The 288,358-nt window shown below is 45.0% G+C and overlaps 2 protein-coding genes across 2 annotated transcripts; both read left to right on the top strand.

The window, feature by feature from the left end:
- The first annotated feature begins 30,968 nt into the window (after positions 1–30,968).
- Positions 30,969–35,286, top strand: LOC120977735 (cytochrome c oxidase subunit 7B, mitochondrial). The gene is made up of 3 exons (XM_040405812.1): positions 30,969–31,090; positions 32,562–32,686; positions 35,073–35,286. The coding sequence occupies exons 1-3, from the start codon at positions 31,054–31,056 to the stop codon at positions 35,148–35,150; spliced, it is 240 nt and encodes a 79-aa protein (XP_040261746.1). The 5' UTR covers positions 30,969–31,053; the 3' UTR covers positions 35,151–35,286.
- Positions 35,287–153,963: 118,677 nt separating this feature from the next.
- Positions 153,964–279,289, top strand: ATP7A (ATPase copper transporting alpha). Its single transcript, XM_040406495.1, has 23 exons — positions 153,964–154,075; positions 177,334–177,466; positions 204,328–204,799; positions 207,973–208,704; positions 217,166–217,366; positions 225,120–225,283; positions 227,108–227,269; positions 229,470–229,546; positions 241,451–241,673; positions 242,585–242,818; positions 244,285–244,376; positions 246,610–246,737; positions 247,529–247,683; positions 248,889–249,023; positions 261,557–261,751; positions 263,404–263,580; positions 265,233–265,443; positions 266,638–266,787; positions 266,875–267,017; positions 274,424–274,627; positions 275,359–275,476; positions 276,358–276,460; positions 277,348–279,289. Exons 2-23 carry the CDS (start codon positions 177,353–177,355, stop codon positions 277,628–277,630), a joined length of 4,473 nt encoding a protein of 1,490 aa, XP_040262429.1. The 5' UTR covers positions 153,964–154,075; positions 177,334–177,352; the 3' UTR covers positions 277,631–279,289.
- The last annotated feature ends 9,069 nt before the right edge of the window (positions 279,290–288,358 follow it).

The following is a 288,358-nucleotide window of genomic DNA, read 5'->3' as shown; positions in this document are numbered from 1 at the left end:
TATCACAACCTTTCATTGTGGAAGTGGACACGTCAGAGGTGGGGGTAGGAGCAATTTTGTTGCAAGGTCCGTCACCTGGTAAATGACAACTATGTGCATTTTTATCTAAAAAACTCTCCCGCTGAGAGAAATTATGATGTGGGTAACAGAGAATTCCTATCAATTAAATTGGCTTTTGAGGAGTAGCGTCATTGGTTGGAAGGGGCGATTCATCCGATCACGGTGTTCACTGATCACAAAAATCTGGCTTACCTGGAGTCGGCCAAGCGACTGAACCCGAGACAAGCCAGATGCTCATTGTTTTTCACCAGATTCAATTTCGCTGTCACCTATCGTCCTGGGATTAAGAACGTCAATGCAGAAGCCTTGTCACATAGTTTTACTGGAGGTGGTGATTTTGAAAATCCGAGTCCCATACTGTCTAAAGGGGTGGTGATATCTGCTCTTTACCCTGACCTTAAGGTGAAGGTGTTAGAGGCTCAGGGAGACGCACTGGATTCGTGTCCCTCTGGGAAACTATTTGTGCCACCAGAATTGCTTCACAAGGTGTTTGAGGAACATCATTATATGGTTCTTACGGGACACCCTGGAAGCAGATACACTGCCGACCTCATATCTCGTAGATTCTGGTGGCTGGGGTGGCGTAAGTGTATTAAAGGGGTTCTGCACTTTGTTTAAACTGATGATCTATCCTCTGGATAGATCATCAGCATCTGATTGGCGTGGGTCCGACACCCGGGACCCCGCCGATCAGCTGTTTGAGAAGGCAGCGGCGCTCCAGCAGCACCGCGGCCTTCTCACTGTTTACCGCTGGCCGAGTGACGTCACAACTTGTATCAACTGGCCTGGGCGGGGCTAAGCTCCATTCAAGTGAACGGAGCTTAGCCGCGCCCAGGCGCATGATATAGTCGTGACGTCACTGGGCCTGCGGTAAACAGTAAGAAGGCCGCGGCGCTCCTGGAGCGCTGCTGCCTTCTCAAACAGCTGATCGGCGGGGGTCCCGGGTGTCAGACCGCCGCTGATCAGATGCTGTCGATCTATCCAGAGGATAGATCATCAGTTAAAACAAACTGCAGAACCCATTTAAGGACTATGTGTCAGCCTGTACCACCTTCTGCACATGATGTGACACATACTCGGCCTTCCGGATCTTTACTTCCGTTACCTATCCCATCCAGACCATGGACTCATGTATCCATGGATTTTATCACTGATCTACCTAACTCTTCAGGAAAGACAGATATTCTGGTGGTAGTTGATCACTTTAGTAAAATGTTGCTCTTTATTGCTTTACCGAGCCTACCTAATGCTAAAACACTTGCACAAGTATTTGTTGACAATATTGTGAAACTCCATGGCATTCCCTCTGACGTGGTCTCAGATCGTGGGACTCAGTTTGTTTCCAGATTCTGGAAAGCATTCTGTACTTGACTGGGTATACAACTATCCTTTTCTTCGGCTTTTCATCCTCAGTCGAACGGACAGAAAGAGCGCACTAATCAAAGTCTGGAGATTTACTTGAGATGTTTTGTATCTGAGAACCAGGAGGAGTGGTCTTCCTTTTTGTCTTTGGCTGTCACAATGTAGGGGGAGGGGATGATACCAGAATAACCACAGAAAGAAAATTACCCAAAACTAGGCCACACGGCTAGGGAAAGGAAAAAGGTCACCACCTAGGAAACCCTGAAACTAGCCCTGACTCCTGTCAGTATGAATAGACCCTGAAGATGGGAATATTCATACACCATAAACCTAGGTCCTAGAAACCCTGAAAAGCCCTAGGTGTAGTGACAGGGTCTGAGACCACTGGTTCCTTCCCAGATGAACGAACCAGAGGCCTAGGAAACAATGAGCAAAGGGGACAATAGAAAATGGATGAGCAGAAACTCAAAAGAGGACAACACACCAGCATTTCCAACTCCAGGCAGATAATATCAACCGCATGGTAAGAAGTGTGAGTTTAGACTAAATAGAGGAGCAGTAATGACCACGAGCTACAACTGAAACAAGATGTGTGGTCATACCAACAAAAACACTGCAAAGTGAAAACAGAAAGACTGTCAGATAACCTCATGATGCAAGTCTCTCAGATCTTCTAACCTCTGTCACGGGAGGGATCGTGACAGTACCCCCCCCCCCCCCCCCCTTCTACTGGTGACCTCCTGACACCCAGGACCAACCTTATCCGGGTGAAACTTGTGAAAAGCTTTCACCAAGCGACTGGCATTCACGTCGGATGCTGGTACCCACATCCTCTCTTTTGGTCCATATGTGTGGAACACATTATGAATTTTCAGGGCCTGAGGAAGTTCAAGATGAAAAGCTACAGGATTAAAGGGAATCTGTCACCTGGTTTGACCATATTAAGCTCTCACCATTGCCATGTGTAATAAATTACCTTCTCTCCTGCAGTGGTTTTCTTTCTTATTTTCATGCTTTCATTTTGTAAAAAAAGCGATCTTTGTGTTATGCAAATGAACCCTGAAGGTGCCCAGAGGGGCGTTATTCTTCACCCGCTGAGCCCAGTAATGCCCCCCTGCAGTGCCTAGCCCGCCTTAATTTATAGCCCAAGCAAGCCTCCTCGATATGTAGTAACGTCCCACAGTCTAGTTTAACGGCGCCACCCCCTCTGCTACGTCAGTTAATTCATTCAAACCAGGCACCTTGAAACTTCAGTTAGTCTGGCTGAAATTTCGCACAGGCGCAGTACCGCCTACTGCCTGCGCCTGTGCGATCCGACCGCTCCTGAGGGCAACAGCGATGAGAAGACATCACTGGGCTCTGCGCATGCCCTCAGGAGCGGTCGGATCGCACAGGCGCAGGCAGTAGGTTTCAGCCGGACTAACTGAAGATTCAAGGTGCCTGGTTTGAATGAATTAACTGACGTAGCAGAGGGGGCGGCGCCGTTAAACTAGACTGTGGGACGTTACTACATAACGAGGAGGCGTTCTTGGGCTATAAACTAAGGCGGGCTAGGCACTGCAGGGGGGCATTACTAGGCTCAGAGGGTGAAGAATAACGCCCCTCTGGGCACCTTCAGTGTTCATTTGCATAACACAAAGATCGCTTTTTTAGCAAAATTAAAGCATGAAAATAAGAAAGAAAACCACTGCAGGAGATAAGGTAGATAAGGTAATTTATTACACATGGCAATGGTGAGAGCTTAATATGGTCAAGCCAGGTGACAGATTCCCTTTAATGATGGCAGTGATCTTAGATGCAACAATAAATCTTGGACCCAACTTCCAAGAAAGTACCTTGAACTTAATGTTTCTTGTGGACAGCCACACAGAATCACCCACTCTCAGGTCCGGACCACTCATACGATTCTTGTCAGCGACCCGTTTATACTTGTTGCCCATTTTTTTCAAATTATTTTGAATTTTCCGCCAAATTGATGGCAAAGAAGAGAAAAATCTTTCCTCTTCAGGTATACCAGAAGTCTCAGCACCAGAAAACGTTTTTTTATGTCAAAAATGAAAACCACTCCTCCTGATTCTCCGAGACAAAGCATCTCAAATAAGTTTCCAGATTCTGGTTAGTGCGTTCAGTCTGTCCGTTCGACTGAAGATGAAAGGCCGAAGAGAAGGACAATTTTTTCTGAGGAATTCGGCAAATCTGTGATAAAGTCCATGGACAAATGAGTCCAAGGTTGGGACAGGATGGACAACGGAAGTAGAGATCCTGAAGGCCGAGTATCAATAGAAAACAGATCCGTCTCCCATTGACTTTTAATGGAGTTCATGACGGATCCGTCTTGGCTATGTTACAGATAATACAAACTGATCCGTTTGGCTCAGTTTCGTCAAGCGGACAGCAAAACGCTGCAAGCAGCGTTTTGTTGTCCGCCTCCAGAGCGGAATGGAGACTGATCGGAGGCAAACTGATGCATTCTGAGCCGATCCTTTTCCATTCAGAATGCATTAGGGCAAAACTGATCCGTTTTGGACCACTTGTGAGAGCCCATGACGAATCTCACAAACGGAGAGCCAAAACGCGAGTGTGAAAGTAGCCTAAGGCCCCTTTCACACAGGCGAGATTTCCGCACGGGTGCAATGCGTGAGGTAAACCTGCACCTGCACATTCATTTCTTTGGGGCTGTGCACATGAGTGGTGATTTTCACGCACCACTTGTGCGTTGCGTAAAAATCGCAGCATGTTCTATTTTGTGCGTTTTTCACACGACGAAGGCCCCATAGAAGTGAATGGGGCTGCGTGAAAATCGCAAGCATCCGCAAGCAAGATCATTATTATTTTCCCTTATAACATGGTTATAAGGGAAAATAATCGTTAATTTCTAACGATAATTTGTTTTCCCTTAGTCCTAACAGCAGCACAGATGGGGTTAACTGCCCCCCGTGGACTGGTAGGACCGGCAGAATTTTTATTGAGCCCAAAGAATAACCAATGAACAAACTCCAGCTCCCCTAAAGGGAGGGGTTCGCCCCCCAGCCCACCGTGTCTCTAACAAGAAAAATACTTAGGGTGGGAAAATTTGTGTGCTGCTGTTAGGACTAAGGGAAAACAAATTATCGTTAGAAATTAACGATTCCCTTACGTCCTACCAGCAGCACAGATGGGGAGATAGCAAGAACAATCCCCTAGGGAGGGTCCTCATGCCTGGCAGAAGTAAGAACTGTCTGCCCAAAGGCCGAAAACTCTGCCACCTTAGCATCTATTCTATAATGAGAGATGAAGGTTGATTCAGAGCTCCAGGAAGCCGCCTTACACATCAACTCTAAGGGGAGAAGGCTTCTCTCCGCAACAGATGTAGCTACGGCCCTAGTAGAATGGGTCCTAACAAACTCCGGAGGATCTAAGGATTGGGAGGTGAAAGCTTCCCTAATGGCTTCCTTGACCCAGCGACTAATAGTAGTTTTAGACGCTTTACGGCCTTTAGACTTACCGGCAAACAGGATGAAGAGGTTCTCATCTATCCTGAATTCTCTGGATCTATCCACATAGATCTGGAGGCATCTCGAGATGTCCAGTAGATGTCTAACTGGAACATCAGAGGAGGAGGTGGAGAATAATACAGGTAGAGAAATTACCTGGTTAATATTTTGAAAAGTTGGAACCTTAGGTCTAAAATAAGGTAGAAATTTCAGAAGGACTCTGTCCTGTAAAAAAATGATGTATGGATGTAAAGCGGAGAAAGCTTGCAGCTCAGAAATTCTTTTGGCTGAGGTTATAGCCAGAAGAAAAAACACTTTAAGAGTTAAAAACTTAAAGCTTGCCTCCTCCAAGGGGTCAAAGGGGGGAGATGCTAACCCCCTTAAGAACTACTGACAAGTCCCATTGGGGAACGGGTTTCAGTATTGTAGGCTTCAATCTTTCTGCTCCCTTAAGGAAGCGTTTGATGAGCGGGTCCAGAGAATATGGTCTGTTGAGACAGGCCGAGATGGCAAAAACTTGAACCTTCAGGGTAGATGGGGAGAGACCTCTGTCTAACCCATCCTGGAGGAACTGTAAGATCGCAGAGAGGGGCAGATCTGCAGACGCCACCTGGTTGGAACTACACCATGATGTGAAGATCCTCATGATCCGGGAGTAGGCCTTCTTGGTAGACTCTGCTCTGGAATGCGACAGGGTTCTCAGGACCGACTCAGAGAGCCCATCCACTCTGGGAAGGGACTGATCAAACTCCAGGCTGTCAGGTTGAATCTGTGCAGATCTGGGCAGAGATGAGTGTCCCACGACACCAGGGTCTGCTCTGGGGGGAGTCTCCAATATTGTCCCCGACTCATCTGAATGAGCTGGGTAAACCAGGATCTCCTGGGCCAAAATGGTATGATGGCTATTACCGAGGCCTGATCCTGACGGATTTTCATCAATACCCTAATCATGGAAAAGGGAGGGAAGATGTAAGCCAGCCTGAACCTCCACGGTATCGTCAGAGCGTCTATCGCCAGGGGGTTGTCCTCCCTGTATAGGGAACAGAACCTCTGCACCTTGGCGTTGAACCTGGTTGCCATGAGATCCACCTCTGGCATACCCCATCTGAGGACTAGCTGCCTGAAGATCTCTGGATGCAGTGACCACTCCATGGTCGGTAAGCCGCGACTTAGGCGATCCGCAATGATGTTGAGGGAGCCTCGGATGTGAGTGGCAGATAGATGGGATAGGTTCAGCTCTGCCCACCGCAGAATTACCCCAATCTCTGAAAAAAGGGGTAAGGATCTTGTGCCTCCCTGCTTGTTTATGTAAAGCACGGCAGTCATGTTGTCTGACTGGACTTTCACTGCTTTGCCCCGAATCTGAGGGGCGAAGTGAAGGAGGGCTAGCCGGATAGCACGCATCTCGCGGAGATTCGAAGAAAGATGCCGCTCCTGAGGAGACCAAGATCCCCGGACTGGGGATCCGTCTAAATGGGCGCCCCAGCCTACAAGAGACGCGTCTGTTTTCAAACTGGTTGGATCAGAGACTTCCCTGCTGGTAGATGGAACCACCATCTGAGGGAATTCTGGGTTTGGTTGGACAGGGAGCACAGGGAATCTAGCCCCACAGGGCTGCCATTCCATTTGTCTAAGACCTCCGATTGAAGAGGCCGGAGGTGCCATAAAGCCCAAGGGACTGCATCCGCAACCGCTGACATGAGCCCCAACATCTTCATGAGAGTCCGGATGGAGACTCGTCGTGGGACGGAAAGGGACCTTGCCAGGTCCTGAATCCGCGCTCCTCTTTCTGGCGTCAACTGGAGGGACATCTACAGAGAGTCGACTATGAATCCTAAATAATGGATAGAAGTCGAAGGGCTCACATTCGACTTCTGCCAGTTGATGATCCAGCCTAGGCGGAGCAGAAAGGAAATTGTGACATGAAGAAGATGAGTAAGTAATGGGACCGAAGAGGCTAGAAGAAGCCAATCGTCCAGGTAAGGAACAATGGTCAGTCCCTGGAGTCTCAGAGCTGCCACCACCGATACTACCACCTTGGTGAAGATAAGGGGGGCAGATGAGATTCCAAAGGGGAGGGCGGCAAATTGAAAATGCCTGCGCACTCCTGAAATTTGGACCGCGATCCTGAGAAATTTCCGAGAGGAGGGGTGGATCGGGATGTGGAGGTAAGCGTCTTTGAGGTCCAGAGTAGCCATAACGTCCCCAGGGCTGAGGAGGTGGCTGACTGACTTTATGGTTTCCATCCGGAACCTGGTTCTCCTTACGAATCGATTGAGGAATCTCAAATCTATGATCATCCGGAGATCTCCTGAATTCTTGGAATACTGGAGAATAAACCCATAGACCCCTCTCCCCTGCCGGTACCTCCTCTAGGGCTCCCTTGGAAATGTAGTCCTGAATATAGGACTCTAGGATCTTCTGTCTGGCCGGCAGAAAACTTCGAGTGGCGACAAATCTTTCTGGGGGGAGAGAAACGAGATCTATTAGATAGCCAGTAGCTACTATGCTTTGGACCCAGGGATCTGAGATTTCCTGGGCCCATACGTGCTTGAAAAGAGAAAGACGACCCCCTACAGGGAGCTGAGGGAGGGGTACGGGAAAATCCAGAGGCGTAACGACAGGGGTAGCAGGGTTTAACCAAGAGCCTCTGAGAGGCCCATAGTCAGGAGGGTTTTGCCTCCTTGGTGGGTTTACGGGAGCGTCTCGAAAATCTTCTAGACTGCCCCCCCCCCCCCCCCAATCTCTACGTCTAGCCTGCTGTCCGGATCTGCCTTCGCGATCTTGTCTGCCCCGGGCCCGAAAGGGCTGTTGGGGGAGACTCTTCCCTTTTTTGTCGGAGAGACCTTCCATGATGGTGTCTAGTTCCGAACCGAATAAGCGGTCCGGTTCGAAGGGGAGCCCACAGAGATTATTTTTTGAGGCGTTTTCCACATTCCAGGGCTTTAGCCATAGAGGTCTCCTGGCAGCTGATACCAGAGCCATTGTCTTGGCTGCCAACTTCAGCTGTAACTGGGACGTATCACATATGAAATCCATGGCCAGATTGACGGATTTAAACGCGGCCAGGATGTCATCCCGGGAGACACTCTGGTCGACATCGGTCTGTATCTGGTTCAGCCTAGAACGTAGGAAGGAAGTGACCTCCGTGGCTGCGATAGAAGTTGAGGCCGAGGCTGCGGCCGCCGAGTAGCTCCTTTTCAGAGTGCACTCTGCCCTAATATCTAGAGGATCCTGCAGACTAGACCCGTCGTCCGCAGGAACCAGAGTGCGCCTGGACAATTTGGCTATAGCCATGTCCACCTTAGGAATGGAACCCCATGATTCCACTAAGGGTTTAGCCATCGGAAACATCAGTTTAAACCTTCGGGTGAGGACTGGACCTTTCTCCGTTTTTTTCCATTCTGTGCGCATCACAGAAAGAAGGGTCTCATCCGCCTTAAAGACCCGCTGAGTCCGACAGATGGGATCAGAAGACTCCCCTATGTCAACATCATGGTCCCCCGACCTGATGGACTTCAATAACTTCTGTGTTTTTTCGGGTGGGAAAAAACACGAAGTTGATTCTTCCTCATCCGAGGAAGATGACCCCACAGAGAGGGGCATGGGTCTGTCCGTAGGGGCGGCAACTTCCATCGGAGTCTGGGAGGGGCCTGGTAGCCTCTCATTCAGTAGCCGTACGACCCCTTTGATGGAGTCATCCACGTACGTCTTTGCCCACTGGTACATGACCTGCATCGTAGGTTCCGTAGCGGTGCCGGAACGGCAACTGTCGCACCTGGAATAGGGGCAACTATCGTCTAAAGGCGTGTTGCAGTCATAACAGGCCAGGTGTTTCCTCTTGGCCGCAGACTTCCACTGCTAGTCTGACTCTCTAGGAGAAGCCATAGGTGAAACGAAAGAAAAGATTAAAACATCCCTAAAGTCCAAAGGGATTTTCACACACTAATTAAAGGCACGAACCAGAGGAGTAAAGACAGGCACTTGAAAAATATTAGAAGCTGAAGAAATTCAGAAAATAGCAGAAACTCTCAGCCGAGCACAAGGAGACTCTGGAGCTAGCTTGTTAAAGCAGTGCAACCAGAGACAGACTGAAGAGATTAGGGAGCTTAAATAGGGGAAGCTCCCCCCAGGAGAGGGATTTCCTGTAGCAACCCTCCCCCAGAAACTTCACTGCACCGATATCTGTTTTAGAACTATATACAGTGGTAAGAAGAGAAAAAACACACCCCTCCTCCAGCTGTGCTGGAAGAAAACCGGCCGGCGGCTTCCAGTTTGTTTACAGAAGACGCCGTCGGCCAGGAGCAAGAGACGGGAAGTGACGCCGCAGCCGGTCATGGCGGCACCCATGCCACGCCGGCAACGGAGCGCCGCAGACTCGCATCACAGGAGGGGAGCGTAGCATCGTTGAGGCAAAGCATACCCCCAGGTATCGCTAGCACAAGCAAGTTCACTGAGGGGAAAAATAAAATAAAGCGCATCATATAAGCGCCCAGCAATGCCTTTGCTAAAAAGAGGAGACAAAAAAATGAACTCAAATAGAGTAAAAAGAGTCTCCAATTTCCCAGAGAGGGAGAGGAACTCGCCAGTCCACCTGTCCAAAGGACAGAAAAAAACACGGTGGGCTGGGGGGCGAACCCCTCCCTTTAGGGGAGCTGGAGTTTGTTCATTGGTTATTCTTTGGGCTCATAAAAAATTCTGCCGGTCCTACCAGTCCACAGGGGGCAGTTAACCCCATCTGTGCTGCTGGTAGGACGTAAGGGAATAGCATTTTTAATACAGAATGAATAGTACAATAGGGCTGGAGGGGTCAAAAAAATATATATAATTTAACTCACCTTAACCCCTTAAGGACTCAGCCCTATTTCACCTTAAGGACTTGGCCATTTTTTGCAAATCTGACCAGTGTCACTTTAAGTGCTGATAACTTTAAAAGCTTTGACTTATCCAGGCCATTCTGAGACAGTTTTTTCATCACATATTGTACTTCATGACACTGGTAAAATGAAGTAAAAAAAAATAATTTTTATTTATAAAAAAATACCAAATTTACCAAAAATTTGTAAAAAATTGCAAATTTCCAAGTTTCAATTTCTCTGCTTCTATAATACATAGTAATACCTCCAAAAATAGTTATTACTTTACATTTCCCATATGTCTACTTCATGTTTGGATCATTTTGGGAATATTTTATTTTTTGGGGATGTAACAAGGCTTAGAAGTTTAGAAGCAAATCTTGAAATCTTTCAGAAATTTTCAAAAACCCAATTTTTAGGGACCAGTTCAGGTCTGAAGTCACTTTGCGAGGCTTACATAATAGAAACCACCCAAAAAAAACACCCCATTCTATAAACTACACCCCTCAAGGTATTCAAAACTGATTTTAGAAACTTTGTTAACCCAAGAATTAATGGAAAATAGAGATACAATTTCAAAATTTCACTTTTTTGGCTAATTAGCCATTTTAAGAATTTTTTTCCAGTTACAAAGCAAGGGTTAACAGCCAAACCAAACACAATATTTATGGCCCTGATTCTGTAGTTTACAGAAACACCCCATTTGTGGTCGTAAACCGCTGTACGGGCACACGGCAGGGTGCAGAAGGAAAGGAATGCCATATGGTTTTTGGAAGGCAGGTTTTGCTGGACTGTTTTTTTTTACACCATGTCCCATTTGAAGCCCCCCTGATGCACCCCTAGAGTAGGAACTCCATAAAAGTGAGCCCATCTAAGAAACTACACCCCTCAAGGTATTCAAAACAAATTTTACAAACGTTGTTAACCCTTTAGGTGTTCCACAAGATTTCATGGAAAATAGAGATACAATTTCAAAATTTCACTTTTTTGGCAGATTTTCCATTTTAATATTTTCTTTTACTTTTACAAAGCAAGGGTTAACAGCCAAACCAAACTCAATGTAGAAACTCCAAAAAAGTGGACCCATTTTAGAAACTACGGGATAGGGTAGCAGTATTGTTGGTACTAGTTTAGGGTACATATGATTTTTGGTTGCTCTATATTACACTTTTTGTGAGGCAAGATAACAAGAAATAGCTGTTTTGGCACCGTTTTTATTTTTTGTTATTTACAACATTCATCTGACAGGTTAGATCATGTGATATTTTTATAGACCAGGTTGTCACGGATGCGGCTATACCTAATATGTATACTTTTTTTTTATTTATGTAAGTTTTACATAAGTTTTGAAGCAAAAAAAATCATGTTTTAGTGTTTCCATAGTCTGAGAGCCATAATTTTTTCAGTTTTTGGACGATTACCTTGGGTAGGGTATGATTTTTGCAGGATGAGATGACGGTTTTATTGGCACTATTTTGGGGTGCGTGTGATATTTTGATCGCTTGCTATTACACTTTTTGTGATGTAAGGTGACAAAAAATTGTTTATTTAGCACAGTTTTTATTTTAAATTTTTTACGGCGTTCATCTGAGGGGTTAGGTCATGTGATATTTTTATAGAGCCGGTCGATACGGACGCGGCGATACCTAATATGTATACATTTTTTTTATTTATGTAAGTTTTACACAATAATATCATTTTTTAAACAAAAAAAAAATCATGTTTTAGTGTCTCCATAATCTGAGAGCCATAGTTTTTTCAGTTTTTGGGCGATTATCTTTGGTAGGGTCTCAATTTTTGCGGGATGAGATGATGGTTTGATTGGCACTATTTTGGGGTGCATATAACTTTTTGATCGCTTGCTATTACACTTTTTGTGATGTAAGGTGACAAAAAAACTGTTTATTTAGCACAGTTTTTTTTTACGGTGTTCATCTGAAGTGTTAGGTCATGTGATATTTTTATAGAGCCGGTCGATACGAACGCGGCGATACCAAATATGTATACTTTTTTTTTATTTATGTAAGTTTTACACAATAACAGCTTTTTTTTGGGGCGATTGTCTCAGGTAGGGGCTAATTTTTTGCGGGATGAGGTGACGGTTAGATTGGTACTATTTTGGTGGGCAAACACCTTTTGGATCGCTTGCTGTTGTACTTTTTGTGATGTAAGGTGACAAAAAAATTGTTTATTTAGCACGGTTTTTATTTTTTACGGTGTTCATCTGAGGGGTTAGGTCATGTGATATGTTTATAGAGCCGGTCGATACGGACGCGGTGATACCTAATATGTATACTTTTTTTCCCCCCTATTCTTTACCAATTTTTTTTTTACTTTATTTGGGGAAAATTACATTTTTGTTTATTTTTACTTGAAACTTTTAATTTTTTTGGGGGGAAAACTTTATTTTTCAACTTTTTTTTCACTTTATTTTTTGTCCCACTTTGGGACTTGAACTTTTGGGGGTCTAATCCTTTACAATGCATTCCAATACTTCTGTATTGGAATGCATTGGCTGTACAGGGAGTGCAGAATTATTAGGCAAGTTGTATTTTTGAGGATTAATTTTATTATTGAACAACAACCATGTTCTCAATGAACCCAAAAAACTCATTAATATCAAAGCTGAACATTTTTGGAAGTAGTTTTTAGTTTGTTTTTAGTTTTAGCTATTTTAGGGGGATATCTGTGTGTGCAGGTGACTATTACTGTGCATAATAATTAGGCAACTTAACAAAAAACTAATATATACCCATTTCAATTATTTATTTTTACCAGTGAAACCAATATAACATCTCAACATTCACAAATATACATTTCTGATATTCAAAAACAAAGCAAAAACAAATCAGTGACCAATATAGCCACCTTTCTTTGCAAGGACACTCAAAAGCCTGCAATCCATGGATTCTGTCAGTGTTTTGATCTGTTCACCATCAACATTGCGTGCAGCAGCAACCACAGCCTCCCAGACACTGTTCAGAGAGGTGTACTGTTTTCCCTCCTTGTAAATCTCACATTTGATGATGGACCACAGGTTCTCAATGGGGTTCAGATCAGGTGAACAAGGAGGCCATGTCATTAGATTTTCTTCTTTTATACCCTTTCTTGCCAGCCACGCTGTGGAGTACTTGGACGCGTGTGATGGAGCATTGTCCTGCATGAAAATCATGTTTTTCTTGAAGGATGCAGACTTCTTCCTGTACCACTGCTTGAAGAAGGTGTCTTCCAGAAACTGGCAGTAGGACTGGGAGTTGAGCTTGACTCCATCCTCAACCCGAAAAGGCCCCACAAGCTCATCTTTGATGATACCAGCCCAAACCAGTACTCCACCTCCACCTTGCTGGCGTCTGAGTCGGACTGGAGCTCTCTGCCCTTTACCAATCCAGCCACGGGCCCATCCATCTGGCCCATCAAGACTCACTCTCATTTCATCAGTCCATAAAACCTTAGAAAAATCAGTCTTGAGATATTTCTTGGCCCAGTCTTGACGTTTCAGCTTGTGTGTCTTGTTCAGTGGTGGTCGTCTTTCAGCCTTTCTTACCTTGGCCATGTCTCTGAGTATTGCACACCTTGTGCTTTTGGTCACTCCAGTGATGTTGCAGCTCTGAAATATGGCCAAACTGGTGGCAAGTGGCATCTTGGCAGCTGCACGCTTGACTTTTCTCAGTTCATGGGCAGTTATTTTGCGCCTTGGTTTTTCCACACGCTTCTTGCGACCCTGTTGACTATTTTGAATGAAACGCTTGATTGTTCGATGATCACGCTTCAGAAGCTTTGCAATTTTAAGAGTGCTGCATCCCTCTGCAAGATATCTCACTATTTTTGACTTTTCTGAGCCTGTCAAGTCCTTCTTTTGACCCATTTTGCCAAAGGAAAGGAAGTTGCCTAATAATTATGCACACCTAATATAGGGTGTTGATGTCATTAGACCACACCCCTTCTCATAACAGAGATGCACATCACCTAATATGCTTAATTGGTAGTAGGCTTTCGAGCCTATACAGCTTGGAGTAAGACAACATGCATAAAGAGGATGATGTGGTCAAAATACTCATTTGCCTAATAATTCTGCACGCAGTGTATGAGTAATACTGTGTGTATTACTCATACAGCTTCCGGCCTGTGAGATCCAGGGGGCTGGATCTCACAGGCTCTTCACCGGAAGGCAGCGCGATGCCTTCATTAGGCATCGCACTGCCTTCCATGCCATCGGGTCTCCCCTACAGCCGCATGGGGACGCGATGGCACCGCCGCCGCAACCGCAGGTAAAAGCCGCAAACCCCCGCCGCGCCGCAATGTCTGTTTAAAGTTAGGACGTACCGGTACGCCCTGAGTCCTTATGGACTCGGGAAACAGGGCGTACCGATACGCCCTAAGTCCCTAAGTGGTTAATCCACTTGTTCGCGCAGCCCGGCTTCTCTTCTGTCTTCATCTTTGCTGTGCACAGGAAAGGGACCTCTGGTGACATCACTGCGCTCATCACATGGTCTATCACACGATCCATTACCATGGTGATGGATCATGTGATGGACCATGTGATGAGTGCAGTGACGTCATCAAAGGTCCTTTACCTGTGCACAGCAAAGATGAAGACAGAAGAGAAGCCGGGCTGTTCGAACAAGTGGATTAAGGTGAGTTAAATTTTTTATTTTATTTTTTTAACCCCTCCAGCCCTATTGTACTATGCATTCTGTATTAAGAATGCTATTATTTTCCCTTATAACCATGTTATACGGGAAAATAATACAATCTACACAACACCTAACCCAAACCCGAACTTCTGTGAAGAAGTTCAGGTTTGGGTACCAAACATGCCGATTTTTCTCACGCGCGTGCAAATTGCATTAAAATGTTTTGCACTCGCGCGGAAAAATCTCACATTTTCCCACGACGCACCCGCATCTTATCCGGGCCAAAAACATGACGCCCGTGTGAAAGAGGCCTAACAGTGCTTCCTTCCTGCCCCCTGTGAGGTTTAGTGGCACGAGGGGGTAGGAGTGTTGCTGTTCATATAACAGTGGTTCCTTCTTGCTCCCCTGTAAGGTTCAGTGGTATAGGAAGAAAAAAAAAGGGAAAAAAAGGAAGTTAATTCAACCACTCAAGGATCTGGAAAAATCCCCAGAGTGTGTGAAAGTTGGCGCCGACAGTGGTGCTACAGAGTGGTACAGTAGGTCCGAGTAGCGCAAGGAAGGCAGCTAAAGAAGTGTCCAATGAAGGCACTCTATGCAAAAATGAGATACACAAGGGAGAAGGTGAGTTGAAAGGGGTTCAACTGACCAAGGGAAATGGAGAAACGTACGAAAGCGCCAATCCCAGCTGAGAGTAGGTGGAGAATGTACTGTCCCGGTGGTACAGTAGTACAAAATAAAGGGAAGATTAGAACAGACAGACAATGGTCACTTCCAGCAACAACAGCAGCAGGAGATTAAAAACACGAGCTTAAAAACAAGAGATAAAAGCATGGGATAAAATGGATGGGAAACATCCAGTGAGGCACTTACTTCACTGGGGGTCGTCAGCAGGATAAGCACATGACACCTGTGACGGATCCCCCCTGGCCAGGATCGTGTGTAGAATCACAGTGAATGATGGCAGCGAGGCACAGCGCTTCTGATCAAATCACCTTTAATGTACAATATATGGCTCAACGCGTTTCGGGGATCAAGGTTTCCCCTTCATCAGGAGCAAGTAAAATACAGTGGTACTGTTGGCATGTCAGGCCTATAAATACACAGATCAATTACCTGGTAATTTACAAATTTGGCGCGATGATGTCCGAAACCGGAAGTGGTGGAGTGTCATTTCCGGACGGTGGAACGCAAACTGGAGTGACCATACGAGGATGGTAATAGTAAAGTGAGGTATAATCAAGTTAGGGTATAGTCTGATGGCATGTGAATTTCCCTAGTGGAGCGCTTGTGGTGGAATGCGCGGGATATGGGGACGTGACAGAGGACAAATTCTGTAGCGGAGGGATGGAGCGATCCGATGTACTTCCTCCCCGTGGAACGCTTGGTGGAACGCAGGTTGGGTGGGCAGGGCTTACTGACGACTCCGTACGCGTGTCTCTAGCCGGCAACACGGAGAGGACGGTGGGTGTGTGAGGCATTGCCTGTGTGGTCATGTGATATTGGTCACATGACCGGGGTCATGCTTTTGGCTAGGAAGTGGTGCCGAGTAAACTTACTGGAAGCTGATAGGTGAATCATTGTGCATGCTGTTGATAGCAACAGGTAATTGGTATACATCAAAATGATAGGTATATAGATACATAAGGTCAAGTATACACATAGGGAGGGATAAACTACCTGATATGAAAACCTGATATACAAATAGAATGAACAATAGAATAGCCAAGAATAGAAAAATAAAAAAATATATAATATATACATATAAAAAAAAATATATATATATATATAAAACAATAAAGAATGATGAATAAAAAAATAATAGAAAAAAAATATATATATATAGAAAAAATACACATATGATAAATAAAAAATATATATATTAAAATATATATAAATATATATATATTAAAAGATAGTACTCTCAATAGATTATAATAAATAAATAGATGAATCAGTGGTAATATAACCATAAGTGAAAAACACTAGCAATGATGTGAATCACTTAATAATGAATAATTGATCATCAATTGTCAATTAAACATCAATTGTCAATTAAACATCAATTGTCAATTAAACATCTATTGACCATCAATCAGTTGACTACATCAAAAACTTGATGGGAAGGCATAATTGGTAAAGAATAAGGATGAAGTAAAAAAAAAAAGAATGTAAATATATTCATACTAGATAGATTATAATATAGATCAATACGTATACGGTACATATAAACGATACTAGCAATGAATTGGATTACTTCCTAGGTCAATTAAATGAGTTAATCAGATAGATTCCTCAGTTTCGTACATCAAAATGTAGAGTATTTGTATTAGAATAATTAGATATACATCTGACTGTATGGAGTATATATGGAGTATATATGGAATAATTGTGGAATAATTAGATGTACATCTAACTCTATCCGTGTTTGACAAACAACATATTTCACACTCCATATTCTAGATCTACAGTGTAAAAAAAAATATATATATACTGTATATATACACTGTTGGGGGGAGGAGAGAGGCTAATAGGGGTGAATGTCTTAAAAAGAGTGTAAATTAGAATGGTCGTGGGCCAAGGGGGTTCAATCTCGTGTCCCATAAAGGGACGGTAATTCTATTTATATAATTGCTGCTGGTCAAACTGGGAATGGAATACTGCCTGGTTTGTTATCCGTTTCTTTATTGTTTTATATATATATATATATATATATATATATATATATATATATTTATTTATTTATTTTTTCTATATATTATATATTTATTTATTTTTTATTTTTCTATTCTAGTCTATTCTATTGTTCATTCTATTTGTATATCAGGTTTTCATATCAGGTAGTTTATCCCTCGCTATGTGTATACTTGAACTTATGTATCTATATACCTATCATTTTGATCTATACCAATTACCTGATTCACCTATCAGCTTCCAGTAAGTTTACTCGGCACCACTTCCTAGCCAAAAGCATGACCCCGGTCATGTGACCAATATCACATGACCACACAGGCAATGTGTCACTACCAGAGTTTTGAGACGTTCTCACAGCTCTGTTTCTCCACCCCTGTGATGATGTCACTACTAGAGCTTGGAGGAGCCCTCCCAGCTGTTCCTCCTGCGTTTGATTTCCCTGCCTTTAAATCACCCCTCCTCCTTTCTAGGCTGTGGATTATAGTTCACATTTGAGTTGTAGCTCTTGCTTGAGTATCTTCACTTGTTAGCTTTCATTTCATTGGACCTGTGTTCTGCTGCAGCAAGCACTCCGGATATTGCCAGCTGTCTTTGGATCCGTCTTCTCTGCGGCTGCAGCCCCTTCAGCTAAGTGTGCAGACATTGTTGTGAACCTGTTTATTTTCTGACTGGATCTGAGGCGACCACGGTTCCCTCCATATACTGAGCAGGGCACCGGTGGCCGTGCCCCTTCCACTATTGTAGGGGTTACAGTGGTCATCAGTCTTAGGTACGTGGGAATGCCCCGTTCCACCATTTGGATCCGGGCATGTGCTTTAGCAGCATAGGGAGAGCTTTGAGGGTCTGACAGGGGTCACCCTTTATCCTCCCTAGTTTGGGTCCGGTCAGTAGCTCTATTAACTGTGTATGCTCTTGTTGCTCACATACAGCCGTGACATTATAATCCACCAAAACCGTCCTTTTTGACATGGATCCGCTTTCTGGCCTGGTTGACCGCATGCAGGGTCTTTCTTTGGAAGTAGCGGATCTCCGTCAATCTATGTCTCAGCTTCAAGCATTGGGCTCTGCTCCGGCTCATGGAGTCTGTTGCGAGCCAAAGGTCTCACTTCCGGAAACGTTCTCCGGGGGCAGTGAGAATTTTGTTCGCTTCAGAGAGGCATGCAAACTCCATTTTTGCTTGTGTCCCCACTCCTCTGGTAAGGAGGAGCAGAGGGTGAGGATTGTCATCTCCCTGCTCAGGGGTAATGCTCAGACTTGGGCTTTTTCGCTGCCATCAGGGGATCCCTCCCTTTGATCCGTGGAAAGATTTTTTGTGGCCCTGGGGCAGATATATGATGACCCGGATCGTGTTGCTCTGGCCGAATCTAACTTACGTGTTTTATGCCAGAACAAACTGTCTGCGGAGCTTTATTGTTCTGAATTTCGGAGATGGACAGCTGATTCAGGTTGGAATGATGCTGCACTCCGGAGTCAGTTCTGTCATGGTCTCTCAGAGAGATTGAAAGATGCGTTTGCTTTCCATGAGAGACCAACGTCCTTAGAGTCTGCCATGTCATTGGCAGTACGCCTTGACAGGCGTCTAAGAGAAAGAAACGAGACCTCTCTGTCCAGCCATTGTCAGTCTAGGGGCAGTGGTGCGGACTCATTCAGTGTGCAGGGGCCTCATCCTGTCTCGCTCCCCTCTGAGGAGGAGCCCATGCAGCTAGGTCGACTTGCCCCTGATAAAAGAGGATTTAGTCCTCAGAGTATGGTGTGTTTTTGTTGTGGGGGCATAGCTCATTTGGCAAATGTTTGTCCGTCTAGGAGATTCTTGAACTGTACTAAGAGCTATAATAAGAGAAAAACCTCAAAAGGTAAATCATCAAATTCTGCTTCATCTGCTACTTTGGGCAAAGTTGATGTAGGAATTGATGCTTTTCCTCTGACCTGCAGTTCCCGTTTTCTCCTGTCTGCCAGGGTGGCGCTAGAGAGCAAAGTCATTTCTTGTGAGATTTTTGTCGATAGTGGAGCGCCCGTCAATCTTATTAACACTCAATTTGTAGCCATGCATGGTTTTCAGGTTTGCACATTAGAAAAGGATATACCTGTTTTTGCTATTGACTCTGCTCCACTCTCACAGAGATCCCTGAAGGGCATTGTTCACAATATCCGGCTAGCTGTAGGTGACACTCATGTGGAGGATATATCTTGTTTTGTCCTTAACGGATTGCCTTCTCCTCTAGTTTTAGGGTTACCCTGGCTCACTAGACATAACCCCACTATTGATTGGCAAGGAAGGCAAATAAATGAGTGGAGTGACTTTTGTAGAGAAAATTGTCTCACAGCGACTTTTGCAGAGGTGTCTACTAAAACTGTGCCATCATTTCTCTCTGATTTCTCGGACGTGTTTTTCGAGAGCGGTGTTCAGGAGCTACCTCCTCACCGGGAGTTTGACTGTCCCATTAACCTCATTCCCGGCGCCAAGCTGCCAAAACCACGCCTCTACAATCTCTCACAACCGGAAAGAATCGCAATGCGAACCTATATCTCCGAGAGTCTCGATAAGGGGCATATTCGTCCCTCAAAATCACCTGTTGCCGCGAGTTTTTTTTTTGTTACAAAAAAAAGATGGCTCTCTGAGACCTTGCCTAGATTTTAGGGAGCTGAACCGTATCACGATTCGCGATCCCTATCCCCTTCCTCTGATCCCGGACCTCTTCAACCAAATTGTTGGGGCCAAGGTTTTTTCCAAATTGGATTTGAGAGGCGCGTACAACCTGGTCAGGGTCAGAGAGGGGGATGAATGGAAAACGGCCTTTAATACTCCTAACGGGCATTTCGAGAATCTCGTTATGCCTTTCGGCCTGATGAATGCTCCGGCCGTCTTTCAGCATTTTGTTAATAGTATTTTCTACCATTTAATGGGGAAATTTGTATTGGTGTATCTTGATGATATTTTGATTTTTTCCCCTGATGTTCAGACCCATCAGGTTCATCTTTTTCAGGTTCTGCAGATTCTGCGGGAAAATAAATTGTACGCCAAGCTGGAGAAATGTCTTTTTATGGTATCGGAGATTCAATTTCTGGGTTTTCTCCTCTCTGCTTCTGGTTTTCGCATGGATCCGGAGAAGGTCCGTGCTGTACTTGAGTGGGAGCTTCCTGAGAATCAGAAGGCATTGATGCGCTTTCTGGGTTTTGCGAACTATTACAGAAAGTTCATTTTGAATTATTCCTCTGTTGTCAAACCTCTTACTGACATGACAAAAAAGGGGGCGGATTTTTCCTCTTGGTCGGAGGAGGCGCTTGCAGCTTTTTCTAAGATTAAAGAGAGTTTTGCGTCTGCTCCCGTCTTGGTGCATCCCGATGTTTCCTTACCTTTTATTGTTGAGGTGGATGCTTCCGAGGTGGGTGTGGGTGCGGTTTTGTCCCAGGGCCCTTCTCCTGCCAAATGGCGACCCTGTGCCTTTTTCTCTAAAAAACTCTCCCCGGCAGAGAGAAACTATGATGTGGGAGATAGGGAGTTGTTGGCCATCAAGTTGGCTTTCGAGGAATGGCGCCATTGGTTGGAGGGGGCCAGGCACCCTATCACCGTTTTTACCGACCATAAGAATCTGGCATACTTGGAGTCGGCCAGGCGTATGAATCCGAGACAGGCCAGATGGTCTCTGTTCTTCTCCAGATTCAATTTTGTCGTTACATTCCGCCCTGGGATCAAAAATGTGAAGGCTGATGCTCTCTCTCGCTGTTTTCCGGGAGGAGGAAACTCCGAGGACCCGGGTCCCATTTTGGTGGAGGGGGTAGTTGTTTCTGCTCTATATTCCGATTTGGAGGCCGAGGTCCAGGCTGCCCAGACTGAGGCACCTGCCCGTTGTCCTTCTGGGAAGTTGTTTGTGCCTCCTGAGCTACGTCACAAACTCTTCAAGGAGCATCATGATACTGTTCTTGCTGGTCACCCCGGGAGTAGAGCCACGGTAGATCTCATTGCTCGGAGATTTTGGTGGCCGGCTCTTCGTAAGTCGGTGGAGGGTTTTGTGGCTGCTTGTGAGACGTGCGCTCGCGCTAAGGTCCCTCGTTCACGGCCTTCAGGTTCCCTTCTCCCGTTACCCATACCTTCCCGTCCTTGGACACACCTGTCCATGGACTTTATCACGGATCTTCCTCGTTCCTCAGGGAAGTCGGTGATCCTGGTGGTGGTGGACCGTTTTAGCAAGATGGCTCATTTCGTACCTTTCCCTGGTTTACCCAATGCTAAAACGTTGGCGCAAGCTTTTGTCGACCATATTGTTAAATTGCACGGCATTCCCTCTGATATTGTTTCCGATAGAGGCACGCAGTTTGTGTCCAGGTTCTGGAAGGCTTTCTGTTCTCGCCTGGGGGTTCGGCTGTCCTTCTCTTCTGCTTTTCACCCGCAGTCGAATGGTCAGACTGAGCGCCTCAATCAGAATCTGGAGACATATTTGCGCTGTTTTGTGGCAGAGAACCAGGAGGATTGGTGTTCATTTCTCCCTCTTGCTGAGTTTGCTCTGAACAACCGTTGTCAGGAATCTTCTGATAAGTCACCATTCTTTGGTGCATATGGGTTCCATCCGCAGTTTGGGACATTCTCGGGAGTGGCTCTTTCTGGTTTACCTGAGGAGGAGAGATTTTCCTCGTCTTTGTCTACCATTTGGCAAAAGATTCAGAGTAATCTTAGAAAGATGAGTGAGAAGTATAAGCGTGTGGCTGATAAGAGACGTGTGCCTGGTCCGGACCTGAATGTGGGTGATCTGGTGTGGTTGTCTACAAGAAATATTAAACTGAAGGTTCCCTCCTGGAAATTTGGTCCCAAGTTTATTGGGCCTTATAAAATCTTGTCAGTCATCAATCCTGTTGCCTTCCGTCTTGATCTTCCACGGGTTTAGAAGATACATAATGTATTTCACAGATCTCTCTTAAAACCATATGTCCAGCCCACGGTACCCTCCTCTTTGCCTCCTCCTCCGATTTTGGTTGATGGCAATCTGGAGTTTGAGGTTTCCAGAATTGTGGACTCTCGCATTGTCCGCGGTTCTCTTCAGTACCTCGTTCATTGGAAGGGTTATGGTCCTGAGGAGAGGATGTGGGTTCCGGTGTCGGACATTAAAGCCACTCGCCTCATCAGGGCATTTCATAGGGCTCATCCTGAGAAGGTGGGTCCTGGGTGTCCGGAGTCCACCCGTAGATGGGGGGGTACTGTCACTACCAGAGTTTTGAGACGTTCTCACAGCTCTGTTTCTCCACCCCTGTGATGATGTCACTACTAGAGCTTGGAGGAGCCCTCCCAGCTGTTCCTCCTGCGTTTGATTTCCCTGCCTTTAAATCACCCCTCCTCCTTTCTAGGCTGTGGATTATAGTTCTCATTTGAGTTGTAGCTCTTGCTTGAGTATCTTCACTTGTTAGCTTTCATTTCACTGGACCTGTGTTCTGCTGCAGCAAGCACTCCGGATATTGCCAGCTGTCTTTGGATCCGTCTTCTCTGCGGCTGCAGCCCCTTCAGCTAAGTGTGCAGACATTGTTGTGAACCTGTTTATTTTCTGACTGGATCTGAGGCGGCCACGGTTCCCTCCATATACTGAGCAGGGCACCGGTGGCCGTGCCCCTTCCACTATTGTAGGGGTTACAGTGGTCATCAGTCTTAGGTACGTGGGCATGCCCCGTTCCACCATTTGGATCCGGGCATGTGCTTTAGCAGCATAGGGAGAGCTCTTAGGGTCTGACAGGGGTCACCCTTTATCCTCCCTAGTTTGGGTCCGGTCAGTAGCTCTATTAACTGTGTATGCTCTTGTTGCTCACATACAGCCGTGACACAATGCCTCACACACCCACCGTCCTCTCCATGTTGCCGGCTAGAGACATGCGTACAGAGTCGTCAGTAAGCCCTGCCCACCCAACCTGCGTTCCACCAAGCGTTCCATGGGGAGGAAGTACAAACCGGATTCCAAAAAAGTTGGGACACTATACAAATCGTGAATAAAAACTGAATGTAATGATGTAGAGGTGCCAACTTCTAATATTTTATTCAGAATAGAACATAAATCACGGAACAAAAGTTTAAACTGAGAAAATGTACCATTTTAAGGGAAAAATATGTTGAATCAGAATTTCATGGTGTCAACAAATCCCAAAAAAGTTGGGACAAGGCCATTTTCACCACTGTGTGGCATCTCCCCTTCTTCTTACAACACTCAACAGACGTCTGGGGACCGAGGAGACCAGTTTCTCAAGTTTAGAAATAGGAATGCTCTCCCATTCTTGTCTAATACAGGCCTCTAACTGTTCAATCGTCTTGGGCCTTCTTTGTTGCACCTTCCTCTTTATGATGCGCTAAATGTTCTCTATAGGTGAAAGATCTGGACTGCAGACTGGCCATTTCAGTACCCGGATCCTTCTCCTACGCAGCCATGATGTTGTGATTGATGCAGAATGTGGTCTGGCATTATCTTGTTGAAAAATGCAGGGTCTTCCCTGAAAGAGATGACGTCTGGATGGGAGCATATGTTGTTCTAGAACCTGAATATATTTTTCTGCATTGATGGTGCCTTTCCAGACATGCAAGCTGCCCATGCCACACGCACTCATGCAACCCCATACTATCAGAGATGCAGGCTTCTGAACTGAGCGCTGATAACAACTTGGGTTGTCCTTGTCCTCTTTGGTCCGGATGACATGGCGTCCCAGATTTCCAAAAAGAACTTTGAATCGTGACTCGTCTGACCACAGAACAGTCTTCCATTTTGCCACACTCCATTTTAAATGATCCCTGGCCCAGTGAAAACGCCTGAGCTTGTGGATCTTGCTTAGAAATGGCTTCTTCTTTGCACTGTAGAGTTTCAGCTGGCAACGGCGGATGGCACGGTGGATTGTGTTCACTGACAATGGTTTCTGGAAGTATTCCTGAGCCCATTCTGTGATTTCCTTTACAGTAGCATTCCTGTTTGTGGTGCAGTGTCGTTTAAGGGCCCGGAGATCACGGGCATCCAGTATGGTTTTACGGCCTTGACCCTTACGCACAGAGATTGTTCCAGATTCTCTGAATCTTCGGATGATGTTATGCACAGTTGATTATGATAGATGCAAAGTCTTTGCAATTTTTCGCTGGGTAACACCTTTCTGATATTGCTCCACTATCTTTCTGCGCAACATTGTGGGAATTGGTGATCCTCTACCCATCTTGGCTTCTGAGAGACACTGCCACTCTGAGAAGCTCTTTTTATACCCAATCATGTTGCCAATTGACCTAATTAGTGTTAATTGGTCTTCCAGCTCTTCGTTATGCTCAAATTTACTTTTTCCAGCCTCTTATTGCTACTTGTCCCAACTTTTTGGGGATTTGTTGACACCGTGAAAATTGGAATCAACGTATTTTTCCTTTAAAATGATACATTTACTCGGATTAAACGTTTGATCTGTCATCTACGTTCTATTACAAATAAAATATTGACATTTGCCATCTCCACATCATTGCATTCAGTTTTTATTCACAATTTGTTTAGTGCCCCAACTTTTTTGGAATCGGGTTTGTACATCGGATCGCTCCATCCCTCCGCTACAGAATTTGTCCTCTGTCACGTCCCCATATCCCGCGCATTCCACCACAAGCGCTCCACTAGGGAAATTCACATGCCATCAGACTATACCCTAACTTGATTATACCTCACTTTACCATTACCATCCTCGTATGGTCACTCCAGTTTGCGTTCCACCGTCCGGAAATGACACTCCACCACTTCCGGTTTCGGACATCATCGCGCCAAATTTGTAAATTACCAGGTAATTGATCTGTGTATTTATAGGCCTGACATGCCAACAGTACCACTGTATTTTACTTTCTCCTGATGAAGGGGAAACCTTGATCCCCGAAACGCGTTGAGCCATATATTGTACATTAAAGGTGATTTGATCAGAAGCGCTGTGCCTCGCTGCCATCATTCACTGTGATTCTTCACACGATCCTGGCCAGGGGGGATCCGTCACAGGTGTCATGTGCTTATCCTGCTGACGACCCCCCAGTGAAGTAAGTGCCTCACTGGATGTTTCCCATCCATTTTATCTCATGCTTTTATCTCTTGTTTTTAAGCTCGTGTTTTTAATCTCCTGCTGCTGTTGTTGCTGGAAGTGACCATTGTCTGTCTGTTCTAATCTTCCCTTTATTTTGTACTACTGTACCACCTACTCTCAGCTGGGATTGGCGCTTTCGTACGTTTCTCCATTTCCCTTGGTCAGTTGAACCCCTTTCAACTCACCATCTCCCTTGTGTATCTCAAGGTTCAGTGCTACAAGGGAGTGGTGCTGTTAATATGATGGTGCTCCTTCCCACTCTCTATAGAGTTTGGCACAATCGGGGTGGGGGTGGGTCTGTTCATATAACAGTGCTTCCTTCCTGCCCCTGTAAAGTTTAGTGACACGAGGGGGTAGGAGTAGTGCTGTTAATATAACAGTGCTCCTTCCCACTCTCTGTAGGGTTTGGCACACCCGGGGGTGGTACTGTTCATATAACGGTGCTTCCTTCCTGCCCCCTGTAAGGTTTAGTGCCACGAGGGAGTAGGAGTGGTGCTATTCATATAACAATGCTTTCTTTCTGCCCCCTGTAAGGTTTAGTGCCACGAGAGGGCGGGCGTGATGCTGTTGATATAATGGTGCTCCTTCCCACTCTCTGTAGGGTTTGGCACAATTGTGGGTGGGGGTGGTGCTGTTCATATAACGGTGCTACCTTCCTGCCACCTGTAAGGTTCAGTGCCACGAGGGAGTGGTGCTGTTCATATAATGGTGCTCCTTCCCACTCTCTATAGGGTTGGGCACAACCAGGGGTGGGGGCGGTGCTGTTCATATAACGGTGCTACTTCCCATTCTCTGTAGGGTTTAGCACAATTTGGGGTGGGGGTGGTGCTAAAAATGAAGAACATTTTTAATAAATAAAAATCTGAAAAGTGTGGTGTGCATTTGTATTCAGCCCCCTGTACTTTGATTCCCATAAATAAAGTCCAGTGTGACCAATTGCCTTCAGAAGTCACCTAATTAGTAAATAGCCACCTTTGTGTAATTTATCTGTGAAGGTCTCAGAGGTTTTTAGTCAACATTAGTGGTCAAACAGCATCATGAAAACCAAGGAACACACTGTACAGGTCAAGGATAAAGTTGTAGAGAAGTGTAAAGCAAGGTTACGTTATAAAAAATATCCGAAACTCTGAACATCTCACAGAGCACTGTTCAATCCAACATCTGAAAATGAAAGAAGTATGCTGTTCACAGACGCTCTCCATCCAATCTGACTGAGCTTGAGTTATTTTGCAAAGAGGAATGGGCACAAATGTCCGCCCCTAGATGTGCAAAGCTGGTAGAGACATACCCCAAAAGGCTTGTAGGTGTAATTGCAACTAAAGATGATCCTACAAAGTATTGACTCAGGGGAGATGAATACAAATGCACGGCACACTTTTCAGATTTTATAAAAAAGTTTGAAATCCACGTATCATTTTCTTTTCACTTCATACATACTTGCAACTTTGTGTTGATCTATCACTTAAAAACCCAATAAAATACATTTAAGTTCAAGGAGTATGAACACTTTTTCAAGGCACTGTATATAATGCCCCACGTAGAGCCAGTATATTCTTCTCTATGCCCCCTGTATTGCCAGTATATATATGATGCCCCCCGTTGTGCTAGTATATAATGCTCCTCTATACCCCCTGTAGTGTCAATATATATATATAATATACATACTGTATATATATATATATATATATATATATATACACTCACCTAAAGAATTATTAGGAACATCTGTTCTATTTCTCATTAATGCAATTATCTAGTCAACCAATCACATGGCAGTTGCTTCAATGCATTTAGGGGGGTGGTCCTGGTCAAGACAATCTCCTGAACTCCAAACTGAATGTAAGAATGGGAAAGAAAGGTGATCTAAGCAATTTTGAGCGTGGCATGGTTGTTGGTGCCAGACAGGCCGGTCTGAGTATTTCACAATCTTATTTACAAAGAATGGTGTGAAAAGGGAAAAACATCCAGTATGCGGCAGTCCTGTGGGCAAAAATGCCTTGTGGATGCTAGAGTTCAGAGGAGAATGGGCCGACTGATTCAAGCTGACAGAAGAGCAACGTTGACTGAAATAACCACTCGTTACAACCGAGGTATGCAGCAAAGCATTTGTGAAGCCACAACACGCACAACCTTGAGGCGGATGGGCTACAACAGCAGAAGACCCCACCGGGTACCACTCATCTCCACTACAAATAGGAAAAAGAGGCTACAATTTGCACGAGCTCACCAAAATTGGACTGTTGAAGACTGGAAAAATGTTGCCTGGTCTGATGAGTCTCGATTTCTGTTGAGACATTCAAATGGTAGAGTCCGAATTTGGCGTAAACAGAATGAGAACATGTATCCATCCTCTGATGGCTACTTCCAGCAGGATAATGCACCATGTCACAAAGCTCGAATAATTTCAAATTGGTTTCTTGAACATGACAATGAGTTCACTGTACTAAAATGGCCCCCACAGTCACCAGATCTCAACCCAATAGAGCATCTTTGGGATGTGGTGGAACGGGAGCTTTGTGCCCTGGATGTGCATCCCTCAAATCTCCATCCACGGCAAGATGCTATCCTATCAATATGGGCCAACATTTCTAAAGAATGCTATCAGCACATTGTTGAATCAATGCCACGTAGAATTAAGGCAGTTCTGAAGGCAAAAGGGGGTCCAACACTGTATTAGTATGGTGTTCCTAATAATTCTTTAGGTGAGTGTATATACATATATATATATATATATATATATAATGCCTCCCCCCATAGTACCCGAATATATGCATATATATATATAAAATATCCCCCCTGTAGTGCCAGGTATATATAATTCCCCACCCTTCCTTGGTGTCCCCAGTAGTGCTTACATTTACTGTTAAAATGAAAAAAAAATATATATATTTATAATTCAATTCCGTTCTCCGCTGCCTTTTATGATGCAGGCCACAGTATAATCAGTGGCCTGTGTTGCCACATCCCGGTGCAGATGGTCCCTATGACATCAACCCTCCTGTGCCGTGTCTCTTGTGATAACGTGAATAGGAAAGACCCGGCACAGGAGGCTGCGGTGCTGTAATTGCAACCTTTTGTGCTGTTCTATGCCACATGGGCTTCAGGCCTAGCGTCCTGAGGCCTATGAGGTTGAGAGACCTCAAATGTGGCCATGATTACGCCTCCCTTATGGGTAGCAAGGTGGCGCCCTAGGTAGGCGCCTAGCCGTCATCCCAGCCCTGGGCTCCCAGTGGTAACCAAGAGGCCTTACACCTCATACAGAAGAAGAGGAGGAGATTGTTGCATACTGTCTTTGGAACAGGCAGAGTTGTGTGCAGAGGTTGTAAGTAGTGACCATCTGTAGGCCATACATAGCTCTGGATATACAGGGAGTGCAGAATTATTAGGCAAGTTGTATTTTTGAGGATTAATTTTATTATTGAACAACAACCATGTTCTCAATGAACCCAAAAAACTCATTAATATCAAAGCTGAATATTTTTGGAAGTAGTTTTTAGTTTGTTTTTAGTTTTAGCTATTTTAGGGGGATATCTGTGTGTGCAGGTGACTATTACTGTGCATAATTATTAGGCAACTTAACAAAAAACAAATATATACCCATTTCAATTATTTATTTTTACCAGTGAAACCAATATAACATCTCAACATTCACAAATATACATTTCTGACATTCAAAAACAAAACAAAAACTAATCAGTGACCAATATAGCCACCTTTCTTTGCAAGGACACTCAAAAGCCTGCCACCCATGAATTCTGTCAGTGTTTTGATCTGTTCACCATCAACATTGCGTGCAGCAGCAACCACAGCCTCCCAGACACTGTTCAGAGAGGTGTACTGTTTTCCCTCCTTGTAAATCTCACATTTGATGATGGACCACAGGTTCTCAATGGGGTTCAGATCAGGTGAACAAGGAGGCCATGTCATTAGATTTTCTTCTTTTATACCCTTTCTTGCCAGCCACGCTGTGGAGTACTTGGACGCGTGTGATGGAGCATTGTCCTGCATGAAAATCATGTTTTTCTTGAAGGATGCAGACTTCTTCCTGTACCACTGCTTGAAGAAGGTGTCTTCCAGAAACTGGCAGTAGGACTGGGAGTTGAGCTTGACTCCATCCTCAACCCGAAAAGGCCCCACAAGCTCATCTTTGATGATACCAGCCCAAACCAGTACTCCACCTCCACCTTGCTGGCGTCTGAGTCGGACTGGAGCTCTCTGCCCTTTACCAATCCAGCCACGGGCCCATCCATCTGGCCCATCAAGACTCACTCTCCTTTCATCAGTCCATAAAACCTTAGAAAAATCAGTCTTGAGATACTTCTTGGCCCAGTCTTGACGTTTCAGCTTGTGTGTCTTGTTCAGTGGTGGTCGTCTTTCAGCCTTTCTTACCTTGGCTATGTCTCTGAGTATTGCACACCTTGTGCTTTTGGGCACTCCAGTGATGTTGCAGCTCTGAAATATGGCCAAACTGGTGGCAAGTGGCATCTTGGCAGCTGCACGCTTGACTTTTCTCAGTTCATGGGCAGTTATTTTGCGCCTTGGTTTTTCCACACGCTTCTTGCGACCCTGTTGACTATTTTGAATGAAACGCTTGATTGTTCGATGATCACGCTTCAGAAGCTTTGCAATTTTAAGAGTGCTGCATCCCTCTGCAAGATATCTCACTATTTTTGACTTTTCTGAGCCTGTCAAGTCCTTCTTTTGACCCATTTTGCCAAAGGAAAGGAAGTTGCCTAATAATTATGCACACCTGATATAGGGTGTTGATGTCATTAGACCACACCCCTTCTCATTACAGAGATGCACATCACCTAATATGCTTAATTGGTAGTAGGCTTTCGAGCCTATAAAGCTTGGAGTAAGACAACATGCATAAAGAGGATGATGTGGTCAAAATACTCATTTGCCTAATAATTCTGCACGCAGTGTACACTGCTATATAGTAACATTATGTGCCCCAACTACACAGACTAACCCTTAAAGGGAACCTGTCACCAAAAAATCGCCTATTAAGCTGTTCAGAGTACCTTATAGTGCTACATAGTTGTGTCCTATTGCACTTTTTTGTCCTTTTCCTGCATGTATCGTCACTGAGAAATCGATGTTTTAATCAGCCGCTGCCCCGTGTTTCAAGTCAGGCTTGAAGTCAAGGGGGCAGCGACCTAGGCGTCTCCAATCCTGCTCTCCCCGCCTCCCGCCGCCTTGATTGACACGCCGCATCTCAGTGCCGGGACCGCGCTCTCAGCCCGCATGCGCAGTAAAGGGCTGCTGTAGCGCGATCCCGGCTCCGGCTCGTACACTCAGCCGGCTTCAGTCTCACTACTGCGCATGCGCCCGCCAGCCTTACATACTCGCGCAGGAAGAGAAGATGCCGGGCGCGAGTATGTAAGGCTGGCGGGCGCATGCGCAGTAGTGAGACTGAAGCCGGCTGAGTGTACGAGCCGGAGCTGGAATCGCGCTACAGCAGCCCTTTACTGCGCATGCGGGCTGAGAGCGCGGTCCCGGCACTGAGATGCGGTGTGTCAATCAAGGCGGCGCGAGGCGGGGAGAGCAGGATTGGAGACGCCTAGGCCGCTGCCCCCTTGACTTCAAGCCTCACTTGAAACACGGGGCAGCGGCTGATTAAAACATTGATTTCTCAGTGACGATAAATGCAGGAAAAGGACGAAAAAGTGCTATAGGACACAACTATGTAGCACTATAAGGTACTCTGAACAGCTTAATAGGCGATTTTTTGGTAACAGGTTCCCTTTAAACATCAGAAAGTGACAGAGGACTACAAGTACCGGCATGCATTGCGCTCAGGCGGCACGCGCTACTGAGCGGTGACGTCAGGAGGGGGGCGTGTTCACGCCAGGATATCCTGATCGGACATTTTGTTTTCCTTCATTAGCTTCAAGGGTACAGCAGAGAGGTAGAGGCATGTTTCCTTTGGCGAGGTCCGCCCTGTCTCTGGCCGGTAAGTTGCCGTCGGTGGCTCCTAGGCTCACGCTGAGGGCGGCGCTGTCTGCAGTGCAGTCCTGGCTCCCTCATGTATATGGTCACGGTGTTGTCTCCGTGATACGGGTCTGACGTGCCGGGTTAGTTCCGTGTCATGTCTGCAGCAGTCTGTACGTTAATGTATAGGTTATGTTTATACTGTGTGTTCAGCTTCCTGACCCCCCCCCGGTTATATCCTGTCTCCTACTCATCTAGCGGTAGGTGGCTGTGACCTGTGTCAGCCCGGGTCACCTTGGTGCCCCATACGCCCTTCCATTACCGTTGTGGCCACGGTGCCGAGGAGAATTAGAGGTGTTGTCCATGGCAACCAATCTGAATGCTGCTTTCATTTTTTGATTTGCTTTAATAAAATAAAAGCTGAAATCTGATTGGTAGCTGTGGACAGCACCTCCTTCTCTTGTGTGCAGGGTGGTCATACTTGACGTGTGTTACTGACCTGTAGGTAATGTGGCCCCCGGTGGTATCTTTGTGGCCCCTGGCTTACTGGTGACATTGAATTGTCATCAGCTGCAGACTCTGGGTTGTCACAGGGGATGTGTGCTCTGCTTCTCTCCTGCCTCATCTACCCCTCCTCAAAGCTAGGTTGGTAGAAAGCTCATCTTGAACCCTTGGGTTACGTTCATACAGCATTATTTTTATATGGATTTTGAAGCATTTTCTGCACAGAATTCCACTTGAAGGGAGTCTGTCGGCTACTTTGAACGTTTTGCACCGATCATATCACGATTTAGCACAGTTGCTGAACTAGGGTTTTCTATACCAAAATTTTTATTCGGTTTCAATACCATTAAAAAGTCTTCCTCGTTTTCTGGAATGTCCGGCCCATAATAGAACAGTCCGATCCTATTTTTTGAGGGATCAAGGTGACTAAAAACAAAAGGTGAATTGTGCAGTTTTTCTTTTACGGCGTTCACTGCATAGGACATAAAAAAAAAAAAAATTAATATATATATATATATATATATATATATATATATATATTTTTTAGGAGACGACACTTTAAAAGGATTTGGCACTTTAAAACAGGGTGGCAACCCCCCCCCCCCCTCCCCTCATGTGTAGACATTACCCATGGGTACACCACCTCTTTAAATTGGAAAAAGACCCTTGTTGAATTTTTATTTTCATTTGCTAAATTGAGTTGTGTGACATGAAAAAAACCACATGGATTAGCTCATTCAACCAGCATAAACTACGGCAGTGGAAACGGCAAACCACGGCAGAACCACGCCCATAAAATCCGCTAACCGAGCATGTTCACCCATGCAGATGCCACACAGAAAAGCCACACATCATCTCCTCACCCGTATTCTGAGTAGAGCTTTCCTATGATGTACATGTGCCTGTATATATCTGGACCACGCATGCTCTGGGGGATAGATGAATGGGTTGGGGTGCGGTACTGATGACAGGTTCACTTTGTCTTATAGCCCGCGGCGTGCAGAGGTCCATCTCCAGGCAGACGCATCACAAAGCTGTTCCTAACTTTCATGACAAGTATGGAAACCTCATCCTGGCATCTGGAGCCCTGTTCTGCGTCTCTATCTGGGGATATGTAAGTATTAGGAGATGTGGGTGGTTGCCCAGGAATGAAACCCCCCTGCACCACATTCACATGTCATTGTACTGGCGGGGATGACCAATGCCATCCAGTTCACAGTGACAGGCTTGTGTACGATGGAGAATGTCCCCTCGGAAATGACCAGGTTCATCTACTTTTTCCTATCAGCCTTTTTCATAGCTCTCTGTATTCAAGGTTGATGTGAAATACACAACTTAGTCTACTTTCACACTGCCGTTTCTGGGTCCGCCTGTGAGATCCGTTACAAGGCTCTCACAAGTGGCCCCAAACTGATCAGTTCAGCCCCAATGCATTCTGAATAGATAAGGATCCGTTCACAATGCATCAGTTTGGTCTCCGTTGCATTTTTTTTACTGTTACTAAAATGCAGCATGCAGCGTTTTGGTGACCGTCTGACGATGCAGAGCCAAACGGATCCGTCCTGACTTACAATGTGAGTCAATGGGGACGGATCCGTTTACATTGACAAATATGGTGCAATTGTAAACTGATCCATCCCCCATTGACTTTCAATGTAAGTCAGGACGGATCCGTTTGACTAACACGTAGACTTAGACTTTTTTTTTTGACTGAGTTATGCAGACGGATCCGTACTGAACGGATACAAGCGTTTGCATTATAGGTGCGGATCCGTCTGTGCAGATACAAGACGGATACGCACTGAACGCAGGTGTGAAAGTAGCCTTAGGCGATGGACCCTGAGAAGCAAGCACATGCTTATTAAAAAAAAACAAAAAAACACTCCATTGTGACAACTGGCCGCAGTAAAAAATAGCGGCACGCGTGACCTTGTCCTTATGTAGCTTCCTGTAGGTTCCACCTTGAAGCCTTTTCGCACTGTATAGCAGGAGTGGAGATCTCCTTTCCATCCCTGGTCATCTATGTGGCTCCAATGTAAGCCTTCACTTCAATTGCTCAGACCAACTGCAGACATAATTGACATACTGTGGGTTTGGAAATCCGCACAGCAGGTCCGTTTCTATTCAGAACAAATCCTTAGTGTCCATGAGAATTGTCTATTCCCATACACTTTGCTGGTACTGTACCACACTGCCGTTCTTCTGCACGGAGCCAGTCTTCAGGATCAGAGCTAAAGCTGCTGAATGACATTACATCCCATAGCATTAGCATCCTAAATACAGGAGCCCAAACGGCTGAGCAGGGAGCTCGGTGTTCAGCTGGTATGAGCAGCAGGCACCATGCCCAATATTCTCTAATCCAGGAGACCCACTCCCATCTTAAAAACGGAAACCCCAGCAGGTGCCACCAGGAATGGAGGGGTAGCCGCGCATGGACGACTCTATTTCAATAGGACATGCGAAAATAGCCCTTTGCGCTTACCATGTTTTCACATGTCCTATTAAAGTGAATAAAGAGATACATATCCTGTGGATATGCCATAAGTTGTCCAGATGGGCAACCCATTTAATTTCACCTCTTTACTGCCAAGAACGTACATTATCCATTGTAATGGACATTTCTTAATACCGGCGTCTTATACTCTGGCTTGCTGGCATTAGACACCACAATTGTTGAGACCTGTGTGCCAGAACTGAAATGCACACCGGCTAGGAGCTGGCGTAGGTTTCAGGTATGATTAATGCCTGTGTTTTAGCGTAAATACTAATGTGCTGGCTAGGCCTGGCCTTGCACCATCCAGTGCTGCCTAGTTTTTGAAAAGTGGCGGGTAGGCTGCAAGTCAACCAAAAAATGGCAGTTTGCGCAAGTAGGGGCTTGCACAGAAATGTTCAACTCTTCATGCCAGAATATTGGCAGAGGACTAATAAATGTGACCTTCGAGTGCTTGCTTTGTGTCGATAGAAGATGAGCTCTATGTGCTGCCAGACAGCACCACTGCAACCATAGATTAGTGCAGAGATCAGCAACCTCCGGCACTCCAGCTGTGGTGAAACTACAACTCCCAGCATGCTCCATTGACTTCTATGGGAGTTCCAAGAGCAGCCAAGCAAGTTTGCATGCTGGGAGTTGTAGTTTCACCACAGCTGCATTGCCGAAGGTTGCTGATCCCTGGATTAGTATCTCTGAAATATAACCATTTAAGGGTCACAAGTTTAGATAGTTTTTCCTGTATGAATGTGATAAGCTGCATGAAGCATATGTCATCTCTTGGGATCACTTGGAAACCTGTAATCTGGGAATCCCTGCCTTTCATTGAATTCTGCCTCACCAGCGATCATAATGTTGTGCTGTACTTTGTACCTTCTGTCTGCCTATTATTCTGAGTATGTAGTAACCCGTTATATCCGAAGACATCATTACATGATGATCCTAGCGTTTGATCCTGCAGAGGAAGAGGTGCTATGTGTACTTGATGACTTTATGTATGTTCCTATTTTAGGTGATAACACAGACTGGAATTTGCTGGAACCTGTCTCCAGTCGGTAAAGTTACTCCAAAGGAATGGAAGGACCAATAAGACAGACACGGCTGTTTTACACTTACCTCCAGTACTTTTAACAAGCTTATGCTTTGTACATACCTTATCTGTAACCTCATTGTCCCGTCGTATGGTGATGAGGTTCCTGTTGTAATAAACATGGAACTAAATGGAAGTGTTTTTTGTTCTTAGTCTTTATTTCCATGTCAGGTTGTCACAGAAAATCATGACATGAGCACAAGAGGTGCACAAATAGGTTAACAGCACTCATGCTGGGGTTAGAGTGCCCCTCATCTGTACTCATGCTTATCTAACAGAATGTTTGTAGTTCTATGTTGATGGGAGACCCTTCTGAGCCTTTATTTCCTGGAGATTATAGCCTATTTCAGTGTGCTGTAGTCTCTCAGCTGGAAGAAGAAAGAAAAAGGGGATAAAGACTGGGCACAGATGCATCATTGTGGAGAAAGTCTACTCAAAGGTCCCAGTGGATGAAACCCTAAAACCCCTAGACCAGGCATGCTCAACCTGCGGCCCTCCAGTTGTTGTAAAACTACAAATCCCACAATGCCCTGCTGTAGACTGATAGCTGTAGGCTGTTTGGGCATGCTGGGAGTTGTAGTTTTGCAACAGCTGGAGGGCCGCAGGTTGAGCATGACTGCCCTAGACCATAGTCTGACTACATGTATCCATGAGCACTAAACTCCCAAATAAAGCATAACATCCTAGGCCAATTGAAGAGAAACATGGGCTGAACACCTTGAGATTGCCAACTATTGGAGCCCTTTCCCAGGCACAAATATTTGTTGTGAGTGTGTGATTAACATCTGTTAAAAAGTAACGGCTCCTTTTCTTTCCCCATACATGTAACATAGTATATAAGGCCGAAAAAAGACATTTGTCCATCCAGTTCGGCCTGTTATCCTGCAATTTGATCCAGAGGAAGGCAAAAAAAAAATGATCTAGAAGCCAATTTTCCCCACTTAAGGAGAGAAAAATTCCTTCCTGACTCCAATCAGGCAATCAGGACAACTCCCTGGATCAACGACCCCTCTCTAGTAGCTATAGCTTGTAATATTATTACACGCCAGAAATACACCCAGGTCCCTCTTGAACTCTTTTAGTGAACTCACCATCACCACCTCCTCAGGCAGAGAGATCCATAGTCTCACTGCTCTTACCGTCAAGAATCCTCTTCTATGTTTGTGTACAAACCTTCTTTCCTCCAGACGCAGAGGATGTCCCCTCGTCACAGTCCTGGGGATAAATAGATGATGGGATAGATCTCTGTACTAACCCCTGATATATTTATACATAGTAATTAGATCTCCCCAGAGTTCTTTTTTTCTAAAGTGAAAACCCAAATGTTGATGATCTTTCAGGGTACTGTAGTTGCCCCATTCCAGTTATTACTTTAGTTGCCCTCCTCTGGACCCTCTCCAGCTCTGCTATGTCTGCCTTGTTCACAGGAGCCCAGAACTGTACACAGTACTCCATGTGTGGTCTGACTAGTGATTTGTAAAGTGGTAGAACTATGTTCTCATCATGGGCATCTATGCCCCGTTTAATGCAAACCATTATCTTATTGGCCTTGGCAGCAGCTGCCTGACACTGGTTTTTGCAGCTTAGTTTGCTGTTTATTAAAATTCCTAGGTCCTTTTCCATGTCAGTGTTACCGAGTGTTTTACCATTTGGTATGTACGGGTGACTTGCATTATTCCTTCCCATGTGCATAACTTTACATTTGTCAGTGTTAAACCTCAACTGCCACTTCTCTGCCCAAGCCTCCAATCTATCCAGATCCCTCTGTAGTAGTATACTGTCCTCTTCAGTGTTAATTACTTTACACAGTTTAGTGTCATCTGCAAAAATGGATATTTTACTGTGCAAGCCTTCTACAAGATCATTAATAAATATATTGAAGAGAATAGAAGAAATATTTTTATAAAATACCTTCACAATCTACTGCCCAGAAACAATGGCTTAATGCACTGCATGAAAGATAATTTCACCCAATGAAAGATAATTTTCACGTTCATTGGGTGATTGCCAGCACGTTACCCGGGCCGATTATCGGAAAAGAGCACTTGTAATGTTCATTCCTGATAGTTGAGCAGTGTAAACCTGCCATAAAGGTATGTAAGGCTACTTTCACACTGGCGTTTGGTGTGGATCAGTCATGGATCTGTTCAGATAATACAACCGTCTACATCCGTTCAGAACGGATCCGTTTGTATTGTCTTTAACATGGCCAGGACTGATCCGTCTTGAACACCACTGAAAGTCAATGGAGGATGGATCTGTTTTCTATTGTGCCAGATTGTGTCATAGAAAACGGATCCGTCACCATTTACTTAAATTGTGTCAGAATGGATTCGTTTGGCTCAGTTCTGCCAGACGGACACCAAAACGCTACAAGCAGCGTTTTGGTGTCCGCCTCCAAAGCAGAACGGAGACAACTAATGCATTCTGAGCTGATCCTTTTCCCTTCAGAATGCATTAGGGCAAAACTGATCTGTTTTTAACCGTTTGTAAGAGCCCTGAACGGATCTCGCAAACGGAAAAGCCAAAACGGCAGTGTGAAAATAGCCTTAGGAGTTGTTTGTGTGCTGGAAAAAAGCTAATGCAGAATCTACTTCAGGTTTCCTTGTTTTTTGGATGCGATTTTTATACATATGTGCTTTTTGATGCTGTCCATTTCAGTGGGAAGTTTGGATGTGGAATCTGCACCAAAATCCATGACAAAAAAAATATCAACATACCCTGAGAGACTGCTGCTGGTTTATAAGTGATGTACTGTCTAACCTCACTGCCGGATTTACTTCTCACCTGCTTAGTTCTGCAGTATAATGTTCTCTATTACTGCTGCTTCTGCGGTTGTGCTACAGAGGGTATGAAGAAGAGTCCCCAATTCAATTTTTATTTTTTTCAATAGATTTGAAAAAAACTAAAAAAATTTAAATCTTCCTTTTTGGGGGGCATTCTAGGAAGCTTGCAAAGCAGACGATCAAACAATTAAAGGGTATGCATTGTCAGAAAAATGACTCTTCCTTAAAGGGACTGTAGGGCATAGATCAGATCCTTCGGCACTCCAGCATGCTCCATTCAATTATGTGGAAGTTGAGAAAAGCTTAGCAAGAATGCTGGGAGTTGTAGTTTCACAACAGCTGGAGTACTGGAGGTTGCTGACCCCCTTATCTAGGGCAATGGTTATACCAGTTGCCTCCAACTCAAAAACATCTCCCGCATCCGCTCTTTCCTTAACTTTGAATCAGCGAAAATGCTTGTACATGCCCTCATCTCCTCCTGCCTAGACTACTGCAACATTCTCCTCTGTGGCCATCCATCTAGCACTTTTGCACCCCTCCAATCTATCCTCAACTCTGCTGCCCGACTAATCCACCTCCCACCCTGTTACTCCTCTGCCAATCCCTTCACTGGTTCCCCATTGCCCAGCGAATTCAGTTCAAAATACATACAATGCCGTCCACAACCCGTTCCCTCTCTACATCTCAGAGCTACTTTCCCGATACATCCCCACACGCAATCTCCGATCCTCACAAGACCTCCTCTTATCACCTCTTCCCAAAATTGCCTAGATTTTTCCCGTACATCGCCCACACTCTGGAACTTGCTACCCCAACATATCAGACTCGCCTACAGTGGTATCCTTCAAAAGAAACTTGAAAACCCACCTCTTCAGACAAGCCTACAACCAGTGACCCTGCTGTCTCTATACCGCCATGACCAACTTCACCCGCACCTACTGTATCCTCCCATACCATGTAGATTGTAAGCCCTCTCTCCTTCTGTACCAGTTTGTAACTCGTCTTGTTTATGATTAATGCAATTGTCTGTATTATGTATGTATACCCCTTTTTATATGTATGGCACTTTAATAATAATAATAACTGAAGAATAGATATTTCAGTCCTCACTGTGCAGTTGCCCTGGATGGTCACTTTATGTGCAGTCCTCCAGCCTCTACCATCTATCCATCCAGGAAAGCACTAGAGCAGGAATGTCAAACTTGTGGCCCTCCAGCTGTTGTAAAACTGTAACCTCTATCAAGCCCAGACACCCTATAGCAGGGATGCCCACCCTCCGGCCCTTGAGCTGTTGCAAAACTACACCACCCAGCATGCTGGGATGGCCTACAGATATTGGGGCATGTTGGGAGTTGTAGTTTTACAACAGCTGGAGGGCCGCAAGTTTGACTACCCTGCACTAGAGCCATTGTTCAAGAGGGGAGAGGTTTGGACCCTTCACAGTGAGGGAAGGCCCAGAGGACCCTTTGGATTGAGGCGTGAGGCATATTTAAAATAAGATTTTTTTTTTTTGTGCGTACCTGTAAAATCCTTTTCTCGCTGAGTTCATTAGGGGACACAGAAGACCATGGGTATAGCTGCTGCCACTAGGAGGTGACACTAAGATGAAAAGTGTTAGCTCCTCCTCTTACCTATAACCCTCCTGCAGACACTGAGCTAATCAGTTTGTATGAAAGCAGTAGGAGAAGCCAACAGAAAAACAATATGAAGAAAGAGAGATGGGTCAGAACCAAGAACAGGTGGGACCCATCAGGAAGATCCAGCAATTTACTTACTGGGTGGGAGCTGTGTCCCCCAATGAACTCAGCGAGAAAAAGATTTTACAGGAAAGCACAAAATACTATTTTCTCGCTCGTATCCCTGGGGGACAGAGAAAACCATGGACCTTGGGGAGGGAACAAAGACCAGAATAAATCTAAGGCTGGCCAGAAATGCGGGGGGAATGATACCCAGGAAAACCTGAATAGGACAGGAAGAATGTGTAACCAACCAGAGAGAGTGTTGCATACACAGAGTTTCAGGCTGAGCAGAAGAAAGGATAGCCCAGGGAAGCCAGGGCTTGGGAAACCTCAGAAGTGGATAGCAGCACAGAATATCCACAAGACGGACAAGCAAGAAGACAAGCCAGTCACCATAACAAACAGCGATTGTCAGAGAGGACATATTGCCTTGGGCCAGGATACTCAGAAGGAAAGTCAAACCAGAGGAGCAGGGTCACAGGAAAAAACTCCCTGGAGTCATCAACAGTGACAACATGTGATGAGAAGGAAAAAAGAAGTCTGAGAATGCCAGCAATAGGCAGAGTGTGTCACAGCTCCCATCCAGTAAGTACATTGCTGGATCTTCCTGATGGGTCCCACCTATTCTTGGTCCTGACCTATCTCCAGCTCTCTTTCTTGGCTGCTCCTACTGCTTTCATACAAACTGATTAGCTCAGTTTCTGCAGGAGGGTTATAGCTAAGAGGAGGAGCAAAAACCTTTCAGCTTAGAGTCGCCTCCTAGTGGCAGCAGCTATACCCATGGTCTTCTGTGTCCCCCAATGAACTAAGCTAGAAAGGGATTTTACAGGTAAACACAAACCATGACAGCACCACAGAGAGGGGATCCGCCCCCCGGGAAAGGAAACCTGCAGAATAAAAAGGTGGAGCCTCTCTCCCACCTCAGTGGTTTCCTGTCCCTGGAGTGGGAGACCTGCAGTTTTATTTTCAGGTCAGTACAGGTAGTCTGGAAGTCCCAGATATGTTCTGGAGGACTAGGTGGTAGTATACCTGCTGGGTTCTATCGCCCAGAGGATGGGCTGGCAGGACCCTAGGAGCCGGTGGTTGTCCGGGGCTTCCACTTGGTTCTTGTGGCAGGTGTGTGTGTGCACCTCCAGGGGAGTAAGGCCACGTGATGTCCGGAGTTTTGAAGGATCAAAGGAAGTAGCCCCAGGAGGGGGTGTTGCGTTCCACCGCATGCGGCCCGGATCCATGGGGTCCAAACAGGGAGAAAGCGCGAGTGTACGGCACTTCCGACAGAGCGTGTGTTCCACATGACGCACTTTCAGTTTGAACATGTGGCCAGATATGCGTTTCAGATGCGCTGGCCTTCCGGGGGGAGGGGGCAGGAGCAGGTTAAAAGGCGCAGGATGGCCGGTGCTGTGCCGGTGTCTTTTCTCTGACTGCTCTCACCTAGATTCCGATTCTACTGGTACTCCTGCTTCCCTATATTACTATATATATATTTATATATATATATATATATATATATATAAATATATATACACACTCACCTAAAGAATTATTAGGAACACCATACTAATACGGTGTTGGACCCCCTTTTGCCTTCAGAACTGCCCTAATTCTATGTGGCATTGATTCAACAAGGTGCTGATATCATTCTTTAGAAATGTTGGCCCATATTGATAGGATAGCATCTTGCAGTTGATGGAGATTTGAGGGATGCACATCCAGGGCACGAAGCTCCCGTTCCACCACATCCCATAGATGCTCTATTGGGTTGAGATCTGGTGACTGTGGGGGCCATTTTAGTACAGTGAACTCATTGTCATGTTCAAGAAACCAATTTGAAATGATTGGAGCTTTGTCACATGGTGCATTATCCTGCTGGAAGTAGCCATCAGAGGATGGATACATGTTCTCATTCTGTTTACGCCAAATTCGGACTCTACCATTTGAATGTCTCAACAGAAATCGAGACTCATCAGACCAGGCAACATTTTTCCAGTCTTCAACAGTCCAATTTTGGTGAGCTCGTGCAAATTGTAGCCTCTTTTTCCTGTGTGTAGTGGAGATGAGTGGTACCCGGTGGGGTCTTCTGCTGTTGTAGCCCATCCGCCTCAAGGTTGTGCGTGTTGTGGCTTCACAAATGCTTTGCTGCATACATCGGTTGTAACGAGGGGTTATTTCAGTCAACGTTGCTCTTCTATCAGCTTGAATCAGTCGGCCCATTCTACTCTGACCTCTAGCATCCACAAGGCATTTTTGCCCACAGGACGGCCGCATACTGGATGTTTTTCCCTTTTCACACCATTCTTTGTAAACCCTAGAAATGGTTGTGCGTGAAAATCCCAGTAACTGAGCAGATTGTGAAATACTCAGACCGGCCCGTCTGGCACCAACAACCATGCCACGCTCAAAATTGCTTAAATCACCTTTCTTTCCCATTCTGACATTCAGTTTGGAGTTCAGGAGATTGTCTTGACCAGGAGAACCCCCCTAAATGCATTGAAGCAACTGCCATGTGATTGGTTGACTAGATAATTGCATTAATGAGAAATAGAACAGGTGTTCCTAATAATTCTTTAGGTGAGTGTATATATATTACACTCACCAGTAATCCGGTTTCCTGGAAGTCTCCATGACAGCACAACCTGAGATTGCCTTCCTCTGATAGGACAAGAAAAAACACACAGAGAGGTTAAAAACCCCACCCCCTCCCCTCATCACCAGTGTATTATACCAGGACAAGGGGTAAAACATAACTAGTCAATTTAATCTATTGACAAAAACAAGGGTGGGAAATATGTGTGCTGTCATGGAGACTTCCAGGAAACTGGATTACCGGTGAGTGTAATACTCATTTCCCGTCTCTTTGTCGTCTCCATGACAGCACAACCTGAGAACTATCAAAGTAACTTAGAGGGGGACTACAGCACCTAGGACCTTGCGTCCAAAGGCCAAGTCCTCATTGGCAAATACGTCAACCCTATAATGTTTGGTGAAGGTGTGAGCCCTCTTCCAAGTGGCTGCTCTGCAAATTTGTTCTAACGATGCAGAGGCCCTCTCAGCCCAGGAAGTAGAGACCGATCTAACTGAATGGGCTCTGAGGGACGGAGGAGCCTCCTTACCAGAGGCTTTATAGGCCTCGGAGATGGCACACCTAATCCAGCGGGATATAGAGCTTTTTGCTGCTTTTTTACCTTTATTTGGGCCTGCAAACTGGACAAATAAATTTTTCTCAATACGCCATTCTTCTGTGGCGTGTAAATAATGAAGCATAGTACGCCTAACATCTAAATTATGGAATCTAGATTCCTGCTTGTCTTTAGGGTTAGGAAAAAAAGATGGGATGACTATATCTTGTGACCTATGAAAGGAAGAGACCACCTTGGGAAGAAAACAAGGGTCTAACTTAAAAATGAGCTTATCTTCCAGTACTTTGAGGAAGGGCAACTGTATGGACAGAGCCTGGAGCTCACAGACCCTCTTTCGCAGAGGATATGGCAACTAAGAAAATAGTTTTCAACGTGAGCCATTTAATGAATAATGAGTGAAGGGGCTCAAATGGTGCAGCCGACAGACCCGTTCAGGTTCCAGGGTGCAACTATATTCCTGATACAGGGATTTAGTCGATCTGCTGCCTTCAGAAATCTCGCCACCCAGGGGACCTCGTAAAGGCTGGTATTGTATAGGGCTCCCAAGGCTGACACTTGGACTCTCAGTGTGTTAGAAGCGAGGCCCAAATCCAACCCATCCTGGAGGAATTCCAGGATAAAAGGAATATCAGGGGAAACTGATTAAACCTAACCCCGCCCCAGGAGGCGAACTTCCTCCAGACTTTGAGGTATGCTTTAGAGGTGTTGGATTTTCTGCTAAGTAAGAGAGTACCGACCACCCTTTCAGACAGACCTAATCCTAACAGGAGGGATTGCTCAGAATCCAGGCGGCCAGTTTGAAAAGGTTGGAATTGGGGTGAGAGATGGAACCCTGTGCCAGAAGGCTCTCCTCCGGGAGGAACCGGATAGGATCGTCCAGGCTGAGGGACCTCAGGAGCCCGAACCAGCCCCTTCTGGGCTAGAATGGGGCCACCAGGATTAGCTTGCACCTTTCGGATTGGAGCTTTTGGAGCACCCTTGGAATCATTGGTATCGGGGGGAAGGCGTAGACCAGACCCGACGTCCAATCCTGAGTGAAAGCGTCTATTGCCACACATGGATCTCTTGGAATGAGAGAAAAGTAATTCTGAACCTTGTGATTCTTCCCTGAGGCGAACAGGTCTAGGACGGGATGCCCCCACCGATCCCGGATTCTTTGGAAAGCTGACTGGAACAAGGACCATTCGCGTGGATCCAGACTTCGCCGACTGAGGTAATCCGCCTGGAGATTTAGGTAACCCTTCAGATGTACTGCCACCAGGGATTTTGGATTCCTTTCTGCCCAAAGGAAGATCTTGTTTGAGAGCTTCTGGAGATGACCGTGTCTTGTTCCTCCCTGATGTTGGATAAATGCCACTGCTGTGGAGTTGTCTGAATGGACCAGGACGTGGCGATTCCTGACTTGGACCTGGATTGACTTGAGGCCCTCACATATTGCCCGAAGCTCCTTGTAGTTGGAAGAAAAGCTTCTGAAGCCGTAAGAGCTCCCCAGCCTTGGTAACTGGCGTCTGTTGTGAGAGAAACCACCTTCTCCTGCCTCCAAGGAACTCCCGTTTCCAGGTTCTTGGTCTTGAGCCACCAACCAAGTGAAGTTTTAACCTCCTGGGACATTGACATCCTTTGGTCCAGGGTTAGTTGAGACCTGTTCCACTGTTTAAGGGGGTCTCATATGGAATTGAGCCTAGGCTACCGCGGGGATGCAGGAGGTGAGGTGACCCATCATCTCCATGGCCTGTCTTATTGAGCAACAGGGTTGCTTTGTGAAGTGAAGGATTCTTAGTTTCAAATTCCGGACCTTTAGAGGGGGGAGAAAATAATTTCTGGAGAGTAGAATCTAGGAGGATACCTAGGTATACTTTCCGATGGTTTGGAAGCAGATCGGACTTCTCCCGGTTGAATAGCCAGCCTAAGTCCTGGAGGCGCGAGAGAACCATCTGAATGTGCCTGTGAAGGAGATCCGAGGTCTCCGCTATTATTAGCAGGTCATCCAGGTAAGGGACAATTATTATCCCGTCCTTGCTCAGGGAGGCCACGACCTCCGCCATAACTTTGGTAAAGATGCGGGGCGCAGATGATATGCCGAATGGGAGGCACTTAAACTGAAAGTAATGAACTATCCCCCCTTGCTCCACCGCAAACCTCAGGAATCTTCTGGAAAGAACCTGTATCGGGATATGAAAATATGCGTCCCTGAGGTCTATTGTAGCCATCATAGCACCTCTTTTGATGAGTTTTACCGCCGACTTGACAGTCTCCACCCTGAAATTGTGGTAAGTTATATGTTAGTTAAGGGGTTTTAAATTTATAATGGTCCGAAAATTGCCGTTCGCTTTCCGGACCAGAAATAAATGGGGGTGTAGTGGCCCCTCCCTAATTCCCTGTTGGGGACATTCTCTATCGCCCCTAGGCGTAATAGGTTTCTTACGCCCTCGGACAAGGGACATTTGAGGGCCATGGGAAGCCTGATCAGAACAAACCTCTGTGGAGGAAGGGAATCCAATTCTATAGTGTAGCCATTTCTTACGATGCTTATTATATATGGATCTTTGATGATCTGCTCCCAAGAACTTAGAAAGGAGCTGAGCCTTCCTCCAACCGGGATGACGGAAGGAGAGGGATCTCCCCTGTTGGGATTGAGGGAAAAAAAAATTCCCCTCCCGCCTCTCGTAAAGCCCCGCCCCTCGTGGCCCCTCCTATCGGCCCTGGGATCTTGCTGGGGCCTCCGAAAAAACTGTCTCCTAGTTTTAAATTTGTCCTCTGGAAACCCCCTCTTACGGTCTGTAGCATTCTCGAGGATCTTATCCAGATCGGACCCGAACACATATTGACCGTGAAAGGGTAAGGATATTAGCCTGTTTTTTTAGATGGTATCACCGGACCAGGCTTTTGGCCACAGAACCCTTGTGATAGTGTTTGAGAGGACCGCGGTGCGGGCAGATAGCCTGGCAGACTCCGCAGCGGCATCAGCAAGAAAGTAGTTGGCCTTCCTGAGAAAGGGAAGACTATCCAGGATCTCTTCCCGAGGAGCCTTATTAACGAAATGGTGCTCCAATTGTTCTAGCCATACGACGAGTATACGAGCAACACACGTCGCCACTACACCAGGCTTTAAGAGGGCAGCCGTGGCCTCCCATGTTTTTTTAAAGGGCTTCTGTCACCCCACTAAACTTTTTTTTTTTTCTTGTGTACTTCTAATCCCTATCCTGCCATATTGCCATACATTATGTTATTAATAATTTTCGTTCAGTAGATTTAGCAAAAAACTTACTTTTATGATATGCTAATTACCTTTCTACCAGCAAGTAGGGCGTCTAATTGCTGGTAGCAGCCGCAGAAAACCGCCCCCTCCTTCTGTTGATTGACAGGGCCAGCCGCGATCTCCTCCTCCGGCCAGCCCTGTCGGCATTTCAAAAATCGCGCGCCTGTGTTGATTCGGCGCAGGGCGCTCTGAGATAAGGAGGCTCGCCTCCTCAGCACTCCCTCAGTGCGCCTGCGCCGATGACGTCTTCTCTTTCAGGGACCTACATATTTGATATTATTTTTTACGAGACACGTTCCATCTTTCTTTTGTGCCTTTAGATGATAGATATAATATTTAAAAAAATATTTAAGACAAAACTGCAAATTATGAAAAAACTTATATTTTTTCTTTCTTTTAATATATTTTCTAACTGTTGCAAAATATTTAAAGACAAAACATTTCTAAAACCACAACCGTGAAAATGAGTGCATTTTGGCAGCCTATTTTTCTATTGCTAGTTCTATGTCACCGTGCTTCCATTACAGATGTTGTACAGCGGCAAAATGTTCAAAGCTCCTTCAGTGTGACTTTTTTTATGTAGACCTCCCCTATATCATTATGTATTTCTTCTTCTACATTTTAATACAATTATTACATGTTTTGCCCTACAAAACTAGAATATAAATCCTCTATACATGATTAAAAAGATGTCCAGTAAAACATATAATTTGTTCAGAAATCTGCTTGTGATAAGTAGTCCAGCCACTAGATGTCAGTATAGTACACAAATGTACTGTATTTTGGTTGTCACTCATTAAGGGTTTTTCTCACCAAGGTATAGTTATACAGACCTCTGGGGCTTCACAAACATTAGAAGTGAAGGGCAGCAGCTCTAGTTAAAGGTACCCATACAAACTAAAAAAGTAAAATTTAGCTTTTATTTAAAGGGGTTATCCCATCATAATGATCACTGTTAAATCAGTTAATGATTTGACAGTGATCATTTTTGTAAATATACTTGATTAACAAATTCCCACCGTTTAGGATAAAATTCATCCCCACTTACCTTTTTGTTGTGACTTTGTCTCCCCTGGTTACGGCCACCGCTCTTCTCCAGAATCCCGATTGTCGCGCTTGCTCAGAAGACTCCTTCTTTTCTCTCGGCCGGGCCGCTCGCTGTCCTGAACGCGCACGCTGCCGCGCATGCGCGACGGTGACTTCTTCCCGGCCAGAATAGTACAGAGCTGCGAACGCGCACGCCGGCTCTGTACTATACTGGCCAGAAATAAGTCACATGGCGCATGCGCGGCAGCGTGCGCGTTCAGTCCAGCGCGCGGCCTGGCTGGGAGAAGACTTCAATCAAGATGAAGCCCGCCCCCAGCCAGAATCCAGGAAGTGAACGGCGCGGTGGCAGCAGGTATGTATAAAAAGGCGAAGTGGGATAACCCCTTTAAACATGGTTAAAAAATTGTTACATTGTGTCCATGTCCAGGAAAATAGCACCAATCAGATTGGTGCTAGTTTCCTGTACATAGACACAGTGTAACTATTTTTTAACCATGTACGAATAAAAGCTGTATTGGAGGCCTTAAGAAAGCGTCGGAGGACGCAAAATGGTCCTTCGGACAGTCTGACATCCGCTGTGCCCCCCAAGCATCATGCACTTTGTGATTTTTAATTAAGGAATGGACTAAAAAGCATTGGTGTGTGACGTGGGTACATTCCTTTTGTTTTGGTATTTTTACACTAAGGCAAGATTACGGTCCCAACCAATGCCTGTCTTTATACACTGTAAGAAGGTACCTGGAATCATCGTGGATGGAAGGTATATGTCACAGAGGTTCCTGGCCTCTGTGAAGTAAGAGCCGGTATTTTATGTGTCAGCAGCAGCTATTGCTAATGGACACCGTGAGATTTAGCATGGCTGTCATAGCTGATCCAGGATGGCTCTAACTGGGAGTAGTCAAAGTGCTGGGTGGGTGACTACTCCCCATGTTCCAGGCCGGGTTTTGCCAGGCATAAAAACCAGCCAGCACTGCCATGTGTGGTGGATTTACCTCCCTCTGACAGTGGAGCTCAGGAGTCTGTGTGCTGTGAACTGAGGGCTGTGCTGGGATTTGAGGTTGGAGTCGGGCTGGAGGACTCAGGCCCATCTAAAGGCAAACAGGCCGCCAATGGACTTGATGAGGCTGAACTGCTAACAGGATGTGAATTAACAGCCAGGAGAAAAGGTGACTTTTATTGTTTATGGACTTTCCTTGTAAGTGAACAAATACCAAGCCACCTGCATTTTGTTATACACCAATGTGTGAATAAACATACTGCATCCGCTAGTCCTAATTACCAGAGCGAATCCCTACAATTGGTGGAGGATGCGGGCAAACGCAGTGAGGCTGGCGTGAACGCCGATATATTTTTGGGTTTGCATTTTTGGGCACAGTTGTATGTCGTACATCAAACCAGCTGTATTTAAACCTGTGCCCCACGACAAAATAGAGGCTGTTGTAAAGGTCCTCATGGAGACTAATTTGCAGCAGCTGGAGACCAACCTGCACCAACGGGAGGCTAATAAGCAGCAGCAAAAGATCAGCCAGTTGCTGCTACAACACGTGATGGCTTTGCAGACAGCATGAGCAACCCCAAGAGTCCACAATGCCCGGAAAGCAGTCCGTGCAGCGATCCCTAAGATGACACCCGCAGACGACATCAAAACCTACCTGGTGATGTAAGAGAAAGTGGCCACCAGGGAAAAGCTGCCCCGAGACTAGTGGGCCGAGGTCATCGCTCCTTTCCTGGCATCAGAGTCCCAGATTTTGGCAAGACTGGGGGTGAATGTGTTGGTCCGGGCCCAGCGGGTACATCAGTGGGGGTTTAAGCCGGCTGAGCCCGCGAGACCCCAGTATTCTGACTTACTCAACCTTTTGCAAAAGTGGCTACAGCCTGATGTGCTGAGTCCCCCGGCTATGCTGGATAGACTATTAGCCGATATGTTCTGGAGGGCTTTGCCATACCCTCTCCAGCACTGGATTGGCCAGGTATCTCCTGGAAATGCCCTGGAAATGGTGGACATGGTGGAACACTATGAAGCCACCAAGAATCTCAAGGGGGGTTCTTTTGGGAGGAGGGCAGGCAAACTCCAGAACTCCCCACCACAGGCCCACTGGTATGAGCCAAAGAATCCCCCCAGGAGGTTCCCCCTATGGGCCGGACCCATTTAATCTGCTGGCGGTGTCAGGAACCTGGCCACACCAGTGCTGAGTGTACTCATTGGGTTGAGCCCATGGACACTAATTATGGTTACCGAAAATTCGCTATATGCTAGGAAACTGTGTGCCACAGGTACCCCGGAGACTCTAGACCACTTGTGCCAGGTGGAAGTGGGAGACACTCAGGCGGAGGTGCTACTGGACTGGTAAGGGCTACCCTGGTGCGGTCCGCTGAGTATACTGGCCAGAAAGTTGGGGTGATGTGCATTCATGGAGACTTAAAAATCTCTAACCACGGTGGCCAGCAGGTGGACCCACGAAGTGGCAGTCGCCACAAATCTCCACTATGAACTCATAATAGGGAGAGACTTTCCAGGTTTCCTTGCCCTATGGCTGGTTGTGAGAGTTAAGGATACCCCTGAGACAGGAATAAGTCCAGGAGATTGGCCTTGTTCAGGGGGATGGCCAGAACCCTGGGAACATGAATGGCCAGCAGTAGGGGTGACTTTGGTGGAAGAGGGGGAGACAACCCGCGTAGGGTAATGGTGGGAGACGTGGAGTAGTTGCCACCGGGTCCTGGGTTGGCAGACCTCAACGTCTCCGGGGAGAATTTCGATACAACCCGCGGCCGAGTTTTCTAGGGGGAGAGGTTCCGGCCCCTAAGTCTGATCTAATTCGCAAGCTCACCCCAGCCAAAACCAGGTATAGTATGGTGGAGAGAGAGTGCCTGGCTACCAAGTGGGCACTCTCTCCGATACTATTTTTTGGGGAGAAAGTTCCGCCTGGTGACTGACCACTCCCCTCTCAAGTGGATGAGCTAGGCCAAAGACAGAAATGCCTGAGTCACCAGGTGGTTCCTGTCCTTACATGGAACACAAGGCAGGCCGGTTGCAGGGAAAAGCAGATGCCCTGTCTCGGGTATACTGTATGGCAGGTGTTCACCCTCTCAGGGTTGAACAAAGGAGGGGGGGTATGTAAGAAGGTACCTGGAATCATCGTGGATGGAAGGTATGTGTCACCGAGGTTCCTGGCCTCGGTGAAGTAAGAGCTGGTATTTTATGTGTCAGCAGCAGCTATTGCTAATTGACAACGTGAGATTTAGCATGGCTGTCATACCTGATCCGGGATGGCTCTTACTGGGAGTAGTCAAAGTGCTGGGTGGGCGACTACTCCCCATGTTCCAGGCCGGGTTTTGTCAGGCATAAAAACCAGCCAGCAAAGCCAGGTGTGGTGGATTTACCTCCCTCTGACAGTGGAGCTCAGGAGTCTGTGTACTGTGAACTGAGGGCTGTGCTGGTATTTGAGGTTTGAGCCGGGCTGGAGGACTCAGGCCCCTCTAAAAGCGAATAGGGCGCCTATGGACTTGATGAGGCTGAATTTAGCACCTAGGAGAAAAGGTGACTTTTATTGCTTATGAACTATCCTTGTGTGTGAACAAACACCAAGCCACCTGCGTTTTGTGATATACCTTATCTGCATTTTGTTATACACCAATGTGTGAATAAACACCGCTGTTTGATTCAAGAACTGTGTACTTTGCCTCTATACTGCATCCGCTAGTCCTAATTACCAGAGCGAATCCCCACAACACCCATCCCGCCCAGTCCCCTTAGTGCCCCACACAGTAATTTTCCCCCTTAGTTCCCCCTTATAGTAGTCATGACTCGTAACTGCCCCCACATAGTATTTATGCCCCATTACTGCCCCCACACAGTAGAATGCCCACTTTATGCCCCCCCCCCCTCAGAGTTAGAATGCCCTGTTAGTTCCCCCACACAGTAGAATGCTCCTTTTTTTTATGGTAAATCTGTGGTAAACAATGATTAGTACAATGTATGTTTTAGAACGCTCTTTGTAAATAATTGTCATCCTCATTCTGCCCATCTTAGAGCCCCAAACAAAGCAAAAACACTGTCCTGATGATGGCCCTGAAAATGGTGACAAGAAGGGGCCATGCTTGTCCAGTATATTGAAGCACAGGCAGAACATCTTTATGCAGGATGAGTTCTTTGAACTCAATGGTGAGTTCTCTGAGGTGTCATAGTCCAATCTTTTAGTTCACATTGGTCTTGCATCTTCCCAAGACTTGAGGGCCAAACCTTCCATTCCAAACCAGAATCCCAGAAGTTTGATGAAGACCAGTTCATGGTAAATGGGAAGGGGGCAGAGGAAGACAGGTGCCAGTTGCTAAAGATCATAGCTTCTGATTTCCTTCAGGTGACCCTTGCTCCTGCAGCTTGTCTGAACTCACCGAACGCTGCTCACTACAGAAGATGGTCACATTGTCCATGTAGAGCGAGTACTTGACCTTGTCCTAGTCTTGGTGTGATGATTGTAATCTATCCATTCTGCCAGACAAACTCAGCGAAGAGCTCTATAATACAAACAAAAAGGAGCGGTGAAAGAGGGCAGCCTTATCTGAACCCAGAGAGGAGTGGAAAGAGGAAAGTCGTCTAGCTGTTCACTAAGGTTTTTCCATGCCTTCTATAGTGATCACCTATCCTCCGGCTAGGTCATTAATTTGTGATTTGTGTTGGTACGACTTCCACACCCTGTCAATCAGCTGTTTGAAGAGGCCAGCGAATGCTGCGGCCTCCTTGCAGCATACCAAGCATAGCGTCATGCATTAAATAGTGGCAGTGATTGGCATTGAGGCTCAGGCATATTCGCTTGAATGAGACTGAGCTGAAAGTTGCCCATGTGACCACTGAACGTGATGTCATGGGCCTAGGAAGAAACCGCAGTGCTCAATGGAGTGTCGCGGCCTCTTCAAACAGCTGGTCGGCGGGGTGACGGGAGTTGGACCCCCACCGACTCCTGAGGACAGGCTATGAATATAGAAGACCCAGAAAACCCCTTTAATAGGGCATAGGGGCACTATGCATATCCAGCAGGGAATATTTATCAGAAATCACTAGGCCTAATAATACATCTAGTGAGACTATAGTTTGTTATAAAAATTTGGTTCCTGTGCTTAATAATAAAATGTCCACTTTTACAATACATGGTAGCTTGTCCAAAGTGCAACCTCTGCACATACAGGAGTTCTTTTCAGGGACAGTTTTCCCAGTAATATATATAGTTGTACTTTAAACCCAATAATACAAGTGAATAGTCTAAATCTTTACGGTATAAATGTCACAATACAAAGACAAAGTCTCTGATATTAAAAACATCAGTTTGTAGAATGGCTCTGTAAGATAGCAGATGAATATAAAAATGAAATCCTTATTGGAGAAAAAGAAGAACATTAAAAAACTGCAATCAGAATAAATTCCTGGATCAACAACCTTTGTACAGTAATCTAGTAATCATTTCTTGCGAAATGATTACTTTCAAGAAGGGCATCCTAGCCCTTCTTGAACTTTTACAATAAATCAGACATCACAACATTGTGCAGCAGAAAGTTCCATAATCTCACTGCTCTTACAGTAAAGAAGCCCGGTCTTCTTTCCTCTATAGACGTACAGAATGTTCTAGTTATGGTTACAGGCCTAGGTATAAAAAATATTAGAAAGATCACCTCACTGTCCATTCATATATTTGTACATTGTAATAAGATCTCCTAAACTGTCTTTTTTTCTAAACTGAATAAAACAAGTTTGCTAACTTGTATTGGTACTGCAATCCATCCACTCCCTTCATTACTTTGGCCGCCTTCCTCTACACACACACACACGCACACTAGTTATCACGTCTGATATGGCAGGTAACAGACGTACGGCGCAGAGGGGTGGGAAGGAGAGTACCCTTTCACTAGGGAGAGGGAGGAGTGGTGACCCTTAACTCACCTAGCACTAACACCTGGCAACTTTAGGTTCCAGATTGACCTGGTTACCCATAGCAACCACTGAGCTCGAGGTCTGCTGCTGCTGAAGGACCGACGCCCTCAATTCTGTCACTTCAAGAGACAGACCTTGCAACTGCTTTGCCAAAGCAGCAATAGGATCCATAGCGGATCTTAAAAAAAAAAAAAAGAAACATTTTTTTTAAAATAAGGGACAGATATAATATCACGTCTGATATGGCAGGCAACAGACATGTGGCGCAGAGGGGAGGGAAAAAGAGTACCCTTTCACTAGGGAGAGGGAGGAGTGGTGACCCCTAACTCACCTAGCACTGGCACCTGGCTGCCCTGATGTCCCTAGACGAGCTGCTAACCCGTACGCCGATCACATGCCTGGTCCCTGGCTTACCCTGAAATAAGCCCTAGGTAGTGACACCTAGGGTAACAACAGGGAAAGGAGAAACAACACAAACAATCCCCAAAGGGAGACAAAAAACAGGAGACACAACCGGAGTGAACCGGAGATCCAACAGCTCCACAGCAACTCCAACGCCATCAGAGGCCAGAATAGAAGATCTGGAAAGAAGGGAAGCAGAAAAGGAGAATATATAGTAGCTGGGAGTGGCTGTCAGAGAACAGCTGAAAGGAAAAGCTACAGGTTCCTACCTGAGACAAAACGGATCTCAAACCTAAGCAGAAAAACCTGGACCAGAATCCATTCCCACCACTGGATCATGGAGCGATTTCTTGAAACCGAGTGAGTAGCCACCCGCTGCGACCTTCTGACCCCAAGCACAACAGGGTCAGTGATAGGTCGTGACACCCTCGTGACAGTACCCCCCTTTCTACGAGGGGCCACCGGACACTCAGGACCAGGTTTTTCCAGATGAGAAATGTGGAAAGACCAAATTAATCTGCTGGCGTTTCCTTCCGACGCTGGCGCCCACATTCTTTCTTCCGGACCGTAACCCCTCCAATGCACCAGATATTGAAGGGAGCGACGGACAAAACGAGAAATCAACAATTTTTGCCACCTCAAACTCCAAATTGCCATCGACAATTTGAAGGGGAGGGGGGGTAACGGTGATGGTTCCGGAGGTGCAACATACTTTTTGAGCAACAATTTATGAAATACATAATGAATTTTCAATGTTTGAGGTGGCTCCAGGCGAAATGCCAGGGGGTTAATGACGGCGACTATTTTATAAGGACCGATAAACCTAAGATCCAATTTCCAACCTTTATCTTAATATTTCTAGTCGACAACCATACAGTCTTTCACCCCTAGGTCTGGACCTGGCAAACCTTTTTTTTATCAGCCATACATTTATATCTGTCTTCAATATTTTTTAAATTGCTTTGAACCTTTCCCCATACAGAAGAGAGTGATGACGTAAACCGTTCTTCCTCAGGGATCCCAGAAGGTTCCCCCTCACTGAAAGTGCAAAATTGAGGATATGCACCGAAAAATGGTGACTTACCAGTTGACTCTTGACGGCGAATGTTTATAGCAATCTACCCAAGAAAGACTTTTATGAAATTTAATCCTCTACTTGACTGTTTCTCATTTCCCCTTTTTGGCTAGCCAAACGAATACTCTACTTGGAAGGATCCAATTTGTGACTTATTTGGAAGGATCCGCCCTCAAGCTCACGCCACATGACACAGCATGTGATATACCACAGGTCCTACGATTGTTGAGGACACAAACACATTTTCTTACCTGCTCCGCTTGTTGGGAAAGGAAAGGAATCCAAAAATCGTCTGGAGAGGTAATCGTGGCATCGGCAGTCCAGGCCTAGTGGGACGCCACAGAGAGCCAGACTCTATGCCGTACCACGTTGTGTTGTACATGCTGTGCCATAGATTTAACAAGCTGGGCAAATCATATCTCTTGTCTTCTGAAGAAATGTATCACTCTGCCTTTAAAGGGGATATATCCTTGAAAGGGGGCCATATGTGTCCTTTCTGAGGACTATATTTATGACATTGTTAAGTATACACAATATAATTCTACCTTAAACAAGACATTATACCTGCCATCCAATATATACCTGAATGTGCCTGCAGTAACATAATTTCCATTTCAAGTGTTTTGAACTTGCAGAGATTACCTCTGGTTTCTTGTTTGAATGACCGTTCTCTAGTCTTAAATCGTGTTTTAGAATTTTTTAAATAAATTTATACTTTACTGTAACCTGACATCTGGATGTGAGTGCTCGGTCCATATTATTAGCTGTTTTGATTGTTTATAGCAAACTCTGCTAAAGGTAAGGCCTCATGCACACGCCCGGTTTTTTTTGCGGTCCGCAAAACGGATTTCCGTTGTTCCGTGATCTGTGACCGTTTTTTCTTACGTGGGTCTTCCTTGTTTTTGGAGGATCCACGGACATAAAAAGTGAAAAAAAAAACTAAGTCAAATTTGCATTGAAAATGATAGGAAAAACGGACATGGATCACGGACACGGATCACGGACGCGGATGACTATCTTGTGTGTATCCGTGATTTTTCACGGACCCATTGACTTGAATGGGTCCGTGAACCGTTGTCCGTGAAAAAAATAGGACAGGTCCTATTTTTTTCACGGACTTGAAAAACGGATCACGGACGCGGAAGCCAAACGGTGCACTTTCCGGTGCAGCTTTGGACTTTTCTTGTTTGCTTAAGGCAAGTCTCTAGGTTTTGGTGCGCTTGGTCTGGCTGTTCGACTGTGGATGGAAGGCTGAGAAAAAGGACAAATGTACCCCAAAATGCAGATCCGCAAAACACGAACAGTGGCAATGTGCTTTCCACATTTTTCGGACCGCACATCGCCGGCACTCTCATAGAAAATGCTTTTTCTTGTCCGCAATTGCGGACAAGAATAGGACATGTTCTATTTTTTTGCGGAACGGAAGTGCGGATCCACAAATGCGGATGCAGACAGCACATTCCAGCCCCATTGAAAATGAATGGGTCCGCACCTGTTCCGCAAAATTGCGGAACGGATGCAGACCCATTTTGCGGACGTGTGAATGGAACCTTACTGAAACTGTCTACTACTACCAGGATAACAGCTTTAGCCCTCATGCACATGGCCGTTGGGCGGCCGTGGCCATATTGCGGCCCGCAAATGGCGGGTCGGCAATCCACGGCCACCGGCCGTGTGCACCACGCATCACGGATGCGGACCCATTCACTTGAATGGGTCCGCAATTCCGGAGATGCAGAATGGAGTCACGGAACGGAACACCGGAAGCACTACGGAGTGCTTCCGTGGTGTTTCTTTCCGTTGTTCTGCACCGCAAATAAATATTAAATGTCATATTTTTTTGCGGTGCGGACAGACCACGGACCCATTCAAGTTGAATGGGTCCGGCCCACTGCACGGATGTTACCTGTGTTTTGGGGACCGCAATTGCAGTCCCCAATGCACGGAACTGCCGCACAACGGCCGTGTGCATGAGGCCTTAACCGCAGATACAGGTAGGTCAGTCAGAAAATCCATCAACAGGTGTGTCCACGGCCTGTTGGGAACAGGGACCAGTGGCAACAGGGACCCCGCCGGACGAGTATGAGTGACTTTAGCACATGCACAGGTTGTACGGGTAAACACAAAATCAACTACATCCTGGAGCAACCTCGGCCACCAAAAACGACGAGACAATAGCTCCGAGGTTGCCCTACTACCTGGGTGCCCAGCGAGTGCAGAATTATGATATTCTTTTAATATTTCAAGGCACAAATTCAAGGGCACAAACAACCTTCCTGGGGGACAGGAGAATCGGGCGTCCCCCTGAGCCTCCAACACCATCCCCTCCAGGTCTGAGTGTAACGCAGAAACAACCACCCCCTTTTGTAAAATCGGCACTGGATCTTCCAAATCACCTTCTCCAGGAAAACTTCGGGATAACGAATCAGCTTTGTATTTTTTGCCACCGGACGATAGGTGATAAAATGAAACCTGGTAAAAAAAAATTAAAAAAGACCACCTAGCTTAACGTTTAGCAGATTCAAAGTATAAAAGGTTTTTGTGATCCGTAATCACCGTGACCGGATGAGATGCCCCCTCCAAAAATTGACGCCACTCCTCAAATGCTAATTTAACCACCTCAGCCCACAGTGCTTAAACACCCTGAAAGACCAGGCCACTTTTTACACTTCTGACCTACACTACTTTCACGGTTTATTGCTCGGTCATGCAACTTACCACCCAAATGAATTTTACCTCCTTTTCTTCTCACTAATAGAGCTTTCATTTGGTGGTATTTCATTGCTGCTGACATTTTTACTTTTTTTGTTATTAATCGAAATTTTAAGATTTTTTTGCAAAAAAATGACATTTTTCACTTTCAGTTGTAAAATTTTGCAGAAAAAACGAGATCCATATATAAATTTTGCTCTAAATTTATTGTTCTACATGTCTTTGATAAAAAAAAATGTTTGGGTAAAAAAAAAATGGTTTGGGTAAAAGTTATAGCGTTTACAAACTATGGTACAAAAATGTGAATTTCCGCTTTTTGAAGCAGCTCTGACTTTCTGAGCACCTGTCATGTTTCCTGAGGTTCTACAATGCCCAGACAGTACAAACACCCCACAAATGACCCCATTTCGGAAAGTAGACACCCTAAGGTATTCGCTGATGGGCATAGTGAGTTCATAGAACTTTTTATTTTTTGTCACAAGTTAGCGGAAAATGATGATTTTTTATTTTTTTTTCCTTACAAAGTCTCATATTCCACTAACTTGTGACAAAAAATAAAAAGTTCTATGAACTCACTATGCCTATCACGAAATACCTTGGGGTCTCTTCTTTCCAAAATGGGGTCACTTGTGGGGTAGTTATACTGCTCTGGCATTCTAGGGGCCCATAGGAAAAAATGCGTATAGCAGCACAACGAAAAATTAAAGTCTTATCTTGTGGTGGTGCCAGCCGTGTTGGGAGCCAGTCAGAAGTTCCCCCTTGGATGCGTCATATAGAAGAAACCGCAGCACTCTCCTGTCTTCAATTCAGTGGAATTTATTTCACCAGCAAAAAAATGCGACGTTTCGACCGTAAAGGTCTTTCTCAAGCCTTGAGGCTTGAGAAAGACCTTTACGGTCGAAACGTCGCATTTTTTTGCTGGTGAAATAAATTCCACTGAATTGAAGACAGGAGAGTGCTGCGGTTTCTTCTATATGACGCATTCTAGGGGCCCAAATGTGTGGTAAGGAGTTTGAAATCAAATTCTGTAAAAAATGACCAGTGTAATCCGAAAGGTGCTCTTTGGAATATGGGCCCCTTTGCCCACCTAGACTGCAAAAAAGTGTCACACATGTGGTATCTCTGTATTCAGGAGAAGTTGAGGAATGTGTTTTGGGGTGTCTTTTTACATATACCCATGCTGGGTGAGATAAATATCTTGGTCAAATGCCAACTTTGTATAAAAAAAATGGGAAAAGTTGTCTTTTGCCAAGATATTTCTCTCACCCAGCATGGGTATATGTAAAATGACACCCCAAAACACATTCCCCAACTTCTCCTGAGTACGGAGATACCAGATGTGTGACACTTTTTTGCAGCCTAGGTGGGCAAAGGGGCCCATATTCCAAAGAGCACCTTTCGGATTTCACTGGTCATTTTTTTCAGAATTTGATTTCAAACTCCTTACCACACATTTGGGCCCCTAGAATGCCAGGGCAGTATAACTACCCCACATGTGACCCCATTTTGAAAAGAAGACACCCCAAGGTATTCAATGAGGGGCATGGCGAGTTCACAGAAATTTTTTTTTTTTTTGCCACAAGTTAGCGGAAATTGATTTTATTTATTTTTTTCTCACAAAGTCTCCCTTTCCGCTAACTTGGGACAAAAATTTCAATCTTTCATGGACTCAATATGCCCCTCACGGAATACCTGGGGGTGTCTTCTTTCCGAAATGGGGTCACATGTGGGTATTTATACTGCCCTGGCATTCTAGGGGCCCTAAAGCGTGAGAAGAAGTCTGGAATATAAATGTCTAAAAATTTTTACGCATTTGGATTCCGTGAGGGGTATGGTGAGTTCATGTGAGATTTAATTTTTTTGACACAAGTTAGTGGAATATGAGACTTTGTAAGAAAAAAAAAATAATTTCCGCTAACTTGGGCCAAAAAAATGTCTGAATGGAGCCTTACAGAGGGGTGATCAATGACAGGGGGGTGATCAATGACAGGGGGGTGATCAGGGAGTCTATATGGGGTGATCACCACAGTCATTGATCACGCCCCTGTAAGGCTCCATTCAGACGTCCGTGTGCGTTTTGCGGATCCGATCCATCTATCAGTGGATCCGTAAAAATCATGCGGACGTCTGAATGGAGCTTTACAGGGGTGTGATCAATGACAGGGGGGTAATCAATGACAGGGGGGTGATCAGGGAGTCTATATGGGGTGATCACCACAGTCATTGATCACGCCCCTGTAAGGCTCCATTCAGACGTCCGTATGCGTTTTGCGGATCCGATCCATCTATCAGTGGATCCGTAAAAATCATGCGGACGTCTGAATGGAGCTTTACAGGGGTGTGATCAATGACAGGGGGGTGATCAGGGAGTCTATATGGGGTGATCACCACAGTCATTGATCATGCCCCTGTAAGGCTCCATTCAGACGTCCGTGTGCGTTTTGCGGATCCGATCCATCTATCTATCAGTGGATCCGTAAAAATCATGCGGACGTCTAAATGGAGCTTTACAGGGGTGTGATCAATGACAGGGAGGTAATCAATGACAGGGGGGTGATCAGGGAGTCTATATGGGGTGATCACCACAGTCATTGATCATGCCCCTGTAAGGCTCCATTCAGACGTCCGTGTGCGTTTTGCGGATCCGATCCATCTATCTATCAGTAGATCCGTAAAAATCATGCGGACGTCTAAATGGAGCTTTACAGGGGTGTGATCAATGACAGGGGGGTAATCAATGACAGGGGGGTAATCAATGACAGGGGGGTGATCAGGGAGTCTATATGGGGTGATCACCACAGTCATTGATCATGCCCCTGTAAGGCTCCATTCAGACGTCCGTGTGCGTTTTGCGGATCCGATCCATCTATCTATCAGTAGATCCGTAAAAATCATGCGGACGTCTAAATGGAGCTTTACAGGGGTGTGATCAATGACAGGGGGGTAATCAATGACAGGGGGGTGATCAGGGAGTCTATATGGGGTGATCACCACAGTCATTGATCATGCCCCTGTAAGGCTCCATTCAGACGTCCGTGTGCGTTTTGCGGATCCGATCTATCTATCAGTGGATCCGTAAAAATCATGCGGACGTCTGAATGGAGCTTTACAGGGGTGTGATCAATGACAGGGGGGTAATCAATGACAGGGGGGTGATCAGGGAGTCTATATGGGGTGATCACCATAGTCATTGATCATGCCCCTGTAAGGCTCCATTCAGACGTCCGTGTGCGTTTTGCGGATCCGATCCATCTATCAGTGGATCCGTAAAAATCATGCGGACGTCTGAATGGAGCTTTACAGGGGGTTGATCAATGACAGGGGGGTAATCAATGACAGGGGGGTAATCAGGGAGTCTATATGGGGTGATCAGGGGTGATCAAGGGTGAATAAGGGGTTAATAAGTGACGGGGGGGGGTGTAGTGTAGTGTGGTGCTTGGTGCAACATATTACTGAGCTACCTGTGTCCTCTGGTGGTCGATCCAAACAAAGGGGACCACCAGAGGACCAGGTAGCAGGTATATTAGACGCTGTTATCAAAACAGCGTCTAATATACCTGTTAGGGGTTAAAAAAATCACATCTCCAGCCTGCCAGCGAACGATCGCCGCTGGCAGGCTGGAGATCCACTCTCTTACCTTCCGTTCCTGTGAGCGCGTGCGCCTGTGTGCGCGCGTTCACAGGAAATCTCGCGTCTCGCGAGAGGACGCGCCGGCGCGTCCACTCGGAATCAATCAACCACCTCCAGGACGCGTCTGTGCGTACAGCGGTCCGGAGGTGGTTAATAGCTAAAAGTTTCCTGTTGCCTATATCATAGTTCTTCTCGGCTGCTGACAATTTCTTAGAAAAGAAAGCACAAGGATGCCATTTACTTGGAGACGGACCCTGGGACAGTACAGCCCCCACCCCCACCTCCGATGCATCAACCTCCACAATAAAAGGTTGAGAAACATCAGGCTGGACCAGTATGGGTGCCGTGGTGAACCTCTCTTTCAGAGAGGAAAAAGCCAGTTTAGCAGCGTCAGACCATTTAGAAAAATCAGTCCCCTTCTTTGTCATGTCCATAAGGGGTTTGACAATCGCAGAATCGTTCTGAATGAATTTTTTATAGAAATTGCCAAAACCCAAAAAACGCTGCAGAGCTTTTAGGTTCTCAGGAAGATCCCATTCTAGGATCGCGCGGACCTTCTCTGGATCCATACGGAACCCCAAAGCTGATAGCAGATACCCCAGGAATTGTACCTCCTGTACGGCGAATACACATTTCTCCAATTTAGCATATAACTTATTCGTCCGTAAAATCTGCAACACCTGCCTGACATGTACCTTGTGTGTCTCCAGATCGGGTGAATAGATCAAAATATCGTCAAGATATATCACAACAAATCTGCCGATAAGATGATAAATGATACAGTTGACAAAGTGTTGAAAGACAGCAGGAGCATTAGTCAGGCCAAATGGCATGACCAGGTTTTCATAATGCCCCCCAGGAGAGTTAAACACTGTCTTCCACTCATCCCCCTCTTTGATGCGAAACAGATTGTAGGCTCCCCTTAAATCCATTTCGGAAAACCATTTTGCACTCGCAATCTGATTAAAGAGGTTGGGAATGAGAGGAAGAGGATAAGGGTCTCGGATAGTTATCCGATTTAGTTCACGAAAATCTAGGTAAGGACGCATGCCCCCATCTTTCTTCTTCACAAAGAAGAAGCCTGCAGCCACGGGTGAAGAAGATGGTCTGATATCTCCTTTAGCCAGACTCTCGGAAAAATAGTCCTTCATGGCTTGTCTTTCGGGGCCAGAAAGATTATATAACTTAGTTTTAGGTAACTTTGCTCCAGGGAACAGGTTAAAGGGGTTCTTTGGGAATAAAAAAAATGAAAATACATAAATATTACTTTATTCTAAATATATTCCCAAATACCTTTCATTAGTTATAATGGCTCATTTTGTCTAGGGAGCAATGATTAGGAGAAACAAAATGGCCGCCGTCCTGTTAGTATACACAAAACCTGTCCTATTCACTCAGCAGGACAAGTTACTTCACAACACTAAGCTAAAGAGCTGCCTCATCTTCTTCTCTACATGTCAGGGATTATGATCCCGAATACAGATGATACAAACCGGATTCCAAAAAAGTTGGGACACTAAACAAATTGTGAATAAAAACTGAATGCAATGATGTGGAGATGGCAAATGTCAATATTTTATTTGTAATAGAACGTAGATGACAGATCAAACGTTTAATCCGAGTAAATGTATCATTTTAAAGGAAAAATACGTTGATTCCAATTTTCAAGGTGTCAACAAATCCCCAAAAAGTTGGGACAAGTAGCAATAAGAGGCTGGAAAAAGTAAATTTGAGCATAACGAAGAGCTGGAAGACCAATTAACACTAATTAGGTCAATTGGCAACATGATTGGGTATAAAAAGAGCTTCTCAGAGTGGCAGTGTCTCTCAGAAGCCAAGATGGGTAGAGGATCACCAATTCCCACAATGTTGCGCAGAAAGATAGTGGAGCAATATCAGAAAGGTGTTACCCAGCGAAAAATTGCAAAGACTTTGCATCTATCATCATCAACTGTGCGAAGTGATGAATCTTCGGATCATCATCCGAAGATTCAGAGAATCTGGAACAATCTCGCGTAAGGGTCAAGGCCGTAAAACCATACTGGATGCCCGTGATCTCCGGGCCCTTCAGGCTGGGTTCATACTTGAGCGAATTTGATATGCGCGTTTAACTCGCGTTTTTGCCGCACGTTTTTGTGCGCGTTTTTGTCCATGGTGAACGCGCATATTACGCGCGTTTGTGTGATTGACAGCAGTGTCCTATGGCTGCAAACGCACGACAAAACGCCCCAAAGAAGCTCAAGAACTTGTTTGAGCGTAGGGCGTTTTTCAGCGCGTTAAAACGCGCTGTAAAACGCTCAAGTGAGAACCAGGGCCATAGGGAAGCATTGGTTTTCATGTGTTGAGCGTTTTATAGCGCGTTTGAACGCGCTGTAAAACGCTCAAGTGTGAACCCAGCCTAAACGACAATGCACCACAAACAGGAATGCTACTGTAAAGGAAATCACAGAATGGGCTCAGGAATACTTCCAGAAACCATTGTCAGTGAACACAATCCACCGTGCCATCCGCCGTTGCCAGCTGAAACTCTACAGTGCATAGAAGAAGCCATTTCTAAGCAAGATCCACAAGCTCAGGCGTTTTCACTCGGCCAGGGATCATTTAAAATGGAGTGTGGCAAAATGGAAGACTGTTCTGTGGTCAGACGAGTCACGATTCTAAGTTCTTTTTGGAAATCTGGGACGCCATGTCATCCGGACCAAAGAGGACAAGGACAACCCAAGTTGTTATCAACGCTCAGTTCAGAAGCCTGCATCTCTGATGGTATGGGGTTGCATGAGTGCGTGTGGCATGGGCAGCTTGCATGTCTGGAAAGGCACCATCAATGCAGAAAAATATATTCAGGTTCTAGAACAACATATGCTCCCATCCAGACGTCATCTCTTTCAGGGAAGACCCTGCATTTTTCAACAAGATAATGCCAGACCACATTCTGCATCAATCACAACATCATGGCTGTGTAGGAGAAGGATCCGGGTACTGAAATGGCCAGTCTGCAGTCCAGATCTTTCACCTATAGAGAACATTTGGTGCATCATAAAGAGGAAGGTGCAACAAAGAAGGCCCAAGACGATTGAACAGTTAGAGGCCTGTATTAGACAAGAATGGGAGAGCATTCCTATTTCTAAACTTGAGAAACTGGTCTCCTCGGTCCCCAGACGTCTGTTGAGTGTTGTAAGAAGAAGGGGAGATGCCACACAGTGGTGAAAATGGCCTTGTCCCAACTTTTTGGGGATTTGATGACACCAATAAATTCTGATTCAACATATTTTTCCCTTAAAATGGTACATTTTCTCAGTTTAAACTTTTGTTCCGTGATTTATTTTCTATTCTGAATAAAATATTAGAAGTTGGCACCTCCACATCATTGCATTCAGTTTTTATTCACGATTTGTATAGTGTCCCAACTTTTTTGGAATCCGGTTTGTAAAATCTTCAGCTGAATCTCTGTAGGAAGGGAGTTCATGAGTAGGGATGAGCGGACCCGAACCCGAACATTTTCGTAAAAGTCCGGGTTCGGTGTTTGGCGCTTTTTGAAAGGCTGCAAAGCAGCCAATCAACAAGCGTCATACTACTTGCCCCAAGAGGCCATCACAGCCTTGCCTACTATTGGCATGGCTGTGATTGGCCAGTGCAGCATGTGACCCAGCCTCTATATAAGCTTGGGTCACGTAGCGCTGCACGTCACTCTGCTGATTCAAGCATAGGGAGAGGTTGCAGCTGCGACGTTAGGGCGAGATTAGGCAGATTAACTCCTCCAAAAGACTTCATTCTGTGATCGAGCTGTGGATCATTGAAGTGCTAATATCGACTTGCTCACTTTTTTTAGGCTGCCCAGAGCGTTTTTATATCACTTTTTTCTGGTGTGATCGGCGGCCATTTTGTGGCTTGTGGTGCGCCAGCACAAGCTATCACCAAGTGTATTTAACCATCAATAGTGTGGTTATTTTGTGCTATATCCTACATCAGCTGCAGGCTGAGCCTGTGTCACCGAAGTGCATTTAACCATCAACAGTCTGGTTATTTTTTGGCCATATACTACATCAGCTGCAGGCTGAGCCTGTGTCACCCAAGTGCATTTAACCATCAACAGTCTGGTTATTTTTTGGCCATATACTACATCTGGTGCAGGCTGAGCCTGTGTCACCCAAGTGCATTTAACCATCAATAGTGTGGTTATTTTTTGGCCATATACTACATCAGGGGCAAGTTGAGCCTGTCACCCAGTGCCTAAAAAATAGACCTGACATTTCTATTCAACCAAATCTGTACTGTTTTAGCTGGTCAAGTTATTTGTAGTGACCGTAAAAGCACAGTTTTTGTTCTGGGTTCAAAAACTATTCCCAAATTTGCCATTCTCAAAATAACTAGTTTCTGGTATATGAGGCCTACTTGAAATCTATCCCAAAAAGGATATCTTAGATTCAAGGTGCTGATAGTGTCATTCAGAAAAACTTAACACACATGCTACCGTGCAGATACAAGTCTAATTCTGTGATTAAACGTATACCTGTCACACAGCGCAAAAATAATAGGCCTCACATTTCTATTCAACCAAATCTGTACTGTTTTAGCTGGTCAAATTATTTGTAGTGACCGTAAAAGCACAGTTTTTGTCCTGGGATGAAAAACTATTCCAAAATTTGCAATTCTCAAAATAAGTAGTTTATGCTATATATATCAGGCCTACTTGAAATCTATCCCAAAAAGGATATCTCAGATTCAAGGTGCTGATAGTGTCATTCAGAAAAACTTAACACACACGCTACCGTGCAGATACAAGTCTAATTCTGTGATTAAACATATACCTGTCACACAGCGCAAAAATAATAGGCCTCACATTTCTATTCAACCAAATCTGTACTGTTTTAGCTGGTCAAGTTATTTGTAGTGACCGTAAAAGCACAGTTTTTGTTCTGGGTTGAAAAACTATTCCCAAATTTGCCATTCTCAAAATTGTGGTGAACGGGAACAATGAGGAAAACATCTAATAAGGGACGCGGACGCGGACGTGGACATGGTCGTGGTGGTGTTAGTGGACCCTCTGGTGCTGGGAGAGGACGTGGCCGTTCTGCCACAGCCACACGTCCTAGTGAACCAACTACCTCAGGTCCCAGTAGCCAGCAGAATTTACAGCGAAATTTGGTGGGGCCCAATGCCGTTCTAAGGATGGTAAGGCCTGAGCAGGTACAGGCATTAGTCAATTGGGTGGCCGACAGTGGATCCAGCACGTTCACATTATCTCCCACCCAGTCTTCTGCAGAAAGCGCACAGATGGCGCATGAAAACCAAGCCCATCGGTCTGTCACATCACCCCCATGCATATCAGGGAAACTGTCTGAGCCTCAAGTTATGCAGAAGTCTCTTATGCTGTTTGAAGACTCTGCTGCCAGGGTTTCCCAAGGGCATCCACCTAGCCCTTCCCCAGGGGTGGAAGAGATAGAATGCACTAACGCACAACCACTTATGTTTCCTGATGTTGAGGACATGGGAATACCACCTCAGCACGTCTCTGATGATGACGAAACACAGGTGCCAACTGCTGCGTCTTTCTGCAGTGTGCAGACTGAACAGGAGGTCAGGGATCAAGACTGGGTGGAAGACGATGCAGGGGACGATGAGGTCCTAGACCCCACATGGAATGAAGGTCGTGCCACTGACTTTCACAGTTCGGAGGAAGAGGCAGTGGTGAGACCGAGCCAACAGCGTAGCAAAAGAGGGAGCAGTGGGCAAAATCAGAACACCCGCCGCCAAGAGACTCCGCCTGCTACTGACCGCCGCCATCTGGGACCGAGCACCCCAAAGGCAGCTTCAAGGAGTTCCCTGGCATGGCACTTCTTCAAACAATGTGCTGACGACAAGACCCGAGTGGTTTGCACGCTGTGCCATCAGAGCCTGAAGCGAGGCATTAACGTTCTGAACCTTAGCACAACCTGCATGACCAGGCACCTGCATGCAAAGCATGAACTGCAGTGGAGTAAACACCTCAAAAACAAGGAAGTCACTCAGGCTCCCCCTGCTACCTCTTCTGCTGCCGCCGCCTCGGCCTCTTCTGCTGCTGCCGCCGCCTCGGCCTCTTCTGCTGCTGCTGCCGCCGCCTCGGCCGCTTCCTCCGCCTCTGGAGGAATGTTGGCACCTGCAGCCCAGCAAACATGGGATGTACCACCAACACCACCACCTGCGTCACCAAGCATCTCAACTATGTCACACGGCAGCGTTCAGCTCTCCATCTCACAAACATTTGAGAGAAAGCGTAAATTCCCACCTAGCCACCCTCGATCCCTGGCCCTGAATGCCAGCATTTCTAAACTACTGGCCTATGAAATGCTGTCATTTAGGCTGGTGGACACACACAGCTTCAAACAGCTCATGTCGCTTGCTGTCCCACAGTATGTTGTTCCCAGCCGCCACTACTTCTCCAAGAGAGCCGTGCCTTCCCTGCACAAACAAGTGTCCGATAAAATCAAGTGTGCACTGCGCAACGCCATCTGTGGCAAGGTCCACCTAACCACAGATACGTGGACCAGTAAGCACGGCCAGGGACGCTATATCTCCCTAACTGCACACTGTGTAAATTTAGTGGCGGCTGGGCCCCAGGCGGAGAGCTGTTTGGCGCACGTCCTTCCGCCGCCAAGGATCGCAGGGCAACATTCTTTGCCTCCTGTCTCCTCCTCCTCCTACTCAGCTTCCTCCTCCTCTTCTTCCACCTGCTCATCCAGTCAGCCACACACCTTCACCACCAACTTCAGCACAGCCCGGGGTAAACGTCAGCAGGCCGTTCTGAAACTCATATGTTTGGGGGACAGGCCCCACACCGCACAGGAGTTGTGGGGGGGTATAGAACAACAGACCGACGAGTGGTTGCTGCCGGTGAGCCTCAAGCCCGGCCTGGTGGTGTGCGATAATGGGCGAAATCTCGTTGCAGCTCTGGGACTAGCCGGTTTGACGCACATTCCTTGCCTGGCGCATGTGCTGAATTTGGTGGTGCAGAAGTTCATTCGCAACTACCCCGACATGTCAGAGCTGCTGCATAAAGTGCGGGCCGTCTGTTCGCACTTCCGGCGTTCACACCCTGCCGCTGCTCGCCTGTCTGCGCTACAGCGTAACTTCGGCCTTCCCGCTCACCGCCTCATATGCGACGTGCCCACCAGGTGGAACTCCACCTTGCATATGCTGGACAGACTGTGCGAGCAGCAGCAGGCCATAGTGGAGTTTCAGCTGCAGCACGCACGGGTCAGTCGCACTGCGGATCAGACCCACTTCACCACCAATGACTGGGCCTCCATGCGAGACCTGTGTGCCCTGTTGCGCTGTTTCGAGTACTCCACCAACATGGCCAGTGGCGATGACGCCATTATCAGCGTTACAATACCACTTCTATGTCTCCTTGAGAGAACACTTAGGGCGATGATGGAAGAGGAGGTGGCCCAGGAGGAAGAGGAGGAAGAGGGCTCATTTTTAGCACTTTCAGGCCAGTCTCTTCGAAGTGACTCAGAGGGAGGTTTTTTGCAACAGCAGAGGCCAGGTACAAATGTGGCCAGACAGGGCCCACTACTGGAGGACAAGGAGGACGAGGAGGAGGTGGAGGAGGATGGCACCCAAAGCAGCTCGGGCCCATCACTGGTGCGTGGCTGGGGGGAAACACAGGACGATGACGATACGCCTCCCACAGAGGACAGCTTGTCCTTACCTCTGGGCAGCCTGGCACACATGAGCGACTACATGCTGCAGTGCCTGCGCAACGACAGCAGAGTTGCCCACATTTTAACGTGTGCGGACTACTGGGTTGCCACCCTGCTGGATCCCCGGTACAAAGACAATGTGCCCACCTTACTTCCTACACTGGAGCGTGATAGGAAGATGCGCGAGTACAAGCGCACGTTGGTAGACGCGCTACTGAGAGCATTCCCAAATGTCACAGGGGAACCAGTGGAAGCCCAAGGCGAAGGCAGAGGAGGAGCAAGAGGTCGCCAACGCAGCTGTGTCACAGCCAGCTCCTCTGAGGGCAGGGTTAGCATGGCAGAGATGTGGAAAAGTTTTGTCACCACGCCACAGCTAACTGCACCACCACCTGATACGGAACGTGTTAGCAGGAGGCAACATTTCACTAACATGGTGGAACAGTACCTGTGTACACCCCTCCACGTACTGACTGATGGTACGGCCCCATTCAACTTCTGGGTCTCCAAATTGTCCACGTGGCCAGAGCTAGCCTTTTATGCCTTGGAGGTGCTGGCCTGCCCGGCGGCCAGCGTTTTGTCTGAACGTGTATTCAGCACGGCAGGGGGCGTCATTACAGACAAACGCAGCCGCCTGTCTACAGCCAATGTGGACAAGCTGACGTTTATAAAAATGAACCAGGCATGGATCCCACAGGACCTGTCCATCCCTTGTGCAGATTAGATATTAACTACCTCCCCTTAACAATATATTATTCTACTCCAGGGCACTTCCTCATTCAATACTATTTTTAATTTCATTTTACCATTATATTGCGGGGCAACCCAAAGTTGAATGAACCTCTCCTCTGCCTGGGTGCCGGGGCCTAAATGTGTGACAGTGGTGGGTGACGTGAAGCCTGATTCTCTGCTATGACATGAAGACAGATTCTGTGCTGACATAAGGCCAGATTCTCTGTTACGGGACCTCTCTCCTCTGCTTGGGTGCCTGGGCCTAAATGTGCGACAGTGGCCTGTTCCAGTGGTGGGTGACGTGATGCCTGATTCTCTGCTATGACATGAAGACTGATTCTGCGCTGACATAAGGCCAGATTCTCTGTTACGGGACCTCTCTCCTCTGCCTGGGTGCCTGGGCCTAAATGTGTGACAGTGGCCTGTTCCAGTGGTGGGTGACGTGATGCCTGATTCTCTGCTATGACATGAAGACTGATTCTGCGCTGACATAAGGCCAGATTCTCTGTTACGGGACCTCTCTCCTCTGCCTGGGTGCCGGGGCCTAAATGTGTGACAGTGGCCTGTTCCAGTGGTGGGTGACGTGACGCCTGAATCTCTGCTATGACATGAAGACAGATTCTGCGCTGACATAATGCCAGATTCTCTGTTACGGGACCTCTCTCCTCTGTCTGGGTGCCGGGGCCTAAATATGTGACAGTGGCCTGTTCCAGTGGTGGGTGACGTGAAGCCTGATTCTCTGCTATGACATGAAGACAGATTCTGTGCTGACATAAGGCCAGATTCTCTGTTACGGGACCTCTCTCCTCTGCCTGGGTGCCTGGGCCTAAATGTGTGACAGTGGCCTGTTCCAGTGGTGGGTGACGTGATGCCTGATTCTCTGCCATGACATGAAGACTGATTCTGTGCAGACATAAGGCCAGATTCTCTGTTACGGGACCTCTCTCCTCTGTCTCGGTGCCGGGGCCTAAATATGTGACAGTGGCCTGTTCCAGTGGTGGGTGACGTGAAGCCAGATTCTCTGCTATGACATAAAGACTGATTCTGTGCTGACATAAGGCCAGATTCTCTGTTACGGGACCTCTCTCCTCTGCCTGGGTGCCTGGGCCTAAATGTGTGACAGTGGCCTGTTCCAGTGGTGGGTGACGTGATGCCTAATTCTCTGCTATGACATGAAGACTGATTCTGTGCTGACATAAGGCCAGATTCTCTGTTACGGGACCTCTCTCCTCTGCCTGGGTGCCTGGGCGCCTGGGCCTAAATGTGTGACAGTGGCCTGTTCCAGTGGTGAGTGACGTGATGCCTGATTCTCTGCTATGACATGAAGACTGATTCTGTGCTGACATAAGGCCAGATTCTCTGTTACGGGACCTCTCTCCTCTGTCTCGGTGCCGGGGCCTAAATATGTGACAGTGGCCTGTTCCAGTGGTGGGTGACGTGAAGCCTGATTCTCTGCTATGACATGAAGACTGATTCTCTGCTATGGCATGAAGAGACTGATTCTGTGCTGACATGAAGCCAGATTCTTTGCTATGGCATGAAGAGACTGATTCTCTGCTGACGTGATGCCAGATTCTCTGCTATGGGACCTCTGTCCAATTGATATTGGTTAATTTTTATTTTTTTAATTTTTATTTTAATTCATTTCCCTATCCACATTTGTTTGCAGGGGATTTACCTACATGTTGCTGCCTTTTGCAGCCCTCTAGCTCTTTCCTGGGCTGTTTTACAGCCTTTTTACTGCCGAAAAGTTCGGGTCCCCATTGACTTCAATGGGGTTCGGGACGAAGTTCGGGTCGGGTTCGGATCCCGAACCCGAACATTTCCGGGAAGTTCGGCCGAACTTCTCGAACCCGAACATCCAGGTGTTCGCTCAACTCTATTCATGAGCAGATGTGGCTAATGAGCAGCAGCACTTGTGCGCAGTCTCCATTACCACAGTCTGTCCTCTCTGTACTTCATGTCTCCTGATGAACTCCATTCCCACAAAGATTCATCTTAATTTCTTATTAAACTGTAGTCAGGATCATAATCCCTGACAGTCAGAGCACAGAGGAGGATGAGGCAGCTCTTTCTCTCAGTGTTGTGAAGTAACTTGTCCTGTTGTGTGATTAGGACCGGTTTTGTGTACAGTCGTGGCCAAAAGTTTTGAGAATTACACAAATATTAGTTTTCACAAAGTTTGCTGCTAAACTGCTTTTAAATCTTTGTTTCAATTGTTTCTGTGATGTAGTAAAATATAATTACAAGCACTTCATACGTTTCAAAGGCTTTTATCGACAATTACATGACATTTATGCAAAGAGTTACTATTTGCAGTGTTGGCCCTTCTTTTTCAGGACCTCTGCAATTCGACTGGGCATGCTCTCAATCAACTTCTGGGCCAATTCCTGACTGATAGCAACCCATTCTTTCATAATCACTTCTTGAAGTTTGTCAGAATTAGTGGGTTTTTGTTTGTCCACCCGCCTCTTGAGGATTGACCACAAGTTCTCAATGGGATTAAGATCTGGGGAGTTTCCAGGCCATGGTCCCAAAACGTCAACGTTTTGGTCCCCGAGCCACTTAGTTATCACTTTTGCCTTATGGCACGTGCTGGAAAATGCATTGATCTTCACCAAACTGTTGTTGGATTGTTGGAAGAAGTTGCTGTTGGAGGGTGTTTTGGTACCATTCTTTATTCATGGCTGTGTTTTTGGGCAAAATTGTGAGTGAGCCCACTCCCTTGGATGAGAAGCAACCCCACACATGAATGGTCTCAGGATGCTTTACTGTTGGCATGACACAAGACTGATGGTAGCGCTCACCTTTTCTTCTCCGGACAAGCCTTTTTCCAGATGCCCCAAACAATCGTAAAGAGGCTTCATCGGAGAATATGACTTTGCCCCAGTCCTCAGCAGTCCATTCACCATACTTTCTGCAGAAGATCAATCTGTCCCTGATGTTTTTTTTGGAGAGAAGTGGCTTCTTTGCTGCCCTTCTTGACACCAGGCCATCTTCCAAAAGTCTTCGCCTCACTGTGCGTGCAGATGCGCTCACACCTGCCTGCTGCCATTCCTGAGCAAGCTCTGCACTGGTGGCACTCCGATCCCGCAGCTGAATCCTCTTTAGGAGACGATCCTGGCGCTTGCTGGACTTTCTTGGACGCCCTGAAGCCTTCTTAACAAGAATTGAACCTCTTTCCTTGAAGTTCTTGATGATCCTATAAATTGTTGATTGAGGTGCAATCTTAGTAGCCACAATATCCTTGCCTGTGAAGCCATTTTTATGCAACGCAATGATGGCTGCACGCGTTTCTTTGCACGTCACCATGGTTAACAATGGAAGAACAATGATTTCAAGCATCACCCTCCTTTTAACATGTCAAGTCTGCCATTTTAACCCAATCAGCCTGACATAATGATCTCCAGCCTTGTGCTCGTCAACATTCTCACCTGAGTTAACAAGACGATTACTGAAATGATCTCAGCAGGTCCTTTAATGACAGCAATGAAATGCAGTGGAAAGTTTTTTGGGGGATTAAGTTAATTTTCATGGCAAAGAAGGACTATGCAATTCATCTGATCACTCTTCATAACATTCTGGAGTATATGCAAATTGCTATTATAAAAACTTAAGCAGCAACTTTTCCAATTTCCAATATTTATGTAATTCTCAAAACTTTTGGCCACGTCTGTATACTAACAGGACGGCGGCCATTTTGTTTCTCCTAATAATTACTCCCTAGACAAAACGAACTATTATAACTAATGAAAGGTATTTGGGAATATATTTATAACAAAGTAATATTTACTTATTTTCATTTTTTTTTATTCTGGAGAACCCCTTTAACCGGCAAATCATATGGACGATGGGGTGGTAACTCTTGACACCCTTTCTCAGAGAAAGCATCTTCAAAATCGGACACATGCTGGTAAGGTTCTAATGGAGATGGCTGAGCAACTGTTACTTAAGCAATTGTCCCTACAATGCTCACTCCACTGCAATATCTCCCTGACCTGCCAATCAACAACACGATTGCACGCTACCCAACCAGGGAACACCCAATATAATAGGAGTAGGAAGACCTTCAAGGACATAGCAAGAAATAAACTTATTATGAAGGGGCCCCACCCGAAGATGTATGTTATGTACAATGTAAAAAAATAAGGGGTTGGGTCAGCACAACCTGCTGCAGGTGCAGATCACTATGGCGAAATACATATACAAACGGAAAATGCAAATGTGATCGCACACTACATCCAGCACTCTGCCCTCCATGCTGGATGAGACATTGGTTTATATTTTGGCCAAAGCATAGTAAGCCACTCACCGCGTCAAGGCTGTCTCATGAGTGGTCCCTACGGGTTACAAGCAAAGTGTACTTGGCTTGCATGCTGACCTGCATTCCCTGGATTTTATGTGGCTGTCATGGCCCATGAACAGGTAGGAACAAGAGTTAGGGACCACTCATGAGACAGCCTTGACGCGGTGAGTGGCTTACTATGCTTTGGCCAAAATATAAACCAATGTCTCATCCAGCATGGAGGGCAGAGTGCTGGATGTAGTGTGCGATCACATTTGCATTTTGCATTTTCCGTTTGTATATGTACAATGTGTGTCAGGTTCCCCTGAGTAAGAGGAGCAGAGTCGATAGCGAATATGGGGATAGATCTCGGTAAAGGACTAAAAGAAAAACCCAGAGTCTGAGCAAATCGGCCATCCACCAAATTGACCCACTGTCTAAGAAAAGAGAAATCGTCTCAGTTTTATTACCCGATACTACCATAGCTGGAAAAACAAACTGAGATGTTCGTATGGAGGAGATGTATACACCCAAGTTGTTATCCTCCGCACAACTGGGTTCAGTAGTTCCGGCAGTTTCTTTTTGGGTACGGATGGACAAGCTCCAATGAAATGACCCCTCCGACCACAGAAAAAAAACAAACCCTTGTCTTATGGCGAGCCCCAGGAGGACCAACCTGCCGAGTGTCTCCCCCTAGTTGATAAGGTTCGTCTGAGTCAGAACAAACAGACTCCTGCCTGAGAAAAGTCTCTAGAGGACAAGAACTCCTCAGCCTATCCCTAAGGCGTCTATCAATTCTTATAGATAGCGACCTCAAGGGATATAGGAGTCTCATACAGCGCAAACGCGTCTTTTACTATCTCTGACAACCCCTGGTAAAACTGGCTCCTGAGAGCCGGGTCATTCCATTGAGTATCTATGGCACAACTTCGAAACTCGGAACAATAAACCTCCGCTGACCGATCTCCCTGCTGAAGCCGCCTCAGATTGGCGTGGGTCTGATGCCAGGCACTGCAGCCAATCACCTGTTTTCACTAGCTGGAACCAGGAATCAGGCACTGGAACTACACAGCTCTGCTCCTGCCCCTGTTCTAGACTGCTAAGACTAACAGAGGAAGCGGTCTTCTTCCTCCCCCCTGTGCTCGTGCAGTGCTGTCCTCCTGCCAGCACAGGAGAAGACAGAAGCGGTAATAAACCGCCCCTGTCTTCTCTTCAGGGTCCCTGCTACATCTGTCAGCCGGGACCCGACCTGCTCCTGCTAGATTGCAGGAGCAAGAGCTTTAATCCCAGCACTGGGATTAAAGCGCTGCCAGCACTTGTATATACGTGCTAGCTGCACGGGGCATGTGCAAATAGCACATATATAGCCGTATGGCATTCGGGAAGGGGTTAAAGTATATATGAAAAAGAAGAGGACTCTATATTGACCCCTGTGGTTCCCCACTGGTGACTGTGATCCAACCTGAGGCTGTACCATTATTAAGTTCTCTCTGTTTCCTATCACTGAGCTAGTTGGTAATCCACATTCAAGTTTTCCCCTAGTCCTGGCATTCTCAGTTTATGTACAGCCTCCTATGTGGTACGCTCTCAGACGTCTTTGATACTTCACACAGGAGAAGTGAAAGGTAAAAAGTAACAAGGTCATTAGTATCTTGTTTGTTCTAAGGTGTGACTAATATCTTTCAAGGCTACTTTCACACTGGTGTTTTGGCTTTCCATTTGTGAGATCCGTTCAGGGCTCTCACAAGCGGTCCAAAACTGATCAGTTTTGCCCTAATGCATTCTGAATGCATCAGTTCAGTCTCCGTTCCGTCACCATTCCGCTCTGGAGGCAGATACCAAAACGCTGCCTGCTGCGTTTTGCTGTCCTCCTGACAATGCGGAGCCAAACGGATCACAATGAAAGTCAATGGGGACAGATCAGTTTTCTCTGACACAATAGAAAACATCCGCCCCCATTGACTTTCAATTGAGTTCATGACGGATCCGTCTTGGCTATATAAGACATAATACAACCAGATCCGCTCATGATGGATGCATGTGGTTATATTATTACAACGGAAGCGTTTTTGCAGATCCATAATGGATCCATAAAAACCGCTAGTGTGAAAGTAGCCTTAGGCAAACTGTTAAGGGCTGACTGATTTGGGCACGTCATATCAGCACTATGTAGATAGGACTGACATTGAACAAGCAAACATTGTAATCTGCTTTATACCTTGTAGGGGAAGTAAAAGCTGTGCATGGTGATAGTGAGCAGAGCATGACTAAGGCCTGTTTCACACTTGCGTTGTGGCATTCCGGTTTTGAGATCCGGCAGAGGATCTCAAAACTGGGCCAAAATGGATCTGTTTTGTCCCTATTCATTGTCAATGGGGAGACAAAACTGATCAGGATGCTGCAGGATGCATTCCATTCCATTTTGTTGTGTTTTTTGACGACACAAAACCTCTGCAAAACTGAACTAATTCGGTATGAAAAATCACTCAAAACTGAACAACCCGGATCTGGGATAAAAATCATTGTAAGTCAATGGGTGCCAGATCTGTCTTTTTGCTCATATGGATTTTCATGCCGGATCTGTTTTTTATTTGTTAGGGAAAAAAAACGGATCCGGCCCCCATTGACTTACAATGATTTGGGTTGTTCAGTTTTGATTTACTACAGCTGGATCTGGCCGAAAACGGATGCATCCGGATGTATTAAATGGCACGGATCCGTTTACGGCTACATTCACACGAACGTATGAATGAGTTAGCATCCTTTCCGCAATTTTGCGGAACGGGTGTGGACCCATTTATTTCTATGGGGCCGCAAAAGATGCGGACAGCACACCGTGTGCTGTCTGCATCCTTTGCTCTGTGCCACAACCCCACAAAAAATAAAATAAAATAGAAAATGTCCTATTCTTGTCTGCAATTGCGTACAGGAATAGGCATTTTCTATGATAGCCGCGGCATGTGCGGTCCGCAAATTGTGGTACGCACATGGGCCAATATCCATGTTCGTGTGAATGTAGCCTAATTCCGGTTTTGAGATCCTCTGCCGGATCTCAAAACCTGGAATGCCACAATGCAAGTGTGAAACAGGAATAATGGCAATATCTGGTATACAAGTTTATTATATCCTATACTAGTTTTGGTTCCGATGGCCTCTTTTCACATTATGAGTCAATGTGTCAGAAGCTGATTGAAATAGGTCTTGTTACCAAGAGCTTCCACCATCAGTCATTCATCACTAGCTTAGGCCTCGTTCACATTTCTGTGTCAGTGTCACGTCTGTGAAAAAAGCGTACGTGTTTAATCCGTGAAAGGGATTCTATCATCAGGATTTTAGCAACAGAGCTTTTCACATTAACACATCAGTCTCCTCAATTTAGTTTAAAATATACTAGTCTTACTGCCATATGTCCTGTCATTTCTGTAAAAAAAAATATATATGCAAATTGCCTCTCTAATGAGCCCAAGGGGCTGTCCCTCTGGCTATTGGAGCCCAGCCGCGCCCATTCTCTTGGAGCCCAGCACCGCCCCACTGCAAATTAATCACTCCCTTCATTACTGACCTCATTGTTCTTGTGCACCGCGTAATCTTGTGCATGCGCCCTGGATCCACTCGTCAGTGCCCGTGCGGTGTCCTGGCAGCAGCCTCAGCGAACGAAGCGCGCATGCGCCAGCTGTCTGCGCACTTTGCTTGACCCGGAAAGGAAGAGCGGATGGCATGAGATCCCTGACAGGCGGAGGTGCAGGAGAGGAGGCACGCTGGCAGCTGGCAGCTGGCGCATGCATGCTTCATTCGCTGAGGGTGCTGCCAGGACACCGCATGGACGCTGACGAGTGAATCCAGGGCGCATAAGCGAGATTATGGCGCACCAGAACACTGATGTCAACAATGAAAGGAGTGAATAATTTGCAGTGGGGCGGTGCTGGGCTCCAAGAGAATGGGCACGACTGGGCTCCAATAGCCAGAGGGACAGCCCCTTGGGCTCATTAGAGAGGTAATTTGCATATAAATAAAAGCCATATGGCAGTAAGACTAGTATATTTTAAACTAAATCGAGGAGACTGATGTGTTAATGTGATAAGCTCTGTTGCTAAAATCCTGATGACAGAATCCCTTGAAGCTGTCCGTGAAGGATCCGTGGCTGGTTTGTGTGTCCGTTTTTACCATCCGTGTGTCATCCGTAATTCACTGACGTTGCTAAAATCCTAATGACAGAATCCCTTGAAGCTGTCCGTGAAGGATCCGTGGCTGGTTTGTGTGTCCGTTTTTACCATCCGTGTGTCATCCGTAATTCACTGATGTTGCTAAAATCCTAATGACAGAATCCCTTGAAGCTGTTCGTGAAGGATCCGTGGCTGGTTTGTGTGTCCGTTTTTACCATCCGTGTGTCATCCGTAATTCACTGACGTTGCTAAAATCCTAATGACAGAATCCCTTGAAGCTGTCCATGAAGGATCCGTGGCTGGTTTGTGTGTCCGTTTTTACCATCCGTGTGTCATCTGTAATTCACAGACGTTGCTCAGCTAAAAATTTATTTACAAAGAATCTTCTATTAGTCTTCAGTGAAAAACGGACACAACATGGATGTGTGTCAGTGATTTTCGCTGACGCATAGACTTCAATGGGCGTGCTTGGTCCGCATCACGGATCAAAGTAGTGCATGTCCCCGTGACATATGGTCAGTAAAAAAATACTGACATGTGAACAGACACATTTAAATCAATAGGTACGTGTGCTGTCCACAGAAAATGCGGACAGCACACGTCAGTGAAAAACGGAAATGTGAACGAGGCCTTACTAAATTTTTTCTTGAATCTGTAATTTGCCATGACGTGGATCTGCAGAGGATCAGCCCCATTCAGTGGGCCAATTGGCATATGGACACCCTCTGTGGTACTGCACTAAGACATTTTTCTTTTCTTTTTTTACCTGTGACATCATGAATTTATAAACCACACACAGAAAAATCTGCTTGGATGGATTTCCCACGGAAAATAATGGGGGGTATATTGCAAGAGGATTCCACACAGATATTGGCGTGTAATATGTGTTGAAATCAGTGACAAAAAATGCCATGTGCGCATACCCTTATACATTAACCCCTTCATGCTCAGTGACATACTATTACATCACAGACAGATTTGCCATTTTTAGTCACCTTTTCCCCCAAAAAATAGGATAGAACTGTTCTATAATATCGAAATCGATAGGACTTTGGATTTGAAATTGAATCAAAATTTTGGTATCGTGACAACCCTAGTCTCAAGGCCTATTTAAATGGTCGAACATTAACTTATAGGATAGCTGTCTTACATCTGGTGGCATTAGAGGCAGAACTTGTTAAGAGCTCATTTGCATCCCTTTCTTCCCAGAATTACAGAAGAGCATGTATGGCCTAGAAGTCTCCTCACACCGATGAAGGAACTCTCTCTCCAACAAGGATAGATAGTAGCCCCCAAACCCTTGACAGTGGGAATATGGGGGCCCATAGCAACCAATCAGCATCCGCCTTTCATTTTTCACAGTTCATTTGGAAAAATAAAAGGAGGAATCTGATTGGTTGCTATGGGCAACTAAGCCAGTTCTACGTTACACTAGTTTGACAAATGACCCCCATAGTTTTGTATTTTTGACTATAAACACCTGTCAGCAGGATCACCCGGCGAACCAACATTTTCCATCAGAACAGCCATTAGGGAGGGAGACTGCCTGCACATTGGATTAAAACCCCTTCCTCCAATACAGGCCCAATGAGGCCCACACCCTTGACTCGTAAAAGGATCTTTGCAACAAAATAAAACATAGCAAGAAATATTGGGGTGACAGCTTTTATTAAGTAAATCTATGTAAAACATTTCTTTAACTTTGTTTTAATAAAGTATAATCAAACTTCCAACTCTCTATGGCCCTTTAAGGGCTACCAACCTGCCACAAGAAGCATGCATACACCTGCAAGAACAATGCCCTCTCAATACCATCCTGTAGCCCGGACAGAAAAATATTCATACCAATATCAGTTAAGTGCACTAGCAACATCAGGTTCTGATTATTTCCCTCCAACTGTCTGTGCCAAATCACTACAACACCCCTACATCTAACAAAATGGGAAACGTGTATTCAAAAGACAACTGGACCTCTCCACTTCCGCTCCTTCTTTGCACCCTGCCACCCCACCTGATGCAATGTTTGATTTGAGCAACAGCATTAAATGTATGTGACAAAGATCATTGCCGTTAGCATGAATCATTAAAACCGTAGGAGTTTGGGACACATGACTGATTTTCACCATGGGCAAAAACTGTAACCAACGCAGGCTTCGGATACCTCTCTAGAAAAAGTCTGCCTCTGAGAGTCCCAGATTAGTTCCACAAGGGTGCACAAACAACCGTCTCTCCACCCAGAGAACATAAAAATGTCAATGATTCAAATCAAAAACCTAGTAAAGTAACAACTGTTAATTCAACAATAAATCAGGGAGTATACAGAGCATAAAGCACTAATAATGTCACTTGCTCAACCACTTCCCCTGCTTACCTGAACAACCAAGCTTACTCGCCACCCCAATATGGAAGGAATGAGACCCAGAACTCCTCCGTTTTTTCTCATTGTCCGTGATCCGTGATTCCAGTCCGTCAAAAAAATATAACCTGTCCTATTCTTGTCAGTGGAAAACGGAGGACGGATCCATTCAAGTCAATGGGTCCGTAAAAAAAAACGGATGCACAACTGGTATGTCATCCGTGTCCGCGTCCGTTTTTTTTCTACAAGACCTTGGTGCAATAAAATTACACTTTTCATTACCTTCCTTTTTTTCCCCGTCAGACAAAAAAAAAGGAAGACACAAGGAAACACAACTGAAGCAAAATCGGACACGGACCACTGAAGCCAAATCACTGTGTGCATGAGGCCTTATGCGGATGTCGCACACAATTGTCACAAATGTCTAGAAAAAGTGCAGATGTATATCTCCAAACATATACACATATATATACGCATATAGGACAAGACCTGTCTTGTATGTTAGAGCTGTCACAAGTGTCCACAATTGTGCTGGTATACACATATATCTCCACATAAGAGGCTGCCAGTGCACCAAAAGACAAAAATCCCAGCTCTAGACATACACGTGTATAGCAACTGGTCACTCAAATGGTCCCATCCAATTGTGATAAAGACTAATGTCTAAATCTCAGCAAAAAAGTGCATATGTGCATAGTATCATCTATCATAGAAATAGAGAACCAAGTCCTATAGACATGCGTGAACATATATGTATATATCACCTTGAAGGCAAATAAGGTTACTGCCAGTGCCCTAAAAAGGAGCCATGTATAGAGGCATATACATCAACAAGAATATATACACAGGAATCGATAACCTAAATGACTGTGTCTACCAAGTGAAGTCAAAGATCGCAGAGATCGACCCCTGCAGCAAACACAAAAGTAACTAAATTGTATCACAAAGACATTGGTCTACAAAGCAAAGGGTAGCCACACGCTATGAAATTACATACCCATAAAAAATTAAAGACTGTCCAACTCAGGAGAGCCACGTACCCCGATGGAAGGCTGGAATGCCTTCTTCTTCCCCTAATTATTATTAATATAGTTATGTAACTACAAACCGGATTCCAAAAAAGTTGGGACACTATACAAATCGTGAATAAAAACTGTATGCAATGATGTGGAGGTGCCAACTTCTAATATTTTATTCAGAATAGAACATAAATCACGGAACAAAAGTTTAAACTGAGAAAATGTACCATTTTAAGGAAAAAAATGTTGAATCTGAATTTCATGGTGTCAACAAATCCCCAAAAAGTTGGGACGAGGCCATTTTCACCACTGTGTGGCATCTCCCCTTCTTCTTACAACACTCAACAGACGTCTGGGGACCGAGGAGACCAGTTTCTCAAGTTTAGAAATAGGAATGCTCTCCCATTCTTGTCTAATACAGGCCTCTAACTGTTCAATCGTCTTGGGCCTTCTTTGTTGCACCTTCCTCTTTATGATGCGCCAAATGTTCTCTATAGGTGAAAGATCTGGACTGCAGACTGGCCATTTCAGTACCCGGATCCTTCTCCTACGCAGCCATGATGTTGTGATTGATGCAGAATGTGGTCTGGCATTCTCTTGTTGAAAAATGCAGGGTCTTCCCTGAAAGAGATGATGTCTGGATGGGAGCATATGTTGTTCTAGAACCTGAATATATTTTTCTGCATTGATGGTGCCTTTCCAGACATGCAAGCTGCCCATGCCACACGCACTCATGCAACCCCATACCATCAGAGATGCAGGCTTCTGAACTGAGCGTTGATAACAACTTGGGTTGTCCTTGTCCTCTTTGGTCCGGATGACATGGCGTCCCAGATTTCCAAAAATAACTTCGAATCGTGACTCGTCTGACCACAGAACAGTCTTCCATTTTGCCACACTCCATTTTAAATGATCCCTGGCCCAGTGAAAACGCCTGAGCTTGTGGATCTTGCTTAGAAATGGCTTCTTCTTTGCACTGAGTTTCAGCTGGCAACGGCGGATGGCACGGTGGATTGTGTTCACTGACAATGGTTTCTGGAAGTATTCCTGAGCCCATTCTGTGATTTCCTTTAGGCCCCTTTCACACGAGCGAGTTTTCCGCGCGGGTGCAATGCGTGACGTGAACGCATAGCACCCGCACTGAATTCTGACCCATTCATTGATTGCACCTCAATCAACAATTTATAGGATGATCAAGAACTTCAAGGAAAGAGGTTCAATTCTTGTTAAGAAGGCTTCAGGGCATCCAAGAAAGTCCAGCAAGCGCCAGGATCGTCTCCTAAAGAGGATTCAGCTGCGGGATCGGAGTGCCACCAGTGCAGAGTTTGCTCAGGAATGGCAGCAGGCAGGTGTGAGCGCATCTGCACGCACAGTGAGGCGAAGACTTTTGGAAGATGGCCTGGTGTCAAGAAGGCCAGCAAAGAAGCCACTTCTCTCCAAAAAAAACATCAGGGACAGATTGATCTTCTGCAGAAAGTATGGTGAATGGACTGCTGAGGACTGGGGCAAAGTCATATTCTCCGATGAAGCCTCTTTACGATTGTTTGGGGCATCTGGAAAAAGGCTTGTCCGGAGAAGAAAAGGTGAGCGCTACCATCAGTCCTGTTTCATGCCAACAGTAAAGCATCCTGAGACCATTCATGTGTGGGGTTGCTTCTCATCCAAGGGAGTGGGCTCACTGACAATTTTGCCCAAAAACACAGCCATGAATAAAGAATGGTACCAAAACACCCTCCAACAGCAACTTCTTCCAACAATCCAACAACAGTTTGGTGAAGAACAATGCATTTTCCAGCACGATGGAGCACCATGCCATAAGGCAAAAGTGATAACTAAGTGGCTCGGGGACCAAAACGTTGACATTTTGGGTCCATGGCCTGGAAACTCCCCAGATCTTAATCCCATTGAGAACTTGTGGTCAATCCTCAAGAGGCGGGTGGACAAACAAAAACCCACTAATTCTGACAAACTCCAAGAAGTGATTATGAAAGAATGGGTTGCTATCAGTCAGGAATTGGCCCAGAAATTGATTGAGAGCATGCCCAGTCGAATTGCAGAGGTCCTGAAAAAGAAGGGCCAACACTGCAAATACTGACTCTTCGCATAAATGTCATGTAATTGTCGATAAATGCCTTTGAAACGTATGAAGTGCGTGTAATTAGATTTCACTACATCACAGAAACAACTGAAACAAAGATCTAAAAGCAGTTTAGCAGCAAACTTTGTGAAAACTAATATTTGTGTCATTCTCAAAACTTTTGGCCACGACTGTAGAATCAGCAACTGCAACCCTGTGGGCAGAAGCACCACATCCCCTGCCAATTGACAGTCAGCAAGGGTAGCCCCTAGCGCCGAAATGCAAACCGCTCCAAAAAAGGTAAGGGGATGCTTCAAAATTTGACAAACTAATTGATGCTAAAGACTCCAGTAGGCAACTCAACATTGGCAAGGACACTGCGCCCTGAGTATCCCCTGACAGGAATTGCTTCTTCCAACAATCAATAATCTGGCTAATAAATACTTGGTGACATCCTGTCAGCCAAAGAGACAAAAAAAAGAAAGCCAATCTGCTAAGACGCCACTGTGCTACATTTCACATATATAAGACAGTGCCATACGGCAATGGAACACGTAATTTAGGTGAATAGGGAACCCACCACCCCCAACACTCTCCCCATGCCTTATCATGGGCAGACCAGGTGGATGTCACTAGTGAAGCCCTCATGGGCAAAAGGGTTCATAAACCTGATGGCAGAGAGTGTCCTCCAATCCGCCGGAGGGTACTCAATTGTTGAAACAGTTGAAAATCCTGCCACTGTAAACAAGAGAGGCGTTAGCAATTACAATTTGCACCTTCAGAACATTCCTACCCTAAAACCAAATACTGAACATCAAACAACGGAGCACCAACCACCTCAGGAGCGCCAGCACAGGAAAGAAAGTACAAGATTGTCTGTTGATCACTTGAACCACTGACACATTATAGGTCCAAAAGATGACCATGGTGTTGGACACACACCCCATAGCTTCACCGCAACAACTATAGGGAACAGTTCTTGCAATGTCATATTGCAACACCAAGCCCTCTCCACCCAATCAGCCAGCCAAGCATCAGATGACCAAATTCCAACTTGGCTCGATGATGACGTGAAACATCTTGTCACAAACCTGTTGTGCAAGAATCCTAAGAAGCCCCTGGGTGTGTGCGGGAACAACAGAGAGCATCTATTATTTTCTACCATTGGCTGGGAGGAAATGGAGTAGAGGAGGGCACGGCCACCATTTCAGTAAATTCTAAAGAAACAACATAAGAAAGCCCTTCACCCTGTAGCCAGACTTAGCTATATGTCACCAAGCTGAGCCCAGTAAGATCATCCTCCTCTGGGGATAACTCTCATCAGTTGTGGTCATCATCATTGCCCTTCTGTTTGTACCAATGACTATGTCAAGAATTCAGGACCATCTGGTGAGTGACCACTATACACAGATGACACACATCCTTATATCAGAACATTATATCTGATGTTACATAGCTGGATGCTTCAGTCCCCTAGCCCTAAGATAACAGAAGCTAGATCAGATAGATGTATTATAAATGTCTTCCTCCTATGTCTTGTAGGATGAGCTTGTCCCTACTGCCCATAACTTTGTACCTACTCCTGACCCATGCCATACCTCCCAACCGTCCTGGATTGCAGTGGCTGTCCCGGTACAGGGGAGCTATGTCCCGCTTCCATAGGAAACAGAGACAGTTGCATGTGTACTACGATGAAGCATAGAGCCAGCATCGGCTCCCTGCTTCATTATTCCTCCCCCCTGCCGGCTCTTCGCACCTCTTGTCTGTGCAAGTAAGCCTCGCCTCCTCCACAGAACAGAGCAGCTGATGTCCTGCTGATGCTGGGAACAAGGTAAGTATGTGGTGTTTATTTTTTTTACTTTCTGTGAGGGGCACATAACTGGACATATTACTAGGGGCACAGCTGGGCATATTACTGGGGGCACATAACTGGACATACTACGGGGGGCACATAACTGGACATACTACTGGGGGCACATAACTGGACATACTACTGGGGGCACATAACTGGACATACTACTGGGGGCACATAACTGGACATACTACTGGGGGCACATAACTGGACATACTACTGGGGGCACATAACTGGACATACTACTGGGGGCACATAACTGGACATACTACTGGGGGCACATAACTAGACATACTACTGGGGGCACATAACAGGGCATGTTACTGGGGGCACATAACTGGAAATATTACTGGGGGCACATAACTGGACATATTACTGGGGGCACATAACTGGACATATTACTGGGGGCACATAACTGGACATATTACTGGGGGCACATAACTGGACATATTACTGGGGGCACATAACTGGACATATTACTGGGGGCACATAACTGGACATATTACTGGGGGCACATAACTGGACATATTACTGGGGGCACATAACTGGACATATTACTGGGGGCACATAACTGGACATATTACTGGGGGCACATAACTGGACATATTACTGGGGGCACATAACTGGACATATTACTGGGGGCACGCACATAACTGGACATATTACTGGGGGCACATAACTGGACATATTACTGGGGGCACATAACTGGACATACTACTGGGGGCACATAACTGGACATACTACTGGGGCACATAACTGGACATACTACTGGGGCACATAACTGGACATACTACTGGGGGCACATAACTAGACATACTACTGGGGGCACATAACAGGGCATATTACTGGGGGCACATAACTGGACATATTACTGGGGGCACATAACTGGACATATTACTGGGGGCACATAACTGGACATATTACTGGGGTCACATAACTGGACATATTACTGGGGCACAGCTGGGCATATTACTGGGGGAACAGCTGGGCATATTACTGGGGGAACAGCTGGGCATATTACTGGGGGCACAGCTGGGCATATTACTGGGGGCACAGCTGGGCATATTACTGGGTGCACAGCTGGGCATATTACTGGGGGCACAGCTGGGCATATTACTGGGGGCACAGCTGGGCATATTACTGGGGGCACAGCTGGGCATATTACTGGGGGCACAGCTGGGCATATTACTGGGGGCACAGCTGGGCATATTATTAGGGGCACAGCTGGGCATATTACATGTGGAATCACTGTGGGTAGAAATACATGGAGGCAAAAACAATAATAAAATACTGATAGGAGTTTATTATTAGCCACCTAATATACCAGAGTCCACAGAAAATCTACTACTAAGGGAAATAGATGAGACGGTAAATCATAATGAGGTTGTTATTAAGGGGGAATTCAACTTAACTAAATATCTTGCCTGAATGGAACGTTTAAAATAAAATAATAAATCTTTATTGTGTTATTTTATTAAAAAATAGGAGTCAAACTCTAACTAGTGTCTCAAGTTGATCAGGCTAGGGTGTATCCCCATAGAGAGGGGGAGGGGTGGATACGCTCTGGATGTCTGTTTGCACTTTCTATCTCAAAAATGATTGATTGAACCTAGAATAACTGCCTCTCTCCATAGGGCCCTCTAAAACCTGTGTGACACTGTATCAAGACGTACAGGCAACAGTGTCACTTTCTCCACAAACCTCAGTGCCTGCTAATATATAAAGCAGGCAATTTATTATATTTGGATCAATACCTTAGGGGACCTTCCCTAAGGACTAATAGGCTTTGTATCTCGACCTTGTTTAATATGGTCACTTAGAAACACAGTGCTACTGTCTTAACACCTGTACTCATTGCCCAAATCGTCAAAGCTAGCCCCGCTCATCACTATCCCGCTCAACGCGTTTCTATGCGGTGGTAAGACCACTATCACGAATAATGGGGAGGGGAGGGACACCAGAATAACAACAGAAGGGGAAAGACAAAGAACTAGGCCTCGAAGCTAGGGAGAAGGGAACGGTCACCTCCTAGGAAACCCATAAACCTGGCCCTGACTCCTGTCAGTATGTATAGACCCTGAAGGGAAAATAGATAAACCGTAACCTAGACCCTAGGAGCCCTGAAATGCCCTAGAGGTAGTGACAGGGAATGAGACCACTGGTTCCTTCCCAGGTAAACGAACCAGCGTCTCCCTGAGGCCTAATAACAACATATACAGTACAGACCAAAAGTTTGGACACACCTTCTCATTCAAAGAGTTTTCTTTATTTTCATGACTATGAAGGCATCAAAACTATGAATTAACACATGTGGAATTATATACATAACAAACAAGTGTGAAACAACTGAAAATATGTCATATTCTAGGTTCTTCAAAGTAGCCACCTTTTGCTTTGATTACTGCTTTGCACACTCTTGGCATTCTCTTGATGAGCTTCAAGAGGTAGTCCCCAGAAATGGTCTTCCAACAGTCTTGAAGGAGTTCCCAGAGATGCTTAGCACTTGTTGGACCTTTTGCCTTCACTCTGCGGTCCAGCTCACCCCAAACCATCTCGATTGGGTTCAGGTCCGGTGACTGTGGAGGCCAGGTCATCTGGCGCAGCACCCCATCACTCTCCTTCATGGTCAAATAGCCCTTACTTTCAAAGTTTTCCCAATTTTTCGGCTGACTGACTGACCTTCATTTCTTAAAGTAATGATGGCCACTCGTTTTTCTTTACTTAGCTGCTTTTTTCTTGCCATAATACAAATTCTAACAGTCTATTCAGTAGGACTATCAGCTGTGTATCCACCTGACTTCTCCTCAATGCAACTGATGGTCCCAACCCCATTTATAAGGCAAGAAATCCCACTTATTAAACCTGACAGGGCACACCTGTGAAGTGAAAATCATGTCAGGGGACTACCTCTTGAAGCTCATCAAGAGAATGCCAAGAGTGTGCAAAGCAGTAATCAAAGCAAAAGGTGGCTACTTTGAAGAACCTAGAATATGACATATTTTCAGTTGTTTCACACTTGTTTGTTATGTATATAATTCCACATGTGTTAATTCATAGTTTTGATGCCTTCAGTGTGAATCTACAATTTTCATAGTCATGAAAATAAAGAAAACTCTTTGAATGAGAAGGTGTGTCCAAACTTTTGGTCTGTACTGTACAAGGGAACAACCAAATACAAAGAGCAGTACAACTTATCTTATAGAAAATGGATGAGCAGGAACACAGGAAAGGTCCAAACACCAACTCTTCCAAATCCAAGCAGAGAATATCAACCGCATGGTATGAAGTGTGAAACTAAATAAGAAAGCAGTAATGACCACAAGCTGCACCTGACAAGAGGTGTGGTCATTACCAAACAACAACACTGAGAATCAAGAGACTGTCAGTTAACCCCACGTGCAGCCAGTCTCTCAGGTCTTCTAACCTCTGTCACGAGAGGTACCGTGACAACCGCACTTCATCAGGAGAAGGTTAAAAGGTGAGCAGGTAAGTAAAGAGAGCATGTGGCATTAAATCTCTGCACTTAGTAGCGTGCAGTGCAGCAGCATGTCGGCACTATGACGGCCGTAACCGGCCGCTCACACGCCGGCATTAAGTAGTTCAGACTCCGCCCCCCAGCAGGCGCAGTCTCAGTTGACAGCCAATCGCGGCAGGGGTGTGTCAGCCGTCTTCTCCTGCCACTTGTCGTCAGCTGCTAGTGTAGTGTGGCGATGTGGTGTCAGCCCTTTACAAAGTGATGAGGGGGGTAGTTGCAGACTGCGATAAAGAGAAAGCAAAGCTATGAAATATTTTTTTCTCCACTGTATTCAATGATGAAAAAAACTGTCAGATGAAATGCAGAATGTAAAAGTAAATTCCCCATTAAAAGTGTCCTGTTTCACCCAGGAAGAAGTGCAGTGGCATCTTAAAAAGATTAAAATAGCCAAATCACCGGGACCAAATGGCATATACCCCTGTACCCATATCCTAAGAGAATTAAGTAATGTCATAAGTAGACCATTATTTCTGATATTTAGGGACTCTATATTGACAGGGAGCGTTCAAAAGGATTGGTGCTTAGAAAATGTGGTGACAATATTCAAAAAGGTTTTAAAAACAGAGCCCAGGAAGTATAGGCCGGTAAGTTTAACATCTGTAGTGGGTAAATTGTTTGAAGGTTTTCTAAGAGATGCTATCTTGGAGTACTTCATTTAAAATAAACAAATAGTGCCGTATCAGCATGGCTTCATGAGGGATCGGTCATGTGAAACTAATTTAATCAGTTTCTAGGAGGAGGTAAGTTCTAGACTTGACTGGGGGGAGTCAATGGATGTCGTATAACTTGACTTCTCCAAAGCATTTGATACTGTGCCAAATAAAAGGTTAGTATATAAAATGAAAATGCTTGGACTGAGAGAAGATGTCTGGATGTGGGCAAGTAACTGGCTCAGGGATAGAGAACAGAGGGTGGTTATTAGTGGTACACACTCAGATTGGGTCACTGTCACTAGTGGGGTACCTCAGGGGTCAATATTGGGCCCTATTCTCTTCAATATATTTATTAATGATCTTGTAGCAGGCTTGCACAGTAAAATATAAATTTTTGCAGATGACACTAAATTGTGTAAAGTAATTAACACAGAAGAGGACAGTATACTCCAACAGATGGATCTGGATAGATTGGAGGCTTGGACAGAGAAGTGGCAGATGAGGTTTAACCCTGACGAATGCAATGTTCTGCACATGGGAAGGAATAATGCAAGTCACCAGTACATACTTAATGGTAAAACACTGGGTAACACTGACATGAAAAGGACTTAGGAATTTTAGTGAACAGCAAACTAAGCTGTAGAAACCAGTGCCAGGCAGCTGCTGCCAAGGCCAATAAGATAATGGGTTACATCAAAAAGGGCATAGATGCCCGTGATAAGAACATAGTCCTACCACTTTACAATGTTATGCAAGCGGGTGTGGACCCACTGCGCCACTGACTGGGTATACTCCGGAGGGGCGTAACTAAGCAGCTACCTGGTATTCACTAGAGCCCCTGATGGTGGGGATAGGCTTGGGCCATAGGGTAGCTGCTAGGTGCCACTTCAGAGTAGTCCCTAAGTCAGTGGCAGCTGACCAGGGGGTCAGAGTGCTCGGTGCAAGCACCAAGGGGACGTACGAGGCCTGGGAGGTACGGGTCAGGACATGCGGCAATCAAGCGAAGTCAGCAAACAAGATCCGAGGTCAGGGGCAGGCAGCAAACAGGCAAAGTCCATAAACGAAGTCCGAGGTCAGAGGCAGGCAGCAGAAAGCAAAGTCCAGGAGTACAATGGCAGGATTTGGTACACAAGAAGGCAGACAAGATAAACATCTTTGCACAGGGACTAGACAAGCTAGACACTGAGGTTGCTCAGGCAACTTCCTGTAGTAGGAAGTGCCTTTAAATACATGCTGCAATCCGGCCATTGGCTGCAGAGACAGAGGGCGTGTATGTGTTGCCACATAGGAAAGAGAGAAACACCCACACAAGCTTCAGCAGCAGTGCAGGTTTCCAGCAGCAAGGAAACACTGGCATGGATCACATGTAGCAGAGTTAAGTTAGTTGCTGCCCGTGTTTGTCAGCTGGGCGGCAGGAGGGAAAATAGGGAGCCCGGCGCCCCGTGCCTGCTGATAGGGGCAGCGGCGCCGACACAGGCCGCTGGGCTAACATACAAATCACTGGTCAGACCACACATGGAGTACTGTGTACAGTTCTGGGCTCCAGTGACCAAGGCAGACATAGCAGAGCTGGAGAGGGTTCAGAGAAGTAATAACTGGAATGGGTCGACTACATTATCAAAATTATTATTCAGTTTAGAAAAAAGATGACTGAGGGGCGATCTAATAAACATGTATAAATATATCAGGGGTCAGTACAGAGATCTCTCCCATCATCTATTTATCCCCAGGACTGTGACGAGGGGACATCCTCTGCGTCTGGAGGAAAGAAGGTTTGTACACAAACATAGAAGAGGATTCTTTACTATAAGAGCAGTGAGACTATGGAACTCTCTGCCTGAGGAGGTGGTGATGGTGAGTACAATAAAGGAATTCAAGAGGGGCCTGGATGTATTTCTGGAGTGTAATAATATTACAGGCTATAGCTACTAGAGAGGGGTCGTTGATCCAGGGAGTTATTCTGGTTGCCTGAAAAGTTGAGAAGGATTTTTTTCCCACTAAAATGAGGAAAATTGGCTTCTACCTCACAGGTTGTTTTTTTTGCTTTCCAACTTGCAGGATAGCAGGCTGAACTGGATGGACGGATTTTTTTAGCCTTACAAACTATGTTACTATGTTATATCGGGCATCATTATGGCCTGAAGTTTGTCCATGACCTCAGGAGTGGCCTGTGCTTCCTTTCCATCTGCTGAGTTCAGGGACAATAGCCGCATGTTGTAGTCCTGAGGCTGCTGAGCGACTATTATTCACATCCACATCGCTTACACTACATGATAGGTATAGGCACCCACACTACATTATATATAAAGGTATAAATGCCAAAACATAGTAGCGAGATAGAAATATTGATATCAATAATATGGTTCCGCGCGACATTACCCCACACTTCCTACAATACCATAAGCAGAGGTAAACGTGCATTCATAGCATCAATCCAAATATGCATATATGTACCTGTTTGAACTTTGCTGTCACTTTTCTGCGCGTACCGATCCTCTCTTGTATGCTGGTACATGTATATTAGAGTGGGATAGGGAGCCCTATGTGATTTGTTAAAAATGAGCTTGCCCCAGCTAGTGGCACCGCTCGATGTTAGACTCGCTAGCTCGCGCTCAAGGGGAGGAGATTTTATTTAAAAAAATGTCTAAGGCGGAGACACGTTGGATTTTTTATATGAATAGATTAGCACCAATAGGGTTAAACTCAGAGATTGAATTATTTGCATTTTAATGAAGGAGAAAAGTATGAAAGAGAACTAAGGGTTAAAAATGGGAGGGGAGGAGAACCCTATATAAGGAATACTAGGAGAAACAGTCTGCATCCCTGACGAAGGATATCGATTATCCGAAATATGTTGGAGCTTTTTTGACACTCCTAGATACCTGTAACCTAGTTCACATAGCGATCGGATTTGAGCGCAAACTAACGAGTCTAACATCGAGCGGTGCCACCGGCCGGGGCAAACTCATTTTTAACAAATCACATAGGGCTTCCTATCCCACTTTAATATACAAGTACCAGCAGGGCCGGTGCAAAGATTTTTGCCGCCCTAGGCAAGATAAAAATTGCCGCCCCCCCCCCCCCCCTTATCAGATGATCTGCCCATATCAGGACATCACATATGTTCCACACTTTTCTCAGCATTTAAATTAAAAGAACTGCTATGTTTCCCTTAGGGTTAACCAAGCTTCTTGTAGCTGTCTCCCTGACAGCCGCTAGAGGTGCTTCCGCGATTCTCACTGTGAAAATTACAGTGGGAAGACGCGGAACATAGTTTTGAATGCGTGCGCATGCGCATTCGCAGCTGAGAGGAGGATCGGGGAGAAGAGTTCCCAGTGTTGGCGCTGGAGAAAGGTAAGTGGCTGAAGGGGTTTTAACCCCTTCAGCCCAGTGGGAGGGGGACACGAGGGTGCCCCACTCCTAACAACTATATAGTGCCAGGAAAATGAGTTTGTTTTCCTAGCACTATAGTGCTCCTTTACCACAGGTACTGCACAGTGTCTTTTCTCTGCAGGAACAGACTATAGATACCAGTACCACTACATTAAACTGTAGTGGTTCTGGGACTATAGTGTCCTTTTAATGTGAGGTAAATTAGTTTCCAATGTAGTATTAATAACTAAACAATTAAATAATAAACATATTGCATTGTCTACTTACCACCAGGACAATAAGATGATCTGGTCTCTGGCTGCAGTCTGGCTCTTGGTCTGGCTCTGGGGACTCCCTTGTCACTCTCTTCTCCCCCCCATCCCTCCCTTGTCACTCTCTTCTCCCCCCCATCTCTCCCTTGTCACTCTCTTCTCCCCCCCCCCATCCCTCCCTTGTCACTCTCTTCTCCCCTACATCCTTCCCTTGTCACTCTCTTCTCCCCCCATCCCTCCCTTGTCACTCTCTTCTTCCCCCCCCCATCCCTCCCTTGTCACTGTCTTCTCCCCCTCCCTTGTCACTCTCTTCTCCCCCCCCTCCCTCCCTTGTCACTTTCTTCTCCCCCCCTCCCTTGTCACTCTCTTCTCCCCCCCTTGTCACTCTCTTCTCACCCCTCCCTTGTCACTCTCTTCTCACCCCTCCCTCCCTTGTCACTCTCTTCTCCCCCCTCCCTCCCTTGTCACTCTCTTCTCCCCCTCCCTCCCTTGTCACTCTCTCCCCCCTCCCTCGTCCCCCCCTCCCTCCTTTGTCACTCCCTCCCCCCCTCCTTTGTCACTCTCTTCTCTCCCCCCCTTGTCACTCTCTTCTCTCCCCCCCTTGTCACTCTCTTCTCTTCCCCCCTTGTCACTCTCTTCTCTCCCTCCCTCCCTTGTCACTCTCATCCCCGCGTCACTTGTCACTCCTATCCCCCCTCTCTTGTCACTCTCTTTCTCACCCCACCCCTTGTCACTCTCTCCCCCTCCCTTGTCACTCTCACCCCCCCTCCCTTGTCACTCTCATCCCCCCTCCCTTGTCACTCTCATCCCCCCCTCCCTTGTCACTCTCATTTCCCCCCTCCTTTGTCACTCTCATTATCCCCCCTCCCTTGTCACTTTCATCCCCCCCTCCCTTGTCACTCTCATCCCCCCCCCCTCCTTTGTCACTCTCATCCCCCCCCACTCCCTTGTCACTCTCATCCCCCCCTCCTTTGTCACTCTCATTATCCCCCCCTCCTTTGTGACTCTCATTATCCCCCCTCCCTTGTCACTCTCATTCCCCCCCACTCCCTTGTCACTCTCATTTCCCCCCTCTCCCTTGTCACTCTCATTTCCCCCCTCTCCCTTGTCACTCTCATTTCCCCCCTCTCCCTTGTCACTCTCATTTCCCCCCTCTCCCTTGTCACTCTCATTTCCCCCCTCTCCCTTGTCACTCTCATTTCCCCCCTCTCCCTTGTCACTCTCATTCCCCCTCCTTTGTCACTCTTATGCCCACGTCACTTGTCACTCTTATCCCCCCTCCCTTGTCACTCTCTTTCTCACCATGCCCCTTGTCACTCTCATCCCCCCTCCCTTGTCACTCTCATCCCCCCTTGTCACTCTCATTTCCCCCCCTCCCTTGTCACTCTCATTTTCCCCCTCCCTTGTCACTCTCACCCCCCCCCAACTCCCTTGTCACTCTCACCCCCCCAACTGCCTTGTCACTCTCACCCCCCCCAACTCCCTTGTCACTCTCATTTCTCCCCCACCTCTAGTGTAGCGTGGCCGAGCTCTGTTCGGTCCGCGGTACAGGAGCATTTGTTTCCTGTACCCGGCCAGACTGAAAGGAAGTGCACACTAAGTGAGCACTTCCTGTCAGTCCGGCCGGGTACAGGAAACAAAAGCTCCTGTACCGCGGACCGAACAGAGCTCGGCCACGCTACATTAGAGGCGCTTCCCTCCTGTCAGTCCCTCTCTTCAGGCTGCGCCCGGGCGGTGCACAATCATAGACGCGCCAGCCCGGGCAGTGCGGCCGCAGCCCGGTGCAGGGGAGGGCCCACCGCGGTACTTTAAAAAAAAACTTGCGGCAGGACCGGCCCGGCCGCCACTTAACCAACGCTTTTTTTTTTAAACCGCACGGGGCCGTCGCCCCCTGCTAAATTGCGCCCTAGGCGGCTGCCTAGGTCGCCTTACAGGTGGCGCCGGTCCTGAGTACCAGCGTACAAGAGAGGATCGGTACGCACATATATACATATTTGGATTGATGCTGTGAATGCATGTTTACCTCTGCTTATGGTATTGTAGGAAGTGTGGGGTATTGTCGCGCGGAACCATATTATGGATATTAGTTTTCCCGCATTTTGCAGCAGTGGCGGTACTGGAGCATCAGTGATAGGTCATAGAGGATAAAAGCGCCAGTATAATATAGTTCTTAAGTACAATTTATACAGATTAAACATATATTGAAAGATTTGGAGCAGTTACTCATTTTAGAAATAAAAGATCTATGGGAAATCACTTCATTAGAGAAATATCTGGAATGAGATATAATACCCAAAGGATTAAAAGTGGAAAAAGTGTTATCAGGAAACATAGCAAAGAACAGTGTAACCAATGAATGGGAACGTATGTTTTATGAATTTTCAAGGAATGCAAGTAAATTTATTATTAAAGGGGTTATCCCACCGTCTGTTTTCAGCGGAGCCTCTCCTCTTCGCTCTGCACCGACGCCTATTTCCTGGGGCGTAGTCCTTTCTCATGATTGGCAGCGCGATCTGCGCTCTGCTGCTGAGCTGACTCCGCCTCCATTACTTGCGTGAGCGCTCCAGTTTCAGCCACACTTCATTCTGGGAGACGTCTGTGCTGTGCGCTTTCACCACCTTCGCACGTCTTGCTGTCTGGATTGGCATGGTAACAATCTTCTCGAATCTAGTTGTATGCCCCTTGTCAGATTGTTTTTCTAAATGGATTTCTATTATTACCTCCCGTGCCTAGCCAAACTAGTCCCCTCTAACAAGCCACTGAAGCCGCTGACATCCATGGGGGCAGTCTGGTGGCACTATGGGAACATTCATGGGGGCAGTCTGGTGGCACTATGGGGGCATTATGGTGGCACTATGGGGACATCCATGGAGGCAGTCTGGTGGCACTATGGGGACATTCATGGGGGCATTATGGTTTGCACTATGGGGACATCAATGGGGGCAGTCTGGTGGCACTATGGGGACATCCATGGGGGCATTATGGTGGCACTATGGGAACATTCATGGGGGCAGTCTGGTGGCACTATGGGGGCATTATGGTGGCACTAAGGGGACATCCATGGAGGCAGTCTGGTGGCACTATGGGGACATCCATGGGGGCAGTCTGGTGGCACTATGGGGACATTCATGGGGGCATTATGGTGGAACTATGGGGACATCCATGGGGGCATTATGGGGACATTCATGGGGGCATTATGGGGACATCCAGGGGGGCAGTCTAGTGGCACTATGGGGACATCCATGGGGGCAGTCTGGTGGCACTATGGGGACATCCATGGGGGCAGTCTGGTGGCACTATGGGGACATTCATGGGGGCATTATGGTTTGCACTATGGGGACATTATGGTTTGCACTATGGGGACATCCATGGGGGCAGTCTGGTGGCACTATGGGGACATCCATGGGGGAATTATGGTGGCACTATGGGGACATCCACGGGGGCAGTCTGGTGGCACTATGGGGACATCCATGGGGGCATTATGGTGGCACTATGGGGACATCCATGGGGGCATTATGGTGGCACTATGGGGACATCCATGGGGGAATTATGGTGGCACTATGGGGACATCCATGGGGGCAGTCTGGTGGCACTATGGGGACATCCATGGGGGCAGTCTGGTGGCACTATGGGGACATTCATGGGGGCATTATGGTGGCACTATGGGGACATCCATGGGGGCAGTCTGGTGGCACTATGCGGACATCCATGGGGGCAGTCTGGTGGCACTATGGGGGCATTATGGTTTGCTCTATGGGGACATTCATGGGGGCATTATGGTTTGCACTATGGGGACATCCATGGGGGCATTATGGTGGCACTATGGAGACATTCATGGCTGGCAATTATATTGGTGAGTAGTATTTTTGTAGTCTTTGATCTTTATTCTAAGTAGTCAAAGAGCATTTTTTTTTATATTCGTCTATATTAGACTTATTCCCTATTCTAGTTTTTCAAAATCTAATAGTAAATTACCCTTTTGCATCTGATTACAAGGCGACCTGTAAGGATTACAGAGAGGGTATATCAGAGTCTGAACTACAAGAACTGGAAACAACTATGTCTTCAATGCAGGTTAGTCAAACCGGAGATATTTATTTTATTGATGAGATCTATACTATTATAACATAGTTACTCGATCTTATAATACATTTTTTTTCGGTGGCAGAAAGGTTATCACCAGACATCACACACTCTTTACTGTAGAATTAGTATTCATTGTATAATAGAAGCATTTTATGGTGTGGTAATTCTACATGCCCACCCTTTTTTATATACATCATCTAGATAATAATTATGTATAAATAAATGGCAGCGAAAGTAGTGACAAATCAATAACCCACTCCACTAAACCACACCAGCAACAAGCCGATGGGATATTCAGTACCCTGGTGTATTCTTTAGTGCTTAGCCGCTGTACATAAACTGTATCACCAATAATGACAATATAATCTTAGTGCGAAGTAGTGCCCATGCAAAGTAGGCGAACAACAGTAATTTCATGGACGGTAAATCAAAATCTTTTTTTGGGAGATCAGTTGTTCAGAAAATGATGCGATGATCCTCCACACATTCATCCTATTTCGCTTCGAATTCTACAGTCAATTTTTGGGTGTAAAGGACCATTATATTTTCATTATCCAAATAAAAACATCAATATAGAAGGGTTGCCAATCTCCTTTGATCAGAAATTCTAAAGATAGCCCCTTTTTTTCAATTTTTTTATTTTATTTTTTTATAAATGCAATGCATAACTAGATTCGTGTTCTGGAGGGACTTTTCAAGCTGTAGACTATAAATTTATTGATTATCCTGAAAACCTTTTGTTTTTTCAAACAACGTGAAAGTATTATTGTTTATTTGAAAAAAAAATTTTTTTTTTCCTATTTCTCTAAAAAATACTATAAATTTTTAGATCTCTGAAAATGATGAGAGTTGGCTCAATCAAAGTCTAGAAGTGGAAGGCTTTGCTGATGATGAGGTAATTTACATTCCAACCAACAATGTGTTACTAGAAAGAGGTTTCTTATAACAAACTAATTACATCCATTTTTTTTTTTAGGAAATGCTTAGTCTAATTGATTGACTAAGACAAAAAAAAAATTGCTAACCCTGATGAAGACTACTGTTTTCAGACCGACCCATTATGGTCCCCAGAGGAGTATTCTTCTACAGAAGAACAAGACCCGGAGAAAAGACTAACAGAATTGCACTGGTGTAAATGTGGACAGTGCCAAATCATGAAATCGGTTAATGACAGTTTATGCTGCACAGAGATTTATGCATTGGAAAGCTTGCTATTAACAGAAATAAATTGCATATGTAAACATCCATCTTTCTACGATGTGTGTCAAGACAGGGATGAAATAATTCGTCTAATAACAGCTATGCAAATTACCACAGGTCGTGCTATGGACATTGAAAACCCTCGGTGAGTAAAATATATTCTTTATCATAAATATGTAAAATAGGTATGGATGGGCACTCGTATATGGAGGAATAGGACGCAATTTATTAATAAAACTTACAATAAAAGCACACTAAACATAAAATAATACACTGTGTTAAAATACAATAGGAAGCATTCAGTCCCAATTGATAAATCGTTTCAGGTCAAGATTGGCAGCCTGAATATCCTCACTTTACTACCCGATGCAGATTCTGATTACAGGAAGAGGATAATCAAAGCAGCCAGCCTCTGCTCAATTTGTGATAGCTTCCTAAAATGGGGTACATAGGATTGTTAGAAGCATGAAAATATCCCACATTTGTCTATACAACCTATAGTGATATATTTGGTCCTATATTTGAAATGCACAATGAGCGCTGGGTATTCAATGTCAATTCAGTCCGTATCCAGAAATAGCGTTCCACATATATAGCAAACTCTACCGGATGTATGTGTTTCCTTTCGTTTCTGTGCGGTACTGCTACATTTGTATCAAGATTCAATCATTAAGCACAAGTCTTTTAGTATGCTTTGATGTCTCTCCTTCTGATATCTTGATGCTGTAACTTTACAAGTTTTGACCCACTGTGTGGGCTTACCTTTGCCTGCGTTTCTTTGCTTGCTGAATGGGTTCGCACTCCACGATGTGTGACGGCGTCCCGGCTATGGAGTTGATAGCGTCCCACGTGTCTCTCAGCTGGCTGCAAGGTATGGCTTGGTAGGAGGATTGCGTACCTCTCAAGCGCAGATTGATGACGTCTTGAGATCTTTCTCTCACAAAGTAGAGGAATTCCTTTTTCTTTATAGTAAGCTTATATCCATAGACAATGGGGTATTTGATCCAAGGTGTTCCGCCAGACGCGTTTCGGGGAGACGCTGTCCCCTTCCTCAGTGGCATACCCCAAATCTTTCAATAGTTGTAATTTATACTGATCACCGGTCTATCTCAAAAGCCGGATTGAAACCTGGATTTCAATTGTATCTCAAAAACCGGTCTGGATCTGGTTTTTGTATATCATTTTGTATCCTTAAAGTTTATTTGCGATTTTAATGCGACATTTTTTGCAGAGTTGCGCTTTATTTTGTTTTTTCTTCCATATATATATAGTAATGGTCCGCTTGATATTATTTCAAAGTCATTTTTGCACAAATCTTCCCATTTTTATATATTAGATCTTTTATTCCATGTATATTATTAAAAGACAATATGTATACAATAAGTATATATAGAACATAATAAAAGCATATAATTAAAATTTATAAATAAATGCAGATTTTCACAGCTTATATATTAGAGGGATGTTTTCCCTTTGTCAAATGGTCTCCACAAATTCATTTGTAGGAAAAAACGCATATGCGGTTTAGTTGCGTTTTTTAAAAAAAGACCTGCGTTTTAGCTTCTGACATCATTTTTGGGGTTCATAGATTATTATACTTCACGAAATATACTTTAGATGCTTCATATACAAGATTTCTATCCTTCTTTTGATGTATAGGAAGGAGAAAGAAGAAAGGGGTGGCCTATGTGGGGCAGAGGGAGAGTTGCAGTGCTGGAACAAATAGCCTAACTTGCAACTCACCGTCGACACCCACACAGACCACCCATTCTCTAGATGAAGCCGAATATTTCTAATTCGGCATTCAAACCTCTTGGTAGCAGGCTACCATATTCATAAATCTTCCTCGATTCTGCCCTTGATAGTCTCTCAATCTGGTTTCCTCCCCGCCAATGTTTTTCCACCTGTTCCAGTGCCATGAAGGAGAGACCCGCTGGGTCTTGATTGTGTGCATCTTTGAAGTGTTTGGACAGTAATTGCTTTTCGTAACCTTTAGTAATATTATTCAGGTGTTCTGCTATCCTAACCTTCAAGGTGCGTTTTGTTCTCCCTATGTATTGTCTCAGACATGGACACTGGATCAGGTATATAACATTGTTGGAGTTGCAGGTGAGGAAATGTTTAATTGTCATTGAATGAGAGTTTTGTGTAGAAGTAACTGATGTTGTTTTTCTTGGAAATCTAGTTTTTTTACATCCTACACATTTCCCACATCTAAAAAAGCCTTTAGGTTGAAGCCAATTTGTAGTTGCACCTTTTTTACGTTTCTCTTTCACTGAAGGGGCTACTTGGATTCCTAAATTTGGGGCCCTTGAATATATTATTTTAGGTGTTAGAGGCAGAAGCATCCCTATCGTTTTGTCATTATGTAAATGATGCCAGTGTGACTTTATGATATATTCGATCTGTCTTGCCTGAATGTTATATGGCAAAATGATCCGAAAATTTAGGTCTTCTTCCTGTTTAGTTTTTTGTATTGGTTGAAAGAAGGCCTTTCTATCTAGATTTTTAACTTTCTCAAGGGCATCATTTATGATAGGTTCTGGATATTCTTTTTCTTTAAATTGGTCCCTCATGGTGTTCGCCTCCTCCTCAAATTTTCCATCTTCCGTGCAGTTCCGCTTCAATCTGCGGAACTGTCCGAAAGGAACATTTGTTAGCCACCTTGGTAGGTGGCAACTTGTGAAGGGGATGTATCCGTTTTTCTCTGTGGGTTTCTGAAATGTATTGCATATATATTTGTTTTCTTTTCGTGTAATTGCAATATCCAAAAATTCAACCCTTTCACTATCAATATTGGAAGTGAATTTTAAATTATTTTTGTTATCGTTTATTTTTTTGACAAAGATTTCGAGGTTCTCTCTTGTTCCACCCCAAATAAAAATAATGTCGTCTATATAACGCCGCCATAGGACCAGGTCTGCCCCCAGTTCGGGATCGATGTTATTAGTCTCCCAATATGACAAAAATAGATTGGCATAACTAGGGGCAAACCTGGTGCCCATGGCGGTTCCTCTCTTTTGTAGATAAAATTGTTCAGAGAATAGAAAATAATTATGGTGTAAGATATGATCTACTCCCTCCAGTACATAATCGATCTGTTTTTTGTTCCACGATTTATTTCTGGATAGCTGTTCCCTCAGGGCTAATATGCCCTGATCATGACTGATAATGGTATAGAGGGACTGAACGTCCAAGGTACCCATAATCCAATGGTCCTGGACGCACAGTTCCTCCAAAATACCAATAATTTCAGTTGTGTCACGTATATAGGATCTAATTCTTTTTACCTCCGGTTGAAGTAAGGTATCTATATACTGCGACAGATTTACAGTTAAAGATCCAATTCCCATAATAATGGGGCGACCTGGTGGGTCCACAATATCTTTGTGGACTTTAGGTAAACAATAGAAAATGGGTAGTCTCCCTGGTGTATCCATAATGAAATTAAATTCTTGTTGTGTTAGGATATTCTGTTCTAGCCCTTTTCTGCAGAGAAGGGAAAGGGACTGTTTGAATTCTTCCGTTGGATCTTTTTTCAAGGGGGTATATGTGGCTTGATGTGCCAATTGTTTGAGGCATTCAACGTTATACTGATCCTCTCCCCAGATCACTATAGCCCCTCCCTTGTCTGCTGGGCGAATGACTACTTTTTCATTTTTTTGTAATTCTCTTATAGCCTTCATTTCCCCATTTGTTAGATTATTTCTATACCCTTTTTTTATTTTTTATTTTTCCAAATCCACTTCCACACTTTTTTGGAATGTGGCCATTTCTGGACCAATTTCAGCTCTGGGGATTTTTTTCGATTTATTTTTCAGCTGTGTGTGGATATATAGATCTTTTATTGGTGGTTCTATAATTGGTGGATTTTTTATAAAATATTTCTTTAACCTCTTAAGGACATAGGGCGTACAGGTACGCCCTTGTGCCCTGGTACTTAAGGACACAGGGCGTACATGTACGCCCTGTGTATTTTCGATCACTGCCGTGCGGCTGGCAGTGATCGGAACCCGGTGCCTGCTCAAATCATTGAGCAGGCACCTAGGCTAAATGCGCGGGGGGGTCCCGTGACCCCCCCATGTCGGCGATCGCGGCAAACCGCAGGTCAATTCAGACCTGCGGTTTGCTGCGATTTCTGAAGTTTCTGGTCCCCGCGGTCCCTGACCGCGGGGATCAGAAACTTTATATGCCTAAAAAAAAAGTTTTATTCACCCCCCCCTGCACCCCCGAATGATTTTTATGGTGGCGGGAGGTGCAGGGGGAGGGTTGCGGGCGGTGTGGGCGGTGCGGGAGGCGGGCGGTGCGGCAGGCGGGATCGCGATCCCCCGCCCGCCTCCCCTTGTATAATCGTTGGTGTCTAGTGGGGATACCAGGGTGCCAGCACATTGCTGGCACCCTGGTATAAACGGCTGACATCTGCGATGCGATGTCAGCCGTTTAACCCTTTCCATACAGCGGTCCGTACGGACCGCTGTATGGAAAAGGTTAACAGCGCAGGGAGCTCCCTCCCTCTCCCATCGGGGGGCTGCTGTGCCTTTGCAGCCCCCCGATGGGGAGGGAGAGAGCCCCCAGAGAGCCCCCTGAGAGATCCCCTCCTTACCCTTCCCCGTCTGCGAAGTTCTGAGCAGTACTGAGCAGACGGGGAAGGTTCCCATGGCAACAGGACGCCTCTCAGGCGTCCTGCTGTCCATGGTGCTGAACAGATCTGTGCTGAAAGGCATAGATCTGTTCAGTGTAAGTAAAATACAGTACAGAACAATATATATTGTACTGTACTGTATTATACAGACATCAGACCCACTGGATCTTCAAGAACCAAGTGGGTCTGGGTCAAAAAAAAGTGAATAAAAGTGAAAAAAAAGTAAAAATCAAAAAACACATTTATCACTGATAAAAAATGAAAAAAATAAAATTCCCTACACATGTTTGGTATCGCCGCGTTCGTAACGACCTGATCTATAAAACGGTCATGTTACTTTACCCGAACGGTGAACACCATAAAAATAAAAAATAAAAAACTATGATGAAATTTAAATTTTGCCCACCTTACTTCCCAAAAAAGGTAATAAAAGTGATCAAAAAAGTCGCATGTACGCCAAAATTGTAACAATCAAACCGTCATCTCATCCCGCAAAAATCATACCCTACCCAAGATAATCGCCCAAAAACTGAAAAAACTATGGCTCTTAGACTATGGAAACACTAAAACATGATTTTTTTTGTTTCAAAAATGAAATCATTGTGTAAAACTTACATAAATAAAAAAAAAGTATACATATTAGGTATCGCCGCGTCCGTATCGCCCGGCTCTATAAAAATATCACATGATCTAACCCCTCAGATGACCACCGTAAAAAAATAAAAATAAAAACAGTGTAAAAAAAGCCATTTTTTGTCATCTTACGTCACAAAAAGTGTAATAGCAAGCAATCAAAAAGTCATATGCACCCCAAAATAGATGCTAATCAAACCGTCATCTCATCCCGCAAAAAATGAGACCCTACTTAAGATAATCGCCCAAAAACTGAAAAAACTATGGCTCTTAGACTATGGAGACACTAAAACATTTTTTTGGTTTTAAAAATGAAATCATTGTATAAAACTTACATAAATAAAAAAAATTGTATACATATTAGGTATCTCCGCGTCCGTGACAACCTGCTCTATAAAATTACCACATGATCTAACCTGTCAGATGAATGTTGTAAATAACAAAAAAAAAACGGTGCCAAAAAAGCTATTTCTTGTTACCTTGCCGCACAAAAAGTGTAATATAGAGCAACCAAAAATCATATGTACCCTAAACTAGTACCAACAAAACTGCCACCCTATCCCGTAGTTTCTAAAATGGGGTCACTTTTTTGGAGTTTCTACTCTAGGGGTGCATCAGGGGGGCTTCAAATGGGACATGGTGTCAAAAAAACCAGTCCAGCAAAATATGCCTTCCAAAAACCATATGGTGTTCCTTTCCTTCTGCGCCCTGCCGTGTGCCCGTACAGCTGTTTACGACCACATATGGGGTGTTTCTGTAAACTACAGAATTAGGGCCATAAATAATGAGTTTTGTTTGGCTGTTAACCCTTGCTTTGTAACTGGAAAAAAAATATTAAAATGGAAAATCTGCCAAAAAAGTGAAATTTTGAAATTGTATCTCTATTTTCCATTAAATCTTGTGCAACACCTAAAGGGTTAACAAAGTTTGTAAAATCAGTTTTGAATACCTTGAGGGGTGTAGTTTCTTAGATGGGGTCACTTTTATGGAGTTTATAATCTAGGGGTGCATCAGGGGGGCTTCAAATGGGACATGGTGCCAAAAAAACAGTCCAGCAAAATCAGCCCTCCAAAAACCAAACGGCGCACCTTTCACTCTACGCCCCGCTGTGTGCCCGTACAGTAGTTTACGGCCACATATGGGGTGTTTCTGTAAACAGCAGAGTCAGGGCAATAAAGATACAGTCTTGTTTGGCTGTTAACCCTTGCTTTGTTAGTGGAAAAAATGGGTTAAAATGGAAAATTAGGCAAAAAAATGAAATTCTCAAATTTCATCGCCATTTGCCAATAACTCTTGTGCAACACCTAAAGGGTTAACGACGTATGTAAAATCAGTTTTGAATACCTTGAGGGGTGTAGTTTCTTAGATGGGGTCACTTTTATGGAGTTTCCACTCTAGGGGTGCATCAGGAGGCTTCAAATGGGACATGGTGTAAATAAACCAGTCCATAAAAATCAGCTTTCCCAAAACCAAATGGCGCACCTTTCACTCTACGCCCCGGTGTGTGGCCGTACAGTAGTTTACGGCCACATATTGGGTGTTTATGTAAATGGCAGAGTCAGGGCAATAAAGATACAGTCTTGTTTGGCTGTTAACCCTTGGTTTGTTAGTGGAAAAAATGGGTTAAAATGAAAAATTAGACAAAAAAATGAAATTCTCAAATTTCCTTCCTATTTGCCAATAACTCTTGTGCAACACCTAAAGGGTTAACAACGTATGCAAAATCAGTTTTGAATACCTTGAGGGGTGTAGTTTCTTAGATGGGGTCATTTTTGGGTGGTTTCTATAATGTAAGCCTCGCAAAGTGACTTGAGACCTGAACTGGTCCCTAGAAATTGAGTTTTTGTAAATTTCGGAAAAATTTCAAGATTTGCTTCTAAACTTCTAAGCCTTATAACATCCCCAAAAAATAAAATATCATTCCCAAAACAATTCAAACATGAAGTAGACATATGGGGAATGTAAAGTCATCACAATTTTTGGGGGTATTACTATGTATTACAGAAGTAGAGAAACTGAAACTTTGAAATTTGCAAATATTTTTCAAATTTTTGTTAAATTAGGTATTTTTTGGTGCAAAAAAAAATTTTTTTTTGACTCCATTTTACCAGTGTCATGAAGTACAATATGTGACGAAAAAACAATCTCAGAACGGCCTGGATAAGTCAAACCGTTTTAAAGTTATCAGCACTTAAAGGGACTCTGGTCAGATTTTCAAAAAATGGCCTGGTCCTAAGGTGTAAAAAGGCTGTGTCCTTAAGGGGTTAAACAGATTTTTCAAATAAATTTTTGGATACCTATATAGGTATCAAATTTATTCAAAGAAGCTGACGGCGCAAATTTTAGGCCCTTATTCAGAAGTGTAGTTTGTGCACTAGTGAGATTGATTTTACTCAAATTAATATTATTGTCGTTCAATTTTAGTGGTGATTTCTGTGCTCTCCTCTTTCTCTGGGATCTTCGTGCCTTCCTCTTCTTTGGTGATTTTCCCTGTGCTGGTGACTTTCCCGTGTGTTCCCTTCTCTGCAGAAAAGGGCTAGAACAGAATATCCTAACACAACAAGAATTTAATTTCATTATGGATACACCAGGGAGACTACCCATTTTCTATTGTTTACCTAAAGTCCACAAAGATATTGTGGACCCACCAGCTCGCTCCATTATTTCGGGAATTGGATCTTTAACTGTAAATCTGTCGCAGTATATTGATACCTTACTTCAACCGGAGGTAAAAAGAATTAGATCCTATATACGTGACACAACTGAAATTATTGGTATTTTGGAGGAACTGTGCGTCCAGGACCATTGGATTATGGGTACCTTGGACGTTCAGTCCCTCTATACCATTATCAGTCATGATCAGGGCATATTAGCCCTGAGGGAACAGCTATCCAGAAATAAATCGTGGAACAAAAAACAGATCGATTATGTACTGGAGGGAGTAGATCATATCTTACACCATAATTATTTTCTATTTTCTGAACAATTTTATCTACAAAAGAGAGGGACCGCCATGGGCACCAGGTTTGCCCCTAGTTATGCCAATCTATTTTTGTCATATTGGGAGACTAATAACATCGATCCCGAACTGGGGGCAGACTTGGTCCTATGGCGGCGTTATATAGACGACATTATTTTTATTTGGGGTGGAACAAGAGAGAACCTCGAAATCTTTGTCAAAAAAATAAACGATAACAAAAATAATTTAAAATTCACTTCCAATATTGATAGTGAAAGGGTTGAATTTCTGGATATTGCAATTACACGAAAAGAAAACAAATATGTATGCAATACATTTCAGAAACCCACAGAGAAAAACGGATACATCCCCTTCACAAGTTGCCACCTACCAAGGTGGCTAACAAATGTTCCTTTCGGACAGTTCCGCAGATTGAAGCGGAACTGATCGGAAGATGGAAAATTTGAGGAGGAGGCGAACACCATGAGGGACCAATTTAAAGAAAAAGAATATCCAGAACCTATCATAAATGATGCCCTTGAGAAAGTTAAAAATCTAGATAGAAAGGCCTTCTTTCAACCAATACAAAAAACTAAACAGGAAGAAGACCAAAATTTTCGGATCATTTTGCCATATAACATTCAGGCAAGACAGATCGAATATATCATAAAGTCACACTGGCATCATTTACATAATGACAAAACGATAGGGATGCTTCTGCCTCTAACACCTAAAATAATATATTCAAGGGCCCCAAATTTAGGAATCCAAGTAGCCCCTTCAGTGAAAGAGAAACATAAAAAAGGTGTAACTACAAATTGGCTTCAACCTGAAGGCTTTTTTAGATGTGGGAAATGTGTAGGATGTAAAAAAACTAAATTTCCAAGAAAAACAACATCAGTTACTTCTACACAAAACTCTCATTCAATGACAATTAAACATTTCCTCACCTGCAACTCCAACAATGTTATATACCTGATCCAGTGTCCATGTCTGAGACAATACATAGGGAGAACAAAACGCACCTTGAAGGTTAGGATAGCAGAACACCTGAATAATATTACTAAAGGTTACGAAAAGCAATTACTGTCCAAACACTTCAAGGATGCACACAATCAAGACCCAGCGGGTCTCTCCTTCATGGCACTCGAACAGGTGGAAAAACATTGGCGGGGAGGAAACCAGATTGAGAGACTATCAAGGGCAGAATCGAGGAAGATTTATGAATTTGGTAGCCTGCTACCAAGAGGTTTGAATGGCGAATTAGAAATATTCGGCTTCATCTAGAGAATGGGTGGTCTGTGTGGGTGTCGACGGTGAGTTGCAAGTTAGGCTGTTTGTTCCAGCACTGCAACTCTCCCTCTGCCCCACATAGGCCACCCCTTTCTTCTTTCTCCTTCCTATACATCAAAAGAAGGATAGAAATCTTGTATATGAAGCATCTAAAGTATATTTCGTGAAGTATAATAATCTATGAACCCCAAAAATGATGTCAGAAGCTAAAACGCAGGTCTTTTTTTTAAAAAACCGCAACTAAACCGCATATGCGTTTTTTCCTACAAATGAATTTGTGGAGACCATTTGACAAAGGGAAAACATCCCTCTAATATATAAGCTGTGAAAATCTGCATTTATTTATAAATTTTAATTATATGCTTTTATTATGTTCTATATATACTTATTGTATAAATATTGTCTTTTAATAATATACATGGAATAAAAGATCTAATATATAAAAATGGGAAGATTTGTGCGAAAATGACTTTGAAATAATATCAAGCGGACCATTACTATATATATATGGAAGATAAAACAAAATAAAGCGCAACTCTGCAAAAAAATGTCGCATTAAAATCGCAAATAAACTTTAAGGATACAAAATGATATACAAAAACCAGATCCAGACCGTTTTTTGAGATACAATTGAAATCCAGATCGGCTTTTGAGATAGACCGGTGATCAGTATAAGTTACAACTATTGAAAGATTTGGGGTATGCCACTGAGGAAGGGGACAGCGTCTCCCCGAAACGCGTCTGGCGGAACACCTTGGATCAAATACCCCATTGTCTATGGATATAAGCTTACTATAAAGAAAAAGGAATTCCTCTACTTTGTGAGAGAAAGATCTCAAGACGTCCTCAATCTTGCAGCCAGCTGAGAGACACGTGGGACGCTATCAACTCCATAGCCGGGACGCCGGCACACATCTTGGAGTGCGAACCCATTCAGCAAGCAAAGAAACGCAGGCAAAGGTAAGCCCACACAGTGGGTCAAAACTTGTAAAGTTACAGCATCAAGATATCAGAAGGAGAGACATCAAAGCATACTAAAAGACTTGTGCTTAATGATTGAATCTTGATACAAATGTAGCAGTACCGCACAGATACAAAAGGAAACACATACATCCGGTAGAGTTTGCTATATATGTGGAACGCTATTTCTGGATACGGACTGAATTGACATTGAATACCCAGCGCTCATTGTGCATTTCAAATATAGGACCAAATATATCACTATAGGTTGTATAGACAAATGTGGGATATTTTCATGCTTCTAACAATCCTATCTACCCCATTTTAGGAAGCTATCACAAATTGAGCAGAGGCTGGCTGCTTTGAATATCCTCTTCCTGTAATCAGAATCTGCATCGGGTAGTAAAGTGAGGATATTCAGGCTGCCAATCTCGACCTGAAACGATTTATCAATTGGGACTGAATGCTTCCTATTGTATTTTAACACAGTGTATTTTTTTATGTTTAGTGTGCTTTTATTGTAAGTTTTATTAATAAATTGCGTCCTATACCTCCATATACGAGTGCCCATCCATACCTATTTTACATTCTAACCATTTTTTGAGGGGTGATCTCAAGTTTTGGTTGGTGCACCTACCCTGAGGGTAACAGAGGTGAGTGGATCTCTTGAATCAATTTCCTCTTTTATCATAAATATCCCTTGTATTGGCCCTTGAATGAGCTTTTCTTTACAAGAATGCCAATCGTTATCGAAGATGGTGAATATTTTAAAACATGTTACGTCATAAAATATAGCCATCATTACAAGTCTAAAATTTTATTTAGGTATGTATTTACGTTTATGTTATTCAATTAGGTAAACTTTGTCTAACCTTCTTTATATCTTTTCTCCTTTTAGAGGTCTTCGTCTGGCCGCATATAGAGCCTTCACTATGTGGGTACATGGTCCACTAGGCAAACATAACCGCAGACCAATACCAACTTGTGTCGTTCTACAAATTAGAGCTAAATTTCCAGAACCTAATGGTTCTTACACAGGTTTTCAGTATTATCAAGACATGCCACTTACACAGTCTGATTTGGATTAAAATTTTTAAATGAAGATTTTTTTTAAGATACTTACTATTTCTACGTTGATATCACTATTGTGTTCCTGTTATGTAAAAGCATATGACTAAATTCATAGCATCAAACATATAAAGTTGCTTCAATGCAATAAATAATAGAAGCATCCTTATCGTGGATGATACCATCTTCAAGGGTCCATGGTTTGAAAACTGCAGTTCTGCCGCAAAGTGTCAGGGACAACCACATTTTTTTGATTAAAGTGAAGTATGTAATTGTAAAACTGATCAATAAATCAGACATGGTTACCGGTTATAATGTTTATTTTCATTAGAAAATTGCTATGAAATTTACATCAAATTTTATATAACACTATTATATGAAAAGCAAAAAAATGTGTTGGTTTACATTTGAACTAGTGTGTATGCTCACTGTATTGACATATAGACAAAGTCCCTTTTTTTTTTTAGAACAAAGGAGATTGAACAAACTCGAATTATTTTCTTCCAAATCTAGACAGATACTTGTCTATAATATCCTTAGAGGGTGTTTTTTCAATCGGGGCTATATTTGGGTAGTGATGTACGTGTCGACTCCCAATCGCTGTCGATCCTGTTATCCGCATACAAAAAAAGTCATGTAAAATATCCTTTAGGAATTCATTGGAGCGAGGTTCGTAAAGTGTTTTCACCACCCAGGCCTTACGGGCTTTTGAATATTCAATTCGAAAACGTTTCCTTGTTGCTTCTTCGTTATCATTTTCATATCTTTCTAAAGCAATTTGAACTCGATCGATATTTCGATTGTGGTCTAGAACAGCCAAAGTGGTGCGCGCCACCATACCATCAAAATAAAAATGGACCCGCTTAGGTCTGTATTTTAGGGTGCTGGAATGGAACACTTCCAAATCCCCTGTGTGACAAAAGAATGATAAGTGTTCCAAGTCACGAAGGAGTGATTGATTTTCTATTACTGCTTTTAATTTTGCAAATGCAGCAGAATCTTCCTGTAACCATTTAGTGTGTGGGATGCCGGTTGGATGATGGCACTTACAGTAAGGCCCGTCTTCCTCCCATTCATGTATATTCAAAACATGATAACTAATCGACTTCCATCGTGCAACTAAATCGGCAGGGTCCTCCTTACAATTTCGGGCACACCACCACATATGGTTTTTGATCGACTGTATCCAGGGTGAAATCTTTTCACAGTTTTTAGATTTAGATGCAGCAAGTCGTTTTTGACCCACTGATTTGGCCATATGCCACACATGAAATTGGTGCTTAACCCCTTAAGGACACAGCCTTTTTACACCTTAGGACCAGGCCATTTTTTGCAAATCTGACCAGAGTCCCTTTAAGTGCTGATAACTTTAAAACGCTTTGACTTATCCAGGCTGTTCTGAGATTGTTTTTTCGTCACATATTGTACTTCATGACACTGGTAAAATGAAGTCAAAAAAATTATTTTTTTTGCACCAAAAAATACCTAATTTAACAAAAATTTGTAAAAATTTGCAAATTTCAAAGTTTCAGTTTCTCTACTTCTGTAATACATAGTAATACCCCCAAAAATTGTGATGACTTTACATTCCCCATATGTCTACTTCATGTTTGAATTGTTTTGGGAATGATATTTTATTTTTTGGGGATGTTATAAGGCTTAGAAGTTTAGAAGCAAATCTTGAAATTTTTCAGAAATTTACAAAAACTAAATTTTTAGGGACCAGTTCAGGTCTCAAGTCACTTTGCGAGGCTTACATTATAGAAACCACCCAAAAATGACCCCATCTAAGAAACTACACCCCTCAAGGTATTCAAAACTGATTTTGCATACGTTGTTAACCCTTTAGGTGTTGCACAAGAGTTATTGGCAAATGGGGAGGAAATTTGAGAATTTCATTTTTTTGTCTAATTTTTCATTTTAACCCATTTTTTCCACTAACAAACCAAGGGTTAACAGCCAAACAAGACTGTATCTTTATTGCCCTGACTCTGCCGTTTACAGAAACACCCAATATGTGGCCGTAAACTACTGTACGGCCACACAGCGGGGCGTAGAGTGAAAGGTGCGCCGTTTGGTTTTTGGAAGGCTGATTTTTATGGACTGGTTTATTTACACCATGTCCCATTTGAAGCCCCCCTGATGCACCCCTAGAGGAGAAACTCCCTAAAAGTGACCCCATCTAAGAAACTACACCCCTCAAGGTATTCAAAACTGATTTTACATACGTTGTTAACCCTTTAGGTGTTGCACAAGAGTTATTGGCAAATGGCGATGAAATTTGAGAATTTCATTTTTTTGCCTAATTTTCCATTTTAACCCATTTTTTCCACTAACAAAGCAAGGGTTAACAGCCAAACAAGACTGTATCTTTATTGCCCTGACTCTGCTGTTTACAGAAACACCCCATATGTGGTCGTAAACTACTGTACTGGCACACAGCGGGGCGTAGAGTGAAAGGTGCGCCGTTTGGTTTTTGGAGGGCTGGTTTTGCTGGACTGTTTTTTTGGCACCATGTCCTATTTGAAGCCCCCCTGATGCACCCCTAGATTATAAACTCCATAAAAGTGACCCCATCTAAGAAACTACACCCCTCAAGGTATTCAAAACTGATTTTACAAACTTTGTTAACCCTTTAGGTGTTGCACAAGATTTAATGGAAAATAGAGATACAATTTCAAAATTTCACTTTTTTGGCAGATTTTCCATTTTAATTTTTTTTTTCCAGTTACAAAGCAAGGGTTAACAGCCAAACAAAACTCATTATTTATGGCCCTAATTCTGTAGTTTACAGAAACACCCCATATGTGGTCGTAAACAGCTGTACGGGCACACGGCAGGGCGCAGAAGGAAAGGAATGCCATACGGTTTTTGGAAGGCAGGTTTTGCTGGACAATTTTTTTTTTACACCATGTCCCATTTGAAGCCCCCCTGATGCACCCCTAGAGTAGAAACTCCAAAAAAGTGACCCCATTTTAGAAACTACGGGATAGGTTGGCAGTTTTGTTGGTACTAGTTTAGGGTACATATGATTTTTGGTTGCTCTATATTACACTTTTTAGATCAGGTCGTTACGGACGCGGCGATACCAAACATGTGTAGGGAATTTTATTTTTTTCATTTTTAATCAGTGATAAATGTGTTTCTGGATTTTTACTTTTTTTTCACTTTTATTCACTTTTTTTTTGACCCAGACCCACTTGGTTCTTGAAGATCCAGTGGGTCTGATGTCTGTATAATACAGTACAGTACAATATATATTGTACTGCACTGTATTTTACACTTGTCTGAACAGATCTATGCCTTTTAGCACAGATCTGTTCAGCACCATGGACAGCAGGACGCCTGAGAAGGCGTCCTGTTGCCATGGGAACCTTCCCCGTCTGCTCAGTACTGGTCAGAACTGCGCAGACGGGGAAGGGTAAGGAGGGGATCTGTCGGGGGGCTGTCTGGGGGCTCTCTCCCTCCCCATCGGGGGGCTGCAAAGGCACAGCAGCCCCCCGATGGGAGAGGGAGGGAGCTCCCTGCGCTGTTAACCTTTTCCATACAGCGGTCCGCATCGCAGATGTCAGCCGTTTTCACTTTTTTGGCAGATTTTCCATTTTAATTTTTTTTTTCCAGTTACAAAGCAAGGGTTAACAGCCAAACAAAACTCATTATTTATGGCCCTAATTCTGTAGTTTACAGAAACACCCCATATGTGGTCGTAAACAGCTGTACGGGCACACGGCAGGGCGCAGAAGGAAAGGAATGCCATACGGTTTTTGGAAGGCAGGTTTTGCTGGACAATTTTTTTTTTACACCATGTCCCATTTGAAGCCCCCCTGATGCACCCCTAGAGTAGAAACTCCAAAAAAGTGACCCCATTTTAGAAACTACGGGATAGGTTGGCAGTTTTGTTGGTACTAGTTTAGGGTACATATGATTTTTGGTTGCTCTATATTACACTTTTTGTGCGGCAAGGTAACAAGAAATAGATTTTTTGGCAAGTTTTTATTTTTTGTTATTTACAACATTCATCTGACAGGTTAGATCATGTGGTAATTTTATAGAGCAGGTTGTCACGGACGCGGCGATACCCAATATGTATACTATTTTTTTTATTTATGTAAGTTTTACACAATGATTTCATTTCTAAAACAAAAAAAATGTTTTAGTGTTTCCATAGTCTTAAGAGCCATAGTTTTTTCAGTTTTTGGGCGATTATCTTAAGTAGGGTCTCATTTTTTGCGGGATGAGATGACGGTTTGATTGGCATCTATTTTGGGGTGCATATGACTTTTTGATTGCTTGCTATTACACTTTTTGTGACGTAAGATGACAAAAAATGGCTTTTTTTACACCGTTTTTATTTTTATTTTTTTACGGTGGTCATCTGAGGGGTTAGATCATGTGATATTTTTATAGAGCCGGTCGATACGGACGCGGTGATACCTAATATGTATACTTTTTTTATTTATGTAAGTTTTACACAATGATTTCATTTTTGAAACAAAAAAATTCATGTTTTAGTGTTTCCATAGTCTAAGAGCCATAGTTTTTTCAGTTTTTGGGCGATTATCTTGGGTAGGGTATGATTTTTGCGGGATGAGATGACTGTTTGATTGTTACAATTTTGGCGTACATGCGACTTTTTTTATCACTTTTATTACCTTTTTTGGGAAGTAAGGTGGGCAAAATTTCAATTTCATCATAGTTTTTTATTTTTATGGCGTTCACCGTTCGGGTAAAGTAACATAACCGTTTTCTAGATCAGGTCGTTACGGACGCGGCGATACCAAACATGTGTAGGGAATTTTATTTTTTTCATTTTTAATCAGTGATAAATGTGTTTCTGGATTTTTACTTTTTTTTCACTTTTATTCACTTTTTTTTTTGACCCAGACCCACTTGGTTCTTGAAGATCCAGTGGGTCTGATGTCTGTATAATACAGTACAGTACAATATATATTGTACTGCACTGTATTTTACACTTGTCTGAACAGATCTATGCCTTTTAGCACAGATCTGTTCAGCACCATGGACAGCAGGACGCCTGAGAAGGCGTCCTGTTGCCATGGGAACCTTCCCCGTCTGCTCAGTACTGGTCAGAACTGCGCAGACGGGGAAGGGTAAGGAGGGGATCTGTCGGGGGGCTGTCTGGGGGCTCTCTCCCTCCCCATCGGGGGGCTGCAAAGGCACAGCAGCCCCCCGATGGGAGAGGGAGGGAGCTCCCTGCGCTGTTAACCTTTTCCATACAGCGGTCCGCATCGCAGATGTCAGCCGTTTATACCAGGGTGCCAGCAATGTGCTGGCACCCTGGTATACCCACTAGTAACCAACGATTATACAAGGGGAGGCGGGCAGGGGATCGCGATCCCGCCTGCCGCACCACCCGCCTCCCGCACCGCCCGCAACCCTCCCCCTGCACCTCCCGCCACCATAAAATCATTCGGGGGTGCAGGGGGGGTTAATAAAACGTTATTTTAGGCATATAAAGTTTCTGATCGCCGCGGTCAGGGACCGCGGGGACCAGAAACTGCAGAAATCGCAGCAAACCGCAGGTCTGAATTGACCTGCGGTTTGCCACGATCGCCGACATGGGGGGGTCACGGGACCCCCCCGCGCATTTAGCCAGGCCAGGCGGCAGTGATCGGAACAACACATGACGTACCGGTACGTCATGTGTCCTTAAGTACCAGGACATCATGACGTACCGGTACGTCATGTGTCCTTAAGAGGTTAATGTTAGGATAATCTTTCCTTACAATTTTTCTTATTGCCACATGTCTGTCAGTAGTAATGATTCTGACTTTTACTTGAGACGATAGGATTCAATCCAAAGTTTTTCTGAAAGCAATTTTCTCCAGGCTCACAGAATTTGTAGGGGGCACAATTTGTTCAACTGTAAAATCTAAAATTTTACTCGATTCTGTGTCCAACATGGTATAGACACAGTACTTTGCTGAAAAGCCGGGACTTGCTGATTGCCCATCACCGGCAAGGCAAACAGCTTTCTGTCCAATTGATGAGATTACATGGGCTTCTTTCTTTTTTCCAATGGTAATGAATCATAGGAAATATGTATCTTCTCTGGTGTCGATAATGGGTTGATTTTGAGATTGAATAAATGTTCATAACATTGAACAAAGTTTTTATCTTCAAAAAATGGTTCCCACTGAGAAAAATAGAGCTTGAGATCAATAAGTTTCCAGCTGGTAACCTATTAATTAGGGGCTGGCTAGTCCAAAGATATTTTTGGTGACCCTTTGTGCATCGCACATCAACATATATTGCCGAACCAGAATGTCTAACACCAATATGCGTTATTTTTTCTCCACATGACTTGCGATACTGACAGGGAATCATACTAATTTTTTTAAACAACTATAATAAACTATAAATTTTAACTCATGTGAATCATTCTCTTCATCAAAATATATTGGATCCATGTTCTCACAAGTAGAATCTTGATTCAATAAGTCTATCTCCTCGTCATCGCTGTCGTCAGAGAGGTCGCTAAGAATTTCGTCCTCTTCAACATCTGAATCTTCCGGTGGCATCTCAAAGGACTCTACATTTGTTTCTGCATTATTTTTCTCACATCCTTCATCTTCTACTTCCATCCAATCCAGTTTTTTAGCAACAACAGATCGAGCGTTGGGAACTGGAGAACAATTATGAATCAAAGGGCATAGTGGTGTGCCACACACACTCATTGGGGTTGAAGCAAAAACGGGTCGATCATGCCTTGTAAAACTCTTTGGAGGCGGAGTAGCATGTGGAACGGCAAAACAGGAATCATCACAATTTATTTGGGATATTGAAACATTATCCAACCCATTGCTTTCTTCCCCTTGTACTTCTAAAACAATATTTTCCTCTATAATATTCGAAATTTGAATTGTCGCAATGTCATCAATATTTTCCGTTGACAGCATGTAAAGATGTTCTAATGATGTTGTGTTTTCAACATTTTCTTTATTTTTTTTATTTTTCTTCCTTGAGAACTGGGTTGAGTCTGTCAAAAACTTATGTTGTACCTTTTCATAGGTAAATACATTCATATCCAATTCATTATTGTCAAGATGGATGTTCATTGCCTTTAAGAGCCATGCTCGACTATAGTTACAATTTTGTATGTCTTGAGTAGGCCAAATAAAGGTCACACAAAGGTTTCTACTTCAGTGTTATTTTCTGGTGAATGTACCAGACTGAGAAGAGGCCTCCTTGTCTACTTTTAAATTTATGATGGGAGAAAAAGATAAGCTCTATGCAGCTGGTGATAATTACCTATACAATTAGGAATTTATTAATGAAACAAAATATATAATATTCGTGTATTCATTTAATGAGCCTTAGTTAGTCCTTAGCATAAGACAATCAGTAGGACATATATATATTTGTTTATATTATATTGTTATATGTTACGAAGACAACATGTATCCAGTATATTGTATATATTTCTCATTAGAAGAGTGTCTGTTAAGATGTGTATTTTGTAACAATTAATCACATCTTTGGTATGACAGAGGAGGTACTGATATCTCTGTGAGAAAACAAAGCCATTTACGATCCATAAATTAAGTGTGAGAAACATTAAGTGAGACGCCTAGAGGTCTGTCTCTAATTGCTACAAGTGTCAGAATTAATCCCTATGGCTTTGAATTAAAGCTTCTAAGGTCAAAATGTATATTCAGACATATAAGTTAACCCTTTATACTATGATGCAGATAGCTTATACAGCAGTGCCACCTAGGTATCAGTAGGTGACATTACAACAGTAGCAAAAGTGCATTCTGGGTAAGGTTATGATGTCACATTTTTTATCAATGGTTACGCCCATCCGACAATGATTGGAAAGTTCCAAACTAGGAAGGTGTGTCTAACTGATAAGTTTGTGATCATAAGCCATACACAGGAGGCAGAAAAGGGAAAAAAAGAGAAAGAAGGAGAAAAAAAGGAGAGAGGAGAAGTTGGGGTCTATCAAGATGAAAGCCATGGTGAGATGTGCTATGATGGACCACCCAGCTTTCCTAGGAGCAGAACTGAGATTCCTACTAGGACTTGGTAAGAGACACAGAAAATGATATTTCATTTTATTAAGACTAATTTGATAGTGTGGGTGAAATTATACCATCTAGATTGGTGAATAAATAAATAATTAAATTAATTCATCATCTCCACATTGAGATGTAGTCTTAAGATATTGTGAGGCTTCATTCTACCTGCAGAAGAATCTAGACTCATAATCTAGCAAAGCATTAAATTATTGCTTATATATATATATATATATATATATATATATATTGATAGAACATTCTTCGCCAAGCTAAGTGATGGATTCCCACAGGAAGGACTTATTTCAAGTCCTTCCCATTTAAGATATGGTCTAGCAAAATCCTAGATCCCTGTTATTTGTCTTAATAGTCTTACCAAAGTTATATGCGTGAAAATAGTCCAGGATGGGGCGGAAGGATACAGTTATCTCTTCTAAGTTATATCCTTGGATGGATTTGCCCATCTTGAAGTCATGTGATGTGTAGTTGGTTAGGGGGGGCAGAATGTATTTAGCATTCTATATTGATGTCTAGGATTAGACTTGCCCATCTTGATATCATGAGGTTTTCTCTGAACAGAAGTAATGTATATAACTTTTATGTTCCTACTTTCATATCCTAATAATAGCTTGGTTATAATGTGACAAGTTATTTCCACTCACATGTATTGTTAAGCTTGTAATGCTTTATATTAACGCTATATATATTCATTTGCATGTATCATTGTGTTTATTTACTTATATATGTTTATAACCTTGTAACCAATAAATCTGCATATTTTTATACCTGTGTATTATTGTATAATGCAGAACTACATTTTATCATTAACGTCATCTCACATCAAAAATAACTTATTTATCTGAGGAAATAGTCGGACTCAGATGTGAATTGTATCAATTAGGTTGTCTACAATTCACCAGGTCATGATTTTAAGAATTTATGACAAATTTTATAGAATTTTTTTTTTTTATGGTTAATTATTTTTATGACCATAATTAATAATTCTTAATTGAATTATTATTACCCGACACTTACAAGTTGTTCCGTGATTTTTATTTTTTATTTTGCATGTTTGCGTCCCACAATTTTTTTTTTTAGGCAAAGAGGAGGCCATTACAAACATTTTCTTGTCCTCATACAACGATAGGTCAGTGTTTGTAGAACTATCTTTTTTTGGTCAAGTTACTGTAGGCGTTGCTCGTCAAAGCTGCTGCTGCTGTTGTGGTATTTGATATATTTGGACACTGGACATATACTGTGCCCCCAAACAATAGCCCAACCACAAGGTTACAGTCTGATATGGAAGAAGTAGCAGACATGTCTTTCTTCTCAGTCTCAGTAACTCTTTTTCTTTTGCGTGTCCATTTTGCAACTTTTTCTTCAGTTATTTTCACAGATGGATCTTGGGATACCCCAATTGGCTTTTCCTTTGGCATTCTTTGTATGTCGGGGAATATTGTGGGTAGTGTTTGTGCACATAGTTTTTTTCTCGTACTTCCATCCTGACAAGTAATCGAAATGACGGGAACAAAGTCTATAATGGTCCGTTTGTTTACCTTTGTAAATTTTTTCGATCCAATCTACCAAATCTTCAAAAAATTGCGGTGCTTGTGATAGCCAACGGCGAATTGAATCTTTGTCTTTCGGGAAAACATGCAATATAACCTGTTGGTCTTTCTTTTTCCATGTGTTGACGCAACCTGGGATGATGCACGATGGCATGGTCAGAGATAGATTATTTCTGAAAATTGATAAATAACGCTAATTAGAGACCATGGTAAATCGATTTTGTCAAAGAACATTACACAAGTGAACCTTAATTTCCTCCCCTCTATGTGCCTGTGCACCATAATGTCTTCCCCTCTCTGTCCTTGTGCACCATAATGTCTTCCCCTCTCTGTCCTTGTGCACCATAATTTCCTCCCCTCAATGACCCTGTGCACCATATTGTCCACAACCCCTCTGTAAACATGTGCACCATAATGTCTTCCCCTCTCTGTCCTTGTGCACCATAATGTCTTCCCCTCTCTGTCCTTGTGCACCATAATGTCTTCCCCTCTCTGTCCTTGTGCACCATAATTTCCTCCCCTCAATGACCCTGTGCACCATATTGTCCACAACCCCTCTGTAAACATGTGCACCATAATGTCTTCCCCTCTCTGTCCTTGTGCACCATAATGTCTTCCCCTCTCTGTCCTTGTGCACCATAATGTCTTCCCCTCTCTTTCCTTGTGCACCATAATGTCTTCCCCTCTCTGTCCTTGTGCACCATAATGTCTTCCCCTCTCTGTCCTTGTGCACCATAATGTCTTCCCCTCTTTGTCCTTGTCCTCTATAATGTCTTCCTCTCTCTGTCTTTGTGCACCATAATGTCTTCCCCTCTCTGTCCATGTGCACCATGATGTCTTCCCCTCTCTGTCCTTGTACACCATAATGTCCTCCCCTCAATGACCCTGTGCACCATATTGTCCACAACCCCTCTGTAAACATGTGCACCATGTCTTCCCCTCTCTGTCCTTGTACTCTATAATGTCTTCCCCTCTCTCTCCTTGTGCACCATAATGTCCTCCCCTCAATTACCCTGTGCACCATATTGTCCACAACCCCTGTGTAAACATGTGCACCATATTGTCCACAACCCCTCTGTAAACATGTGCACCATAATGTCTTCCCCTCTCTGTCCTTGTCCTCTATAATGTCTTCCCCTCTCTGTCCTTGTGCACCATAATGTCTTCCCCTCTCTGTCCTTGTGCACCATAATGTCTTCCCCTCTCTGTCCTTGTGCACCATAATGTTTTCCCCTCTCTGTCCTTGTCCTCTATAATGTCTTCCCCTCTCTGTCCTTGTGCACCATAATGTCCTCCCCTCAATTACCCTGTGCACCATATTGTCCACAACCCCTCTGTAAACATGTGCACCATATTGTCCACAACCCCTCTGTAAACATGTGCACCATAATGTCTTCTTCTCTCTGTCCTTGTGCACCATGTCTTCCCCTCTCTGTCCTTGTGCACCATAATGTCTTCCCCTCTCTGTCCTTGTGCACCATAATGTCTTCCCCTCTCTGTCCTTGTGCACCATAATGTCTTCCCCTCACTGTCCTTGTCCTCTATAATGTCTTCCCCTCTCTGTCCTTGTGCACCATAATGTCCTCCCCTCAATTACCCTGTGCACCATATTGTCCACAACCCCTCTGTAAACATGTGCACCATAATGTCTTCCCCTCTCTGTCCTTGTGCACCATAATGTCTTCCCCTCTATGACCCTGTGCACCATAATGTCCTCCCCTCAATGACCCTGTTCACCATATTGTCCACAACCCCTCTGTAAACATGTGCACCATAATGTCTTCCCCTATTTGTCCTTGTGCACCATAATGTCCTCCCCTCAATGACCCTGTGCACCATATTGTCCACAACCCTTCTGTAAACATGTGCACCATAATGTCTTCCCCTCTATGACCCTGTGCACCATATTGTCCACAACCCCTCTGTAAACATGTGCACCATAATGTCTTTTCCTGTGTTCTTGTCCACACAAATGTATTCCTCCCTGTGCCCATGTATTCAATAATTTTGTGTTCTCTGTGTTCAGACCTCCACTCTGCTGAAAAGTATATTGACATTTATCAAACAAACAGACCGTGTGTCAACAATATTGGTTTTCTCTCACTTACATTGCAGCGATAACAATGCTACACTTCTTCCCGACTTGCTGGCTGACACCTATCACTGTTCTTGTGCTGCGCTAACAACAGAGCATGCGCGGCTCTGTTTCGGAAGCAGCGAAATTGAACGAAGAACTGCGCAGGCGTGGCCGCCTGGCGCCGTGCGCGTTCATGGAGGAAATGCAGCCACACACTGGATCAAGGTGAATTCGCCAGGCGCGCATGCGCGGCCATCGCATTGTGCCGGTGTTCGGTGGCCGTAACTAAGGGACAATAACGAACAACAATGAGGTACAAGGTGGATGGTTTTTGAGAGAAGGGTAGGAATTAGCTAAAACATTATATTTAGAGAATTTTTCATTGCTGCAGCGCGCACACATTGAACAATGATCCTTTTGATGGGATAACCCCTTTAACAAAAGAAGAGAAAGATTAATATGAGCAAATAGAGAGATCATGCTAACATTTGAGAAATTAAGACCATGAAAAGACCATAGGAGTATAAAACAGATAGTACAAAATATAAAAAGGAGATTACACCAAAAGGAAGATAAAATAAGCGAGAAGAAAATTAGGAAATTTAATCATGATGCCCTCCCCAAAAAATCCAGTAGAGTATCAAGAATCCATAATCCCCAATTCATTTCAAACAGTAGATGAATTTATATAAAGTGGGAATAATGATATGGAAGAATTATCATCCATTATCACTATACATAATGAAGAAGAAGATAACTACCTAAACTATAGAACCCCACTAACCCCAGAAATTATAATAAAAAGAAAAGATGGATTTAATGTGCAAAAATGTAATCGATTTGATGTGTTAACAGACTGTAGTGATGAGAGCATTGAGGATGTAGTCCAGCAACAACATCAAAGCTTACAAAATGATACACCAAAAAATGGTAACGATGATAAGGAAAAAGAAGAGAAAAATGTTGTACCAAAAAAGAGTATCCAATATAAAGATGAAAGGAGAAAGGAATAACAGAAATATGGGGATAGATAAAAAGAAGGAGAAAGAGATGGAGGGTGAAGAGGGTAATGAACAAAGAGACAAGGAGAATAAGAAGATGCAGTGGTAAAAAAAAGAAAATAAGTAAAACAGGATTCTTCTCAGGCCAGAAGGAAAGGAAATACAAAAGGGGAAGTAGGGGAGGGAAACTCACCAAAATGAAGAAGTCATCATCAAATGAACCAATAAAACAATCAGGACAAAAGGTTTATCATTTGAGTAAATATACACTTAAGGAAGGAGAACAAAAAATATTAGAGAAAGGTTTGAAGTTTGCGCGACAACATTTTTTTAATAGCTTTAAGGCGTTCATAGGGATACAAAAATTCATGAGGAGATTAGCATTAAAGAAATATTTCATGAAGAAAAATGATCAAAAAAATCATTAAAAAAATTAAATGAAAGAGGTGATAATGATATTAAGAAGGAGGAGATTAATAATGACTACAAACATACTGACTTAATAGTTAAGTCTAGATATCACCCAATACAGGAGTACTCTCAGTCTTAATACATTTATGAACCTAGTAGTAAAAGATATATGGAAGGTAAAAAGTCCCAAGAAATCCAAAAAACTACAATATATGAGCAATATATCAAAAGTGGAGAGGGAAGCTGTAACGGCGATGCAAGAGAATAACAACATCATTATACGTCCAGCGGACAAAGGTGGTGGCATCGCAATTATGGATAAAGAAAACTATTGTAAGGAGGCATACAACTTATTGCGGGTCCAAAAAACATATAGAATATTGAAGAAAGATCTAATCGTGCAGCTGCAGAACGGGTTGCCCGCCAGAGAGAAAGCAGGGACAGTTCCCAGGTGTCCCTGCCTTCTAGATTGCTGTACACACATACAGATCAGGAAAAGCTATGGGCTTCCTGTTCCGGCTATATAACATGATCCACCCTGTCCGATAAACACCATAAAAAATGAAAACTGTGTCAAAAAAAGCAATTTTTGTCATCTTACATTACAAAAAGTGCAACATGAAGTGATTAAAAAGGCGTATGTCCCACAAAATGGTACCAATAAAGCAGTCACCTCATTCCGCTAAAAATTTGCCCCTACATAAGAAAATCGCTCAGAAAATAAAAAAAATATAGCTCTCAGAACATGGAGACATTAAAACATCATTTTTGTTTTCAAAAATGCTATTATTGTGTTAAAGTGAAATAAATAAAAAAAGTCAACATATTAGGTATCGCCACGTCCGTAACAACCATCTCTATAAAAATATCACATGACCTAACCTCTCAGGTGAACAGTGCCAAGCGATCAAAAAGTCATAGGCATCCTAAAATAGTACCAATCAAACCGTCATCTCATACCAAAAAAAAGTAGCCCCTTCATAAGACAATCGCTCAAAAAACAACAAAAAAACTATGGCTTTCAGAATGTGGGGACACTAAAAAAATTATATTTTTCCAAAATGCTTTATTATGTAAAACTGAAACAAAAAAGTTGTCATATTTGGTATTGTCGCGTCCGTAACAACCTGCTTTATAAAAATAGCACATAATCTAACCTGTCAGATGAGCATTGTAAATAACAAAAAATAAAAACGGTGCCAAAACAGCTATTTTTTGTTACCTTGCCTCACAAAAAGTGTAATATAGAGCAACAAAAAATCATATGTACCCTAAAATAGTACCAACAAAACTGTCACCTTATACCGTAATTTCCAAAATGAGGTCACTTTTTTGGAGTTTCTACTCTGGGGGTGCATCAGGGGGTCTTCAAACCAGTTTAGCAAAATCTGCCTTCAAAAACCACATGGCGCTCCTTTCCTTCTGCGCCCTGCCATGTGCCCGTACAGCAGCTTATGACCACATATGGGGTGTTTCTGTAAACTACAGAATCAGGGCAATAAATATTGAGTTTTGTTTGGCTGTTAACCCTTTGCTTTGTTACTGGAAAAATGGATTAAAATGGAAAATTTGCCAAAAAAGTGAAATTCTGAAATTTCATCTCCATTTTCCATTAATTCTTGTGGAACACCTAAAGGGCTAAGGCTACTTTCACACTTGCGTTTGGGGTTCCGCTTGTGAGATACGTTTGAGGCCTCTTACAAGCGGCCCCGAATGGATCGGTTCATCCCCAATGCATTCTGAATGGATAAGGATCCGTTCAGAATGCATCAGTTTGGCTCAGTTCCGCCTCCATTTCGCTCTGGAGGCGGACACCAAAACGCTGCTTGAACGCTGCCGACAGTATATTCTAACACAGAGGCGTTCCCATAGTGATGGGGATGCTTCAAGTTAGAATATACTAAGAACTGTGAACATAACTGCCCCCTGCTGCCTGGCAGCACCCGATCTCTTACAGGGGGCTATGATCCGCACAATTAACCCCTCAGGTGCCGCACCTGAAGGGTTAATTGTGCGTATCATAGCCCCCTGTAAGAGATCAGGTGCTGCCAGGCAGCAGTTATGTACACAGTTCTTAGTATAGTCTAACTTGAAGCGTCCCCATCACCATGGGAACGCCTCTGTGTTAGAACATACTGTCGGATCTGAGTTTTCACGATAGTGAAAACTCAGATCTGAAAAAGCTGTTATGCAGACGGATCCGCACTGAACGGATACCATCGTTTGCATTTATAGGTGCGGATCCGTCTGTGCAGATACCAGACGGATCCGCACCTAACGCAAGTGTGAAAGTAGCCTAACAAAGTTTGTCAAATCAGTTTTGAATACCTTGAGGGGTGTAGTTTCTAAAATGGGGTCATTTTTGGGTGGTTTCTATTATGTAAGCATCACAATGTGACTTCAGACCTGAACTGGTTCTGAAAAAGTGGGTTTTGGAAATTTTCTGAAATATTTCAAGATTTGCTTCTAAACTTATAAGCCTTCTAACGTCCCCAAAAAATAAAATGACATTCACAAAATTATCCAAACATGAAGTAGACATATGGGGAATGTAGAGTAATAACTATTTTTGGAGGTATTACTATCTATTATAAAAGTAGAGAAATAGAAATTTGGAAATTTGCTAATTTTTCTAAACTTTTGGTAAATTAGTTTTTTTTTATCATTAAAAATGAAATTTTTTGACTCAATTTTACCACTGTCATGAAGTACAATATGTGAGTAGAAAACAATCTCAGAATTGGATAAGTAAAAGCGTTTTAAAGTTATTACCACATAAAGTGACACTGGTCAGATTTGCAAAAAATGGCCTGGTCAGGAAGGGGGAAATGGCCCAGATGTGAAGTGGTTAAAGAATTAAATAAAAATGAATTTTATTTGGAATTTACACCGATGTTTAGTACAAGGGAAATTAATTTTTTAGACTTTATTTATATAGAAAAGGATAAAATATGTACAAGGACATATAACAAACCCACAGATGTGAATAGTTTTATTTCACAAGATAGTTGTCATCTCCCCCAGTGGTGGAAAATATACCTAAGAGCCAATTCATGCGAATAAAAAGAAACTGTACAAAAAGGGAGGATTATGAGAAAGAAGTAGAGGAAATACAACATAAATTTGAATCAAAAGGTTACAGTAGAGACAGGTTAATAGAACAAAAAACAATAATAGCTGAATTAGAAAGACAGGAATTAATTAAGAACAAGAAATGTGAGAATGAAAATGGAGAAGAGAATGATGGGGAACAATTTGAAATACCGCCTATTATTACACAATATAACTGTCAGACTAAGATGATAAAAAACATCATTAAAAAACATTGGGACATTTTGAAAGAGGATAAAATAGTAGGTGATTATATCCCCAAGTTCCCCAAATTTATATACAGTTGCAAGAAAAAGTATGTGAACCCTTTGGAATGATATAGATTTCTGCACAAATTAGTCATAAAATGTTATCTGATCTTCATCTAAGTCACAACAATAGACAATCACAGTCTGCTTAAATTAATAACACACAAAGAATTACATGTTACCATGTTTTTATTGAGCACACCATGTAAACATTCAAAGTGCAGGTGGAAAAAGTATGTGAACCCCTAGACTAATGTCATTTCCAAGAGCAAATTGGAGTGAGGTGAAAGCCGATTGGAGTTGTTGGTTACAGCTGTCCTGCCCTATAAAAAACACACACCAGTTCTGGGTTTGCTTTTCACAAGAAGCATTGCCTGATGTGAATGATGCCTCGCACAAAAGAGCTCTCAGAAGACCTACGATTAAGAATTGTTGACTTGCATAAAGCTGGAAAGGGTTATAAAAGTATCTCCAAAAGCCTTGCTGTTCATCAGTCCACGGTAAGACAAATTGTCTATAAATGGAGAAAGTTCAGCACTGCTGCTACTCTCTCTAGGAGTGGCCGTCCTGTAAAGATGACTGCAAGAGCACAGCGCAGACTGCTTAATAAGGTGAAGAAGAATCTTAGAGTGTCAGCTAAAGACTTACAAAAGTCTCTGGCATATGCTAACATCCCTGTTAGTGAATCTACGATACGTAAAACACTAAACAAGAATGGATTTCATGGGAGGATACCACAGAGGAAGCCACTGCTGTCCAAAAATAAGATTGCTGCACGTTTACAGTTTGCACAAGAGCACCTGGATGTTCCACAGCAGTACTGGCAAAATATTCTGTGGGCAGATGAAACCAAAGTTCAGCTGTTTGGAAGAAACACACAACACTATGTCTGGAGAAAAAGAGGCACAGCACACCAACATCAAAACCTCATCCCAACTGTGAAATATGGTGGTGGGGGCATCATGGTTTGGGGCTGCTTTGCTGCGTCAGGGCCTGGACGGATTACTATCATGGAAGGAAGAATGAATTCCCAAGTTTATCAAGACATTTTGCAGGAGAACTTAAGGCCATCTGTCCACCAGCTGAAGCTCAACAGAAGATAGGTGTTGCAACAGGGCAACGACCCAAAGCATAGAAGTAAATCAACAACAGAATAGCTTAAACAGAAGAAAATGCGCCTTCTGGAGTGGCCCAGTCAGAGTCCTGACCTCAACCCGATTGAGATGCTGTGGCATGACCTCGAGAAAGCAATTCACACCAGACATCCCAAGAATATTGCTGAACTGAAACCGTTCTATAAAGAGGAATGGTCAAGAATTACTCCTGACCGTTGTGCACGTCTGATCTGCAACTACAGGAAACGTTTGGTTGAAGTTATTGCTGCCAAAGGAGGTTCAACCAGTTATTAAATCCAAGGGTTCACATACTTTTTCCTCCTGCACTGTGAATGTTTACATGGTGTGTTCAATAAAAACATGGTAACATTTAATTCTTTGTGTGTTATTAGTTTAAGCAGACTGTGATTGTCTATTGTTGTGACTTGGATGAAGATCAGATCACATTTTATGACCAATTTGTGCAGAAATCCATATCATTCCAAAGGGTTCATATACTTTTACTTGCAACTGTATAGGAAGGCTAGAAATGTGGAGAATATGGTGGCATCAACAAATAAATGCATAAATATACAGGTGAATAATCCAAAAATAAAGCAACCATTAAAAATGTTTTTTTCCATGTGGAACATGTGGGATATGAAAAAGGTTAAAAATTACATAAAAAATCTGGAAGAAATACACAAGTAAAAAATACAGATGGCTCATTTGTGCATGATATAAGAGACTATATCACATGTAATAGTCGAGGTGTTATTTTACTCATTAACTTGTCCATGTAATAAGATATATATAGGACGTACAAAAAGGTTCTTAAATAAGAGAGTGGGGGAACATATTTACAATATTCACAGAAAATACGATGGCCACCCCTTATCCCGAGATTATAAGGCTACTTTCACACTAGCGTTAACTTTTTCCGGTATCGAGTTCCGTCATAGGGGCTCAATACCGGAAAAAAACGTTGTCCTAATGCATTCTAAATGGAGAGCAATCCGTTCAGCATGCATCAGGATGTCTTCAGTTCAGTCCCTTTTACGGTACTTGGCCGGAGAAAATACCGCAGCATGCTGCAGTATTTTCTCCAGCCAAAATTCCGGAACACTTGCTGGATTTTCGGATCCGGCATTAATTTCCATTGAAATCTATTAATGCCGAATCTGGTAGCAAGTGTTCTGGAAAAACTGATCCGGTTTCCCGGTCTGCACATGCGCAGACCTTTAAATTTTTGAAAAAGATAAATACCGAATCCGTTTTTCCGGATGACACCAGAAAGACGACCGGTATTGCAATGCATTTGTCCGACGGATCCGCATCCGGAAACAAATGATATCCGTTTGCATACGGCTTTCCAGATCCGGCAGGCAGTTCCGGCAATGGAACTGCCTGCCGGATTCTTCTAATGCTAGTGTGAAAGTAGCCTTAGGAGAAACATGGGGGTTTAAGTCAGGGAACTCAATTTAGTGGAATAGAAATAGTTAAGGGAGATAAAACAGGAGGAGATTTTATTTAAAAAATGTCTAAAGCGGAGACACATTGGATTTTTATTATGAATAGATTAGCACCAATAGGGTTAAACTCAGAGATTGAATTATTTGCATTTGAATGAAGGAGAAAAGTATGAAAGAGAACTAAGGGTTAAAAATGGGAGGGGAGGAGAACCCTATATAAGGAATACTAGGTGAAACAGTCTGCATCCCTGACGAAGGATATCGATTATCTGAAACGCGATGGAGCTTTTTTTGACACTCCTAGATACCCGTAACCTAGTTCAGTGATGTCACATAGCGATCGGATTTGAGCGTGAGCTAACGAGTCTAACATTGAGCGGTGCCACCGGCCGGGGCAAGCTCATTTTTAACAAATCATATTGGGCTCCCTATCCCACTCTAATATACATGTACCAGCATACAAGAGAGGATCGGAATGCGCAGAAAAGTGAAAAGTGACAGCAAAGTTCAAACAGGTACATATATACATATTTGGATTGATGCTGTGAATGCACGTTTATCTCTGCTTATGGTATTGTAGGAAGTATGGGATATCGTGGCGTGGAACCATATTATTGATATTAGTTTTCCCGCATTTTGCAGCAGTGGCGGCACTGCTGCGGTACCGCAGCGTCAGTGATAGGTCATAGAGGATAAAAGCACCAGCGTAATCTAGTTCTTAAAATAGAGATATTGGCTGCATCCTGGGATTTATTCTGATCGCCATATTTGGGGTCAGGAAGGAATTTTTCCCCACAGTTGAGGATAACCTCACAGGGGTTTTCGTCTTCCTCTGGATCTTCATGGCCACAAACAGGTTAAGTATGATGGATTAGCTGACACATTAGTACCATAATAAAAATGTATAAAAACACAAAATAAAAACTTTAGTTTAAAAAAAACATACTTCACACAATCCTACATATGAAATTAGCAGAAATCTAAAAAATTTGTATGATATGCTTCTTCCATTTATTCCCATAACACACAAGTCAAGTATCAGTCTTTGATCCTGGGATTTATGCTGATCACCAGATTTGGGGCCAGGAAGGAATATACCCCTCCCGCTATTGTTAGGAGGACACATGTTCCATTGCTCATAAGGGGGTTATCACTTTCCTCTGAATCAACATGGCCCGTAAATAGGTTTTAATAAAGTACAAACCGGATTCCAAAAAAGTTGGGACACTAAACAAATTGTGAATAAAAACTGAATGCAATGATGTGGAGATGGCAAATGTCTATATTTTATTTGTAATAGAACGTAGATGACAGATCAAACGTTTAATCCGAGTAAATGTATCATTTTAAAGGAAAAATACATTGATTCCACTTTTCACGGTGTCAACAAATCCCCAAAAAGTTGGGACAAGTAGCAATAAGAGGCTGGAAAAAGTAAATTTGAGCATAACGAAGAGCTGGAAGACCAATTAACACTAATTAGGTCAATTGGCAACATGATTGGGTATAAAAAGAGCTTCTCAGAGTGGCAGTGTCTCTCGGAAGCCAAGATGGGTAGAGGATCACCAATTCCCACAATGTTGCGCAGAAAGATAGTGGAGCAATATCAGAAAGGTGTTACCCAGCGAAAAATTGCAAAGACTTTGCATCTATCATCATCAACTGTGCATAACATCATCCGAAGATTCAGAGAATCTGGAACAATCTCTGTGCGTAAGGGTCAAGGCCATAAAACCATACTGGATGCCCGTGATCTCCGGGCCCTTAAACGACACTGCACCACAAACAGGAATGCTACTGTAAAGGAAATCACAGAATGGGCTCAGGAATACTTCCAGAAACCATTGTCAGTGAACACAATCGACCGTGCCATCCGCCGTTGCCAGCTGAAACTCTACAGTGCAAAGAAGAAGCCATTTCTAAGCAAGATCCACAAGCTCAGGCGTTTTCACTGGGCCAGGGATCATTTAAAATGGAGTGTGGCAAAATGGAAGACTGTTCTGTGGTCAGACGAGTCACGATTCAAAGTTCTTTTTGGAAATCTGGGACGCCATGTCATCCGGACCAAAGAGGACAAGGACAACCCAAGTTGTTATCAACGCTCAGTTCAGAAGCCTGCATCTCTGATGGTATGGGGTTGCATGAGTGCGTGTGGCATGGGCAGCTTGCATGTCTGGAAAGGCACCATCAATGCAGAAAAATACACTGCTCAAAAAAATAAAGAGAACACTTAAACAACACAATGTAACTCCAAGTCAATCACACTTCTGTGAAATCAAACTGTCCACTTAGGAAGCAACACTGAGTGACAATCAATTTCACATGCTGTTGTGCAAATGGGATAGACAACAGGTGGAAATTATAGGCAATTAGCAGGACACCCCCAATAAAGGAGTGGTTCTGCAGGTGGTAACCACAGACCACTTCTCAGTTCCTATGCTTCCTGGCTGATGTTTTGGTCACTTTTGAATGCTGGCGGTGCTTTCACTCTAGTGGTAGCATGAGACGGAGTCTACAACCCACACAAGTGGCTTAGGTAGTGCAGCTTATCCAGGATGGCAGATCAATGCAAGCTGTGGCAAGAAGGTTTGCTGTGTCTGTCAGCGTAGTGTCCAGAGCATGGAGGCACTACCAGGAGACAGGCCAGTACATCAGGAGACGTGGAGGAGGCCGTAGGAGGGCAACAACCCAGCAGCAGGACCGCTACCTCCGCCTTTGTGCAAGGAGGAACAGGAGGAGCACTGCGAGAGCCCTGCAAAATGACCTCCAGCAGGCCACAAATGTGCATGTGTCTGCTCAATTGGTCAGAAACAGACTCCATGAGGGTGATATGAAGGCCCGACGTCCACAGGTGGGGGTTGTGCTTACAGCCCAACACCGTGCAGGACGTTTGGCATTTGCCAGAGAACACCAAGATTGGCAAATTCGACACTAGCGCCCTGTGCTCTTCACAGATGAAAGCAGGTTCACACTGAGCACATGTGACAGAGTCTGGAGACGCCGTGGAGAACATTCTGCTGCCTGCAACATCCTCCAGCATGACCGGTTTGGCATTGGGTCAGTAATGGTGTGGGGTGGCATTTCTTTGGAGGTGTCATGGAACCATGAACCAGACGTACAACAAGAGATAAGTGAAAATAAGAAGGCTTTATTGAAAATAAAGCTGTAAAGCAAAAGTCCAAACGGATGGTGAAACCGAGCAGAGTCTTTGCGAAGCCAGAGGTCAGGAACCAGAAGGGTAGTCAGACGAAGCCAGGATCAGGAACCAGCAGGGTAGTCAGACGAAGCCAGGATCAGGAACCAGCAGGGTAGTCAGACGAAGCCAGGATCAGGAACCAGCAGGGTAGTCAGACGAAGCCAGGATCAGGAACCAGAAGCAGCAGCAGTCTTAGAAGCATGTGAACACAAGAGGACCAAGCAAGGAACTGAAGCCACAGACCTCCTATATATATGAGCTAGGCATCCAGCTCCTCCCAGGGGAAGGAGGAGCCGCAGGGTGGAAGGCTACAAGAAACCCAGAAACCAAGATGGCCGCCAGCACATGTCAAACGAAGGAGAGCAGCAAGCAGGTAAGACCATGACAGTACCTCCCCCTCAAGGGCCCCTCCTCCGCGGAGCACAAAACGGTTTCTGAGGGAAGCGTGCGTGGAAGGCTCGGAGCAAGGCAGGAGCATGGACATCTGCGGAGGGAACCCAGGAACGCTCCTCTGGACCATAACCACGCCAATGGACCAAAAACTGCAACCGACCGCGGACCAGGCGTGAGTCCAGGATATTGCTCACCTCATATTCCTCACGATTGCCGACTTGGACCGGACGAGGCCGAGGAACCGAGGAAGTGAAACGATTACACACCAGTGGCTTCAACAGGGAGACATGAAACACGTTGGAGATCCGCATGCCAGGAGGAAGCGCAAGGGCATAGGCTACCGGGTTTACCCTGCGAAGCACTCGGAAGGGACCAACAAAGCGAGGCGCCAGCTTGGGAGTGGGCACTCGAAGGTTGAGGTTGCGGGTGGACAACCATACACGGTCTCCGACCTGGTAGGAAGGAGCAGGCGCTCGTCTGCGATCAGCCTGAAGTCTCTGGCGCTGCGCAGAGACCTCAAGGGACTTCTGGATCTGTACCCAAGAAGCACGTAGGACGGAAAGGTGATCCTCCACAGCCGGAATATCCTGGGGAGAGAATACCTCCGGTAACACGGCAGGTTGGAACCCATAATTGGCCATGAAGGGAGACGTCCCAGAGGAAGAGTTCACCGCCGTGTTCCTGGCAAACTCAGCCCAAGGCAGGAGGTCAACCCAATTGTCTTGGTGATCGGAGACATAGCAACGAAGGAATTGCTCCAAGGCCTGATTGGATCGTTCTGCGGCCCCATTGGACTGAGGGTGGTAGGCCGAGGAGAAGGAGAGATGAATCCCCAACTGGGAGCAAAAGGCGCGCCAGAACCTGGACACAAACTGACTCCCCCGATCCGACACAATCTCCTTAGGCAAACCGTGCAACCGGAAGACCTCCCTGGCAAAAATCGTGGCCAACTCTTGTGCAGAGGGTAACTTCTTGAGAGGAACACAGTGGCACATTTTGGAAAACCGATCCACAATCATGAGAATGACCGTATGGCCTCGGGATGCAGGGAGGTCCACAATGAAATCCATCCCCAGGTGTGACCATGGGCGTTTCGGTGGCTATGGGTTGCAGAAGGCCCAACGGAAGGTGCCGAGGGGACTTACTCTGGGCACAAACGGAGCATGCCGCTACATATGCGGCGATGTCGGAACGTAGGGAAGGCCACCAGAACAGACGTGAAACAGCCCAGGACAGCTGATTCTTTCCAGGATGCCCCGCGGTCTTGGAGTTATGGTAGGTTCGCAACAACCGAGTGCGCAACTCCTCAGGCACAAAACATCTGCCGTTGGGTCTCCCAGAGGGAGCACCAGATTGAGCCGCCAAAATCTGCTCACCCAGGGGAGAGGTCAGGCTGGTGCGAATGGCGGCCAGGATCTGATTCGGAGGTATGACCGAAGTCGGAATCGACTCCTCCCTGGACAGCTCGGAGTACTGCCGTGATAAGGCATCCGCCCTGATGTTCTTGGAACCGGGTAGGTAGGAGACCACGTAATTAAAACGAGACAAGAACAGAGCCCATCTGGCCTGACGTGGTGTCAGTCTCTTGGCCTCAGAAAGGTAGGTCAGATTCTTGTGGTCCGTCAGGATGAGAACCGGAACCACCGAACCCTCGAGCAAGTGCCTCCATTCTTTAAGGGCCTGCACGATGGCCAATAACTCCCTGTCACCAATCTGATAGTTGCACTCCGCGGAAGACAGTTTCCGGGAGTAAAACCCACAAGGAAGCAGAGGACCCTCTGGTGTTCTACGCTGAGACAGAAGGGCGCCTACTCCCGTCTCAGACGCGTTCACCTCGAGGACAAAGGGCAACCCAGGGTTGGGATGCGACAGAATCGGAGCCGACACAAAGGCGGACTTTAGGGCCTCAAAAGCTCGGATGGCCTCGAGCGGCCAGACCTGGGAATTACTGCCCTTCCTGGTCAGATCCGTGAGAGGCTTGGCCAGCATGGAAAAGTCCCTGATGAACTTCCGATAATAATTGGCGAAGCCCAAAAAGCGCTGCAGGGAACGAAGACCACTGGGCTGGGGCCACTGTAAGACAGCCGAAACCTTCTCAGGATCCATGGAGAACCCCTCAGCGGAAATGATGTAACCTAAGAAGGTTACCTGGGATCGGTGAAATTCGCATTTCTCAAGCTTACCGAACAGCTTGTTCTCTCGTAACCGTTGCAACACTCGTCTGACATCCAGAATGTGGGCCTCCATGGATTCAGAATATACCAAGATGTCATCCAAATAGACTACCACACACTGCTGCAACAGGTCACGGAAAACATCGTTGATGAATTCCTGAAAGACTGCGGGCGCATTGCACAACCCAAAGGGCATAACCAAGGATTCGTAATGACCGGTCCTGGTGTTAAACGCGGTCTTCCACTCATCGCCCGCCTTGATCCTTACCAGGTTATATGCCGCCCTCAGGTCGAGTTTGGTAAAGACCGTGGCCCCTTTAAGGCGATCGAACAGCTCGGAAATCAAGGGTATCGGGTAAGCGTTCTTGATCGTGATGCGATTGAGACCCCTGTAATCGATGCAAGGCCTCAACTCACCGCCCTTCTTTTTCACAAAGAAAAATCCAGCCCCTGCCGGGGACGAAGATTTGCGAATGTGTCCGCGTGAAAGCGCCTCCCTCACGTACTCCTCCATGGCCTCATTCTCCGCTACCGACAGTGGATAGACTTTGCCACGAGGAGGAACGGCACCAGATTGTAACTCTATGGCACAATCGTATGGGCGGTGCGGAGGTAGGGCAACCGCGCGCACCTTATCGAATACATCCCGGTACTCCTCGTATTCAGGAGGCAACAGAGAGTCCGAGGAAGTACACAGCAACTTGACAGACCCATGGATGCAACTAGCCCCACACTGCGGTGACCACGAGAGGATCTCGACCGATCTCCAATCGAAAGTCGGATTATGCTTCTGGAGCCAGGGGTACCCCAAGACCACCGAGTAGTGTGGAGACGAAATAACCTGGAGGCAGACCGACTCTCTGTGAACGGCACCAATGGCTATCCCCACTGGAAGGGTCTCATGAGTCACGTGTGGCGGCAGAAGGGGTCTGCCGTCTATCGCCTCAAGAGCCAGTGGGGAACCTCGAGCCTGCAGAGGAATGGAATTGGCGGCAGTGAACACACTATCAATGAACAAACCACCAGCACCAGAGTCCACCAACGCCTGGGTCGTCACCGAGCCCCCGACCCAGGAGAGGACAACAGTGATCAGTGGTTTGTCAACACAGGAAACCGGGGACGAGGAGACTCCACCCAAGATCTGCCCCCGACAGGATCTCAGGGTACGAGCGTTTCCCGGACGGTTCGGACATGCCAACCGAAAATGCCCACCGAGACCACAGTACATGCATCGGCCCTCGCGTCTCCGGAGTGCCCTCTCCCCCTCGGACAGGCGAGCAAACCCCAGCTGCATGGGTTCACCCCCAGACAAGTCATCCCCAGGAGGCGTGGGAGGAGAGGGAGGCACGGGTGGGACAGCAAACGTAGGCACCAATCTGTTAGAAGACCTCCGCAGGTTCTCCTTAAAGGAAGGTCTCTCCCTGAGTCTGGTGTCAATCAAAATCAGGAAAGAAATAAGAGACTCGAGCTCAACTGGTAGGTCCTTAGCTGCAACCTCATCCTTCAAGGCATCCGAGAGACCATGAGAGAAAGCAGCGACCAGAGCCTCATTATTCCAGCCCACCTCTGCTGCCAGGGTACGAAACTCAATGGCGTATTCAGCTACGGATCGTGAACCCTGTCTGATGGACATAAGGAGCTTCGCAGCAGAGGCAGCACGAGCCGGCACATCGAATACCTTCCGAAGAGAAGCAACAAAACCGGAAAACTCGGCAACCACCGGATTGTTGTTCTCCCATAAAGGGCTGGCCCAGGCCAAGGCCTTGTCCGAGAGCAGCGAGATCAAGAAGCCCACCTTTGATCTCTCAGTAGGAAAGGCATGTGGCAGCAACTCGAAATAAATGCCCACCTGGTTAAGGAAACCTCGGCACTGAGTTGGCTCTCCCCCAAAGCGCTGTGGAAGAGGGGCAGAACCGGTCATACCCCGAAACACCGCAGGCGCAACAACAGGTGTCGGGGTAGACTCTGGCGCAACAACCGGAGCGGCAGTAGGAGCGAGCCCAGGAGCGACAACCGACCCATCGGCAACGGGAGCGAAATGAGCCGTGCGTTCAAGCAGGGTTTGCAACGCCACAGCGAACCGACCCAACAGGTGATCCTGCTGATCAAGTCTGGCAACCAGCGTGGGTAGCGAGGATGGCCCTGTACCGTCAGAATTCATGGCTTGGTCCTAATGTCACGGAACCATGAACCAGACGTACAACAAGAGATAAGTGAAAATAAGAAGGCTTTATTGAAAATAAAGCTGTAAAGCAAAAGTCCAAACGGATGGTGAAACCGAGCAGAGTCTTTGCGAAGCCAGAGGGCAGGAACCAGAAGGGTAGTCAGACGAAGCCAGGATCAGGAACCAGCAGGGTAGTCAGACGAAGCCAGGATCAGGAACCAGCAGGGTAGTCAGACGAAGCCAGGATCAGGAACCAGCAGGGTAGTCAGACGAAGCCAGGATCAGGAACCAGAAGCAGCAGCAGTCTTAGAAGCATGTGAACACAAGAGGACCAAGCAAGGAACTGAAGCCACAGACCTCCTATATATATGAGCTAGGCATCCAGCTCCTCCCAGGGGAAGGAGGAGCCGCAGGGTGGAAGGCTACAAGAAACCCAGAAACCAAGATGGCCGCCAGCACATGTCAAACGAAGGAGAGCAGCAAGCAGGTAAGACCATGACAGGAGGGCCGCACAGCCCTCCATGTGCTTGCCAGAGGTAGCCTGACTGCCATTAGGTACCGAGATGAGATCCTCAGACCCCTTATGAGACCATATGTTGGTGCGGTTGGCCCTGGGTTCCTCCTAATGCAAGACAATGCTAGACCTCATGTGGTTGGAGTATGTCAGCAGTTCCTGCAAGACAAAGGCATTGATGTAATGGACTGGCGCGCCCGTTTCCCAGACCTGAATCCAATTGAGCACATCTGGGACATCATGTCTCGCTCTATCCACCAACGTCACGTTGCACCACACACTGTCCAGGAGTTGGCAGATGCTTTAGTCCAGGTCTGGGAGGAGATCCCTCAGGAGACCATCCGCCACCTAACCAGGAGCATGCACAGGCGTTGTAGGGAGGTCATACAGGCACGTGGAGGCCACACACACTACTGAGCCTCATTTTGACTTGTTTTAAGGACATTACATCAAAGTTGGATCAGCCTGTAGTGTGTTTTTCCACTTTAATTTTGAGTGTGACTCCAAATCCAGACCTCCATGGGTTAAAAAATTAGATTTCCATTTTTTTATTTTTGTGTGATTTTGTTGTCAGCACATTCAACTATGTAAAGAACAAAGTATTTCAGAAGAATATTTAATTAATTCAGATCTAGGATGTGTTATTTTTGTGTTCCCTTTATTTTTTTAAGCAGTGTATATTCAGGTTCTAGAAAAATATACAGTATGCTCTCATCCAGACGTCATCTCTTTCAGGGAAGACCCTGCATTTTTCAACAAGATAATGCCAGACCACATTCTGCATCAATCACAACATCATGGCTGCGTAGGAGAAGGATCCGGGTACTGAAATGGCCAGTCTGCCGTCCAGATCTTTCACCTATAGAGAACATTTGGCGCATCATAAAGAGGAAGGTGCAAAAAAGAAGGCCCAAGACGATTGAACAGTTAGAGGCCTGTATTAGACAAGAATGGGAGAGCATTCCTATTTCTAAACTTGAGAAACTGGTCTCCTCGGTCCCCAGACGTCTGTTGAGTGTTGTAAGAAGAAGGGGAGATGCCACACAGTGGTGAAAATGGCCTTGTCCCAACTTTTTGGGGATTTAAAACTTTTGTTCCGTGATTTATGTTCTATTCTGAATAAAATATTAGAAGTTGGCACCTCCACATCATTGCATTCAGTTTTTATTCACGATTTGTATAGTGTCCCAACTTTTTTGGAATCCGGTTTGTAGATAAATAATTTACACATACATATATACAGTCTTAACACATATAAAAGTCACACAGGTTATTGTCATGCATTTTTAAAGGGGTTGTCCAGGCTACAGATATTAATAACCTATCTTCAGGGGGGAAAAGCAATGTTGGATGTCAGCATTCCTGCTAAATCTGAATGTAATTGTGCCTTCACCTAAAAGACCAAGCAAAGTCCTATAGCCCTAGTTAAGTCATTTTATTGATGCTATGACCCAGATGTTTAACAGAATCCAGACCACAGCACAGCGTCAAATAAGTCCCACCAAACACACACACACACATTAGTAAAGTTCCCATGTTACACTGTTCTCCTGTACCGATACCACTTACATGCTGCAGTAAGGGTGCATTCACGTTACCATATGTATTTTACAGTCTGCAAAACATAGATCTACAAAATACAGATGAAATCCATGTGGCATCTGTTTTTTCTGAGGACCCATTGACTTCAAGAATAGGTCAGATTCTATATTTTGCGTAACGGACGTACGGATGGAGAAAGCTTGTCCGTTCCCCAGGAAAGGTAATCAATATCAGATTGGTGGGGGTCTGACACCCAGAACCCTGCTAAGCAGCTGGTTGAAGAGGCCGATGCACTCACTGTAGCTCCGGGTGAGCCCGGTGGCATCCTTGCAGCTTAGCAAGCACAGTGCCATCTATTGGATAGTGGCTATGCTTGGCATTACAGCTGAACCCTATTCACTTGAACGGGAATGAGCTACCCTTAGGTCATGTGACCGATATACAGTGATGTCACATGGCCTAGGAAGAGGCCTAGCACCCACAGAGTACCGCAGAGTAAACAGACAGCTAACTGGCAAGGGTCCTGGGACTCGGACCCCCACCAACCCCTACACCACACCCTCTTTCTATCTGTGTAAGGGTATGGCTATAGAGCAAAACTGGTCATGTGACATCTGTCGTGGCCAGGATAGCAGTGATCTCATAGAAATGAATGGGATCACTGCGCCAGTTGCAAGAAATCCAGCAATCCTGGCTGTGACACACATCGTGTGACCAGTGTTACCGCTTTCAGATGGAAAAATCCTCTGTGTGCACATGCCCTTAAAGACTCTTTCTGGTATCCATTTTTAGAAAGTTTGCAAGCATTTTAGATGCCAGGAAATTTCCCTGTAGGATCTATGGCCAATCCGCTCCTGGCAATAGCAATGAACTGGACATCAAAGTATCAATACTTCGATACTTAGTGCAACTCTAACTACAAGTACTGTTTGCATCGCTTTCCTACAGTCTACAAGCTGCAATTATGTGCAAAAGTGAGAACATAATTCAAGTGTTGAAGAAGGGTGTGAGGGCTCGGACACAGGCCACCGCACCTCTTCAGTAGAGCTTGGCACGGTTTGCTATGCTGCTCATGAGTCTCCTGCTATGTGTAGACATTACTGTAGAACAGTGGTGCCCAACCATTTTTCATCTGGGGGCCGCAATACACATGGAATTAATTTCGCGGGCCAGAACCAGGTAGCTTAGCCAGAAATAAAAGCAATTATTAAAAAGAAAATTATTCTAGTAAACTTCTTGTTTCGCCGAGATCCCGCACCTGCTCACTCAGTCCGTCGGCCGGCACATGCGCACTGTGATGCCCATTCCTTGCACGGCATAACAGTAATTAATGCGCATGCGCCAGCTAACGGCGCGAAAATACCACAAAGGAGGCGGTCCATTGGCACATGCGCATTAATTACTGTGATGCCATACAAGGAATGGGCATCGCAGTTTGCATACGCCGGCCGACGGACTGAGTGAGCAGGCGCGGGATCTCGGCGAAACAAGAAGTAAGTAGATGGGCGGTCAGAGGAAAAGGATGGGCGGGCAGAGGGAAAGAATGGACGGGGGGAAGCGACGATAAGGCTGAGCTAGCTGGGCACCTACGAGGGTAACGCCGCCCCTGGGCACTTGCGAGCCCTCATTTGCATATGCTACTAAGATGTTTTTTGCCGGTTTTATAAGTCCAGGATTGCTCATAAAGGTAAAATTTTTATTAACTGTAAGGCTGCTAGAAAGCTATGGGAAGGGTTAAAAAGGTGAAACTTTGATGACAGACTCCCTTGAACCATTCTTCCTTTTGGGAAGCGAACATTCATGTCTTCCTGATGTAGTGCAGCACATGTTCGAAAGTGCAACAACTGTTCTCTTTCAGCTTGTATGAACAATTTCAATTTAGCTTGAAATGCAGTTCCGTCTGCGTACACCTGACAGATTAGCTTGTTTTTGCCTTGAAGCTTTAGATTCAGTTCATTTAAATAAAGCTACTTTCACACTGGCGTTTTGGCTTTTAGGCATCATGCACACAACCGTATTTTTTTGCGGTCCGCAAAAACGGGTTCCGTTTTTCCGTGACCGTTTTTTCGTCCGTGGGTCTTCCTTGATTTTTGGAGGATCCACGGACATGAAAAAAAAGTCGTTTTGGTGTCCGCCTGGCCGTGCGGAGCCAAACGGATCCGTCCTGAATTACAATGCAAGTCAATGGGGACGGATCCGTCCTGAATAACAATGCAAGTCAATGTCCGGCCGGGAGCTCCTCCTACTGGTAAGTGACAGGTCTGTGCGGCGCATTGCTTAATGACCTGTCACTTACCTGTAGGAGGAGCTCCCGGCCGGACACAGACATCGCAGCTCGCAGGTAAGTATAATGCTTCTACAAATTGCTAAGTAACCATGGCAACCGGGACTGCAGTAGCGTCCTGGTTGCCATGGTTACCGATCGGAGCCCCAGCGATTAAACTGGGACTCCGATCGGTACTCTCCGCTGCCACCAATGATAGGGGGGGAGATTTTAATTAGGAGGGGGAGGGAGGGGAGAGGGCCCACTGGCCACCAACGAGTTAACTACAGGGGAGGGAGGGGGGCCGGCCGCACTGGACAACAAAGAGTTAACTACAGGGGAGGGAGGGGGGCCCACTGGCCACCAACGAGTTCACTACAGGGGAGGGAGGGGGGCCCACTGGCCACCAATGAGTTAACTACAGGGGAGGGAGGGGGGGGGGCGGCCGCACTGGACAACAAAGAGTTAACTACAGGGGAGGGAGGGGGGGCCCACTGGCCACCAACGAGTTAACTACAGGGGAGGGAGGGGGGCCGGCTGCACTGGACAGCAAAGAGTTAACTACAGGGGAGGGAGGGGGGCCCACTGGCCACCAACGAGTTAACTACAGGGGAGGGAGGGGGGGGGCGGCCGCACTGGCCACCAACGAGTTAACTACAGGGGAGGGAGGGGGGCCCACTGGCCACCAATGAGTTAACTACAGGGGAGGGGGGGGGGCGGCCGCACTGGCCACCAATGTGTTAACTACAGGGGGGGGGGGGGGGCTGCCTCCTGCTGCCTGGCAGCACCTGCCAGGCAGCAGGGGGCAGTCATGTACACAGTTCTTTTAGTATATTCTAACCTGAAGCGTCCCCATCACCATGGGAACGCCTCTGTGTTAGAATATACTGTCGGATCTGAGAAAACTCAGCTCTGAAAAAGCTTTTATGCAGACGGATCTTCGGATCCGTCTGTATGAAAGTAACCTACGGCCACGGATCACGGACACAGATGCCAATCTTGTGTGCATCCGTGTTCTTTCACGGACCCATTGACTCAAATGGGTCCGTGAACCGTTGTCCGTCAAAAAAATAGGATAGGTCATATTTTTTTGACGGACAGGATACACGGATCAAGGTCTTGGCTGCAAAACGGTGCATTTTCCGATTTTTCCACGGACCCATTGAAAGTCAATGGGCACGCGAAAAAAAACGGAAAATGGCACAACAGCCACGGATGCACACAACGGTCGTGTGCATGAGGCCTTAGTTTGTGAGATCCGTTCAGGGCTCTCACAAGCGGTCCAAAACGGATCAGTTTTCCCCCAATGCATTCTGAATGGATAAGGATCCGCTCAGAATGCATCAGTTTTCGTCTCTATTCCGCTTTGGAGGCGGACATCAAAACGCTTGCAGCAAACAGATTTTCTATGACACAATCTGGCACAATAGAAAACAGATCCGTCCTCTATTGACTTTCAATGGTGTTCAAGATGGATCAGTTTTGGCTATGTTACAGATAATACAAACGGATCCGTTCTGAATGGATACATGCTGTTGTATTATCTGAACGGATACGTTTGTGCAGATCCATGACGGATCCGCACCACACGCGAGTGTGAAAGTAGTCTAAGCTGTCAAATCGCACAAGATTGCTACATCCCAGAGCCATGATGGATCGCTAATCTCGGGAAACTGTTTTGATTTTTCAGCCATGAAGATAGAAATCTCATGTCAAAAAAACGTTTCAACACTTTGCCTCGACTCAGCCAGTGGACTTCACGGTGATAGACAACATCTTCATGTTCAGATTCAACTTCAATGAGAAATTCTCTGAAAGTCCTGGGATTCAGTGCATGTGATCGTATGAAGTTTACACATTTAACGACAACCTTCATAACATGTTCCAAGTTCAACTGCTTCCCACAAAGATTATACAACGGAGCTGCAGTGCTGGAGAACCATTGGATTCTATCACTTTTTGACGTATTCCAGCTACCAAACCGTCCAACCATGCTTCTTGCACCATCTGTAGTCACTCCTGTTAACTTGCTCCAGTCCAGGCCAAGCTCGTCAATAGCTTCTGATACTTCTCTGAACAAATAATAACCAGTGGTTGTTCAATTCATGCTTTTCATCGCTGTCAGTTCTTCTAGAACTTCAAATGTAGAGTTTGTGCCACGAATGAACACTAGCAATTAGGGCTGCACGATAAATCGAAAAAATAATCGAATCGCGATAATTGGCAAATGCGATATGGCCGACCCGAAAATGCCGCGATTATATATGAAGGGGCCCCGCGCACATAACTGGCTTTGTGTGTAAAGTATTTTACTAGTGTGTGAAACAATCTCTCTCCTATTGATAACATGGCCAGCCTCTGTACTCACTGTCACTATGAATGCACTGCAGCGAGCGGCAGCGAGCTGGCCAGCCGGCGTGTGACTGACGTCACTTAGTAACGCTCCTGCTTCCTGAAGTGGGAGGAGCGTTACTAAGTGACGTCAGTCACGCGCCGGCCGGCCAGCTCGCTGCCGCTCGCTGTAGTGCATTCATAGTGACAGTGAGTACAGAGGCTGGCCATGTTATCAATAGGAGAGAGATTGTTTCACACACTAGTAAAATACTTTACACACAAAGCCAGTTATGTGCGCAGTTTAGGACACATGAGGGGACACATAGGGCCATGAGGGGGACCAGCATAAGATACTATATGTCTTATGCTGCCCCCCCCCTCATGGCCCTATGTGTCATAGCATACATCCCCTATAACAGCGTCCTCCACAGATCCCCCACATAACGGCGTCCTCCACAGATCCCCCACATAACGGCGTCATCCACAGATCCCCCACATAACGGCGTCCTCCACAGATCCCCCCCATAATGGCGTCCTCCACAGATCCCCCCCATAACGGCGTCCTCCACAGATCCCCCCATAACGGCGTCCTCCACAGATCCACCCCATAACGGCGTCCTCCACAGATCCCCCCCATAACGGCGTCCTCCACAGATCCACCCCATAACGGCGTCCTCCACAGATCCACCCCATAACGGCGTCCTCCACAGATCCACCCCATAACGGCGTCCTCCACAGATCCACCCCATAACGGCGTCCTCCACAGATCCACCCCATAACGGCGTCCTCCACAGATCCACCCCATAACGGCGTCCTCCACAGATCCACCCCATAACGGCGTCCTCCACAGATCCACCCCATAACGGCGTCCTCCACAGATCCACCCCATAACGGCGTCCTCCACAGATCCACCCCATAACGGCGTCCTCCACAGATCCCCCACAACACAGCGTCATCCACAGATCCCCCACAACAGTGCGTCATCCACAGATCCCCCACAACAGTGCGTCATCCACAGATCCCCCACAACAGTGCGTCATCCACAGATCCCCCACAACAGTGCGTCATCCACAGATCCCCCACAACACAGCGTCATCCACAGATCCCCCACAACAGTGCGTCATCCACAGATCCCCCACAACAGTGCGTCATCCACAGATCCCCCACAACAGTGCGTCATCCACAGATCCCCCACAACAGTGCGTCATCCACAGATCCCCCACAACACAGCGTCATCCACAGATCCCCCACAACACAGCGTCATCCACAGATCCCCCACAACACAGCGTCATCCACAGATCCCCCACAACAGTGCGTCATCCACAGATCCCCCACAACAGTGCGTCATCCACAGATCCCCCACAACAGTGCGTCATCCACAGATCCCCCACAACAGTGCGTCATCCACAGATCCCCCACAACACAGCGTCATCCACAGATCCCCCACAACACAGCGTCATCCACAGATCCCCCACAACACAGCGTCATCCACAGATCCCCCACAACACAGCGTCATCCACAGATCCCCCACAACACAGTGCCATCCACAGATCCCCTATAACTATGTCATACCCAGCCGCGTCAGCAGCTCATATGGGAAAATCCAAGCAAATAGACCTCTAGCACAATTCCCTTAAAATATCGCATCGCATATCGTTATCGCAATTTTTAGGGCCCTAATCGCAATCGCACAAAAGTCTGTAGACTTATCAGCAGCAATTGAAAACATTTCAAACTGGCCTCTTGTCTTCAGCAGTGATGGTCAGTTCGCAGTGTTCGCCAGCGAACACATGCGGGCTCCATCTTTAGTAAGGTAGACTCACCCGTCCGGCGATGCACAGGTAAGCCCTTACCTGTGGCGGGAGCCGGTCTGAAATCAAATGCAGTCACCGGGAGCAGGCAGTTCCGAGAACAGCCCGAGGAAGGCCCTCGGCGGCTGTTCTTGGAACTGCCTACTCCCGGTGACTGCATTTGATTTCAGAGCGGCTCCTGGCACAGGCTCAGGTAAGGGCTTACCTGTGCATTGCCGGACGGGTGAGTCTAACTTACTAAAGATGGAGTCCGCATGTGTTCACTGGCGAACACTGTGAACTGACCATCACTGGTCTTCAGTTGCAGCATAAGATCGCCTCCCAAATCTCCCACTCGTCTCGTGATCGTCATTGACGACAGGCTAAGGCTACTTTCACACTTGCGTTCGGGGTTCCGCTTGTGAGCTCCGTTTGAAGGCAGGCGGACAACCGAACGCAGCTTGCAGCGTTTTTGTGTCCGCCTGGCCGTGCGGAGCCAAACGGATCTATCCTGACTTACAATGCAAGTCAATGGGGACGGATCCGTTTGACGTTGACACAATATGGTGCAATTTCAAACGGATCCGTCCCCCATTGACTTTCAATGTAAAGTCAGGAGTCCCCTATTAATATACCATCAGATCAGAGTTTTCTCCAATCCGATGGTATATTTTAACTTGAAGCGTCCCCATCACCATGGGAACGCCTATATGTTAGAATATACCATCGGATTTGAGTTAGATCGTGAAACTCACGATGGTGATGGGGACGCTTCAAGTTAGAATATACTGAGAACTGTGTACATGACTGCCCCCTGCTGCCTGGCAGGTGCTGCCAAGCAGCAGGGGGCAGACCCCCCCTCCCCCCTGTATTTAACTCATTGGTGGCCAATGCGGCCCCCCCTCCCTCCCTCCCCAGTATTAAATGTGACCAGTGCGGCCCCCCTCCCGCTATATTCATTGGTGGCCAGTGCGGATTCCCAGTATTAAATGTGACCAGTGCGGCCTCCCCTCTCCCCCCCCCCTAATTAAAATCACCCCCCCATCATTGCTGGCAGCGGAGAGTACCGATCGGAGTCCCAGTTTAATCGCTGGGGCTCCGATCGGTAACCATGGCAACCAGGACTGCAGTCCTGGTTGCCATGATTACTTAGCAATTTTTAGAAGCATTATACTTACCTGCGAGCTGCGATGTCTGTGACCGGCCGGGAGCTCCTCCTACTGGTAAGTGACAGGTCTGTGCTATAAGCAATGCGCCGCACAGACCTTTCACTTACCAGTAGGAGGAGCTCCCGGCCGGTCACAGACATCGCAGGTAAGTATAATGCTTCTATTTATTGCTAAGTAACCATGGCAGCCAAGACTGCAATAGCGTCTTGGCTGCCATGGTAAGCGATCGGAGCCCCAGCGATTAAACTGGGACTCCGATCGGAACGCTCCGCTGCCACCAATGATGGGGGGGGGGGGGGGGGGGTGATTTTGATTGGGGGGGGGGGAAGAGGGGAGGCCGCACTGGTCACATTTAATACTGGGAATCCGCACTGGCCACAAATCAATATAGAGGGAGGGGGGCCGCACTGGTCACATTTAATACTGGGGAGGGAGGGAGGGAGGGGGGGCCGCACTGGCCACCAATGAATATAGAGGGAGGGGGGCCGCACTGGTCACATTTAATACTGGGGAGGGAGGGGGGGCCGCACTGGCCACCAATGAATATAGAGGGAGGGGGGGCCGCACTGGTCACATTTAATACTGGGGAGGGAGGGAGGGGGGCCGCACTGGCCACCAATGAATATAGAGGGAGGGGGGCCGCACTGGTCACATTTAATACAGGGGAGGGAGGGGGTCTGTCCCCTCCTGCCTGGCAGCACCTGATCTCTTACAGGGGGCTATGATTCGCACAATAATTGTGCGGATCACAGCCCCCTGTAAGAGATTGGGTGCTGCCAGGCAGCAGGGGGCAGTCATGTACACAGTTCTTTTAGTATATTCTAACTTGAAGCGTCCCCATCACCATGGGAACGCCTCTGTGTTAGAATATACTGTCGGATCTGAGTTTTCACAAAGTGAAAAATCAGATCTCTAAAAACCAGTTATGCAGACGGATCCGTTCTGAACGGATGCAAGCGTTTGCATTATAGGAGCAGATCCGTCTGTGCAGACACCAGACGGATCCGCTCCAAACGCAAGTGTGAAAGTAGCCTAACAGCTTCAATAGCACTCTTTTTTTGGGCATAATTCTTCCACTACAGCCAAGATGCACTTTTTCACACAGCCACCCGAAAACTTTCACGAATGGCTGCTTCATTTTCTTTTCTCTTTTTGTTGAACATTTTTGTTAATCCAATGCTAAGCAATTTTCTGTTCATGGCACACACCAACATATTGGTCATAAGTTATCTTGCGTTTGCTCCTTGAACACCAACAGTCTCCTTACAAATGAGGCATAAAGGCTTTTTGTCGTGTTGCACAAAAAAGTACAAATTTGTCCACTTCTCGTGAAAATTCCTGCACTCAGAATCGACTTTACGTTTCTTCCCTTCTGCCATTTTCTACAGCTGCTTCCAGTTGGGTGCCAACACTTTTTTTTTGTTTGGAGCTCCTTTAAAATTTAATAAAGAAAGAAATATTTTGCATTAAATTGGAGTTCCATGGTATGTGAACTACTCCTCAAGAAATTAGGCCCCTATTTAGGTGTAGTTTCACATAGCAGCCACTAGATGGTGATGGGGCACAACTTAAAGGGAACTTGTCACCTCAAAAACGCATATAAAACGGCCAGCATTACCTCATAGTAGCCCCCAGTCTGTTAATAATCATATGTTTGATCCGTTAGTCTGATGCACCATAGGTTCAAAAAACAATGTTTTAAGCGCCCTCAGCTTGAAGTCAAGCGGGCAGCTTCTGCCTTGCTTCAAGTCAAGGTAAGCATGCCCCCTAACCGCCCCCTCTTTTGTTTGATTGACCGTCTGCAGTGTGGCCGGGATTGCATAAGTCTCACGCATGCGCAGGGTGCTCCTTGGTAAGGTGCGCTCCTGTCTCCGACTGCCGCTGTTAGCCGGGTTCCAGCGGGGCACTGCGCATGCGCGATACTTGAGCGAACCAGCCACACTGCAGGCTGTCAATCTAACAAAAGAGGGGACGGTTAGGGGGCGTGCTTACCTTGACTTGAAGCAAGGCAGAAGCTGCCCGGTTGACTTCAAGCTGAGGGCGCTTAAAACATTGTTCTTTGAACCTATGGAGCATCAGACTAACGGATCAAACATATGATTATTAACAGACTGGGGGCTACTATGAGGTAATGCTGGCCGTTTTATATGCGTTTTTGAGGTGACAAGTTCCCTTTAAAAAAGTATGACCAGGCAGACATATAGATTTGCTCTATATATGCAGTATAGAGAACTTGTATGCATACCTCCAAACCATCCCAGATCTGGCAGGACAGTCCCTAATTATAGTGACTGCCCCACTGCCCAGGAACGGCTGCGGTATGTCCCACTCTCAGCTGTCTCTGCATTCACAGGGTGCATAGACTGCCTGTAGCGGTGAAGCAGGGAGCCGTCTGCTCCGCCGTTCAGCGAAGTTGCTCTCAGCTGCGTGATGCAGTCTAACATCCCACTGCTGGAGACACAGACCAGCAGCTTAATGTGTGACGGTATCCTGCTCCTGGGAGCGCAGGTCATCAAAGGAACTAGGTGAGTATTTACTGATCTATTTATTTTTTACATTCCTGTGAAGGGGACACGTGTGAGCATTACTACTGTGAAGAGGGCACATATCTGCCATTATTACTGTGACAAACTGCCATTTGCCACTGGGCATTGTAGAGGACTTATGGCTAGCCTCCTGCCCTACGACTATGGCCCCGGGACATATTACTTCTTCCATACTGAACTTTCAAGCTCCAGAGACTAAGTCCCGTTCGAAGATGGGACTTAGTCGTTTTTCTGCATGAAATTGACCGACCGCACACAGCCCAAATCTATGGAACTGTTTTGGGCAGGAAATTGTGCTTGCGGTCGGTCATAAAGGACTTCACTTAACTTTTGATCCGCCGGAGGGATTTGTGTGATTTTTGGGAGTGTTTATGTTTGATGTATGCTGAGTTTAAATATGTAATTTTTATGGAGATGGAATGTATGGTTTTAAAGTTACAGTGTATGTTTAAAAACTGTATTTTTACTGTCTGTGATAGTTATGTTAATCCATAATTATATCCCAGACAGAAGGGAGGATTTTGTGTATTCGGGTGGGGATTCCTCTCCTATTGTTCCCACATGTGTATTGGTGATCTCCCTTTGTCCTGGGAGATAATTGAATTGCACTTCGGGTGTCGCCAGGGCAGAGAGGAGGAAACCATGATGCATTGTGGGGACCTGCATAAATACGGGCGGGTAGCCCTCAATAAAGAGTTCGGTTCAGTTCATGTTTTGCTAACCCTTCAAAATGCAGCCTCGTCTCGTTATTGGAGGGAATTGCTGTGTCACGCTGGGGATTGCTATGCTCTGCATATTCCCTGGAGGAGAGATCTTTCCCACACGGTCCTGAATGCTGGAGGTTCATTCAGGGTGGAAGGAAGACGGGGCGGCTCCAGTTAAGCTACGGTGGTTGTGGAGTCTGCGGTGGCTGTGGTGTCCAGTGCGGTGCTTGTGGTTCTCGGCGCAAGCTAGGAAGCGTCCATTAACGGAAGCGGATCCGTTACATTGGTGGCAGCAGTGGGATGGCTTCCCTAGTGCGAGGAGCAGCATCCTGGAAACACCAAGCAGAGCTGGAGTATTGGTATAGCCACGTACGGTTTGACGCTATGCTGAAGAGGCGGTTGGCTATCTACGGGCCCTACCTAACAGAGGAACTGGTACCGGAAGTGAGGAGAGAACTGGCGGAGTATCTGCAGCAGGAAGCAGAATATCGGGCAGAGATAGCAAAGTATTCCGTCCCTGCGCCCCAGCAAAAACGTGAGTTACAGGGGGCCGAAGGTGTCGTCCTTCCCCCCCAGCGGCAGTGTGTACCCCAGGGGGCCGAAGGTGTCGTCCTTCCCCCCCAGCGGCAGTGTGTACCCCAGGGGGCCAAAGGTGTCGTCCTTCTCCCCCAGCGGCAGTGTGTACCCCAGGGGGCCGAAGGTGTCGTCCTTCCCCCCCAGCGGCAGTGTGTACCCCAGGGGGCCGAAGGTGTCGTCTTTCCCCCCCAGTGGCAGTGTGTACCCCAGGGGGCCGAAGGTTTCGTCCTTCCCCCCCAGCGGCAGTGTGAACCCCAGGGGGCCGAAGGTGTCGCCCTTCCCCCCCAGTGGCAGTGTGTACCCCAGGGGGCCGAAGGTGTCGTCCTTCCCCCCCAGCGACAGTGTGTACCCCAGGGGGCCGAAGGTGTCGTCCTTCCCCCCCAGCGGCAGTGTGTACCCCAGGGAGCCGAAGATGTCGTCCTTCCCCCCCAGCGGCAGTGTAAACCCCAGGGAACTGAAGGTGTCGTCCTTCCTCCCCAGCGGCAGTGGGTGTTACAGGGAGCTGAAGGTGCCCTCCTTCCTCCTCAGCGGCAGTGTGTACCCCAGGGGGCCGAAGGTGTCGTCCTTTTCCCCCAGCGGCAGTGTGTACCCCAGGGAGCTGAAGGTGTCGTCCTTCCTCCCCAGCGGCAGCCTGTGTTTCAGGGAGAGGAGCGCAGCACCCTCTCTCCCCAGCGGCAGCTTACCCTAACAAGGGGAGACACCCAGCGCCCAGATGGGACCGTGGTCTCTGCGCCTGACATACCGGGATGCGGGACAGCCTGTCCAGATCCCCCACTACCCTCACCAGGACAACAGGAGGAGGGGGTAAGTACAAATTCCCCTCCCCAGTTAACTCCTAACGTGGCCTCAGGGTTAACAGAGGCGATGTTAACCCCTACTGACTCCCATGTTCCTCTGGCTACTGAGCCGGACTATGGTCTCAGCACCCCAGCAGAAGAGCTGGCGGCTGGGCAGAGTGCAGTCGGCCTCTGCCCTCCCTCAAGTCCCCACAGCATGTTGCCCCATCACCACAGCAAAATACCCAGGTGCAGTAACTGTTTCTTGTGGGTGGGTCACCCTTGTACCTGTTTGTTGTGGGTGGGCTACTCGGGCATTTGGTTACTGTGGGTTGGTGGATCGACTAACGGAGGCACTGACCGACAGAAGGTCAGGTGCCTGGTTAGTCTTCCCCCCAAAAGGGAGATGTGTGACAAACTGCCATTTGCCACTGGGCATTGTAGAGGACTTATGGCTAGCCTCCTGCCCTACGACTATGGCCCCGGGACATATTACCTTCTTCCATACTGAACTTTCAAGCTCCAGAGACTAAGTCCCGTTCGAAGATGGGGAGTCGTTTTTCTGCATGAAATTGACCGACCGCACACAGCCCAAATCTATGGAACTGTTTTGGGCAGGAAATTGTGCTTGCGGTCGGTCATAAAGGACTTCACTTAACTTTTGATCCGCTGGAGGGATTTGTGTGATTTTTGGGAGTGTTTATGTTTGATGTATGCTGAGTTTAAATATGTAATTTTTATGGAGATGGAATGTATGGTTTTAAAGTTACAGTGTATGTTTAAAAACTGTATTTTTACTGTCTGTGATAGTTATGTTAATCCATAATTATATCCCAGACAGAAGGGAGGATTTTGTGTATTCGGGTGGGGATTCCTCTCCTATTGTTCCCACATGTGTATTGGTGATCTCCCTTTGTCCTGGGAGATAATTGAATTGCACTTCGGGTGTCGCCAGGGCAGAGAGGAGGAAACCATGATGCATTGTGGGGACCTGCATAAATACGGGCGGGTAGCCCTCAATAAAGAGTTCGGTTCAGTTCATGTTTTGCTAACCCTTCAAAACGCAGCCTTGTCTCGTTATTGGAGGGAATTGCTGCATCACGCTGGGGATTGCTATGCTCTGCATATTCCCTGGAGGAGAGATCTTTCCCACACGGTCCTGAATGCTGGAGGTTCATTCAGGGTGGAAGGAAGACGGCGCGGCTCCAGTTAAGCTACGGCGGTTGTGGAGTCTGCGGTGGCTGTGGTGTCCAGTGCGGTGCTTGTGGTCCTCGGCGCAAGCTAGGAAGCGTCCATTAACGGAAGCGGATCCGTTACAATTACTGTGAGGGGGCACGTGTAAGCATTACTACTGTGAAGAGGGCACATATCTGCCATTATTACTGTGAGGGGCATGTGTGAGCATTACTACTGTGAAGAGGGCACATAGCTGCCATTATTACTGTGAGGGGCACGTGTGAGCATTACTACTGTGAAGAGGGCACATATCTGCCATTATTACTGTGAGGGGATACGTGTGAGCATTACTACTGTGAAGAGGGCACATATCTGCCATTATTACTGTGAGGGGTACATGTGAGCATTACTACTGTGAAGAGGGCACATATCTGGCCATTATTACTGAGAGGGGATACGTGTGAGTATTACTACTATGAAGAGGGCACATATCTGGCCATTATTACTGAGAGGGGCACGTGTGAGCATTACTACTCTGAAGAGGGCACATATCTGGCCATTATTACTGTAAGGGGGGCACGTGTGAGCATTACTACTGTGAATAGGGCACATATCTGCCATTATTACTGTGAGGGGGCACATGTGAGCATTACTACTGTGAAGAGGGCACATATCTGCCATTATTACTGAGAGGGGATACGTGTGAGTATTACTACTGTGAAGAGGGCACATACCGGTATCTGCCATTATTACTGTGAGGGGCATGTGTGAGCATTACTGCTGTGAAGAGGGCACATATCTGCCATTATTACTGAGAGGGGCACGTGTGAGTATTACTACTGTGAAGAGGGCACATATCTGCCATTATTACTGTGAGGGGGCACGTGTGAGCATTACTACTGTGAAGCGGGCACATATCTGCCATTATTACTGTGAGGGGCACGTGTGAGCATTACTACTGTGAAGAGGGCACATATCTGGACATTTAGACAGTGAACAGGTCACATGTGAGCTTTATTACTGTGAAGGTTGCACATATCAAGACTAAGGAGTGGAATGCAGGAAACTCCATAACTGCCTTTGGCTGCAGCATTATGAGTTCTCTCTCCTTAGATCTGGTGAGGAGCGCTTCCTGAGGAGCAACCCAGATGGCCCACACGGGCACCAGACTTAGTAAAAGACACTTCCCACCACTACCACACCTCGCCAGTCACATCCTCCATAGAACTCCTGCACCCTTCTGACTTGTACCTCCTCCGATGTGCGCAATGCCTGGCTAAGAGTCCAGATGAGGTCTGTACCGACGGGTGTGAGGAGATGGGGTCTTCAGCCGCTGCAGAAAATAATTGTACTGTGCCACTGCAGCGGCCCAGGCGTGACCCTTCAGGTCACTGGGTGGGCTGAATGTGGCCCGCAGGTTGGGCATCACTGCTGTGGAACTTTACTTCAACTAAAAACTTTGTGGATCGGGTGTGGACCCATTAATTTCAATGGGGCTGCAAAAGATGCGGACAGCCAAGCAAATGTCCCATTCCATCCATTTTGCAGACAAGAATAGGCATTTCTAACAAAGGGCGCCATGTACTGATCCGCAAAATGCGGGATGCACGTGGCTGGTATCCATTTTTTTCAGATCCAAAATATACAGACCACACAACAGATAAGGCCATGTGAATGCCCCTAATAGACAGAGCAGCACGTGGGGGCCTGCTGGTCTCAGTCAGGGGCTAGTGCTGATCCATATAAGGCTCCATTCTAGCCAGTGTCTGCTCCCCCTGACATGAGCGTGTACAGGGCAGCGCCACTGCACCTCTCCAGCATTCCACCATCATGTGAGGATGACCCGAGGGAGGGGGAGGTGCTTGAGTTACCAGGGAGACGAGAAGCTCGGTCATGTGATTGCAGTGTTCTCGCGAGACTTCTCCTTCCCGGATCATCACAGTATCAAGCTGGCACCAAGTGACAGCGCGGCTGGGGAGTGAGAAGTCGCTGCAGGAGTAAGGGGATGGTGCCCCTGGCGCTGCTCTGTGGTGGACTCCAGGTAGGTCCTCTCTGGCTATTATTCCACCTCAGCAGTGGGGGGCGCTCTCTCTTCCAGCCTGTACATGAGGGCAGCGTTTCCTCCAGTAGGTTGTAGAGCTCAGTGCTTCCATTATCGTCCAGTAACCTCTCCATTCAGTCATATGCAAGCGACTGACGTGACTTGTGAAACCTGTAGTCCCTGTTCTAGAGCTGGTACTTACCTATTCTTATATCTCCTCATAGTATAGTAAGGTAGGTGTGCCTAATGCCATACACTGTCTATGAGACGTGGTACTTACCTATTCTTATATCTCCTCATAGTATAGTAAGGTAGGTGTGCCTAATGCCATACACTGTCTATGAGACATGGTACTTACCTAATATCTCCTCATAGTATAGTGAGGTAGGTGTGCCTAATGCCATACACTGTCTATGAGACGTGGTACTTACCTATTCTTATATCTCCTCATAGTATAGTAAGGTAGGTGTGCCTAATGCCATACACTGTCTATGAGACATGGTACTTACCTAATATCTCCTCATAGTATAGTGAGGTAGGTGTGCCTAATGCCCATACACTGTCTATGAGACATGGTACTTACCTAATATCTCCTCATAGTATATTGAGGTAGGTGTGCCTAATGCCCATACACTGTCTATGAGACGTGGTACTTACCAATTCTTATATCTCCTCATATAGTGAGGTAGGTGTGCCCCATGTCCATACACTGTTTATGAGACATGGTACTTACCTAATATCTCCTCATAGTATAGTGAGGTAGGTGTGCCTAATGCCCATACACTGTCTATGAGACGTGGTACTTACCAATTCTTATATCTCCTCATATAGTGAGGTAGGTGTGCCCCATGTCCATACACTGTTTATGAGACATGGTACTTACCTATTCTTATATCTCCTCCTATAGTGAGGTAGGTGTGCCTAATGCCCATATACACAGTCTGTCAGACATGGTACTTACCTATTCTTATATCTCTTCATAGTATAGGGAGGTAGGTGTGCCCCATGCCCACATGTACTGTCTATGAGACATGGTACTATGTCATCTACCTACCTACCCTCAGTCGGTCAGTCGGTCGTATGCTGATCACATGTACAAGAACAGAACCAGATTTACTAACATGTCTGTGCCTAAAGTCTGTCTTAGGGCTCATGGACACCACCGTATGTATTTTGCGGTCTGCAAAACACGGATTTGCAAAAAAATAAAAAAACGGATGACATGCATCCATGTAGCATCAGTTTTTTTTGGGGGGGGTCCATTGTTTTTTTTTTTTGCTGAACGGACTTGCGGACAAAGGGAAACGGAGTGCACACAGAGTCATTGCCGTAGTTTTTTTTGTGGACCTATTGAAGTGAATGGTTGCGCATACGGGCTGCAAAAAAAAAGGAACGGATACGGAAAGAAAATCTGGTCTTGTGCATGAGGCCAGGGGTGTAAATTGGCCCAACCTTTTCTGACTTGCTTGGTGGGGAAGGTGGCTGACTTCTTGGGGCGCCTTCACATGCAGCAGATTTTGTTGCAGAATTTTCTGCTCCTGAAAATCAGTGCCATTCATTTGAATGGGGTGGATTTCTGCAAGCCCCATTTAGGTGAATGGAACAGATTTTCGGTTGCTGAAAATAATGCAACAAAATCTGCGGCGTGTGAAGGCGATCCTAGGGGTGGCGCGGTTTTGTACCACAATTCTGTCTGAGGAAAAGCCAATAGTTGTTATAGAGTCAGAGAGAAGTCCCTATCCCGGCACCATCTGATCTTACACCATCTACAGGATGTGGTGAATAATTGCCCGTATTTGCCAGTCATACCGCACACATCTGGTGTCACTTTACAGCAGACAGTAGCCGTGTCGGCCATCATGAAAGACTGCGTAAGATTATAAAACCATGAAGGGCCAAAAAAGGTTAAAATGTGCCGTTTCAAATGACTTTTTGGTGTGTGGTCCCTTTGCCTGGGCCCCTGCTGCTATTCTACACACGCTGTTACTTTCTCCCCTCCTTCAGCTTTTCTCTATTACTTTGCCCAGCATTAAGGCAGCACACGTGGCCCGCGTTAAAAACTGCACATAAATCAGCATTATTTTGGTGTGATTTCATGCAGATTTTCTATTTATGTTAACTCCATTGAAGTCTATCAGGGAAACCACTCTACATGAGGTGCAGAATCACAGGAACAATTGACACGCGGCAGATTTTAAAATCCGCACAGAAGAAAAAAGTAAAGTGCACGTGGGAATCGTCAAATCTCATTTATTTTGCTGGTGCTGTTTCGCTACGACTTCTCCGCACAAAAATCCGTGCGTGATCTGCAACCTGCGCAGTTACACTTAAGACATTTTGCTCTTGCATTGCACTTGTATGTACATGGTTAATCCAGGCGGCTGTCTCCGTATCCTGGACATGCACTGGATCAGACACTGACCGCTCATGTAAAGACTGTGCCGTGGACGTGTCCGTACCGCTGCCCATGGACAGAAGATGCAGCCCCTCCATGCCGGCACAGGATGTGCAGATCGGGAGTCGTCAGTCACATAGAGGTGAAAGGCTTCAGCGTCTGCGGAGAAGAAGATGGTGGGATCCAGCACTGGATTGTGGGTACAAGCATGCAGTTTATCTGACTGGAGTTGTAATGATAGAGACCGCTCGTACACGTTAGACACATCTTGGCTAAACCCACCAATTTCGATGGGATTGTCTGGCAATGTAAGGGACATGGGGCCACCTGACTCTTCTCTAGTGGCAGCCGTTGTGGGAAGGAAGCATTGACATGTTGGAACCCTTCTGACATAGGCCATGCTTATTTCTTTTATAGTCCGGGCAGCATGAAATCCCGACGGCTCCCTGGTTAACAGCAGCTATATCCTACTCAAGTGGAATTTCTCTCCTGAAAAGAGTGTGGCGAGGGAGGCAGCGGGGCCAGTGGCTCTGCCACATTTCTTACCCTCTGCCCCAGTTTTCTGGCACAGTCTCTGGCAGCGCGCCAGGGTACTGTATCCCAGGTGTAACCTATAGACATGTCCTGTAATTGTATAGCTACAGGGTTCTGTACACATGATCCCAGCGGGAGGGTGGCTGTGTCCAACAGAAAGGAACCTCCAACCATGGTGGATAACTAGTGAATGTTTCCAATGGGAAGAGGGATCTCCAGCCATCTTTTCTCCAGACTGTATGATCTAATTGTGGAGCTGGGGTGAAGTATTGGTTGCTCTACCTGCATCTTCTAAACCTGATTTCCTTTAGTACCTCATCCGGCACGCTTCCACACCCTCTCAGATTACGAGACGCATCAATGTTCCCTCCACACCCACAACCTCTTCCTTGTCATGTCCTCATGTTTCTTTCAGGGTTAGAATTTGACATTTGAATATACTTGTCTACATCCAGTCTTATTTCACCATCAAATTATAAACGTGTGTGTCTCTGCTTCAGAGATTATGTAAGTGATGATTCCACAAGGAAAACTTGTTTTATTGGGCACCGTGAAGCTGTTCTAGGAAATGGAATGGTTGTAAATGTGTTTTCCAAAATGTTTGAACTGGAGACTTTTCCTCTATAGGTCATCAGTGTGTCCTCAGTGGGGGTCCAACACTCGGGACCCCCAGTGATCAGCTGTTTAAGAAAACACTGGCACACGCAGTACCGCTGTGGCCTTCTCGCAGCTTTATTAGGCCATGTGACGTCACATTCATTTGTCACGTGGCCTAGGCACAGTTCAGCCCTATTGAAATGAATGGGGCTAAGCTGCGATGCCAAGCACAGCTGCTACTGCGAGCACCAGTACCTTCTCAAACAGCTAATTGGGTTCCCGGGTGTTGAAGCCCCACCGATCAGATAACTATATTATAGGTAATCGGTTAAAAACACTCAGAAACCCCTTTTTACGTTGATCTTTATTGCCTCTAGCTGTGCTTATGCAGTATTTTATGGTGAGAGGCATGGGCAGCAAGAGCATGGGATGGAGAATGGTAGAGAAAGTACTTTATATAGAGATTTTGGTAAGAACGGCCGTACACATTAGATAGAAGGTTGATTGCTGAATAAACAAACATCTGGTGAACGTCCGTTTTACAGACGCAGTCATACATGTTTTAGTCCATATTGACTCTTACAGTTGTTCCAACTGCTCATACATGTTCAATGAGACCGGGCCTTGGATGAAAGATCTTTCTGGGAACGTTCTTTCAAAGAAAGATCTTTCACCCGTCTATTGGGCAAAAATATTAATTAAACGTGACCAACTTGTTTTCAAACGATAATGGTCTATCATCTGTTTTAGCCAACAATCATTCATTGTTAAATTTCACCCAGCAAACCTTTTTGTTTTGGTTGAAATTGCCCGTTTTGTGTATGGGTACCTTTTAACAGAAGTAACTTCTAACAAGTACTTTGCTGACTGCTTATAGGTGATATGTGTGTGAACGTTGGAGGTCCCACCACTGGTGCTCCACCTATCACAAGAATGGGGATCCAGTGTCCACCATTAGAATAGTGTAGTGGTCACATGTATTACCTTGTCTGTGGGACTGACTGACAGCAGAGCGCTGTACTTGGCTAACACTTATCAAGCACTTATCACCTATCCTGTAGTGGCACAACGCCTGTACCTATCATAGTAGTGCAGGTGATTATATGAAACCTATAAAGCCTATCAGGGAGGCTTGACAGCCGGCAGCCGATGGTTCCTCTTTCCCAGGCTGCATTATCTCAGTAATTGGAAACCTCCTCAGTCGGCCAAACTTGATCTGCAGGAAAGGTATGTAGGATGTTTTCTCAGTGATGCCCATAAAAATCTCTAATAAATCCAGGTGTATTAAGTATTCACTCATCACAACACATTTAGTGAGATCTTCAAGAAAGACAGATCATGATGCAGATTTCTGAAACGTCTCCTCAGATTGCTGTAGATCTTTTCACCATGCATCTGCACCAAAATCTGCAACAAATCTGCCATGTGTGAACTTGGGGAGAGGAGGGGGATGCAGCTGCAGTCTCTCTCTTTCTTTCTCAGTGTACATACTGTCAGTGAGAAGTGGGAGCAGAGGTGCTTACATATCCAACCATGACCTGAAGGATTTACTTGGATTTCCCTTTGTACGGGACGTTATCCAATATCACATGCCCCTGTCCTTTAAAAAAAAAGGTGGCCCACTCACATAATAATAATAAAAAATGTATTTATATAGTGCCACAATATTCTGCAGCGCTTTACAAGTTCATAGGGTTCATATACAAAACAAAAATAACTGGATAATATGCAACTGAAACACTAGGAGTCAGGGCCCTGCTCGCAAGAGCTTACAATCTATGAGGAATTGGGGGTGTCACATAAGGTAGTTGATTGTGATCAGTAGGATTTGAGCCATTATTGAACTGACAGGAGTGGTGCCGGCCGATCTGCTTCTGGTTTGGGACTACTGGAGGATCGAGTTTAGGCCAGAGGAGTTGGTGGGGGGAGGTTTAGGCTGCGTTCACACGGGCGAGATTTCCGCGCGGGTGCAATGCGGTAGGTGAACGCATTGCACCCGCACTGAATCCGGACCCATTCATTTCAATGGGGCTGTTCAGATGAGCGATGATTTTCACGCATCACTTGTGCGTTGCGTGAAAATCGCAACATGCTCTATATTCTGCGTTTTTCACGCAACGCAGGCCCCATAGAAGTGAATGGGGCTGCGTGAAAATCGCAAGCATCCGCAAGCAAGTGCGTATGCGGTGCGATTTTCACGCATGGTTGCTAGGTGACAGTCTATTCACTGTATTATTTTCCCTTATAACATGGTTATAAGGGAAAATAATAGCTTTCTGAATACAGAATGCATAGTACAATAGGGCTGGAGGGGTTAAAAAAAAAATAAACAAATTAACTCACCTTCTCCTCTTGTTCGCGAAGTTCCCGGTATGATGAGTTGTGGGCTAAAGGACCTTTGGTGACGTCAGATCACATGCTCCAATCACATGGTCCATCACCGTGGTCGAGTTAATTTGTTTATTTTTTTTTAACCCCTCCAGCCCTATTGTACTATGCATTCTGTATTCAGAATGCTATTATTTTCCCTTATAACCATGTTATAAGGGAAAATAATACAATCTACACTACAACTAACCCAAACCTGAACTTCTGTGAAGAAGTTCGGGTCTGGGTACCACAGTCGGTTTTTTATCACGCGCGTGCAGAACACATTGCACCCGCGCGATAAAAACGGAACGCAATCGCAGTCAAAACTGACTGCAATTGCATTCCTACTCGCGCGGGTTTGCCGCAACACACCTGGACGCATCCGGACCTAATCCGGACACGCTCGTGTGAACCCAGCCTTAGTCTGGGAATAGTCAGTTTAGGTAGCTTGATAAGCGTGCCTGAAAAGATGTGTTTTTAAGGCACGTTTGAAGGTGGAGAAGTTGTGGATTGACCTAGTATTCTGGGGCAGAGTATTCCAGAGAGTAGATGCAGCTCGAGAAAAGTCTTGAAGACGGGAAAGAGAGCTACAAATTATGGAGGTTATTAATCTTAGGTCGCTAACAGAACGGAGAGCACGAGTAGGGTGGTCGATGGAGATGAGGGAGGAGATATATGGAGGTGCAGCTTTGTGTGTGAGGGTGAGAAGCTTGAACTGTATTCTGTGGTGGATGGGCAACCAGTGAAGTGACTGGCACAGACTATTAGCATCAGTGTAGCGGTTGGATGGATAGATGAACCTGGCTGCAGCATTTAGGACAGACTGAAGGGGGGAGAGTTTAGTGAGAGGGAGACCGATTAGTAATGCGCTGCAGTAGTCAAGACGAGAATCAAGGCCTCACTTCTTTCCACCTCTCATCTGATTGAAAACTCTTGACTTTAGTTTTACTTTCAAATTACCGTATGTGCTATTCCTAAAGGTTCACATTTGCCACTTGCTGATAAATAAATGACCAAGTCTAATATTTTTGACTTGATTTGTTTATCATTTAGGACTTGTGTGGATATCCCATGCAGTTTTAGGTCAAATTTATGCAGAAATATAGAAAATTCTGAAGGGTTCACAAAGGTTGAAGCACCCCTGTATATAGAGGAGACGGCTGTTCTCTAGGACGGACTGTTTAATGGAGAAGGTTCTTTACTCTTTTCAGTCATAGCTGAGACTAGACACTTTTGCACTAGCGTTTTTCTTTTCCGGCATAGAGTTCCGTCCTAGGGTCTCTATACCGGAAAAGAACTGATCAGTTTTATTCCCATGCATTCTGAATGGAGAGCAATCCGTTCAGGATGCATCAGGATGTCTTCAGTTCAATCTTTTTTGACTTTTCAGGATGGAGATAATATCGCAGCATGCTACGGTTTTATCTCCGTCCAAAATTCCGGAACACTTGCCTGAATGCAGGATCCGGCATTAATTTACATTGAAATGTATTCGTGCCGGATCCGGCATTAAAAATCCCACAATGCTGGATCCGTCCTTCCGATCTGTGCATGCGCAGACCTTTAAAAATGTGAAAAAAAAATAGAAATGGGTCCGTTTGTCCGTATGACAAACAGAGAGACAAATCCGTTCTTGCAATGTATTTGTGAGACGGATCCGTCTAAAATGCTGTCCGTTTGCATGCAGAATGCCGGATACCTCTGCCACAAGTGTGAAAGTAGCCTTAGGCTACTTTCACACTTGCGTTCAGAGCGGCTCCGTCTGGTATCTTCACAGACGGATCCGCTCCTATAATGCAAACGCTTAGATCCGTTCAGAACGGATCCGTTTGCATTACCAATGTTTTGACTTTACATTGAAAGTCAATGGGGGACGGATCCGTTTGAAAATTGAGCCATATTGTGTCAACTTCAAACGGATCCGTCCCCATTGACTTACATTGTAAGTCTGGACGGATCCGTTTGCCTCCGCACGGCCAGGCGGACACCCGAACGCTGCAAGCAGCGTTCAGGTGTCCGCCTGCTGAGCGGTGCGGAGGACAAACGGTGCCAAACTGATGCATTCTGAGCGGATCCGCCTCCACTCAGAATGCATTAGGACTGGACGGGGCCGCTTGTGAGACCCTTCAAACGGAGCTCACAAGCGGAGCCCCGAACGCTAGTGTGAAAGTAGCCTTAGTTGGTTCCAGTGTCTGCTTGCCAGCAGTTCTCAGTACAGTAAATATGTATCTTTCCAGCCCTGATATTTACATATAATAAGAAGGAAGGGCAGATCTGTGTGTTTTTGTTTAATCGGGAAAACCTAAAACCGGTGACTGTTCCCGGAAGATCTGCAGGGGGCCTACTCTCTGCTCTGCCTCTTACGTGTCTGCCTTCTTTTTCCCCTTTCCTCCTATAAAATGTACATGGATATTTTTTGTAACATAAATTCTTCTGTAAGTCAGATAGAGGGTCTTCTAGTGAATGTAGCTCTCTTGGTATCCCAAGAAGTAAAGGTCAGAATGCAGACAAGTAGTCAGCTGAATTGGCATGATCAGGACTGGAATCATTTTGGCCATCAGAAAATAACCTGTTTTCTCATATTTTTAGATTTTTAAATCTATGTTCTCGTTGTTTGTTAGGTAGTCCTACAAGATTCAGAAAACCCTTAGGCTACCTGTACACTTTGTGGGTTACGAGCGTTTTTTCCATGTGGATTATTGTGCAGAAAAACTACAGTATATTTCAATACCAGCAAAGTGTATGAGATTAGACAAATTTTATGTACATTTTGGGGCACATTTATTAAACTTATCATTGTAGACGCCGGTCTTAATAAAGGCCCTGTGCTGGCGGTGCATCCGCCGAAGTTATGAAGAGGCGCAGGCCTCTCTATTACTTCGGCTCATCCAGTGCCAGTTCTAAATGTAAGACCGCTTCCTTGCTGTCTTACATTTAGACCATTTTCTACGCCTAAAACAGGTGCAGAAAATGATGAATGGGACAGGCCTGCCGGCCGCCCATGCCACTGCCACAATTTTAGTGGGGTGAAGGCGCACACAATATACGACAAATTTAGGCATATTTCAGCTTAGTTAAATGAACCCCTTTGCTTTTTCGTTCCGTAGGGAATTTGACCTCCTGTGTGGATTTTGAAATCCGCTGCGTGTCAATTCTTTGTGCGGATTTCACCCTTTTTCAATGAAAGGTTGAAATCTGCAGCAAAACCGCAACAAATCTGCACCAAAAACCACAAGTAACACTAGCTGATTTGGTTCAGAAATGCACAGAAATCCATATGCAAACTTCTGCGAGACTGCTGTATGCAGGTAGCCGGAAGGTATGACCACATGTAGTATAAACTCCCCAGATTTTCTGCAAATCAGCAGCATTTCCGCACCAAAATCTGCATTATTTAGTATAGATTTGCTGGTGTGAATTTTGCCAAGATATGCAGCAAATTTTCTAATGCACGTTTTCGTAACCTAATACAGTCCAGGCTTGTGGAATTTAAAAAAACATTCAATAGTGTTACCGAGATCTTTGTTTTATGTTATCTTCTTTATGTTCTATCATTCCAGAAATCTTGTGTGGTCACTGACCTTAAGGCTCCATTCAGACGTCCGTAGTGCATTGTGGATCCGCAATACACCCGGCCGGCACCCCCATAGAAATGCCTATTCTTGTCCGCAATTGCGAACAAGAATACGACATCATGCTCTATTTTCTTGCGGAGCTGTGGACCGGAAGATCGGGGCCGCGCTCCAGAAATGCGGATGCGGAGAGCACAGTGTGCTCTCCCCATCTCTTCCGGCCCCATAGAGAATGAATGGGTCCTCACCCGTTCCAGATAATTGCGGAACGGATGCGGACCCATTCTAAATGGAGTCTAAAGGTGTTATCCGAGAGTATAAAATGCACCCCATATGCCCGGGCCCCTCACATGGGATATATTTATCCCGCACCGCCGCTGCGGCTTTTGACCGTTGGGCGGATGAAAACATCCGGTGTCGGAGGGAGAGCAGCCAATGGCAAGCGGGCACTGGGACGAGCCTGTCTAGCGTCACTCGCAATGCTAGGGAGGCTCGTCTCGCCTGCCTCGCCACCACTAAGGCTGGGTTCACACTTGAGCGTTTTACAGCGCGTTCAAACGCGCTGTAAAACGCTCAACACATGAAAACCAATGCTTCCCTATGGCCCTGGTTCTCACTTGAGCGTTTTACAGCGCGTTTGAACGCGCTGAAAAACGCCCTACGCTCAAACAAGTTCTTGAGCTTCTTTGGGTCGTTTTGACGCGCGTTTGTGGCCATAGGACACTGCAGTCAATCACACAAACGCGCGTCAAATGCGCGTTTACTATTGCAAAAAACGCGCATAAAAACGCGCGACAAAAATGCGCGTTAAACGCGCATATCAAATACGCTCAGGTCTGAACCCAGCCTCATAGATTGCTGAGTGGTCTGTAACCATGGAAACTAACACTGTATAATGTGATGGAAAAATGAATCCAGCCAGCAAAGAAGCAGTATGGACAATTATAATACATTAGTAAGTGCCTTGTATTAACTTTCTCTACATGATAAATGCCACTTACTGAAGTGAGACAACCCCTTTAAGATTAGAGGCTCCCTGATCATTGATGGGACTGTTCCCCTTATGTCATGTGTTTGACAACGTGACCCATGTTCACAGTCATACAGGGATAAATAGGGAAGTTGTGTCAGCCAGTTCCCTCCTGATGAAGAATTTTTGTAGATTACTGGTAATTTACACTTAAGTAAATGTGTTTATTCTAGATAAGCAATAAGCCGCTTTACTACAAATGCTTCTAATAGGCAACCACAAGCCTGGTTATTCACCGCCTCCTCGCTGGCCGGCGGCCATATTCCTGGGCGATTATGAGACCGTGGATGCAGATGACCTTTCCACATTCAGGCTGCGCACATTTTGACTTCAGAGTGTTGAAGTGACTTCTCATAATGGTTAACTGGGTTAGGGCAAGAAAGGGATCCTGGGAAATATGAAATCGTTGTATAGCAAATTCCTTTAGCATTTCAAGGTTCATTTACTTTCTTACAAGGTGTGTTATTTGTGTAAGGATCTCCTGTTACTTGCACCCTCCAGACCATTAATAGCTGGCACAACCATGGCGATTCCTGGAAAGAACACTTTTGCTAACACAGCTGATTTTGACATTCCGTTATCAGCAGTCTTTCCATTCTCTGGATGTTGTAAAATGGCAAAAGCTGTAAATCAAAGCAAATTATAATAGACTGATTTATCATATTTTTTTTGCATATTATAAGACGCACCTGAGTATATGAGGGCTTGTGGTTTTTTTCTGATGGCTTCTTATTCCATTGTTATTGGTGACCGCCTGAACAAAAGTTATATTGGCAATTTTTTTTTTTTTTTTACAGCATTTACTTTGCTGGTTAAATATCATGATAGTTTTATAGTTCAAGTCATTGTGGGTGCTGTGATATAAGGTGTGTGTGTGTGTGTGTGTTTTTTTTTTTTTACCCAAAATGAAACATTTTTAATGGGGGCAAATTCATTTTTTTACTTTATATTTTGATGAGGGAGTTGATAACATGCAAGGGCAGAAGTTCATGTTAACTTCTCCCCAGGTTTATGTATAGTTGTACAATGAAAAGTGGAGCTGTGTTTTTCCTCCTCTCACTGCAGCCTGTCAGCATGTCCCCTACTGCCCCTTGTCCAAGCTGGCGAAGATCATAGCCGTCTGAAGGGTTGGGCTACTTCCTGCTCTCTCAGGCTATATACAGTCCTGATCAAAAGTTTAAGACCACTTGAAAAATGGCAAAAAATCTTATTTTGCATTACATTGTTGGATCTTAACAAGGTTCCAAGTAGAGCTTCAACATGCAAAAAGAAGAAATAAGAGTGAGACAAAACATTTTTTGAGCATTCAATTAATTGAAAATAACGATTAAAATGAAACAGGCTGTTTTTCAGCTGATCCAAATTTTAGAACCACATTCATTGTCATTTCCTGTCAGGTAGTCACACGTTGTGATGGCAAAGGCAAAAAAACTCTCCCTTTTTGAACGTGGTCGGGTTGTTGAACTGCATAAGCAGGGTCTCTCACAGCGCGCCATCGCTGCCGAGGTGGGACGCAGTAGGACAGTCATTTGGAATTTCTTAAATGATCCTGAGGGTTATGGAACAAAAAAGTCAAGTGGAAGACCCCAAAAAATTTCACCAGCACTGAGCCGGAGGATCCTATTGGCTGTCCGTCAAGACACTGGATGATCCTCGACCCAATTTAAGGCCCTTACTAGTGCTGACTGCAGCCCCATAACCATCAGATGGCATCTGAGACTGAAGGGCTTCAAAAACAAAAAACGTCTTCAAAGACCTCGTCTCCTTGAACGCCACAGAACTGCTCGTTTGCAAGAGAGCACCAAACATTTCTACGCGCCACAGTGGAGGGGGCGCCATAATGGTCTGGGGTGCTTTTTCCTTCAGTGAAACAATGGAGCTTCAGGAAGTACAGGGGTGTCAAACGGCTGCTGGCCATGTCCAGATGTTGCAGCTAGCATTCCTCATGACTGAGGGCCCTCGTCTGTGTGGTAACGACTGGGTTTTTCAACAGGACAACGCTACAGTACACAATGCCCTCAGGACAAGGGACTTCTTCCAGGAGAATAACATCACTCTTTTGGCCCATCCTGCGTGTTTTGGCCCATCCTGCGTGTAAATCCAATTGGGAACCTTTAGGGATGGATGGCAAGGGAAGTTTACAAAAATGGACAACAGTTCCAGACAGTAGATGGCCTTCGTGCGGCCGTCTTCCCCACTTGGAGAAATGTTCCCACTCACCTCATGGAAACGCTTGCATCAAGCATGCCGAAACAAATTTTTTAAATGATGAACAATAACGGCGGAGCTACTCATTACTGAGTTCATGTTTGGAAGTTGGATTTCTGTTTTGGGGGGTTTAGTTTTTTTTTTGGAGGTGTGGTCCTAAACTTTTGATCAGCTGAAAAGCAGCCTGTTTCAGTTTATTCGTTGTTTTCATTAAATTGAATGCTCAAAAAATGTTTTGTCTCACTCCCATTTCTTCTTGTTGCATGTTGAAGCTCTACTTGGAACCCTGTTAAGATCCAGCCATGCTAAATATGATTTTTTTGCCATTTTTTAAGTGATCTTAAACTTTTGATCAGGACTGTAGCAGCTAGAAATGTGAGCTTGTTTTAAAGCTAAGATTGTAAGCTTTAAAGGGTTTCTACCATCATAATTACTGTTATGTAGCTGACTGATATAGCGATGCGCTAATGTCAGCACTACATAACAGTATGTTTTTTACATTTCTCCCTGCAGCCGTTCTGATAAAATAAGCACTTTTATAATATGCTAATGAGCCTCTAGGTGCTATGTGGGCGTAGAATCAGCACCTAGAGGCTCCGTCTACTGACCCTTTATCCCGCCCAGGTCCCTTGTTCTGCCCGCCCCGTTCCTCTTGATTGATGTCACGGTTCGCAGCATCAAAATCCTGCGCCTGCGCCGTTCACTTCTGTATTCGGCGCAGGCGCAGTGAGTGAAGGCCGCTCTCCTGGTGCCGGCTTCCTCACTGTGACGTAGTTGGCGCAGGCGCAGTGAGGAATCCAGCACCAGGAGCGCATTATTCACTCAATGCGCCTGCACCGAATACAGCAGTGAACGGCGCAGGCGCGAGATTTCTTCAACGATGCTGCGAACCGTGACATCAATCAAGAGGAGCGGGGCGGGCAGAACAGAGGACCTGGGCTGGATAAAGGGTGAGTAGACGGAGCCTCTAGGTGCTGATTCTACGCCCACATAGCACCTAGAGGCTCATTAGCATATTATAAAAGTGCTTATTTTATCAGAACGGCTGCAGGGAGAAATGTAAAAAACATACTGTTATGTAGTGCTGACATTAGCGCATCACTAATGTCAGTCAGCTACATAACAGTAATTCTGATGGTAATTAAAGCAAGAGTGGATTACTGTGCAGTCAGACCAAAGTTGTTATTTTAAAGTTTAGCTTATCTTTAAAACAACACCTGGCTCTCTAGCTCCTATACAGCTATTAGATCCTGATCAGTTCCTTTCACACAGGGATTGATATTGAGAGAGGAACATATAAAAAACTTCACAGAACAAAATCTCTCAACCCCCTTAAAACTTAACTTTTAATTCCAATAAGATATACAATTAGACTTAAACCCTTCCCTAAGATATCCCGACTATGTCTCTGCCTAGGAAGCGGAATAGTTGCCCTGAAAACTATCTTCAAAACTATCCCTATACTGCCCTATGATATTAAGGGATTGCTGCCTCTAGATCAGGGGTGCACAACCTGCGGCCCGGGGGCCACATGCGGCCCTCAATACCATTCTATGCGGCCCCCAACCATCTGGTAGCAAACATGTATGTCTATGTCTTGTGGCTACTCACATGAATCTTTCATATATTGTCCCATTAGATGGGAGTACTAGAAGAGTAACTAGACATTTATTATCTATACTGTATGTTCAATATGCCATAAATATAGTATTTCACATGGTAATACACCTTTAAAGTTTATTTTCGGCCCTTGGAATTAGTTCAGGTTGACAATGTGGCCCCCAACCAGAAACGGTTGTGCACCCCTGCTCTAGATCATAGCTAGACACCACATCCATGAGCCTTGCGGTCCTGTCATGCTGCCCACCTGCGACCGGACGTCATATTGAGGGCCTGCTTTTCCCACTATGCAGGAACAGCTCCACAATATCTACCTTCATCTTGGATTTTTCAGATAAGTGAATCTTCTATAGATCTTGTATTCCATTGTGTTTCTGAACCATTGAGCACGGTATTATTGATTACATTGTGTAGCTTATAAACACCTTTGGTTTATATCAAGCACATGAGTGTTGTGGTCTTGTCGGCTATGTATTGTGGTGGCATATGCTGTATCTGTTTATTTCACTCTCCACGTCAGTAGCACCTTAGCCCTTGATGAACCCCATTCTTGTATGTGTGAGAAGGGAAACACGTTGGACTTTATTAACATTAAGTATGAGTAGGTTCAAATGGGTGTAGATCTGACTTATCTAGGGATGTCGTTTTGGTGATACTCTGATTGGCCATCCAAGCATTTTGTATATATCCGTATATATTTTAGATTCCTTGGTCTACATTGAGCCTTGTCGATCCCACTGCCTACACTCACTATACTTGATCCCTTAAAGGGCTTCTGTCACCCCACTAAAGTCATATTAATTATTTTTTGGGCTACTTAAATTCCTTCTACTGCGATATATCAATATATAATGCTCTTACTGATTTTCGTTCTGTAGTTTCTTCAAAAAACAGACTTTTATCATATGTAAATTACCTCTCTACCAGCAAGTAGGGCGGCTACTTGCTGGTAGCAGCCGCATCCTTCTTTCATAAACACGCCCCCTCCTCATGTTGATTGACAGGGCCAGCGAACGTAAGCGGCCCTGTCTGCGTTTTAAATCTCGCGCCTTGAGGATGGAGCGGCCGAGTGAGCGTCCTCCTCTCGGTGCGCCTGCGCCGACTAAAGACCGGAACAGCACAGGCGCGAAATTTTGAACGCAGACAGGGCCAGTCAGAGGACGAGCGCGTTCGCTGGCCCTGTCAATGAACATGAGGAGGGGGCGTCATTGTGAAAGGAGGATGCGGCTGCTACCAGCAAGTAGCCGCCCTACTTGCTGGTAGAGAGGTAATGTACATATTATAAAAGTCCGTTTTTTGAAGAAACTACAGAACGAAAATCAGTAAGAGCATTATACACTGCTCAAAAAAATAAAGGGAACACATAAACAACACAATGTAACTCCAAGTCAATCACACTTCTGTGAAATCAAACTGTCCACTTAGGAAGCAACACTGAGTGACAATCAATTTCACATGCTGTTGTGCAAATGGGATAGACAACAGGTGGAAATTATAGGCAATTAGCAAGACGCCCCCAATAAAGGAGTGGTTCTGCAGGTGGTGATCACAGACCACTTCTCAGTTCCTATGCTTCCTGGCTGATGTTTTGGTCACTTTTGAATGCTGGCGGTGCTTTCACTCTAGTGGTAGCATGAGACGGAGTCTACAACCCACACAAGTGGCTCAGGTAGTGCAGCTTATCCAGGATGGCACATCAATGCGAGCTGTGGCAAGAAGGTTTTCTGTGTCTGTCAGCGTAGTGTCCAGAGCATGGAGGCGCTACCAGGAGACAGGTCAGTACTTTAGGAGACGTGGAGGAGGCCGTAGAAGGGCAACAACCCAGCAGCAGGACCGCTACCTCCGCCTTTGTGCAAGGAGGAACAGGAGGAGCACTGCCAGAGCCCTGCAAAATGACCTCCAGCAGGCCACAAATGTGCATGTGTCTGCTCAAGCGGTCAGAAACAGACTCCATGAGGGTGATATGAGGGCCCGACGCCCACAGGTGGGGGTTGAGCTTACAGCCCAACACCGTGCAGGACGTTTGGCATTTGCCAGAGAACACCAAGATTGGCAAATTCGCCACTGGCGCCCTGTGCTCTTCACAGATGAAAGCAGGTTCACACTGAGCACATGTGACAGACGTGACAGAGTCTGGAGACACCGTGGAGAACGTTCTGCTGCCTGCAACATCCTCCAGCATGACCGGTTTGGCATTGGGTCATTAATGGTGTGGGGTGGCATTTCTTTGGAGGGCCGCACAGCCCTCCATGTGCTTGCCAGAGGTAGCCTGACTGCCATTAGGTACCGAGATGAGATCCTCAGACCCCTTGTGAGACCATGTGCTGGTGCGGTTGGCCCTGGGTTCCTCCTAATGCAAGACAATGCTAGACCTCATGTGGCTGGAGTGTGTCAGCAGTTCCTGCAAAACGAAGGCATTGATGCTATGGACTGGCCCGCCCGTTCCCCAGACCTGAATCCAATTGAGCACATCTGGGACATCATGTCTCGCTCTATCCACCAACGTCACGTTGCACCACAGACTGTCCAGGAGTTTGCAGATGCTTTAGTCCAGGTCTGGGAGGAGATCCCTCAGGAGACCGTCCGCCACCTCATCAGGAGCATGCACAGGCGTTGTAGGGAGGTCATACAGGCACGTGGAGGCCACACACACTACTGAGCCTCATTTTGACTTGTTTTAAGGACATTACATCAAAGTTGGATCAGCCTGTAGTGTGTTTTTCCACTTAAATTTTGAGTGTGACTCCAAATCCAGACCTCCATGGGTTGAAAAATTTGATTTCCATTTTTAAATTTTTGTGTGATTTTGTTGTCAGCACATTCAACTATGTAAAGAACAAAGTATTTCAGAAGAATATTTAATTAATTCAGATCTAGGATGTTATTTTTGTGTTCCCTTTATTTTTTTGAGCAGTGTATATTGATATATCACAGTATAAGGAATTTAAGTAGCCCAAAAAAAAAATATTACTTTAGTGGGGTGACAGAAGCCCTTTAATATCACAGGGCCGTATAGTGATAGTTTTGCCCTTAGAGACATTGAGACATTTTATATCTTATTGGACTTCAAATTTAAGTTTTATGGGTGTTGAATTGTTGTTCTGTGAACGTTTTTTAATAGACTGTTTCCAAAGTTGCTTAAGATGCTTTAGAGAAATCATTAAAATTTCATTGCAACGGTGGCCATAGCCTTTAATATTGTAAGAGAATATATACGCGAACGCGAGTATACTAAGAATTGCATGGATCAGCAATATACACTGCTCAAAAAAATAAAGGGAACACAAAAATAACACATCCTAGATCTGAATTAATTAAATATTTTTCTGAAATACTTTGTTCTTTACATAGTTGAATGTGCTGACAACAAAATCACACAAAAATAAAAAAATGGAAATCAAATTTTTTAACCCATGGAGGTCTGGATTTGGAGTCACACTCAAAATTAAAGTGGAAAAACACACTACAGGCTGATCCAACTTTGATGTAATGTCCTTAAAACAAGTCGAAATAAGGCTCAGTAGTGTGTGTGTGGCCTCCACGTGCCTGTATGACCTCCCTACAACGCCTGTGCATGCTCCTGATGAGGTGGCGGACTGTCTCCTGAGGGATCTCCTCCCAGACCTGGACTAAAGCATCTGCCAACTCCTGGACAGTCTGTGGTGCAACGTGACGTTGGTGGATAGAGCGAGACATGATGTCCCAGATGTGCTCAATTGGATTCAGGTCTGGGGAATGGGCGGGCCAGTCCATAGCATCAATGCCTTCGTCTTGCAGGAACTGCTGACACACTCCAGCCACATGAGGTCTAGCATTGTCTTGCATCAGGAGAAACCCAGGGCCAACCGCACCAGCATATGGTCTCACAAGGGGTCTGAGGATCTCATCTCGGTACCTAATGGCAGTCAGGCTACCTCTGGCGAGCACATGGAGGGCTGTGCGGCCCTCCAAAGAAATGCCACCCCACACCATTACTGACCCAATGCCAAACCGGTCATGCTGGAGGATGTTGCAGGCAGCAGAACGTTCTCCACGGCGTCTCAAGACTCCGTCACGTCTGTCACATGTGCTCAGTGTGAACCTGCTTTCATCTGTGAAGAGCACAGGGCGCCAGTGGCAAATTTGCCAATCTTGGTGTTCTCTGGCAAATGCCAAACGTCCTGCACGGTGTTGGGCTGTAAGCACAACCCCCACCTGTGGATGTCGGGCCCTCATATCACCCTCATGGAGTCTGTTTCTGACCATTTGAGCAGACACATGCACATTTGTGGCCTGCTGGAGGTCATTTTGAAGGGCTCTGGCAGTGCTCCTCCTGTTCCTCCTTGCACAAAGGCGGAGGTAGCGGTCCTGCTGCTGGGTTGTTGCCCTCCTACGGCCTCCTCCACGTCTCCTGATGTACTGGCCTGTCTCCTGGTAGCGCCTCCATGCTCTGGACACTACGCTGACAGACACAGCAAACCTTCTTGCCACAGCTCGCATTGATGTGCCATCCTGGATAAGCTGCACTACCTGAGCCACTTGTGTGGGTTGTAGATTCCTTCTTATGCTACCACTAGAGTAAAAGCACCGCCAGCATTCAAAAGTGACTAAAACATCAGCCAGGAAGCATAGGAATTGAGAAGTGGTCTGTGGTTACCACCTGCAGAACCACTCCTTTATTGGGGGTGTCTTGCTAATTGCCTATAATTTCCACCTGTTTTCTATCCCATTTGCACAACAGCATGTGAAATTGATTGTCATTTAGTGTTGCTTCCTAAGTGGACAGTTTGATTTCACAGAAGTGTGATTGACTTGGAGTTACATTGTGTTGTTTAAGTGTTCCCTTTATTTTTTTGAGCAGTGTATATGCTTATCCTTGGAAACCCTCCCTTCTTGAGCTGGGCCAGTTCTGTTCTTTAATATTCATTCTCTGGACACTGGGGGGTTGTGCCATTATAGTAATGACCGATAAGCAGGTCGGTGATAGCAGTCTGGCCCTGCTGTGCCTTTTACATGTTAACCATATTGCTGTTAAACCAGGATTGATCACTACAGATGTCGTGTGTCCCCTCACCATGAGAATGGGGAGGCTCCAGCACCTGTTTGGTGATGAGAGGGCATGTGGTTGGGCCCCTAATCGTTACAGGTTTTACACTGGCACCAGCATAAACAACACTGGAAAATGCACCATTGGCAGGTGCTGCACACACATATTTGCTATCTGCACGCCAGTGCTTGTCAGATGCCTTTTGTTACCACCGGCAGATGGTCCATTTTTACAGTATCTGCCGGGTACTACATACTGGTGTATTCTGTAGGGCCCAGCAGCATATACAGTCAGGTCCATAAATATTGGGACATCAACACAATTCTAACATTTTTGGCTCTATACACCACCACAATGGATTTGAAATGAAACGAACAAGATGTGCTTTAACTGCAGACTGTCAGCTTTAATTTGAGGGTAATTACATCCAAATCAGGTCAACGGTGTAGGAATTACAACAGTTTGCATATGTGCCTCCCACTTGTTAAGGGGCCAAAAGTAATGGGACAATTGGCTTCTCAGCTGTTCCATGGCCAGGTGTGTGTTATTCCCTCATTATCCCAATTACAATGAGCAGATAAAAGGTTCAGAGTTCATTTCAAGTGTGCTATTTGCATTTGGAATCTGTTGCTGTCAACTCTCAAGATAAGATCCAAAGAGCTGTCACTATCAGTGAAGCAAGCCATCATTAGGCTGAAAAAACACAACAAACCCATCAGAGAGATAGCAAAAACATTAGGCGTGGCCAAAACAACCGTTTGGAACATTCTTAAAAATAAGGAACGCATCTGTGAGCTCAGCAACACCAAAAGACCCGGAAGACCACGGAAAACAACTGTGGTAGATGACTGAAGAATTCTTTCCCTGGTGAAGAAAACACCCTTCACAACAGTTGGCCAGATCAAGAACACTCTCCAGGAGGTAGGTGTATGTGTGTCAAAGTCAACAATCAAGAGAAGACTTCACCAGAGTGAATTCAGAGGGTTTACCACAAGATGTAAACCATTCGTGAGCCTCAAAAACAGGAAGGCCAGATTAGAGTTTGCCAAACGACATCTAAAAAAGCCTTCACGGTTCTGGAACAACATCCTACGGACAGATGAGACCAAGTTCAACTTATACCAGAGTGATGGGAAGAGAAGAGTATGGAGAAGGGAAGGAACTGCTCATGATCCTAAGCACACCACCTCTTCAGTGAAGCATGGTGGTGGTAGTGTCATGGCGTAGGCATGTATGGCTGCCAATGGAACTGGTTCTCTTGTATTTATTGATGATGTGACTGCTGACAAAAGCAGCGGGATGAATTCTGAAGTGTTTCAGGCAATATTATCTGCTCATATTCAGCCAAATGCTTCAGAACTTATTGGACGGCGCTTCACAGTTCTAAGGACAAAGAGTTTTTTTAAGGGAAAGAAGTGGAATGTTATGCAATGGCCAAGTCAATCACCTGACCTGAATCCGATTGAGCATGCATTTCACTTGCTGAAGACAAAACTGAAGGGAAAATGCCCCAAGAACCAGCAGGAACTGAAGACAGTTGCAGTAGAGGCCTGGCAGAGCATCACCAGGGATGAAACCCAGAGTCTGGTGATGTCTATGCGTTCCAGACTTCAGGATGTAATTGACTGCAAAGAATTTGCAACCAAGTATTAAAAAGTGAAAGTTTGATTTATGATTATTATTCTGTCCCATTACTTTTGGTCCCTTAACAAGTGGGAGGCACATATACAAACTGTTGTAATTCCTACACCGTTCACCTGATTTGGATGTAAATATCCTCAAAGCTGGCAGTCTGCAGTTAAAGCACATCTTGTTCGTTTCATTTCAAATCCATTGTGGTGATGTATAGAGCCAAAAATGTTAGAATTGTGTCGATGTCCCAATATTTATGGACCTGACTGTACAGTTTTTTTTTTCATTTGAGCATTTAATTTCCCATTTGTGTTGTTATTATATTATATATTTTAGAAAATACACATTTGCATCTGTATTTTGTGTTTGTTTCTTTTTATTTCTTTTTTTCTTTTTCTTTTTTTTTCTTTAATAAGTAAAAATGACAATATGCTATATTGTGCTGTTTTATATTATGCCTAAAGTGCCTACTTCTATGCTCGTTTTAACTGATTAGCCATAAAAGTTTTTGAGGGAAAATTCCTTCAGTTTGAAGCTGTACATACACATTGCTGTAAGTGAATTTCGGCCAAACATGTCGATTTTGGTTGAAGTGCCTGGCCATCTAATGTGTATGGGGGTATCCTAACCCTCTGCAAAAGACAGATGTCAGGAAAGAAGATTCACGCTTTCCTATATCATGCAAACACTCCCTGGCTAATTAAAGGGTTATTCCCATTCCATTAATAGTTGTGATCGGAATTATCTTGGAAGCAGTGAGCGAAGTTACAGAAACAGCAAAGCAGGTCATTGTACACAATCAGCATAACTCCCTTAGGCTCCATTCACACAACCGTATTTTTGGCCCCCATCCAATCTGAATATCAATGGGTCTGCAAAAAACATTTTGCGGTCAAGAATAGGTATTGTTACAATGGGTTTGCAAAAAAAAAGGATGCAACATGGATGTCATCTGTATTTTTTGCAAATCGCAAAATACGGTCTTGTGAATGCACCCTTAGAAGTGCATGGGAGGCACTCCTGAGTTACAGAAACAGCACAGCACGCTTGGCTGTTTCCATAACTCCACTTATCCCTGGCTACCACTTATGGGGGTTGCTCCAATCTCAACCATAAAATGCTGAGCTGGGAATAACTTTGGTAATAACCAAAGTGCTCGTGTGCTCTGGTGCTCGAGTAGAACACTTCCCGATGCTCGGGTGCTCTACAGAGCACCCGAGCACAATGGAAGTCAATGGGAGAACCCGAGCATTAAACCAGACACGCCCTGCTCTGAAGAGGGGAGAGTGTCGGGACTTTAGTTCGGCTTAGGAGTCCCTGCTCTGACTCTATATTTAGCCATGTCCTAATATGAAGTCAGTGCTTCGGGACACCCAGTGTATTTAAATCTAATTTAGCCTCTATTTCTGAAAAGCTTTTGGTGGGATTCGAACTAACAACCTTCTACATTACAGCCAAGAATCTTATCCACTGTACTATAGAGCTGCATGGCTAGTTACTAAAAAAAATTAAAATATGAGACTTCTCCTGTATAGGAATACTTACTACTAGTCTAATATTTTTTTTTTTTTTTTTTTAGTAACTGGCCATGCAGCTCTATAGTGTAGTGGTTAAGGTTCTTGGCTGTAATGTAGAAGGTTGTGAGTTCGAATCCCACCAGAAACTTTTCAGAAATAGAGGCTGAATTCGATTTAAATACACTGATTCGAGCACACGCAATATTTGGCCGAACACCACGATGTGCCGAGCATAGCGATGCTCGAGCCGAACTGGTGTTCGGCCGAGCATGCTCGCCCAACACTAGGAATAACCCTTTCACCTAAGCAGTTGCAAAATATAAACTGCAGAAGTTATCCCCAACAGAGCAGAAGTTACCCCCCCCATCAGATTTAACCCTGCTTCTCCAGTGCTGACAAGCAACAGTGCTCGCTACAAGTTATTTCTGGTACAGAAGAGTGAAGAGAGAATCTGCTTTTAAATGGACAATGACGCTTTGGACACAGAGTTGCAGATCATAGATAACCAAAGCACGTAGCCGCCTACATAAAATCTAATTATCCGTCCATTGCTAGGGGGTATTGGTGACATCAGAAGCCAGGACTGGTAATATAGGATCTCTGCAGAGAAACAGTACGTGGTGTAGTTGTGTTTCCAGGTAGCAGCATCTGACTCTGCTTTGCAGGATATATCATGTAGGTACCTGTGACTGGAATATTGCAGCTTGAAGCTGATATCATAGATTATTCCTCAAACAGTCTTTTTCCTTTATTTTAGTGATTAAAGCTGGAAGGAGATGGAGTCAAGAGCCCTGCTGTCTGTCATCCCTGTTGAGGGGATGACCTGTAACTCTTGTGTCCAGAGCATCGAGAAAAGGATTGGCAGTCTCAATGGAGTTCACAGCATTCAGGTTAGTATTTTAATTATATCCTGGTAGCCCAGTTCAGCTCCATATCTTTCTTTTGGTACCATGGGCTTGTTTTCTTCACGCGGTGTGTGTTAAGACACTGCCAGACAGCATCTTTTATTTCAGTTTCCTGGATGCAAGTGAGCATAACGTACAGGTGATTGTCTTTACCTGCATTGATATGTGACCTCTGAATAGTATGGGTGTTCATTTACATACATCTGTCTTCAGTTTAGGAGTCTAAAGCTTATATTAGACCTGCAGATCATCTAGACAATTGTCGGGAGGGAAGCGTTCCTTCCCGGCAATCGCCTGCTTGTCAGCGGAGGAGACTATTACATGCAGCGATCTCCTCTGCAGTATGGTGATCACTAATGCCATCGCTTGACCCCATACTAAATCATTGTTTGCTGGCAGCAGGTTGTGATTAGACAGCACCAAATTTCCTTGGAATCTAGGAGCCAACTAAAAAAGTTAGGAGCCAGGCGGAGCCGCGTCATAAAGCTCCCAGTAGGTGCCCCCATAGTGCTCCTCTCCCCCCCACACTTTTCCATAGAGCCAGCCCCCCAATAATGCTGTATACCATGTTACATATACCGCCGCTCCGTGCCCGGACCCTATTGACTATAATGGGGACGGGGGTGGAGCTCCGACTCAGCACGGCAGTTCGCGGTGAGAGGCCGCCGGACTAAAAAGTTGGACATGCAGTACTTTTAGTCCGGCGGCCTTTCACCATGCACTGCCGTACTGCGCCAGAGCTCTTCCCCCATTATAGTCAATGGGGACGGAGCGGTGGTCCGGCGAAACAGCGGAAGGACGGATCCGACAGGGTGAACAACCTGCCGGATCTGTCCTGCTGCAAGTGTGAAAGTACCCTTAGTTATATAGCTACTGAATGAGACAGAAGAAGGGATGCCTTTAACATATATATCTCCTTGAGAAGCCAATTTGATCCTAAAGGGTTAATTCAAACTGTAATCTAAACTGTGTCCTGTCACTCTTATCTCTCTGCTCCTGTCCCTTAATCTTATCACTGCTGCAACAAAAGCATCAGCCGACAGCCTCAGTGTAAACTGTTCGAGACTCTGACTCATGGCTCTTTTAACTCAAAGAATCGAATGAGTCTCTAAGGCCTCTTTCACACTTGCGTTGTCCGGATCCGGCGTGTACTCCACTTGCCGGAATTACACGCCGGATCCGGAAAAACGCAAGTGTACTGAAAGCATTTGAAGACGGAGCCGTCTTCAAAATGCTTTCAGTGTTACTATGGCAGCCAGGACGCTATTAAAGTCCTGGTTGCCATAGTGGGTGCGGGGGAGCAGCATACTTGCCGTTCGTGCGGCTCCGGGGGCGCCCCGGAATGACGTCAGAGCGCCCCATGCGCATGGATGACGTGATCCATGTGATCACGTGATCCATGCGCTTGGGGCGCCCTGACGTCACTCTGGAGTGCCCCGGGAGCCGCACGGACGGTAAGTATGCTGCTCCCCGCTACACTTTACCATGGCTGCCAGGACTTTGGTTACCATGGCTGCCGGGACGCTATTCAGAAAAAGCTAAACGTCGGGTCCGGCAATGCGCCGAAACGACGTTTAGCTTAAGGCCGGATCCGGATCAATGCCTTTCAATGGGCATTAATTCCGGATCCAGCCTTGCGGCAAGTCTTCAGGATTTTTGGCCGGAGCAAAAAGCGCAGCATGCTGCGGTATTTTCTCCGGCCAAAAAACGTTACGTTCCGGACCTGAAGACATCCTGAACGGATTTCTCTCCATTCAGAATGCATTAGGATAAAACTGATCAGGATTCTTCCGGCATAGAGCCCCGACGACGGAACTCTATGCCGGAAGAAAAGAACGCAGGTGTGAAAGAGCCCTAAAGTCGGATCTTTAGATTCTTTTAACCTGAGACTCATTCGATTCTTTCTAGACTCCCTCCTGTACTTGTGTCAGTGACCCAGAGCTGCTAGTGCTTGCCTTGCCTCAGCTCTGATTGGTTGGTGGGCGGGGAGGGGAGGGGCTGGCAGAAGCAGCTTCCACTCTAGGATCAGATTACACTCCTCCCGTCCCTCCCCTCCCTGCTGCCAGTGTCTCACTCTGTGTGCTGTGACGGAGCTGACTCAGACTGAGGAGCTGTTTCAAACGGTGCTGCCTCCGGACAGAACGGCAGCTCCGCACCCATCGCCCGGGCACCTTTGAAAATGGGCTGACAAATACCCAAGCGCCAGGACTAAATTCCTGGTCGCCATGGCGACCTGGCGCCTGGGATTTGTCGAGCCCTGGGCTACACGACGACATTTGTTGCGCGGCAGTTTTTATAATGATAGTCTATGGTGTCACACTGCAACATGTGACATGCCTCAACATACTGCGACGCGACAGTCGCAGAAAATCCATTCGAAATAGATTTTTCTGCGACTGTCGCGTCGCAGCATGTCGCAGTGCGACACCATAGACTATCAGTATAAAAATTGTCCCGTGGCATTGGTGCAACAAATGTTGCAGTGTAGTTGTGCCCTATGTGATGCGCTACTTATTGTCGCGCGACACATGTCCTCGTGTAGCCCTAGCCTTAAAACTGTAATAGCCTTAAAACTGTAATCGGCGGCAGTATTACACTGCCAGATCAGCGCTAATGAGCATTCATACAATGATCTTCACAGTTATCTGCCTGTCTGATATTAGCTTCAAGGTGGATTTACACGTGTAGTTAATTGGGCAGGTTATCGCTCGCAGGTTATCGCTCGTTCCCGACGGTGCAGCAGATTAGCTATTCATTTGTTTCTGATAATCGCCAGATCAGCTGAGAGCTATGTTTACATGCAGCAATTCCGTCTACTGTATGGGGATAACGGATTGCTTGTCCCCATACAGATTAATTTCTTCTGGGTCACAGATTGCTGTTTACATAGGATGGTTTGGTGTCCACATCAACGATACTTCCACCTGATGAACGAACGTTCGAGTGATCAGAGGCACTGATCATTCACGCTAATTGCTTTAATAATTTGTTAGTGTAAAAGGGCCTTTAATATTTTCCCTACTTTCTGTACATAGTGGAGGACATTTATTAAAGCTTTTATGCCACTATTTTGGCGTAAAAAAGTTTCTAGTTGTGGCACACACCATATTTGCGCCATAATTTGTGACTTTTTCAGAATGTCAGTGTAGATAAACGTCCCTTAGTATGTCATTTGGAAATTCAGGGGTTCTGTAAATTTAATACATATTATTTGTGTCTAAATTTGTGTTCTACCACAAAAACGGATCAATGGGACTAATATAAAATATATAAAAATCTTTATTAATCAAAATTCATAATATTAGAAAGAAGTATGACACGATGGCAATTTGATACAGAAAAATACATGGGGCACATTACCAGACAATGTCCATCAGAATCATTATTGTAACATCAATGTGGCTCTAAGAATACACTGTCCTATGAGGGAAAATATCTCGGTGAAGGCCTACCATGATATTAATGGGCAGTGCAACAGACCAACAATGTAAAAGGCTGCCAAGATCATACATAGATAATAAGCAGGTGTGCCTTGAAAAAGCGGAAATACACACAATTAAATAAGTAATGGCACCTAGATATATATATCGGGTGTATGAAACTAGATATAATATTAAATGACACACATGTTTATCAGTCCTAATCCGCAGCCTGTATGCAATTCATATCTTTATATATCCATCCCTAGGTATAGACTTGACCACAATAAGTCTAAAACATACCCAGAGTCGTAATGCACAGAGACTGGCATGTCGCCCCATGTAGAGGTGTCAGTACGTGGGGGGACATTCCAGTCTCTGTGCATTATGACTCTGGGTATGGGCTCATTCAGACAGCCGTATGCTGTCCGCAAAAATGCGGATTAGATGCTGTCCCATTCAGTTCTATGGGGCCCTTTTCTTCCATTGCACAGCTCAGCAAAAAAATGAAACATGTCCTATACTTGTCAGTGAAAATCAGGTCATGGCCCTATTATAGTCTATGGATCAGCAAAAAAACGGAATGCAATCTGTTTTTTTGCGGACATGCTTAACTGTCCGCAAAAAAACGGATCTGCATTTTTGTGGACAGCATATGGCCGTCTGAATGAGCCCTATGTGTTAGACTTATTATGGTCATGTCTTTACCTAGGGATGGATATATAAAGATATGAATTGCATATAGGCGGCGGATATTCTATCTAGTTCACACATTTACTACTGCTTGTAAAACATCGTGAGAGAGTCTGTCATCTGCTGACAGTCCAACTAGGAGGCACAGAATTTTCTGGAAGAAGTGGAGCACTTCTCATAAGGTCACTATATTAAGCAATGCCGTAATATACTGTCATGTGTTTGTCAGAGCAGAACCAAAACTGCAGTGTAAAACTACCAGAGGTAGGGTTCTCTATGGAGTACCCTGTATCTGGTGCTGATTGTTTTGTCAGATTCATTCCAAATCTAATTTAAAAGATCCAATAATTATTATTTAACCATATGTGTGGGATCTGTGTTCTCCTCTATATTTACTTTGCCAAAAAAGATTTTTTAAAAAAGGGGGTCATTTATTAAGTTTGGCGTTTTAGATGTTAGTCTTAATAATCCTGCGCTTCCGCTTGATGTGCGTACATTATGTAGAGGCACCGTCCTCTACATAACCTAGGCGCTGGCCGTGCTACTTGCTTAAATCTACATCAGCTCCCTTGCTGGAGTAGATTTGAGATAATAATGCACTTAGTAAAGTAGATGCAAGCATTATATATGGACAAAGTCCTTACTCTGATATGATCAAATCTGAGATTCTTAGCCAATATATTTTGATCAAAACACATCTGTGCCCGCCTACCAACCGCCAAGGTGGTCTCAGGTCAGGCGGGTCCTACGCTAAACCTACCTAAGCCGTTGGGCTGCTATGTTCAGGAGCGCAGACCTCGCACATAGTGTGCTGCTCCTAGTCACCTCCATGTGCATCAATTAACCGATGGGAGGAGGAGCCAGCACACCTATATGTACCACCTAATCAAGGCGCTCTATTCTCTAGTCTTTTGTGCTTTCCACTGATGGAGGGTCATGTGACCAGGCAAATAACCTCCATGTGAAGCCTCCGCCATTTAAATACACTGCCCCTGCCATTTGTACTTGTACCATTGGGAGTTTAGTGCATTTGCAGTGTGTTAGAATGGAGGATATGTCACATGGAGGTGATTTTCCCGGTCACATGACCCTTCATCAGCGGCCATCTTATGGACGGGACTTCTATGCAGACAGCACACAAAAATATTTTCCCAACAAGGCTGCATGGCTTATGAAATATATAAAATGGCACGGAATATCAACAAAGGCTATATTAGTAACTGCCATATATCGGCATCTTACATACACATTGGTCAAAAGTAGCCAGAAAGGGGCCAACCCCGTGACCTACCTGTGCAGTGCTTTGTACAGATATGTCATGACTTTACCATGGCAAGGGACAGGTAATAGAGCGGCGGCCTCAGCTGTTCCTGACATTGGACCAGGCCTAGCAGTAATTGGCCAGTCACTGGCTGGATATTACGTCAGACGTGCGATCTTCTTATTGTTGTAGCTTATTTTGAGGAGATTAACCAATAGATCTGCTGCTCCGTATCTCCAGCCACCCATGTTCCCATTTCCTCTGTCTGTGGCTCCTTAAGGCCCCTTTCACACGGGCAAGTATTCCGCGCTGATGCGATGCGTGAGTTGAACGCATTGCACCCGCACTGAATACCGACCCATTCACTTCTATGAGGCTGTTCACATGAGCGGTGATTTTCACGCATTACTTGTGCGTTGCGTGGAAATTGCAGCATGCTCTATATTTTGCGTTTTTCACGCAACGCAGGCCCCATAGAAGTGAATGGGGCTGCGTGAAAATCGCAAGCAAGTGCGGATGCGGTGCGATTTTCACGCACGGTTGCTAGGAGACGATCGGGATGGAGACCCGATCATTATTATTTTCCCTTATAACATGGTTATAAGGGAAAATAATAGCATTCTGAATACAGAATGCATAGTAAAATAGCGCTGGAGGGGTTAAAAAAAATATAAAAAATTATTTAACTCACCTTAGTCCACTTGTTTGCGCAGCCCGGCATCTCCTTCTGTCTCCTTTGCTGAGCAGGATCTGTGGTGACGTCACTCCAGTCATCACATGATCCATCACATGATCCATCACATGATCCATCACATGATCCATCACATGATCCATCACATGATCTTTTACCATGGTGATGGACCATGTGATGACCGGAGTGATGTCACCACAGGTCCTGTTCCTGCAATCGGCAAAGAAGGAGACAGAAGAGAAGCCGGGCTGCGCGATCAAGTGGACTAAGGTGAGTTAAATTTTTATTTTATTTTTTTTAACCCCTCCAGCGCTATTTTACTATGCATTCTGTATTCAGAATGTATTATTTTCCCTTATAACCATGTCCGTGCGGAATACTCGCCGGTTTGGGTACCAAACATGCACGATTTTTCTCACGCAAGTGCAAAACCGCATTACAATCTTTAGCACTTGCGCGGAAAAATCACGGGTGTTCCCATAACGCATCCGTACCTTTTCCCGCAACGCCCGTCTGAAAGAGGCCTAAGTGTCCCTCACGCAGCACAAACTACTATAAAATATAGAATTTAACCCCTCCAGTCCCATCCAATGACCGCTGCAATTTGTTGGAGCCTCTGGTTAGATACATTAGTTATGTAGATGGTAAATATAGTGATATTTTAAAATAAAAAATACAAAAAGTTTCAAATTATATAGTACACTGTTATTACTGCGTATATACTATATATATTTATATAGATATTTTGGGGGCTTCTATAGCAAGGGCACTAGCATCACAGGAATTCATTTGTTAGAGGAGCTACATTGTTGTAAAAAAAGTTAAATAAAAATAAAAACTAAACCATTTGCAAAAAAGTTTGTTGGATAGTTTATACATTACAGTTTGCTGTAACAGTTTTACATACATAGAAACCCTTTTAATTACAAGTCATGTAGTTTACTGTCCCGATATGGCTAGACATATGTATATGTCTGAAGAGGTACATACAATGCCTTGTTCTGAAAACGAATCAGCAAGTGTTATTTCCTCTTCCTCCCATGATGAGGAGGAACTTCTTTAGAGTCATGTAGTGGACAGCCATCAAACTGTCCCTGATGTTAGTGAACATTTTTGGGAATAACCCACGGGATCCCGAATTCAACACTGAGAATCCACAATTAATTTTATTTTTTTATACTAATGAATTGGTTGATTTAATGGTTGCACCAAGAAACCCATGTGCGGAAGAGTTTATTTCTGCCAATCTGCAATTATTTTATGCATCCTGTTGATACAGCCAAATTACTTAACCCCTTAGTGACCACCCATACACCTTTTTACGGCAGTCATTAAGGGGCTTTTGGCTGGGCCGCCTTTTTACAGCGGTCCAGTCTAAGTGCTTCACCGCTATAGGCTCTCGCATGAGAGCTGCGCTCCTGATAGGCGCTCCCGCAATGGCACCCGCCACATGTAAGCAGTCAGAGGGAGTGGACCCCGTCTGTCTCCTATTTGTACCCCGCAAAAGAGATTTATTAAACAAAACGTTTTTTTCTATTGAAAAATTCTTTTCAATGTAAAAATTGCAAAAAATAAAGGCTCCTTATGGACACTGCGATAACAAATATGTGAAATATTTGGTATTGCTGTGTCCATAAGGACCTGCACTATGCAAATGTCATGTAAATTATACCATACGATGATGTTGCTTAGTGGCCACCAAAAAAAACTAAATAAAAAGCGATCAAAAAGTATCATGTACCCCAAAATGATAGAAATGAAAACTGCAAGTTGTCTCGCAAAAATCAAGCCCACAACTTCCTGGAAAGAAAAATAAATACAGTTATGGGCCTTGGGATGCGGCGATGTAAAAACGTTTTAATTTTTTATAAAAAAAAGGTTTTATAGCACAAAAGTAATGAAATGTAAAAAAGAACTATATGTACGTGAATACGTACTCATGCCTGGCCCCGAAGTTTTGTGGCATCATGTTTGGAGCACGCACAATACATCGCCAGGCAGAATAGGTCATCAGTATTGGAGACGCCCGGCACCCTTGCTGATGAGCTATTTTCGAGCTGTGGCCTCCACAACATGCCAAGCCCTGTGCAGTCCATCGGATAGCACCTGTTTGCAGTTCACTTGAATAGGGCTGAGCTGTGCCTAGACCATGTGAGCGATGAACATGTCACTGACCTAGGAAGAGACTGCAGTGCTCACAGGATTGCCAAGGACTCTTCAAACAACTGATCAGAAGGAATGTCGGGAGTTGGACCATGAATGTAGAAGACCCAGAAAACCCCTTATAATACGACATAGGGGACACTGGATATCCATCAGGGAACTTCTTGTACACCCTCTGGAGTTCACAGCAGTGAAGAAAAATGGGTGGGTTGTTATGGAAACCTGGAGTAAAACTGTGTGTATGTGGGGACTAAGGGCCTGCGAGCTTCTATTGGCTGATAAGGGACATGTGACCATGTGTATGGTAGTTGGGATATGAAGAGATGGACTTACAGGCTTGTATTGGCTAATGCAGGTCATTTTTGGGGAATATCTCAGGAACGGTTTTCAGGTAGCAAGGGATGTGTATACTAAGTTGTGTTTTTGAGTGATCGCGGAACATACAGTCCTGATCAAAAGTTTAAGACCACTTGAAAAATGGCAAAAAATCATATTACACATTGTTGGATCTTAACCACGTCCCGACCGCCTAACGCACGGATGCGTCCGGAAGGTGGTTGATTCATTCCTCCTGGACGCATCAGTGCGTCATCTCGCGAGACTCGAGATTTCCTGTGAACGCGCACACACAGGATCAGAAGGTAAGCGAGTGGATCTCCAGCCTGCCAGCGGCGATCGTTCGCTGGCAGGCTGGAGATGCGATTTTTTTTAACCCCTAACAGGTATATTAGACGCTGTTTTGATAACAGCGTCTAATATACCTGCTACCTGGTCCTCTGGTGGTCCCTTTTGTTTGAATCGACCACCAGAGGACACAGGCAGCTCAGTAAAGTAGCACCAAACACCACTACACTACACCCCCCCTGTCACTTATTAACCCCTTATGAACCACTGATCACCCCATATAGACTCCCTGATCACCCCCCTGTCATTGATCACCCCCCTGTCATTGATCACCCCCCTGTAAGGCTCCATTCAGACGTCCGTATGATTTTTACGGATCCACTGATACATGGATCGGATCCGCAAAACGCATACGGACATCTGAATGCAGCCTTACAGGGGGGTGATCAATGACGGGGGTGATCACCCCATATAGACTCCTTGATAACCCCCCTGTCATTGATCACCCCCCTGTAAGGCTGCATTCAGATGTCCGTATGTTTTTTACGGATCCACGGATACATGGATCGAATCCGCAAAACACATACAGGCGTCTGAATGGAGCCTTACAGGGGGGTGATCACCCCATATAGACTCCCTGATCACCCCCCTGTCATTGATCACCCCCCTGTAAGGCTGCATTCAGATGTCCGTATGTTTTTTACGGATCCACGGATACATGGATCGAATCCGCAAAACACATACAGGCGTCTGAATGGAGCCTTACAGGGGGGTGATCACCCCATATAGACTCCCTGATCACCCCCCTGTCATTGATCACCCCCCTGTAAGGCTCCATTCAGACGTCCGTATGATTTTTACGGATCCACTGATACATGGATCGGATCCGCAAAACACATACGGACATCTGAATGGAGCCTTATAGGGGGGTGATCAATGACAGGGGGGTGATCACCCCATATTAGACTCCCTGATCATCCCCCTGTCGTTGATCACCCCCCTGTCATTGATCACCCCCCTGTAAGGCTGCATTCAGATGTCCGTATGATTTTTACGGATCCACTGATACATGGATCGGATCCGCAAAACACATACGGACATCTGAATGGAGCCTTATAGGGGGGTGATCAATGACAGGGGGGTGATCACCCCATATTAGACTCCCTGATCACCCCCCTGTCATTGATCACCCCCCTGTAAGGCTCCATTCAGACATTTTTTTGGCCCAAGTTAGCAGAAATTATTTTTTCTTTTCTTACAAAGTCTCATATTCCACTAACTTGTGTCAAAAAATAAAATCTCACATGAACTCACCATACCCCTCACGGAATCCAAATGCGTAAAATTTTTTAGACATTTATATTCCAGACTTCTTCTCACGCTTTAGGGCCCCTAGAATGCCAGGGCAGTATAACTACCCCACAAGTGACCCCATTTCGGAAAGAAGACACCCTAAGGTATTCCGTGAGGGGCATATTGAGTCCATGAAAGATTGAAATTTTTGTCCCAAGTTAGCGGAAAGGGAGACTTTGTGAGAAAAAAAAAAAAAAAGTCAATTTCTATGAACTCGCCATGCCCCTCATTGAATACCTTGGGGTGTCTTCTTTCCAAAATGGGGTCACATGTGGGGTATTTATACTGCCCTGGCATTCTAGGGGCCCTAAAGCGTGAGAAGAAGTCTGGGATCCAAATGTCTAAAAATGCCCTCATAAAAGGAATGTGGGCCCCTTTGCGCATCTAGGCTGCAAAAAAGTGTCACACATCTGGTATCGCCGTACTCAGGAGAAGTTGGGCAATGTGTTTTGGGGTGTCATTTTACATATACCCATGCTGGGTGAGATAAATATCTTGGTCAAATGCCAACTTTGTATAAAAAATGGGAAAAGTTGTCTTTTGCCGAGATATTTCTCTCACCCAGCATGAGTATATGTAAAATGACACCCCAAAACACATTGCCCAACTTCTCCTGAATACGGTGATACCACATGTGTGACACTTTTTTGCAGCCTAGGTGGGCAAAGGGGCCCACATTCCAAAGAGCACCTTTCGGATTTCACAGGTCATTTACCTACTTACCACACATTAGGGCCCCTAGAATGCCAGGGCAGTATAACTACCCCACAAGTGACCCCATTTTGGAAAGAAGACACCCTAAGGTATTCCGTGAGGTGCATGGCGAGTTCCTAGAATTTTTTATTTTTTGTCACAAGTTAGCGGAAAATGATGATTTTTATTTATTTAATTTTTTTCCTTACAAAGTCTAATATTCCACTAACTTGTGACAAAAAATAAAAACTTCTATGAACTCACTATGCCCATCAGCGAATACCTTGGGGTGTCTTCTTTCCAAAATGGGGTCACTTGTGGGGTAGTTATACTGCCCTGGCATTTTAGGGGCCGAATGCGTGAGAAGTGGTTTGAAATCAAAATCTGTAAAAAATGGCCGGTGAAATCCGAAAGGTGCTCTTTGGAATGTGGGCCCCTTTGCCCACCTAGTCTGCAAAAAAGTGTCACACATCTGGTATCCCCGTACTCAGGAGAAGTTGGGCAATGTGTTTTGGGGTGTCTTTTTACATATACCCATGCTGGGTGAGAGAAATATCTTGGCAAAAGACAACTTTTCCCATTTTTTTTTTTTATACAAAGTTGGCATTTGACCGAGATATTTATCTCACCCAGCATGGGTATATGTAAAATGACACCCCAAAACACATTGCCCAACTTCTCCTGAGTACGGAGATACCACATGTGTGACACTTTTTTGCAGCCTAGGTGGGCAAAGGGGCCCACATTCCAAAGAGCACCTTTCGGATTTCACCGGCCATATTTTTACAGATTTTGATTTCAAACCACTTCTCACGCATTCGGCCCCTAAAATGCCAGGGCAGTATAACTACCCCACAAGTGACCCCATTTTGGAAAGAAGACACCCCAAGGTATTCGCTGATGGGCATAGTGAGTTCATAGAAGTTTTTATTTTTTGTCACAAGTTAGTGGAATATTAGACTTTGATCATTTTCCGCTAACTTGTGACAAAAAATTAAAAGTTCTATGAACTCACTATGCCCATCAGCGAATACCTTAGGGTGTCTACTTTCCGAAATGGGGTCATTTGTGGGGTGTTTGTACTGTCTGGCCATTGTAGAACCTCAGGAAACATGACAGGTGCTCAGAAAGTCAGAGCTGCTTCAAAAAGCGGAAATTCACATTTTTGTGCCATGGTTTGTAAACGCTATAACTTTTACCCAAACCATTTTTTTTTTTACCGAAACATTTTTTTTTTTATCAAAGACATGTAGAACAATAAATTTAGAGAAAAATTTATATATGGATGTCGTTTTTTTTTTGCAAAATTTTACAACTGAAAGTGAAAAATGTCATTTTTTTGCAAAGAAATCGTTAAATTTCAATTAATAACAAAAAAAGTAAAAATGTCAGCAGCAATGAAATACTACCAAAAGAAAGCTCTATTAGTGAGAAGAAAAGGAGGTAAAATTCATTTGGGTGGTAAGTTGCATGACCGAGCAATAAACGGTTAAAGTAGTGTAGGTCAGAAGTGTAAAAAGTGGCCTTGTCATTAAGGGTGTTTAAGCTATGGGGGCTGAGGTGGTTAACAAGGTTCCAAATAGAGCTTCAACATGCAACAAGAAGAAATGACAGTGAGAAAACATTTTTTGAGCATTCAATTAATTGAAAATAACGATTAAACTGAAACAGGCTGTTTTCAGCTGATCAAAAGTTTAGGACCACATGCCTTTAAAAGGCCAAATCTGTGCAAAGATGTGGATTCATTGTCCTTTTCTGTCAGGTAGTCACACGTTGTGATGGCAAAGGCAAAAAACCTCTCCCTTATTGAAAGTGGTCGGGTTGTTGAACTGCATAAGCAGGGCCTCTCACAGCGTGCCATCGCTGCTGAGGTGGGACGCAGTAGGACAGTCATTTGGAATTTCTTAAATGATCCTGAGAGTTATGGAACAAAAAAGTCAAGTGGAAGACCCAAAAAAATTTCATCAGCACTGAGCCGGAGGATCCAATTGGCTGTCCGTCAAGACACTGGACGATCCTCGAACCAAATTAAGGCCCTTACTGGTGCTGACTGCAGCCCCATAACCAGCAGACAGCATCTGAGACTGAAGGGCTTCAAAAACAAAAAACATCTTCAAAGACCTCGTCTCCTTGAACGCCACAGAACTGCTCGTTAGGACTTGCAAGAGAGCACCAAACATGGGACATTCAAAGGTGGAAGAAAGTTTTATTGTTTGATGAGAATTTTTTTTACCTTGATGGTCCTGATGGTTTCCAACATTACTGGCATGACAAGCAGATCCCACCTGAGATGTTTTCTACGCGCCACAGTGGAGGGGGCGCCATAATGGTCTGGGGTGTTTTTTCTTTCAGTGGAACAATGGAGCTTCAGGAAGTGCAGGGGTGTCAAACGGCCGCTGGCTATGTCCAGATGTTGCAGAGAGCATTCCTCATGACTGAGGGCCCTCGTCTGTGTGGTAACGACTGGGTTTTTCAACAGGACAACTCTACAGTACACAATGCCCGCAGGACAAGGGACTTTTTCCAGGAGAATAACCTCACTCTTTTGGCCCATCCTGTGTGTTCCCCTGATCTAAATCCAATTGAGAACCTTTGGGGATTGATGGCAAGGGAAGTTTACAAAATTGGACAACAGTTCCAGACAGTAGATGGCCTTTGTGCGGCCGTCTTCACCACTTGGAGAAATGTTCCCACTCACCTCATGGAAACGCTTGCATCAAGCATGCCGAAACAATAACGGCGGAGCAACTCATTACTGAGTTCATGTTTGGAAGTTGGATTTCTGTTTTGGGGGGTTTATTTATTTTTTTTTTTTTGAGGTGCGGTCCTAAACTTTTGATCAGCTGAAAAGCAGCCTGTTTCAGTTTATTCGTTGTTTTCATTAAATTGAATGCTCAAAAAATGTTTTGTCTCACTCTCATTTCTTCTTGTTGCATGTTGAAGCTCTACTTGGAACCTTGTTATAATCCAGCCATGCTAAATATGATTTTTTGCCATTTTTCAAGTGATCTTAAACTTTTGATCAGGACTGTATATATATATATATACATACATACATACATACATACATATATACGTTATTTTATATATATATATATTGTGAGATAGTGACAGGTCTCACGCAGGTTAGAGGCAAGGAAGGGGTGGATAGTGCGGTCCACGCCCCTATTCCACCACAGGTGAGACCAGCTGAAGGTACTCAGCCTGGCAGAAAGCACCTCCCAGAGTGTCAGCAAGGGGGGAGTGTGTTACCTGTGGACAGAGGCCTGGAGGCTCTATCAGTGTGGTCTCAGCTGGGCAAGGCTGAGGACCACAAGGCTGGGAGATAGCCTGGAGTTGGGTGATGAAGCGACGCCTGGGAGGGTCGCAGGGCTATAGTCAGGCGGACTACTAAGCCCCAATCCCCCGCAATAAACACTGAACTGGAGACAGTGGGCGTACTGGACTCTGTACAGCCAGAAGGTCGTGGGACATTGGCTGACAAAGCCGCATGGGTTCACAGGGTGTGAACTGTGACTTAGGCGAGTCAGAAACTTCATGTTTAGTTAGAGCCGGGCAGGTGTATATTTTGTATTATTCATGTTTGGTTTGCTGAGGCACAATAAATGCACTGTTTGGACATGAAATATGGTGTCCTGAAGACGATTCTTGTGAGAATGACCCCCGAATAAGAGACGATCCCTTACAATTGGTGGAGGATGTAGGCAAGTTGTCCATGAGAGAAGGGCAATGGTCGGTTGCTAGGGGCAACGACGAGACAGCAGGTGCTGCTGAAAGCTGTTTTGCAGTGTGTGGAGTTAAAGGGCCGGAAGCCTGTTTGTTCGGTGGAGCAGGTGCTGCTCGTGCTATTGTGGACTATTTTTGCTGTGGTGCAGAGATTTAAAGGGCCAGAAGCCCAGAGAAGAGAGTGACTGAAAAAAATAAAAAAATAAATAATTGTTGTCACTGAGGTCTGTGCAGACCCACCTGCAGCAGGACTATGCAATGGATGATTGTGAGGTCAGACGATCTGATACATAAAGATCCTGTGAGTTGGTGATTGGTGGAATCCCGCTGTGGGTCACTTTAGATTCCCGCCAACGCGTGTCCTGGGTTAAGCCCGAAGTACTGGACTTTCTAAAGAGGGGGCCAGAGACAGATGTCACCGTGTCTCTGACCTTTATCACGGACTATGGCCCTGTGCAATGGGAGCTCTTAAAATGTGAGACCCTGGAAGTGGAGTTTGTGCTTTGCAAAGACTTTCCGTTCTTCTGGCAGCTATGGCGCGGAAAAAAGGCTTCGAGTTGTGCGGCTGGAGTTCCAGAGGAAAAGATGTGTGCCGTTGCCAAGGGCAACCGTCGGGAAGAAAAGGAGGTGGAGAGCGGTGCGGCGCGGCTCTCAGGAGATCCTATGTTTCCTGCACATGTGCGCAAAGTCCTAAAGAGTGCGGCTGGAGTGAGGCCTCCTGCACACAAACGTATTTTTTTGCGGTCCGCAAAAACGGGTCCCGTTTTTCCGTGATCCGTGACCGTTTTTTCGTCCGTGGGTCTTCCTTGATTTTTGGAGGATCCACGGACATGAAAAAAAAGTCGTTTTGGTGTCCGCCTGGCCGTGCGGAGCCAAACGGATCCGTCCTGAATTACAATGCAAGTCAATGGGGACGGATCCGTTTGACGTTGACACAATATGGTGCAATTTCAAACGGATCCGTCCCCATTGACTTTCAATGTAAAGTCCGGAGTCCCTTTTATACCATCAGATCGGAGTTTTCTCCAATCCGATGGTATATTTTAACTTGAAGCGTCCCCATCACCATGGGAACGCCTCTATGTTAGAATATACTGTCGGATATGAGTTAGATCGTAAACCTCATTTCCGACAGTATATTCTAACACAGAGGCGTTCCCATGGTGATGGGGACGCTTCTAGTTAGAATATACTACAAACTGTGTACATGACTGCCCCCTGCTGCCTAGCAGCATCCGATCTCTTACAGGGGGCCGTGATCAGCACAATTAACCCCTCAGGTGCCGCACCTGAAGGGGTTAATTGTACTATCATATCCCCCTGTAAGAGATCAGGGCTGCCAGGCAGCAGGGGGCAGACCCCCCCCCCTCCCCAGTTTGAATATCATTGGTGGCCAGTGCGGCCCCCCCCTCCCTTCCTCCCTCTATTGTAATAATTTGTTGGTGGCACAGTGTGCCCCCCCCCCTTCCTCCCTCTATTGTAATAATTCGTTGGTGGCACAGTGTGCGCCCCCCCCCCCCCCTTCCTCCCTCTATTGTAATAATTCGTTGGTGGCACAGTGTGCGCCCCCCCCCCCCTTCCTCCCTCTATTGTAATAAATCGTTGGTGGCACAGTGTGCGCCCCCCATTGGCCCCCCCCTCCCTCTATAGCATTAACAACATTGGTGGCCAGTGTGCGGCCTCCCATCTCCCCCCCTTCCCCCCCGATCATTGGTGGCAGCGGGTTACTAGCAATAGTACAATAGTAAAAGATTCATACTTACCTGGGAGCTGCGATCTTCGTGTCCGGCCGGGAGCTCCTCCTACTAGTAAGTGACAGTTCATTTAGCAATGCGCCGCACAGACCCTGTCACTTACCAGTAGGTGGAGATCCCGGCCGGACACGAACATCGCAGCAGCAGCCAGCAGCAGGTAAGTATGAATCTTCTACTATTGTACTATTGCTAAGTAACCATGGCAACCAGGACTGTAGTAGCGTCCCGGTTGCCATGGTTACCGATCGGAGCCCCAGCGATTAAACTGGGACTCCGATCGGAACTCCGCTGCCACCAATGATGGCGATGTGGGGGAGATGGGAGGCCGCACACTGGCCACCAATGTTGTTAATGCTATAGAGGGAGGGGGGGCCGATGGGGGGCGCACACTGTGCCACCAACGAATTATTACAATAGAGGGAGGGAGGGGGGGGGGGCGCACACTGTGCCACCAACGAATTATTACAAGAGAGGGAGGGGGGGGGCCGCACTGGCCACCAATGATATTCAAACTGGGGAGGGGGGGAGGGTCTGCCCCCTGCTGCCTGGCAGCCCTGATCTCTTACAGGGGGCCGTGATCAGCACAATTAACCCCTTCAGGTGCCGCACCTGAAGGGGTTAATTGTGCTGATCACGGCCCCCTGTAAGAGATCGGGTGCTGCCAGGCAGCAGGGGGCAGTCTTGTACACAGTTTGTAGTGTATTCTAACTAGAAGCGTCCCCATCACCATGGGAACGCTTCTGTGTTAGAATATACTGTCGGTTCTGAGTTTTCACGAAGTGAAAACTCAGCTTTGAAAAAGCTTTTATGCAGACGGATCTTCGGATCCGTCTGTATAAAAACTAACCTACGGCCACGGATCACGGACACGGATGCCAATCTTGTGTGCATCCGTGTTCTTTCACGGACCCATTGACTTGAATGGGTCCGTGAACCGTTGGCCGTGAAAAAAATAGGACAGGTCATATTTTTTTCACGGCCAGGAAACACGGCTCACGGATGCGGCTGCCAAACGGTGCATTCTCCGTTTTTTCCACGGACCCATTGAAAGTCAATGGGTCCGCGAAAAAAAAACGGCACAACGGCCACGGATGCACACAACGGTCGTGTGCATGAGGCCTGACCGTAAGGAGTCTGTCGGTGTTCGGAATACCAGGAACCAAGAGAAGGCTGGTGATCTTGGTAGAGATGTCCTGGGAATACGGTCATCTCCTGAATCCATGATGTCAGGCGGTATGACTGTTCCTGTTAATAGTTGGGTGGCAGATCTAGTGACCGTGAGCCGGCCGCAGTGGAAGCTGGCTGGGTCAGTGACAAAAAAATCACTGAGGCGAAAAACCGTCTCGGAAGTGTATGACAGTGTATGACGATTTTCCCAAAGTGTATGACATTGGGAAAATCGCAGTGTCTGAACAGGCGGGTAAGCCTGTTGTGGTTACTCCCTCACAGGAACCTGCTGGGGAGAAGGTTTCTGGGTCGCCCAAAGAGCCTGTGATCAAAGCTAGATTTGGGGGGGTGAAAGTCAGAGATCCCATGCTAGCCCGGGTAAGATGTAGCATGATGGTCGCCCCAGAGACTGATAGAGTGTTACATGTTCGGGACAATTATGTAGATAATACGGACTATCAGGTGGTTCTCGCTGAGGGAGAGTCTCCGGTGAGAACTGGGACTTGTGAATCTGATGTTACAAATACATACATGAGGGAATGAGGGAATGGTGGGCCGTAATTTCCTCTTATGCTTGGAGGTTTTAAGTAATGGAGACACTTCTGCAGAGAGTGACAAAACTCCTGCAGATCCTGTACCTGTCCCTTTTAAATAATAATTTGAAGGAGCTGCACATTGAGAACAAGGGTGCAGATAAGGTGCAAAGTGATGGTACCATGTTTGCCGAAATGCATAATGGAAATGTGAAATATGTGATAATAATGACATGCCTTTTCCTTTGCAGGCTGTGATTGGGGAAAAAGCTCCCCCTGTTGGTAAACATGTATCTGATCTAAAAGTGTTGATAAATGTTGACGAAACACCGCTAGGAGACCCCATTGTAGACAATATGGCGGGGCTAGAGGGTGTACCACACGTACCAGAGGTGGATGTGCAATCTCCACAGGTTTCTATGATTAATAAAATGTCCCAGGTGGGGATTGACCCATGGGTGCCCCTAGAGGACAGGGTTAATAATGACACGAGCAGTATAAGTGGCCTATGTGCCGTGACAGTTAGCAACTCCGAGAGTGAGGCTACCATGTCAAGACCCAGCAAAACTAAAGTGGTTACTAGTAGCGACCAGGTGACAGTTATATCTGACGAGACGAGAGTTCAGTCGGGTGACAGCCTAGTGTCTGAAGCTCATATCCAGACAGTTGTAGATGACCTGACAGGACAGTACAGCTACAAACTTGAAGATGATTTTGCTCGCTCTGCACAGTCCCTAGATACACTAGAGATGGGGCTAGCGGTTCTCGCAGAGCAACTGCAGGAATCTCCAGAGGAGTCACAGAAAGAGATGAATGAACTGAAGGAACTAGAGTCCCTAATAGAAGCGGAAATTCTCCAACTTCAAGAGGAACTTGCAGCTTCTGAGCGATCCAGACTTCATGCAGAGCAGGAAAGAGATGAGCTGGCTGATGAGGTTCTAAACAGCACCTCAGAAAAATCTGCTCTCTTGGAGGAGAAAAGACATTTGGAAGCCAGGATGGCTCAACTTGATCAAGAGTTATGTGATCGGATGGTGGACCTGGACCACCAGAGACAAACTGTATCTAGATTGGAGAAGAAACAAAAGAAGTTTGACCAGCTCCTGGTTGAAGAGAAATACATATCGGCTCGATATGCCGAAGAACGTGACCGAGCGGAGGCTGATGTTCAGGAGAAAGAGTCCAAGGCCCTCCTTGGCTAGAGCCCTTGAAGAAGTGCTTGAGGAGCGAAATTAATTAGAGAGGCTGAACAAGCAACTCAGAGCAGAGATGGAAGCTCTCATGAGCTCAAAAGATGACATCTATGAGTTGGAGAAGCCTAAGCGTGCTCCTGCACAGCAGGTGGAAGAAAATGAGAAACCGGAAGAGGAAGATCCTCTGGAGGTGCCAAGAAGTCAGAGCCTGGTAAGAGTGGGTCTGGAGATGGTGGTGCCGGGGTGCTGGCTGTGGCAGAGAAGATGGAAGATGCTTCTGCTGAATCTATTGATGGGGCTGATGTGGATGCCGTAGACCACAGACCCATGGTAGAGTGTAACCCAGGCCTGAAAGACGTCCCCTCTGCCTACAAGGCCTTCCAAATAGCCAGCAGCCTGCTGGGGAAGAAGTACGAGGAGGTTACGATCAGTTTTTGGATCCGGGCTATCACGATGGGCTGTCTCTCCTGACTCCTCCCCAAAAAAAGAACAGTATCTTGGGTGAGCCTCTGGAGAAAGTGCCAGAAGACGAGGAGTCTGCTGAAGACCCCGGTGCCTCCTGCCTCGATGAGAAAGAGGGGGAGGAGTTAAGAGGGCAAGTATATGGTGCCATGTCCGAGAAGGCTCTCAAAGAGACAGGAGACTCCGAGAAGACAAAGGCTGAAGAAGTTAAGGCCGATGTGTTGGTTGACATGAAGTCCCCAGGTGCTGCAGAGACCAAAGTTAAGACAAAGGGAGCAGCAGCCAAAGTGGAAAAAGCCACTAAAAAAGCAGAGGTCTCTGAAACTGCCACCATAGCTGGGGTAACTACTGCTGGAAAGAAGGAAGAAGTGACCCAGATGCATGTAATAGAAGCGAGCAGGGGCAAGCATGCTCTGCTGAAGGAGCCCCGCAAAGCAAAGGAGAAAGTGTCTGGACATGACCATGACTGGGAACAGTTCAGTCAAGAGCTGCAGCAGTCCAAGGACATGAGGCGCATGTGCGGGAGCCAGAGGATCAAAAAAGAGAGAGAGATCAAAATGTACGAGAGCACATCATTATCACCCGGAAAAGAGTAGAAAAAGAGTATCTATCTGGCCATGAGATGGGCAAATGAGGCCTTTGGGCAGTTTATATTGGGCAAGACGTCAGTTTTGATGATAAACCAAGCTCTGCTGGCGTGGGTCTGGCAGAACAAAGGGAAATTACGTGTCACCGAGGTTCCTGGCCTCGGTGAAATAAGAACCGGTAATTTTGTGTGTCAGCGGCAGCTAGTGCTCGCTGACACTGTTAGGCTGCGTTCACACGGGCGAGATTTCCGCGCGGGTGCAATGCGGTAGGTGAACGCATTGCACCCGCACAGAATCTGGACCCATTCATTTCAATGGGGCTGTTCAGATGAGCGATGATTTTCACGCATCACTTATGCGTTGCGTGAAAATCGCAGCATGCTCTATATTCTGCGTTTTTCACGCAACGCAGGCCCCAGAGAAGTGAATGGGGTTGCGTGAAAATCGCAAGCATCCGCAAGCAAGTGCGGATGCGGTGCGATTTTCACGCATGGTTGCTAGGTGACAGTCTATAAACTGTATTATTTTCCCTTATAACATGGTTATAAGGGAAAATGATAGCATTCTGAATACAGAATGCTTAGTAGGTGATCAATTGAGGGTTAAAAAAAAATAAAAAAATTAACTCACCTTCTCCTCTTGTTCGCGTAGCTCCCTGTCTCTTCTTTACTTCTCAAAAGATGAACTATGGGCTAAAGGACCTTTGGTGACATCAGATCACATGCTCCAATCACATGGTACATCACCGCGGTGATGGACCATGTGATTGGAGCATGTGATCTGAGCTTTTTTTTTTTCTTTTTGGAAAGAGCTAATTTGCATACTTTTTCCCATACGCTTGCTTTGAAGGAGAAATAATACCCCCCGAATCCTGACAAAGGCAGCCCTCTTTGTTCTGCACAGATGAGCAGCTGTCTGCAGATGAGGTACTCGTTTAGCTATACAGGTGAAACTCGAAAAATTAGAATATCGTGTAAAGTTCATTTATTTCAGTAATGCAACTTAAAAGGTGAAACTAACATATGAGATAGACTCATTACATGCAAAGCGAGATATTTCAAGCCTTTATTTGGTATAATTTGGATGATTATGGCTTACAGCTTATGAAACCCCAAAGTCACAATCTCAGGTACCCTTAGCTCAGGGGGTATGGATTAATTAGCCGACTAGTGTGTGACACTTTGAGCCTAGAATATTAAACCTTTTCACAATATTCTAATTTTAAGCTGCATTAATGCAATTCTTTTTAATTTGCATTACTGAAATAAATGTTTCACCTGTAATCCTAAATTATGTCTAAAGGTCTTATTTGAAAGGTTGAGTATGGGCTTATAGGATCGCCACCTCACATTTGGTGGCATTAGAGGCTCAGCTTTCTTTTCTTTTTGTGAAGAGAGCTCATGTACATACCTCTTTCCAGAGGAGCATTGCCTGGCCCATAAGACTTTGGAGCATTTGGCAGACTTGGTCCATGTTCCCTCCTGTATTTTTACGAGCAGGGATGGAAAACCTCTTCCAGTAGAGGGAATTGGGGAAAGGGTCCTCCTTCTTCCATCTGCTTAGTGCTCATTTCTGTTTTTGTAAAAAAATATTTGAGCAGTAACGCGAGCCACAACAGCCGACATGCAATTTTTGTGCAGTCCAGTCACATATACCTTGTAGCTGCTGCTTTCATTTGTTATTTTATTGCTTTTAATTAAATCCACTTTGCTTCCTGGTAATCACAGTACGTCGTTCCCTGCAGGGCATGTTGGAGACAAATGTCACAGACCGTAGTGGGCAGCTAAGGATTAAATTGGCTTTTACCAACCTTTTAACAAGAAATCAAATGTTCCAATTATTCCTGTTATGTGTTACAGAATCAGTTTTTTTTTATAGTAATCCCATCCATTCCAAAAACTGATGCGCACAGATGTCAAATTTTCTGATTGATTCTGCAAAAATGGATCTGTTATATGCATTAGTTTGCATGCATTTTTTGGGGTAAAAAACGGATCCACTGTTTTGCTGGATGGAATAGCGCAGACATCGGACGGGAATCAAAACGTATGCACTTTTGGCATGTTTTTTTCTATAAAGGCGTATGTATCCACTAGATGCATCAGTTTTTATAAGGGTTTTGATTAAAAACTGGTCAATTTAACGAAAAACTAAAATCATGGTGTGAAATAGGCCTTAAAGGGTTTCTACCATCAGATTTTGCCATATGTAGCTGACTGACACTAGCGATGTGCTAGTGTCAGCAGTACATAAGTCTTCTTTGTTCACTGTCTGCGGCCGTTCACCTAAAAAACTTACTTTTATCCATATGCTAATGAGCCTCTAGGTGCTATGTGGGCGTCGATTCAGCACCTAGAGGTTCCGTCTACTGACCATTTTCGCCGCCCATGTAGTTTTTCTAGCCCGCCCCGCTCCTCTTGATTGACGTCCGATTTGCCTGCATCTGTCTAAATCTTTCGCCTGCGCCATGCGCTTCTGTGTTCGGCGCAGTGAGTGAATGCTGCGCTCCTGGTGCCGGCTTCCTCACTGTAACGTAGTCGGCGATTTGATGGCAAATTCTTCAAAATAGTGTGATATGAACATTATATCACAGAACTTAATGTAAACCAGGTATGAGAGGAACGAAACGTTTGTGCTGTCCTTTTTAGAAAGATTATTCTAGTATATCTTAGTAGGCAATTATATGTTAATTGAGGGGTGTCCTCTCTCAGGATCCTTATCACAAGAGTGGGGAGCTGTTCGTAAGAGTGTATTTTCCTTTGGAGAACTTGTCCTTCTCTGCATTACAGATACACTGACCAAAAATATAAACGCAACTTTCGGTTTTGCTCCCATTTTGCATGAGCTGAACTCAAAGATCTGAAACATTTTCTACATACACAAAAGACCCATTACTCTCAAATATTGTTCACAAATCTGTCTAAATCTGTTTTAGTGAACACTTCTCCTTTGCAGAGATAATCCATCCCACCTCACAGGTGTGGCATATCATGGGGCTGATTAGACAGCATGAATATTGCACGGGTGTGCCTTAGACTTCCCACAATAAAAGGCCACTCTAAAAGGGGGGGGGGGGGGCAGAAAACCAGTCCGTATCTGGTGTGGCCACAATTTGCCTCAGCACATCTCCGTCGAGTTGATCAGGTTGTTGATTGTGGCCTGTGAAATGGTGGTCCACTCCTCTTCAATAGCTGCCTGTATACTGCGGACTGACCAGACACTGAGCCAGTATGCTTGTGGGAATGAGCCCTTATTCAGATGAATGGGGTTGTTTTGGTGGCGGCACATGTGGAATTCTTCATGGCTCATTCAGATGAGTAGGACAATCGGAGACATCAGCAGCGTTTTACAGTAGCAGCAAAGTGGATGAGATTTAAAGGGAAACTGTCACTTTGATCCTGTTTTTTGAGCTGCAGGCAGCATTTTATATAGCAGGCGGAGCAGATTGATATATAGTTTTATGGGAAAAGATTCAGTGTAACTTGTAATTTCTACATTTAGATTCCTGCTCATTTTGGGCTTTGAAGTCAAGAAGGTGATACTATCAGTGATTCACTACATGACTGTGTATACAGAGGTAGCTGTCAGTCACTGATAGGACTGCCTCCTGGACTTCAGAGCCCAGAATGAGCAGGAATTTAAAGTGTAACGGTACTTTCACACTAGCGTTTTTGTTTTCCGGGATTGAGTTCAGTCACAGTGGCTCAATACCGGGAAAAAAACGGATCATTTTTATCCTAATGCATTCTGAATGGAGAGCAATCCGTTCAGGATGCATCAGTTCAGTCCCTTTTAAGTTTTTTGGACGGAGAAAATACCGCGGCATGCTGTAGTTTTATCTCCGGCCAAAAATACTGAACACTTGCCGGAATGCCGGCATTAATTTACATTGAAGCGTATTAGTTGCGGCATTAAGTGCTCCGGCAAAACGGATCCGGCTTTTCGGTCTGCACATGTGCAGCCCTTTAACAATGCAAAAAAATTATTTATACCGGATCCGTTTTTTTGAATGACACCGGAGAGACGGATCCGGTATTGCAATGCATTTGTCAGACGGATCCGGATCCGTCTGACAAATGCCATCAGTTTGCATCCGGATTGCCGGGGACAGAACTGCCTGCTGGAATCCTCTGCCGCAACTGTGAAAGTACCCTAGCTGTCTTGTTTTCATAATGCTGCAGCATTATGCATACAGAAATCTTTAGTTTCTTCACATACCACTATATTCATTGAGCTTTTCCCTTAGTTACAGCTGTTTTGAACCCTACAATATGAGGATCTTCTCAGTATGGCTCATCCCCCAGTTTTCTGAGGCCAAAACTGCCTTCCCTCACTTCACATACACACTTGCTGTAGCCAGCAGCTGCCTGCCTGCCTGCCAGCCAGCCAATCAGATTAGATTACTGAGAGACACGCCTCCTCTCTATGAAGCCTAGGGCAGGCATGCAGTGTGAAGAACTGCCCCTCTGTCTTCTGTTTACACTGAAGGGAAGACAGAAAAGCCATAGCAACGGTCTTTTAAGGGAGCAGTGGAAAGGGACAGGCAACATTAATGAAAGCTGTTATCATAAGTATGGCATACATATTAGGACATCCTCAGACATCATCCACAACTCCCTCCTCCGTCAGGCAAAACTCCATCCTTCGTCAGCCCAAACTCCCTCCTACCTCATACGTCAGCCAAAACTCCCTCCTCCCTCATCCAAAACTCCCTCCTCCCTCATCCAAAACTCCATCAGTCCTCCTCCCTCAAACCAAACTCCCTCGTCCCTCAGACGTCAGTCAAAAAATACCTCCTCCATCAGCACTCAGCACAAACTCCATCAGGTGTCAGCTCTCAGCTGTCAAGGGTAAGACAGTTGTCATCCCTCAGCCTAAACTCCATCAGCCGTCAGGGGTTAGACATCAGGTGTCAGCCCTCAGCCTAAACTCCATCAGCCGTAGTAATAGAATGTAAAATATGTTTACAGCAAGCGCTAGCACCACAGACCATTGTTTTCACACATTATATATATGTATACTAATACCAGGCACCAGTATTGGATACAAGTTTCCTTGGTGTATAATGGAGGCACGCCGTGTTCAGCCCCTGACATACACGGGCTTCTCTCCAGCACACGTTACATCAGCAGCCGCTAAGTGAATGAGATTATTTTCCTAACAGCAGATGGCTCCATAGTTCAGGGGTTAGAGCGCTGGCTTTGTAAACCAGGGGTCGCGAGTCCAAATCTCGCTGGCACCTTCACAATTATTTTTTTTGTCTGTTAATATTTGTACTATTGCTTGCTTGTATGTGGAACCCCAGTTGCATTGATTTGTGTCCCCAGAACAGTAAAAGAACCAAATCATGACATATATGCCATCATCCACCCATCATAACTCTACCCCCATCATCTCATTTATCATTCATCTCTCTATCTATCCTGAATTATGTGTAAGCAGACCTGTCATATTTATATGATAACGGAAAGCATATTATATAATAAGTTGCGCTAAAATGTTTTTTTGCTTACTAAACGGAATCTGCTCAGCTCCACCTGCTCTATAGCATGCTGCAGCTTAGGCTACTTTCACACTGGCGTTTTGGCTTTCTGTTTGTGAGATCCGTTCAGGGCTCTCAGAAGCGGTTCAAAACGGATCAGTTTTGCCCTAATGCATTCTGAATGGAAAAGGATCCGCACAGAATGCATCAGTTCAGTCTCCGTTCAGTCTCCATTCCGCTCTGGAGGCGGACACCAAAACTCTGCCTGCAGCGTTTTGCTGTCCGCTTGACAAAACTGAGCCAAACGGATCCGTCCTGGCTCACAATTTGAGTCAATGGGGAAGGATCAGTTTTCTCGGACACAATCTAGCACAATCGAAAACTGATCCGTCTCCCATTGACTTTCAATGGAGTTCATGACTGATCCGTCTTGGCTATGTGACAGATAATACAAACGGATCCGTTCATGACGGATGCATGCGGTTGTATTATTGTAATGGATCCGTTTTTGCAGATCCATGACTGATCCGCCCAAAACGCGAGTGTGAAAGTAGCCTTACATTGTATTTTCATGATGACAGGTTCCCTTTAAACAAAATCCCTGTGGAATCCTCATGGAAATTGACCTGCAGTGCAGATTTTTAGATTTTCAGCATGTCCGTTTATGCTGCGGATTTCAGCCAGGTTGAAATCTACCTCAGATCCACAGCAAAACCAACATGTAAATCCATGGTGGGATATCGCCAACAAATACATCCCCTGTGGACGTACCCTAATGATTTGAGCTTTCCAACTCATATGCTTCCCTTGAACGAATAATACCATAGAGTTTAGTGGGTCTGACCAATGCAGAGCTCTGCGTAACATTATATGATTAAAACCAATTATATAATTATATTAATAAAAAAAAGCAAACACCTTGAATACAGGTTACAAAACTGGTTGTGTGTGCTCCTCATCTCGTGAGTCACATCCAGATTTTTGGCTGCCAAGGTTGTTCCTTATTGTGTTTGGCTTCTGTATGTCCTCTCTACTTACATTTCAGGTATCGCTGGAGGGGAAAAATGCTGCTGTTATTTATGACCCTACGTCACAGACGTCAGATGCTCTTCAGGATGCAATTGAGGATATGGGATTTGATAGTGCACCTGTCTTCACGAACCCTCAGCCTGTACCTACAGAGAGCACCTTCTTCTACACATCTCCAGAGCAATCTACAGAGGACATCTGCAGTGGACTCCTGCAGCTGAAAGGTGTCCTGGATGCCAGGAGCTCCCCAGATGGAGCAGTCAGTGTGACTTTCATACCCTCAGCCCTAGATACTGACATTATACTTCAGCAATTTCCAGGACTCCATTTGGAAGTATTGGACACAAATATGAGAACTTCAGCCACTCAGGAAAATCACACTGGAGATGTCCTGGTAAAAATGAAGGTGGAAGGCATGACCTGCCATTCCTGTACCAGCACCATCGAAGGCAAGATCAGGAAACTCAAAGGTGTCCAGCGGATCAAAGGTAATATGTCTCGTGTGGTATTTCTACCTTAGTGACTTTTGTAGATGTATTAAATGGCGTTTGTCCGCTTCACTGTAGCATATGGTTAGAGCTCTTCTGTAATGTGTATAACTGTGCTGCAGGATCTTGTAAGGGTGTGTTCACATCACCGTTTCATTTTCCGTTCTTATGATCCGTCAGAAAAACAGAAAAAAAACGGATGCTGTATTTTATGCATCCGTTATGCAGGACTTTATTTCCATCAAAAAAATGGATCTCAAACGGAAATGTCTAAAATGAATGCTCAGGATCCATTTTTTTTAAAGAATCCATTTTTTTGCAGGCTCCGTTATTTCTTTTTTTCCTGTTCTTCTAAAGGATCAGAAGATCAAAAAATGAAACTGTGATGTGAACCCAACCTTTCTTGAACAGGGTCATTTTTCAAGCTGTGAGTATAGTTTTTGTAGCGCGACAGCTGAATTGAGTACAACTGGTGTCCATCGTCTTTCATCCCATGTTGTTTGAATTGTTCATACACAGAAGCCGCCTGAAAGTTGCGTTCACATTTAGGTCAGTGTATTCCCATATTGCCCAACCGTTTGCATCAGCATAGTTGTGTAACCCTTTCCTAAGTGCTGGTTTATATTCTATACATTAGCTGTGTAAGGCTACTTTCACACTAGCTTTTTTGCTAAATGCGTTATTGATACAACCATCTGCATCCGTTCTGAACAGATCCGGTTGTGTTATCTGTAACATACCCAAGACGGATCCATCATGAACTCCATTGACAGTCAACAGGGGACAAGTCAGTTTTCTATTGTGTCAGAGTTAAACGGATCCGTCCCCATTGACTTGCATTGTGGGTCGTGACTGATCCGTCTTGCCCTGCATCCCATCTCTGGTATGAAAACGGAACGGAATGCATTTTGGAGCGTTCTGTTCAGTTACGTTTTGTCCCCATTGACAATGAATGGGGACAAAACGGAAGCGTTTTTCTCTGGTATTAAGACCCGATCTCAATACCAGAAAAAAGAAACGTTAGTGTGAAAGTAGCCTTAGTATTGTCTATGGGCACAGCTTTCAGGTGTCCCTGCTTTTCACTTCAGGCCTATGATGGCCTTAAAGGGGACTTGTCAGCTCTCCAGACATGTCTGGTTTTGTGCATTTGTCATGAACAGTTCTGGAGCGTTTTTTCTTTTCTTATAATTTTGTATATAAATGGACAACTGAGGATATGTGTCTGCACTGACCAATCAGTGTTGACAGACCCCGGCTGTATGAGGGCCATGGTAACACCACGTTGTCAATTTGTTCATTACTTTCGAGGAAAAATGACAGGTATTTACTAAGACAGAAATTACAGGAGAGGTGACGGTTATATAGGATTATTTTACAGATTACAAACAGCAGTAATAATAAAAGGATAATAACATTATTACTGTCATAATTTGCAGGTGTTATGTAATATGTCTTGTTAATTTTTCTAACTGTCTATCATTTATTTTACTCGCTATATAGCCTATTACTTACTATTGAGCCTGACATATTCCGCAGTGCTTTACAGACATTGTCATTGCTTGCTGTCCCCAATGGGGCTCCCTACCTACTCCATACCTTTGGAGTGTAAGAGGAAACCGGAGTACCCAGAGGAAACCCATGCAAACACGGGGAGAACATGCAAACTCAATGCAGATATTGTCCTTGGTCAGCTCTACACCTAGGACCCCAACACTGCAAGGCACCAGTGATAACCACTGAAACACCGTGATATGAGGCAATTTTTTTTGTCCTTTCAGTACCTCCATACCATTGCACTTCTCCCAGAGGCTTTGGGCATGTGGCCTATACTAGTCTCACTGCAGAATTGCACAATTTACAGACACCTATGCTAAAATAAATATTGTAATAATTAAAAGAAACTTAAAAAGTGAAACTATATGGAAGAAAGTTATAGAACTTGTAGACAGGAGGATGGCATTTAAACTGTTCACAAAGGCAGCAAACGGATGTTTTGGCAGATATAATGATAGGTTGCTTTCAGAGTAATAGAGTTATTGATAAAAGTATTTTAGTAGCCCTTTTACAGGTTGGATTTCCACCTGGAGATGTGTAGTAGCTGAAGCCAAGCGTCTTGTCTAATCATAAATTTCTTCTGTTGGAGGAGTCAACCAGTCTTAAATGGTCACTGTCATTTCAACAAATTGTATATAAATCAATTGTATAGGTAAATATAAGAAACTTTGTAATATACAGTATCTTATCTGAACAAAATGCTTTTTGTCTCCTCTCTGTTTCTTCAAGCTCTTTTTGTCTTTATCACTATAACATCTCCATAGTCTTTTATGTTATTTCATTTTTCAGTGAGCAGACAGTCCGTCTTGTCTTTCATAAGGGACTTAGCAGGGAATGTTCGTTTGGGAGAAGTAGAAAGAAGCATTTTTCTCTTATATTACAAACTTTCTTATGTTCACTATATTACTGTTGATTTAAGCAACATTTTTTTAAATGGTAGTGGTCGTTTTAAAGAGAGTCTGTCAGCGTTTTTGACCATGCTAAACTGCTGGCAGCAGTAGTTAGGGGCTGGGAAGTGCAGTATAACCATACATTTTGTGAAGCTTTTATTATCAGGAGTGGTGTGAATGTAAAGGTGAACAGGGTGGTGCTGCACTGTGAAGTGCTCTCTGCATATTGCTGCTTCACAAGCCCTCCCCTCTGCTCTGAGTGACAGCTGCACTGGCCTCCTCATTGGATGCTGTAGCTGTCACTCAGAGCAGTGGGGAGGGCTTATGCAGCAGCTTAATGCAGACAGCACTTCACAGTGAAGCTTTATATCCGTTGCACTTGCAGGAGCAGCACCTGGCAGAATAAATCTTATATTCATACTACTCCTGATAATAATAAAAGATCCACAACAGTATGTTTGTACCGCTTTCCCAATCCTCTATATAATGCTGTCAGCAGCTTGGCACAGTCAGAACTGCTGACAGACCCCTTTTAAGTCCATCCACGAAGAGCAGTATTGAGACAAATCACATTGTTTGGTTACAACATACATACATATATCTGGGTTTAGGCATTAATCAGCAACTAGGAATGGGAATGATCTGTCATGATTTGATTTTCAGATCCATTTCGACTGCTTCATGCCTCTAGACCTTTGGTAATTGATGTGTAAATTTCCATTTTGACAGTGTCCCTGGACAGCCAAGAAGCTCACATAATCTACCAACCTGACCTCATCACCGTCTCAGAAATCAGGAGCCAAATAGAAGCAGCTGGATTTACAGCATCCATAAAGAACAAACCGCTTCCAAAACTGGGAGTCATTGACATTAGACGCTTAACTAATGGTAATGGAGATGTAGCACAGGCCAGACCAAAGTCTCTGAGTGACTTAACAAGTGCTGTATTCCAGGTGGACGGCATGCACTGCAGGTCATGTGTCGTGAACATTGAAAGTAACATGTCTTCTCATCCTGGGGTGTCCAGCGTTGAAGTATCATTAGAAAAGAAATCCGCGGTGATCAGTTATAGTCCAAATGTCCTTAGTTCAGATGCTCTATGTAGGGCTATTGAATCCTTGTCACCAGGCACTTTTAAAGTCAGACTTTGTAATGGCCTGCCCTGTGGTTATCCTTCCATTGTCCAGTCTTCATCAGAAACCAGTAACGCGGAGCAGCTATCTTCTGACCGGACACACCAGGAGCCTTCCTCTAAAGTCACTGTAGTGAACATTGAAGGGATGACTTGCAATTCTTGTGTGCAATCTATTGAGGGCCTCATCTCTAAGAAGCCAGGTGTAAAATCTATCACTGTGTCTCTGACAAATAAAAATGGGACAGTGGCATATGACCCTCTTGTGACCAGCCCCGAACTTGTGCGGGCAGCCATAGAAGATATGGGATTTGATGCCTCGCTACCTGGTAAGCATAGTTGTTTTACTACTGTGTACCATCTCATGTATCGGCTGTACTCACTGAAAAGTAAGTTGTATCTCTGCATGGTCACATTACATCTAGTCATGGAACTCCTATTTCTTGAGTCTTTAGGTTGCGTCTGGGCCAATGACTATCAAATGAATGACAAGGCTTAAGGTGCCTATGGACATTACACGAAGACTGCCCAAATCTTCCACTTTCAGCTGGACTAGCAAACATTTAATATGTATAGGTGCCCTGAGTCCCCCTCCAAAGGCAGATTTTGGGGGAAAGAAGGATCAGGCATGTTGGTTTTCAATATTCTCAATCCTTTGTTCCCATGGGTGATAAGCCATTGCCGGAGGTGTCTGCCAGCGACTTATTCCCCTTTTCCAGGTGGTGTGCATGTACATAGGGGAGACTGGAGGAATAGCTATCTGAGGCCGTGTTGCCCTCTGTGTTGGAGGCTATATTGACTCTGTCACAGTTTTTGTAATATTTGCCATGACTGAATCCAAAGGACCCCATAATAAGTTATTGGGGTCTGTTGGGCACAGTTGTTGTCCAGCATGTGACAGAATGGTCACAGCTTGAATTCAGTTTTTCTGCTGTTATAAAGGAATGGAAAAACGGAGAGCCTAATGTATGTGACCATAGCCTACGATGTATGCTAGGCTTTACAATGAAGGGCAGGGTTTCCATAGCAAGGGCAGTTGGTATTTAGTGGCTATCCGCTCTGACTGATTGAGGGACTCCCAAACGGTGAAACAGCCCCCTTCACGGCATAGTCCAGTCCCCCATACCAAGATCAGCTAAGCCCTGAAATGAATCCAACATACAAAAACAGAAAGTTAGTGAGCTGTTCCCTGTCACTGCTTTCCAGGACAGAAGGTCCCCTCGCTGCTGCTTCTAGTTCTGTCAGTCTCAGCAGTGACATATTCCCAAGCCACTGAGGCCAATGAAAGTCTCAGAAGTGCACATAACATTGGACGGGGCGCACACTTCCTGTCCCTAACCCCTTTAATGGACACTTTTGTGCTGATTTTTTTTTTAAAATGTTCATTTGCTTCCTAAATGAAAAATGATGCAACTTTCGAAATAGTCTTCATATACAATTTCCTACTTTTGCTTCTTTAAAGTATAAGTCCTTCACCTGCTGTTGCTGCTGAATCTTCACTGCTCTGTGCTGCGGTTTCTGACGACTCTCTGCTCTCCCCGTCCCTTTTCTAAGGGTAAAGGTCCTTTTAGGCTACTTTCACACCTGCATTAGGTGCGGATCCGTCTGGTATCTGCACAGACGGATCCGCACCTATAATGCAAACACTTGTATCCGTTCAGAACGAATCCGTTTGCATTACCATGCATTTTTTTGTTCATGATGATGCAAACGGATCCGTTTTGACTTACATTAAAAGTCAATGGGAGGCGGATCCGTTTTCAATTGCACCATATTGTGTCAGTGAAAACGGATCCATCCCCCATGGCTTACATTGTAAGTCAGGACGGATCAGTTTGGCTCCGCATCGTCAGGCGGACATCAAAATGCTGCAAGCAGCGTTTTGGTGTCCGCCTCCAGAGCGGAATGGAGGCTGAACGGAGGCAAACTGATGCATTCTGAGCGGATCCTTATCCATTCAGAATGCATTGGGGCTGAACTGATCCGTTTTGGGCCGCTTGTGAGAGCCCTGTAACGGATCTCACAAGAGGACCCAGAAATGCCAGTGTGAAAGTAGCCTTAAACCAACCGATTATCAGACTTTTTTTTTTTTTTTTTAAATGCTTGTTTTCAATAATCTGTCTGTGTAAAAGTTGTCGGCAAACACTACTTCATTGTGTGATCATGTCGTTCTGCCGACACCAAGAATCCTTGTTCCTGTGCAGGAGATTGTGCTGTGTAAACAACGATCTGCTGCACTGGAACAATGATTTTCTGTGGGGATTATCGAATTCTGTCCTCATACAGCGGAAGTGATTTCTGCATGTAAATGCAGCCCTTATCTCCACTGATGATCTGCCAGTTATCAGCTCTTTAGAGATAGCAGCGGGGAGGGGGAGAAGGTTGTGAATGGCAGAATATGGAGATGATCCAAGGAGGGCAGTTCACAAAGGCAGTAATGGAGAGCACACACAAGGTAGTATTCAGGGGGAAGGCAGCAGCTTCCTGGACAGATCCAACATGTGTTACTGAGAGAAGTCTGATACTAGGAGCAAGAAGATTGCAGCACACAGTTTTTCTTGTTGCTTTTAAATTTTAATTTAACATTTTTGTCATCACATAATTAGAGTTCCAGTGCAATTTTTCACAGCTATATGCATAGAAGAGAATGACCAGACGTTTCGGCCTTTCACGGCCTTCCTCAGTGGTCTTAAATCTATAAAAATAACATATATTTGTATGAATTATATGACATATGCATTAGGATCATGATTAGATGAGGACGAAACTAGAGAAAATCTTTGGTATATATACATTGAACATAAGGAAAGGAATTATTTACAGAGAATATAGAATAAAAACAGTTGATGGTTTGTTGCCATCTAGGAGTGAACATGATTTCTTCAGCGATTATGTTTGGAATCAATAGAATTTAATATGCTGCTATAGGTAGATGTATTAGTGTATGTGGTACATTACAGTGTCATAGTCGCACTGATGGGGGTATAGCCCAAGACAGGACACACTCGCACAAGTTAATAAGAATTGAGCATAGATGATCCATCAGGTAGGTTAGGGGATCATGTGAAATGTCAATCTATATATATGTATATGGAGTCAGTGCAATGTGTCCTGAGTTGGGCAGTCCCCTGAGTGCAAGTATTACAAGCCATTATGAGGAGACAGTTCAACAGTCATTATAGCTGCCGGGTATAACATCCTGACCAAGCCTGGCAAAAGCTACATGGGAAAACATAAAGAAACATAGAAAAGCCATAATGTTATATAGAGAGGACTCCCGTGGTTACCTGTCCAGTGCATCCAGCGCAAGTGCCTTACTACACAGCATCCAAGGTAACCACGGGAGTCCTCTCTATATAACATTATGGCTTTTCTATGTTTCTTTATGTTTTCCCATGTAGCTTTTGCCAGGCTTGGTCAGGATGTTATACCCGGCAGCTATAATGACTGTTGAACTGTCTCCTCATAATGGCTTGTAATACTTGCACTCAGGGGACTGCCCAACTCAGGACACATTGCACTGACTCCATATACATATATATAGATTGACATTTCACATGATCCCCTAACCTACCTGATGGATCATCTATGCTCAATTCTTGATAACTTGTGCGAGTGTGTCCTGTCTTGGGCTATACCCCCATCAGTGCGACTATGACACTGTAATGTACCACATACACTAATACATCTACCTATAGCAGCATATTAAATTCTATTGATTCCAAACATAATCGCTGAAGAAATCATGTTCACTCCTAGATGGCAACAAACCATCAACTGTTTTTATTCTATATTCTCTGTAAATAATTCCTTTCCTTATGTTCAATGTATATATACCAAAGATTTTCTCTAGTTTCGTCCTCATCTAATCATGATCCTAATGCATATGTCATATAATTCATACAAATATATGTTATTTTTATAGATTTAAGACCACTGAGGAAGGCCGTGAAAGGCCGAAACGTCTGGTCATTCTCTTCTATGCATATAGCTGTGAAAAATTGCACTGGAACTCTAATTATGTGATGACAAAAATGTTAAATTAAAATTTAAAAGCAACAAGAAAAACTGTGTGCTGCAATCTTCTTACTACTATAGCGCGACTGAATAAGTCCTTGCAGGCACCAGTGAACCAAACTGGAGTGCGGTACTCCAAAACTCAACACTGATACTAGGAGCAGGCTGATTACAGGTTGGCCTGTCAGTGACATTGAAGTGAGACCCACACTTATCTGACATTGGTGGGATATTCTAGCAATAGGCCATCAGTGTCCAGGATGGGAATACCCTAAAACTCTAAGGCCTCTTTCAGATGGGCGTTGCGGAAAAGGTGCGGGTACGTTGTGGGAACATGCACGATTTTTCCGTGCGAGTGCAAAACATTGTAATGCGTTTTGCACGCGCATGAGAAAAATCACGCATGTTTGGTACCCAAACCCGAACTTCTTCACAGAAGTTCGGGCTTGGGATCGGTGTTCTGTAGATTGTATTATTTTTCCCTTATAACATGGTTATAAGGGAAAATAATAGCATTCTGAATTCAGAATGCATAGTAAAATAGGGCTGGAGGGGTTAAAAAAAAAATTAAAAAAAATTTAACTCCCCTTAATCCACTTGATCGCGCAGCCGGCATCACTTCTGTCTTCTTTCTTTGCTGATTGCAGAAAAAGGACCTGTGGTGACGTCACTCCGGTCATCACATGGTCCATCACATGATTCATCACCATGGTAAAAGATCATGTGATGACCGGAGTGACGTCACCACAGATCCTTTTCCTGCAATCAGCAAAGAAGTAGACGGAAGAGATGCCGACATCGCGATCAAGTGGATTAAGGTGAGTTAAATTATTATTATTATTTTTTTTAACCCCTCCAGCGCTATTTTACTATGCATTCTGTATTCAGAATGCTATTATTTTCCCTTATAACCATGTTATAAGGGAAAATAATAATGATCGGGTCTCCATCCCGATCGTCTCCTAGCAACCGTGCTTGAAAATCGCACCGCATCCGCACTTGCTTGCGGATGCTTGCGATTTTCACGCAACCCCATTCATTTCTATGGGGCCTGCGTTACGTGAAAAACGCACAAAATAGAGCATGCTGCGATTTTCATGCAACGCACAAGTGATGCGTGAAAATCACCGCTCATGTGAACAGCCCCATAGAAATGAATGGGTCGGGATTCAGTGCGGGTGCAATGTGTTCAACTCACGCATCGCATCCGCGCGGAATACTGGCCCGTGTGAAAGGGGTCTAAAAGTGCCATAAACTGTTAACTTTAGTTTATTTTTGTCAATAAGCTCATTTAGGCCCCATTCACATGACCACATTTTTGGTCCACATTTTTTGCAGATCAGAGTCTGACCCATTCATTTTAATTTGGCTGCAAAAGATGCGAATAGCACACTGCAGTCCCGCAAAGAAGATAGCACATGTCCTATACTTGTTTGTTTAACGTAATTGGGCCTAATTAAGTTCTTTCCTTTTATTTTTTGGCTACTTTCACATTAGCGTTTTTTGCGGATCCGTCATGGATCTGCAAAAACACTTCCGTTACAATAATACAACTGCATGCATCCATCATGATCGGATCCAGTTATATTATGTCTTATATAGCCAAGACGGATCTGTCATGAACGCCATTGAAAGTTAATGGGGGAAGGATCCGTTTTCTATAGTGTCAGAGAAAATGGATCCGTCCCTATAGACTTACATTGGGTGTCAGGACGAATCCGTTTGGCTCCGCTTCGTCAGGCGGAAAGCAAAATGCTGCAGGCAGAGTTTTGGTGTCCACTCCAGAGCGGAATGGTGACTGAACGGAGGCAATCCGTTCAGTATGCATCAGGATGTCTTCAATTTCCATTGAAATGTTTTAATGCCGGATCCGGTACCAAGTGTTCAGGAAATTGACGCATTGACGGACCCGGTTTTCCGGTCTGGGCATGCGCAGATCTTTAAAAATGTGAAAATAAATAAATACCGGATCTGTTTTTCCGCATGACACTGGAGAGACGGATCTGGTATTTCAATGCATTTGTCAGACGGATCCAGAAACAAATGATATCAGTTTGCATACGGATTTCCGGATCCTTCTAACGCTAGTGTGAAAGTAGCCTTAGTTTGTATTGATAAATCAGAGACTAGGGCTGAGTTGATGCCCCCTTTATGCGGCCCCTGCAGGTAGGTATTATCACTAGTAAAGATGTCAGGTAGGTAATGTACTGAGGGATCTGCTGCTGGCTTCTCACTACAGGACCTCTAAAAGCCAAATCCAATTGTCTCCAGTATTTGTTCTCAAGCATTTATTACTGCTCAGATCACTTACAGTTCTCATGTAATGTGTAATATTGTAGTGCTAAAAGCAGTAAAACAGCCAGTTTCCTCTTCTGCCGTGACATGCTGAGTGCGTAGATTGCAAAAAAGGGATTAAAATGCTGATGATGGGAGCTCTGCGCTAAAGCAGTGTCCGTATTATACTTTTATTCTGGAGAACACATGTGACCAGGCTACTTTGTTATCCCCATACAGTACGTCAGTGGGAAATATACAGACTTTGCCGTAGGTTTCCTTGGCCAAACCTGTGTCGAGAGACTTCCCTTAAAGGGTTTGTCTAGGATTATTTATTTTTTTATTCATCTAACTCAGCGGAACCTGTGTGAAAGGGAATCTTTACTAAAGCCTCATTCACATGTCAGTGATTTCCATCAGTGATTGTGAGGCAAAACCAGGATTAAGGCCTCCACTGACATAAGGTATAAGGGAAAGATCTGCTCCGGGTTTTTGCTCAAAATCACTGTTAGAAAACACTGACGTGTGAATGAGGCATAGGGCTGGGTTCACATCTGCGCTGTCAACTCCATCATTCTGTTCCAGTGGAGGAACAGACATAGCCGGATGCCACTGTGCACCGCCGGATCCCCATTCACTTTATTGGGATCCTGCTGTAATCTGGCCACTTTCCGGCATACGTGCTGACTTTCAGCCAGACAAAAAATGTTGCGCAAAGCATAGCAAAAAGGCGGCATGTATGCCGGATACAGTGACTGGATTACAGTGCTGGAATTCACAACGCAGATGTGAACCCGTCCTTACCTGCTCCCCACTGTTCTGTAGCTCTGTCAGCTTCTGCCCTGGCAGTTGTAGAAGGGGACGTCTCTAACCTCCACTCGAACCACAAGTGGGGTGGTGGGAGAGAGAGAGAAAGGGGCGCACAATAGGATAGTACGTTCGAATAGAGCAAGGCGCACCTTATTGAGTTGTGCTACAAATAGGCACAACTCTGTTGTAGATATGAATGGAGTAAAATCCAATTCCACAGGGCTGCAGCCGCAGGTAATATCTCTCCTGGAAAGGGGGTCCAATCCTCCAGAGAGTGCTTGTCGAGAAGAAAAGATGCTGCAATGGCGCAAATCCACTGGTGGAAACGGACATGAAACTTCGATCTGGATATTCCTTTTTTTATTTAAAGAAAGTGCATAGCTATGTAAACCTTTTACATAGCTATGCACTTTCTTTAAATAAAAAAAGGAATATCCAGATCGAAGTTTCATGTCCGTTTCCACCAGTGGATTTGCGCCATTGCAGCATCTTTTCTTCTCGAGCTTCTGCACTGGGTCAGACTGCAGCCAGTGACTGGCCTCAATAGTGATGTGTTCCCAAGCTGCACATGTCCTGCTTGGAGACACATCACTGCCGAGGCCAGTCACGTGGCTCTGTCCATGCGGACGTTGACAGATGGTGGCCTGGAAGTCCAGTGAAAACAGCATGGGAGCCACAGAGCAGGTATAAAACTCTTCACAGGTAGTGCTGGGAGGGGATTTAAAATAATAATAATAAAAAAAAAAATCCTAGACAAATTTTGAAATTACAGTTTGACAAGGAAAAAATAGGACTTAAATGGGAATTAAAGGGAACCTGTCACCGGGATTTTGAGTATTGAGCTGAGGACATGGGTTGCTAGATGGCCGCTAGCACATCCACAATACCCAGTCCCCATAGCTCTGTGTGCTTTTATTGTGTAAAAAAACCGATTTGATACATATGCAAATTAACATAAGAGTCATATCTTACTTGTGTGACCAGAGAAGAGTCATATTTTCAAGCTCTGACACATCTCTGGTTAATTTGCATATGTATCAAATAGTTTTTTTTACACAATAAAAGCACACAGAGCTATGGGGACTGGGTATTGCCGATGTGCTAGCGGCCATCTAGCTACCCATGTCCTCAGCTCTATACACAAAATCCCGGTGACAGGTTCCCTTTTAAAAAAAAAAAAGGACTTGTATCTGAGTTGTAGTGATTAGACATGGCTGGAGCATGTTATTTTTGCTGGAGAAGGAGACATCAGACGCATGGTTCAAAGACCGCTGCCGGTAGCCTGGAACCAACAGTAGAAGACTTCTAATTCCCTGCCCCACCTTCTTCTGTGACTAGCCATTCACTTTGATGTTTAGAAAAAAAAAGAAATGTTAAAAGAATAAAAAACGATTGATCTGTGATTGTGTGACGCCAATTACATAATGGTCTTCAGTGTCATTCAAACATTAGATGCTGCAGAAGTAGTGTATTCCAGGTCACGTATTTTCATGCTGGATCCTGACAAACTGATGGCATCAGTGTCAGTCCTGTGAAAAGTTATGGGATTTTGCAGTCTTGATTCATTTCTCCTTAGGTAACCAGAATATAGTGATATTTTGACGTATTAGTATATAATTCTGTTATACTAGATAACCTGGCATAACATTCTTGATTGTTAAAAGCCTTTCTTTATTCACCTCACATTAGACCTTTTACCTGAAATTACTCTGGAACCCACACAGAAACCTCAGCGCAATTCTTTCCACCCAAAAGAAGGCTTCAGCAAAGACTCCCCGGAGCACAGCATTCAGGAAACCAGAACTACCAACAAGTGTTTCATTCAGGTCTCTGGCATGACGTGTGCATCCTGTGTTGCAAACATAGAAAGGAATCTCCGCAGGGAAGAAGGTCAGTTGATGCAGATTATGTAATGGTTTTGGGAAATCTGCGCTGTAGTTGCATATGCCCCCACTAGCCTGTCTGCATTAGGTAACCTTTTTTATGTATGTTCCAATATATCCACACCATATCAGTGCTCCAGACTAAAAAAAATACCTAGTAGCCATTGGCTCCTGAACTAAAATATTTAGGAGCCAAATTAAATTTTTAGTCGCCAAATCAAAACCGAATCAAAATTTTGGTATCGTGACAACGCTACGCCGATCAGATCGGCGTAGGGTTGTTTCGATACCAAAATTTTGATTCGCTTTAGTCACCATAAAAAAGTATTGTGATACTCAATACCGTGCAAAAAAAATTAAAAACACACAAAAAAAACAACGCGTGCATTTCGCATTTTATGAAACGTTCGGCCCATAATAGAACAGTCCTATCCTGTTTTTTGGGGTGCCAAGGTGACAAAAAAATGGCGAATGCTCACCGCATAGGAGATATTTTTTAATAATTGAATAGTTTGGACTTTTCGGACGCAGCGCTATGTAATATGTTTATTTATTTATTGCTTATATATTTTATATGTAAAATTGGGAAAGCGGGGATTTAAACTTAGCATGCTACGGTTTTATCTCCGGCGAAAAAAATTGAAGACTTGCCTGAATGCTGAATCCGGCATTTTTCCCCATAGGAATGTATTAGTGCCAGATCCGGCATTCAAAATACCGGAATGCCGGATCCGTCCTTCGCATGCGCAGACCGGTAAAAATGTGTAAAAAGATACAAGACGGATCCGTCTGTCCGCATGACAAGTGGAGAGACTGATTCGTCCTTGCAATGCATTTGGGAGATGGATCCGGATGCGTCTCACAAATGCTTTCAGTCACATCCAGATCGGCGGAACTGCCTGCCGGATCACACTGCCGCAAGTGTGAAAGTAACATAGTAACATAGTACATAAGTAGCCTTAGTGTTTTTTTTATTTTTTACTTACTATTAGCCCCCTTAGGGGCTGGAACCCTTGTCCTATTCACGCTTAGGCGCTTTCACATGGGAAAGATTTCTGCGCGGGTGCAATGCGTGAGGTGAACGCATTGCACCCGCACTGAATCCGGACCCATTCATTACTATGGGGCTGTGCACATGAGCGGTGATTTTCACGCATCACTTTTGCGTTGTGTGAAAATCGCAGCATGCTCTATGTTTCTTTTTTCACGCAAAGCAGGCCCCATAGAAGTTAATGGGGCTGCGTGAAAATCGCAAGCAAGTGCGAATGCGGTGCGATTTTCACGCATGGTTGCTAGGATGAAAGTCTATTCACTGTGTTATTTTCCCTTATAACATGGTTATAAGGGAAAATAATAGCATTCTTTAATACAGAATGCTTAGTAGGTCAATATAATAAACATTATATACACCCCAGTATAATAAACATTGGTGGCGCAGTGCGCCCGCCGCCCCCCCCCCCCCCCCCAACACCCCAGTATAATAAACATTGGTGGCGCAGTGGGCTGTGCCAATGAGGGTTAAAAAAAAAAAAATTAACTCGCCTCCTCCAATTGATCGCGTAGCAGCCGGTCTCCTGTTCTTTCTTCAGGACCTGTCGTGACATCACTGTGCTCATCACATGGTACATCACATGATCCATCACCATGGTAATGGACCATGTGATGAGCTCAGTGACGTCACCACAGGTCCTGAAGAAAGAACAGGAGACCGGCAGCTGCGCGATCAATTGGAGGAGGTGAGTGCCCACTGCGCCACTAATGTTTATTATACTGGGGTGTTGGGGGGGGGGGGGGGGGGGAGGGCGCTGCTGAGAAGAACATCGGCGGCGGGACAGTGAACTATCATCTCCTGTGCCCGCCGCTGTATTCAACTGCAGAGCTGCGGCGGCGGGTCTAGTCGCAAATGGCGACAAGACTAAAAAGTCGCCATCTGGAGCCCTGCATATTATGCGGCTTTTAGAGCAGATTTGTTTTTGGCAAAAAAAAACACTATAGTCACTATGGCAACACATGGTCCCCCATCAGCTTCTGTGCACCCAGCCATCCTGTGATGATGTCTTGTCTCTTGTCGTATATGACTGCTGTAGGCTCTGATTGGCTGCAGGGGACGTATGTGACGACATTTCCTTGCAGGAGTCCAGGTCTATAGAGAATGATAGGCACCAGGGGAGGAGAGTATAGTGTGTTTTTATTTTCCTTTTTTTTTTTTTTGGGACTGAAAATTGGGAAATCCACACCACAGATCATTTTCCACAATGAAAATTTACGCATCACATAGATGAGACTTGTAATCTCAATCACTTTGCTGGTACTATAATCCGCTGTGGATTTTACATCTGCAAATCCCTAAAGGTCCACTAACCCTAAAATAGGCATATGTAATGCTAGTGCAGGAAATGTTATGAGCGTTGGCTGGCCTAGGTGTTTGGGCCAACTAATAACCAGAAAGCTGACTAGTCAAGTAGAACAGAATAGGCATTATCCATTGTACAGCTTGATGTATTTTGTTGTGGATGTGTAAGAAAATGCATTTATTATAACTTTATATTTGTGCCATATAAGGAGAAATTTTAATGAATTCTTGTTTTACGTTCATTACTTTATTTAGCAGGGCTCTTACTTTCAACCTTTATGTCCACATATGACCCTGAGTCAGTGAGGCTAACCGATGAATAGGCACCACCCAGATTTAGCCTTTCTCTTTTACTTCAGAATTAACAGGTAGATTAATTCATCAGTCCATGTTACCATCTATAGTAAGTGAAGGTTTGTACAGTTTTGAACTGCAGTACTGTGCAAACGTTTGAGGCAGGTTTGGAAACAATGCTGCAAAAGTAGGAACACTTTCAAAAATAGAAGTGTTAATAGTTTCTTTTTATATCGATTTAATAAAATGCAAAATGAATGAAGAAAAGAGAAATTTTAATCAAATCAATATTTGATGTGACCATCCTTTGCCTTCAAAACAGCACCAGGTACACTTCCGCACCGTTTTTGAAGGAACTCAGCAGGGAGGTTGTTCTAAACCAACTATAGATCTTCTTCTATTGATGTAGGCTTGCTCAACTTCTGTCTCTTCATGTAATCCCAGAAAGACGGGATCATGTTGAGATCAGGGCTCTGTGGGGGCCATATCATCACTTTCAGGATTCCTTGTTCTTTAGGCCCCTTTCACACGAGCGGGTTTTTCGCGCGGGTGCAATGCGTGACATGAACGCATAGCACCCGCACTGAATCCTGACCCATTCATTTCAATGGGTGTGTACAGGAGTTATTTTTTTAGTTTTTTTTTTTCACGTTCTATATTCTGCGTTTTTCACGCAGCCCTGGCCCCATAGATGTGAATGGGGCTTCAATGAAAAACGCATTGCATCCGCAAGCAGGTGCGGGTGCGATGCATTTTTCACTGATGGTTGCTAAGAGATGTTGTTTGTAAACCTTCCGTTTTTTTATCCCGCTCGTGGAAAACGCATCAAAACGCATTGCAACCGCACGGAAAAAAACTGAACGCAATCGCAGACAAAACTTGCTTGCAAAATGGTGCGAGTTTCACTGAATGCACCTTAACCACTTACCGTCACGCTAACGCCGAAAGGCGTCATCTCTGCAGCGCTCCCAGGTCACACTAACGCCGATTGGCGTCATCTCGCGTGAGCCGAGATTTCCTGTGAACGCGCGCACACAGGCGCGCGCGCTCACAGGAACGGAAGGTAAGAGAGTTGATCTCCAGCCTGCCAGCGGCGATCGTTCACTGGCAGGCTGGAGATGTGATTTTTTTAACCCCTAACAGGTATATTAGACGCTGTTTTGATAACCGCGTCTAATATACCTGCTACCTGGTCCTCTGGTGGTCCCCTTTGTTTGGATCGACCACCAGAGGACACAGGTAGCTCAGTAAAGTAGCACCAAGCACCACTACACTACACTACACCCCCCCCCCCCCGTCACTTATTAACCCCTGATCACCCCATATAGACTCCCTGATCACCCCCCTGTCATTGATTACCCCCCTGTCATTGATCACACCCCTGTAAAGCTCCATTCAGATGTCCGCATGATTTTTACGGATCCACTGATAGATGGATCGGATCCGCAAAACGCACACGGACGTCTGAATGGAGCCTTACAGGGGCGTGATCAATGACTGTGGTGACCACCCCATATAGACTCCCTGATCACCCCCCTGTCATTGATTACCCCCCTGTCATTGATCACACCCCTGTAAAGCTCCATTCAGACGTCCGCATGATTTTTACGGATCCACTGATAGATGGATCGGATCCGCAAAACGCATACGGACGTCTGAATGGAGCCTTACAGGGGCGTGATCAATGACTGTGGTGATCACCCCATATAGACTCCCTCATCACCCCCCTGTCATTGATCACCCCCCTGTAAAGCTCCATTCAGACGTCCGCATGATTTTTACGGATCCACTGATAGATGGATCAGATCCGCAAAACGCATACGGACGTCTGAATGGAGCCTTACAGGGGCATGATCAATGACTGTGGTGATCACCCCATATAGACTCCCTGATCACCCCCCTGTCATTGATTACCCCCCTGTCATTGATCACCCCTTTGTAAAGCTCCATTCAGACGTCCGCATGATTTTTACGGATCCACTGATAGATGGATCGGATCCGCAAAACGCATACGGACGTCTGAATGGAGCCTTACAGGGGCATGATCAATGACTGTGGTGATCACCCCATATAGACTCCCTGATCACCCCCCTGTCATTGATTACCCCCCTGTCATTGATCACACCCCTGTAAAGCTCCATTCAGACGTCCGCATGATTTTTACGGATCCACTGATAGATGGATCGGATCCGCAAAACGCATACGGACGTCTGAATGGAGCCTTACAGGGGCGTGATCAATGACTGTGGTGATCACCCCATATAGACTCCCTGAACACCCCCCTATCATTGATTACCCCCCTGTCATTGATAACCCCCTGTAAAGCTCCATTCAGACGTCCGCATGATTTTTACGGATCCACAAAACGCATGCGGACGTCTGAATGGAGCCTTACAGGGGCATGATCAATGACTGTGGTGATCACCCCATATAGACTCCCTGATCACCCCCCTGTCATTGATCACCCCCCTGTAAAGCTCCATTCAGACGTCCGCATGATTTTTACGGATCCACTGATAGATGGATCGGATCCGCAAAACACATACAGGCGTCTCCCTGGAGCCTTCCAGGGGGGTGATCACCCCATATAGACTCCCTGATCACCCCCCTGTCATTGATCACCCCCCCTGTCAGGCTGCATTCAGATGTCTGTATGATTTTTACGGATCCACGGATACATGGATCGGATCCGCAAAACACATACGGACATCTGAATGGAGCCTTATAGGGGGGTGATCAATGACAGGGGGGTGATCACCCCATATAGACTCCCATGCTGGGTGAGAGAAATATCTTGGCAAAAGACCACTTTTACTATTTTTTTTATACAAAGTTGTCTTTTGCCAAGATATTTCTCTCACCCAGCATGGGTATATGTAAAATGACACCCCAAAACACATTCCCCAACTTCTCCTGAATACAGAGATACCAGATGTGTGACACTTTTTTGCAGCCTAGGTGGGCAAAGGGGCCCACATTCCAAAGAGCACCTTTCGGATTTCACCAGCCATTTTTTACAGAATTTGATTTCAAACTCCTTACCACACATTTGGGCACCTAGAATGCCAGGGCAGTATAACTACCCCACAAGTGACCCCATTTTGGAAAGAAGACATCCCAAGGTATTCGCTGATGGGCATAGTGAGTTCTTGGAAGCTTTTATTTTTTGTCACAAGTTAGTGGAATATGAGACTTTGTAAGAAAAATAAATAAATAAAAAGAAATCATCATTTTCCGCTAACTTGTGACAAAAAATAAAAAGTTCTATGAACTCACTATGCCCATCAGCGAATACCTTAGGGTGTCTACTTTCCGAAATGGGGTCATTTGTGGGGTGTTTGTACTGTCTGGGCATTGTAGAACCTCAGGAAACATGACAGGTGCTCAGAAAGTCAGAGCTGCTTCAAAAAGCGGAAATTCACATTTTTGTACCATAGTTTGTAAACGCTATAACTTTTACCCAAACCATTTTTTTTTTTTACCCAAACATTTTTTTTTTATCAAAGACATGTAGAACAATAAATTTAGAGCAAAATTTATATATGGATCTCGTTTTTTTTGCAAAATTTTACAACTGAAAGTGAAAAATGTCATTTTTTTGCAAAAAAATCGTTAAATTTCGATTAATAACAAAAAAAGTAAAAATGTCAGCAGCAATGAAATACCACCAAATGAAAGCTCTATTAGTGAGAAGAAAAGGAGGTAAAATTCATTTGGGTGGTAAGTTGCATGACCGAGCAATAAACCGCTAAAGTTGTGGAGTGCCGATTTGTAAAAAAGGGCCTGGTCTTTAGGGGGGTATAAACCTGTGGTCCTTAAGTGGTTAAACGCATCCAGACCTAATCCGTATAGTTCGTGTGAAGGAGACCTTACGCTGAAGATAGTTCTTAATGACATTGGCTGTATGTTTGGGTTTATTGACCTGCCGTGGAATAAATTTGGAGACAATCAGACCCCCCCCCGGATGGTATTGCATGATGGGTTAGTTTCTGCCTATTTCTCAGCATTGAGGACAATATTAATCCAGACTAAATCTCCAATTCCATTTAGGCTCCATTCAGATGTCCGTTGAATGGTCCGGATCCGTTCCGCAATTATGCGAAACGCGTGCGGACCAATTCATTTTCAATGGCCCCGGAAAAGATGCGGACAGCACACAGTGTGCTGTTCGCATCCGCACTTCCGTAATGCGGCCTCGAACTTCCGGTCCGCGGCTCCCCAAAAAAATAGAACATGTCCTATTCTTGTCCGCAATAGCGGACAAGAATAGGCATTTTCTATTATAGTGCTGGCCATGTGCACTTGCGGACGTGTGAATAGACTCAAATGCAGCCCAAACTTGCATGGAACCTCCACCACACTTCACTGTGCCTGCAGACATTATTGTACTGCTTTCCAGTCCATTGGTGAACAAACTTCCATCTGTTAGAGCCAAATAATTCAGATTTCAACTCATCAGTCCAGAGCACCTGCTGCCATTTTTCTGCACTCCGGTTTTCATGGAAGAATTGATGTGGAGACAAGGGCTGCATTTCAGTAAATGGAGTTGGGGATTTGGTCAGGATGTTCTTGTTGCTGAGAAATACAGGCAGATACCATCAGACAGGCGTCAGACTAGCTCCAAATTTATTCTGCAGCAGGACCCAACACATACATCCATCGTTAACGATCTTCAGCATAAAAAAGAACAAGGAAACCTGGAAATGATGATATGGCCCCCACAGAGCCCTGATCTCAACCTCTTCGAGTCTGTCTGGGATTACATGAAGAGACCGAAGGATCTGAGCAAGCCTACATCCACAGAAGATGTGTGGTTAGTTCTGCAAGATGTTTGGAAAAACTTCCCTGCCAAGAAAACTGTGTGCATGTGTACCTAAAAGAATTGGAGCTGTTTTGAAAGCAAAGGGTGATGACACCATAAACCGATTTGATTAAAATTTCTCTTTTCTTCATCCCTTTGCATTTTTTGAATTGATAGCAATATACTATTAACACTTCTATTTCAGAAAGCAGTCTTACTTTGCAGCCTTTTTCACACCTGCGCAGTACTGTTTATGCAGAAGACATGGTCGGTAACTGGTGGGTATTCACTCTATGTTTTACTATTTTTTAGGTATTCATTCCGTTTTAGTAGCTTTAATGGCAGGCAAGGCTGAAGTGAGATACAACCCAACGATTATACAGCCCGCAGACATCGCTGAGCTCATCCAAGAACTGGGCTTCGAGGCAACTGTACTAGAAAACTATGACGAAGGAGACGGTGTCCTGGAGCTGGTGGTAAGCTAATCTTGTTTCATGTGCATTAATCCAATAATTGGTATTTTCATTCTCTGTTTCATAGTTGGACAGTTGAAGTTATGCTGCAGTCAGTCGAGGACCCAGAGAATCTAGAAAACTCTGCATTTAACAATAGCATTAAAGGGGTAGCCTTACCAAGACAAATACTTTTAAATAGAAGATGTGAATCTGTCTTTTCAACCCCTAGTGATCAGCCCTTATTGCCGGGAAAGCCGCTTCTGAGGAAATGTGGCATCACATGCTGACCATTCAAATCAGCTGACTGGGCCAACCATAGCACAGTCCACACTTACAGAGCGGCTGTCTATCCCACCTCACTGAGGGAGGTCATGTGGGGAAACAACACTTTCAAGAACAATTTTTATTTGTCCAGTTGTCATACATTATGTTCATTTTCTTAGACATAACAACAAGCATGGTTATTCTTAATGGCCTTGCTTGAATTACTATCAAAATTCTTTGAGTCCTTGACAAATATGTCTAGTTTGGCGATACAGAATCTTGGCACTGGGCAAATTTACCATTTAGGATTCTTAATGGAAGTATCCAACCCTATAAAAAAAAATGTACTTAATCAACTAAAAAAAAGTCTAAACTAATCTGTTTTGTTTGTGTATTTTTATTTATTTTTTTACTTTTTTCCTATTTGCTTTTTTATTTCATTTGGAAATGTAGTTTAGTTGGTTATTTCATGGCCTTTTCTTTGAATGGGGGCATGGATAAGTAGTGTAAGTTGTGGAGCTGCGGTGCACCAATGGCCTAGAACAATACCCTGGAGCACTAACGCTGTAATTGTGGACTCATGCACACAAGCGTATTTTCTTTCCTTGTCCAATCCAGTTTTTTTTTTTTTGTTGTTTTTTTTTTTTTTTTGTTTTTTTTTGGGGGGGGGGGGATTTGGGTGTCTGCAAAAAAAAGTTATTTGTGTGCATTCCGTTTCCGCGTGTCGGTTCCACAAAAGAATAGAACATGTCCTTTTATTGTCCACATTACGGACAACGATAGGGCTGTTCTATTAGGGGCCAGCTGTTCTGTTCCGCAAAATACGTAATATACACAGACATCATCCATATTTTGTGCAGATCCGTGTTTTGCGGACCGCAAAATACATACGGTCGTGTGCATGAGCCCTGTATAGCAACATGGATTTGAGTGATTAATGTATTAAGGCCTGGTTTCAAATATTCCTTGATTAAGTACAATTCAGAAATAATCCAGGAAGAGTGAGAGGCATCCTTCACAGATTCCATTAAAAAAATTCAACAAAAATAAGAGAATAAGCGATGGTCTCCACATCCACATTTTTTTAAACTTTGTTATACATTTTGATCAAAATACATAGATCCACTCATGACGTCATGGTGGACTTTTTGAGTGGGTTCCTACACTAATTTGGTGCAACATCACATGGTGACTGCTTCCTCAACACAGCAGCTGCAGGCACCCCCTTGGTACTGGGCCACACCAAACTATGGGTACAGCACCGCTGCGTGCTGCTCTGTTTTATCTGGTAAATTGCTGAGCTCCCTGTTGGGATACTCGACAGTCCCAATTATACTCAATGTTGTGTTTTGGTTTGTTTTAGTTTTTTGCTTTGATTTTCTACTCCTAGGATTGAACAGAAAAACTGAGACAGGTGTGATTGTAGCTTAAAAATATATATGCTGCTTATCACAGGGAAATACCATTTGGCACACTGAGCAGGTGAAATTTGGTGTTTCTTAGCAAGTGTTACTTTGCTGCTTAATTCATTCATTTAAAGAGTTTGTGATATTAATGCTTTTTTTTTTTGTCATTTTACAGGTTAGAGGGATGACCTGTGCATCCTGTGTACATAAAATAGAATCATGTCTGATGAAAACTAAAGGGGTGCTGTACAGCTCTGTAGCCCTTGCAACAAATAAAGCTCATATTAAATATGATCCAGAGATCATTGGCCCTAGAGACCTTATAAAGATTATTAATGTAAGTGTGTACTAATTTTAGCTATACGTTGTGTGGAGGATGTAGAAATGTGGCTACTAACCTTATTAGTATAACTAAACACAATGCAATAGCAATCTGCAAACACTGAATATATAGATTGTAAATTTAACTTGTGCTATATTCACTACATAAATGAATATACCGTACATAGCAAATACATAATGGATCAAAATCATTTGTGCCCATCCACCACAACAAGGAGATCTCCTTTAAATGGGACCCTACTCTATAATGACTCCCCTTCTTATACCAACAGGCCTCCGGTTATATAATGCACTAATTAAAGCACAACCAAGATGGAGGCAGCCACACCTCCAAAACCTTTAGTATAGACTAGGGTTGAGCGAACACGAACTGTAAAGTTCGGGTTCGTACCGAACTTTACGGTGTTCGGCACCTGAATATTTCAGTGAAAGTTCGGGTTCGGTGTTCGGGTAATATTAATATACCATCAGATCGGAGTTTTCTCCAATCCGATGGTATATTTTAACTTTAAGCGTCCCCATCACCATTGGAACGCCTCTATGTTAGAATATACCATCGGATTTGAGTTAGATCGTGAAAACTCAGATCCGACAGTATATTCTAATATAGAGGCGTTCCCATAGTGATGGGGACGCTTCAAGTTAGAATATACTGAGAACTGTGGACATAACTTCCCCCTGCTGCCTGGCAGCACCTGATCTCTTACAGGGGGCTGTGAACCGCACAATTAACCCCTACTCCTCCTACTGGTAAGTGAAAGGTCTGTGCGGCGCATTGCTTATAGCACAGACCTGTCACTTACTAGTAAGAGGAGCGCCCGGCCGGCCACAAACAGAGCACGTAAGTATAATGCTGCTAAAAGTGCTAAGTAACCATGGCAGCCAGGACTGCAGTAGCGTTTTGGCTGCCATGGTAACTGATCGGAGCCCCAGCGATTAAACTGGGACTCTGATCGGAACTGCCGCTCCTCTGCCATTAATGATTGAGGAAGGGGGGTTGCCGCTGCCACCAATGATTTTAATTAGGGGTTGGGGGGGGAGGCCGCACTGGACACCAATGATTTTAATGGGGGGGGGCCGCACTAACCACCAATGATTTTAATAGGGGTTCGGGGGGCCGCACTGGCCACCAATGATTTTAATACTGGGGAGGGAGGGCGCACTGGCCACCAATGATTTTAATACTAGGGAGGGGGGGGGTTCTGGCCCCTGCTGCCTGGCAGCACCCGATCTCTTAAAGGGGGCTGAGATCCGCACAATTAACCCCTCAGGTGCGGCACCTGAGGGGTTAATTGTACAGATCACAGCCCTCTGTAAGAGATCGGGTGCTGCCAGGCAGCAGGGGCCAGTTATGTACACAGTTCTTAGTATATTCTAACTTGAAGCCATGGGAACGCCTCTGTGTTAGAATATACTGTCGGATCTGAGTTTTCACGATCGTGAAAACTCAGATCTGAAAAAGCTAATACTATTATTTTCCGTTATAACCATGTGACTTCAATGGGGTTCGGGATCAAGTTCGGGTCCCGAACTCGAACTTTTTTTTAAAGTTCGGCCGAACTCCCCGAACCCGAACATCTATGTGTTCGCTCAACTCTAGTATAGACCTTTTCTCTTATAATAGAGATGAGCTAATTTTCGCCTATGAATTTTGTTCACACTTCGTTTGTTGGTTAACGGTGACTTGCGTTATGGATTTCGTTACCACGGACCATAGCTCAATTCTATGACTGAATGCATGACGGAATGCCTTTAGAGGCATTCCGTTATTCATTCCGTCATAATAGAAGTCTATGGGCTGCAAAACAGATCCGTTCCGTTTCCGTTATGCAGGGGAGTCCATAGACTTCTATTATGACGGAATAAATAAAACTCCAGTGAGCGTGGTGGCTTCCTGGCAGCTTACCAAGAACAGCGCCATACATTGTATAGTGGCTGTGCTTAGTATTGCAGCTCAGCCCCATTCAAGTCAAGGGGGCTGAGCTGCAGCTAGGCTATGTGACCGATTTGCAGTGACATCACTGGCCTAGGAAGGGGCCTAAATGCTCATGGAGCACCACTGCCTCTTCTAACAGCTGATTGGCTGGGTCCCAAGGGTCTTACCCCCACCCATCTGAAGACCTCTTATGAGGATAGGTCATCAGTATCAATTCCCAGATAACCCCTTTAAGCATTTCATTTTTCTTCTTTTCCAGGATTTAGGATTCAGTACATTGTTAGTTAAAAAAGACAGATCTGCAACTCATTTGGATCACAGGACTGAAATACAGAGGTAGGTATTATTTCATATGTTTTCATTACATGATTATTATAGACGCACTTCATAGATTTTTTTTATCCCCTCCATTTGTAATTGTGATCTCTGGTACTTCTGTTATACCACGACTCTGAAAGTCCATTTCTGTAAGCAGGAATGCATAAAGAAACTGGCTTCTGGTCCACAGATAAGTACGATTTGGATAGTTGGAGTCACGTGGTATTAGGGCTGTTTCACAAGAGCGACTCTATTGCGGAAAACACGCTGTGTATGTGAGTGTGATTCTCCGTTCTGGACTTGCGGGAGCTCACGGCATTATCATGATTTATAACGCTGTGTGCCTCTGCGTCACCTTACCTCTACAGGATCATAAAATAAAGCTGTCACTATGATCCTGTAGAAGTGTAAGGTCAAGCAGAGGCAGACAGCGTTATAAATCAGTATAATACAGTGTGCTCCTGCAGGTCCAGAACGGAGGATCACGCAAATGGAAGAACCAAATGGAGACTGAAAATTAGGGAATAAAACTTTGATGGTTCTACTATTTATCCAATCACAATTGGAGAAGGATTTTTTTCTTGTGAGGGATCTATACATATACTGAAAGCTTAGGTTATGTTTAGTTATATCCTCCAGTTATACAGTGATAAATATTAAAAGCAACTTACTAGAAAGTGCAGCGTCTCCTAGTGTTCCTTAAGGCCCCTTTCACACGAGCGAGTTTTCCGCGCGGGTGCAATGCGTGACGTGAACGCATAGCACCCGCACTGAATCCGGACCCATTCATTTCAATGGGTCTGTGTACATGAGCGTTGTTTTTCACGCATTACTTCTGCGTTGCGTGAAAATCGCAGCATGTTCTATATTCTGCGTTTTTTTTTCACGCAGCCCTGGCCCCATAGAAGTGAATAGGGATGCGTTAAAAACGCATTGCATCCGCAAGCAAGTGCACATGCAAGCGTTTTTCACCGATGGTTGCTAAGAGATGTTGTTTGTAAACCTTGAGTTTTTTATCACACACATGAAAAACGCATCAAGACGCATTGCACCAACGGGGAAAAAACTGAACAACTGATCGCAAACGCAGACAAACTTGACTGAACTTGCTTGCAAAATGGTGCGAGTTTCCCTGAACACACCCTGAACGCATCCGGACCTAATCCGTATCGTTCGTGTGAAAGAGGCCTAAAGGGTTTGTCTCAGTAAGTGCTTTGTATTAACTTTGTCGACATGATCAATGCTGTTTGTTGAAGTGAGACAACACCTTTAACATGGCTTGAGGTTATTATGGAATTCTTCTCCTGGCCCCAAACTGACCCTCTTTGAAGTAGAACTAGAGAGTTCACCGCAGGAAAGAGATTTTTCATGTGTTCCCGTATTTCATTAATTAAATGTCCATCTTTGTGAAATGATTAGGTGACAAACCTATTAATGCTGTCTACCTGTGGCATTTGTAATATTAGTTTTGTATATGGGACATAATAATAATATTTATTTATATAGCGCCAACATATTCCGCAGCTCTTTACAAATTCAGTGGGTTCATGTACAAAAGAAAAGTAACTGGCTACACTAGTAACTGAAACACTAGAAGTCAGGGCCCTGCTCTCAAGAGCTTACAATCTATGAGGAATTGGGGGTGACTCATAAGATAGTTGATTGTGATAAGTAGGATTGAACTGAAAGGAGTGGTGCTGGTCGATCTGCTTCTGGTTTGGGCCTGTTAGAGGATTGAGTTTAGGCCAGAGGAGTTGGTGGGGAGAGGTTTACTTGGGGAATAGTCAGTTTAGGTAGCTTGATATGCCTGCCTGAAAAGATGTGTTTTTAAGGCACGTTTGAAGGTGGAGAAGTTGTGGATTGATTTGATATTCTGGGGAAGAGTATTCCAGAGAGTAGGCGCAGCTCGAGAAAAGTCTTGAAGACGGGAATGAGAGTTACGAATTATGAAGGATATTAATCTTAGGTCGCTAACAGAACGGAGAGCACGAGTAGGGTGGTAGATGGAGATGAGGGAGGAGATGTATGGAGGTGCAGCACTGTGGAGAGCTTTGTGGGTGGGGGGGAGAAGTTTGAACTGTATTCTGTAGTGGATGGGCAACCAGTGAAGTGACTGGCACAGACTAGTAGCATCAGTGTAGCGGTTGGATGGATAGATGAACCTGGCTGCAGCATTTAGGACAGACTGAAGAGGGGAGAGTTTAGTTAGAGGGAGACCGATTAGTAATGCGTTGCAGTAGTAGACGACAATGAATCAAGGCAACAACAAGAGTTTTTGCCGTTTCCACCGTAAGAAAAGGGCAGCTTTTACAAGTATTATTGAGGCACAGTACAATGCTGGTTGTGGATTTTCTAGTAGATGAGCAAGTGGATATAAAGTGAGTTTTTTTGACCATTTTTCATAGTCCTTGCAATTGCTAGATTTTAACATTTGTGACCATCTTAAAGGGACTCTCCAGGACTGAAAATAGATGGCTGCTTTTTACCAAAAACAGCCCACACCTGTCTGCAGGTTGTGTGTGGTACTTCAGCTCAGCCATGTTCACTTAAATGGGGTTGAGCTCTAATACCAAACACTGGTAAGACACACTGGGGGACATTTATCAAGACTGGCGTTCCCATAAGCCATTCTTTATCTCTCTGCATCAGAGTGAGATGTGCCTAATTTATAGAGGCAGACGACTAATAAATTAGTCACATCTCTGGCAGTCCGTGCACCAGAAACTGACATCTACGGCAGCTTTTTTACACAACAGTAGTGGCATAAATCCTTTAAAAAATGACCCTAACTGGGAGTCATTTATCATGGCCCCTTATGCCAGTTTTTAAAATGCTTGCGCACCTAAATTTAGGCACACACAAAGTTTTTACACCGTCCTTGTCACTGGGAAGTGGCGGTGAGAGTTGGCGGAGAGAGGTGGAACGCTATAGCCTCTGGTAAAATTCAACAACATTCACGCTTGTATGAAGCTTAAATGAAGATTGAAACCTACTCCTGTGAGTAAGCACTGGAAGTGACAGGATGGCAAGTGCAGTACAGTGCAGGTCTACAAAGAAAGGGAGGGATTTGGAGCTTTATTCCATGGTTACAATTCTTACAAAGGAAGAAAAGAAGCCTAAAGAAATCCATGAAAGGATGAATGCTGTATATGTTGATGATGCACCTTCTTACTTCCAATTCAAGTTTTGGGCCAAGCAGTTTAAATGGTGTAGGGAATCAACTGAAGATGAACCCCATTCAGGGTGACCTGTCGAAGCATCTTCAGAGGAAATGTACAGGCCATGGTTTTGGAAGATTGTCGGGTCAAAGTCTGTTAAAGCTCATGAATTAGGTATTTCAGCTGGCACAGTTTCCAATATCATTTATGATGTTTTGATGATGTCAAACGTCAGTTCCCAGTGAGCGCCACAAATGTTGACGTCTGAGCTAAAACACTTGTCGCCAGCAATTTAGTGAATTTAGTCATGCTTAGAGAAAATCCAGGAGACTTCTATTCTCTAAGTATTATGGGTGATGAAACATGGTTCCATCACCATTATCCTGAGACCAAACAGGAATCCAAAGAAATTTCATGTGCTGCAGTCAGCTGGAAAGTTTACTGGAGACACGTATGCTTCTTCTGACTAAAGGGATTTTAAGAAGTGGACAGCGCCTCACCATTAGGCAATCTTTTGAATGCAATGAAAAGTCCAGCTCACCACCACATAAAAAGGATTTTCTTTGGTGCACGTGTGGTGTGGAGAAGCTCGCCAATGCATAGAAAAAAAATTCAGCATGAATCATGGCATGACCGACAGCTATGCATTTCATATTATTCAATCCTTCATCAAAGCTTCAATGTATGAAAGCATAATCTGAAATGTATAGCTGTTAGTCTTGCTGTGATTCATGCAGAAATCTTTTTAATGTTGGACAGTAATGTGAACATTTTCTGGGAAATCATAATTGTGCTGGCCGGCACATTGCAGTGCACGGGAGCTACGGAGCCAGTATAGCACAGCAAGCTATGTTCTTTCCCTAACTTAGGGCTCATTCAGACGGCCGTATCCTGTCCGCAAAAATGCGGATCCGTTTTTTTGCAGATTAGATGCTGACCCATTCACTTCTATGGGGCCCTTTTCTATTCCACGGTTCCGCAAAACAAATGAAACATGTCCTATACTTGTCCGTGAAAATCAGGACATGGCCCCATTGAAGTCTATGGGTCCACAAAAATACTGAATGCTATCAGTTTTTTTGCGGATCCGCAAAAAAACGGATAGCATTCAGTATTTTTGCGGACAGCGTACGGACGTCTGAATGAGCCCTTACAGACATCCTAGCTTGCTGTGTTACACTTTTGGCCCAGCTCCCGTGCACTGCAATTGGAGGTAGGGAAACTCTGGCCCGCTCTGCCCTTTCCCAGCCACCTGTTGGAAGGGGCTTAGCAACAGTGAGATGAGACAACCCCTTTACATTGGCCAATTATCAGGAATTAACGTTAGTACGTATGCTAATTCCTAATAATCAGCCCTTGTAAAGGTGCTGCCGATCACCTGATGAGCAAGCAAAGTAATTGCTGCATGTAACTCCAGCTCTCACTCCGACAAGCAGGCAATTTTGTTTTTAAATGAACAAAACCTTTCTGATGGTTGCCTGCTCGGTTGGCCTGTGTAAGTGGGCTTTTAAGCATCATTCATACGTCGGTCAGTGATTGTGAGCCAAAACCAGGATTGAGGCCTCCACAGACATAAGGTATAAGGGAAATATCTGCTCCTGTGTTTAGAGCCGCACCGGGTTTTGGTTCAGAATCACTGATGGAAATCGCTGACCGAACACTGACATGTGAATGAGGCTTTACGCTATTTTCAGTTGGGGTTGTAATGCATGATTTGGACTAGTAAAGCTTTTTACTGCCCTCTAATCTCACTTAATGTGATTGTACCTGGATTATGAGCCCAAATCACTGTATGCACACATTACATATTTCCACCTGCACGTCAGTGAAAAGTAATTCAATATTTTTAAGGCCTTACCAACATGAACACATCCATTAGAATTGTGTAAGTATTTTATTCAAATGAATCCTAACTCCCCAAAAGTGGCATTCCCTGGTGATTTCTGGGGATAAGACAAGGCAGTTCTCGTGGCAGTGGCATTGGTACCTTCTCCTCCAGTTCTGGCTGGTATTTATCCTACTTCAGGGATCTTATCCCAATTATGGTGGAATAATATTGAAAGATATATAGGCCAGTAAGTACACAACCTTGTAAATATGGGATCTGTCAGGAATCAGGACCGCCTTATTCCTAGTTATAATGTTTGCTGTGATATGATATGTTTTATGGGCATATGTCGTAGTGTAACATAGTCCAGTGGGATTCACATTCATATACAGTATGTATTTATGTGTTTGTATTGCCAGGCCAGCAGCCATTGATGAATTGGTTTAAGGCTGCATCTAGGCTGAGATGTCTGCCTCATACCTGTGAAAACAGCAAACTGCTCCCTGGGGGGGGGTTAGTTAGCACAGAGATGCTAACCGGGTTGGGCCGTTTGGTGGTCACACTCAGGACAGAGGACAGCAGACTCTCCGGCGCCGTGTGTCAGCATGGGAGCTTCATACCAGAGAATATAAGATTCATATCTGTTTCATACATTAACCCCTCCCCTGCTAAATTTTTAGAGCTAGAACTTTTTTTATTTTTCCATCAATGTAGCTGTATTAAGGCTTGTATTTTGCAGGCCAAGTTGTAGTTTTTAATTGCACTATTTTGGGGTACACATAACTCATTGATTAACTTTTATTAGCTTTTGTTTTGGTGGGAGGAATGGGGGGAAAAAAACAGCAAGACCGCCATTGATTTTTCACATTGTATATTTTGCAATGTTCACTTTGTACTTTGTACTCTTTAGGTCAGTATGATTACAGTGATACCAAATACATATAGTTTCGGACAGTAACTTTTTTTTATTTTTCTTTCTACGGAGCTGTGTGAAGGCTTGATTCTTAATTTTTTATTTTTTTTTAATCAGGATAACTTGAATTTTTTATTGGTATAATTTTGTAGTGCATAAGACTTTTTTGATGGCTTTTAATTTCGTGTTTTTGGTAGCGGATATGCCAAAAACAGTGATTCTGGCTGGCTTTTTTTTTTTATGGCATTCACCATGCAGGACTGGGGAGGGTATATAGAGGAAGGACTGGAGGAGCATATATAAAGGGAGGACTGGAGGAGGGTATATAGAGGGAGGTCTGGAGGAGTGTATATAGAGGGAAGGACTGGAGGAGTGTATATAAAGGGAGGACTGGAGGAGGGTATATAGAGGGAGGACTGGAGGAGGGTATACAATGTATATAGAGGGAGGACTGGAGGAGGGTATATAGTGTATATAGAGGGTAGACTGGAGGGGGTATATAATGTATATAGGAGGAGGGTATACAATGTATATAGACGGAGGACTGGAGGAGGGTATATAGTGTATATAGAGGGTAGACTGGAGGGGGTATATAATGTATATAGGAGGAGGGTATACAATGTATATAGACGGAGGACTGGAGGAGGGTATATAGTGTATATAGAGGGTAGACTGGAGGGGGTATATAATGTATATAGGAGGAGGGTATACAATGTATATAGAGGGAGGAGTGGAGGAGGGTAGACTGGAGGAGGGTATATAATGTATATAGGAGGAGAAGTGGGGGGTGTACAATGTATATAGAGGGAGGACTGGAGGAGGGTATGTAATGTGTATAGAGGGAGAGGGTGTACAATGTATATAGAGGGAGGAGGATATATAGTGTATATAGAGGGAGGACTGGAGGAGGGTATATAGTGTATATAGAGGGTAGACTGGAGGGGGTATATAATGTATATAGGAGGAGGGTATACAATGTATATAGAGGGAGGAGTGGAGGAGGGTAGACTGGAGGAGGGTATATAATGTATATAGGAGGAGAAGTGGGGGGTGTACAATGTATATAGAGGGAGGACTGGAGGAGGGTATGTAATGTGTATAGAGGGAGAGGGTGTACAATGTATATAGAGGGAGGAGGATATATAGTGTATATAGTAGGGCTGCACGATATGGGAATTTTTTGCGATTAGGGCCCTAAAAATTGCGATAAAGATATGCGATGCAATATTTTAAGGGAATTGTGCTAGAGGTCTATTTGCTTGGACTTTCAAGGCAAAAGCACACAAATTACTGATAATGCTGAAATGTAGTTATGCTTAACTCAAGAACTGAAATGCACAGTGTTTTTCAAAATAAAACATCTTTTACTAAATAACATATTTGCATTACTGCAAAAGTACAAAATACAAAACTTGCCATTTTCTTAATAGCACTGCACAGAACAGATAAACAGAATAAATAGAAGAACATTTGTTCATTAAAATAACGACTTGCCTCCAGCCCCTCCTCTCTCCCCGCACTGTAACTGATGTATCGCCGGCCGCGCTGTGCAACATAGCGGCCGGCGATACATCCGTGTCAGCCACGTAAAAAGTCAACCATCGCTTTATAAGACGCACTGCCATTTTCCCCCCACTTTTGGGGGGGAAAAAAGTTCGTCTTATAAAGCGAAAAATATGGTAATACAATTGCAGCATTTTTGGGTCGGCCAATTGGCGATTGCGATATGGCGATTAATTGCGATTGCGATTGCTTTGGCGATATATTGTGCAGGCCTAGTATATAGAGGGAGGACTGGAGGAGGATATATAGTGTATATAGAGGGAGGACTGGAGGAGGGTATATATTGTATATAGAGGGAGGTCTGGAGGAGTGTATATATTGTATATAGAGGGAGGACTGGAGGGGGTTATATAATGTATATAGGAGGAGGACTGGAGGAGGGTATATAGGAGGAGGACTGGAGGAGGGTATAAAGGAGGAGGACTGGAGGAGGGTATATAGAGGGAGGACTGGAGGAGTGTATATAGAGGGAGGTCTGGAGGAGGGTATATAGAGGGAGGTCTGGAGGAGTGTATATAGAGGGAAGGACTGGAGGAGTGTATATAGAGGGAAGGACTGGAGGAGTGTATATAGAGGGAGGTCTGGAGGAGGGTATATAGAGGGAGGGCTGGAGGAGGGTACATAATGTATATAGAGGGAAGGACTGGAGGAGGGTACATAATGTATATAGAGGGAGGTCTGGAGGAGTGTATATAGAGGGAGGAGGGTATATAGTGTATATAGAGGGTAGACTGGAGGGGGTATATAATGTATATAGGAGGAGGGTATACAATGTATATAGAGGGAGGAGTGGAGGAGGGTACACTGGAGGAGGGTATATAATGTATATAGGAGGAGAAGTGGGGGGTGTACAATGTATATAGAGGGAGGAGGATATATAGTGTATATAGAGGGAGGACTGGAGGAGGATATATAGTGTATATAGAGGGAGGACTGGAGGAGGGTATATATTGTATATAGAGGGAGGACTGGAGGAGGGTATATATTGTATATAGAGGGAGGACTGGAGGAAGGTATATAGGAGGAGGACTGGAGGAGGGTATATAGAGGGAGGACTGGAGGAGGGTATATAGGAGGAGGACTGGAGGAGGGTATATAGAGGGAGGTCTGGAGGAGTGTATATAGAGGGAGGTCTGGAGGAATGTATATAGAGGGAGGTCTGGAGGAGTGTATATAGAGGGAGGTCTGGAGGAGGGTATATAGAGGGAGGACTGGAGGAGGGTATATAGTGTATATAGAGGGAGGTCTGGAGGAGGGTATATAGAGGGAGGTCTGGAGGAGGGTATATAGAGGGAGGTCTGGAGGAGGGTATATAGAGGGAGGTCTGGAGGAGGGTATATAGAGGGAGGTCTGGAGGAGGGTATATAGAGGGAGGTCTGGAGGAGGGTATATAGAGGGAGGTCTGGAGGAGGGTATATAGAGGGAGGACTGGAGGGGGTTATATAATGTATATAGGAGGAGGACTGGAGGAGGGTATAAAGGAGGAGGACTGGAGGAGGGTATAAAGGAGGAGGACTGGAGGAGGGTATAAAGGAGGAGGACTGGAGGAGGGTATATAGAGGGAGGACTGGAGGAGTGTATATAGAGGGAGGTCTGGAGGAGGGTATATAATGTATATAGGAGGAGAAGTGGGGGGTGTACAATGTATATAGAGGGAGGAGGATATATAGTGTATATAGAGGGAGGACTGGAGGAGGATATATAGTGTATATAGAGGGAGGACTGGAGGAGGGTATATATTGTATATAGAGGGAGGACTGGAGGAGGGTATATATTGTATATAGAGGGAGGACTGGAGGAAGGTATATAGGAGGAGGACTGGAGGAGGGTATATAGAGGGAGGACTGGAGGAGGGTATATAGGAGGAGGACTGGAGGAGGGTATATAGAGGGAGGTCTGGAGGAGTGTATATAGAGGGAGGTCTGGAGGAATGTATATAGAGGGAGGTCTGGAGGAGTGTATATAGAGGGAGGTCTGGAGGAGGGTATATAGAGGGAGGACTGGAGGAGGGTATATAGTGTATATAGAGGGAGGTCTGGAGGAGGGTATATAGAGGGAGGTCTGGAGGAGGGTATATAGAGGGAGGTCTGGAGGAGGGTATATAGAGGGAGGTCTGGAGGAGGGTATATAGAGGGAGGTCTGGAGGAGGGTATATAGAGGGAGGTCTGGAGGAGGGTATATAGAGGGAGGTCTGGAGGAGGGTATATAGAGGGAGGACTGGAGGGGGTTATATAATGTATATAGGAGGAGGACTGGAGGAGGGTATAAAGGAGGAGGACTGGAGGAGGGTATAAAGGAGGAGGACTGGAGGAGGGTATAAAGGAGGAGGACTGGAGGAGGGTATATAGAGGGAGGACTGGAGGAGTGTATATAGAGGGAGGTCTGGAGGAGGGTATATAGAGGGAGGTCTGGAGGAGTGTATATAGAGGGAAGGACTGGAGGAGTGTATATAGAGGGAGGTCTGGAGGAGGGTATATAGAGGGAGGGCTGGAGGAGGGTACATAATGTATATAGAGGGAAGGACTGGAGGAGGGTACATAATGTATATAGAGGGAGGTCTGGAGGAGTGTATATAGAGGGAGGAGGGTATATAGTGTATATAGAGGGTAGACTGGAGGGGGTATATAATGTATATAGGAGGAGGGTATACAATGTATATAGAGGGAGGAGTGGAGGAGGGTACACTGGAGGAGGGTATATAATGTATATAGGAGGAGAAGTGGGGGGTGTACAATGTATATAGAGGGAGGACTGGAGGAGGGTATGTAATGTGTATAGAGGGAGAGGGTGTACAATGTATATAGAGGGAGGAGGATATATAGTGTATATAGAGGGAGGACTGGAGGAGGATATATAGTGTATATAGAGGGAGGACTGGAGGAGGGTATATATTGTATATAGAGGGAGGACTGGAGGAGGGTATATATTGTATATAGAGGGAGGACTGGAGGAAGGTATATAGGAGGAGGACTGGAGGAGGGTATATAGGAGGAGGACTGGAGGAGGGTATATAGAGGGAGGACTGGAGGGGGTTATATAATGTATATAGGAGGAGGACTGGAGGAGGGTATATAGGAGGAGGACTGGAGGAGGGTATAAAGGAGGAGGACTGGAGGAGGGTATAAAGGAGGAGGACTGGAGGAGGGTATATAGAGGGAGGACTGGAGGAGTGTATATAGAGGGAGGTCTGGAGGAGGGTATATAGAGGGAGGGCTGGAGGAGGGTACATAATGTATATAGAGGGAAGGACTGGAGGAGGGTACATAATGTATATAGAGGGAGGTCTGGAGGAGGGTATATAATGTATATAGAGGGAGGTCTGGAGGAGGGTATATAATGTTTATAGAGGGAGGAGAGGAGGAGGAATGTATATAGAGGGAGGACTGGAGGAGGGTATATAATGTATATAGAGGGAGGAGAGGAGGAGGATATATAATGTATATAGAGGGAGGAGAAGAGGAGGAATGTATATAGAGGGAGGTCTGGAGGAGGGTATATAATGTTTATAGAGGGAGGAGAGGAGGAGGAATGTATATAGAGGGAGGACTGGAGGAGGGTATATAATGTATATAGAGGGAGGAGAGGAGGAGGATATATAATGTATATAGAGGGAGGAGAAGAGGAGGAATGTATATAGAGGGAGGTCTGGAGGAGGGTATATAGAGGGGGGAGGATATATAATGTATATAGAGGAAGGACTGGAGGGGGTATGTAATGTATATAGAGGGAGGTCTGGAGGAGGGTATATAATCTTATGTACAGGGGAACTTTACAATGATATTTCTTTGTTTTCTCTATTATACAGTTTTATTTTTGGATACTCATGGATGTAAAATTCGGTTCACATACCTTTCCTATTGCAGTGCAGTAAAGCTCAGTCTATACACAGGTGAATGGCCTACCCTTGCCCATGAATCGCCCTGTGCAGCAGTCATTTGACTCCCACTCGCACCCTCCTGCCCTCTGGGTGAACACACTGGCATGCACCATGTGACCCTCTTCCCCCCACCGGAATGCCAGAAATTACATGACTGATAGCATCTTCATGCACAACACATGACTGGTCTGGACTATTCATCCATCTGTGCGGGGACGGGCTGTACTGCTGTGGTATAATAAAGGGAAGTGTGCAGGGTGTTCAATACATGGACGTACGATTCCCTGCATTGGAAATACCCGTCTGGCCATGGCATTTCCTCTCAAAATAAGCTTTTTATGGGGGGTCCCAGGAGATGACCTCCCCCTTATGGCCGCATTTTATAAAGGGTTGCCTCTAATGATGCAATAGAGTTATCATGTACCTGAATAGGCCAGCCATCTGTAACTTTCTGATGATCTGTGCACTTTCTATGAAGGTTTCTGCCTTCAGTCATTTGTAGGAGTACATTCTTCCATTGTCTTAGCCATAACTTATATAAAATGTTTCCAAGGATTTAACCTGTGATGTTTATTTTTCCAAGGTGGAAGCGATCTTTTCTTATTAGCTTGATCTTTTGCATTCCTGTAATGGGATTAATGATCCACATGATGTTTATGGACAGCAGTCACATGATGCTGAACCACCACAACATGAGCATGGACGATATAACAATGTATCACCCGACAATGGTCCTGGAGTATCAGATTATGCCAGGCCTGTCCATCATGAACCTGCTGTCCTTCCTGTTGTGTGTTCCTGTGCAGGTAAATGACCTTAAAGAGGATTTCATTGTGTTGTGCCTGTCTTGTAAATATACGAATAAATTGACAAATGGATGTTACCGTTTCCCTTATTAAAGCCTGCATCCCTTCACAGCCGGCAAGGATTTGCCAGTGTCAGACTATATAGGGACACACCCCAAAAGGTAACACCCAGTTTTTAATATATTAATACATTTCTAGGAGGAATAACAGAGCTGCTTCACAACACAGAAGAAAAGCTGCTCCAGAATAGTTACTGATGTATCATTCGCCAATTTGACCGCCGTGGCATTCTAGTGTTAACGTAGCACGCCTGCTCTATTTGCGTAGCATAGTTTTTAGTCTGAATGACAATAGACGAGCTATGCAAACAGCGCGGAGTGCCACGGAGGAGTACGGTATTAACATAGTGCACTGGCGTCGTGATGGTGAATAGAACACCTGTAAATACAGTAGGTTACATAAAAAAAACACTCGTTTTTCTTTAGTTTGTCACTGTGGCCTTGGTTCAGCACAGGAGAATCCGACCATTGAAAAGCTGTTTTAGTAATGTCAGACAAGGGTGTAGATGCCATACTGACAGCATGGTGCCGCTATGGGGTCCTTAGAAAGATGCTACTGGTTGGCAAGTACCTTTGTAAGACTCCTGTCTCCAGAGGAGTTATATTACCAAAAAATACGTAGGGAAAGGATCCAAGGATTATGTTGGGGTCCTGTAAGGAAAAGCAAACACAAGGCCATTTTGTGCTAGTTGACAAATCCCAGCACCATAAAGGGAGACCCGTTTTGATCCTTGCTGTGGGACCCCCTTATTTCTGTGGGTGACTCTTTTCCTGCCCCTAGACATTTTATGCTGTACTAATTTTGAGTATTGTTTCTAGACTGCTTATGCCAATCTGTTGTCAATGTTTTAGTTTTTAGGTGGATGGTACTTCTACATTCAAGCATACAAAGCCTTGAAGCATAGGACTGCCAATATGGATGTACTCATAGTTCTGGCCACCTCTATCGCCTTTATTTATTCGCTGGTTATTCTTCTGGTTGCCATGGTAGAAAAAGCCAAAGTAAACCCGATTACCTTTTTTGACACCCCACCGATGCTGTTTGTCTTCATTGCCTTGGGCCGGTGGCTGGAGCATGTTGCTAAGGTGAGTAGTAATGTGCTTGCCTACTATGGTGGAAGCATTATGATAAGATGATACACTTATCAGAGGCGCTGCACCCACTATGCATCTGTAAGGCTCTGTATGACATAGAGCTGCAGAAGTCTAGGCTATATGTGTATGTTCAGTATGTACCACAGAGGCAGAATAGATCTATATTTTTGTAGAGGCCATAATATTATACTGTTTAGTTATGTAATCGGTGTATAATTGTTCTTTTTAATTTATTCTAACTGAGGACTATGGTTCAATTTTAAAAGGGGCTATCCCATGATTAGTGTAAAAAAAAATGTACTACAGACGTCATATAGTACATGACAATCTCTGTCTAACAAAGCTAGAACCAGCCCTGGATATCACATGCAACCAGAGATCTCCCCATTCATTACTCCAATTAATCTGCTAGATTTCAAGCTGGCAGCACAGTGGGAGTGTCCTTTCTTGATGGGTGTGTCCTTTCTCAGGGGCCGTTTCCTCTGTGCTACAGCTGTGTCTGGTAATTGTCACAGCTTCTAACAGTAGATAGGTAGGTGACAGCTGAAGGATGGAACTCAGCATGTGTGGCCTCCTCAGCTAGGTGGACAGAGAAATTACAGAAAGAACAAACAGCAGGTGGTGCTATACAAATAGATTTAGTTGATTAAGGGTCCATTCACACGTCCGTAATTTGGGTCCGCATTAGTTCCGCAATTTGCAGACCCGTTCACTTTCAGTGGGGCTGGAACGAATGCGAATCCGCATTTTCAGGATCCGCATCCGTTTTTTCGGGATCCGCAATTCCGTTCCTGAAAAAAATAGAACATGTCCTATTCTTGTCCGCAATTGCGGACCAGAAAATACATTTTCTGTTATAGTGTCTGTGATGTGCGGTCCACAAATTGCGGATCGCACTTTGCAGGTGTCCGTGTTTTGCAGATCCGCAAAACACTTACGGACGTGTGAATGGACCCTTACTCCGTGGCTATACTAAATTACAAAGTATTCAAATCCAGGTGCTGCTTTAACAAATGTTTTCTGTGGGACAACCTCTTTAATATCCCAGACTTATGTTGGAGAATGGGTTAACATGACTAGGCAGTTTGTCAGAATAAGCCATCTTCCTGTTTTTTAAGATTTCCTTCTTTGGCCTTCTTTTTGATTAAGTGTTTTTTGTGGGTCACAAGGGTTTCATTTGCTGCTGTATTAGTACTGATAGGGTATGGCCACATGTAGTGGGTCCACTGAGCATTTTTTGCAGCAGTAAAAAACAGATTGTACGATTTTGCTGCGTTTTCAGTGGAAAGAAAAAAGCTGCGGATTTGCTGCAGATTTCACCCTTTGCATTGGAATGGGCGAAATCTGCGGCAGAAATCCACAACATAAATGAACATGCTGCAGATGTGAAATCCACACTGTGGGTTTTCCCAATGGTCATCAATTCTAAAAATGTAACCTGAGCAAATCTTTTCCAGAGCAAAACATCAGAAGCCCTGGCACGACTCATTTCACTGCAAGCAACTGAAGCCACCATTGTGACACTGAGGCCTGACAACTCCATCGTGAGGTAACCTCGTTACTTGCTAATATCTATTATTATTTAAAGGGAGTCTGTCACCTCCATATGGCCACATACAGTGCTTACATGGCTCTGTAGCACACCTATACAGGATTGTAACGGTACCTTTGTTCTTTTCTTTAGACTTGCACCAGCAGGAAAAACAAAGTTTAATTCATATGCAAATGAGCACTCGCAAGTGCCCAGGGGCGGCGTTCAGTGTGTAGGTGCCCAGGCTGCTCTGCCTTCTTTGCACTTTACTCCTCCCCAGTCTCTGCCTTTGCCCGCCCTCCAATTCTCTTGCCTCATCGATAGGTCCGGACTTGGAGGGCAGGCAAAGGCAGAGGCTGGGGAGGAGTAAAGTGAAAAGAAAGCAGAGCAGCCTGGGCACCTACACACTGAACGCCGCCCCTGGGCACTTGCGAGTGCTCATTTGCATATGAATTAAACTTTGTTTTTCCTGCTGGTGCAAGTCTAAAGAAAAGAACAAAGGTACCGTTACAATCCTGTATAGGTGTGCTACAGAGCCATGTAAGCACTGTATGTGGCCATATGGAGGTGACAGACTCCCTTTAAAGACACTTAGGCTGGGTTCACACGAGCGTGTCCGGAATAGTTCCGGATGCGTCCCGGTGTGTTGCGGCAAACCCGCGCGAGTAGGAATGCAATTGCAGTCAGTTTTGACTGCGATTGCGTTCCGATGTTCAGTTTTTATCGTGCGGGTGCAATGTGTTTTGCACGCGCGTGATAAAAAACCGACTGTGGTACCCAGACCCGAACTTCTTCACAAAAGTTCGGGTTTGGGTTCGGTGTTGTGTAGATTGTATTATTTTCCCTTATAACATGGTTATAAGGGAAAATAATAGCATTCTGAATACAGAATGCTTAGTAGGTGATCAATTAAGGGTTAAAAAAAATAAAAAAAATTAACTCACCTTCTCCTCTTGTTCGCGTAGTTCTCCCGGTCTTTAGTTCTTTAAAAGATGAACTATGGGCTAAAGGACCTTTGGTGACGTCAGATCACATGCTCCAATCACATGGTACATCACACTTGCTTGCGGATGCTTGCGATTTTCACGCAACCCCATTCACGTCTATGGGGCCTGCGTTGTGTGAAAAACGCAGAATATAGAGCATGCTGCGATTTTCACGCAACGCATAAGTGATGCGTGAAAATCATCGCTCATCTGAACAGCCCCATTGAAATGAATGGGTCCAGATTCAGTGCGGGTGCAATGCGTTCACCTACCGCATTGCACCCGCGCGGAAATCTCGCCCGTGTGAACGCAGCCTTAAAGGTGTTTTCCAAGATGTCCTCTGGATAGGTCATCAGTAACTGATCGTGGGGGTGCGACATTGATCAGCTTTTTGGCAAAACATGATGTGAACAAAGCCTTAGTTCTTCTGACATCTGTGATTAGTAAAACACTGGGGCAGATTAACTAATTCTGCCTAATAGTAAAGAGTTCTAAGGGTCCATTCACACGTTCGCAAGTGTTTTGCATTTTGCGGACAGCACATGGTCGGCCCTGTGATAGAAATGCCTCTTCTTGTCCGTGGCTGCGGACAAGAATAGGGCATGCTCTATCTTTTTTGTGGGGCCGCGGAACGGAACTACGGATGCGGACAGCACCTGGTGTGCTGTCCGCATCTTTTGTGGCCTCATTGAAATTAATTGGGCCGCACCTGTTCCCCAAAATTGCGAAACACATACGGACCCATTCATATGGATGTGTGAATGGACCCTAAAGATGTCCATCACGGTGACTCACTGCATTATGATGAATTATTATAGCATCTTGAGGAACAATGTAGCCATTTATGTCTAATTTTACTTCACCTATTGGTTTGCCTACTTTGTGCCAAAATTTAGATGACATTTTGTCACATTATCGCACTTTATACCACACCACTTCCTGGCAAGTCAAACCCCTTGCCTCAAAGCCATATCTGTTGTCTAATGAGGTTCAAGTCTCTAAAACACATAATACATGTGGTACAAGATACATATTTCAGTTTTTTTGTGCAAATTCTGACAAAATACTGGTGCATTTAGCTTCGTAAATCTCCACCAATTTGTTCTCGAGATAAACTGTTTGGCCTAAATGGCCACCAAGTTGTAGTACATGGACCCTCTATTTGTATTATGGCACACAATTTGAGGTTTATTAGCGATAACCTTCTAGTAACACAAATATTTTTCCATCAGACTAATGGAAATGTCTTTTTTTTTATGTCACAGTGAGGAGCAGGTTGATGTGGAATTGGTGCAGAGAGGGGACATTGTGAAAGTGGTACCTGGTGGAAAGTTTCCTGTGGACGGGCGAGTTATTGAAGGCCACTCTATGGTGGATGAGTCCCTCATTACAGGTACTTGATGACACTGTGGAGCAGCCTCTGGCTTCCATGATTGTTTTTGGCCTTGTTTGTGTAGACCCTCATGAGTAACACAACTTTTACAGCGTTAGCGATAAAGATTATACAAATGTTTACAAATCTGGAATCTGTCATTATTCATTTTTGACATAAAATGTTAGTGCTGTTCTACAGTCATATCTTGGTGTTTGTTAATTTGCTTAATTATTCCCTTTTAACCCCATCCAACTTATGCTTCTAACATGCATCTTGTGAGCCGTTGGCTTCTGCTCACAGCTTCACGGCTTTAAATTATGAGTTTTGTTGAAAAACATTTGCAAAAAAATTAGAAGTTTTATGGAATATTATTTTTCATCTGCTGGAAATAGAGTAATATGATGACTTCTTCCTGTGATTGTTACTTCAGTGGATTCTCACTGCATTGGCAGTGTATGTCTGAGGTGTACAGGGACTGTCAACTGATAAAACATGGTATACCTCTGGATAGAATAGCGTAGTTGACTTACACCATTTTGTCCAACAGTTAAAAGGTATACCAATGTATACCAGCCTGATGGCAGCCAAAAGGACACTTTTTTGGCCTCCGTCGGTTTAATGGGAGCTCATGGTACGTTTAATGTGTATGCCAGGAGTTTTCCCAGCATAGTCATTAAACATACTGCAAACACAGTGGGAATTCACCATGGCGTGACCTTTTATAAAGTGCACTTTCAGGAGACTGTATATATATAACTTAATTTGTAGCATTTACCGTGAACCTGAATCTGTGCCATATTCTTTCTCAGGTGAAGCCATGCCTGTCACTAAGAAGCCAGGAAGCAGTGTTATTGCGGGCTCAATTAACCAGAATGGCTCCTTGCTCATCTCTGCCACTCATGTTGGTTCAGACACTACCTTATCACAAATAGTTAAACTCGTGGAAGAAGCACAGACATCCAAGGTAACAACTTCTATATAGCAGTTCTCTGTCACCCACGTGGTAATGAATGTTTTTATTGAATGCAGATTAGGGGTGTTTTGTACCCCTCCCAATAAATGATTTTTAGTGCTGTGAAGATAACACATTTGATCATCTATGGCCTAATTAAAATGAAACATGACCGCAATTGTCTGCTTTTGAGTCTCAAGGCAGTATTACTCAGCCCAATGTGGCAGATGATTGTTGGGAGGGAAGCCTTCCCTCCCGGCAGTCACATGCTCGCCAGCAGAGGAGACGGCTGCTATTACATGCAGTGATCTCCTCCGCAGCATGGGGAGGAGTGATTGTTATGCCATCGCTCATCCCCATGCTGTATAGTGGTTAGCTGGCGGCAGATCGTGATTAGATAGCACGATCTGCTGCCTGCAAATAATAATTTTTTTTAAATAATTTTGTCAAAAGATTTGGATTGCCCAATGTCAAAAGGTTTAAATTGCTCGTTTATCGGGCAGTCGGCGGCAGTATTACGCTGCAAGATGATCGCTAAAGAGCGTTCATACGATCGATCGTTAGCGATCATCTACCAAAAAATCAGCAGGTGTAATACAAGCTTTAGATGTATAGAGATCAACTGCCGTGCCCTCTGCACTTTGACAGGGCTAGGCGGGTGTGAGCACGTTTTCCATGTCTGGCCCTGTCAATTAAAGTGCAGGGGGCGTAGCCTATTGTGAGATAGCAGACTCTAGGTATAACAACAATGCCCCGTTGCTCCTAGAGACTCATTTGCATATATTAAAACTTCATTTTTCTCAGCAATCCGGGCACATGTAAACATGGGACCAACACCGATGTCTTCAGCTACCAAGTGGACATGTAACAGGTCAGCCGGTGTCATAGGTACTAATCTGCTGACAGATGCCCTTTAAGGCTGTATGCATACGACCGTACCTGTCTGTAAAATACAGATATATTGTTTTTCAAACTCCCATCAATAGAAAAGGCTATTGTCCGCAGCTGCACACAAATATGGATGTGTACACGGCCTCCGAGAAACAAGTGGCGCAGTGTGCTCCCCACAAAACATGTGGATAGCACACAGATGAAAAATATGGCCACGTAAAGTTAGACTGGTGATTTTTAACACTAAATGTAGATTTCGCTGTATTTGCACATTGATAACATGTCTCTTTTTTGTCTATGAATGTCATTTATATTTTCTCTTCCAGGCTCCTATCCAGCAGTTTGCTGATAAACTCAGTGGCTACTTTGTTCCTTTCATTGTAATAGTTTCTGTTGTCACCCTGATTGTCTGGATTATTATTGGGTACCAAGACTTTGAAATAGTAGAGAAGTATTTTCCTGTAAGTATGGATGGACTGGATGAAAGATTCAAAGCCATAGACACCTATGAGCTATTTTGTTTCTGTTGTTCATTTGCTTCCTAACTGTAAAATGAAGCTACTGCTCCTGGATGATGATGGCTCTTGGTGTTACCTGTAGGAAGGGAAGGGGAGGAGGTTGTACACTGTGATAAATATTAGAGAGTGAGTAGAGCACCCTCTGCAGAATCTACGAGAGGAGGAGAGAAATCTCACCCAGGCAGCATTCGTTTACATGGAGCAGAACCTGCAGGATCTGGGGAGAGAGATCACACAGGCAGTGTCAGTTCTGACAGGGAGGAGAGATCACACAGGCAGTGTCAGTTCTGACAGGGAGGAGAGATCACACAGGCAGTATCAGTTCTGACATGGAGGAGAGATCACACAGGCAGTATCGGTTCTGACAGGGAGGAGAGATCACACAGGCAGTATCAGTTCTGACAGGGAGGAGAGATCTCATAGGCAGTGTCGGTTCTGACATGGAGGAGAGATCACACAGGCAGTATCGGTTCTGACAGGGAGGAGAGATCACACAGGCAGTGTCAGTTCTGACAGGGAGGAGAGATCACACAGGCAGTGTCAGTTCTGACAGGGAGGAGAGATCACACAGGCAGTATCAGTTCTGACATGGAGGAGAGATCACACAGGCAGTATCAGTTCTGACAGGGAGGAGAGATCACACAGGCAGTGTCAGTTCTGACAGGGAGGAGAGATCACACAGGCAGTGTCAGTTCTGACAGGGAGGAGAGATCACACAGGCAGTGTCAGTTCTGACAGGGAGGAGAGATCTCATAGGCAGTGTCAGTTCTGACAGGGAGGAGAGATCACACAGGCAGTGTCAGTTCTGACATGGAGGAGAGATCACACAGGCAGTGTCAGTTCTGACAGGGAGGAGAGATCACACAGGCAGTGTCAGTTCTGACAGGGAGGAGAGATCACACAGGCAGTGTCAGTTCTGACAGGGAGGAGAGATCACACAGGCAGTGTCAGTTCTGACATGGAGGAGAGATCACACAGGCAGTGTCAGTTCTGACAGGGAGGAGAGATCTCATAGGCAGTGTCAGTTCTGACATGGAGGAGAGATCACACAGGCAGTGTCAGTTCTGACAGGGAGGAGAGATCACACAGGCAGTGTCTGTTCTGACAGGGAGGAGAGATCACACAGGCAGTGTCTGTTCTGACAGGGAGGAGAGATCACACAGGCAGTGTCAGTTCTGACAGGGAGGAGAGATCACACAGGCAGTGTCAGTTCTGACAGGGAGGAGAGATCACACAGGCAGTATCAGTTCTGACAGGGAGGAGAGATCACACAGGCAGTGTCAGTTCTGACAGGGAGGAGAGATCACACAGGCAGTGTCAGTTCTGACAGGGAGGAGAGATCACACAGGCAGTGTCAGTTCTGACAGGGAGGAGAGATCTCATAGGCAGTGTCGGTTCTGACATGGAGGAGAGATCACACAGGCAGTATCAGTTCTGACAGGGAGGAGAGATCACACAGGCAGTGTCTGTTCTGACAGGGAGGAGAGATCACACAGGCAGTGTCAGTTCTGACAGGGAGGAGAGATCACACAGGCAGTGTCAGTTCTGACAGGGAGGAGAGATCACACAGGCAGTGTCAGTTCTGACAGGGAGGAGAGATCACACAGGCAGTGTCAGTTCTGACAGGGAGGAGAGATCACACAGGCAGTGTCAGTTCTGACAGGGAGGAGAGATCACACAGGCAGTGTCAGTTCTGACAGGGAGGAGAGATCTCATAGGCAGTGTCAGTTCTGACATGGAGGAGAGATCACACAGGCAGTGTCAGTTCTGACAGGGAGGAGAGATCACACAGGCAGTGTCAGTTCTGACATGGAGGAGAGATCACACAGGCAGTGTCAGTTCTGACAGGGAGGAGAGATCTCATAGGCAGTGTCAGTTCTGACAGGGAGGAGAGATCACACAGGCAGTGTCTGTTCTGACAGGGAGGAGAGATCACACAGGCAGTGTCAGTTCTGACAGGGAGGAGAGATCACACAGGCAGTGTCAGTTCTGACAGGGAGGAGAGATCACACAGGCAGTGTCAGTTCTGACAGGGAGGAGAGATCACACAGGCAGTGTCAGTTCTGACAGGGAGGAGAGATCACATATACACACAGGGGAAGAGGAGATCAAGCAGGAGATGTACTAGGAGGAGAAATCAGGCCAGGAATGAACCTGTGCTGATCTCCTGGACACAGAGACCTCACATCCAGCATGTATTACTGGGAGGGATGCCTCCCCATGAAAAAAGTGTCATATGAGGAGCAGGTTGTAAACTGAATAGTATGGAATGTGAAAAGGAATGGAGACAGCAACCTGTTAAATTGGCCATAGTCATGATATGTTGATCTGTAGGGTTGAGCGAACCCGAACTGTAAAGTTCTGGTTCGTACCGAACTTTACAGTGTTCGGCACCCGAACCCGGACCCAAACATTTCAGTAAAATTCGGGTTCGGTGTTCGGGTAATATTAATATACCATCGGATTGGAGTTTTCTCCAATCCGATGGTATATTTTAACTTGAAGCGTCCCCATCACCATGGAAACGCCTCTATGTTAGAATATACCATCGGATTTGAGTTAGAATATACTGTCGGATCTGAGTTTTCACAATCTAACTCAGATCCGACAGTATATTCTAACACAGAGGCGTTCCCATGGTGATGGGGACGCTTCAAGTTATAATATACTGAGAACTGTGGACATAACAGCCCCCTGCTGCCTGGCAGCACCTGATCTCTTACAAGGGGCTGTGAGCCGCACAATTAACCCCTCAGGTGCCGCACCTGAGGGGTTAATTGTGCGGATCTCAGCCCCTTGTAAGAGATCAGGTGCTGCCAGGCAGCAGGGGCCAGACCCCCCTCCCTCCCCAGTATTAAAATCATTAGTGGCCAGTACGCCCCCCCCCCCCTCCCTCCCTCCCTCCCCAGTATTAAAATCATTGGTGGCCAGTGTGGCCCCCCCCTATTAAAATCATTGGTGTCCAGTGGCCACAGGTTAACAACCCCCCTCCCCCCCATCATTGGTGGCAGCGGAGCAACCCCCCACCCCCACCCCTAATAAAAATCATTGGTGGCAGTGGCCACAGGTTAACAACCCCCCTCCCCCCCATCATTGGTGGCAGCGGAGCGGCAGTTCCGATCGGAGTCCCAGTTTAATCGCTGGGGCTCCGATCGGTTACCATGGCTGCCATGGTTACTTAGCACTTTTACCAGCATTATACTTACGTGCGCTGTCTGTGGCCGGCCGGGCGCTCCTCCTACTGGTAAGTGACAGGTCTGTGCTATAAGCAATGTTGCAGCTGACACCCTGCTGCAACTTCAGCCTTTTCAGTGCTGACCACAACATCTATTTGGTTTACAGAGTGAGGAGGACCCCTCTGTCCCGCCATTTCTTCACCCTCCCTCCACCATGCACTGAATGATCGCAAGTGCTGATTTGGTTTGTATGGAAGTTGAGGGCCTAACAATTGCTCCCAGGTTTGCCATATTAGTACACCTATTCGTCCCTACCAGGGATGGCAGGCATAATAAACTGCAAGACAGAAGTTTGAAAGTTCTTGTAGGACTTGAATAATTGAAAAAAAAAATGTTAAGCGAGTTGTTGGTTTTAGGAAGAAACCAGACAACATGTGGCGGATCCTTCTGCAAAAAAGAACTATGTTAAATATCTGACAGATTCTGTGTTGCGCTTCAGTTCTCCCGGCCGGTCTAAAAATTATTGCAATTACACATGTTTTGTTATACACATGTTTATTGGAACAATACACATTTATATGTGGTGGCCCCATAGAAATTAATGGAGGGCAGCTGCACATGCGCGGTGTGCCCTCTGGGACTTTGCCGCCTCCGTTTACGAGATAGGTGTGGGGGCATATAATCACCTATCAGACAATGGGGGCATATCCTAGCAATATGCCTCCATTGTCTAAGATGACACAACCCCTTTAAGGGTACTTTCACACTTGCGGCAGAGGATTCCGGCAGGCAGTTCCGTTGCCGGAACTGCCTGCCGGATCTGTCAAAACGCATACAAACTGATGGCATTTGTCAGACCGATAAGGATCCTGATCCGTATGACAAATGCATTGAAATGCCGGATCCGTCTTTCCGGTGTCATCTGGAAAAACAGATCCGGCATAAAAAAAAAATTTCCACATTTTTTGTGGTCTGAGCATGCCTGATCTGTTTTGCCCGAACACTCGGCCATTAATGCATGTCAACGGGAAAAAATGTGTCCCGGAGTTTGGACGGAGATAAAACAGCAGCATGCTGCGGTATTATCTCCGTCCTAAAAAGTAAAAAAGACTGAACTGAAGACATCCTGATGCATCCTGAACGGATTGCTCTCCATTCAGAATGCATTGGGATAAAACTGATCAGTTCTTTTCTGGTATTGAGCCCCTGTGACGGAACTCAATACCGGAAAAGAATAACGCTAGTGTGAAAGTGCCCCTAGTATGCTCACACTTAGGCTTTATTCACATGTCACTGATTGCAGAGGTCGCACAAATTATTTTTTTGGGGGAAAAGTAAAAATACTATTTTCTGAAGAGTGATTTTAGCCAAGCAGGGGTACAAAATAGGACATTGAGACACAGACGACATTGTTTTCTCGCCCATATTCCTTGGGGGACACAGGAAACCATGGGTATAGCTCTGCTCCCTAGGAGGCGTGACACTAAGTGAAAGCTGTAAGCCCCTCCTCCATCAGCTATACCCTTCAGCCTGGAGAGAGAGACTACCAGTTTTTGCTTAGTGTCCAAGGAGGCAAGACACTCCCTGCTTATGCAGGGTTGTTTTTCCTATAATTTTTTATTTTTGCGTTATTTGTTGTTTTTAATTCGGTTTTTTTCTACTTACAGGGACAACAGAGACGCATTAGACCCCTCTGTTTTCTCCCGGGGTTGAGTCGCGCCAGTGCCGGTAATACCGCACTGCCGCCTCCCCCACAGAAGACAAGGTGGACCAGGGCAGCCTCGCTCCCCTGCGTCCCGCCAGCTCAAGGGTCGCCCGCACGCCAAGTCCCTCCCCCGGCTTCCTGCCACTGCGGTGCCAGTGGCTGAAGGGGCGACCCTGCTGGATGGATTGAGGGCGAAGACAGCGTATGGTGAGAGTGGCTGCTCCAGCCTCCCCTTCCCTCCCTCCCACCGCTGCTACATCTCTCCGTGGTGTCCATCTACCCCCCCTCCCCCCCCCCCCTTCCCTCCCCTCCCCCCTTCCCTCCCCTCCCCCATGGGCATATCGGGGCCGGCAACTTTACCGGCCATCATTTGGGGGGGACTTCGTTCTGGTGTTGCAGACCCAGGACAAGCTGGTTCTTAGGGGGGTGACTACCACTTCAACGGCAGGGCAGTCAGGGGGACGGCTGTATGAGGAGTCGTCACATTCAGGCGGGGGCCGCTTACTTGGCGCGAACGGCACCTTTTCATGGCCGGCACTTCATCTACCTAGGGGGTTAAATCATTTTGCCGCGCGCGCGTGCGGCTCTGCTTCTCCTTCAACGCGGCAAGGGGGGGGGCGGAGCTTTCTACATGCGCTCCGCTACTTCCTGGTTCGTCGGGCTCCACATCTCAGGTGCTGCGTGGAGCTCTCTCTCTCTGCCGTCCGATCCTGAAGCTATTCACCTCTGTGCCTGCCGCCTCTCCTCCACAGCCTCCCTTCAGTCTGCTGCCCTTGCTGTCTGCCGCTTGCATCATCTGGGTCTGGTAGGACTGTTAACCCCATCCGTGCCACCAGTACTGTTACTTGGGTGTGATCCCCGTTTTTTTTTCACCTGGGGTCTCCCACTTTAAGTGCAACTTTTTTTCCACCATGTCAGACCCTTCTGCAGCTGCCAAGCCTTGGTACCATGCCTGTACCGCTTGTAGGGAAGCCTTTCCCCGGGGGCAGTCTGATCCGCACTGTCCTGCATGCCGAGCTCCACCGCAGCCTCACTCGCCCGCTGTGTCGCTCCCTGCTTCCTCTGACCCGCCTGACTGGGCTAGATCCCTGTCCCAGGCCGTGGAAAGCCTCACTCAGGTCGTGGGCCGCCTAATAGACAGGCCGCCTACCCCGCAGGACGCCACTCTTGCTGTTGCGCCCTCCGGGTCCATCGCTTCTGCCGCTGCGGCGGGTTCACCCTCTCTTAGTGACCCTTCCCGAGCTAGGCACTCTCAGAAGCGTTTTAGAGTAGAGCGAGCCTCCTCCTCGGATGCCTCCCTCTCCCCGCCACGCGTGCGCACTTAGACGAGCCTCTCCTCTCCAAAGGATTCGCTCTCTGAAGGTGAATTGGCGGTTTCAGATTTGGAAATGGACTCGGCCCTGCCGTCCAAGCTAGCCTCAGCGATGGGTCAGCTCATCTCTGATATTCGTGACACCTTTAAGGTGCAAGATGACCCCCCTAGCTCTGACGCAGCTAGCGTCTCCTTTATCAGACCCAGGCAGGCCTCAAAAGTTTTTCCAATCCACTCTGATTTCTCCTCCGTGGTGTCTAAGGCTTGGGCTCGCCCGGACGCCCGTTTTGTCAACCCCAAGAAGCTGGACATTTGCTATCCTTTTCCGGCCGATGTCGTGGCCACCTGGTCGTCCCCACCCAAGGTGGACCCCCCTGTGGCCCGTTTGTCAAAGAACACGGCCATCCCTGTTCCCGACGGGTCCTCTCTTCAGTCAGCGGAGGACCGTCGCATGGAGACCCTTTCCAAGGGCATTTTTGCTGCCTCCGGTTCTGCCCTCAGACCGGTTTTTGCCTCTGCTTGAGCAGGTAAAGCAATCTCTGCTTGGGGTGCGCAGCTGGAACAGGAGTTGGACTCGGACGTCCCCATCCAGGACCTACGTTCCTTGGCCCAGCTTATTATTCGGGCCGGGAATTTTGTTTGTGAGGCCTCCCTTGATGCGGGAGCCCTTATTGCACGCTCCTCCGCCCTGGCGGTTTCCGTCAGGAGGGAGCTCTGGCTGAAGGTTTGGAAAGCGGACGCTGCCTCCAAACGTTCCTTGGCGGGGCTACCGTTTGCGGGTTCCCGCCTTTTCGGGGTCCGCCTAGACGAGCTTATTTCGGAGGCCACGGGTGGTAAAAGCACCCATCTTCCTCAACCCCAAGCCAGGGGCGCCCCCCGCGGACGCCCCGGTGCGTCTCGTTTTCGGTCCTCCCGCAGGAACTCTGGGGCTCCCCCCGCAGCTGCCGCTTCGGCCCCTCCCCAGGATAAGCGTAGGAAGCCGTTTTTTCGGGCGCAGCCCTCCTGGCGCAGGCTGCCCGCACACCCGCAGCAAAGCAGTCCTCTGCCTGAAGGCGCGCCCCCACCCACCCGGGTGGGGGGCCGGCTCCTCCTTTTCAGGGACGTCTGGATGGCTCACGTCTCCGACGCCTGGGCTCTCGAAATTGTGTCCTCCGGATACAAAATCGAATTCGCGTCCTTCCCTCCAGATCGGTTCTTTCGCTCCCGCCCGCCGCGGGACCCGAAAAGCGTGGCTGCGTTCTCCGCGGCTGTTCAAGCCTTACTGGACAGAGGGGTGATTACCCCCGTTCCTCTAGAGGAAAGGTTCCAAGGGTTCTATTCGAACCTCTTTGTAGTTCCCAAGAAGGGAGGTTCGGTGCGGCCCATTTTGGACCTCAAAAAGCTCAACCGTTTTCTCCTCCTTCGACGGTTTCGGATGGAGTCCCTCCGTTCCGCGGTGGCTTCCCTGGAGCGGGGAGACTTCATGTCTTCCATCGATATACAGGATGCCTACCTCCATGTTCCGGTAGCCCGGTGTCACCATCGCTTCCTCCGATTCGCCGTGGGGGACCTCCACTTCCAATTTGTCGCCCTTCCCTTTGGGCTGGCAACAGCCCCCCGGGTGTTCACCAAGGTCCTGGCCCCGGTTTTGGCCTTACTCCGTTCCAGGGGTGTTTTTCTGCTACCGTACTTGGACGATATCCTCATCAAGGCTCCGTCCCTTTCTCAAGCGGTTGCCAGCGTGGATCTCACTCTAGAGACTCTGGCGAGGTTCGGTTGGGTCATCAACTTCCCCAAGTCCTCCCTTCCCCCCTCCAGACAACTGGTCTTCCTGGGAATGCTTTTAGACACGGGAGCGGCGGAGGTACGTCTTCCCTCGGAAAAACGATTGACCCTCCGCCGGGCGATTCGGGGTCTCCTTCTCCACCGTCGACCGTCCTTCCGCTTCTGCATGCGGGTCTTGGGGCAGATGGTTGCCTGCTTCGAGGCGATCCCATTTGCGCAGTTTCACTCCCGCCCTCTCCAACGGGCGATCCTCTCCTCCTGGGACAAATCGCCGCAGTCTCTGGATCATCCCTTCCATCTATCGCCTCCGGTGCGGTCATCTCTCCGCTGGTGGTTACAGTCCCCTCTTCTGGGCAGGTCCTTTCTGCCGCTCAACTGGTTGGTGGTTACAACCGATGCCAGTCTCTTGGGCTGGGGAGGCGTGTTTCCTCCCCGATCCGTCCAGGGCATTTGGTCTCCATCGGAGTCCAAACTCTCGATCAATGTCCTGGAGCTGAGAGCGGCCCTTCTGTCTCTGCGACACTGGACTCATCTGCTGAAGGGTCATCCAGTTCGTGTGCAATCGGACAACGCCACGGCCGTGGCATACATAAACCACCAGGGGGGCACTCGCAGCGCTGCAGCGATGCGGGAGGTCACCAGCATTCTCCGTTGGGCGGAAGCCCACGTCCCGGCTCTATCGGCAATTTTTATTCCAGGGGTGGACAATTGGGCGGCGGACTTCCTCAGTCGCACCACTGTCGACCCCGGCGAGTGGTCTCTTCACCCGGAGGTATTCGAGGCCATTTGCCTTCGTTGGGGCATGCCGGACGTGGACCTCATGGCCTCCAAGTTCAATCACAAGGTCCCCGCCTATCTGTCCAGGGCCAGGGATCCGGGAGCTTGCGGAGCCGACGCCCTCGTTCGTCCTTGGCGAGGCTTCGCGCGTCCGTACATATTCCCTCCCATCCCACTCCTGCCCAAGGTCCTTCGGAAGATCGCGGCGGAGGGCGTCTCGGTGATTCTGGTCGCTCCGGACTGGCCCCGCCGGTCTTGGTATGCCGACCTCATGCTGCTCCTGGCAGACGCGCCCTGGCCGCTGCCCGCCAGGGAAGATCTTCTCTCTCAGGGACCGATCTTCCACCCGCGTTTAAGGTCCCTACGTTTGACGGCGTGGTTGTTGAGACCACCGTCTTGACACGTAGGGGTTTTTCTGCGGACGTCGTCCGCACCATGATCCGTGCCCGCAAGCCGTCCTCTTCTAGGATCTATTATAGGACCTGGAGGACCTATTTGGGGTTCTGTGCCGATCTGGGGATTCCTCCGCTCCGCTTTTTTCTCCCCACTGTTTTGTCCTTCCTGCAGAGCGGACTCGCCCAGGGTCTGGGTCTTAGTTCTTTGAAGGGTCAGGTGTCTGCGCTGTCCATTTTGTTTCAGCGCCCACTGGCCCCCCTTGGTCCTGTCAAGACCTTCCTTCAGGGCGTGGCTCACGCGGTTTCCCCGTACCGCCCTCCGGTACCGCCCTGGGACCTGAACCTGGTTCTCTCAGCGCTCCAGGCTTCTCCTTTCGAGCCTCTGCGGATGGTTTCCTTGCTACTTTTGTCCTGCAAGGTTATTTTCCTTGTGGCCGTCACCTCTCTTCGGAGGGTGTCCGAATTGGCTGCACTCTCCTGTCTGGAACCTTTCCTAGTGTTCCACCAGGACAAGGTGGTCCTTCGTCCGGTCCCTTCCTTCCTTCCTAAGGTGGTCTCCGCCTTTCATCTGAACGAGGACATCGTTCTCCCCTCTTTGTGTCCTTCCCCTTCCCACCCCCGGGAGAGGGAGCTTCATCGCCTGGACGTTGTCAGGGCGCTCAAGGTTTACCTGGAGGTAACCAGCTCTTTCAGGCGTACTGACTCGCTCTTTGTGGTTCCGGAGGGGTCGCGCAGAGGGATGGCGGCATCCAAAGTTGCTATCGCCCGTTTTGTCAAGATGGCTGTTACTGAGGCTTATCTCGCCAAGGGCAAGGTTCCGCCCCTCGGTGTTACCGCTCACTCCACTAGAGCGGTCGGGGCTTCCTGGGCTCAGAGGAATCGGGCTTCTACAGAGCAGATTTGCAAGGCGGCCACTTGGTCCTCCTTGCACACCTTCACCAAGTTCTACAGGGTGCATACTCATGCGTCGGCTGACGCTGCTTTAGGCCGTCTGGTGTTGCAGGCGGCAGTTGATTGATGCCTCCGGTGTTGGTCTAGTTTGTTCTGGTCCCTCCCTTCTGGGACTGCTCTGGAACGTCCCATGGTTTCCTGTGTCCCCCAAGGAATATGGGCGAGAAAAGGAGACTTTTGTATTACTTACCAGTAAAGTCTCTTTCTCGCTCTTCCTTGGGGGACACAGCACCCGCCCTTCATTTGGGTTTACAGTTGTGGTTCCGGCTTGGTTGCCCCCGTTGGGGCTTGACAGTTCCTTTTTTTCCGGTTGGTGGTTATCTTTCACTACTTGGACACGCAACTGGTAGTCTCTCTCTCCAGGCTGAAGGGTATAGCTGATGGAGGAGGGGCTTACAGCTTTCACTTAGTGTCACGCCTCCTAGGGAGCAGAGCTATACCCATGGTTTCCTGTGTCCCCCAAGGAAGAGCGAGAAAGAGACTTTACTGGTAAGTAATACAAAAGTCTCCTTTTTGCTTATATACACCAGGTATATGGACATTGTAAGTTCTGCATTCTGTGAGTTGATTGGCTACCATTATTTGTCATATCCTGGATCTGCTGAATCTCTCTATTTTAGCTGTAAGGGGGGAAAATGCTATACCAAAATATTCTGCTCCTTTATTGCATTTTTAAGGCTTTTGGAGCCCTGTGGTGTCCATTTGCACTTGATTTTCTTGAACATTTTTTTATTACTTCAGAGTGGGATCTTTTATATAATCCACTGGGGAAAAAAGAAATTTTAGGGTATAAGGGTACCCTTCTTAAAGCGTAACTGACATTTTCATTTATTCATTTTTTTGCTAATGTGTAGGGACAGTGACGGGGAACATTTTTGTAATATACTTTACTTTATTTAGGGAAAACGTTTATCTTTAGTAGAAAACTGGGGCTGGAAATGTCCCTTAGCAGCGCTCTCTCAAATGAGTTTTGCTAAGGGCCTTTCGTCTTCTATTAGCATAGGAGAAAGCACAGGTTGTGCGGGAGCTGCGGGTCTCTGCCTGCCCTGCTCCCTCACAGCCTGGTGAGCACAGGAGCCTTATGTGTTACATATTACATATACATAGTGTTATATATACATTTCCCCTTGTATTTAATATAATCTTCTACAGTATAGTTATGCTCACTGATCAGCGTAGCCAGCGCTGTCAGTGAGCTTTCCCTCTGCGGTAAGCGCTCACTACAGGCAGTGCAAGGAGGCAAGGGGAAGCTCTTATACAGTATATATGAACATAACTGTCCTTATATACTGTATAACAGCTTCACCCTGCACTGCCTGTAGCGAGCACTTACCGCTCACACAGACATCGGGAGAGCGCTGCTAAGGGACATTTCAACCCCAGTTTTGTAGTAAAAATAAACGTTTTCCCTAAATAAAATAAATTACAAAAATGTTCCCTGTCACTGTCCCTACACATTAGCTAAAAAAAAAAGAAATGGCAGTTACGCTTTGAGTTGCATTTAAGTGGTTGTGCAGCAATTTATATTGATGACATATCCTCAGGATGCGATTTGCATAAAACTTAATTTTAATAGTGTACGGAGCTTGGAACATCCGAACCCGAGTTCGATACAAAGTTTTTTACAGTAGAAATTAATTTCCAAAGTTATTACACAAAGTCACGAGAGACTTCGCAAAGTAATACCTTCGGCTCATCAGAGCCAAAACATTCTAATACTGTACGGAGCACCCACTCCGTACAGTATTAAAACAAAGTTTTATGCGAATCGTCTTCAGATGAAGCATCCGAAGTCGATTCGCTCATCTCTAGTCATCAATATCTGTTTGGCAGGGCACCCCCCCTGACATGCTGTTTGAAGAGGAGGCGGTGCTCCATGCCAGCTTTGTTTCCTGTTCATTACACTGCCCGTCATCTTGAAAGTGCAGTGTAATGATGAGTACTTACTCCATTCACTTGAATGGACTGAGTGCTTGTAATTACACTATGCCGCCGCTCAACAGGAGACAACACATAGTGTAAAGACCAGGAAAGCGAAATAGGAATATGGAAATAGAGCACCGCCATCTCATCAAGCAGCTGATCGTCGAGGATGCTCGGTGTCGGGCCCCTTCCGATCAGATATTGATGGTAAGGGTAGGTCATCAGTATAAATCACTGCAGAACTCTTTTAAGACAGCAGACCAAGCCTGCCAGAATTCTACTCAAGTGAACAGATCGATATCTAGCTTGGCTATATATGACGCATAGTGAGCCACTTCCACAAGGTGGCACTAGCGAGTTGGTTCTCTTCCTTTGGAGATACCTCTTTGCATACAGAGTTTTATTACAAGATTAAATTTTTAGTCTCTAGGCCACTTTCATTCACATTATAAAGCTGTAACTTCTTTTCACAGGGTTACAACAAGAGTATTTCTAGAGGAGAAGTAATTATCCGGTTTGCTTTTCAAGCTGCCATCACAGTGTTGTGTATCGCTTGCCCTTGTTCACTCGGTTTGGCGACGCCAACTGCAGTTATGGTTGGTACAGGAGTTGGCGCTCAGAATGGCATACTGATTAAAGGAGGAGAACCCCTGGAAATGGCACACAAGGTAAGCTACTTGACTTTAGCGTCTTGCCCTATGTAAAAATAAATTGTGCAAGTGTATTACTTACTGTACTTTATAGGTAACTCGGTTGAGCTGCGAATAGTCATACCCTGTTCTATATCCTGAAGTTGCAGCAGTATGAATGAAATGGGGTGCACTGTATCCGTCACTCCTTTGTGTTTCAGAATTGTCTTTCCCGATATACACTGGAGCTGGATCTGTTCGTTTCTGGTGGATACACATGCTATACTCGTGTGCAGGGCCGTGTTTAATATTGATTGGACCCTGGGCAAAAATTTACTTGGGCCCCCTGGATTCCGCCTTCCCACACCTTAGCAGGCAATGACGCCCTCCACCACAACACACACACAAAAAATCCACACATCTGGCAGAGTACAGTGAATGGCTGTAAATACTTCCAGTTCTGAAGACTCCAGCAGCTCAGGATCAGTGCTCTGGGCGGCTGGGCTCAGGCTGGAAGTGGGCACCGCTCTGCAGGAAGGAGACCAGGGCTCGGCTCACCCTAGTGTTACAGTGCACCCCAGCACCCCACAGTATGCAGTATAGCACCCTATAGTATACAGCACCACACAGTATGCAGTATAGCACCCCACACTAGTACCCCACAGTATATAGTAGAGCAGTATAGCAGTCCACAGTATACAGCACCCCACAGTATACAACACCTCACAGTATACAGTAGAGCAGTATAGCACCTCACCAAATACAGCACCCCAAAATATACACGATACAGCACCCCACACAATTCAGCCCCCCACACTATACAGTACAGCAGTATAGCACTCCACACTATACAGCACCCACAGTATACAGCCCCCCACAGTATACAGTACAGCAGTATAGCACTCCACAATATACAGCCCCCCACACTATACAGCCCCCCCCCACACTATACAGCCCCCCCCCCACACTATACAGGCCCCCCCACACTATACAGGCCCCCCCACACTATACAGGCCCCCCCCACACTATACAGGCCCCCCCACACTATTCAGGCTCCCCACACTATACAGGCTCCCCACACTATACAGGCTCCCCACACTATACAGGCTCCCCACACTATACAGGCTCCCCACACTATACAGGCTCCCCACACTATACAGGCTCCCCACACTATACAGGCTCCCCACAGTATACAGCCCCCCCCACAGTATACAGCCCCCCCCCACAGTATACAGTCCCCCCCACAGTATACAGCCCCCCCCACAGTATACAGGCCCCCCACAGTATACAGGCCCCCCACAGTATACAGCCACACACAGTATACAGTAGTTTACAGTATATTAGCATTAGTTAAGGCAAACTTCTCCTGCAACACTCATGATAGGACCTTGATGACCTAGCCATGTGACCAGTAATATTGCTAGGTTACATGGTGATGATGTCATCTAAGGTCCTAGATCACAGCTAAGGTCCTAGATCACAGCTGACAGCCTGCCCGGGGCAGTGGCTAGCAGGACTCAAGAGGCAGCTGCCTTGGGCCCCCCAGGAGCAACTGGGCCCGGGGCAGCTGCCCCTTTTGCCCCTTGGTAAAGACGGCCCTGCTCGTGTGCATGAAATATTGTCTTAGATCTCTCTGGTCATTTTATTGTTGATGCTTGAGAGTTACAAATAAAAAATTCCTGTGTCCTCAGATAAGAACTGTTGTGTTTGATAAGACCGGAACAATCACACATGGTTGTCCTGTGGTTATGCAAGTGAAGCTTTTGGCTGAAAATATATCTTCAAACAAGCTGCTGGCAATTGTGGGGACTGCAGAGAGCAACAGCGAACATCCCCTTGGAGCAGCAGTTACAAAGCATTGTAAAGAGGTGAGAAATATATATATATATATATATATATATATATATACATACTTTAAGATTATACCAACAGTAAAGCTTAATAACCCTTCTGTTACAGGCAGCGGCAAAGTTAAAGCGGACCTGTCACTTCTCCAGACATGTCTGTTTTAGTAACTATGTGCATTCCCTATGTATTAGCAATTCTGAGGTATCTATTCTTATGGGTTTATGAAGTGTCCTTTCTGTATTATTTCTGCTAGAAGTTATAAATGAATTGCCAGCAGCTTGAAGTAAAGGTACAGATAGGTGTCACCATTTGGGAGGAGGGTGTCCCTGACACCAGCAGTAATGATTGGACAGTCAGATACACCCACTACTGGTAACACCCAGCAGTACCTTTACGGCAGACTGCTGGCCATTTTTTTGTAAACTTGTAGCATGAATAATACAGGAATGGCACAACATAGAGTCGTAAGAATAGATGCTCCAGAATTGGTATTCCATGGGACTGAAAGTAGTTACTAAGACTCACATGTCAGGAATGGTGAGCTGGTCAGAAGCATAATCCTTTAGGTAGTTGTAATGGACTCACAACCAGCTGTCTTGTATTGTAACATGTAATGTAATGTAATATCTCACACTATTGTAATCAGAATAATGAACAGAGGAGAATATATGGACCAAATCACAGTTTTAGTACATATTTTATATTAAAGTTCTTTAATTTTGCATTGCGTGGTAATTTGATTGAACGGGATTTGGAGTTAAATCATCCTTAAGAGAATTAAGTTTAATTTTACTTGTTGGTAAATTGGTGGAATAGGCCCAGGTCCTGCCTAGTCCCGTTAGTATTGAACTGGTGTTAGTACACTGTGTAAAAATGGTCCCCTTCAATTGTATTTGGGCTGCCAGTCAGTGAAAATGAACAAGATAGAAAATGTTCTATTTTTTTATGTCTGTTATTCACTGGCTGTCAAAAAAAAATGTGGTTTGAATAACCCCATAGACTACTATTGTTTTCAAAATGGACATGTGATGACTTAAAAAAAAAAAGTTGTGTGAATGTAGCCTAAGGGTCCTTTTGCTCAGGCAGACTCTGCCTCTGCCCCCCCCCGTCTCGATTGGGGCCAGAGCGGACTTTCGGCAGCAGGGTTGGCTAGCGTTGGCACGGATCATGGAACAGCATGCCGGACCCTACTGCCGCAAGTGTGAAAGTAGTGTAACACACATTTGATCTTTGAGTAAAAATCTCACACCCAGCAACTACAAAAATGGCTTCTGAAGCTGGTGTTTTTTGCCTAAAATGGCAGTAAAAATACACAAAAATGGCTAGAAAAAAGCACATTGTGACACCAGCTTTTTGCAGGTAGATGTGCAGCATAAAAGATGTGGTCAACCGACAGACGAGCTTCGTTTGTCAGTTGATCAGTGGGTTGCAGAAGTGAAACATTCGTTTGCCCATCATCGACCCTACTAAAAGGTCCTTTGGGCCTTATTTACACCAGTCTTTTGGGCTGAGTCTGAAGAATGCCTTAAAGTATATACATTATTTTAACAATGAAAGTCAGTGGCAGACACCTGAACCCTATTATGTCTTGGTAACTTTTATATCATGTGCATGGCTTTAGTTTCATGACCACAAGGGGTGATTTATCTTTTCTTTTTGTTCCTTTTAACAGGTCCTTAAAACAGAGATCCTGGGAACTTGCTCCGATTTTCAAGCAGTTCCTGGATGTGGGATCAGCTGCACAGTCAGTAATATCGAACGCCTTTTGAGCATCACCAACCAAACAACAAGCACGAACAACAGCAAAAATGCTCTGCTCGTACACATCGATGAAAGACACGAGGACCCTGATATTCACTCTATCGCTGATTCCCAGAAAGCAAGTAAGCGCACATTTTATTCTTGTCAGCAGTTGACCATGTAACCGAAGACTTCAAAAATTATTTCCTGGCCCCTTCGTAATGAAGGTCATGAGTATAATATGTGGCAGGAATGACCACTGGCCAAAAATTTTTACCATTCACTCATTTGCGAGTGATCATAATGTTAGTTGACCTGTCCAAATGAATAAAATATTAAAGATAAAATTGTCACTTACTTTGTATCTTGAGCTTTGTTATTTACACTCCGTACTCCTTATCCAACCCTCAGGAAAAGACCTTTAAACCACCAATAGTTTGTCTTTGGTGCCTTTTTACTGAATTGTGGTAGCGCTTCATTCTGTCCTTGCTGTAGGGACGAAAGGTGGATTTTGCATTACATTAGACTACCAATAAACAGTGCAACTTACACATAATGGGAACCTGACTTGTTGAACATGGTGTCTGAGCTGAAGGAAGCAAGTTATAGAGCAGGAGGAGCTGAGCAGATTGATATAAAGTTTTGTAGGAAAAGCTTCAGTATAACTTGTATTTTATTCATTTAAATTCCTGCTCATTCTGAGCTTTGAAGTCAAGGAGGCGGTCCTATCAGTGATTGACAGCCTTCCCTACATGCCTGTGTATACACAGCTGTCAGTCACTGATAGGACCGCCTCCTTCACTTCAAAGCCTGGAATATACCGTTTTTAAATTTAAATGAATAAAATGCAAGCTACAAAATTTTATATCAATCTGCTCAGCTCCTCCTGCTGCTGGCAGACTACGCTGCATTTTATGAAAGTTTTCCTCTAAAAAATTAATAGCTTGTAAGCATTACTATACTGCTGACAGTCCTAATTTTGCCAGGACAACCCTGAGAACTGGGTTGCAAAGGGGAAAGCCTTATGCAAACCCTGGGGGCATTCTTAACCAACCACTGGGGATGTTTGTGGGGTTGGGTCTTAAATGTCCCAATTTTGACTTTTCAGATGTTGGTAAGCATGCACTACCTATAGATAGTAACAGATTGATCAAAGCTTGAATTATTTTCTGCCCCTATCATGCAACAGACTTCTGCCATCACAAGCCCGAATTCATACTGTGATGGCTCTGTTAGAAGACGGCTCACTTTAACAAAACCCCCATAACCGCTGAGCTCGACCTGGTCGTTTTAACAAGTAATGAAGAAATGAATTTCATTTGTTATACATCCTGCAGCTTCTTCTACATCAAAGCAGACATATTCTGTGCTTATTGGGAACCGGGAGTGGATGAATCGGAATTTCCTTAGTATGGAGGACGAGACTGATGCTCTTATGACTAAACATGAGAATAAAGGTCGTACAGCGGTCCTGGTAGCAGTTGACGGTAGGCAGTATAATTTGTAAGGAATGAATATATAAGTTTACGCGCATTACAGTGCCAGACGTTCATGCACATTGTGCTTTTTTTTAGGTGTGGTCTGTGGATTAATAGCTATAGCTGACACTGTGAAGCCAGAAGCAGCATTAGCAGTTTATACGTTGCGTTCTATGGGGCTGGATGTAGTGCTAATGACTGGAGACAACAGCAAGACTGCGAAAACCATTGCATCTCAGGTACTTTAAATAACCTACATGCCTCCAGGGATAATGGGCCACCTGTCCATTTAGCATTATTTTTATTGTATCTGGATGAGGTATGTTCTGCATGTTAATAATTGGAAGCAAAGTAATGTAAATGCGCTACATTTGTGACAATAAGACAAAATACATAATCATTCCAGTTGTTTCCTCACTTGCTGAGGGGAAAATACTGTATGTGCCGCCTTTACATATTACAATTTGAATGCCGTACTTATTCGCAGTTTAGGCCCATTGAATGGATCTAAACCACACGTTAACACCAGTCACAGCTTCCAGCACCGTCCAGACCAAGAAAAGATAGGACCTTTCTTGGTGCAGTCATTTCTTTAAATCGCTGGCCACATGAACGTTAGCAGCGGCTCCCATTGAAAACAATGCATGGCGGAATATAATCTGCCATGTTATTGGGGCCTAAAACTGGAAATGGGTAAAACTGACATGAAATATAAGTGTGCAGTAAAACTGAACTGTAGCAAGCATATCAGTCAGCTGCTGCCAAAGCAAGCATTTCCTGGCTTTGACAGCCCAAAATTTGCCAGATTTCCTAAGAGGTCTGCACCTTTTAGTAAATTTAGCACAATTCAAGTCAGCATTCTTTTTTCTTAGGACTCAGTCAGATAACCGTATGAATGAGTCCGCATCCGTTCCGCAATTTAGCAGAACGGGTGCGAACCTATTAATTTCAATGGGGCCGCAAAAGATGTGGACCACACCTTGTGCTGTCCGCATTCGTAGTTCCATTCCGCGGCCCCGCAAGAAAGATAGAGCAAGTCCTGTCCATGTCCGCAGTCGCAGGAATAGTCATTTCTATCATAGTGCCGGCCATGTATATACAGTGCTCAACGAGCGCTGTGTATACAGATCAGGAAGCACTATGCTGCTTCCTGTCCCGGCCCGGTGATCATGTGACCACCGGGGTCGGAGAAGTGCAGGAGCTGACGGGTCTTCCATAGACCTCGATCAGCCCTGCACTGAGGCTGTACAGTATAGTATTAAGTACAGCCTCTCTGGGGGGTGTATTTCCACTGTAACTGGGGCTACTATGTCAGCCCCAGTTACAGGAGAAATCAATAGTTAAAAAAAATTATAATAATGAAGTTAAATGTCCCCCAGAGGTCTTGGATGACCTTATAGGGGACACAAAGTGTAAAATAAAAAAAAGTGTTTTGAAGAGAAAAAAAAAAAAAGTAAAAAAAGATTTCCCCCCCAAATTCCAAAATGTTAAAAATAGAAGAAAAAAAAAATAGACATATTTGGTATCACCGCGTCCGCAACGACCTGCTCTATAATTATATCATATGATCTATCCAATCAGGTGAACGCCGTAAAAAAATAGAATAAACATTGCGCCAAAAGAGATTTTTTAGTTAGCTTATCTCCCAAAAAACAGAATGTTAATCAATCAAAAAGTCGTGTGTACCCCAAAATGGTAGCAATAAAAATGTCACCTCATCCCGCAGAAAATGAGCCCCCCACACAAAACCATAGCCAGAAAAATAAAAAAAAATATGGCTCTAAGAAAATTGCAACACAAAAACATGATTTTTTTTTTCTAAAAATGCTCTTATTGTGTAAAACGTAAAAAAAAAAAAAAATGATAGACATATTTGGTATCGCCACGTCCATAACAATTGGCTCTACAAAAATATTACACAATCTTCTGTAAAAAAAAAAAATTAATAAAAATTATGCCAAAACTGCTTTTTTTAGTGACCTCATCTCACAAAAAACATAATATCAGAAAACCAAATGTACCCCAAAATGGTTCCAATAAAAACTACAGCTTGTCCCGTAAAAAATAAGCCCTCACGCAGCTCATTCCCCACAGTTGGGGTCTTACTGTATTCAGGAGAAAGTGGGTAGCAAATTGTGGGGGGTTATTATCCTGTTATTGTTTGTGAAAAATAAAGTTTTGGCCTAAAGCACCATTTCTTGTAAAATAAAATAAATTTTTTTATTTTTTTTCACACCCAAGTATTAAAAATTCTATGAAACACCTGTTGAGTGAAGTGCTTTATACACCCCTTAAAAGTGGTAATTTTCTTTTTTTGGGGGGGTGGGGGTTCACTGTGGGTTACCTCAGGGTCTCAAATGCAACATGGTGCCCAAAGACCATTCCAGCAAAATCTGCCCTCCAATAACCATATGGCGCCCCTTGCCTTATGTGCCCTGTCGTGTGCCCGAACAGTGCTTTACGAATACTTATGGGTTGTTTCTGCAGAATCAGGGTAATAAATATTGAGGTTTGTTTTGTTGTTAACCCTTGATGTGTTCCAGGAAAAAAATTATTAAAATGGAAAATCTGCAAAAAAAAGTGAAATTTTGAAGTTTCACCTCTATTTTGCTTTAATTCCTATGGAATACCTAAAGGGTTAACAACATTTCTAAAGCCAGTTTTGAATAGTTTGAGGGGTGTAGTTTCTAAAATGGGGTCATTTATGGGTTGGTTCTATCATGTAAGCCCACAAAGTTACTTCAGAACCGAACTGGTCCTTAAAAAAGTTTGCTTTGGAAAGTTTCCTAAAAATTTTAAAAATTGCTTCTAAAATTCTAAACCTTCTAACGTCCAAAAATAATAAAATTACATTACCAAAATGATGCCAACATAAAGTAGACATATGGGGAATGTTAATTAATGAATATTTTATGAGGTATCACTTTCTGTCTTTAACCCCTTAAGGACACAGCCCTATTTCACCTTAAGGACCAGGCCATTTTTTGCAAATCTGACCAGTGTCACTTTAAGTGCTGATAACTTTAAAACGCTTTGACTTACCCAGGCCGTTCTGAGATTGTTTTTTCGTCACATATTGTACTTCATGACACTGCTAAAATTGGGTCAAAAAAGTTATTTTTTTTGCATAAAAAAATACCATATTTACCAAAAATGTGGAAAAATTAGCAAATTTCAAAGTTTCAGTTTCTCTACTTCTGTAATACATAGCAATACCCCCAAAAATTGTGATGACTTTACATTCCCCATATGTCTACTTCATGTTTGTAGCATTTTGGGAATGATATTTTATTTTTTGGGGATGTTACAAGTCTTAGAAGTTTAGAAGCAAATTTTGAAATTTTTCAGAAATCTTCAAAATCCCACTGATATGGACCAGTTCAGGTTTGAAGTCACTTTGTGAGGCTTAGATAATAGAAACCTCCCAAAAATGACCCCATTCTAGAAACTACACCCCTCAAGGTATTCAAAACTGTTTTTACAAACTTTTTTAACCCTTTAGGTCTTCCACAAGACTTCATGGCAAAAAGACATACATTTTAAGAATTTTGATTTTTTGGAAAATTTTCCAATATAATCAATTTTTTCCTGGAAAAAAACAAGGGTTAACTGCCAAACAAAACTCAAAATGGGTTGCCCTGGTTCTGTAGTTTGCAGAAACACCCCATATGTGGTCGTAAACTACTGTTTGGCCAAACGGGAGGACATAGAAGGAGGGGAACACCATATGGGTTTTGCAAGGCAGATTTTGCAGGACTAGTTTTGTTTATACCATGTTCCATTTCAAGCCCCCCCTTGCACCTCTAGAATAGAAATTGCAAAAAAGTGACTCCATCTAAGAAAGTACACCCCTCAAGGTATTCAAAACTGGGTTTACAAACTTTGTTAACCCTTTAGGTGTTCCACAAGAGTTAATGGCATATGGAGAAACAATTTAGAAATTTCTATTTTTTGGAAAATTTTCAATTTTAACCCATTTTTTCCAGCAATAAAGTGAGGGTTAACAGCCAAACAAAACTCAATATGGGTTGCCCTGATTCTGTAGTTTGCAGAAACACCCCATATGTGGCCGTAAACTACTGTACGGACACACGGCAGGCCGTAGAAGGAAAGGAGTGCCATGTGGTTTTTGGAAAGCAGATTTTGCTGGACTAATTTATTTACAACATGTCCCATTTGAAGCCCCCCTGATGCACCCCTAGAGTAGAAACTCCATAAAAGTGACCCCATCTAAGAAACTACACCCCTCAAGGCATTCAAAACTTGTTTTACAAACTTTGTTAACCCTTTAGGTGTTCCACAAGAGTTATTGGCAAATGGAGATGAAATTTGAGAATTTACATTTTTTGCCAAATTTTTTATTTGCTCCATTTTTTCCAGTAACAAAGCAAGGGTTAACAGCCAAACAAAACTCTAAATTTATTGCCCAGATTCTGTAGTTTGCAGAAACACCCCATATGTGGCCGTAAACTACTGTACGGGCACACGGTAGGGCGTAGAGGGAAAGGTGCGGCGTGTGGCTTTTAGAAGGCAGATTTTGCTGGACTGGTTTATTTACACCATGTCCCATTTGAAGCCCCCCTAGAGTAGAAACTCCATAAAAGTGACCCCATCTAAGAAACTACACCCCTCAAGGCATTCAAAACTTGTTTTACAAACTTTGTTAACCCTTTAGGTGTTCCACAAGAGTTATTGGCAAATGGAGATGAAATTTGAGAATTTACATTTTTTGCCAAATTTTTTATTTGCTCCATTTTTTCCAGTAACAAAGCAAGGGTTAACAGCCAAACAAAACTCTAACTTTATTGCCCAGATTCTGTTGTTTGCAGAAACACCCCATATGTGGCCGTAAACTACTGTACGGGCACACGGTAGGGCGTAGAGGGAAAGGTGCGGCGTGTGGCTTTTAGAAGGCAGATTTTGCTGGACTGGTTTATTTACACTATGTCCCATTTGAAGCCCCCCTGATGCACCCCTAGAGTAGAAACTCCCAAAAAGTGACCCCATTTTAGAAACTACGGGATAGGGTGGCAGTTTTGTTGGTACTATTTTACGGTACATATGATTTTTGGTTGCTCTATATTACACTTTTTGTGAGGCAAAGTAACAAAAAATTGCTGTTTTGGCACCATTTTTATTTTTTGTTATTTACAACATTCATCTGACAGGTTAGATCATGTGGTATTTTTATAGAGCAGGTTGTCACGGACGCGACAATACCAAATATGACAACTTTTTTTAGTTGTTTGTTTCAGTTTTACATAACAAAGCATTTGAAGAAAAAAAAAGATTCTTTAGTGTCTCCACATTCTGAAAGCCATAGTTTTATTTATTTTTTGGGCAACTGTCTTGTGTAGGGGCTCATTTTTTTCGGGATGAGATTATGGTTTGATTGGCACTATTTTGGGGTGCGTATGACTTTTTGATCGCTTGCTATTACACTTTTTGTGATCTAAGGTGACAAAAAAATGGCTTTTTTTACACCGTTTTTATTTTTTATTTTTTACGGTATTCACCTGTGGGGTTAGATCATGTGATATTTTTATAGAGCAGGTTATTACGGACGCAGTGATACCTAATATATATACTTTTTTTTATTTATGTCAGTTTTACACAATGATTTCATTTTTGAAACAAAAAAAAATCATGTTTTAGTGTCTCCATAGAATGAGAGCCATTGTTTTTTCAGTTTTTGGGCGATTATCTTAGGTAGGGTCTCATTTTTTGCGGGATGAGATGACGGTTTGATTGGCACTATTTTGGGGTGTGTATGACTTTTTGATCGCTTGCTATTACACTTTTTGTGATGCAAGATGACAAAAAGTGCTTTTTTTACACCGTTTTTATTTTTTATTTTTACGGTCTTCATCTGAAGGGTTAGATCATGTGATATTTTTATAGAGCAGGTTATTACGGACGCAGTAATACCTAATATATATACTTTTTTTTATTTATGTCAGTTTTACACAATGATTTCATTTTTGAAACAAAAAAAATCATGTTTTAGTGTCTCCATAGACTGAGAGCCATAGTTTTTTCAGTTTTTGGGCGATTATCTTGGGTAGGGTATGATTTTTGCGGGATGAGATGGCGGTTTGATTGGCACTATTTTGGGGTGCGTATGACTTTTTGATCGCTTGCTATTACACTTTTTGTGATGTAAGATGACAAAAAATGGCTTTTTTTACACCGTTTTTTATTTTTTATTTTTACGGTATTCACCTGAGGGATTAGGTCATGTGATATTTTTATAGAGAAGGTTAATACGGACGCGTCAATACCCAATATATAAATATTTTTTTTATTTATTTAAGTTTTACACAATGATTTCATTTTTGAAACAAAAAAAATAATGTTTTAGTGTCTTCATAGTCTGAGAGCCATAGTTTTTTCAGATTTTGGGCGATTGTGCTATGTAGGGGCTCATTTTTTGTGGGATGAGGTGACGGTTAGATTGGTACTATTTTTGGGGGCATGTGCCGTTTTGATCGCTTGGTGTTGCACTTTTAGTGATGTAAGTTGACAAAAATGGCTTTTTTATACACAGTTTTTATTTTTTATTTTTTATGGTGCCTATCAGATGGGGTGGATCATGTGATATATTTATAGAGCCGTTCGTTACGGACGCGGCGATACCTAATATGTGTGTTTTTTCTTTTTTTTTCAATTTTTTATTAGAAAATCAGGGGAATGGGGCGTTTTTTTTTTTTTTTTACTTGAAACTTTATTTTTTTATTCCAAACACTTTTTTTTTACTTTTTTTTTTTTAACTTTATTTCTGTCCCACTCTTTTAGGGGTCTGATCCTTTCTGCAATGCATTACAATACATCTTTATTGTAATGCATTGCCTGTTAGTGTATGACACTGAGTCATACACTAACTGGTTGCCTAGGAGACCCAGCCTGAGGCTGGATCTCCTCGGCTCCCGTAGAAGGCAGTTCCTGATGCCGTGCAGGGCATTGGGCAGCCTCTGCACGGCATCGGGCTGCCTTGTCACACATCGGGTCCCCGCCACAGCAGCGCGGGGACTCGATGCGATCACTCACCTGCCGCAAACAACTTCTATCTCGCGGTCAGCGCGGACCGCGGCATAGAAGGGGTTAATCCGCCGGCATCGCTGTAAACAGCGATGCCGGCGGATACAGCAGGGGCCCGGCTACCAGGGACTGCCGGACCCCTGCAGTGATCGGGTGCGCACCGCTCCGGTGCCCGCCCGATCATCCCGCCGTACATGTAAGGCGGAATGCATTCTGGCAATGCATCCCCCGCCGTACATGTACGGCGTTCTGCACTAAGGGGTTAAAGCAGAGAGATTCAAATTAAAAAAACAGTGAATTTTTTCAAATTGTTGTTAACTTTAGTTTTTTTTAAATAAGTAAAGGTAAAACATATAGACTCAAATTTACCATTAACATGAAGTACAATGTGTCAGGAGAGAACTATCTCTGAATGGCTTGGATAAGTAAAATCGTTCCAAAGTTATTACCACCTAAAGTGACACATGTCAGATTTGCTAAATTAGGCCTGGTCAGGAACAGAGTAAATGGCCCGGTCTGGAAGTGGTTAAACTGATGTACGTCTTTTCCCAGTCTGTGTAATAAATTATTTATATCGTTTACGCAATTTTTTTTTTTCCTCCCCAAGGTCGGTATAACCAAAGTGTTTGCTGAGGTTCTCCCATCCCATAAAGTAGCGAAGGTAAAACAGCTGCAGGACCAAGGGACACGAGTGGCAATGGTGGGCGATGGAATAAATGACTCTCCTGCTCTGGCCATGGCCAATGTGGGGATTGCCATAGGGACCGGCACAGATGTAGCCATTGAAGCTGCAGACGTGGTGCTTATACGGGTAAGTCTTGGAGCTTTAACCTGCTAAACATGCACAGCTGGGCCAGACATATAAAGTATATAGGGGTATTTGTCAGCAGGACTGGCAGACTTTCTGATGTTTTCAAGAGATTTTTCTTTGTATATTGCTGTGGCAGGACCCTCATCACTGCTCATAGTGTTATGTTCTTTCTAGTTTGTGCTAAACTGGACCCCCGGGTGGGAGCAGAAGCTGTAACTGCTTTCTCCTGCAAAATACCACTTTTATGTTGAGCTTTTTATCTAGCTGATGTTTATTAACCCTTTCACTGCTCCTTAAACACAGAAAAGACCAACATTAAATTTGAGTCACAGGATTTCTTGCTTTCATTGAATGAAGTTTTTCTGCCTATGGCCACACACACAAGTGAGTTGAATGTGAGGAACTCGCAGCGTGTGCATAATGCTGTCAGTGGAATACAATAGATTCCAGGACTCTAAGGCTTACACAGCATTATAAATCAGTATAATGCTATGCAATCCTGCCTGGGGAGCAGAGGCCAGAACAGGACCTCTCATTGACACACACTGAGTTTATCACTTTCAACTTTCATGTGTGTCTGGCCTATATACCAGATGTGCAAAGTGTGTATTGATTGATAGAGAGTGTTCTCATCTTGCTCTCATTGCATGCTGATAGATGTGAATGTGCCATAGAAGATACATACTTTACAATGAGAGCTGACTAAATCTGGTTATGTCTTTATGATGCAGAATGATCTCCTGGATGTTGTCGCCAGCATTGACTTATCGCGCAAGACTGTGAGAAGAATAAGAATAAATTTTGTTTTTGCCCTGATTTACAATCTCATTGGTATACCTATAGCTGCAGGTATGTAATGCTACTCTGGAGATACTCCAGAGATTTCATTATTTAGGAATAAGTGGATTATGCTTCTTTAAGCTATCTGGCAGACTGTTAACAGTCTCTGGCAGGCTGTTCTGGTAGAGACCTCTCTGGCTCCGGCAGAGCTGGATGTTACTGTAGTGCCCACCAGCCCCATTGCCTATAATGGGATCCGGCGGAAATCCGGCCGCACAGAAACCATTGGGACTGAGCCTGGAACTGAAACTTCTCCCACACATGAATGGAATGAGCCGGAATACCAGGCACAGACTGACCATACAAATATTGACAGCCTATCCTAAGGATAGGCCATCAGTGTTGAAGGGGTTGTCGGAGATAATAAAAAATCTCGTCAAATACTTACCTCTTTCTCTGGCACTGTTCTCTGCACCACTGGTTTGGTCCTCCTGACACTGACGGTATGTGGCATATGATTGCTGAAGCTAGTCACTGTCATCGGCGATCTACAGTGGTCATGTGCTGTACCCCTGCTTGTCACCACTGCAGTTTGTAAACAAGAAGTGACGGGGACCAGCAGCCCAGAGAGCTGGTTAGTTTACAGTCATTTTTTATTTTACAGCATTAGTGGACTTGTCCAATATTTAAGTTATCTCGGAAACCCTTTTGAAGGCTATGGCCCATTTGGGCATTTTTTTTTTTTTTTTCATTGCATGCATTTTGTGGTAAAATAACTTTTTGGTGATTTTTTTATTTTTATTTTTTTTATTAAAAATGTAATAATTTTTATTATCGAATATAGGTGCTACAAGCAGCTGTAATTGGGCTTAACAGTGTTGTAGGTGTTAGAATTATAACATTGAGCAGTCATTTATTTTATCTATGTCTAAATATGTCCACTGTTTCAGGTGTGTTCATGCCAGTGGGATTGATTTTGCAGCCCTGGATGGGATCCGCAGCTATGGCCGCCTCCTCAGTTTCCGTTGTTTTCTCCTCTCTGCTGCTTAAACTGTACGTGTTGTTTCATTCCTTATTGCTGCTTGTGATTTTGTAACTGAACATTTTGCTGTTGACATGGTTTTATTTTCTTCATGTTCTGCCTCATCAATAAGAAGTTACTAAACCGGACACAAGTCAATGCCCCTATACATATTAGATTACTATGAAAAAGTAAGCTCCAGCTCGCCTGTACCTTTTTTGTACCAGACATGCACGGTTATAGTCTGATTCCTCACCTTTAGTAATCCATAAAGTAAAAACCAACACCGTTCTTAAAAGCTGTGATTGGTGGTAAAAGCAGAATTGCATTATGGATTCCGTTACCACGGACCATAACGCAATTCTATGACTGAATCCTCTCCTGCATAACGGAAACGGGACGGATCAGTTATGCAGGCCATAGACTTCTATTATGACGGAATGCCTCTAAAGGCATTCCGTTATGCATTCCGTCATAGAATTGTGTTATGGTCCGTGGTAACGGAATCCATAACGCAGTTCTGCTTTTACCACCAAACGAAGAGTGAACGAATTTCAAAACATGAAATTCGCTCATCTCTAGCTGTGACGATCCTTTATTCTTAAGTATTATGCAAAATAACCGTGGAGCCCCAGTTATGGGTCTTCAACACAGTGAAGACCCATAACTGGGGCGCCACGGTTATTTTGCATATCACGGTTTCCCAGGGAGCTTTGCACTTTGGATTGCTGTGTCGAGACTCTTAAATGAGGCTCCACAGTGTTTTCTGTAGCTGGTCTCCCTAAGATCAGCTATTGTTTTGTTTGTTTATTCTTAAGTATAGCAGTAGTGCTAGTTGTAAGCAAGGTCATAGGACACAGGTCATGGTATGCGCTACTTATAGACCCAAATAAATACACATTTATTCTTATTTGTGCAGTTACAAAAAGCCAAGTCGTGAGAAACTGGAACTGAAAGCTCAAGGTCAACTGCGGCGAAAGTCTCCATCAGAAATCAGTGTTCACATCGGCATCTCAGAAAACCTGAAAAGTTCTCCGAAGCTCAGCATGTTGGACCGCATTGTGAATTACAGCAGAGCTTCCCTCAACTCCCTCAACTTTCTGTCTGATAAACATTCTCAGCACAGTGTGTCTCTGAACGATCCTGACAAACATACACTACTTATAGAAGATCCCAGAGGGGAAGAAGACTCCTTCCTGTGATCAGAAGCACCCAAATATTCTATCTGTTAAATACAGTTAAATGGAAAAATATACCTAAGAGCCGGTGTGGGTGGACATACCAATGAGCCTTCTGTAGCTAACATATCAGTACAATGCAGTGAAGCCTTGTGGCAGCAAGATTCTTAAAGCCATTGACTTGTAAGCTTATGTGCCTTATTGTCTTCAGACATTATCCTAAATTGACCAGGACACTGGTCGGTGAACACTCCTCTCACTTTTTCCTGTTCCCGTTTGTATGGGGACATATATCTATTCCAGTTTTTTTATTTTTTATTATCAATTCACACATATGCACCGCTGCCCTCCTCCATGAAAAGATGACAATCCCTATGTTCCTCACCCCCCCCCCCCCTATAATTGTACTACTGCACTTTGTGAGGGGACATTGTTGGTTAGTTTTTACTCCCACACACACAGCAGAAGATTCCCTAAAACGTGCCTAAAACCTTTTTCTGCAAAGACCCTAATCAGATCTCACAAACCACAAAGATGTTCGAAGGGTCAAATAAAATGTTCATGTCAAGGATTACTTTGGCTTAGTTTATTGCAAGTGCTGAAGTCTAATATGTTGTTTGCGCCCATTTTTGCTGCATTTAATGTAATTTCTGCAGTCCACCACTATTTATGCCTCATTTAAAGGAACACTCTCAACACGTCTATATAAAAGCTGTTCTAAAAAGGTGGCGTTATGTTCTAGCTGTCTTGTGTCTATGTTGCTTTTTGAAAGTTTGTTGTTACCATTTTACCCCATGATTCAGAACCTCAGTGTTAAAGTAGGGCTACACAGCGACTTTGGCCGTGATACTCATATGGGGAAAAATCGCAGTGTAGAGCTGCCCGCTTTGCAGCCAATGAAAGTGAATGGGGTTGCGTTGTTGTCACAAGACACTGCAACACAACAGTTGCAAGAAATCCAGCAGGTTTAGATTTCTAGTGATTTTCATGTCACAGCAACTTACGAGTCATAACGTCACGTCATTCACTTTAACTATTGTGATGCAGGCAGTGCTGCGATATTTGTGACACAGCCAGTCACAGTGTAGCATTAGCCCTATATAGTGGCTCACTTTTAGCACTCATTAAAATGCTATTTTTATTTTACTCTTGCACAGGAAAAAAATATAAGAAGAAATTTGATCAAATACAATAAAGCCTTATTCACACAAGTGTTTTGGTCAGTTATTTCCATTAATGATTGTGAGCCAATTAAAGGAGTGGAGGCTACACAGAGAAAAGGTATGGTGGACAGATCTGTACGTGTTCTGTGTTTAGAATGGCACCTGGTTTTGGCTCACAATCACTGATGGAAATCATTGACTGAACACTGACCGTGTGAATTAATCATAAGGCTTAGTGTCGGGGTATACATGAGGAGTTGTTTTTAAGGGTTTGCAGGATTATAAAAAAACAAAACAAAACTCTAACAGCAGTAAGTATGATAAAAGTAAAACCCAAAAAAAAAAGTATTCCACTGATTAATCCTCTGCTGCTCTGGCAGTCCCTGCTGTTCATTGTTGGTGCAGTGATGGCGTGCCATACATCCATGTGACCACTGCAGCCAGTCCCTGGCCTTGCATTTAAAGGGGTATTCCCATCTTCCCTTTTCATACTTACCTTCCTTGAGCACGACGTTCACTTCCTGGATTCTTCTCCCGGCTGGGCCGCGCTTGCACAGAAGATTGAAGATTTTATCCTGGCCGGGCCGCGCAATGTCCAGAACGCGCACGCCGCCGCGCATGCGCTATGGTGACTTATTCCTGGCCTGTATAGTACGGAGCCGGCGTGCGCGTTCGCGGCTCTGTACTATACTGGCAAGGAAGAAGTCATCATGGCGCATGCGCGGCGGCGTGCGCGTTCAGGACATTGCGGGGCCCGGCCGGGAGAAAATCTTCTGCGCAAGCGCGGCCCAGCGGGTTTCGACACGAGAGGTGGCCGTAACCAGGGGAGACCAAAAGACAACGATCAGGTAAGGGGACTTATTTTCTCTAAAAGGGTGGGAATTGGGTAATTAAATGTATTTACAAAAATGATCACTGTTAAATCATTAACAGATTTAACAGTGATCATTGGGATGGGAATACCCCTTTAAGACTGCTGAGGCGAGTGATTGGCTTCAGTGGTCACATGAGTGTACAGGCAAGTCATCACTGCCAGGGAGGACTGAAATTCAGGTGATTAGACAGAAGTATTTTTATCACATTTTGTGCTGTTAGATTTTTGTTTTATATTTAATTTTGGACAACCCTCCTAAGTGAGGAAGGCAAGCCACAAAGATTTCATAAAAATAAAATATGCAAAGTTTGCTAGTTAAGCTAGCCATACACATGATACAAATTCGGATGAACCCACTGATATCAATGGGATATCTGATATCGAAGATCTTGTGTGTAAGTCTGTCAACTTTACCCATATGGCAAATGTCAGGGGAGAGAAGGAGCTCAGTGTGCATGAGCCAGAAGAAATCCTCCTGTAGCTTAATGTACTGTTTTTACCTGAGATTATACTTCAAAGAGAACCGGTCACCTCCCTCAAGCACTACTAAAGGGGTATTCCAGTTTATATAATAAGAAATCATACAATTTTCTAATATGTCCAAACAGAACAAATCCAGCTCATCTTTGACTTAGTCTTGGATTAACCCCTCGTGCAAGGAACAAACAGGTAAGACCTCATATTCAAAACAAAAAAAAGGTTCCAGCACTGTAGTATCGTTGTGTTGCTTGTTTCTTGATTTGTGGTAAAACAGATACAGCTTAGATGAAAATCCTCTCACTCCAACAGCAGTTTACGCATTTCGAACATCTAGTTATGACTAAGTAGTTATGACTAAGAACTTGACGTTTGAAATGCGTAAACTGCTGTTGAATTGAGAGGATTTTCATCTAAGCTGTATCTGTTTTACCACAAATAAAGAAACAAGCAACACAACGATACTACAGTGCTGGAAACTTCTTTTTCAATTTTCTAATATACATGTATTTAAAAGTCTTCATACATACCTGTCTTAAATCAGGCAGTTGACCTCTATATGCAGTAGAATGGTACAGCCCATATATCAGTCCTGTGTAATGTATAACTGAAACGTGGCACGTGGTTCATATGACACTGTACACACATATAATCCCTGACATTTAGAAAATGGCTGCCTGTCTGTAGGTGATGTAATGTTGTTAATAAAGTTTAATGTTAAAGGGAAAAAAGCGCCCAGATCTGCTTCTTCACAGACACTGACAGACATGTTGAGATGCTGCTGCAGGAAGTAATACTCTATTGGGGTCATTTCTCAAACTGGTGTAAACTAGAACTGGCTTAGTTGCCCATAGCAACCAATCAGATTCCACCTTTCATTTTAGACAGCTACTTTGGAAAATATATGTTCTGCTCCTCAATATACTACTTACTGTTCACCTGTTAGATACCTAGGCAATTAACTGAAAGCCGGGTCACATGACAAGTCCTATCCAGCTCACCTACAGATGCATTTCACAGGACTAGAATGGGCCATACCATTTATTTTTCTTTAGTGAGAGGCTACTGTATGGATATAATAAATATCTGCAAGCAAAATTGTAAAACAGATGTATATTAGAAAGTTCTTCAACATCCTATTGCAGGGATCAGAAACCTTCGGCACTCCAGCTGCTGTGAAACTACAATGCCCAGCATAAAAACTTAATCGGCCGTTCTTGTAACTCCCACAGAAGTGAAAGGAGGATTCTTGGAGTTGTAGTTTCAGAACAGCTGTCCTATTGTCTATATAAATAAATGTAATCATTAAAACCGGTATACCTCTTTAAGTGCAGTACCGCTGCCCCTGACTATGCTGATACTCGCCCTGTTTCTGTGATGGTCTGCTGCAGTTTGCCTCTAGAATAGAAGGAGAACACTTGTGAACTGCTGCTCAGAAGGTCCTTTCCATTGTGAGAGTGGACACAGAAGCCCTGTCAATGTATTCCAATAGCGGTTTGCATATAGAGATTCAGAGGCAGCAGTACTATGCATGTAGTGCTTTAAGGAAGTGACTAACTCCTTTTAAACTGTCACATTTATAAAACACAATAAAGGGACTTTTATGCAGAAATCACAGAATTTATCACCTAGTGTATCATGTTTCTTATGTTCTTTACCTAATGAACAGTAACTAAATTTCCCAATACATTCTGTACTTTGCAGTGATGTACAATTATAGTAATATTGTCTGTCTGTAACATATATTTATTGTTTTTATGTTTGTTTTTTGTTTTTTTTACACAAATGTATTTTCTTTTCTTTTACATTCTATAAAGTTCTCTCTCTGCTTTACATACTGGATTTAAGAAAACCAAAATGACTTGATTCGTTTTATTCAGATAAAATATAAACTGATATGAGCAAAGATATTTCTTTTTGTCTGGTTCTGGATTGTATTTTGGGTAAACACAAGTAGGCGCCATGGCAGTGGAGAACTACATTTATAAACTAGTGTAGGTAAAGGCCCCTTTACCCTGATCAACTGAGCAGACGATTGTCAGGAAGGAAGTGTTCCTTCCCGACAATTGCCTGCTCGTCAGTGGAGGAGGCCATTTCATTTACATATTGTGGGGATTTGCTCTGGTAGTTAGGATGAGCGGGCGCAGTACAGAGGCAAAATACAAGTTTGTAATTCAAACTTCAGTGTTTATTCACACATGGTGCCAAAAACAAAATGTCACTTTTGCAGTGTTGGTGTTACTTCACACCCATATAACAAAAAATCACCTTGGTGGCAGTTCTTCCTCAGAAAGTCCAAATACAGGCTTTAGGCGGCCTGTTCACCTGACACACGGGGCTCAGCTCTCCAGCCCAGCACAGGCCTCAGATCCAAGCACACAGACATGGCTTCTGAGCCCAGCTGCCTATTTAAGGACATCCAGGTCCTGCCAAAACCCGGACCGGTATTTGACCTCACCTGGCTGTAAATCAGCCCAGCAGCACATGCTGGGAGGAAGATACCTGTTTTCCCAGACCAAACCTCTTACTGTGTCACATCCCCCCTCCCCTTTGTTCAACCCTGAGGGGGTGAACACACACCAGACAGTGTACCCGGGACAGGGCATCCGCGTTTCCCTGTAACCGGCCTACCCTGTGTTCCACCGAAAACTTAAAGTTTTGTAGGGAGAGAAACCATCGGGTGACCCGGGCATTTCTGTCCTTGGCCTGGCTCATCCACTTGAGAGGGGAGTGGTCAGTCACCAGGCGGAATTTTCTCCCCAATAAATAATAGCGGAGAGACTGGAGTGCCCACTTGATAGCCAGGCACTCTCTCCACTATACTATACCGGGTCTCGGCTGGGGTGAGCTTACAGCTGAGGAAGACAACGGGATGCTCCTACCCGTTGACTTCCTGGTCTCATTACCCTGTGTGCTCTGTCTAGGATTAGATCATGAGTGGAAAGAGTTGGGATCAGGGTTTTCATGAGGCCTTGAAGATAGGATGCCAGATCTTTAGGGGAATTTAAGATTATTGCGGCGGGACCTGTCTTCAAGGTCCACTAATTTGGCTCTGAGGTAGTCCAGTTCTTCTGATTTCAGATGGCCCAGACAAAGGCGGGCCGACGTTATCTCCGCAGGGGTCTCCATACGATCGTTCCGGACACCCGGGTGGTCAGGTCCTGGTGTTCGAGGCAGAGGCGGGGAAGCGGCGCCATTTTGGCCTTGGCATTTTTCAAGGTAAAAGTCCAGCTTTCCCTATTTCTTAACCGACCGTTTGCCTCTGGTCATCACTGGGTCTGTCTGGTCTCAGTAGGCGGGTGTTAATCGAGTAGATATGGGGTGTTCAGTCCCGCTGTCGCTGGAGGTTCGCTGGAGCTCTCGCTTCACGCAGCCATCTTTCACGACCGGCAAACCACGCCCCCTACACGTTGACTTCCTGAGACAGTACAGCACTGAGGCCTACTTTGGAGGCATTGATCTGTACTATAAACTCCCTTTTGAAGTCGGATGTCACCAAGACCAGGGACCCCGCACAGGGCTGACTTCAAAGCGGAGAAAGCCTCTTCCGCCTGATCATCCCAGCGAACCATCATTGACTTGTGTCCCTTCAAGAGCCCTGTCAATGGCACAGCCACCGTAGCAAAGTGGGGGACAAACCTCATGTAATAGCCCACCATTCCCAGGAATGACTTTACTTGCCAAGTGGTGACAGGTCGGGGCCAATTTCGTATTGCCTCTATTTTGTTCACTTGGGGTTTGATGACTGCGCGCCCAATGACATACCCCAGGTACTTCGTCTCCTCTAACCCTATCGCACTTTTTTTGGGTTAGTGGTTAGTCCCGCCTTCCCAAGCGAGTCCACTACAGCCTGCACTTTGGGTAGCTGACTTTCCCAGTTAGTACTGTGGATGACCATATCGTCCAGGTAAGCCGAAGCGTACTGACGATGTGGACGCAGCACAATGTCCATAAGCCATTGAAAAGTGGCGGGGCACAATGCACACTAAGGGTTAGCACCTTTTACTGATGCAGCCCCTCAGGTGTGATGAAGGCAGTTTTCTTTTTGGCAGCCTCCATTAACCCCTTAAGGACTCAGCCCTATTTCACCTTAAGGACTTGGCCATTTTTTTTGCAAATCTGACCAGTGTCACTTTAAGTGCTGATAACTTTAAAACGCTTTGACTTATCCAGGCCGTTCTGAGATTGTTTTTTTGTCACATATTGTACTTCATGACACTGCTAAAATTGGGTCCAAAAAGTAATTTTTTTTGCATAAAAAATACCATATTTACCAAAAATTTTGAAAAATTAGCAAATTTCAAAGTTTCAGTTTCTCTACTTCTGTAATACATAGTAATACCCCCAAAAATTGTGATGACTTCATGTTTGTAGCATTTTGGGAATGATATTTAATTTTTTGGGGATGTTACAAGGCTTAGAAGTTTAGAAGCAAATCTTGAAATTTTTCTGAAATTTACAAAAACCCAATTTTTAGGGACCACTACAGGTCTGAAGTCACTTTGCGAGGCTTACATAATAGAAACCGCCCAAAAATTACCCCATTCTATAAACTACACCCCTCAAGGTATTCACAACTGATTTTACAAACTTCGTTAACCCTTTAGGTGTTGCACAAGAGTTATTGGCAAATGGGGATGAAATTTGAGAATTTCATTTTTTTGCCTAATTTTCCATTTTAACCCATTTTTTCCACTAACAAAGCAAGGGTTAACAGCCAAACAAGACTGTATCTTTATTGCCCTGACTCTGCCGTTTACAGAAACACCCCATATGTGGCCGTAAACTACTGTACGGGCACACAGTAGGGCGTAGAGGGAAAGGTGCACCGTATGGTTTTTGGAAGCCAGATTTTGCTGGACTGGTTTTTTGACACCATGTCCCATTTGAAGCCCCCCTGATGCACCCCTAGAGTAGAAACTCCATAAAAGTGACCCCATCTAAGAAACTACACCCCTCGAGGTATTCAAAACTGATTTTACAAACTTTGTTAACCCTTTAGGTGTTGCACAAGATTTAATGGAAAATAGAGATACAATTTCAAAATTTCACTTTTTTGGCAGATTTTCCATTTTAATATTTTTTTTCCAGTTACAAAGCAAGGGTTAACAGCCAAAGAAAACTCATTATTTATGGCCCTGATTCTGTAGTTTACAGAAACACCCCATATGTGGTCGTAAACCGCTGTACGGGCACACGGCAGGGCGCAGAAGGAAAGGAATGCCATACTGTTTTTGGAAGGCAGATTTTGCTGGACTGGTTTTTTTGACACCATGTCCCATTTGAAGCCCCCCTGATGCACCCCTAGAGTAGAAACTCCAAAAAAGTGACCCCATTTTAGAAACTACGGGATAGGGTGGCAGTTTTGTTGGTACTAGTTTAGGGTACATATGATTTTTGGTTGCTCTATATTACACTTTTTTGTGCGGCAAGGTAACAAGAAATAGATTTTTTGGCACGTTTTTTTTATTTTTTATTTACAACATTCATCTGACAAGTTAGATCATGTGGTAATTTTATAGAGCAGGTTGTCACGGACGCGGCGATACCTAATATGTATACAATTTTTTTTATTTATGTAAGTTTTACACAATGATTTCATTTTTAAAACAAAAAAAATGTTTTAGTGTCTCCATAGTCTAAGAGCCATAGTTTTTAGGTCATAGCTCTCATTTTTTGCGGGATGAGATGACGGTTTGATTGGCACTATTTTGGGGTGCATATGACTTTTTGATCGCTTGCTATTACACTTTTTGTGACGTAAGATGACAGATGCTTTTTTTACACTTTTTTTACTTTTATTTTTTTACGGTGATCACCTGAAGGGTTAGGTCATGTGATATTTTTATAGAGCCGGTCGATACGGACGCGGCGAAACCTAATATGTATACTTTTTTTAAATTTATTTAAGTTTTACACAATGATTTCATTTTTGAAACAAAAAAAATCATGTTTTAGTGTTTCCATAGTCTAAGAGCCATATTTTTTTCAGTTTTTGGGCGATTATCTTGGGTAGGGTATGATTTTTGCGGGATGAGATGACGGTTTGATTGGTACTATTTTGGCGTACATGCAACTTTTTTGATCACTTTTATTACCTTTTTTGGGAAGTAAGGTGGGCAAAATTTCAATTTCCTAATAGTTTTTATTTTTATGGCGTTCACCGTGCGGGGAAAGTAACATGACCGTTTTATAGATCAGGTCGTTACGGACGCGGCGATACCAAACATGTGTAGGGAATTTTATTTTTTCATTTTTAATCAGTGATAAATGTGTTTTTTGATTTTTACTTTTTTTTCACTTTTTTTCACATTTTTTTTTTACCCAGACCCACTTGGCTCTTGAAGATCCAATGGGTCTGATGTCTGTATAATACAGTACAGTACACCATATAGTGTTTTGTACTGTATTTTACTTACACTTTGTCTGAACAGATCTATGCCTTTAGCACAGATCTGTTCAGCACCATGGACAGCAGGATGCCTGAGACGGCGTCCTGTTGCCATGGGAACCTTCCCCGTCTGCTCAGTAGTGGTCAGAACTTCGCAGACGGGGAAGGGTAAGGACGGGGCTGTCTGGGGGCTCTCTCCCACTCCATCGGGGGGCTGCAAAGGCACAGCAGCCCCCCGATGGGAGAGGGAGGGAGCTCCCTCTTACTGTTAACTTTTTCCATACAGCGGTCCGTACGGACCGCGGTATGGAAAGGGTTAAACGGCTGACATCTGCACAGATGTCAGCCGTTTATACCAGGGTGTCAGCAATGTGCTGACATTCTGGTATACCACTGGCCACCAATGATTATTCAAGAGGAGGCGGGCGGGGGATCGTGATCCCGCACCGCCCACAACTCCCCCCCCCCCCCCCCTGCACCACCCACCGGCAAAAAATCATGCAGGGGTGCAGGGGGGGTGCAAAATCTTTATTTTAGGGACACTAAAGCTTCTGATTCTGATCCGGATCAGAAACTGCAGAAAGCGCAGCAAACTGCAGGTCTGAATTGACCTGCGGTTTGCGGCGATCGCCGATACGGGGGGGGTCACATGACCCCCCCTGGCGTTGTGACAGGATGCCGCCTGAATGATTTCAGCCGGTATCCCGTTCCGATTAACCCCCGCGGCGCCGGAATAACTATTTAAAGTTAGGGCGTACCGGTATGTCCTGAGTCCTTAAGGTCTCGGGAAATAGGGGGTACCGGTACGCCCTGCTTCCTTAAGGGGTTAAGGGCACCTGCCAGTACCCTTTCGTGAGGTCCAAAACAGAAAAATACCAGGCTTGTCCTAACCTCTCGATAAGCTCATCCACCCAGAGCATGGGATACGCATTGAATTTGGAAATCTCGTTCAGTTTACGAAAATCATTACAAAACTGTAATGTCCCGTCTGGCTTGGGTATTAAGACTATAGGACTGGCCCACTCACTTTTAGACTCCTCAATGACATCTAGTTGCAGCATTAACTGCACTTTCTCCGAGATGGCTTGTCGTCGAGCCTCAGGTACCCGGTATGGTTTTAACCGGACTTTGGCCTGAAGTTCCGTGACAATGTCATGCTGGATTGCGGAAGTACGTCTGGGGAGGTCAGAGAACACATCAGTGTTTCGACTAACGAACTCCCTGACCTCTTGAGCTTGTTTAGAGGAGAGGCTGGCAGCAACCTTTACGGCAGCAACCTCTTTCCTTGCATCAGACAAAGGGGCCGGAACCTCTTCCCTTAGAAAACCCGGACGTGGGCTGTCTTCCGTAGAGGTCTCCCTATCCTTCCACGGCTTAAGCAAATTAACGTGGTTAATCTGTTCCGGCTTTCGCCACCCTGGCTGGTGTACGTTGTAGTTCACATCTTCAACTTTCTCGAGTACCTTGTAGGGCCCCTGCCATCTAGCCAGGAACTTACTGTCCACGGTCGGTACCAGAACCAAAACCCAATCACCCGGGTTAAAGATCCGAGCCTGCCGATTATAGACCCAACTCTGGGCTCGCTGAGCTGCCTCCATATGCTCCATAACAAGAGGCAACACGTTCTCTATCCGTTTTTGCATCTGGGTAACGTACTCAATAACACTTTTATATGGAGTGGGTTGTTGTTCCCATGCCTCTTTGGCTACATCCGAGAGACCGCGAGGGTGTATGCCATATAGCAGTTCGAAGGGCGAGAACCCAGTAGAGGCCTGGGGTACCACTCGCACTGCGAACATGAGATAGGGCAGAAGAAGGTCCCAGTCCTTCCCATCTTTAGTCACCAC

The sequence above is a fragment of the Bufo bufo genome, chromosome 8 (assembly GCF_905171765.1).
Source record: "Bufo bufo chromosome 8, aBufBuf1.1, whole genome shotgun sequence".
NCBI classification, from domain to species: domain Eukaryota; kingdom Metazoa; phylum Chordata; class Amphibia; order Anura; family Bufonidae; genus Bufo; species Bufo bufo.
The sequence above is the reverse complement of the archived record's forward strand: the minus strand, read 5'-3'. Positions and strand labels throughout refer to the sequence as shown.

Coding starts and splice junctions, on each gene's coding strand:
- ATP7A (XM_040406495.1), top strand. CDS start 177,353: ATGGAGTCAAGAGCCCTGCTGTCTGTCATCCCTGTTGAGGGGATGACC. Junction 227,270..229,469: donor ACCTTATAAAGATTATTAAT/GTAAGTGTGTAC, acceptor CTTCTTTTCCAG/GATTTAGGATTCAGTACATT. Junction 265,444..266,637: donor CGCTGATTCCCAGAAAGCAA/GTAAGCGCACAT, acceptor TACATCCTGCAG/CTTCTTCTACATCAAAGCAG.
- LOC120977735 (XM_040405812.1), top strand. CDS start 31,054: ATGTTTCCTTTGGCGAGGTCCGCCCTGTCTCTGGCCG. Junction 31,091..32,561: donor GTCCGCCCTGTCTCTGGCCG/GTAAGTTGCCGT, acceptor TTTGTCTTATAG/CCCGCGGCGTGCAGAGGTCC. Junction 32,687..35,072: donor GCGTCTCTATCTGGGGATAT/GTAAGTATTAGG, acceptor TTCCTATTTTAG/GTGATAACACAGACTGGAAT.